This window comes from Nilaparvata lugens, chromosome 13 (genome assembly GCF_014356525.2).
Source record: "Nilaparvata lugens isolate BPH chromosome 13, ASM1435652v1, whole genome shotgun sequence".
Taxonomy (NCBI): Eukaryota; Metazoa; Arthropoda; class Insecta; order Hemiptera; family Delphacidae; genus Nilaparvata; species Nilaparvata lugens.
This window is the reverse complement of record NC_052516.1, coordinates 22,573,119-22,826,060: the sequence shown is the minus strand read 5'-3', so window position 1 is coordinate 22,826,060 and position 252,942 is coordinate 22,573,119. Positions and strand designations below refer to the sequence as shown.

The following is a 252,942-nucleotide window of genomic DNA, read 5'->3' as shown; positions in this document are numbered from 1 at the left end:
ACTCACTCCCCCTCACCTCGACTGGACAGGGGGAGGGGGAAATCTATTTTTAGAAAGAGAGAGAAAGATATATCACCCTCTCACTCTCTCCCCTCACCTCCACTGGACAGGGGGAAGGGGATTTAGAAAGAGAGAGAAAGATATATCACCCTCTCACTCTCTCCCCCTCACCTCCACTGGACAGGGGGAGGGGGAAATCTATTTTAGAACACCCCCCGCCCTACAGGGGGGGGAAGGGAGGAGGGATGGACGGGGGGGAGAGGGGGGAGGGGGATTTCGAGCAAAAAAGCTTCTCAGTTTTCCCAATTCTTCTCTACTTGTTTGAATGTTTATATGTTGCGCATTTACGGCGAAAAGCGTTAAAAGATTTTCATGAAATTTGACAGGTATGTTCTTTTTTTAATTGCGCGTCGACGTATATACAAAGTTTTTGAGAATTTTGAATTTCAAGGACAATATAAAAGGAGAAAGGAGCCTTCTTCATACGCCAATATTAGAGAAAAAATCTGGTGTGGCACACTCACACAACTTTCCTTGCCGTTATGAAAATTGATCACCTGACCCTAGTGTTCCCGCGCATCACAAGTCTACTATTCAAAGATTTGAGCCAGCTGGTGACAGGGCAATAACGCTGGAGACGCACATGAGGTCTGCTATCTCTCCATAGTGAATGATTTAATAGAATCAACAATAATTTGCAATTAAATAATCACATTTTCTCGAATTTAAAGCTTATTTTCAATTTTAGGTGAAAATGTTACTGAACATTAATTGTAGAGATTTTCATGCTCAATCTACTCCACTTGATTTTTTTTTGTTTCAATTTTATCTGAAGCCTGATAATTGGGAATCTATCTGAATTGCTAGGGCGGAGCTCCTGAAATTTTTACAGATATGGGACTTGTGGCAGTTGATAGAGCTTATCCATGACTATTTTAGGTATGAATTTGATCAAAATCGTTGGAGCCGTTTCCGAGAAAATCACGAAAAACCCTGATTTTGACAACATTCTCGCCATTTTAGCCGCCATCTTGAATTGCATTTGATCGAAATTGTTCGTGTCGGATCCTTATAGTGAAATGACCTTAAGTTCCAAATTTCAAGTCATTCCGTTTATTGGGAGATGAGATATCGTGTACACAGACGCACATACACTCATACACACACACACCACACACACACACACACACACACACACACACACACACACACACACACACACACACACACACACACACACACACACACACACCACACACACACACCACACACACACACACACACACACACACACACACACACACACACACACACATACAGACCAATACCCAAAAACCAGTTTTTTGGACTCAGGGGACCTTGAAACGTATAGAAATTTAGAAATTGGGGTACCTTAATTTTCTTCGGAAAGCAATACTTTCCTTACCTATGGTAATAGGGCAAGGAAAGTAAAAATCAGACTATAGAATTATTCATCATAAATAAGCTGACACTTTTAAATGGCAATATTAATGGCTTTTTAATGTTAATACTATTAAAAATGTTTTTATTCTTGAAAAATAAACATAGCACAAATAATGAAAAGTTATTGATCAGCTGTTTTCGAACATAATTGAAGAGACTGGAAATATTGTCAAAAATCCACTTTATTGACCGAGCGAAGTTTGGCATTTCTCTTAATGTTTAAATGTTTATATGTTGCGCATTTACGGCGAAACGCGGTAATAGATTTTTATGAAATTTGACAGGTATGTTCCTTTTTTAATTGCGCGTCGGCGTATATACTAGGTTTTGTGAAATTCTGCATTTCAAGGATAATATAAAAGGAAAAAGGAGCCTTCCTCATACGCCAATATTAGAGAAGAAATCAGACTATAGGAAAAAGGAAGAGGAAACAGAGGAGAAGGAGGAGGAAGAGGTGAGGAAGGAGAAGGATTCATCATAAATCAGCTGACAAGTGATTACACAGATGTGTGGAGAAGCCAGTCCATTGCTGTATTTCCATAAGGTCTATAGTTTCAATCAGGTTCAGGTACTTGTGGATGAGAATACGGCGTGAGGTCTACTGTTCACAGAACTACTAGTTATTCTACATGAAGTACTTCCACTTATTCTCTCCTCCTCCTCCTCATCCTTCTCCTTCCTCACCTCTTCCTTCTCCTTCTCCTCTGTTTCCTCTTCCTTTTTCTTAACACCTTTTATTATTTTCCTTTATCTTCTCCTCCTTCATCTTCTCCTCACACCTTCTTTTCCTTCTTCTTTCTTCTTCTTTCCTTCTTCGTTGAGGGTTGAGTGTAAGAGAGGGCCGGCTGCGCCCCAACTCCGCCCTCCTAGGTAAGAATAAAAGCAGCTATTCTATTCTATTCTTTCTACCCTCTTTTTCTTCTTTTCTCCTACATCATCATAATTTCCTTTTACTCTATTTCTTCTTCCCCCTCCTCGTTTTCTATCTCTTCGACCTCTCTCTTGTCAGCCCAATCATCTGTCATCTGATAACGCAGTTTCATATAGGCCTATCAGGACTATAGAACTATTTGACCAGTCTTGCATACTAATCAAATAACGTCTTCAATTCACGGTTATCATGTCAGAATCGTGTAACCGTTATTATCAAATCTGTAATTTCTATTGCCGGCTCATATTACACAACCATTGCAGGCACTTTTTCGAGACAGCATTTCAATTTCGTTGGCATGACTGATTCGTAAAAATTAGAATCGTGATTACGACTGTAATTCAATTAGTGTGTGCTCAGTTGGTAGTTCTGTTACCTGAAACTGAATTATAGTGCGGTTGGTAAACCTGGTTTTGTATGTGATAATAATTTGTCAATTGGAGTGCGATGAGGAATGAATCCTACATTACTAGGGTAACCATCCACTGAAACCGTATTCAACAGATCCGTTCGGCCGTTAATTCGGCCGAATATGGTCGTCCACTGGAACCGTATTCAACAGATCCGTTCGGCCGTTAATTCAGCCGAATATTGTCGTCCATTGGAACCGTTTACGTCAGTCTAGTTCAGTAGTTGGCTGGTTGCCAATTATTGAATCAACTATACTATCATAGCTACCAAAATTTTTCATAAACAATGATTATATTGAGATTTTGAAAATTGAATAAACAAATATCCACTGAATTAGTTATTCATTACAATAATCTTACCTTCAGATTCTATTCAAATCAAAAATCAAATCAGAATTTTTATTCACAATACAAACAATTGAGGGTCCTGCCAAACCCACAGGTTTTTCGGCGGGTGCCCAGTTAAAGAAAAAAACGATTTACACAAGATAAATAAACTTGGACAAAATAAATATTCAATTTCAAAGATTTCAAGTATATGATATGAAAGAAAACAAATACAAATTGCAAAAATAAAATAAGAAATATACATCAGATTTTGATAGAGAATTAATAAAAAATAGGGAAAATATTTGTTCAGTAATCTTTGTCTACACATTCCTTTGAACATCACGACGATGATATCTTTTGTCTCGCAATGGAACATGCTCTTGAACCAAACTTATCAACTTTTCATTGTCCAGAGTTACAACTTTATAAAACAGAATAACTTCAAAAACAAATACAAACAAGACTGTGAAACAATTTTAGGTTAGGAACACTTTGTTGTCTCAGCTCGACTAGTTAGTTCGGCCGGGAAATCCTATTCAATTCGGATCGAAAAATTAATCGGCCAGAGACGGCCGTGCACGGCCGTATGGACGAACCTGTTGCAATGGACGAGCATCTATTCTTTTCTTTGTTGGGGGATCGTTCGGTTGCGTTCGGTAGTTTTCGGCCGATGCTAGTTCGGACGAAAACGGTTCTAGTGGACCGTCCACCTTAAGGGAGTAATTTCTGTTTATATGTTCATCTCTTAAGTTTTGATACATAATATTAAATTAATTTTTACAGAAAAAAAACACAGATCGGGAGAGAAAAACTGAAGATATCTTGAACTATTTATGTTTATATGTCTGTGTGTCACCGGGTCTCGAAAACGGCTCCAACGTTTCTCACGAAATTTGAACAAAGTATGAAAGTTATGACTTGTGGTGAGATTCAGCATTAACTGTCAGCGTTCCTTATTGTATAACAGCAGTGCTTCCGATTAAAACAATGCTGACAGATTGTAGTGAATCCTATTACAGCAGAATGGGCACTCATCGTTTAATATCCAATTATGGAGGTTTACGATGTCTGAACTCAAGTTATGTGGTCACGATTTGTTGCTAATTCTGCCTGTTTTCAGCTCACTTATTGTTGTTTTCATACTGAACTCAGTTTTTATTTTGTGAACAGATTTGCTCCTTTTTTAATATGGAATGTGAAGTGAACAACTACAAGACTTAACTTATTTCGAACTATGTGTAATTTTATCTAAATTTGGGAGAGGAATAGCACAAGGTTACCTTATTTTATTCTCTCCCTATCATTTTGATGATGTACTTATTGTATGAATCAATAATAGTTATTTGTATATCTAGAGTGAAGAGTACTGTTTTTTCTCCCTGATGGAAAAGTTTGAAGCCCGAGGCGAAGCCGAGGGCAACAATTTTCCTGAGGGAGAAAAATCATTTTTCACTCTTGATATACACAACATTTTTCCTCCACCTACATTTTCATAAAAACTGCAAATAAAATAATTTTTAAAAACGTACTTTACCAAACAATGTGTTACAACATAATCTGAAAAGTGAACAGAAACAGCTGGCTTGTATTCACAGTTCTACGCCGACAGCGCTATGCGCTATTGTCGGCAAAAGTTGTAACAACAATGGCCGCCACAACTACAGCTATCATGAAGTTCCCGTTTCAAATTTGATTAGTTGATGAGGATTATTCGTTGGCTGGTATTTCGAATAACATGGAATAAAAAAAATATATACATTTTTTTAGTATAGTGATATGAAGTTTGTAATAATTTTAGCATACAAACATAAATTTCATATATTGATCAAATGTCTGGTTGAGGTATTGAATTTAGTTGGTTTAATGACTACTCTATATGCTTCCTCATCCATCTGAGCTTAGACCTTCTAACCTATTTCAAATGTACGTTTTTAAAATAGAGATGCTTCCCATGTTATTTAAATGGAGTTACTTTTCCTCCCTAGGCAGTTTTTCTGTTTTTTAGTACCGAGAGCGAGAAATTGACACTTTAGTATTATGTTCCAGGGAGTAAAGTAAGTACTTTAAACAGTAGGTGGAGGAAAATAATATTACGCCCGGCTGGTCACACACCGATTAGTCAAGACAAGACTAGTCACGTTTAGTCACAATACTTCACATTGCTGATTATGACGCAAAACACACTGATTAGTCATTGCAATTAGACATGAACTATTGAAGTATTGTGACTGAACGTGACTAGTCTTGTCTTGACTAATCGGTGTCTGACCAGCCTAACGATTCAAGAGCTCTGTTAAGTTTTAATAGTCAATATTTTCCTTTTAAATGCTCTCAAGCACCTTTCAACATTCTAATTAATTGAATTGGAAGAGATTATGTCCTTAGTCATAAGAACTGGAACTGGAACTTGGAAATAAAATCTCATTTTACTGTACTAAGGATTCTCTCATTTCGAGAAAAGTAGTTCAAGATATCTCTTGTTTTTCTCTCCCGATCTGTGTTTTTTTTTTTGTAAAAATGAAATGAAAATTATGTATCAAAACTTGAGAGAGGAACAGTATTGGGGTTATCCAGTTGATTCTCTGTCAATCATTGATTTGTTTTAATAAATTAACGAACAAAAAAATAATTACAACCACCTATTTATTAGAATCCAATTCCTATTGCTGAACCATCATCGATTGCTGATTGCTGGTAAATTGAGAGCTCAAACTTTAACCTGTAGTGTATAGAATATTATAGAGAGAACGGAACTATATGATTGGTCGTTGATTGACCTATCAAGGCTGAGCTCTGCCTTTGGCTGAGAGAAGTCATGCCCACAGTGGGAGGAGCATTCAAACTATAGGCATGATAATCTTTTAAACATTTTAAACTGTAGTATCTAACTTGTAAAACAGTGTATCATGCTATTTGGTAGTGGAATATATATCCTGAGTATTTTTATAAGCTATTTTGTTCAAGCCCTTCAATTCATATAGATAAATAACCATACTATTTCTTCCCGCAAGGGACTCCCCCACCAACAAAAGCCACGTGAATTTACTTCACCATAATATTATATTACTAGCCGTCAGGCTCGCTTTGCTCGCCATATCCGTCCAGCCTGGACCACCGGCTGGATCGTCCAAAAATGAGATAAGCGGGCTCGATTCGCTCGGCTGCATTTTTCATTTTAGCATGCTTCATTCCATCAGAAAGTCAAAGTACTTCCTCGCTCGATGAGAAAACGGTGAGAAATTGCAGAAAAGCTGAGAAAACGTTGGAAAAACGATGATTTTGGGCGTATATTTGATGAAATATAAAAGTCACCGCATAACAACATTTTTAGACCCTACCTAAGCCTCTGTACCAGATTTGAACATTTTCTGTCTATGACTTAATATATAATGAGAAATCCAGTCATTGAAGAAATGTACAGATACACAAACAAAATACAATAGTTTTTGGTATGACTGGAAAAGAAGCCTAGAGCTCCAGCCACGAAAATTCTTCTTTTTCTGGTTTTAAAAAATTGAAAGTTTAAGTTTCAATCTTCTTCAACCTCAGAATTATTGATTGCAATCAGTTTTCATAACTGAAAGTAACGCTGGTTCGCCTTCAAATGGTGCACATTGGTTAACGCTAAATGAACTATCAAATAATGGCGGCAGACAAACTTATGTTCTCCTGACCAAAAACTACACAACATCTTGAAGAAATTGGATACAAATACAGTGTATAAGTAGGCATTTCAGACTCATGAGCTTTATATGCGTTGTGTATCTATGACACTCTGAATAAGAATATATTTACAGTAGAACTTCAATTATCCGAATTAATGGGGACCGGGATCCATTAAAATCAAATATTCGGATACGTTTTTTTTTAAATTGCCATTGGAGAGAAATAAGCTACGTTTTGATATTGCACTATTTTTTATTGAATTAGATGAAAGAAACATGATATTTTCACATGTTTTAAATATAAATAAAATGAAATTATGTACAAGTTTAGAAATAAAAATCATTGTTTTTGAAACGGAACTGGAGTGGGGACTCATACCACATGTTTTGCCTACACTGACTTCGCGGAGGGAAGGATAATAGTGTTCGAACGCGCAAACACTGGCTTCGCGGGGGGAAGAATAATAGCGCACTTTGCATTTTTTGGACAAATTTTTTTCTGAGAGTGATTCGGATAATCGGCGATTCAGATGGTCGGAGTTCGGATAATTGGAGTTCTACTGTATTTGCTGTGATTGAAGTCTGAAGTTTATAGTCAAGTTTATAGTTAGTTTTTCTGAATATTACTATTTATTTATTAATTTATTTATTCACACACACACACACACACACACATAAGATACATCAATATGAAATAAAAATTAAATCATTTTAATGAATTGTGTTTTGTGTATCATCATTCAATATGGTAGAGTTCTCCATTTAGATGTTATTGTCTGAATAAAATAAAATTATTCGAGCTCAGTAGAGTTTTCTGAAATTAGGACTATTTATTTACCTCCACAGAAGAAATTGAAGAAATCTCTGAGGAATCACATTTTATTTTCATATAAGACTACATGCAAAGACCAACCTGTTACCCTGTCCAAGGTTAAAAATCTGGTGTGGCGCACTCACACAACTTTCCTTGCCGTTATGGAAATTGATCACCTGACGCCAGTGTTCTCGCGCATCTAAAGTCTACTACTTATAAACAAAGATCTTAGCCAGCTGGTGACAGGACAATAACGCTGGAGACATACGAGGTCTGCTATCTCTTCATAGTGAATCATTTGATAGAATCAACAGTTGCCAACAGTTTGCAATTGGATAATCACATTTTCTCGAACTTCGAGCTTATTTTCAATTTTAGGGGAAAATGTTACTGAACATTAATTGTAGAGATTTTCATGCTCAATCTTTCTCATTCGGAATTTTTTGTTTAAATTGTATATGAAGCCTGATAATTGTTTATCTGAAATCAAACTTTGCATAGATCCTTTGGCGGAGCTCCTGAAATTTTTACAGATATTGGACTTGGGGCAGTTGATAGAGCTCATTAATGACTATTTCAAGTATGAATTTAGTCAAAATCGTTGGAGCCAATTTCGTGAAAATCGCGAAAAACCCTGTTTTTTACAACATTTTCTCCATTTTAGCCGCCATCTTGAATTGCATTTGATCGAAATTGTTCGTGATCCTTATATTGTAAGGACCTTAAGTTCCAAATTTCGTCATTCCGTTAATTGGCAGATGATATATCCTGTACACAGACGCACATACACACACACGTACACAGACGCACATACATTCATACACACACACACACACACACACACACACACAACACACATAAGATACATCAATATGAATAAAAATTAAATCATTTAATGAATTGTGTTTTGTGTATCATCATTCAATATGGTAGAGTTCTCCATTTAGATGTTATTGTCTGAATAAAATAAAATTATTCGAGCTCAGTAGAGTTTTCTGAAATTAGGACTATTTATTTACCCTCCACAGAAGAAATTGAAGAAATCTCTGAGGAATCACATTTTATTTTCATATAAGACTACATGCAAAGACCAACCTGTTACCCTGTCCAAGGTTAAAAATCTGGTGTGGCGCACTCACACAACTTTCCTTGCCGTTATGGAAATTGATCACCTGACGCCAGTGTTCTCGCGCATCTAAAGTCTACTACTTATAAACAAAGATCTTAGCCAGCTGGTGACAGGACAATAACGCTGGAGACATACGAGGTCTGCTATCTCTTCATAGTGAATCATTTGATAGAATCAACAGTTGCCAACAGTTTGCAATTGGATAATCACATTTTCTCGAACTTCGAGCTTATTTTCAATTTTAGGGGAAAATGTTACTGAACATTAATTGTAGAGATTTTCATGCTCAATCTTTCTCATTCGGAATTTTTTGTTTAAATTGTATATGAAGCCTGAAATTGTTTATCTGAAATCAAACTTTGCATAGATCCTTTGGCGGAGCTCCTGAAATTTTTACAGATATTGGACTTGGGGCAGTTGATAGAGCTCATTAATGACTATTTCAAGTATGAATTTAGTCAAAATCGTTGGAGCCAATTTCGTGAAAATCGCGAAAAACCCTGTTTTTTACAACATTTTCTCCATTTTAGCCGCCATCTTGAATTGCATTTGATCGAAATTGTCGTGATCCTTATATTGTAAGGACCTTAAGTTCCAAATTTCGTCATTCCGTTAATTGGCAAATGATATATCCTGTACACAGAGACGCACATACACCCACGTACAAAACAGACGCCTACACCTCATATACACACACACACACACACACACACCACACAACACACACCCACACAACACACACACCCACCCAACACACACACACACACCACACACACACACACACACACACACACACACACACACACATACATACAGACCAATACCCAAGGGCAAGGAAAGTAAAAATAGACTTGGATCTATCACAGACCTTGAGGCCGACCAAAAAATGTGAAGTTAAGAATATTTACTATCTATTCTCTGTTGTAGTACTGATTGCTCCATTTGTTCGTAGTCCTGAAAGCGGTTTCAACTCATTATACAAAGTTTTCAGTGAGTCCAAATCGGGAGCCACTGTTTCTGAAGAGTTGAGAACCAATGAATAATTTGAGAGTTACAAATCATAAAACTATGAAGTTTCAAATACCATAAATATATCATTTAACTGTCAACATGAAGATAGCGGACCTGCCGAAAGATCTCGTTGTCACTGTAAGTGAATAAATTCATTTATTGAAGAAATTTGATTGCCAGTCGTTCTATTAGATATCAAAGAAGTGATTTATCAGTTTTTCAGATGAGAAGCTCACAACTAATCATCACCAATCTGTACGAAAATACTCAATGATTAACAGCTAATGAAACTCAAATCAAATTTCAATTCGAACTCATAAACTTCGTGACCCGACCCCTCAAAGAGAAATCCTGAAATTCTTCAAAGCGAACTCGTATGAAATAAGTTATACAATAATTTATTTTCCTGTATTCGGAATAACTTCAAAGCTGTCGAAAGAGAGTGAATCTGATAAGAGCAACAGACGACAGTGAAAGTAAGAAGAGCAAGAAGATAAAGAAGAAAAAGATTAAGACGGAGGAGGAGAAGAAGAAGGAGAAGAAGAAGAAGAAGAAGAATAAGAAGAAGAAGAAGAAGAAGAAGAAGAAGAAGAAGAAGAAGAAGAAGAATATATAGAAGGAAGCGTTAGTCATACACGTTCATAGTTGAGACAGTATAGTAGTGATAGCAAAGATAGCACAGTGAGCAAATGATGGCTGTGTGTTCGCAGGGGGTCACGGGTCCCCTAGCTGTGGTTGGGGGGGGGGTGACAGGGGGTCGTGAGCCCCCCTCTCATCACTAAAAGAAGACACCGTGTGAACTATGCGCTCTCTCGATCAGAAGGAGTGGGTGTACGCCTTCTAGAGTCGTGTGACCTCATCTTCACTTTGCACTGAATGAGAGAGATTTCAAGATTTGAAATATTCTTCCTCATCGGCTCCATTTGATTCTTCCACTCTTTTTTCATCTTCTTTTTTCAAATTAGTTATCTCACTGTATATTTGTCTAGTACTGTAACAGTACTATTGTATTATAAAAATACTAAATACTTTATTGATGTCCATGTTATAATGGAAGCGTTTGATTTGCAATTGCATTATTAATATTATATTTTTGTTTTTTGAAGCCAAAAATTCTGAGCGGTGCTCAAGTGGCATACAACATGTCATTTTTAGAATGGAGTCACATGAATGCTCTGAAACACTCCTCAATGGTATAAGGACAAGCCTCTACCAGTTCTGGAGTTTCTCTATGTGACCATCCCACTTCAAGTTTGCCTGCAATTCAATCCCCAGAAACTTTGTCTTATCAGTAGCAGGACACTCCCATCCTACAATAGCTGGATCATTCTCATTACCTCTCATAGAGAACTTAATAAAATCTGTTTTGCTTAGATTAAGCTTCAAGGAATTATCATAAAACCATCCATTGAGCTGCTGCATGGCAATCTTAGCCTTCTCCATGACATCTTGATAGTTGTTTCCTTCAAGTAAGATTGTTGTGTCGTCAGCATACAACACCAATTTACCATCAACATTGTAGGACAAGTCGTTGATAAATATATTAAACAATGTAGGCCCAAGTATGGAGCCCTGAGGAACCCCTCGCTTAACCATCTGCCATTCAGAAAGCACCTGAGAGCTATCACAATCATTTTTCACAGCCTGGTATCTATCCACGAGATAGGATCTCAAAAACACCTCTGCATGACCTCTAAATCCATAAAATTCAAGCTTTCTCAAAAGGAGTTCTTGATCGACCATCTCGAACGCTCTGGATAAGTCACAGCAGAAACCCACAGCCCTCCGCGACCCATCCAGAGCCCCCAACAAATAGGATATAACATCAAACGTCAAACGATTGCTATCCTTGTCTATCATTCGACAAAGCAGATGGTGCTATCTATTTCTTGCTTTGCTCTGTTGCCAGATCGTCTCTGAACAATATAGAATTAATAATTAGTTAACAAAATATTCCATCTTGATTATAAAAATTCATTATGAAATTTATTAAAAGCATAATTTTTTGCAAAATGTTGTCATAAACAGGATTTTTCGCGATTTTCTCAAAAACGGCTCCAACGATTTTGATCAAATTCATACCTAAAATAGTCATTGATGAGCTCTATCAACTGCCACAAGTCTCATATCTGTAAAAATTTCAGGAGCTCCGCCACATCTATGCAAAGTTTGATTTTAGATTCTCAATTATTCAATCATGTGTTTTCACTGAGTGTGATGTTCAATGAGCTCTAGGCTTGTGCGTGAGTTACGTATGGATAATTTATGCGAATTTAGAAAATAGGTGTTTTCCTAACCACCAGGAAGTATAGGCAAATGATTGTAATATTACAAATAAATTAATCAATCTAAATATTTATTTGACCGCATGTCGTGTGAAATACATAGAAAAAAGTATGTTAATACATTGCAGCTCGGAATGGATCAAGAAACCGTCACCTTTAAACTATCCGTTTTTCATAGAACTATGAGTGTCAAGGCATGTCGTTTGCAGAAGACATATTTATAGTATGCGAAGCATTCAACCCAAATCCAGTATGTCACATCAGATTTCTTCATTTATGCAGATGACAAATGACTATCTGTATATATAAAAGCGAAATGACCCACTGAATGACTGACTGACTCACTCACTCGCAGAACTAAAAATCTACTGGACCAAACACGTTCAAATTTGGTAGGTATGTTCAGTTGGCCCGTTAGTGGCGCACTAAGAACGGATTTGAAAAATTTCTAAAGATACGTAGCCCAATCAAATAGTACATCGGACCAAACAATAATTAAGGTAATTGATTTTATTGTTTTAATCGGTCCATTTGGGTATTAGTAAGAGTAATCTATGGTTACCCACCAAAATTTCTGAAGGCATAACTTTTGGCAGCCTGAAAACCAAGAGATTTTGGTACTTTTTTCAGTTTTTTCACGATATCTCCAAAACGAATTGTTCAATCAATACTTTTGCTCTATTCTTTTTTGAAGAAAATAAAATAAATGAAAATGAAAAGAAAAGCGAGTTATAGCTCGTTGAAAATTGTTAATTTTTTTCAACTTGGCGAAAAATCGCTAAATCAATGTTTTTTCCTTTTCACTTCTTATAAAGTGGTATGTGGTATTTTTTTATCGTAATTAGAGTATTACTAAGTTGTCAATACAATCACTAATGATAGAGTTGGAACAAAAAAGGTATATTTTAGGGTGGTGATTCAATTTATGAGACTCATGATTTGGCGCTAACTTCTTTTGGGTGAATTCAGACCAACTGCTAATTGCTAAAAACGGTCATTGTTGGAAATAAAAAGTGCATAGCCTCCCAAGACTTCAACCAACTGAGGATGCTGTATGTCATCACTTCTGCCACTGTTACCACCTAATCCAATCTTGACAGCAAGTTAAAACATGTTGGTGGTCTGTGAGTGGTGATGGCAGTGTTCTTCAGCCTACACTTGTGTTGAGGAGCACTCTGCTGTTTCATCCTCAATAGGACTATTTTTATGAAATCTACCCTAGAGAATACTTTATAATTTTCACACTATAACACTGTATAACGTGCACTTTTTATTTCCAACAATGACCGTTTTTAGCAATTAGCAGTTGGTCTGAATTCACCAAAAGAAGTTAGCGCCAAATCATGAGTCTCATAAATGAATCACCACCCTAAAATATACTTTTTTGTTCCAACTCTATCATTAGTGATTGTATTGACAACTTAGTAATACTCTAATTACGATAAAAAAATACCACATACCACTTTATAAGAAGTGAAAAGGAAAAAAACATTGATTTAGCGATTTTTCGCCAAGTTGAAAAAAATTAACAATTTTCAACGAGCTATAACTCGCTTCCTATTGGAGATGGGAAAACACTATGGCAATGAAAATTGTAGAGAATTTTATTTTCTTCGAAAAAGAATGGACCAAAAATATTGATTGAACAATTGGTTTTGGAGATATCGTGAAAAAACTGAAAAAAGTACCAAAATCTCTTGTTTTTCAGGCTGCCAAAAGTTATGCCTTCAGAAATTTTGGTGGTAAACCATAGATTACTCTTACTAATACTCAAATGGACCGATTAAAACAATAGAATCAATTATCTTAATTTTTGTTTGGTCGGGCCGCATTATAATGACTATTTGACTGGGCCAACGCCCAAAATCTGCGTTTTTCCAACGTTTTTTGCGCTTTCTCAGCTTTATTGAGAACAAATGAACAGAAAATGTTCAAATTTACTACAGAAGCTCAGCTGGGGTGTAATAAAGTTGTGTTAGAAGGAATTTGGAATAACGACAAAGGTACGCCCAAAATTAGCGTTTTCTCAGTTCTCTCATTAACCAGTCTACGCACAATACAATCACTATACAATCACAAAAAGTAAAACACAGTCCACAGGTGAACACGCATGAAACATTTCACAGAACTAAGTTTGGAACATAGAGATGTCTGCTAGATGCGTGAAACTTGACCTTAAGGTCTAGAAAGCAGTGCCGTGATGATATTACGGTGACCTTCGCGTGATATCAAATTGTTAGACGAAAAGGAAGAAGCATCCAGGAAGATCACGCATTAACAGTATGGAAGAAAATATATGTGGTATCATTGATGGATTCAGTTTAACTAAATAAAATAACATGAGTAGAGTGTACTCTAATACAAAATTCAATTTGGAAGTAGGAAGAGGAGTTCTAATTCCGAACTCCTCTGAATACCATTTATGAGTAAGAAAATCGCTTCCCGGTGGTTCAGAACCAGAAGATTGATTGATTGATTGATTGAGTACTTTTATTTAAGTAGATTACAATATATACTGGCTTATACACTTATTTATTTATTTATTCTTTGATATAATTACAAATCATATGAATATAATGGGGATAGAACAACAGGCATTGCCCAAAACTATTCTCTTCCCAAATTTTGATAAATAATAAAATGTCCAAAAAAATAGGTTATGTTCTTACTGAGGAAATTTAAAGTTCAAAGTTCTGTCCAAGAATATATAATAGCTAGAAATTTTGAATTTAGAATGATTAAAATACCAAATTATAGTCAAATTTTGCACTTAATATCACCGCACTTTGAATAAATTAAGTTATTTCAGAAAATTTTGAAGCCAAAAATATACACTCAACTTTCAACTAGGCACAGCTTATATACAATAGCTTACAATACAGAAAAATTATAGATGAATTTACATAACATAGACTAAGAAAATAATTATTGAACTGTATATGATATGAAATGCAATTTGTAATAATATAATAACTATAGATGATTATAGAAGAAGAAGTTATTCTCTGAATAACTATAGAGAAGAAGAAGAAGAAGAAGAAGAAGAAGAAGAAGAAGAAGAAGAAGAAGAAGAAAGAGAATATGATGATGAAGAAGAAGTTGAATAAAATAATGAGCAGATTGACTAATAGGTTTTAGCCTAATTGAAATGGAAAGGTAAACGTATAATTTTGTTTCTAGATTTCTAGTCTATTAGTGCCTATTGCAGTCTATTAGGGTTTGAAATGGAAAGTCTGTATGTTTCAGTATTATGATATTAAGAATAAAGAGTTTGATGGATGAGTGACTGAGAGGATAGGCTGGAGAAACGGGTGCAAAAAAAGATAAAAAAATACATCGGTACAAGAAAACGAGAAATCTGTAGGTAGGCCTACCTAATGGGATTTCATGGGACCATGAGCTGATTATATCTTTAAAATGGCTGTGATTATGATTTTCGAAACCAATCTTTGCATTGAGATGAGGATATAATTTTTATCATATCAAGTTTCCTCATTTTCTTTTATTGAGAATAAATACGCTGATATTAATCCAGGTATGACTGACTACAGTTTGAATCAAATTTCTTCTCTTTCACCATGCATTCGAGGATTAGACTCTCATCTATATCTTATTAGGCTATATCTTGCCTGTTCTGGCTTACACTACCATTTTTACTTTCCTTGTCCTATTACCATAGGTGAGGAAAGTATTGCTTTCCGAAAAACATAAAGGTACCCTAATTTCTAAATTTCTATACGTTTCAAGGTCCTCTGAGTCCAAAAAAATGGTTTTTGGGAATTGCTCTGTGTGTGTGTGTGTGTGTTGTGGTGTGTGTGTGTGTGTGGTGTGTTGTGTGTGTGTGTGTGTGTGTTGTGTGTGTGTGTGTGTGTGTGTGTATGAGTGTATGTACGTCTGTGCGTCTGTGTACACGATATCTCATCTCCCAATTAACGGAATGACTTGAAATTTCGAACGAAATTACAATATAAGGATCCGACACAAACTATTTCGATTAAATGCAATTCAAGATGGCGGCTAAAATGGCGAGAATGTTGTCAAAAACAGGGTCTTTTCGCGATTTTCTCGAAAACGGCTCCAACGATTTTGATCAAATTCATAGCTGAAATAGTCATTGTTAAGCTCTATCAACTGCCACTAGTTCCATATTTGTGAAAATTTCAGGAGCTGCGCCCCATCCATGCAAAGTTTGATTTTAGATAACCAATTATCAGGCTTCAGATACAATTTAAACAAAAAATTCCGAATGAGAAAGATTGAGCATGAAAATCTACAATAATTAATGTTGAGTAACATTTTCACCTAAAATTGGATATAAGCTCGAAATTCGAGAGAATGTGTTTATTCAATAATGCAAACTGTAGGCAACTGTTGATTCTTTCAAATCATTCACTATGAAGAGATAGCAGACCTCGTGTGTCTCCAGCGTTATAGTCCTGTCACCAGCTGGTTTAGATCTTTGAATAGTAGACTTGAGATGCGCGGGAACACTAGCGTCAGGTGATAAATTTTCATAACGGCAAGGAAAGTTGTTTGAGTGCGCCACACCAGATTTTTTTATATGTGAATATTTCCTATTTTAGTAATAATAATGAGAACTGCTATAAATGGGACATGTTATGAGAGGAGAAAAATATCAATTGCTTCAAGTTATTATGCAGGGGAAAGTCCAAGGAAAGAGATCCGTAGGAAGGAGACGAAACTCATGGCTGAAGAACCTTCGGGATTGGTTTGAATGCAGCAATAATGACCTATTTCGATCTGCGGTCTCAAAAGTAAAAATAGATTGCCAACCTTCGAAACGGAGACGGCACCGAAAGAAGTATGAGAAATATTCTTCCAATGGTTTGGTTTTGATGCATCTAAATTTAAAAATCGACTTCGTGAAGATGATTGAGGACTGAAAATTTTGTGATGTGAACAACTACAAAACTACATTTTTCAGACTATGTCTAACCTCATACAAATTTGGGAGAGGAATAGCACAAGCTGACCTTATTTTTTCTCTCCCTCTCATGTAATTATTGTATGAATGATCAAAGAATAAAGTACCTCAAAATTCTGGTTTATCTTACAATTCAAATCAATGAATTTGAGAAAGTGAAAGGTCAATCTGTATCATCCAAATATTGGAGTAATAGAACCAGGCAATTAAATTGAATCGCTGCCTTTATTATATCCCAGTTGGTGGAGTTGGAAGCAGGGAGATAGTAAGAAAGGAAAAAAATATTAGTTAAAGTATTGATTGATTGATTGATTGATTGAGTACTTTATTTATGTAGATTACAATATATACTGGCTTATACACTTATATACAATAGCTTACAATACAGCAAACTTATAGATGAATTACATAATAGGACTAAGAAAATAATTATTGAACTGTATATGATATGAAAAAGTAATTTGGTAATATAATAACTATAGATAATTATATTGTTATGCAACTACATAAATTGGCGGAGTATTAGAGAGTATACAATATTGTCATAGAGTGAGACTTTTGAGAAAAGGTTGACGGATCAATAATTTTATTGGCATTCACTACTAGTTATCGTAAAAAACAATTGATGGGATATTTTTATAATATCCGTTTACAACGAATCGTATAGCATTATGAGAATAATTGAGACATTTCAGATAAGGTAGACTAATCTAAAGTAATATTTGTTTGATAGCATCATTACTTCTGAACTTCAATTTTCTCTAATTGTATCAGAAAGCTGCAAGATTGACCATATAATCAAGAGGATAGGAAGTGATTTCAACAATTCCAATCCAATTTGATATTAATATGTTAAAATACTTTCAATTTTCTAATAGTTGTTCTGTGAATACATATTTGAAGATATTATGAGATGAATGAGAATTTTGTATTAGCTTGAAGGATATACTGTGATATTTATTAACATCCATGATGATTTTATTTCGATTTTGTTTCAACAATATCTAATGGAGCAATTCGAAAAATTACTCACAAATAATTAACTGAGTGTAGAGCTTATTCACTGCTAATAAATCCTCAGTACATTCACAATACAGTTTCAATACGATTCAATAGGATAACCAATTACAGTTCAATGTTTCAGTTTTAATGAATATAATCAAACTTCCATTAACTCACATTGATCATGATGGTAATATTATATGGCATAGACAATCTTGATCAAGAGCGAGGAACTGAAAAGAATAGACGAATAGATAGATATGTGTTTAGATATATTATCATTACTAGCCGTCAGGCTCGCTTCGCTCGCCATATCCGTCTGGCCAGGGGGCTCCACACCTGAACCCCCGACTGCATCGTCAAAAAACGAGATCAGTGGGCTCGCTTCGCTCGCCTGTATTTTCCATTTGAGCATGCTTCATTCAATCAGAAAGTCAAAGTACTGAGAAAACGCAGAAAAACGTTGGAAAAACGCTGATATTGGGCGTTTCTTTGACGTTATTTAAAATTCCTTCTAACACAATATTATTACACCCCAGCTGAGCTTCTGTAGTAAATTCGAACGTTTTCTGTTCATTTGTTCTCGATAAAGCTGAGAAAGCGCAAAAAAACGCTGAAAAACGTAGATTTTGGGCGTATCTTTGGCGTTATTTCAAATTCCTTCTAACACAACATTATTATACCCTAGCTGAGCTTCTGTACTAAATTTGAACAATTTCTGGTCATTTGTTCTCGATAAATCTGAGAAAAAGCAAAAAAACCTGGAAAAACGTAATTTTGGGCGTATCTTTGACGTTATTGTCGTTATACCTTATTGACTTTATCTCGATAAATCTGAGAAAAAGCAAAAAAAAACGCTGGAAAAACGCTAATTTTGGGCGTATCTTTGGAAATTTTTCCAAACCCGTTCTTAGTGTAAAAGGCTAACTGAACATACCTACCAAATTTGAACGTTTTTGGTCCGGTAGATTTTTAGTTCTGCGAGTGAGTGAGTCAGTGAGTGAGTGCCATTTCGCTTTTATATAGACGATAGATTATTACAATAAAATCAATATCATATTGATAAAACTATTTGACAACTAAATAATTGAGAGCGATGAACTGAATGGAATAGACGAATGGATAGAAAAGATGAATAGATAGATGTATGATAAAAAGACGACCCGCAAAGAAGAAAGTAGTGATAAACATTCCAGCCGATACAAGGCGTAATCATCCGAGGCATTATAGTTACATAACACACTTGCAGACAAATAATTCAAATTAACTCACACCCTAGCCAGTCAGTAGACAACAATCTTGGGAACACAACAATGAAGAACAAGAAAAATGAGATGAAAAGGAAGTAAAAGTAGAAGAAGAAGTTGAAGTAGAAGTAGAAGAAGTAGAAGAAGAAGAAGAAGAAGGAGAAGAAGAAGAAGAAGGAGATGAAGAAGAAAGTAGACAGTAGGATGATCTTAGAAGAATCTCACCATCAAAAGCCTTAACTACTGTGCTGTACTCATGATTGTGTGTTACGAGTGTACACTTCAAATTTAAACTGCTTCTCAGTAGTTAAGAAGACGCTGGAGAAGAGAGGGAAGGAGAAGAAGAAGAGGGCAAAGAAGACGGAGAAGAAGGAGACGCAGGAGATGACGAGGATGATAAAGAAGACGACCCAGAAGGAGAAGAGGGAAAAGAAGAAGAAGAAGAAGAAGAAGAAGAAGAAGAAGAAGAAGGAGAAGGAGAAGAAGAAGAAGGATACGAAAAGGGCGAAGAAAACATGGAAGGAGAAGAAGGAAAAGAAGACGGAGAAGATGTTCAAAATTTTATAAAATAACTTGATTAATTCAATATAAAGTGATAATTAAGTGTTATATTTAAATATAGTTCGGTGTTTTATTTTCTATAAATTCGAAATGTTTAGCCTGTACCTGTATATATTTTTGGACGAAAATTGACCTTGAACTTTTTACAGTGGAAACATAACCTATTTTTTGGACATTTTTTTAATTCATCAAAATTTGGGAACGGAATAGATTTGGGCCAAGCCTGTTGTTCCTCCCTAATCATATTTATATAATTTGTGATTCTGTCCACGAATAAATAAATGAATGAATAAATAAATAAGATGTCTAGGAAGAAGAAAGGCAAGTAGAGGAAGAATAATAATTATTAGAGAGAGGAGAAAGAATACTCATTGACTCTTCGTTCTGTGGTATTATACAAATTATATGCTTCCACTTTATTATAGCCATTTATATGAATTTGGTATGTAAGCTGTGAAGCTATGGGTTATATCACAGAAATATCACACTATGGCCGGGTGTTAATTCAGAAGTAGCTACAAAATGAATGAATGGTTACGTAGTGGTTGACGATTCACCTCATTAGTGAGACTACTCGTTCCTGAGAGATGAGTTGAGAAGGAGGAGGAGGAGGAGGAGAAGAAATGGAAGAATAAGAAGAAGAAGAAGAAGAAGAAGAAGAAGAAGAAGGAGAAGAACAAGATAAAAGAAGAAGATGATGATGCAGAAGTAGGTGGAGAAGAAGAAGAAGTAGGAGGATGAGGAGGAGAAGGAGAAGATGAAGAAGATTATGAAGAAGAAGAACAGGTGAAGGAGAAGATGAAGAAGATGAAGAAGAAGAAGAAGAAGAAGAAGAAGAAGAAGAAGAAGAAGAAGAAAGAAGAAGAAGAAGAAGAAGAAGAAGAAGAAGAAGAAGAAGGAGAATATGAAGAAGAAGAAGAAGAAGAGGAAGAACAGGAAGAAGAAGAACAAGAAGTGGAAGAAGAATAAGTAATAATTAGACAAACAAGGTAATCAATTATTTACACAAAGAAAGTGTGGGTGAAGCTAAACTAAACTAACTACTATCCTAACAGCTGTTTATTTATTCCGTGTTCCTGTGCCTTACCGTATACTTCCTTATTTTATTCAAATATTCAACTAGTTTAGCATCACTGTATAGGAAGCTCATATATAGTACAATACATAAAGGAAGCCCACATTATACAGAATGCATGGTGTAGTTTAAGTATGCATTTTGTAAGGAAATGACTCTAATGCTTTAAAGTGAGGTCCACTATACACTGTCAGCATCTCTTATAAATAGCGTCAATGCTCCTCATTGAATCAATGATGACTGTTTTGAGGGATTTCTACTATTGCCTTATACGATGTTCCGTTAAAATCGGAAGTATACATTACCTCAATGGAATATTTTCACAGAAATACTAATTAGATTCTAGTATTTCCTTATTAGTAGCTTCTTAACACCTTTAATACTGAAGTGTTATGAGTGGAACGGATCCGATTTTTGGTTTGTACTGGAAAAGAATGAGGGAAAATTTTCACTAGAATAATTGATGAAACGTACTTCTGTACATTTGTTAATTCACCGTTATGTAAGATAAATATTCTCTGTGGTTCAGACTCCCTTGAAACTGTTGATTCTCTAGCTCATTATCATCACTTCTATCACGCATGCACAAGCCTAGGTCTTTTATGGGCTGCATCCTTATTAGGAAAATACATTATATTAAGATAATACAGTTAAATCATTGCATATTTCATTAGCTATGTATTATTATTTATTAATAATATACAAAGGCGACTTTCTAGAAGTATTTTAAACATAAGTGATGTTAATGGGATGGATGATATTACAATGAAGGTAGAGTTATGAATGAATAAAAATTATAGGTTATGCTATCCACTTGAATTGATTTGAGTCCACTTTTCAGTCGAGAAATAAATAAACTAGAAATTTTGAATTTGATTTGATTATGCTACATATTATTGTAAAATTATTCAACCTGTAGGTAACTTTGACTCATTATGGTATTTAACTCTCACTTTTTAACTTTAGAACGTGAGTTAAATTCTGTTTTGTCAAACACAGTCCATATAAGGTTTCGAAAACGCATCCAAGCACTAAAATCTAAAAATAATACATAAAAGTCAGCTTTTGCTGAACACTTGATAGATTCAGGCCATAATTTCACAGATATGAATTCCAATATGAAAATACTAAATTAAACAGAGATAAAATAATAAACTTAATTCAATTAGACACCAATAACCCCATTTTTGATAGAATCATGCAAATTTAAATCCAAAATTTACAGTCCTAGTTCATAAAATCATATGGATACACTGACATATCAAAGAATATTCCAGCAGTATTTATTAATTTACTTCATACCACTTGAAAATGGCATCAATGTTGAAACATGTTGTGTTAAAATAATTCAAAAAAAGGGTACTGAGATTTTTATTTCTATTTATGAATAGAGGAATATGGATCTGAATTCTTCTATAAAAACCATACATTCAACATTATTAACATTAAAGTATCGCAAGGAGATAGAATCATAAATGTATTATCATTATCATAGGTAAAGTTATTGGAAGAATTATAATTTTACAATGAACAATCCTTTTCACTCACTCTAAAAGACAATACTATTACTCCACTGCAAGACTGAGAGTACCAATTTTCTATGTGTACATCTCAAGCTAAATTCACTCTCTACCCAACAATTTGCCAATGTTTTGCAAGGGAAAAATGTTCTATTTCGTAATTGAATCAAAAGAATATCATTCGTCTCAAATTGTATTAAACAATCGAGTATGATCGAAAGATATCGAAAATCGAGAGATGGAAAAATTCCGAGGATATATATAGATTGAAAATATGAAGATCAAATCTTCTAGATTTGCAATCATTGATAGCTATGATCTTGGAGTCGTAACAAATTATCAATCTGAAATTGATTTTTGATTGATTGAAGAAAGATGGAATATTCTTCTTCTTCTTCTGACTTCCACGGCATAGGCATGATTGCCTGTTCCGGTTTTTAAAATATCCTTGGAAATTAAAATCTATAAAAAACATAATTGAAATTTAACTTTAAAATCAAAGATGGAATAAATTTTCAAAATCAAACTCCCAGTTGAGTTGCACAAAAGTATATTAAATTCTACTGTGGTTAAATGCCGGGTCAATGCAACAAGAGCCATTGAGAGAAGTGAATGAGGTCTTTAATCAGTAGTTAATCACGGTTAAATAAATAGACGGACGTAAAACCAGGCATAAGTAATTCAAATTTATAGATGTATACGATCTTTATAAAAAACAAGCAGATAATCCATTCTACGCAAAGATTCAATTGAAACCTTGATAAACTGAAAACTTGACCTACCAAATTCTTGAAGAATTCAGAATAGACCTATAACCATCCTTGGTAAATTATATGCAAAATTTCTAATTAAAAAGTCCAGTAGCTCAGACGTGATGATGCGACATTCGTGAATTTCCTCCTATCCCGTACGTGTATAAGCCTATTCTTTCCTCTATTATATTATATATGAAAATTGCACAAATAAGAATATTCATAACAAATGAATATTGATGATGGTGATGATGATGATGATGATGATGATAATGATGATCAATGAGAACTGAGAAACAGAAACTGAGAGAATACAACAACCACATCGAAGCATGTAATAGTATTCATCTAATATTATTTTTATTAATTTTATTGAATTATCTATTTATTTCATTCTGATAAAGGCATCATGACCGTCACAATTTTCATTGTTAAATAATCAATTTAAAAAAGGGTACTTCGATTTTTATTGTTTTGTTTCTATACATGAGTAGCCCTAACAAAAAAAGATAACAACCACATCATATTCATCATAATTATTGTGAGAAAATAATAAAGAATCCAGCCATTATTCTAATAAATATAAAATCTCCCAATCCAACAATGTGTAACCCTGTCTAAATTTGGGAGAGGAATGGCACAAGGTTACCTTATTTTTTCTCTCCCTATCATTTTGATAATGTACTTATTGTATCAGTAGATGAATAAAGAATAAATGGAATAAAATCATTAGATCACGATATTCCTGTTCGTTTGGGGCAGAATCATATCTGAGAGATTAAATCATGTTCAGCGGAGAACAAATTTCTTAAGAACAGGATCTAGCTATGGTTTGATGAAAAAACTGGAATGGGATTCAATTCAAAATGATAACATCTGTAATGGATAATATCAATGATTCTCATTTAACCAATGCTGACAGTTTTAACCTAATCTATAGTGAGGTCCACGTTATAATGGAAGTGGAGAAAGATAGGAGAAAAACGTTGTCGATCCTCTGTCTTGTCATTGCCTTCTATAGACGGTAGCTTATAGAGGTTTATTGTTGTAAAATTAACTTTTTATTCTCCTATAAAATAATAAATTATATTTTATTTAGCAAGTAATTATATTCTTCAATAATTTTATAATGGATTTTCATGATTAAGATGAAATATTTTATCAATTCTAAATTGTTAAAAGACGATCTGGTATCAGAGCAAAGCGAGAAAGATATAGTGCTATCCGATTTGTTGAATGATAGACAAGGACAGCAATACCATTGCTAAACAAACACTGCCATTATAACGTGGACCTCACCATAGGATTTGCTTACATGAACTAAAGTTCACGACTAAATTAAGCTAAAAACCATTAAACTTAATTCAACTAGAATAAACGACTGAGTTGTCTTCATAACTGGTTCTCTCCCGGATTTTGATTGCTAATATAGCCCACATGAGGTAATGTTTCAAGTTCTTATGACTATGGATTCTTATGACGAATCCCTCTCAATACAACTCAGAATATTAGAATATGAGTAAGATCTCAATACCAATGCTAATCTAATACTGCCATTCTAAAGTGGACCTCACTATAGACATCATGCCCCCTTCAAGGAATCAGTTTTAAACTTTGGATATATTCCAAATATCAACCATTCATAAATCACTAGACGATCGTTCGTGCATAATTTGTTGACTAAATAACAAAGAGTTCAAAATGAAGATGAGTTTAAGTGTAGGATGAGTTGGAATTAAAGATGAACATTTCGACCTTGATCAAAATCAAAGGTAACAGTGATTAAGAGGAGTGCCTTACAACATGCAAATGTCAGGGAAGACTGTACAGTATTGTTTTCGAACTGTAGTACAGTTACGGTAAAGTATAAACTGTGAATTTACAGTAATTGTAAATGGAATTAAAGCTATAATTGAGGACATTTCATTGGATCATTTTGTACTGTTTCTGATCAAACCTTAAGAAATTTTCGATAAACCATAAATAATGTACTATACTGTAGATATTTTGTTGTATTCATTTGTAATGGTAATGAATGAATCATTAAACTCAGATTTACGTTAAACTTATGGCATTATTCCAGTGAGTAAGAAGAAGAAGAAGAAGAAGAAGAAGAAGAAGAAGAAGAAGAAGAAGAAGAAGAAGAAGAAGAAGAAGAAGAAGAAGAAGAAGAAGAAGAAAAGAAGAAGAAGAAGAACAGTGATGCTATTTATGAGGAATTCTAACAGTTTGAAGTAAATCTTGACATACTATAGGCCTATCTATCGATATCTTTCATTTTGCAGATTTCACACAGTGGATAACCTTTAGTATCATCAATATAATTATTGTTGATGATTTGAATGTCAGGTTCCCACTATTTAAAGAAGATTACTAATAGATCTTCATATACTACAAAGAATCTGCAGAACTTAAAACGTTTATGGAAATTGTTGAAGTGAGTCCTATACTATTAAACGAGCAACTTCTGTTTATATGTTTAGATGTTCAGATGTCTAGATGTTTGGAGGTTCAGATGTTAAGATGTTTATATGTTTGTATTTTACCGGATCTCGAAAACGGCTCAAACGATTCTCACGAAATTCAGAAAATAGTTGGATTATAATATAAAGATTCGATTGCACTAGGTCTCATCCCTAAGAAAACTCGCTGAATTACATTAAAAGGATAATTATTATTCATCCTTGGAAAAACAGCTGATAATAATTGACCGAGCGAAGTGAGATCTAAGATTCAAGTCGACAGTTTGTCATTTCTTTTAATGTTTGAATGTTTATATGTTGCGCATTTACAGCGAAACGCGGTGATGAATTTTCATGAAATTTGACTGGTATGTTCCTTTTTTAATTGAGCGTCGACGTATATACAAGATTTTTAAATTGTCTATGCTTTTTTACTCCAGAGCGAAGCTCGGTCCCCGATATTAACCATAATATAATAAAGGATACAACTGGCGTCTACACGTACGGGCTAGGAAATTCACGAATGACGCATCATCACGTCTGAACTAATGGAATTATTAACTTGAAATTTTGCAAATAAATTCTCAATTTACTGAGGATAATAAATTATTGGTCTATTCTGAATTCTCCAAGATTTCATGAGTCAAGTTTTTCTCTTGCGGAGCACGGGTTACCTGCCAGTAGTTTGTATACAAACCTTTGAATACAAGAGATAAGTATTTCTATATGATAATGTATAAACTATTAGACAAAGAACGAAGTAACGAGTACTACTTCAGAGAAACACAGATAGACGATAAGAAATGACCGATGAAAATGAGAGTGGAACGAAAGTGCAAGTAAAGCTCAGATGAAAGAAGAACGTAATATCATTTTCATTCTCGTAATAGTAGGGATGCACTTCTCTTACCACCTACTCCCTCCACTGTCCTTCTTCAACGTCTCCTGCTTCTCTCTCGCTCTCCCTCTTCATTACTGTATTTTCTTCTGCGTGTGAATTGTTAAACAAAAACCGAGAACGTAGCAGACAAGGAGACCTTTATCGCTATGATGGTGATGCACCTTTTCCTCTCCTTCACTCCTCCTCCTCCTCCTCACCATGCTCCTCCTACTCCTTCACCTTCTCCTTTATTTCTATTCTCCATCCTCTTCTTCGGCATGAGTAACAAACTAGGAGAGTCTTCAGGAGATGCGTTTCATCTTTTTCTTTCGACCGCCACCTCTATCGTCTTCTCCTCCTCCTGTTCCTCCTCCTCCTCCTCCTTCCCCTCCTCCTACTCCTCCTCCACATCCTCATCCTCTCTTTAATCCTCATCCTCTCCTTCTTTCCCTTTCCCGTCCTCTTCTACGTTATCCTCTTCTTCTCCAAAAGTAACAAACCTGGAGAGCCCTAAAGAGATGCGTTACCTCTACTCCTTCCACCCACCAACTCCTCCTCCTCCTCCTTCTCCTCCACTCCTCCACCATCCTCTTCTTCTTCGTCTTCTTCTTCCTTCCAGACGTCCTTCATGATCCTTCACCAGCACCCAGGATGCAAGGATCTCAGCTAGCTTCCAGTCAGTATCATCCCATCCTACCTATCGTGCGTTTCTCTAGGGAGCTACCCATTAGCTTACATTTATTAGCTAGCTAACTTTCAGCTGAATAGCTGCTGTAGCTAACCGTGACATCTGATTTGGTTTTGAGCCGTCTTCGTTTGTAACGGTTTTGGATTATTGTGACTGTAGCTGATATTAACGGTGAGTTCGCATGTTTTTTGAAAGATTTTTCTTATTTTTTTGTGAACAACGTTTGTAGAAAGTGAAAACTTTGTGATATGTGTAAGATCGGATAGTCATGACATATCACAGAATAAAATTTACCATGATATGTGAGAGTGTAAGAGAAGCTATACTATCTTTATTCATTCATTCATTCATTCATTCATTTATTCATTTATTCGTGGACAGAATCACAAATCATATAAATATGATTAGTAAGGAACAACAGGCTTGGCCCAAATCTATTCCACTCCCAAATTTTGATAAATTGATAAAATGTCCAAGAAATAGGTTATGTTTCTACTGTAAAACGTTCAAGTTCAATAATTTTCGTCCTAATCTTATGAGTTTAGTAAATAGAACCTGAAAGTGAGAATTATAATTCAGAAACTACATTTATAGTTTTTAATTTTTTTTAGTTTTATCAAGATCTCATCTAATGAGTTGAGGATTAATTTTCCCCAACTCTTAAGTTGTTGAATTTGATTGATTAGATCAGAAGGTTGAGAATATTCATAATGTAGGATCTAAATATATTTGTTTTGAAAATAGTTTTATCTAAACTCATTTCATAATTTAAGGTGTTTTTTCCTCCGACTTTCAAGTTGTTGAATTAGTTTGAAGAGTTCAGTGAAGTGAGAATTAGAATGTTAAATCTACATGTTTTTGTTTTGTGAATATTTTTGTTTTGAAAATAGTTCTATGAAGATTCATTTCATAATTTAAGGTGATTTTTTTCTCCGACTTTTAAGTTGTTAAATTAGTTTGATGAGTTCAGTGAAGTGAGAATTCAAATGTTATATCTACATGTTTTTGTTCAAAAGATAGTTCTATCGAGATTTCATTTCATAAGTAGAGGATGATTTCTTTTCTCAACTCGTAAGTTTTTGAATAATTTTACATGAAGAGTTCCAAGGTTTGTGATCAACAAAATTTTAGTTGAAAATCAACCACAAAATTAGATATGAAGGAAATTTCAGTTGATTTTTCATTTGAAAATCATCAATAAATTATAAATTTAGCTTTTTAGCAGTCAATTGAATCAAATTATCCAATTATTAGACTATTATTTCCTAATTCATCATCCGATATTTTCATTGAAAATTATTTTAATTTTTGAAATTTCCAGCAATTCTTCTTACTGCTGCAAATTATGTTTTAAGGATTCAAACAAATTCATTCAAACTTGTACATTTCTGGAATGTTTATCATTTGAATGAAATTTTGCGCAGGAAATTTTTCTGAAAGAGTCTAAGATTTCTAATTAGATGTTAGACTATTTTTTCACATTTATTTTGAACTTTGAGTTTTCAGTTTTTTCTCAGGTCCTGAAAATAGTCTGCAGTGGTTGTTCATTTAAAAATTGGTGGTGCTCAATCAAGATTACATTTAAAATTCCAAAAATCAATAATTACGATTCATAAATAGTATAATTTGTCTGAAATTGAAGGATTCATCTATACATTATCATACATCATGGACTATAGCTAATAAAAATTAATTTTTCAAATAATACAGATTCCGTTCACGTTTCAGAATTACTTATTTTTTACAATCATCTTGAACTTTGAGTTCTCAGTTTCTGAAGATAGTCTGGAGTGATTAATCATCCAAAAATTTGTGGTAATCAATTAAAATTACATTTCAATGTATCTAAAATCAATAGCGATTGATTAAATTATCCACTCCTCATTTCATAAATGATTCACCTTACTTCTATTTCCTATTCAATATTTCTTCCTCTTTATAAAGCCGTGTCCACACTGAACAAAGTTCGACATACATGTTCGGCAAACATGTCTGTTGAGGAGCTCAGGGACAAACATTTTAATAAGTTTGGACAATCATTGTTTGTCAAACAAAAATTACTGTTTTTCCAAACATTTTAAGTGTTGACAGTTGTAAAACATAAACCCTTTTCTTCCTACTTTTCTACCACTGGCAATGGGCAAACATTGTTTGTCACACATAATAAAATTTGCCCAAACTTTTTCTACAAACATGTTTGTCGAACATTTGTTCAGTGTGGACACGGCTTAAGAACTATTTTTATCTCATTTATTGTATGATATTGTTCTTCCTCTGTTTCCTTCTATATATTCTTCACCTACTACTTCCACTATTCTGTATGTATTCGTTCTCTTTTCTCCCTTGATTTTTCGTACTGATGCTCTTATTTTACTCCTCATCAAAATTATATCTCTACATTCTTCTCTTCTTTGTTCAAATTTGATTCACTTTTTTTCATACTCTTGTTCTTTTCGTACCCTTAATTCACTCCCCACCAAAATCAGATAGGATGTGAGAACTCCGCATTCTAATTATTTTTGGCTGATTTTAGAAGTTTTCAGTTCTATTTTATTTATTTATTTACAATGCAAATGACACTAATGTAATAACATTGAAAGATAAAATAATAAGTTAGTCCTCGTGCTATTTTTCTTCCAAATTTATAGGTGACTAAGTCCAAGATAAGGTTAAAATTTCACGTGTACAATTTTTATAAAATTTTAGTCCAAAATAAACATCAAAACTATAAATTATGAATTTAGATGGCTTAAATTGACAAATTAATTAGAAATATTCCAGTCAATCACCACTTTTAACGAATAATATTGAGTTATTTGAGAAAAGTTGGAACTATTCAAGAAACACAAACTCGTAAACACTAAAGCTCAGCTGAGCTTAGTGTTTAGTTGGTTAATTGCTCAATAATAAAAAAAACTCTCATTTCTCGTTTTTCCACTCATAATATCCTATTCTCTATCCTCTTCTCCTCATCCTCCATTCATTCTCTATCCTCTTCTCCGTGAATTCATTTTCTTCTTCTTCTTCTTCATCCCCTCTCTCACTTCATTTCACATTGATCCTTCTTCTCAATACACCATCATTCCTTTTTCTACATATTCTTCTCCCCCAATTCTTTTCTCTATTATTTATTCTTCATACCCATTGAAAAGCATATCATTGATGATTTAAACAGAATAGCAAAAATAAAGATACCTCATGCTATTCCTCTCCCGAATTCAGATAAGTTACAAGGTCCGAAATAAGGTTATGTCATTAGGTTCTCACTTTGGTACAAAAATTCCTCTCCATCCATTGTTAACAGCGCCCACGATGTGAAGTAAATGTGAAGTAGATGAGAAGTAAATGTGAAGTAAATCCTCAGACATGTGTAGTAACGATGATAATGATAACAATAATTGTCTGTAATTACTGTGAACGGTAACCGTGTGAACCCCGCTTAATGCCTACCTCTCTTAAATATAGAGTTGCATTATATGTGTTTCGTTATAACTACACTTAATTCTTTTTGTCTCCTTTTTTCGTCGGTCTCAGAGCAGTTTTGTAACTATAGTGAGGTCCACGTTATAATGGCAGTGTTTGATTAGCAATGGTATTGCTATCCTTGTCTATCATTCAACAAAGCGGATAACGCTATCTCTTTCTCCCTTTGCTCTGTTGCCAGATCGCCTTTTAACAATTTAGAAATATGATTAATTATCAAAATATTTAATCTTAATTATGAAAATTCATAATTATTTTAAACGAGAATGAACAGTTTGTTTATATTACATGAACTAGCCGTCAGGCTCGCTTCGCTCGCCATATCCGTCTAGCTAGGGGGCTCTGCCCCCTGGACCCACGACTGGATTGTCCAAGAATAAGATCAGCAGGCTCGCTTCGCTCGCCTGCATTTTTCATTTGAGCATTTTTATCATATGTTAGGACGATCCAGTCGGGGGTCCAGACTAAACGTCTGGCTAAACGGATATGGTGAGCGAAGCGAGCCTGACGGCTAGTAATATAATATTCCCAGGAATAGCTCTGTTTGAAGTAGCAGTGCCCAATCAATTTTTCCGCGATGCATTTCAATCTTCAACTTGGTGCCAACCTAACAAAGTCAACTCAACTTAATGCCAACCTGACAAAATTATATATTTAGTTACCAGTTAACAACTGTTTCGAAGAGGTACTGTCTCTAGATTATAGTTCTATATTAACATATGGTATGGCCTTTTTTCAATTATATTTAAGAGAATAAGAAGAATATACATGCTAAAAGACGAACTTTAAACACTTAAAAACCACCCTTAGAGTTAAAATATTGCCAAAAGATTTCATAGTGTGCCTCTAAAGGGCCAACTGAACATACCTACCAAATTTGAACGTTTTTGGTCCGGTAGATTTTTAGTTCTGCGAGTGAGTGAGTCAGTCAGTCAGTCAGTGAGTGAGTGCCATTTCGCATTTATATAATATAGATAAACCTATATCAGCTACCGTCTATAGAAGGCATTGACAAGACAGAGGATCGGCAACGTTGTTCCCTTATCTTTCCCCACTGCCATTATAACGTGGACCTCACTGTAATTCATTCACTTCAAACTGTCAGGATTCCTTATCTAAAACATCTTTTTCTTCTCATTCAAACAATACTGACATTCATTGAAAATCTTACTTCTGTTCATTCACTTGAATTTGTCAGCGTTCCTTGTATATTACATCAATGCTACACATTCAAACAATGCTGCCAGTTTATTTCGAATCCCACTTCAGTTCATTCATAACACTGTCCGTATCCCTTATTGGATATTATCAATGCTTTTAATTCGAACTATACTGACAGTTCAATGAAATTCTAACCTTATCTTGGACTTTGTCACCTATAAATTTGGAAGAAAAATAGCACAAGGACTACCTTATTATTTTATCTTTCAATGTTATTACATTAGTGTCATTTTCATTGTAAATAAATAAATAAAATAAATGAGAATCTTTCTCTAGTTAATTCACTGTTAACTCTGTCATCATTCCTAATTAGACAACATCAATGCTTCTAATTCAAACAATGCAGACATTTTAGATTGAATCTCACTGTTGTAAGTTCTCATTCACTGTTTTGTAACTATCTGACACTCTTGTAACAATAATGTGTTACTTACTAACCATTTTCACAACCATTGTGATTGTTATAATTAGTTGAATGGAACAGTGGAAGCTGGACTTATGTTGAAAAGCGTTGTTTTTCTGAGCAGTTCTGCTTAGTTTTGAAAGTCCTTAGCATGATTTCTGAAGTCTTGAAGATTCTAAGCTGGATTGAACCAGAGAGAAAAAAATACAATACATTACAACTAGTAGTTCTGTGAACAGTGGACCTTGCGCAGTTATCTAACCACAGCCTCATCTAATACTGTTCATCAATAGTTATTTGTATATCTAGAGTGAAAAGTACGACTTTTTCCCCCTGTGGGGAAAAAGTTTGAAGCCCGAGGCGAAGCCGAGGGCAGCAATTTTCCTGAGGGAGAAAAAGTATTTTTCGCTCGTGATGTACACAACATTTTTCCTCCATCTACATTTTTTTATAGAAACTGCAAATAAAATCATTCTAATAACTTACGTATTGGTGACAAATGATTCCTAACAACATAACCTAAATCTAAAACCTAAAAACCGGTCGTCTGATTGGCAGTTTGGCACTGCCGATTGCGCTATCTATCGGCAAAAGTTGTAACAATTATATCAGCAGAGCAGCTACCAAAAATGGCTGACTCCAGATCACACGGTTCATATTTGAATTGCAGATCAAAAATATTTGTTGGCTGGTATTTTGATTAGAATAAAATATTTTTAAAATTGTATAAATTTTTATCGTCTACTAATATTGAGAATATAATAATTATCATACAAATATATATTTCATGAGTTAATCAAATTTCTGGTTGTGATATTGAATTCAGTTGACTCAATGACAGACACCTCTATTACGCTTTCTCATATGAGCTTAGACCTTCTAACCTATTACAATGTAAGTTTCAAAATAGAGATGCTCCCCGTGTTATTTAAATGGACTCACTTTTACTCCCTAGGAAGTTTTTCTGTTTTTTACTACCGAGAGCGAAAAAGTGACACTTTAGTATTAGGTTTCAGGGAGTAAAGTAAGTACTTTAGACAGTAGGTGGAGGAAAAGTGAATTCCTATCCTGTCGTGTCGTGTCGGTGAGATATCGGTGTGCAAACGGCCAATGTCTGACTGACTTGGCTTATGGACAATGCTAATCATCACGTCTTAACTAATGAACTGGTTAACGTGGAATTTTGCATATAGATTCATTATTTACTGAGGATGGTTATATGCCTATTAAGAATTCTCCAAGATTTCAGTAGGTCAAGTTTTCAGTTTATCATGTCCTAAATTTGACCCTTGCGGATCACGGATTCCCATCTAGTTAAGAATTCAACCTAAAGCCGTGTTCACACTGAGCAAATGTTCGGCAAACATGTTTGTTGCGTGGCTCAGGGACAAACATTTTAAAAAGTTTTGACAAACAAAAAATGAATGTTTTTCCAAACATTTTCAATGTTTGCTGTAAAACAGTTCTCCCCACTTACAAATATTTTGTTTGGTAACGCGTCCACACTGGCCACGGGCAAACATTGTTTGTCAAACATAATAAAATTTGCCCAAACTGTTTCAACAAACATGTTTGTCGAACATTTGTTCTGTGTGGACACGGCTTAATATATACATGAATAATTTATAGTCCGATTTTTACAGTAATATTGAAGTATGGAGGAAATTCCTTTTCCTACAGTTACCTTGAAAAGTGGCCATTCCTGCACTGATTACAGAACGCAAAGAATCACTTTTCCGCTCTAGTGCAAGAAAACATTTTTCCGCACTCCAGATTTGCAACATGGCAACACAAAATAGTTAGTAGGTTATATGGAGCACCAGTGCAGGAAAATCAAAATTAAGTTGGTAACTGCACTGACTGCGGTGGTATAGTGTTGTGGTGCACGTTATAATAATATGAAGGCAGTGGACAACAGTGGATGACAGCGACAGCCACCACATGAGTGACAGCCGCCTTCATTCATTTACCACATTATTATTCAATTTTAAATAAATTAAGGTTTTTATTAATAATAAAATTACACAGAAAAACATTTGATGGATTTCAGGGAATTTTACCCATATTTACCCACTTTTCATATCCAATGGTAACTGTAGGAAAAAAAGTGAAATACGTGCGCAAAGTTCCTCTGCTGCACTCAAGAAACCATTCCGCCCTCGCCTACGGCACGGGCGTAAACGTTCCTTTCGGTGCAGCAAACTGTCAAAATCGATGATTTTTTTAGTCCTCATTTTTTTAAAGTCGTCAAAACAGCTGTTCTACAGAAGAAATAATATCTCGACTACGTGTTCTTTTTATGAACTGCGCTACCTACCTACCTCATGAACGAGAAGGAGGTTACTAAGTCCATTTATCAAGGATAGGGTGGACCCCCCATTAGTTTCCTAGAAAGGAGACTCATGCCAGTTGATAGAGCTGATAAATAACTATACAGAGTATGAATTTGAAAAAAATCGGTCATGTCATTTTTGACAAAATCGTGAAAAACATGGTTTTTTAGTAATAATCCGCCATTTTTCTCAAGAATATTACGGAGCTCCTGCAATTTTACCAGGAATGAGACTCATGTCAGTTGATAGGGCTTATAGCTATCCATGGTATAAATTTGAAGAAAATCGTTAGAGCCATTTTCGAGAAAACCGTGAAGAACATGGTTTTTTAGTAATTGTCCGCCATTTTGAATTCAATTTCATTGAATCTCTTATTGTCAGATCCTCATGGTATAAGGACCTTAAGTTTAAAATTTCAAGTCAATCGGTTGATTAGGAATGGAGTTATCGTGTTCACAGACATACACACATACACACATACACACATACACACACACATACACACACACACACACACACACACCACACACACACACACACACACACACACACACAGACCAACACCCAAAAATCATGTTTTTGGACTCAGGGGACATTAAAACGTATAGAAAACTTGAAATTAGGGTACCTTAATTTTTTTTGGAAAGCAATACTTTCCTTACCTATGGTAATAGGGCAAGGAAAGTAAAAAGGAACATTCCTGTCAAATTTCATGAGAATCTGTTACTGCGCATCGTAAATGCGGAACAAATATAGACAAATAAAAACTTGAATAGAAATAATGCAAAATCGAAGATTCGATTCTTAAATCTCATTTCGCTCGGTCAATAAATTGTACCTATTCTGAGTAATTCCGATAATATCTTAACAAATTATATCTTCATTGTATTATTGTGTTTATGATTGATATCGGTGGACCATTTTCAACAAATGAGTTATATAGTAGTATCTCATATCTTGCTCTGAATCTATCAATCGTTGGATAGAACCATAGAGAAACGATAGCGTAAGTAGATATCCCATGGTATAGGGAATTTATGTCGCAACTTTTAGTGTTATCTCAAGCCGATTACTGTCGATTATTGTCAATTTTCACTGTTCTGTTGGGGTGATAGTGTATGAACAGCAAAATTTGAGAGACTACCAGCGTCACACAGCTGCATAGTAAAGAACTATCGGCTTGGGATAACAGTAAAAGTTGCCCTATACCATGGGATATCTACTTATGCTATCGTTTCTCTATGATAGAACTCATTTTTGATCTCATCTCTTCCCAGTTATTGAGTTCTTCATTTCAATCGAGAGTGATACATACTATTCGATAGTGAGCTATTTATGTAACAGTTATACTGAATACAACTGTACAGACATGACCCCTCAAACTAACTATATACGATTTCACAAATCGTGATTGTATAAAATTTCAATTCGTGATTTCTTCCGCAACTTACCTCTTACCAACAGTCATTCTTCTCTTCCTTTTTTTATTTTTCATCTCCTTCCACATTTCCTACTACTTCTTCTTCATATCTTTCCCTCGCACTCCTTGTTTTCTTTCTTCTCATTATTAATATTATATTTTCCCTCAAGATTACACTCCGATATCATAATGAATCACTTGTCCTTATCATTCACCTCTTCCTCCTCTCCATCTTCCCCCTTCTTCTTCTTCTTTTTCTTCTTCTTCTTCGTCTTCGTCTTCTTCGTCTTCTTTTTCTTCTTCTCTGTCTTCCACATTTTCTCTCTCAATTTTTTCATTATACTTTCCTTCTCTTCCCTCAGCTCCACATCTCCTCTCACATTCTGGTCATCTCCCTTTACTCTTTCTCTCCTTCACCTTCCCTCCCTCATTCTCTTTATCACGCTCTCCTTCTCTTTCCTCATCTCCACATCTTCTCTCCCATTCACTCCATCTCCCTTTACTCTCTCTCTCCTCTACATTTTCTTTCTCAAATTTCTCCATTATGCTCTCCTTCTCTTCTCTCATCTCCACATTTTCTCCCTCATTTTCATCATCATGCTCTCCTTCTCTCTCCTCATCTCCACATCTCCTCTCCCATTCTCTTCATCACCCTTTACTCTCTCTCCTCCACATTTTTCTCCCATTCTCTTCATCATGCTCTCCTTCTCTATTCCTATCTCCACATTTCTCTCTCATTCTCTTCATCAAGCTCTCTTTATCTTCCCTCATCCATTTCATGCCAATTATCTTCCTATAACCCACACCACAATTCGTGAAAACTACCGACGCATCTCAAGATGATCAAATTCGTGCTTTTTCTGCAAACACAGAACATGATCGATTTGTTTACACTGCTATATATCTATTTACACAGATCTAGTACATTCATAAGCCATATAGCATCAGAATATATATGTTATATACTTGTTGAAATACGTGATCTCCCCGATTACATCTGCTTGCCGGAAATGAAAGCAAATATACGAGGTACAGACAAAAAATAATGAGCTAGATCGGCTCACTTTTATGGCACTGTCTAGACTAGACACTGTTATAAATTTCCAATTATTTTTGAGATCGTGGATAGTTATGTGGGGTGGGCATGTCTATCATATTATACTTTGACAGATGTTATATGAATGAAAAATCTATATATTCTCTCATTTATTGATTGAGAATTGTAATTGGGAAAAGAGAAAATAGAAGGGATCTCCGAATATCCTAAATCAAGTCTGATGAATTGTCTATTGTAAAGCCTCCCGCAAGTCACTGCGATTCGCATGACGGCGACGGGAACGGGAAAATTTTTAATTAAATGGTTGATACCGTCGCTATCTTGCATTTAACAGTATTTATTGATTTATTCATTTATTTATACATTGATTCATACAATATCATTGTCAACTATGAATGATTGAGAAAGGAACAACTGGCTCAAAGCACAAAACTGTTCCTTTCCCAAATTTGGATAGAAATAATTGTCCAAAAGAATTGTCCATTTAGTATTGTGCGCGAGGCTTGAGTTTATGTACAGCGATTCCAAATATAATTTGTCAAGTTTTTGAAAATCTCATTCACTGCTACAGTGGAGTCCACGTTATATTTGCGGTGGAAAAATATATGAGAACAGCGTTGCCGAATCTCTGCCCTGCTTTCTACAGAAAATAGCTGATAACGGTATATCTGATGTAATATGAACTGTGCATCCTTGTTTGAAATTATCGATCATATTAATTAGCTAAGAAAATGCATTTTTCCATGATTCAATAATGAATTTCACAATTGAGATTGAACATTTTGCTTATTATAATTCCATATTGCTAAAATCCGACCAACTCGGCAACTTTGTGGAGCTAGAAAAAGATAGTGTTATCTGCTTTGTCGAATGATAGACAACGATAGTAACACGATAGTAATGTTAAGGCTGAGCAAAGGCTAAAAATAAACTTTTTACTCGTGATATTTTCCAAAGTTTTTTGATTTGTACATCATCAAGATATCAAAATGAGAAAGTTTTCTCAGGAAAACATTTTTTTCCGATCATTACTTTTTGAGATATGAGCGCCTAAAGTTTAAATTTTTGGGACAGAACATTTCAAATTCGGTAAGAGATAAATCCATGAGATCCAGAGGATACATTCTTCATGGTATTGTTGATCTAGTAAAACAAATATTTTCTGAAAATATCAATTTTTAAGATAGTTATTCAATTCACTGAAAATAACCAAAAATAACTCTTAGTTGAGTTGTTTTTGATTTTTTTCGGTAAATTGAATAACTTTTCCAAAAATTGATATTTCCAGAACGTTTTTATTTTACTAGATCAACAATACCATGAAAAATCCATCCTCTAAATCTCATGGATTTATATCGTACCGAATTTGAAATGTTCTGTCCCAAAAATTCAAACTTCAGTCGCTCATATCTCAAAATGTAACGATCGAGAGATAATGATCGAAAAGAGAATACTTTTTCATTTTGATAGCTTGATGATATACAAATCGGAAAACTTGGAAAAATATCACGAGTAGAAAGTTTATTTCTAGCCTTTGCACAGCCTTAATCACTGCCTCTATAACGTGAAGCCCACTATACAACATTGTTGACTACAATGAGGTAAATCACCTCTGCTATGTCAGAAAATCACCTATCAATCAATTTTTATCCATCAATTTCGAAGCACATGGATCCTATTCATTACAAATAAGATTTGGCAACATCTTGATAAAAGATCACTTGAACTTTCTTCCAATTAGGAGACTTCTAGCCTCCAAATAGACACTAATTTATAAACAAATAAAGTGCATTATCCACTCTACATTTCTCCCAGTTAGAAGACCTCTAGCCTTCAAACAGACGTTTATAACCGAATAAAGTTCATCACTCCATAGCTAACTACTTACAGTTACTGTGGAAATAATTTTGGACAAACATCATTAGTTGAATGTAGGCATATGTATAGAATATAGGCATATAGTCATATATTGAATGTAGTACATATAGTTGAATATATAGGCATATATGCAATTTATAAAAAATACTGACAGTCTAAACTACATCTCACTACAGTAAGGTCAAGCAAAACAAAGCATGGTAGACTCTGAAATAAAACGTATAGGAAAGTAGACAGGAGAATTTCCATTGTTTAAAAGCACATAGAACGTTTATCAACGTTACGTCCAAACTTTTCATTCTTATAACGATTTTTCTGTCTTCCTCTAAAACGTTCCTTCTATCCTATATTATTTCTCATTCTAACTCTTCCACTACAGTATTATTTTTCTCCCTCTATAACTTTCCTACTATCGTATTCTTTCTCATTCTAAGTCTTTGACTTCAGTATTATTATTTTCTTCCTCTATAACGTTCCTACTATAGTATTCTATCTCATTCCAACTCTCCTACAACAGTATTATTTTTCTTTATCTATACCGTTCCTACTATCCTATTCTAACGCTTCTGCTATTTGTTCCTTCTCATTCCTTCGCATTTGTATCCTTCGGTGCATCCTTATCGTCCTTTGGAGGTGAAAATAATTGCAATAAATACTTCCTTCCAGGATGTAAGGATGTGTGAGGATGTGTGCAGTGTTCCGTTTTATGGTGTGCGTTTTGAACCAATGGGAACATCTTCACTCAGAATGAAAATATGCTGTTTGATTTTTGAAGATTGCTAGGAAGATATTCTTGAGTGACCAAGACATAGATTCCATTATAGTGGGGTCCACGTTATAATGACAGTGCTTGACTAATATTGGTGTTGCTATTCTTGTCTTTCATTTTTGTATCATCTTCGTATTATCTTCAGGTCATTTTCCTATAGTGAGGTCCACGTTATAATGGCAGTATTTGATTTACATTGCTGTTGCTATCCTTGTCTGTCATCTTTGTATCATTTTTTTACCATCTTCGTATAATCTTTGTATCATTCTTATAGTGAGGCTATTTATAAAGTGAGGTTTATTTAACTTATTTAATTCATTTATCTACTCAATTCATTTAATTTCTTTATCTATGGAAACATTGTAGATATAATGGAGATATTGATAAAAACCACTTGATATTGTCAAAACCACTAATTTATCAAAGCAATTTGATATACTAGTCTCGGCTGTCACACCATTTATCAATCTCTAGTGAACTGAAAGCTTCAATATTTAGTAGCAGAAATCAGAATATGTAGTGTGGGAGTAAGCCCACTTTAGAGCATTAGCTTGTTGACCAATGGAGGTTGAGCTTGACTGCAATTGGCCGAGCGACTACACACGCCCTAGTATTCCAAATAAGGTCATGGGAACAGTTTAACTACAACAAATGGAGAAGAGCTTAGTAACTGACTAGAATAACTCAGCTACTAGCATCTTAATACCATTAATGATTTATTTATTGAGAATACAGAGCTGGAATGTTAGAATATGCTCATTCCGATCCACGCGAATTCACAGTCTACAAGTTTTTGGGCTTAATGTTTGATCACAGGTTGACCTGGGAACCCCGCATAGATTTCGTTTCTGCTAGGTTATCTAGGGTTATCTATCTGTTAAGGCAGTTGAAGAATCTTGTACCGGAAAAATACCTCAGAAACTCATATTTTGCTTTTTTCCAAAGCATAATTTCATACGGAATTTTAGTATATGGAAACAGCTGCCACATCAATAAGGTCTTGCTTTTGCAGAAAAAGGATTTTAGAATATTGACAGGTGCAGGGTATCTAGATCACTGTCGTCCTCTTTTCAAAAAAACAAAAATATTGACTGTCATAAATCTCTATATATTTCATGTAATCATGCACACTAGAAAGAATCTCCATAGCTTGAATAAAAGATCCAATATTCATGCTTATAACACCAGGAAAAAAGACCTCATTGATATTCCATATCAACGTCTTGTCATGAGCATGAAACACTATGACAGCATAGGCTTGAGAATGTACAATAAGTTGCCATTGGATATCAAATGTTGTGAAAATATTGTTATTTAAAAAAAAAACTTTTTGAAAGGCTGGTTTTAAGACCTTTCTATTGTATGACAGAGTTTTTCGATTCTACTTGATGTAATTTATTTTACTTTGTGACTTTAAACTATTGCTTTGACTCTATTATTTTGTAATTGTATTACTATGACTTTGTCAGTTACCTATATTGGTTCACGACAATAAAATCTATTTATTTATTATTTATATACAGACTGGAACTTGTTACACCATCAAACAAAAAATCGAACAAATTCCATATATGAGTAAATTTCTCAAAATTAACGACAAAAAAATATAATAAATAATCATAATTGAAGCGATAAAAATCAACGCAAATCGATAGATTATCATTCTAAACGAAATATTATTCAATAGCATATCAATTTATTTAGATTTCCGTTGAATAGGAGTCATATCAGGCTGAGGTTAGACCAAGTAGTCTAAGCAAATGCTTGTTTTGTGCAAAGATTGATAAAATCTGGGTAAAGCCAGTTTAAAGCTCTAAGACCAAGAGAACCAACATTTCAGTCATACAGTTTTGGAGATATAATCATAGAGAAACAATAGCGTAAGTAGATATCCATTGGTATAGGGAATTTATGCGGCAACTTCTACTGTTATCTCAAGCCAATTACTGTCGATTATTGTCAATTTTTACTGTTTTGTTGGGGTGAGAGTGTATGAACGGCACAATTTGAGAGACTACCAGCGTCACACAGCTGCATAGGAAAGAACTATGTGAACTATCAGCTTGGGATGACAGTAAAAGTTGCGACATAAACGCCCTATACCATGGGATATCTATGCTATCGTTTCTCTATGATATAATCTAACATGTTTCTCATTTATGTCGGGTTGTTTCTATGTGTTTGCTTAAGACTCGTACTCTCGTTTGCTTTGTTTGTTGCTAATTATATCGTAAATCATAGATATTTGACCAACATTCATCAACAATTTGCAAAGATATTCTGACATATTCTGACTGTGTAATTATAGTGGAATCCAATATATATCGTAGTCTAAGAATCCTCAACCTTTTAATATCAAAGTAGGAAAAATGCACAATAGTCAAAATTAATAATATGTTGGTTTTTCCACATGTATTGATAACTCTCTTATAAGCCTCCTTGGCAAAGAGGCAAAGAATGCTGTCTATAAGCTTCTCACCATTTTTACGTAAACGTCGGATTATAAAATCTTCAAATAGAAACCCACTATTACATCATTCGGCGTGATGCTACTCTATCTTCTTCTACCCTCTTCTTCTCCTTCTCCATCTTCTTTTTAAAAATAATATCCATCCGAAAACCAGTTCTTCAACAACTATGTCGATAATATTATCAACTGATGAGGATGCATCTGCTACTAGTAAGATTCACTTACCAACTGTCAGCATTAGTAGAACGAGGAAGCATTGGTGTTATCCATAAGGAATGCTGACAGTGAGTTTCAGAAATGAGAGACAGTTGTAACTGTGAGTATACTCAATGGATAACATGAGTGTTTCCACATCCAACCAATGCTGACAAATTGAAGTGAATCTCACTCAAGTTTGATGCGAGGTTGAAGATCAAGCCCTCTGTGCTTGTACTTACCTACTTACTTAATCAAGTCCCCATACCTGACCAGTTTGTTAAACTTCCTCTTATATTCTTCTTCTTCTTCTTCTTCTTCTTCTTCTTCTTTCTCTTCTTCTTCTTCTTCTTCTTCTTCTTTCTTCTCTTCTTTTCTTTTTCTTTTTTTCTTTTTTTTTCTTCTTCTCTTCTTCTTCTCTTCTTCTTCTCTACTTCTTCTTCTCCTACTCTTCCTCATCTTTTACTGCTTTATTCACTTGTTCATTTTTTAGTTAATCGTGAACCCAATCATCTAAGCTGTATAGATCTATGGTAATGTCTCCTATGAAAGTGAAATTACCAATGTCTCACTTTTGCTCTCTGTAATGTTGCCTAGCTAAATAGTAAGCTTCACGTTATAAATTCAATGGAAATGATAGAAAGCCATTGCTGTCAATCTTCTGTTTCCACCAGAAAATAGTTGATAGCTGTTATCCTTATGAATCTGATCTGATATTGATTAATGATTCTCGATTACGATAACCTATAAGTAATATAATAAAAGAAAGAATTGTCTTATACCGTACGGGATAGAGAATTCACGAATGACACATCATCACGTCTGAGCCGGTCAGATAGCTGAGTTGACTCAGGCAAGGCACCAGTTAGTCAAGACAAGACACGTTTAGTCACAGTACTTCACATAGTTGCTTATGAAGACATGTCTAATTGCAATGACTAATCAGTGTGAGTTGTGTCACAAGCAACAATGTGAAATATTGTGACTAAACGTGTCTGATCATGTCTTGTCTTGTCTTGACTAACTGGAGCCTAGCCTTGGGCAACAAAGAATCATTCTATTCTATTTGTCAATTGAAACAGTAACTTTGTCAGGAATTACGTGAGATGCAATTAAATCATCATCGGGGGGTGAAAAGAATTTAATGAATTCACTAAGGGGACGATGAGTGAACCAGTAAATGAATTATTGGATGAATAAAGGGAAGTGAATAAATTCACTAAGGAGACGATAAGTGAACCAGTGAATGAATAAATCGATGAATACATGATCAGCGGACTAGAAATAAACTAGTAGTTCTGCGAACAGTAGACCTCGCTCATGAATACAACTTTCAATCTAATGAGAAGGGCCAGTACAGTCAGTACAGTATATTGTGAAGATTTAGCCATGTCATCTATTATTTTCTCCATTGAAAGTAGGAAAAAGTAGGTACATGAATTGCTGTATCTTCAAAGATACGAAAAAGTAGCTTTTGAGGTTAGTTTACGGTTTTTTAAATATTACTAAAAAACCAGAGGTCTTACCAAAAATCGTTACACATACGATTCTGCGCCTTGTTTCAAAGAACTTGCATACCACATTTCATCCAAATCGGACAATAACTGCGACTGTAACTGCGGTACAAAACCAAAAACCGATCGAGTCGAAACTAAGACCTCAGCTTCGCTTCAGTCAATGATTGATGAATAAATGAACCTGTGGTAACCCGGATGGAATGAATTGATGGATGCAATGAAAACTAGACTCAATGACTCAATGAACAGAAAGTAAAGAAAGTGACTGATGTAACAATACAAATGAGCTATGAATGAATGAATAAATTTATGTTGGAAAGTTGCGTTGCGTTGGATGCCAGCAACTAATCCATTAACTCGCTACATATCATGAAAATTATAGATGTATGCTATCTACACCTGTATTGTCTATTCTATTGTCCATGTAATGAATAAATTAAGAAAGTAACATCTTAAATAACTCATCATAGTTGTTGACATATAGTTAAATTCGTTTTTAAATCTATTCAAACGCAATTTAGGATTTATAGTGATGAGACTACCAAATTTACATGCAGATGTTTCATGCCTGTTTTTTCATTCTGCAATTGTTTATCCAATGAATAAAATTATGAATAAGTGACTGTATACATTGTCAGCATTGGTTCAATGGAAAGCATTGATTTTATTTAATGAGGAACTCTGACAGATTGTAGTGAATTTTACTATAGTGAGACTCACTGTGGCAGCTTCAATTTTGACTGTGGGAGTGTTGAAGCAAATAAATCTGATGGCACATTGTTTAGATCTCAGCTGTTATTAGGAATTACTAGGATGCATAATCTCTTTGAGATTACAAGGATCTTCTTGTATCTTCTTTCAATCATCATCTCATCATCATCATCACCATCATAAACCTCCTTCTTATTATTCTTATCATCCTCCTACATCATCTTCTTATTGCTCCATCTGCTTCTTCTTCTCCTGACTTTTTCTTTTTCTTCTTCTCCGTTCTTCTTCTTCTTTTTCCTTCTAATGAATTCTTTATCTTCTTTCCTTCGTTATTTTTTCACACTTTCCTTCCACCACTTTCCTTTCCATTATATCATCTTTTTCTTCCTCCTTCTCCTCCTTCTCCTCCATCTAATCCTTCTCCTCTTTATCCTCTATCTTCTCCTCCACCTACTCCTCCTCTTCTTTCTCCTATAGTCCACATGTCGTCATTCTAGTGTCAAAACTTTATGATCATAGAGAGACTGAAGTGACTATAGCAGAGACAAGAATAATATAGTTACTTACTTATCCTTCATCTATGACTATTAATAGTGAGGTCCACCTTATAATGACAGTATATGATCGACTTTGGTTTTGCTATCCTTGTCTATCATTCGACAAAGCCGGTGGTACTATCCTTTTCTAGGTCCACAACGATGCCAATTATGTTTTTGACAGTGTAGAAATATGATTAATTAATGCAGAGAATCGGCATCGCTATTCTTCTATCTTTATCCACTGTCATTATAACGTGGACCTCTCTATAGAAGTCGCCCTCGATTGCGTCTTGTGCTTGTGAAGAAGGCCGACAGAAAGAAGAAGTAGGAGTAGGATGAAGATGACAAAGAAGAAGAAGAAGAAGAAGAAGAAGAGAGAAGAAGAAGAAGAAGAAGAAGAAGAAGAAGCAGGAGAGGAACGAAGAAGAATAAGATGATTATGAAAAAGAAGAATGGATTATTATGAAAAGCAGAAGAGAAGACGAGAATAAGAAGAAGAAAAGAAGAAGAAGAAGAGAAGAAGAACGAAGAAGAAGACGATTATGAAAAAGAAGAAGTGAAGAAGAAGAAGAGAAGAAGAAAAGAAGAAAAGAAGAAAAGAAGAGAAGAAGAGGAAGAAGAAGAAGAAGAAGAAGAAGAAGAAGAAGAAAAATAAGTAGAGGAGTGGAAAAGAATTAGTGTCAGAGATGCTATCTCAGGTCATCGAAGGCTTTGTCCCACTGAGTCACTAATATCCGTTTTCTAATTTTTTGTCCTTATAAGAGGCGGCGCATGAGACAACAAACCTGTAATAGAATGCTTTAAAATAATATGATATATTAGTTTTATTTATGTTGAATAAATTTCAAAATACTCAGTTGAAAGAATAGTAGTTCTTGTTTCAAAAACAATGTTTGATGTGTATTTTGTTCAAATAATAAGAGGTCTCAATTTTTTCCACTGAACTGTTTTGACTTTCTACGTTAACGTTGAGTTATTCTACCAATTTTTAGTGAACTAGAGTCAAGCTTTTTAGTTGAGGATGATGTCATAATGATCCGTAGGCTTGTGCTCGGGTAATACTAGATATTTTTCACTAATTGTTCTGACTTTCTATATCGTTGAGTTATTCCACCAATAAGTAAACTAGTTGATCTGGAGTCATGCTTTCCCGCTGAGGATGATGTCCAAGTAATCCCTAGGCTTGTGCTCGGGTGATGATATTTTCGGGTGATACTCAATATTTTTCACTGAACTGTTTTGACTTTCTATATAGTTGAGTTATTTCTCCAATAATTAGACTAGGTGAACTGGATGGAGTCAAGCTATATAGCTGAGGATGATGTCCAAGTAATCTCCAGGCTTGTGCTCAGGTGATGATATTTTCGAGTGATACTAGATATTTTTCACTAACTGTTCTGACTTTCTATATCGTTGAGTGATTCTACCAATAAGTAGACTAGGTCAACTGGAGTCAAGCTATATAGCTGAGGATTATGTCCAAGTAATCTCTAGGCTTGTGCTCAGGTGATGATATTTTCGGGTGATACTAGATATTTTTCACTGAACTGTTCTGACTTTCTATATCGTTGAGTTATTCCACCAATAAGTAGACTAGGTAAACTGGAGTCAAGCTTCTTTTTGCTGAGGATTATGTCTAAGTAATCCCCAGGCTTGTGCTCGGGTGATGAGAAGATATTGTTGAGTGGTGATTGGATTGGATTTACAGTAGTTTTAGAAGTATTCCGAAAAAATCCTCCAAATAATGATTCCTAAACAAATTTCAAATCTCGAATAGGCTCATATCTTGGAACAGCCTCCCAATTTATAAAATTCTCATTTATTTATCATTTTCATTTTTGACTTGTGCAACTCACAAAGGCCTTGAGCTGTCATTCTGCACGTTAAAAACCTACTATTATTCTGTGTATGTAGATGTGTTCTAACTTGTCTATTTGTACAAATAAAGGTATTATTATTATTTTTATCACTTATTACTCCATGATTATTATTAAGTCAAAATAAATTAGAATTCACGAAATCCTGAATTGAACCTTGATTTGTTAAACAGCCAATCTTAAGAAAGAAGGAAGAGCTTGGAGATTATCCTCCTCATTCACAGAAATTCCACCCAGTACCTACTGAAATCTACCGGCAGAATCAGGAATGAAACTCTGCTCGGTTGAACAACGAATCAGAAGGCAGCTAGTAGGAGCTTACAAAATGGCTGCGATAGAATCTTGTCAGTGATTGGTCTGTCGTTATCATTCTTCGCTCACCCAGTACTTGCTGACATCTACCGGTGGAATCTGGAGTTAAAGCTTGCTTGATTCCATAGTGATATTTCCTAGCTTCAATCCGTCAACACATAATGTTGAATGGAAAGCATTCATGTCATTTATTCGAACAGTTTGATTGATTGATTTGCTGCCTTCATTTATAATCAATGAAGGTGAAGTTAGGGCGCAGCCGGCCCTCTCTTAGACTTGGAGTGAATGTCACTCTACTTGTTTATGAGCTACTTGCTTATAGACAGGTCCACATTATAATGTCAGTGGAGAAAGATAGGAAAACAGTGTTGCCGATTCTTTGCCTTGCCACTGCCTTCTATAGAGGATAGCTGATACCGGTATATCTGATGTGATATTAACTGTTCAGTCTTGTTTAAAATGATCAATCATATTTCATTCATCAAGAAAATATATTCTTCAATGATTAAATAATGAAATTTTCATAATTGAGATTAAATATTCTATTGATTAATAATTGTATATCTACATTGTTGAGGAACAATATAGCAATTTTGTAGAGCTAGAAAAGAATAGAGCTACCTGCTTTGTCAAATGATAGACAAAGATAGCAGCACCAATGTTAATCAAATATTGCCATTATAACGTGAACCTCGCTATAGTTGCTTTGACAGATTATTATTATCAAAATTGACCTTATGTATTTGACATGATGTTTGTGGGGTAGATTGAGGGCTCAAATTTAGGGGGGCTCTGAACTTCAAGATAAGTCAAGGTTGAAACAATCTAAAGTAAACTAAATTTCAACTAATCAATCAATAATCTACTAATCAACTAATAATCCTTTGTCATAAGACACAAGGTTTTGTAGTAACAAACGTCAAAGATATAATGGAAGTTTCAGAACTAAAACCAGAATAAATAATACACTCAATCTCATGCTGAAATTGACAGGTCATGTCAGAGGCCCTGAAGTTGATCAGTTGCGACCTGAAAACTCTGACACCAGACCTGAGCCAGCCAGGTCACTCGAATTATCATTATTTATGCTGAAATTAGGTCAAATCATCAACAATTTTCTCTTTTTCAAACTAAGTTACTCCAAGGAAAAAATCGCCTCATTGATAACGATCTACCTAATGCATTGTAAAAACTCACATTAATCAATCTCCCATCAAAATATGTGAGACCTTTCACTTCGTAATCTAAAAACCTGAAAAAATCAGAAATCTCATTCAATATCATCTTCTATATTGAAAGAGTGGAGAATTTAGGATCAACAAAAAGATATAATAAAGCAGGTTTCAATCTGTTATGTAATTGGTGGATGCGCCTGGTCACTTTATGTAATATGGACAAAGTTTGGTATATATAGAGGTTTTATCGGTAGTAAATATGTACCAGAAAGTAGTTGAAGTATACCTATGTGGATATATTATTAGAGGAGTAGGTAGTGGAATATTAGAGGAGAGTGGGTTAGTATGTGAACTAATGGGGGAAACTGGTATTGAAGACAGGTTCTTCGATAAAGATGAATCTTCTTTTAATAATGATTCAGAAATGAGGAAGACTGTAGTAGATAAAATATCAGAAGGAAATGGTGAATATTTAAATAGTGTGAGAAGTATTCAGAAATCAATGAGGAAGACAGTGGATAAATATTAGAAGGAAATGGTGAATATTGAATAGTAAAAATAGTTTGAAAAGATGAGGAAAACTGAATAGAGAAGACAGTAAATGAATGGAAGGAGATAGTGATATTAGAATTGTAGAAAAAGATAATGATGGCAGAGAGTTTAGATTGAAAAAAGGTTGAGAGAGAAAATGTCAGGAACTGAAGGAAGATTGGGAAGATAAAATGGTGGAGAAGAGAGAGGTGAAGGAAGCAGCAGAGAAGGAAACAAGAAATAAGTAAGAAAGAAAAATAAGGAGAAGATGATGAAGAAGAAGAAGAAGAAAAAGAAAAAGAAGAAGAAGAAGAAGAAGAAGAAAAAGAATAAGAAGAAGAAGAAGAAGAAGAAGAAGAAGAAGAATAAGAAGAAGAAAAAGAAGAATATTACAAAAGAGAATTTACGGAGGATTACGAGGAGAAAGAGAACATGATAGGATAGCAGAAGGAGAAGGAAGATGAGGAACAATGAGAAAAGGATAAAGTTATAAAACAGGATGAATAGGAAAAGGAAATGAGGAGTGGTGGGACGAGAGGAAGGAATAGGGAGAAAAAAGCTATTGCACAATCAACTCATGGCAAAGTGGATATACCGGTAATAGTCATTTTATTAGTTTAATTAGTCACTGTAGATTAAATAGTTACTGTATTTCCTATTTTTCCATGTTCATAGCTACAAAATAATAATAATTAATTCATTTATTCTTCCATTTTTTATAATCAGAAATTATGAATAGTACAGTAGATATATAACAACAACAATCTTGCAAATTATAAAAAATAAAGATAAAATAAAGATTATAAAAATAATACAATTACACGTTGTACAAAGAAATGACAATAATTCATTCACATCAAAAGAAGAATAAATCATTTCAAGTACCCCGAGGACTAAATGTCCTGTTTGGGGTACCTTCATATTTTTAATTAAGAAAGAGAAAAGCAATGAATTATTTTGCCGAGTAGGAACTTGCATAATATGGTGAGGAATTTTAGTTTAGAAAATACATGTATATTAAATTTTTATCTACTTCCCCTTCATTTGAAAAGAATAACCAACAATCAATGCACATTCCAGGCAATTAGCAGACTAATAAATTTCATTTTATAAATTTCTGTCCATAATTATCAACATTTTAGGAAAATTACTCATGTAGCTTGAATAATAATATTATCTTCACACAATTTCCAAGAGAGAGAGAAGACATTCATCCAATGAAACCCGTAAATTCATATCTATTCTACTCTTTAGAATAAAAGAACAAAATTAATAAAATAATATCTTCAAATCTACACAAGTAGTAACTCTACCTCGGAATTTAAATAAGCAGTAAGTTGAGTTCAAGATGAGTCCAATAACTCAAGTAGAAACCTGTAATGCAAAACTAGAATTAAAATACAGCCTTGCCTCATGCTATGTATTTCAATAAATCGAATTTACTGGTCCAGCCATCTACTTGGTATGCCAGCAAATAGACTTCCAATTCAAGCTTGGCACTACAAACCCGATGGGAGAAGAGGCGTCGGACGACCGATGAAGAAATGGATGCCGGAACAGGCCAACAGAGCCTAATCCTTGAATGACGATGATGATGATGATGATGATGATGAATTTACTACTTAAAGATGAGCAGCCGTTTGAAATTAACATAGCGAGATTTATTTCGGATTGTCAACATTTGTTCGAAGAAAAGCATTGATGTTATTTATGAGAAAGGCTATCAGTTTGCAATGATCCTCCTCCTAGGATAAGTTATATAGTTTTTTTTTATGTTAACTTCCAGGAAGCCAAAATAGTAGTTTTGTTCAACTCTTAATATTCTAGTAACTCATGAATATTTCAAAAAATACGGGTTTACCTTGCCAATAGCTAACTATAAACTAAGATACCATATCTGTTCTTGGGACTACAAATAATCTAGAAGTGCTATACTCATATTAGTAACTTATGCATTTTTCTGATAACCTTGCAAAAAGCAAGCTATAACTTTCAGTAGAATCTCATAGGAGAGTCTATTCTATATCCTCAAATGAATAGTTGATACTTTCATGGTAGCCTGCTGCTAGATAATAATTTAGAAGTGATATACTCATATTTGTAACTTATGTATTTTTCTGATTACCTTGCTAAAAGCAAGCTATAACTTTCAGTAGAATCTCCTAGAAGAGTTCATTCTACCTTCAAATGAATAGTTAATACTTTCATGGTAGCCCACATCTACGTTCTGAACATACTAAACATTCAATTTATAAGTTATGAGTTTCAATTTCTTGAAGGGTTGTGAAATGGAAAATATAATTACATCAAATAGCAACTCTAGTAGAGTTGCTATCTCCAGATGAATAGTGGATATTTTAACTTCATGCTGAACTCCTAGTTTATACTTGAACTCTTCACAAGAGAGAGCAGAGTAGGAAAGTGAGAGAGATAGTATTTGAGAGAGTGTATGAGAGAGAGAGAGAGATTTAGAGGAGTGTGAGAGATTGATTGATTGATTGATTCTCTCCACCACCCAACTTGGTCAACAAAGCTACAGAGCATCAATATAAGTAGTCTACTTCTGAACAAAAAACATTATAATTGAAAGAAAAATTTTAATAACAAAATAAATTTAAACGATTTTCTCCAAGCGTTCTTAGCGAAAGTTCATAATTTCATGAAAGTATTCATATTGACTTCACTTTGTTTGTAAAAATAATTTTGAGGTGTAAGAAAATTTAACTGTTCACTTGATAACTAAGGCAAGAAAAAACATTAAAATAGATTTCCGAGAGAGAGAGAGAGAGAGTGAGAGAGAGAGGGGGGGGAGAAGTAAAAGAGAAAGAGAGAAGATAATGAGAAGGAAGTGAAATTTATGCTAGGAGAGCAAAAGGTTAGTAACTGAACACAGATCGTTAAAAACGAATAATACCATTGACTCCGTAGAATGAGACCGAGCAATGATCTCAATTTATGCCTTGTATGTGATAAATTATTATCGGTTTATTACATTATTACCGGTATATTACATTACAGTCATACAGTAGTAGTGTGTAAAATTGAGTTATATTGAATGGTTGATGAGTATTGTGGCTTTCATATTATGTATGGTTTAACATGGGAGAGGTCGGGTAAATCTTGAACTGCATTACAAGAAGAAGAAGGAGATGGAAGATATAGTGAAGTATGAGTGTAGAGAAGATTGAGGAGGAAAAAGGAATAAAAAAGGAAACGGGCGGGAAGGAAAGAAAGAGCCAGAGGGAAGAAGTAATAACGAAAAGATAAGAAAAATCAACATTGTTGGTAAGTGAAGCGAGAGAAGAAAATGGAGAGGGATTCGAAGAGGAAAATGAGAATTGGGATGCTGAGAAGAAGAAGGAAAATATGAAAATTGTCAGAGGAAGGAAGGATGCAGAATGGAAGGAAACACAAGGATAAGATGAGGAGGTGTCGGATGACGAGAAGGAAGAAAAATAAGAAGAAGGAGAAGAAGGAGAAGAAGAAGAAGGGAGATGAGAAGGAAAGAATTTTGGAAGGAGGTGACATAAGAGAATAGGAGAAAAAGGCAAGGTAAATGATTCAAATGAAGAGGAGGATGTGTAATATGAAGAAAAAGAGTAGTAAGAGATAGACGAAGAAGAAGAAGAAGAAGAAGAAGAAGAAGAAGAAGAAGAAGAAGAAGAAGAAGAAGAAGAAGAATGTATTCGGAAGAAGACAACAAGCTGGACCCAAATTTGTCTCACTCCCAAATTTTGATACACAAAAAGCTCCCAAAAAATAAGGTTATAATCTCATTTTTCTAAAATGTTGTCCATTTTCTCCCAAAAACAACACAATCTAAGAATTTCAAATTTTGAATAGAAAACGGAATATCGAACCAATAAACTAAATAAAAACAAAAAATAACACTCGAATCACCATTAATTAGAAAATGCTTCAGTAACTTCACAAAATTTAGAGCCAGAAAAACACAACTATTAATTACTAGCCGTCAGGCTCGCTTCGCTCGCCATATCCGTCTGGACCCCCGACTGGATCGTCCAAGAATGAGATCAGCAGGCTCGCTTCGCTCGCCTGCATTTCTCATTTGAGCATTTTTATCATATGTTGGGACGATCCAGTCGGGGGTCCAGACTAAACGTCTGGCTAAACGGATATGGCGAGCGAAGCGAGCCTGACGGCTAGTAATATAATATTCCCAGGAATAGCTCTGATTGAAGTAGCAGTGCCCAATCAATTTTTCCGCGATAAATGCATTTCAATCTTCAACTTGGTGCCAACCTAACAAAGTCAACTCAACTTAATGCCAACCTGACAAAATTATTAATTTAGTTACCAGTGTTAACAACCGTTTCGAAGAGGTACTCTCTCTAGATTATAGTTCTATATTAACATATGGTATGGACATTTTTAATTATAATTAAGAGAATAAGAAGAATATACATGCTGAAAGACGAACTTTAAACCCTTAAAAACCACCCTTAGAGTTAAAATATTGCCAAAAGATTCCTTAGTGCGCCTCTAAAGGGCCAACTGAACATACCTACCAAATTTGAACATTTTTGGTCCGGTAGATTTTTAGTTCTGCGAGTGAGTGAGTCAGTCAGTCAGTGAGTGAGTGCCATTTCGTTTTTATATAATATAGACTATTATTAGGAGGTAGAGAATGAATTTGAAAAGTAGAATCAGATTTGAAGAATAAGAAAGAAGCAGGGAAAAGATGCTGAAGAAGGAGAAACATGAGTATGCAGTATATATTCAGGAAGATATTATTGTAAAATAAGATATTGGTCACATTATATCGCTAAAGTGTTACGTGAACCTCACCAGTTAACAATGATTTAGAATAGCATACGACCTTTAACAAAATTTAAGTACCGGCAAATTATGGCTTGAGCTGAGAGATGCTCCTTCATACCTTTCTTGACCTATCATCTTCATAATCGCCTTTTCTTCTTCTTCTTCTTCTTCTTCTTCTTCCTCTTTCTCTTCTTCTTCTTCTTTTTCTTCTTCTTCTTCTTCATCTTCTTCTTCTCCTTTTTCTCCTCCTTCTTCTTCTTCTTCTACTTCCTCTCTACTTATCTATTGTTCTTCTATTTTTTTCATCTTCACTGCTGCAAACCTCCCAGTGATAATCTCTTTTTGATTTGATGCATCACGTCCTCTTGTGTGTGACGGTTCAAAACTCGCATGAAAAAGTTTTACAGCGTGTAATATGTGAGCTTGCACTTTCTAGAAAGTTATTACCATTTTGGCATTTCCAGTCTGTTTATTGCCATTATAGCATCTCCGAAGTGCATAATCTCATCTCTGAGTGCATTTTGCATCTTCAAAGTGCAACGCTTAATATAAGTTATCTTGAAGATAACTGATTCTTAAATGATACTATTCATTACACAACAATATAGCAATATTATTATTATCATTTCATTTGAGTTTTCAGTGGAAGAAAAACTTCAAATCAAATCGCTTTGTTGACCTTGGAATTGAAAACATGATATTTTTCCCAGTAGGTCTGAAAATTTGTTTCAAATATTGCATTACCGTGTTTCGGATGGACACGTCAAGTCGTCGGTCCCGGCTACACAAAAAGCAGTCGTTAGGTCATGTCAGAGGCCCTGAAATTGATCAGTTGCGACCTGAGAACTCTGACACCAGACCTGAGCCAGCCAGGTTACATGATATTATTATTATTACCAACCTTAGAATGATATGAAATAAGACTTCAAATGGATCAATGATCTCTAGATAGGATCTAGAACAAATTGAAGAACACCAAATCTTTCTCAGTAGCTTTTAAGAGCAGGTTCGACTAGATTGTTTACTATATAGGTGCGTACGAATATACGAGCCGCAAACATGAGCAATTCACTTTTAATCAGCTGATTATATCTGTATTTTTACAGAAACGGTAACATACAGATATAAAAAGCTTGTCATCAGCTGATTAAAAGTGAATTGCTCATGTTCGCGGCGCGTAAATCTGTGTGCACCTTAAGATTCTCTTTAGTATACCCTTGATGAAATGAAACTTATCCTTGATTTTATTTTGTTCCAGCTAACAGACCAAGGATGAAATATCTGATATCTGCGCTCATAGGAGGTAAGACAAGCAATATAGAATCATCCATTTTCTTCTTACAGTATGGTAACATAATAAGCCATTAAGTTACTAATGATTTTTTTTTTATATGATTGAACTTCAATTCACCATACACACATAAATTCTATCAACTCAGCCATAATGATAAAGATAGGAGAAAACCATTAGGTCACACCTCTACGATTTATATTGCAAGCTAATATCTTGAAAAACAGTGACATCATTATCATTCTATGATATGGTTGAGACTCAATTTACCCTAAACATATCAGCTCTATCAACTCAATTGCATTGTTCAAGATGAAAGATAACCATGAGGTATCACCTTTACCATTGATATTACAAGCTAATACCATAGAGAAAAAATAGCGTAAGTAGATATCCCATGGTATAGGGCGTTTATGTCGCAACTTTTACTGTCAACTCAAGCCGATTACTGACGATTATTATCGATTTTTAATTTTTTGACCGGGTAAGAGGGTACGAATGGTACAATATGAGAGACTACCAGCGTCACATAGCTTCACAGTAAAGAAATACGTGGACTATCGGCTTGAGATAACAGTGAAAGTTGTGATATAAACGCCCTATATCATGGGGTATTCACTTACGTTATTTTTTCTTTATGTTAATACTAAAGAATAGAACAATATTAGAATCGAATAATAGTTTAGGAGTAAAAAACAATCGTTCAATAGTTTTCTCTGCTAATACCTTGAGAAACATAAAATCCCAATCATCCTATAATAGTCTCCGAACATATCTTACTCCCTCATTTCAATTGCATCCTAAATTATTTCACTTTCCAACTAATTTTATGGTGAAAAGATAGCTTATTACTCATAGGCATAGCTTATGCTATATTTTCTCTATTCTATTATCTTATCTAATCCACGTCAAACTCTCGATCTCAGAAGATGTTATTATTGCTTGACCATTGACTGCAACTATTTAAGGTTAGACAATTTGTTGCTTATAGAATTACATCAGAATTGGATAGTTGGCTTTTCAATTTTGTTGTTTCTAGTTTCAAATGCGTGTTTTGATACTTAATCAAATTTACCGTAATGTGAAACTCTTGATCTCAGAAGATTATATTATTGCTCGACCATTGACTGCTATTATTTAAAGGTTAGACAATTTGTTGCTTCTTGAATTACATCAGAATTGGATAGTTGGCTTTTCAATTCTGTTGTTTCTAGTTTGGAATGCTTGTTTTGGTATTTTAATTAAATTTACCATACTGTGATGCCCTCTTCCTACAATCTTAACAAGTACCAGAGATAACTTATACAATTGTATGAAACCTAATCGATTGTATTCGATTATAGAAAACCTAAAGCTGCGTTTACACCAAAGTTATTAATAGAATGCTAATAACTTAACCCTTATAGATTCTATTAGATTGAATATAACTCATCATACACATGATGAACATATGTGTTTGTCAAGTTCCGTTCAATCTAATAGAATCTATAAGGATTTTGTTAATAACTTTGGTGTAAACCTAGCTTGAGATTGTTTTACTCCATGCCAGTACCTACCGACATCTAGTGGCGGAATCCGGTATTAAAATTCTGTTCAGTAGAACAGCCAAACAGGGAAGTGGGCGGAGCTAAGCTGCATTTGGATCTCATTTGTGATTCGACCGTGATTCTCATGCTCTGCTTCTCCTTTTATTGAATCTGCGGTCCTTTAGTAATTAATTGAAGGTTATAACTGAAATTATCAAGATGAAATTAAAGTTTATTAGCCATGGTATTCCAACACAAATTAGACAAATAGCGATTGAGATACGAATACAGCATTGATCGGAAATTAGTCATAGCTCTCATTAGTATGAAAACTCTCTATCTGAGAGCCCTGTCCTGTCGTGCCCTGCCGACTCGGCTGAAATAAACGCGAAACGCCTCGTGTGTCTCGGCCCTTGAGCTGGAAATAACAGACAATTTATCATATTTCTAGATGAATCAAATATGAGCAGGAAACAATAATTCTTGTTTATAGTTCTATAGTGTGGTCCACGTTATAATGGCAGTTAAGAAAGATATGAGAAAAACGTTGCCAAGTTTCTCCATTTTGCCACTGATTGTACACAGCTGTTACTCAATTCATCCCATTAAATTTTAACTAATAATGATTATAATTTCCTCAATAAAATAATCAATTTAATGTCAAATCAATTAAGAAAATATATTTTTTCATAATTTCATTCAAAAATTTGCTTCCATAACTGAGATAAGATTTTTATTTTCATACAAACCTGAAATGGCGGCTAATTTAAAAAGCTGTTATACACCAATCTGAATTTCAAAACAACAGAAATTAAGTTTTTTGGTAGGTATTCTATTCCAATTTCTTTCAAAAATCATATAAAAATAGTAATTCTTTTTAAAATAAGTGATTTCATTGGAAATCATTCTGAAATATCCTTTCAATTATTATTTATACCAGTACGAGCAGGTCTAACCTAAACGTGTAGGCTAAGTCAAGCATGAATGAAGTCTAGGATGGTTAGTTATCAACTTTTAGAATGTCATTTCAGGTATTTTAATTCGTGTTTCTCATACGGTAATGTCTAAAAATTATTTCATTGTTTCAAAAATACATTTAAAATCAATTATACGACTTGTGTACCAAAGTATTTTGATAGAATGAAGAAAAAAATGGCGGCTGAGAATGGTTAGTCGACTTTTGTACAGTCACTGTCAAAAGTAAAAATAGAATTTTCTGGCAAACTGACAACATTGCAAAGCTAGAGAGAGATAGCGCTATCTGTTGTGTTGTATGATAGAAAAGGACAGCAACAGTATTGTCAATTGTACACTGCCATTATAACGTGGACCTCACTATAGATACTTTAAACATCATACATAAAGTAGATTTCATTAAATAGCTACATAATATTGTTACCAGCTAGAAACCAGCTTAATATAAACGCCTAAACATGTGATGGTGATCTTCGTGAATAAATAAATAATCTAATCCCATCTGAAAAGTCCATCTTCATACTGAAATTATACACACGAAGTTAAAAGTAGAAAACTTAACACAGTACTTCCATTTGCACCCACATCTTGTAATTTCAAGCCATACATGACATTTATCAGCAATAATTCAAATCAGTCTGCGAATTAGCTTCAGGTGATCATCCTCCCATCTCCGTGATTCCATTCACTCCTCCTCTTCATCCTCCTCCTCAACATCCTCCTCCTCATCCTCCTCCTCTTCCTCTTCCTCAACCTCCTTCTCCTTCTAATTTTTTTTGTATTCCTTCTTATATTTCTCTTTCTTCTTCTCTTCTTCTTCTTCTTCTTCTTCTCTTCTTCTTCTTCTTCTTCTTCTTCTTCTTCTTCTTCTTCTTCTTCTTCTTCTTCTTCTCTTCTTCTTCTTCTTCTTCTTCTTCTTCTTCTGCTTCTTCTGCTTCTTCTTCTTCTTCTGTTTCATCTTCTGCTTCTTTTTCTTCTTCTTTTCAATCTTCTTCTCACTCGAAGCAGACGTAACTCAGACTCTAAGAGGTCAACAGACAACTAACGTGAAATGTCACATGGGAGAAACTAAGATCTTTCAACCACAGCATTCACATTCAAATCCAGTATCATCCTCTTTTCGTGTCTCTTTTATTCTTCTTCTTCATCTGCTTCTAGATCTCCCAATCATACCCTGCAAATAACTACATTATTTCACATCTCCTCTTTCTCATGAACGTTATCTTCTTTATATTCGGTATTATACGGAATGTTATTATGATAAATTTTCCATCGAATCAAACACTTTAATTATAAAATTACATTGATACTCTGATACATTTTCCATTGAATCAAAAACTTTAATTTTCATTTACTTTGCATTTTCTTCACTCCTTTTTCACTATATACCTCTTCATGCTCATGCTATCTATAATTATCTAATCATCTATTATCTATTATCTTACACTATTAAACTAGCAAATTCTGTTTATATGTTTAGATGTTTGGATGTTTAGATTCTTAGATGTTTATATGTTTGTATTTCACTGGATATCGAAAACGGCTCTAACGATTCTCACGAAATTCAAAACATAGTAGGTTTATAATATGAAGATTCGATTGCACTAGGTCTCATCCCTGTGAAAACTCGCTGAAGGAAATTAAATGATAATTATTATTCATCCTTGAAAAAACAGCTGATAATAATTATTTCGTCGTCTGTTGGTGATGGAAGTGAGTGAGTCAGATCATGTGTGTGGGACTGTGTCAAAATTATGACTCAGCTGTTGAGCTTTTGTAATCATTCAATCAGGTACTTAGTGCCGGTTGCAAAGAAGCCGGGTTATTTCTCAATCCTGATTAATTCCAGTAGGTCCATCTTTTTGAAATGGTCTTCTCTGATTTGGTTCACGTGAAGTTAATCAGGATTAAAATTTGACCGGCTTTTGTGCAACGGGGCCTTTGTGAGGGAAATTTTTGCATTCCTCTGGGAATCAATCTCAATTTACTGTGATTAGATAGAACATTTCTGTATGAATGTTATTATAATTTTGTCTTTCGTAATACATTTGTTATGCTTTTGTACTCCAGAGCGAAGCTCGGTCCCCGATATTGTATTATTACTCATGCAATAATAACACTGGCATCCATCTTGTTGGAATGACTCTATTCTATGAAATGGCTTCTTTACAATGTCACCAGCCAATCAGCTTGCGTTAAAAGTGAGAGTGCCCTCCTACTCGCCTGTGATTGGTCGAAGCTGTTCTGTGACGTAGAAGATAACAGTTGACGTTAAATCTGATATCTATCAATAGAATTGTTCAGGATAGTAGGCTATCTTAATAGTGAGAAATCAAAACTTATTCCAGTACTATTCTAGTCTGAAATTGATTTGCGAACTATAAAATTCCACTCGATTGAGTTGAATAAGCCTGGACATGAATAAGAGCCTCAGAGCTTTATTCAAGAAAATTTAATTCATTTCTTCATTTATTGAACTTCCAGCAGTACATTACCAAATTTATAAGAAACTTTGATTGAAACTCACAAAGAAATAACTCAAGCATAGAAAATACTCTATATGAATTATCAACCAAAACCTTGATATGAATATGGAATGTCTCAACAAGGTATGGAATTACTCCACACAAATCATGAACACAAGCCTATAGTGAGGTCCACGTTATAATGACAGTGGAGAAAGATAGGAGAACAACATCGACGATCCTCTGTCTTTTCAATACGGTACCTTCTGTGGTAGCTGATGCAGGTCTATTAATGTAATATTAACGGTTCATTGTCATTTAAAATAATCAATTCCATATTTTATTAAGCAAGAAATTATATTTCTCAATACTTCCATAACGAATTGTCATAATTAAGATGAAATATTTTGTTAATTAATTATTAATTCTACATTGTTAAAAGACGATCTGGCAACAGAGCAAAGCGAGAAAAAGATAGCGCTATCTGCTTTGTTGAATGATAGACAAGGATAGCAACTCCAATGTTGATCAAATACTGCCATTATAACGTGCACCTCACTATAAATAATATAAAGCCTGAAATGTTGAAAATGAAAACTTCAACACAATCACAAAGTAACACTTTAAACCTTGAAATTTGAACCTTGAAAAGCATTAAAATGTTTCAACAATTCAACTCATTCTACTCCCTGGCTATCAGTTCATGACGTTTTTGAAGATTTTCTAACAATATATGATTTATTTGAAAAATAATATAAGATGCGTTACAGCGTGAAAAACCTCTAACACACTCAAAACACTCTTTAATCCTTGAAAGTTGAAACTTACATCATGAACAGCGTTAAAATTCTTCAACGATACTCCTCTTCCTGCCTATCAGTACAAGACGTTTCTAAATATTTTGTAACAATACATTATTTATTTAAATAAGAATAAAAAATGTGTTACAACATTACAGCGTGAAAAACCTCTAACACACTCAAAACACTCTTTGATATTTGAAAGTAAAACCTTACATCATGAAAAGTATTGAAACATCTTAACAATACCCTATACCCTGGCTATCAGTACATGACTTTTGAAACATTTTGTAACAATACATTATTTATTTGAAAAAGAAAAAAGATGCGTTACAACATTACAGCGGAAAATCCTCTAACACACTCAAAACACTCTTCAATCCTTGAAAGTAAGCCGTGAAAGTAGTTACATCATGAAAAGTATTGAAATATCTTAACAATACTCTATACCCTAGCTATCACTTCATAACGTTTTTAAAGATGTTGTAACAATAATTATTATAAAAATAATAAATAAGGTATATAATATACAGCGTGAATAACTTTTCACAATCTCAAAACAGAAGTCAAACCTTGAAAGTTGAACCTTACATCATGAAAAGCATCAAAATGTTTAACAATACCCTGTTCCCTGCCTATCAGTTCATGACGTTTTTGGAGATTCTATAACAATACATGATTTATTTGAAAAATAATAAAAATATGCACAACAGCGTTTCAGCGAGAAAAATTTCAAACACACTTTAAAGTTAAACCTTGAGAGTGAAACCTTACATCATGGAAAGTGTTAAAATGTTTTATCATACTCTTCCACCTGGCTACCAGTTCATGACGTTTTAAATATTTTGTAACAATACATAATTTATTTTTTTATTGATCAGTTGCGACCTGAAAACTCTGACACCAGACCTGAGCCAGCCAGGTCACTCGATATTATTATTATTTGGAAAAGAATAAAAGATGCATTACAGAGTTACAGCGTGAAAAGCATCAAAATACTTCAACAATACTCTTCTCCCGGGCTATCAGTTCATGACGTTCTTAAATATTTTGTAACAATACATGATTTATTTGAAAAAGAATACAAGATGCGTTACAGCATGCAACTCCTTAGCTTTCCAAATGGAAGGTCATAAAAACCGATGCAATAAAAATGTATTGAAAGTGTCTGATGCAACAATATTGCTGGATCACCATCAAATGGCAGCATAGGTTAAATGGGGTAGCATTGATGTTAATTCATAAGGAATTCTGACAGTTTAAGGTGAATCTCAGTGTAGTCAGTTAGATCTCGGTGTCAGCATTGGTAGAATGGGAGGCTTTGATGTTATTTAATGAGGAATGCTGACGGATTGAAGTGAATTTGAGTGTATAGAGCTTTGTTGCATATTATTACTACACATTCACGCGGGAATGATGTCTATTGGTGGACCAGTGGAGAGGAGCGCATCTTCATGACTATACTATTATCAGCTGTGTTGCAATATTCATTTCACTTTTTCTTCTTCTTCTTCTTCTTCTTCTTCTTCTTCTTCTTCTTCTTCTTCTTCTCCTCCTTTCTCCTCTTTATTCTTGCTCTTTTTTTCTTCTTCTTCCATCTTCTTCTTCGTCAATTCCATTAATATAACTCCTCCCGTATCTCTCTCTACATTAAGTCACAGCTAGCACGACCTTTGAAGCCAAAGTGTTTAAGAATGTACTTTATAGCTCAGTTGTGTGAAGTTTGTACTTTGGCTTCAGTTGCAGGACTTTCTCCCAAAGTCCTTCTTAAGTTCGAGATCGTGATTCTACTTAGCGGCAGGACTTAGTTGATATATTATGATGTGGAATATCAAAGATTATGCGAATTGTGCAAGGTACAAATCAATAATAGGTTACCGTAATTAATATATATCAAGTGGCTGAGAATATATCAAATTGATATGCAAAGCAAGATACAAACCTATAACAACATAATAAGATTATGCTACTCTACAATCAATTTGCTACATGTTTTTACTTTCCTTGCCCTATTACCATAGGTAAGGAAAGTATTGCTTTCCGAAAAGAATTAAGGTACCCCGATTTCTAAATTTCTATACGTTTCAAGGTCCCCTGAGTCCAATAAAGTGGTTTTTGGGTATTGGTCTGTATGTGTGTGTGTGTATGTGTGTGTGTGTGTGTGTGTGTGTATGAGTGTATGTGCGTCTGTGTACACGATATCTCATCTCCCAATTAACGGAATGACTTGGAATTTGGAGCTTAAGGTCCTTACACTATAAGGATCCGACACAAACAATTTCGATCAAATGCAATTCAAGATGGCGGTTAAAATGGTGGAAATGTTTTCAAAAACAGGGTTTTTCGCGATTTTCTCAAAAACTGCTCCAACGTTTTTGATTAAAGTTATACCGAGAATAGTCATCGATAAGCTCTATCAACTGCCACAAGTCCCATATCTGTAAAAATTTCAGGAGCTCCGCCCTATCTATGCATTGTTTGATTTTAGATTCTCAATTATCAGGCTTCAGATACAATTCAAACAAAAATTTTGAGTGGAAAAGATTAAGCATGAGAAACTCTACAATTAATGTTCAGTAACATTTTCACCTAAAATTAAAAATAAGCTCGAAATTCGAGAAAATGTGATTATCCAATTATTGCAAACTGTTGGCAACTGTTGATTCTATTAAATGATTCACTATGAGGAGATAGCAGACCTCGTGTGTCTCCAGCGTTATTGCCCTGTCACCAGCTGGCTCAAATCTTTGAATAGTAGACTTGAGATGCGCGGTAACACTAGCGTCAGTTGATCAATTTTCATAACGGCAAGGAAGTTGTGTGAGTGCGCCACACCAGACTTTTAAGCTCGATTTCCATTAGCCACGAAATTGAAGCGAGTGGAAAATTAAAATATAATAATTATTATTAGTCGAAAATCCAAATTGAATGCTGTAAATCACCCCGAAGACTTCAGTTACTGCAAATATTGACAACAGGGTAAACAGCTACATACTGTAAATATTTGCAGTAGCAGAAGTCTTCGGGGTGATTTACAGCATTTAATTTGGATTCTCGTTTAATAATAACTATTAATTCATTAGTATTCGAATAAATGAAATATCTCGGCAATTTCCATCTGCAAAATATAATATTTTAAAAGAAGTTTATTTACTTTTATTCTCAATTTTTATATTGTATTATTTACGTCGATTATTTCCCACATAAATTCCATCACACCTGCTCAGCTCATACATATCCAGTCAATGTACCTAGAATACAGTATTCTAGATACCTTGCATCCAGTCATCAAGAAATAAAAATAATTATCATTTGAACAAATGCTATTTCCATCTGTAGACTGGCTGGCTGCTGTGGCTTCGTATAACATGAGCGCTGCTATTCAGAGATTGTCAGTTTGGTGTAAGGAATTTCTATGTATAGTGAGGTCCACGTTATAATGGCAGTGTTTGATTAGCAATGGTATTGTTATCCTTGTCTATCATTCAACAAAGGTAGATAGCGCTATCTCTTCCTCGTTTTGCTCTATTGCCAGATCGTCTTTTAACAATGTAGAATTTATTATTAATTAACCTAATATTCCATCTCAATTATGAAAATTTATTATGAAATTATTGAAAAATAATATAATTTCTTGCTTAATAAAAAAAAATTGATTATTATAAACCAGAATGAACCGTTAATATTACATTAATAAACCTGTATCAGCTACCGTGTATGGGAGGCATTGACAAGACAAAGGATCAGCAACGTTTTTCTCCTATCTTTCTTCACTGCCATTATAACGTGGGCCACACTATAGCTGTTTACACGGTTGTCAATATTTGCAGTAACTGAAGTCTTCGGGGCGATTCACAGCATTTAATTGGGATTTTCGTTTAATAATAATTATTTAAAAATTAAAATAATGTTAACATTCAGTCATGTTTGATAGAACTTGAATGTCTCTCATCACCGTCTCAAGCCTATTCAAGTCTTAATTAGTCTATACTCTCACGTTCCCATCAGATAAATTGCGACAATTACAAAACAATTTAAAATTACAGAAACAATTAGCTGACATCAATTCAGCGGCGCACACAAATTGAATGGTAATTGTGTGATTTCAGTAGCACACATTCATGAGTTTAATTTCAGAGTAATTAGTGAACGCGAGTATGTGGTTATTGGTGTATGTGTGTGTATGTGAATTGTGTGAGTGTGTTAGTATGTCATTAACTACGTAGAGAGGTCCATGTTGAAGTGTCAGTATTTCTTATACTTATAACTTGTAGCAGAGAAAACTTATACTTATCATAAACTCAGACTTGAATTATTGGCCCATATGAATAAAACCAGAACAAATGCTCATGAGCAATTGGGCATTGATGCATTTAATGCATTGAGCATAAGGTTTTGCTCATGAGCAAAAGGTAGAAGCAAAAGCATTGCTCATTTTGATATGAATAAGCTTTACCTTATACTCTTACCTTATGCTCCTGAACTCTGGAGCAAATGCTCACGTATTTTAAAGATTTTTCATCACCTGATTCGCTTTTGTAGCCTTAATTTGTATTTATAGCTCACGGAAGCGCTAAATATGCAAACAGGGGGCACTGCTTGTGTTTGCGTAGTCTGCTCTGTTTTCTATTTTTTATGAATACAGTTTTAGGTTAGTTGAGTTTAGAATTTTGAAATAATAGCGTGAAAAAATTTCATCTCTATAATAATCTTCAGCATATTCTTATAATATCAATAGCCTTCTTATAATCGTCTACACTCTCATATTCTTAAATAATATACACTCTCATATTCTATTTTGTGATAGCTATCTTTATAACAGGTAGCTTTTATATTTATTCTTTTGTAGGAATAATGGTGATATATATCATGGTTGAATCTAAAAAGAGTTTTATAGTTCTACACTATTGGTTGTGATAGTATCTGGTATAGTTTCCTCTTCCTCATACGAATTAGTTGAGTCATTTTACTATGAGCAAAAGGTGATAAGCTGCTCTAGACTAGACTCACCTTTTTTGAAGCATTTGCTTCAAAAGTTGAGCAAATGCTCTAGTTTATTCATACAATTTTGAGCAAAAGCTTTTACTTTTGAGCAAATGCTCAAACTATTTTTTTGATGAGCATTAGCAAAAGGTTTTGCTCACGTTTATTCATAGAAAATGAAGCAAATGCTCCATATTTTATAAGTATGAGCAAATGCTCAACTTTATTCATATGGGCCATTGTTTTGTTCTATGCTTTTAGATAACATTTAAATACAGTAGCTCCCTAACCTACCAATGCCAACAGTTTTAAGTGAATCTCCCTGGTACCTTCTATGATATAAAGTGATAAAGTCTCTGACGTCTTTAGAAGTAATTTATTCGATGAAATTGTTTTCTGATTGGAAAGTCAACTGTCCAAATTGAGACAACACATAGGATTATTGGACGTCAAAAAATATCCTCTTCGTGTTCGTTTTCTTCATCACTCCATTCGTACAACTCCTCTTTTACTGTAGTAGCGTCCCGACTGTGGAACAATCTATCACCTGAGTTGATTTTCTCACCAACCTTCTATTTTTTCAAATCGAGGCTTCTGTCGTCATTAATAAATGATACATTAGCATAAGGTCATTATGATTGGCAGGGTTTGGTGCATTCACGCTCTCATTTCATTGCTCCTATTTCATGCACAGTTTCATTATTACTTCTCTTTTTTATTAAAAGTCTGATCACAATGTTTTGTAATGGGACCACCTTCATAGTTTATCTATCACCTATTTCATCTTCCCTCTATTGTATTTTATTATGAACTTAAATTTTTCATGGTATACTTTCATGATAAGTTTCACTCCACATGGATGCAAATAACAACTTGCTAATGTGATAATAATTTAGTTGATGTTGATGGCTCAATATGTACAATATTATTTTCTTCAATATTTGTAATTATTAATACTAATGCATAACTGAAAATAATTATTTATTTCTTAAGTTTAATTTAATTTTATTATGTCAATTTTTGTAAATGTTACCATAGGCAAGAGCCTAGTAACAATTGTCAATAAATATCTTATCTTATCATTCTTCTCCCATTCTATTTTTCTCTGTCATTCCTCTCGCCTTCGTTTGATTCAGATCATTCTGGATAAAGATTCCTACTGGCTACCTATTGAAGGATAACTATTTATTTTATCCCTCTCATATGTGTTCCCTATTCAGTTTTTATCGGATCTTAATGTACTATTTGTTTATCCCACATAAAAAGGTGAAATTTCATAAAAACATCTTCTTTATTTCATTATCATCTTCAACTAGCAGTATCTGTTTTCATTGGTCATTTTCTTTCTTCAGAGAGATTTATTTTCCCCATTCCTCAACTGTTATTCATTCCCCTCTGCCTCTACTTTTCTCTCTCATCCTTTCCAATTGTCATCTCACTAATCTTTTCCGTCTTCTCCTTTTCCTAGCTTTTACACCGCGTTATTTCTCTCTGCTTGAGTGTTCTTGAAACCATTCTCATCATTTTTACATTCCTTGTCCTATTACCATAGGTAAGGAAAGTATTGCTTTCCGAAAAAAATTAAGGTACCCCAATTTCTGAATTTCTATACGTTTCAAGGTCCCCTGAGTCCAAAAAAGTGGTTTTTGGGTATTGGTCTGTTTGTGTGTGTGTGTGTGTGTGTGTGTGTGTGTGTGTGTGTGTGTGTGTGTGTGTGTGTATGAGTGTATGTGCGTCTGTGTACACGATATCTCCTCTCCCAATTAACAGAATGACTTGAAATTCGTAACTTAAGGTCCTTCCCCTATAAGGATCCGACACGAACAATTTCGATCAAATGCAATCCAAGATGGCTGCTGAAATGGCGAAAATGTTGTCAAAAACAGGGTTTTTCGCGATTTTCTCAAAAATGGCTCCAACGATTTCGATTAAATTTATACCAAAAATAGTAATTGAAAAGCTCTATCAACTGCCACAAGTCTCATATCTGTAAAAATTTCAGGAGCTTCGCCCCATCTATGCAAAATTCGATTTTAGATTCCCAATTATCAGGCTTCAGATACAATTCAAACAAAAAATTTTGAGTGGAAAAGATTAAGCATGAAAATCTCTACAATTAATGTTCAGTAACATTTTCACCTAAAATTGAAAATAAGCACGAAATTCCAGAAAATGTTATTATTTCAATTGCAAACTTTTGACAACTGTTGATTCTATTAATTGATTCACTATGAAGAGATAGCAGACCTCGTATGTCTCCAGCGTTATTGTCCGTCACCAGCTGGCTCAGATCTTTGTTTATAAGTAGACTTTAGACGCGCGTGCACACTAGCGTCAGGTGATCAATTTTCATAACAGCAAGGAAATTTGTGTGAGTGCGCCACACCAGATTTTTCATGCTACTGTATCTCTTGTAATCATACCGTTTTGTTACCATTTCTTGAATTCATACCATTGTGTTATCATTTGTCCATTATTCATTCATCCTTATCCATTACTTATTTCTCTTCTCTCCCACACAAATTTGCTTCTCTTTCTCTCCCTCTATCTCTTTCTCTGAGGATGAGATTTTGGTAGAGAGTTAGTGGGGAGGATATTTTTAATATTCTTTCCGAAGAATGGACATTGATATGTTCAAAGCTCCGCCAATTTATGTAGATGCATAACAATATAATTATCTATAGTTATTATATTACAAATTAATTTTTCATATCATATACAGTTCAATAATTATTTTCTTAATCTATATTATGTAAATTCATCTATAATTTTGCTGTATTGTAAGCTATTGTATATAAGTGTATGAGCCAGTATATATTGTAATCTACATAAATAAAGTACTCAATCAATCTCTCTCTAAATTCTTGGCAAATTCAACAATGAAGACATCACTGTACAAACTAAATAGGTGAAGTCTGTAATTATCACAAACCGCTCTGCTCACACCAGTCACACTTCAACCTTACCTAAGTTTCCCCAAGCACCGTAAAACTGACTGAAACTGGAGTGAAACTGAACTGTCTCCTCTAGTTCTTAATAGCATTGGATTTGACATTTTTTCTTCTAATTCTAATTACAATCACTCACTCAAATCCAATTCTACAGTTTATCGATTACACAACTCATCTTACTTGAAAACACATTTTATTCCCATGAACTGAAAATAAACTAAATACATAAATGTGTGTTCCATTGAGGTTACGTTCAGTCTTCCAGCGTCCCGTAAAACGTAACACATTCTGAAAACTACATGTTACCTCTACTGAGCATGCGCAATGCCAGTTTAGTAGCAATTACAGAAGCAAGTAACGTACCACCGTCACGCTAACGTAAACGTAAAGAGCGTTGATCAACAGTAATTACCGACGTTTTTAACGTCAAGTAATTAACTGCTGGTAGAGAGAGAGAGAGAGGGAGTGAGAGAGAGAGAGATAGATAGAGGGTGAGAGAGAGAGTGTGTGAAAATGAGAGAGCGTAAGAAGAATAGAATGATGTCAGAGAGATGGAAAGAGTAAAGCGAAAAGATAAAGAGAGAAAACGATTCTATTAGATTGGAGAAAGAGAGAAAGAAATGGAGTGAGAGAGGAGGGTAAAATAATGTCAGAGAATTAAGAGGGTAAGAGAAAGATGGATGAAGAGAGAGAGAAATATATTGAAGCACCTAATGAAAATATTGAAAGAATGATGGAGATATTATGATAGATTCAGAGAAGAGTATCGATTAGGAGATATATTAAAGATGTGAGGATGAGTGAGAGAAACAGAGAGAGAGTGAAGGAGAGAGAGAGAATGAGTGAGAGATTGATTGATTGAGTACTTTGAAAGAGCTTTGTGATTGAGAGAGATTGATTGATTGATTGATTGATTGAGTACTTTATTTATGTAGATTACAATATATACTGGCTTATACACTTATATACAATAGCTAACAATACAGAAAAATTATAGATGAATTTACATGACATAGACTAAGAAAATAATTATTGAAAGTATGTGATATGAAAAGTAATTTGTAATATAATAACTATAGATAATTAATTATATTGTTATGCATCCACATAAATTGGCGGAGCTTTGGACATATCAATGTCCATTCTTCGGAAAGAATATTAAAAATATCCTCCCCACTAACTGAGAGTGTGAGAGGAACTGAGAACTGAGTGAGAGAGTGTGAGAGGAACAGAGAGAGAGAAGGAGAGAGAGAGAAAGAGTGAGTGATTGATTGATTGAGTACTTTGAAAGAGCTTTGCGATTGAGAGAGAAAGAGAGAATGAGAGAGAGTGGAATGAGAGACAAAGTTGTGTGAGAGTTCACACTAATTTGAAGTTGGGAAATCGCTGGAAGATCATTAAAAGCGCGGGAAGCGATTTCATTGGATGGGAAAATGTTTTGCACTTCTGAAAATAACGTGTGAGCTTTATGTGCTAATAGTAGTCTCTGATACTCCATATTTGTTGAACACTCTAGAAAGAATTATCGATGTTCGTGAAGTATGGAAGATTCGAAATAATTATTTATTTTATTTAAAATAATTATATTCTAGAACTATATTTAAAATTGAAAGATTCAAAAGTCAGAACGTACAGAAAACTCTAGTACTTGTATTGAATCTCTTGTTTTGTATTCATGATGTTTGTAACTATTTCCCCTTGGCAAATGAATTTCAATTTCTATTTATTTTTTATCATATCACCAAATTAGTGGGAAGCCATGGATCAGTAGTTCATGTCTCATGAGGGATTTTAGCCAAATAACCAACCATAGGCCTACATTTTATTCCCCGTTGTAAATGCAGCTGTTGAATTTGCAATCCCTTGCATCAATTTAACCGCTATTGAGTTCATTCTAATCCTATACTATTGAACTAGCAATTTCTGTTTTTATGTTTAGATGTTTGGATGTTTAGATGTTTATATGTTTGTACATCACCAGATCTCGAAAACGGCTCTAACGATTCTCACGAAATTCAGAACATAATAGGTTTATAATATAAAGATTCGATTGAACTAGGTCTCATCCCTTGGAAAACTCGCTGAATGACATTAAAAGGATAATTATTAATCATCCTTGGAAAAACAGCTGATAATAATTATTTCATCGCCTGTTGGTGATGGAAGTGAGTGAGCGAGTTCATGTGTGGTGAACTGTGTCAAAATTATGACTCAGCTGTAGAACTTTTGTAATCATTCAATCAGGTACTTGGTGCCGGTTGCGAAAAAGCCGGGCTATTTTCAATCCTGATTAATTCCAGTAGATTCATCTTTTTGAAATGGTCTTCTCTGATTTGGTTCACGAGAAGTAAATCAGGATTAAAATCTAACCGGCTTTTGTGCAACTGGGCCTTTGTGAGGGAAATTTTTGCCTTCCCTTTGGGAATTAATCTCAATTTACTGTGATTAGATAGAACATTTCTGTATGAATGTTATTATAATGTTTTCTTCCGTAATACATTTTTCATGCTTTTGTACTTCAGAGTGAAACTCGGTCCCAGATATTAAGTTATTAAAGTTCATTCATAGTCAACTTCATTTAACGTAATCAATGCAATGAGAACCAATGACTGGACTACTTTACAATAACGTCACTAAACCACGGTTAAATCTAAATCCAAGGTGCAACCAAACAAAAGATCAGTAGGTCTTGTTACTGGAAATGAGAAATATAAATTGGCTAGCTACAGTAGGAGTCAGTATCAATTGGAATTGAAATTGAAAAATTGATTTTAATTTTGAATCATTACTGATTCCTATTGTACCTATTAAGCATTTCCCATGTAATTTGTAGACCTATTAAAAATTGAAGGGCAAAGGGGAAAACGATCAAAATCACAAAATCGTTTTTCTTCTTCTTCTTCTTCTTCTTCTTCTCCTTCTTCTTCTTCTCCTTCTTCTTCTTCTTCTCCTTCTTCTTCTTCTTCTTCTTCTTCTCCTTCTTCTTCTTCTTCTTCTTCTTCTTCTTTTTCTTCTTCTTCTTCTTCTTCTTCTTCTTATTCTGTTTTTCCTTCTCATTCTCCTTCTAAGCTGAGAATATTGTTCGTTTTTCCCCTGCGCCCTTCAATTGTTTCAATCATAGGAAAAATTCACAACAAACAGTACAACATAAGCTGAGGATATTTCAACAATTTCAACCAATACTAATTCCTGTTGTAACCATTGAACATTTTCATGTAATTTTGATTTGAAATAATAATTTATTACCTAAAAACTTCACAACAAACAGTAAAAAGTTGACTGTTTAACAACATAAGATAACTGTATTCCAATAAGGGAATGGTTAACTACTTACCCAGTTATGAGATGAATTATTCCAATTGCAAAAGATGACTCAACAAGATGTTATTTTGGAGAGAAGCTTATAGTGGAGATTATGCAAGGCTGATGATAGGCTACTATTGTCCATAGAGTAGAGTTCATCCTAAAGTGAGTTTCATTTCAAATTGTCAGCATTACTTATGGAATATCATATCATTGCACACCACACAGTTTGCAGAGAATCTTGCAATAACTACTATATCTATATTTACCAACTCACCAACAATCTGTAGACTCAACTATATAATCTACCTCATTCATAGCTTTACTTGCAGTCTGCTATAGTGAGGTCCACGTTATAATGGCAGTAAAGGAAAGATAGGAGAAAAACGTTGCCAATTCTCTCCATTTTGCCACTGACTGTACACAGCTGTTACTCAATTCATCCCATTAAATTTAATCCAATAATAATTATCATTTCCTTGATAAAATAATCAATTTAATGTCAAATTAATCAAGAAAATATTTTTTTTCATAATTTGATTCAAAAATTTGCTTCATAACTGAGATCAGATTTTTATTTTATACAAACCTGAAATGGCGGCTAATTTAAAAAGCTGTGTGTGATACAACGATCTGAATTTCAAAACAACAGAAATTGAGTTATTTGGTAGGTATCCTATTCCAATTCCTTTTTAAAATAATAGAAAAATAGAAATTCTATTTAGAAATGAGTAATTCCAATGGATTAATTCTGAAATAACTTTTCAATATTATTTATACAGGTAGGCTACGAGTAGGTCTAACCTATACGGGTAGACTAACTGAAGCATGGATGAAGTATAGGATGGTTAGTTATCAACTTTAAAATGCCATTTCAGGTATTTCAATTTGTGTTTCTCATACGGTAATGTTTATTCACGATGAAAATTATTTCATCGTTTCAAAAATACATTTTAAATCAATTATACGACTTGTGTACTCGAGTATTTTGATAAAATGAAGAAAAAATAGCGGCTGAGAATTTTTTGTTCAGTTTTGTACAGTCACTGTCAAAAGTAAATATAAAATATTCTGGCAAATAGACAACATTGCAAAGCGAGAGAGAGATAGTGCTATCTGTTTTGTTATATGATAGAAAAGGACAGCAACAGTATTGTCAATCGTACACTGCCATTATAATGTGGACCTCACTATAGTTGAATAAGATAAAGCAGATGGTAATCCAAACAGAAATGATATTGGTGAATAAATAGGTGCTTGAATTTATTAGGTGTTGTACGCTGATGAAACCACTTTTCTTCTTTCTCACTCAGATGCACACACATTAAAGAATATGACAGCTAATACGTTAATAGAAGCTTCCAAATGGTTCAGAGCGAATGGCTTCAAAAATGAGGACAAAACTCACTTTCTGACATTTAGCCAGAGAGATCACACACCAAACAACAGCAATAGTATCAAGTTCCTTCGATTAATGTTTGATCCCAAGATGACTTGGGAACCCCACATAAATTTCATTACTGATAGGCTAGCTAGAGTTATTTATTTACTGAGACAATTGAAAACTTTAGTTCCAGAACAATATCTCAGGAACTCATACTTTGCCTTTTTTCAAAGCATAATTGCCTATGGTATTTTAATATATGGGAAGAGCAGCCACATGAGCAAAGTATTATTATTGCAAAGAAAGCAGTCAGGGTTTTGTCAGGTGCAGACTATCTGAGCCACTGTCGACCTCTTTCTAAGAAACTTATACTATTGACAGTCATAAATTTGTATATCTACAATGTAACTCTTTATACAATGGAAAACCTACCTAATTTGAAGAGAAGATGCAAAATTCATGCTCATGATACAAGGTATAAACATCAAATTGATCTACCATATCAACGTCTCTCTACAAGCATGAAGCATTGACAGCATAGGTCTAAGAATCTATAATAAGTTACCTACAGAGATCAAATGTTGTGCTAACATTGTTCATTCCAAGAAATTACTATTTAATTGGCTCGTTGAAAGACCGTTTTATTGTTTGAACGAATTCTTTGATAGTACCTGAATGAATGTATTTTGTGTTCTATATTTTGTTTACTGTGTGACTTTGTCAATCACCAATGTTGGTTTATGACAATAAAATTTATTTATTAATTTATTATATGAGTTCATTTAGCGTGTTTATTGGAAACAATTACATTTTCCAATAAATAGGCTACACGATATAGTAATACATATCCTTAATATTGACTTTCATTCTATGACCCCCATTAAACAGAAATATTTATAACTAGCCCATGTTTCTCAAGGGTCTCATTATAAACTTAATCAAACTGAAAATCTGGTCAACTAAAATCATGAAGATGTGATGATACGTCATTCGTGAATTTCCTATCCAGTACATGTATAAGCCATTTTTTTCAAATATTAAATAATAGAAGATTCATCTGGTCTAGTGATATATCTATGATATATCCAATCATTGGTATTTGATTGTTAATAACCAACAAATACTCAATCTTGGTCGAATTATTTACTAACATGTATATGTTTCTATATGACCTGTTTCTTTTTTTTCTAATATTCACGCTCTTTTTTCACGGTCTCATTCAATTTATTAATACAAGATCATGTACAATACAAGATCGCAACATTCGAATTTTATAATGTGGTATTAGATAAATAGGAGCAAAAGAATTGAGATTATGAGAGACCAAACAACACTACATGAGGAGTGAATGAGAGGGTGATAATTATGTGAGACAGAGAGAGAGAAAAGTGATAAATTACTGAGGAAAAGAACACATTACACAAACAAAAATCACAGTTAATGATGTCAGAAGACTACAGAAATGCCACCGTGTGAAATTTAATGATATTGTAGGCTATAGTTTGAAATCGTTGAAGTGGTGAAAGTGTGCTAAAGTTCAACTGTGGTTATTATTTTTCTAAACGATAATGATAGAAAAGAAATTAATTTAAGAGGAAGTGGAGTTGGAGAAGGAGGAGAAGAAGAAGAAGGAGGAGGAGTAGGATGATTAGGTGATGATTGAGTAGGATGTGGTGGAAGAAGAGGTGTGACAGGTGGAGTATGAGGAGGAGGAGTAGGAGGAGGAGGAGGAGTAGGATGATTAGGTGATGATTGAGTAGGATGTGGTGGAGGAAGAGGTGTGGCAGGTGGAGTATGAGGAGGAGGAGGAGGAGGAGGAGGAGGAGGAGGAGTGGGAGGAGGAATAGATATAAGAAGAGGAATGTGGTGAAGTGGAAGAATAATGAAGGAATGAGGATGAAGAATTCATTAGAAGGAAGAAGAAAAAGAATAATAATAATGATGATAATAATAATAATAATAATAATAATAATAATATAATAATAATAATAAGAAGAAGAAGAAGAAGAAGAAGAAGAAGAAGAAGAAGAGAAGAAGAAGAAGAAGAAGAAGAAGAGGAAGAAGAAGAAGAAGAAGAAGACGAAGAAGAAAATAGTAATCATCTGTCAACAAGAATAGTTGGAACAAATTATTTTCTAGGAACTTCCTGTCTGCTATTTCTACAAAAGAAATAAATTCACTATTAACTTTTCAAACAATTACTCATTCCCCATCCTTGTTGCAACAGTAACTGCTGTGCTATGTCATTAATATGGAGTTTTTCATTGTGCACTATATTATGTATGTAGGAGTAGGCTATAGTCCAATAGTAGTAGAGCGATCAAAGAATTTTGCTGACTCATCTCAATTAAAACCGTTGTCAAGAGCAGAAAGTATAGAATGTAACATCAAATTACATTGCAATACATAAATAATCAATCTTACATACAATATTATCTGGTCAAAGAGGCTGTCAAAAGTTCATTGAAAGTAATATTATTATTATATTATTTGTCTGGTAGTCTCATATTACTATAGTGAGGTCCTCGTTATAATAGCAGTGTTTGATTAGCAATGGTATTGCTATCCTTGTCTATCATTCAACAAAGTGGAAAGCGTCATCTCTTTCTCGCTTTTTGCTCTGTGGCCAGATCGTCTTTTAACAATATAGAATATTAATTGGCAAAATATTTCATCTTAATTATGTAAATTCATTATAAAATTATTTTTAAAAAATGTATTGCTTTATAAAATATAATTGATTATTTTAAAAGAAAATGAATAGTTATATTACATCAATAAACCTCTATCACCTACCATAGGCCTATGTAGAAGGCATTGACAAGACAGAGGTTCGGCAACGTTGTTCTCCTATCTTTCTCCACTGTCATTATAACATGGACCTCACCCACTATACCTATCAAGTTACAATATAAGTGGATATTGTTTTTTTTAAACCTTTATTTTAATAAGGAATTTAATTCTTAAGAAACAGCTATGTATTACAGTAATGTGGATGTCTGGACAAGTCTTTTTATAGGGTCTTTCTAGTTGACCGAGCGAAGTGAGGTCTAAGATTCAAGTCGACGGTTTAGCATTTCTCTTGATGTTTAAATGTTTGTATGTTTATATGTTGCGCATTTACGGCGAAACGCGGTAATAGATATTCATGAAATTTGACAGGTATGTTCCTTTTTTAATTGCGCGTCGACGTATGTACAAGGTTTTTGAAAATTTTGCATTTCAAGGATAATATGAAAGGAAAAAATCTGGTGTGGCGCACTCACACAACTTTCCTTGCCGTTATGGAAATTGATCACCTGACGCTAGTGTTCCCGCGCATCTCAAGTCTACTATTCAAAGATTTGAGCCAGCTGGTGACAGGGCAATAACGCTGAAGACACACGAGGTGTGCTATCTCTTCATAGTGAATCATTTAATAGAATCAACAGTTGCCAACAGTTCGCAATTGGATAATCACATTTTCTCGAATTTCGAGCTTATTTTTAATTTTAGGTAAAAATGTTACAAAACATTAATTGTAGAGATTTTCATGCTCAATCTTTTCCACTTGAATTTTTTGTTTGAATTGTATCTGAAGCCTGATAATTAGGAATCTAAAATCAAACTTTCAAGTCATTCCGTTGGGAAATGAGATATCGTGCACACAGACGCACATACACTCATACACACACACACACACACACACACACACACACACACACACACACACACACCACACACACACACACACACACAAACACAAACACACACATACAGACCAATACCCAAAAACCACTTTTTTGGACTCAGGGGACCTTGAAACGTATAGAAATTTAGAAATTGGGATACCTTAATTTTTTTCGGAAAGCAATACTTTCCTTACCTATGGTAATAGGGCAAGGAAAGTAAAAGGAGCCTCCTTCATAAGTCAATATTAGAGTAAAAATCAGACTATAGAATTATTCATCATAAATCAGCTGACAAGTGATTACACAGATGTGTGGAGAAGCCAGTCTATTACTGTATTTCCTTAAGGCCTATAGTTCCAATCAGGTACTTGTGGATGAGAATACTGCCTGAGGTCTACTGTTCACAGAACTACTAGTCTCTTATTCTTCAGAAACTGTATTCTGATACAGTGAATGATGCATAAATGATACAGTATCATAGTAGTTTGTATCATGTTTGCTGCCAGCGTTATCTAGCGTGACTTTGCACAACTACATTAAGCTTTTCTCTACTCAATTTTCCGTCAGTGCAACTTTTGTCATGGCTTTTAATCAAATTCTTGAAAAAGTTTGTTAATTTTTACCATCAAGAAACCTTTTTTAATGAGTAGAGAACTCACAAAATGGATTTCAATGCAATTGACATTGCAGTTGTTTTGATAACTGACTTTTAAGTTGCTACCTCTCGCCATAGATTAGTGGAAGCGTTTTCATAGGACAGATTACTTCAAACAAATCACTGAAATTTCTCAAAACTATAAAAGATAAATCTCTTTTTTTGGTGGATTATTATGATTAAGGACCTGTCATGGGTACTTTCATAATGATCCCATAAGACATTAAATAATTATTATTATTAATTTAAATATCCGGGACTGAGCTTTGATCTGGCTCTGGAGTACAAAGACAAAGGTATAAGAAATTTATTGCAAAAGAAGAAATTTTAATAACATTCATACAGAAGTGTATCACAGATCACAGTAAATCGAGTATCACAGTATATCACAGTATAATCACAGTAAATCGAGATTAATTCCCAGAGTAATGCAAAAATTTCCCTAACAAAGGCCCAGTTGCACAAAAGCCGATTGAATTTTAATACTGATTAACTTCATGTGAACCAAATCAGAGAAGACCATTACAAAAAGATGGATCTACTGGAATTAATCAGGATTGAAAATAACCCGGCTTTTTTGCAACCGGCACTTTGTACCTGATTGAATGATTACAAAAGTTCAACAGCTGAGTCATAATTTTGACACAGTCCCACACACATGAACTCTCTCACTCACTTCCATCATCAACAGATGATGAAATAATTATTATCATCTGTTTTTCCAAGGATGAATAATAATTATCCTCATTATGTCCTTCAGCGAGTTCTCCCAGGGATGTGATCGAGTGCAATCGAATCTTCATATTATAAACCTACTATATTCTGAATTTCGTGAGAATCGTTAGAACCGTTTTCGAGATCCAGTGAAATACAAACATATTATAAACATAAGTTGCTCATTTAATTCTTGCAATATCAAAGAATTTTGCTGACTCATCTCAATTAAAACCGTTGTCAAGAGCAGAAAGTATAGAATGTAACATCAAATTACATTGCAATACATGAATAATCAACCTTACATAGCCTACTATATTATCTGGTCAAAGAGGCTGTCAAAAGTTCATTGAAGTTAATATATTATTATATTATTTGTCTGGTAGTCTCATATTACTATAGTGAGGTCCTCGTTATAATAGCAGTGTTTGATTAGCAATGGTATTGCTATCCTTGTCTATCATTCAACAAAGTGGATAGCGTCATCTCTTTCTCGCTTTTTGCTCTGTGGCCAGATCGTCTTTTAACAATATAGAATATTAATTGGCAAAATATTTCATCTTAATTATGTAAATTCATTATAAAATTATTTTTAAAAAATGTATTGCTTTATAAGATATAATTGATTATTTTAAAGGAGAATGAATAGTTATATTACATCAATAAACCTCTATCACCTACCATAGGCCTATGTAGAAGGCATTGACAAGACAGAGGATCGGCAACGTTGTTTTCCTATCTTTCTCCACTGCCATTATAACGTGGACCTCACCCACTATAGCTATCAAGTTACAATATAAGTGGATATTGTTTTTTAACCTTTATTTTAAAAAGGAATTTAATTCTTAAGAAACAGGTATGTATTACAGTAATGTGGATGTCTGAACAAGTTTTTTTATAGGGTCTTTCTAGTCTCTTCTTCAGAAACTGAAATCTGATACAGTAAATGATGCATAAATGATACAGTATCATAGTGGTTTGTATCATGTTTGCTGCCAGCGTTATCTAGCGTGACTTTGCTCAACTACTTTAAGCTTTTCTCTACTCAATTTTCCGTCAGTGCAACTTTTGTCATGGCTTTTAATCAAATTCTTGAAAAAGTTTGTTGATTTTTACCATCGTGAAACCTCTTTTGATGGGTAGAGAACTCACAAAATGGATTCGAATGCAATTTACATTGCATCTGTTATTAATAACTGACTTTTAAGTTGCTACCTCTCGCCAGAGATTCGTGGAAGCGTTTTCATAGGAAAGATTACTACTTCAATCCAAGTATTGAAAAAACCTTTTTGTATTAAAGCGAGTTAAACATTTTTTGGAAAATCATTATGATTAAGTACCTGTCATGGGTACTTTCATAATGATCCCATATGACCAATAACTCATTAATTTTTTAATTTAAATATTAGAGATTGAGCTTCCCTCAGGAGTACAAAGGCATTGAAATTTGACAAACAGGTCCGTTTATGAGATTTGAGATCTCAACGGTTTTCAGAATTCAGAATATGGAAGTATTTTTTGTTTTTCGGTTACTACATCAACGATGCATCTGAGCGTAATTTCACATGACGACAATTAAAAGAAATAAAAATCTGGTGTGGTACACTCACACAACTTTCCTTGCTCATTGATCTATAAGCCTCATTAAGGAGGATAATTTAGGGGAATAACATTATGCCAATTGGCGGCCAAATAATTAAAACTACGATTATACTATTGTTATTGTGTTCAGAGTACATTTTCCTTTGTTTGAATTATGAAATTTGAGGATTTTTTAAAAGTTGTCAAAACAGCTGATCTACAAATAAAATATCGACATGATTGTGTTCTTTTGAATAAACTGCTCTACCTACCTACCACCAGAACTACTACGCACGAGAAGGAGGTTACAAAGTAAATTTCTCAAGAATGGGGTGGACCCCCAGTTAATTTCTCAGAGAGGAGACTCATGCCATTCAATAGAGCTGATATTATAACTATACAGGGTATGAATTTGAAAAAATCGGTCAAGTCATTTTTGAGAAAATCGTGATAGAAATTTAACAAAATTCATTCTTCTCAGGAATATTACGGAGCTCCTGCAATTTTCCCAGAAATGAGACTCATGTCGGTTGATAGGGCTATCTAGGGTATAAATTTGAAGAAAATCGTTAGAACCGTTTTCGAGAAAACCGTGGAAAACATGGCTTTTAGCCATTATCCGCCATTTTTTCCGCCATTTTGAATTTAATTTTATTGAATTTCTCATTGTCGGATCCTCATGGTATAAGGACCTTAAGTTTAAAATTTCAAGTCATTCGGTTAATTAGTAATGGTGTTATCGTGTTCACAGACACACACACACACACACACACACACACACACACACACACACACACACACACACACACACACACACACACACACACACACCACACACACACACCACACACACACACACACCACACACACACACACACACACACACACACACACACACACACACAGACAACACCCAAAAATCATGTTTTTGGACTCAGGGGGCCTTGAAACGTATAGAAAACATGAAATTAGGGTACCTTAAATTTTTTTGGAAAGCAATACTTTCCTTACCTATGGTAATAGGGTAAGGAAAGTAAAAACACACATAATATTGTCAAATTCTACAGTTCTATTTGGTACAGGACCATCATGGTTTCGTGACCAAACAGGTCCCATTTTCAAGCTGACAATACAATACAATACCGATATAATACAATAATACAATAATGATACAATTCAATACAAATACAATTTAAAACTTCTTCACTCTTCACATCTTTCTCTCACGATTTATCAAATTACCCCTTTCCATCTCTTTCTTCTCTATCACTTATCATATTTTCCTTCTCTTTTTCACAGCGCTTTTCGCTATCTGCATGGTGGAAGGCCAGAGAAGGCCTCCGAACTACAGTTTGGATGAGATGCCACGCACTTCGTTTTCATGCAGAGACAAGATCGTTGGAGGATATTACGCCGACCCTGAGACAGACTGTCAAATGTTTCACGTATGCGTCAGGGTTGCTGGTCTTGGGGTGAGTTACTCTAGTTACTTTAGTTACTTTAGTTAATAATTCAGTTGATAAAAGCTACTTAAGTTACATTGTATCATACGCTGAACATTAGAGACTGACAATAATTGTTACTATAATCATAGAGAAACAATAGCGTAAGTAGATATTACATGGTATAGGGCGTTTATGTCGCAACTTTAACTGTTATCTCAAGTCGATTACGATCGATTATTGTAGATTTTGTTGGGGTGAGAGTGTATGAACGGCACAATATGAGAGACTACCAGTGTCACACACCTTTTTGGGAAAGAAATACGTGGACTATCGGCTTGAGATAACAGTAAAAGTTGCGACATAAACGCCCTATACCATGGGATATCTACTTGAGCTTTAGATCAGGGCTCTCCAACCTACGGCCCGCGGGCCACATCCGGCCCGCGGATGGATTTTGTCCGGCCCGCCGAGAGTTATTGCTACATTTTTTTTTAATATTTATCTATACACATTTTTGACAACAACTGTGAGTTCAGTGCTCTTCTCTTACTAGCCACTCCATTTCTTAATGAGTGTAAAATTATCTGTAAACAAGCAGCGATCAATCATTGCGAGATATTAGCAAATTGTCTGCACGGACTGTACATGTCCCTGCGTACGTGCGCGCGAACTGTATAGGTCTAAATAGGCGGACATTTCAAGTGGAAAACAAATGCAAATTATCTTCTCACTAAAAATAAGTATTCTCTTTTAGCTTGGTAACTTTTTGCGAATTCGTGTATTGTCAAGTTGTCTTATTACTATTTATTCAAAAAACTTATTATTTTGTTCAACTTGCTAAATTCATGCATTGTCAAGTTCTCTTATGACCTTTTTACACTCAATAAATTGGACTTTGAATTAAAATGAAATGAATTGATTTGTTTCTTCCTGTGTTTTAATTAAACCGACTTGAAACTCCTCATATTATTTTAATGGAAATATAATAATTTTACACCCCCCAAATCCCCCGTAGTGTGTGTCCCCACAAGTCAAATACCACGTACCCTTGGATGAAAAAGGTTGGAGACTCCTGCATCAGATGATACACGCTGATCAAGGAGCTGATCCTCTTCTGTCTGAGGATTTGGTCTTGAAGTGAGTTACTGTAGTTATTTTAGTAGTTACTTTCCAGAATTAGGCGTACACACCTGTTCCGGTTTCAAAGGACATAACTACTAATCATCTCTATAAGGTCTGCCAATATCCCTTCTACCTTGAGTTCTATATTAATTTCATGACAGCTTTTGAAAAAGTTTTAGTTACTAATTCAGTTAATTTCAGTTCCAGCTTCTTGGGTTACATCACGGTATTTAGATAAAAACGGTAGGGGTCATGAAATGTGTGCCCAGTGGCCAGCCAGCTAGATTGCGTCATCGCCACCAACCGAGGTTTATAACACCTATTGGCAATTTATGAAAATTATTTGTTAAAAACAGATGATTGGATATAAAATGACATCAGCAACACCGGAAATTTAGCAGAAACATGCGCGTGACAACTACCGTCTTCTTCTATTTACCGTGGGTTACATCATATCAAAATACGCTGCTGATCTTACAAAAAAAAATTCTCTTTTATATTCCTCCACTGTATGAGGTTGTATTAGTCTTAAAATTAGTGTCTCAAGTAAATAACATCAGTTATTTCCGAAATTCAGGAGCCACTGAAAGAGCTATCGCCTTGAAATTACTCTTTGTTGGTACAACATTAAATTATGATTACTAAGACAATATCATAGCATATCATAGGCCTACCATATTCCCTGAACTTATGCTTTTTTTCCTTTTTATTTTTGCTAGTATTTAATTATTATCAAATCTAGTTTTAGGATGGACTCCCACCAGCGAGCTAGTTTTACTTTGCTGGTGGTAATTTTCATTTTCATTAATATTCATTTTCATCTATTTCTTCTTCTATTTACCGTGGGTTACATCATATCAAAATACGCTGCTGATCTTACAAAAAAAAATCTCTTTTATATTCCTCCACTGTATGAGGTTGTATTAGTCTTAAAATTAGTGTCTCAAGTAAATAACATCAGTTATTTCCGAAATTCAGGAGCCACTGAAAGAGCTATCGCCTTGAAATTACTCTTTGTTGGTACAACATTAAATTATGATTACTAAGACAATATCATAGCATATCATAGACCTACCATATTCCCTGAACTTATGCTTTTTTTCCTTTTTATTTTTGCTAGTATTTAATTATTATCAAATCTAGTTTTAGGATGGACTCCCACCAGCGAGCTAGTTTTACTTTGCTGGTGGTAATTTTCATTTTCATTAATATTCATTTTCATCTATTTCTTCTTCTATTTACCGTGGGTTACATCATATCAAAATACGCTGCTGATCTTACAAAAAAAAATCTCTTTTATATTCCTCCACTGTATGAGGTTGTATTAGTCTTAAAATTAGTGTCTCAAGTAAATAACATCAGTTATTTCCGAAATTCAGGAGCCACTGAAAGAGCTATCGCCTTGAAATTACTCTTTGTTGGTACAACATTAAATTATGATTACTAAGACAATATCATAGCATATCATAGACCTACCATATTCCCTGAACTTATGCTTTTTTTCCTTTTTATTTTTGCTAGTATTTAATTATTATCAAATCTAGTTTTAGGATGGACTCCCACCAGCGAGCTAGTTTTACTTTGCTGGTGGTAATTTTCATTTTCATTAATATTCATTTTCATCTATTTCTTCTTCTATTTACCGTGGGTTACATCATATCAAAATACGCTGCTGATCTGACAAAAAAAATTTCTCTTTTATAATATTCTCTTATATTTATTTCCCTTTTAATTTCTCCACTGTATGAGGTTGTATTAGTCTTAAAATTAGTTTCTCAAGTAAATAACATCAGTTATTCCCGAAATTCAGGAGCCACTGAAGGAGCTATTGCCTTGAAATTACACTTTGTTGGTACGACATTAAATTACGATTACAAAGACAATATCATACCATATTTCCTGAACTTATATTTTTTCCTTTTCCTTTCTATTTTTGCTAGTATTAAATAATTATCAAATTTAGTTTTAGGATGGACTCCCACCAGCGAGCAAGTTTTACTTTTTCTGGTGGTAATTTTCATTTTCATTAATATACTGTGTATTAGAATAGTTCATTCTTATTATACTGTCTGAAAATGGAAATAAATTTGATTTTTTTGAATATTTATAAGAGAAAATATTGCATAACATCTTTCCTCTATGAACATATCATAATTTTTTGTAATTACAATCAAGAAATAATATTGATGTATTCTAATCATTTTAGATTTGTTGATGCTGTGAATCAAGTTAATATCCATCAATAATTGAAGCTTATTATTCACTATGTTCAATTTTGCACTTTAAATGTTTGCTTACATGTTTATGAAATCAGGAAAATGAAAAATTCAGTAGCAAGGTGTCTATAATCTTCAAGCAGTAACTGAATACTGTATGATTGCACATAGAACTATATTAACTTTGTGGTTTGTGGTTTCAACTGAATGATTTTAAAGTTGAAAAAACGTTTCTCATAATTCCATACAAGTTGAAGAGTTGATGACACTCAGTAGATTAACGTCCCTTAATTGAAATGGATTGTGCAAATAGATAACGCAAGTGAAGATAATACAATTAGCTATCAGATTATAATTTAACATTCATGTTGCATTATTCTAATCTAAACTATCAAGCAAACAATAATTATTGGTGAATCTGTTGTTCAAGATATGAGATCTGGAATGATCTGTATTCTATTTTCAAATCAACAAGCCAGATCAGTTATAACAAATAGACCCATGAGCTAAATGATTCGTGAAACAACAGACATATCTTCTTTTCTCTTTGACACGATATTCAAATTGTGGTATTTTGATACTGCTACCACGTCATATGTGACGCCTATAAGCGTGAGATCGGACTCCTCATAAGATGATGGTGTGATTAAATCCATCCAAAGTTGGTAATCGATATTATATAAAATTTACTCTTTATTTTGTGTTTTTTCTAGGTACAAGACTACAGATTTTTGTGTCCCAACGATACGAGTTTTGATCAACACCCCATAATAATTATGAAGATGTGATTAAATCCATTCAAAATTGGTAATCGATATTATATAATATTCATTCTTTATTTTGTGTTCTTTTTTTTAGGTACAAGACTTCAGATTTTTATGTCCCAACGATACGAGTTTTGATCAACTCCCCATACTAATAACTATGAATATGTGATTAAATCCATTTAAAATTGGTAATCGATATTATATAAAATTCATTCTTTATTTTGTGTTTTTTTTTAGGTACAAGACTTCAGATTTTTGTGTCCCAACGATACGAGCTTCGATCAAGAGAACCAGATCTGTGACGATTGGTATAACATAGACTGTGAGGCTTCTACCTTGTTCTACAGTGACAACTTCGATCTCTACAGGATAAGTAAGAATATTCAGCCTATTCATTTTGGAACATTCTGAAATCTCTGCTATTAGCCCTAACACTTCGCCCTCCTAGGTCAAAATAAAGGCAGTCATTCTATGCTATTAGTACAGTAAAAGTACGAGATGATATACCATACGAGAAAGATAGTACGATACAAAATTATTCCAAAATATCTGTTGGTAACAAAAATACCATCCGTATTTGTGAATGGAAAATCATGTGAGTTCTTGGATGAGATGATACGACAGGTAAATAGGGCCTACTAGTATGATTTATTGCTGATATTGGTTGGCAGACAACAAACGTATTTCAGCCATGTTTGTTTTTGAGAATCGTATAGAAATGCGGGAAATGATAAGATAGATTTTTGATAACACACATTTAACAATAAAGATATGACCAATTAAAAACTTTTGGAAATTGAACTGTTGAAAACAAATAATAATAAACAGTGACTGAACAAAACTATATCCAACTTATTAGAGTTGATTTTTTCCACGAAATAGCGGCTCCACAATGTCATTAGCCAATGAGGACGCGTTAAAAGTGGGAGTGTCCTCCTACTTTTCTGTGACTGGTAGACGCTGTTCTGTGACGTAGTACATTGTAGTTACGCTAAATCCAAAAGTCTCCAATAGAATTGAAGAGGGGGATCTTCCAAATCGATAATTTATTCACCCCGAAGACTTCTGCTACTGCAAATATTGACAACAGGCTAAACAGCTAGATGGAAATTCGATGAGCGCTACTATTCAAAAATTATTTGTCAGCCCGGGACAATCCCGATTTGCTATCCAGAGATTGTCAGTTTGGTTTGAGGGTGAGAATTCCTGACCGGCAATTAGGAAGTAGTGTGTTCGGTTCCCGGGCTGACAAATAATGTTTAAATAGTAGCGCTCATCGAATTTCCATCTAACTGTTTACCCTGTTGTCAATATTTGCAGTAGCAGAAGTCTTCAGGGTGATTTACAGCATTTAATTTGGATTTTTGTTTAATAATAAATAATTCATTAGCATTTGAATAATTGCAATATCTCAGTAATTTCCATCTGTAGTCTTCGCGTTCAATTGTTTTACCGTCAATTCAGTTCTATTCTAGAGAGAATAAAATTTCTCATTGTAATTATTGGGTTCTACAACCAATAAAACCCTTATTATACTCAATAAAACTCATTATACACTTTTCCCATGTGATGAAAGTCAAAATTCAACTCTTCTTCTGCCTTCTATCCAACAAGTTCTATCTATTTCACCCCAAATCAAATGCTCCTTCAGATAATGAGATTTATAATTTGAATGCAACTCTTGTAATATTGTGTTCCAAATCCAATTCAAATTATACCTGTTTCACAGATGATAAATTGTATCATTCAACTCTTTTGATCGACTTTACTTTGCTTTCACCCCAAATTTCACCTTTTCACAGGTGCCAAAATTAATAACTCAGCTCTCGAAACATGGACCCACCTGGTTGATTAATCAACCCCAGAAGTTGCTGAATTGCAAAAATTGAAGATAATGGAAGTTGTATTTATTATATGAATAGTCTCTCAATGTTTTCAATAAAAATATTATTTGTTTATTCATTTTTACATTAATTTTATCGACTTTTATACCCTATTTTTACCCGAAATTTGCCGTTTTATTAGGCGACGGAGTGCCCGAGTTCGGACCAAGCCGTGCCACCCCCATCTCGCTGGGACCATCCAGTGCCCCGCCCATCTACTCCAAGCCGAAGCAGCGCCCCAGCCATTTGCCTGTGAACAATGCAGTCTCTGAGGACGATGACGACACATATCTGCAGAAGGCCGACACTGGTGATAGGAGACTGCACAAGGATCTATTGAGGTACGTCCCAATACCAGACTGATTCATTCACTTTGGAACTGCATCTTTCCTCTGTTTTGTTGTTATTCTACTTCTCTTTAGGTTTGTGTGGCAGAGAGGACCTAGTGTCCTAACTCCGCCCTTGATAGAGGCAATAAATTATTCAATTCTATTATAGTCCTTATTTTCCTTCTTCCATTCAGTTTCCTTGTTTTTCTATCTCCTTCTTCTCCTTGTAATCGTTCTTATTGTTATGGTTTTTTTATTCTTGTTCCTCTTCTTCTTCTTCCTCTTCTAAAAAAATAAATAAATCTTTATTCAATGACAAGTACATTCAACAAAAATGAGTAGTATACAGTCAATGAATACAAAACTGTTTGCTAAATAGTAAACTTTGTCTGCAAACAGGAGCATATCTCATAATTGAAAATAAAATCTTCTTCTTAAATGTTTGTTGTTGTCGGTATTTGTTTTATAGTTCTCCTCCTCTTTCTATTTCTTCTTCTCTTCATTTTCCTTTTTTCCTGCATATTCTACTTCTCCTTGTATTCGTTGTTATAGTTTCCTCTTCTTGTTTTTCCTCTTCTCTTTATATTTGTTGTTGTTTGTTCCACTATTCTACTCCTACTCTTCTTCCTCCTCCCCTTTCTATTCCTTATCCTCTTCTGTCCCTCCATTTTATTCTCCTTTCTTGTTCTTCTTCTTGTTCTTCTTCTTGTTCTTCTTCTTGTTCTTCTCCTTCGTCTTGCTCTTGTTCTTCTTCTTCTTCTTCTTCTTCTTCTTCTTCTTCTTCCTCTCCTTCTCCTTCTCCTCCTCCCTCCACCTCCTCCTCCTCCTCCTCCTCCTCCTCCCTTTCCTTCTTCTTTTTCTTAGCTCATTCTTGTCTCCTTCTCCTTTTTCCCCCTAATACTGATTTTCCTCTCCCTACTCCTCTACCTCTCCTTCTCATCATCCATCCACATCATATCTCTTTCCCTTCACCTCTTATCCGTACAACTCCTCCTCGTCCTTCTCTCTCTTCTCATACGCCTCCTCCTCATGATCATCCTCCTACTGCTCCTCTACTATCTACTCCATCCTTGTCCTTCTTTTCCTCTGGTCTTCTCCTAATCCTCCTCTTCTCCTATTTCTCATCCTGCTTCTTCCACTCATTCTCATCCTCTTCTTCTCTCTTCTCTGCTTCCTCCTTCTCTTTTCTCTTCTTCCTCATCAATAATCGATTCCCCATATTTCAAACACCCCATCCTCTTTGACTCTCAAATTGTTTCTTTTGAATGTAAGATTATAAAATTCTGACGTGTCACATGCTGTGCGGGCTCTGCTTGATTATACAGCTTTATGTGAAAAAATTAAATATAACTAAAGTAAACTGCTAGAATGTGGAAACTCTCCATGATTTCCTCAAAACTCGCAGTTTCTCATTTTCCAAAGTCTCAGGATGTGAAATTTCTTGCCTGAAATGCCTCAATAATGTCAACATCTCTGGCTTTCCTGTTGCTTTTTTCGATTCTCACTCCCTGAATGTGGAAAATTCCCGTCTCAGACTTCACAGTTCTCCATTTTTCAAGGTGTTCTATCATCCGAAACTCCCTAACAAACTCCTAACTACACCCTAAATTTATAAGTCTTATCGCCTAGCCTGAATGTATAACTCAACTCTTTCATCAGGTTTCATTGAAAGTTTCCAGCTACCCACCCATCCTCATGACCTCTTCTTGAAAATAATGGAGAATCCCAAAAATTCCCCAAAAACCGTCTAAAACCCCCAAATTTTCCATTTTCCAGAGGCTCCAGCTCAGGAAATTTCTTCGCCAACCGCAACAACGGAAAAGAGGACAATGATGATGACGATAACACTTCTTCCGCTGACTTTTCCAAGAACAAATTCGGAGATGCCCAGGCCAAAAAGAAAACCGCCAAGGTTGCAGTCAGGAAGCTCCTGACAGGAAAGCGTCCCGTCAACCAGGCAACGGAACAGAGCACCGTTGCTTCCACTACGCCCGTTGCAAGCACCACCGTTGCAAGTGTGCAACAGAACAATAACTTTGGTGGAAGACAGAGGTGCGTTGTCGATTTTAAGAAAACTCAGATTTCAAGTAGAGATTTGTGTATAATACCATAGAGAAACAATAGCGTCTTATGCTATCATTTGTCTATGATAATACTAAGCCTTCAGTGAATAGGGACACTATAGTGAACTTCAGTCACACAGGGACAAAAGAACTTCTACAATAGAGAAAAGATAGCATAGATAGTTATCAGTTTTCTCTGCTTCTAGTGGGGTCCACGATATAATGACAATGTTTGATTAGCAATGGTATTGCTATCCTTGTCTATTATTCAACAAAGTGGATAGCGCTATCTCTTTCTCGCTTTGCTGTGTTGCCAGATCGTCTTTCAACAATGTAGAATAATTAATTAATTAGCAAAATATTTTATTAAAATTCATTATGAAATTATTGAGAAATATAATTTCTTGCTTAATAAAATATGATTGATTATTTCAAATGAGAATGAACAGTTGATATTACATCAATAAACCTGTATCAACTACCGTCTATAGAAGGCATTGACAAGACAGAGGATCAGCAACGTTTTTCTCCTATCTTTCTCCACTGCCATTATAACTTGGACCTCACTAAAGTAGCTGCCATGAGAATGCCAAATTGTAAAAAACCTGTACTCAAAATATACTGCACATTAATATTTAGGACTTTAGTGGAAGCTATCATTATTGTCCCTGTGAGCAGTTTGCTTGAAACTCTGTTTCCCTTTGCATTTGTACTCTGCTAAACATAGAGATGAAACTAGTTAATTGATGAAAACCATGAAAAATTACTAGATTCAACTCTTATCAATGATAACAATAGAAATTTAAAACTATTCACTCCTATCCTTGATAAGACTGATCTGAATTAGAAGACATAACTCAATACTCTATGCTCAACACTCAATACTCAACACTCTATGTAGATTTCCAAGAAAATTGATTGGTTCAATATTGAGGACTGAGATTTTTAATTTTTTTATGAGAGAAATATTTCATGATAGCAAGAGGCTTTCAAATGGAAGAGTAAGTGTTTGAGAATAGATTTAGTAGATCAAAGAGAAAAAAGAAAGGAATGGAGAGAATAAGGTGATACAATAGAGAAATAGAGATATTATAGGAAGATATCCCATGGTACAGGGAATTTATGTTCCAATTTTCACTGTTAACTCAGTCCAATAGTTCATGCAGCTATTTTTCATGAAGATATGTGATGCTGGTAGTCTCTCATACTGTGCAATTCTTACACTCTCACCCCTACAATTCACATTAATAATAGACAGTGATCGACAGTTATCATCTTGAGTTAACAAAAAATCGACTTGAAATTTGGAACATGAACAACCTATACCATGGGATATCTACTTATGCTATATTTTCTCTATGATGATACCTAACTGGGAATGTAATCAAAGTTGTGGAAATAAAATGAGTACAGCATTCTAAAATATTGTAGACAATATTATATCAATAAACAAACTAAATATCTTGAAACTGTTATGATGTTACTCTTCTCCTCTTGAAAAAAATTGATGAAATCATAATTTATTTTTTACTGAAGATACATCTTATGTTTTGCAGGTACAACACCGTTCAAAGAGCCAGAGTGACAACCCCAGCACCCTATGTAGAAACCTCAACAGCCTACAACACAAACAACAACAACTTTAACAACAATAACTACAACAACAATTACAACAACAATAACTACAACTCGAGAAACAACAACAATAATTACAACAACTATCAGACCCCAACAACAGCAGCTCCCACCAGCTCTGTCGCTTACAACAACAATTTCAGATCACGTGGCAATGTAAACTTCAACACTTACCAGAGCAACAACAACCAAGAGAACAACAACAATTACCAGGAGACAAGCAGCACAACTCAGGCAACAACTGTCAACAACAACAACTTCAACCGAAACTACAACCAGAACTACAATAACAACAACAACAATTACAATAACTATCAATATCAGACTAGTACTGCTAATCCATTCAACTACAACTATCAGTCAACTAACAACAACTATCAGTCAACTAACAACAACAATGGCGCCCAACAACAAGGCTCAACAAAGTTTTACACGCAACAACAGAATGTACAACAAAGCTCGACAACATCTAACTACTATCAGACACAACAACAATCTACAAATAACAACAACAATAATAACTACTATCAACAACAGCAGTACAATAACAATAATTTCAACAACAATAACTATAATGCACAGAGTTCTAGTGTGGCTTCTTCAGCTGCCTATCAACAACCCACAACTTATAGGACTACTAGTTTCAATAATAACAACAATTACCAACAAAACTATAATGGAAACAATAACTACAATCAGCAATCAACCACTTTCAACTATGACAAGTATTACCAGACTTCAACTGTGGCCCCCAGAGCTTTTGACAAAAGTACCAGCTATTATACAACCACTGTAGCACCACATCCTTCTGGATTCCAGAACTACTATGACAAGAGCAGTACGAGCCAGGCTGTGAATATGTATGCCAGTAATCAAATCATTATTAGTGACATAATATTGTAAATTATTCTATTAGTAAATATTTCATTTGTATATAAGGTCGTGTAGACAATTATTGTGTGTGGAGAATTAGTTCGTGTATGACTGTATAATCAGAAATCATGGAAGTTATGAATAAGTAAGCCAATAATCATATTTGAAAACCTCTTATTCTAGATAACTTAATCCACTTTCCCATGAATAAGATGCCATTCCATAAAAATTCGGGAGGAGATAAGATTACTCTTCCAATATTATAGAATGTGTAATAAACAATCACAGCAAATAATGATATAGTTCGTTCAAATGGATTTGAAATAGAGTTAAATTATTAGAATTTATATTTGAAAACAATGAAATATCAATACAGAAGACCATTATTTTGTATATTTTATTAGCATAATAAGAAAGTAATGTATGTCTAATTTTTGTACTGATTTTTGATTAAATATGACTTTGTTAAATCTGTTCTACTTTATTTATTCCGTGGAATTCTTTTAAAACTGAAATGTGTACGGTAATGTTTGACTCAAAATATTAATGTAGCTATCATTTTATTGCTGTAATAACTGGAGAAGGCGTTAATTCTTTGTTATTCTGTGACAAAAGCCTCATTGATTAAAGTAAAGATAATATGTAGTGTGGTTTCTCAAATCTAAAAAAATGATAACTTGAGAGGTGTTTCATTACTGAAACTCAGTATGGATTTTTCAAAATAAATACCAAACTTGGTGCAGTAGTCATTAAATTACATTAATTTTTTCCAAATTCAAGTTTTCAAACCCAGGTAGATATTTCTCATTCATCAAACTTGAATTTAGGCAAATAATTGAGTTTAGTGATGTTTATCGCTTCAAAAAAATATCATTCGACCATTCATTCTCATTATCAATCAATAAACAGCCGTTTTGCTCTACTGTATCAAAGTATTGACAGGATAACCTAATGTGATCAATGGACTTTTCTTCGTCATTATCTTCTATATTATATTATTTGAAAATAAGATTAATAATATAAAATTATCTAAAAAAGTCATGCAATCTTCGTGATAATTTTTTATGCCTTTAATTTATTAATATTCATTTTATTCATTTATTATAAAAAGCATACATTCCGGTTTGGAAACAACAAGCTATGACAGTTTAAGACTGTTTCCGATTCAGAAATACAAATTATTTTTGTGATACGATCTTTGAAAATCTTGAATTACTCGCTATTTTAGAATACGGATTTTAGTCTGAAGTTAACACAGGTCAACTAGCAAAGCTGAAAAGTATGGATCATTTTATTGTAGACATAAGGTATTAATCACATCCTCTCATAACTATTTGTTATGAATGAAAAATATTAAACTCCTGAGATTGACCATCAAAGACAAGCTCTCTCCATTTGTGAATGAATAATTATAATTTAAATACTTTCATTTACCTCTGTAAAGGGTCATATGCTATAGAAATTTAATGATTATGTATTATGTAGCTTGAACTCCGATTGATAGTCAGTCTCTTATGGTATGGATATATTGGAGCTTAAATTCTGATCACGACACGCAATTGCATGAAGGGTAGATATATAGTGAGGTCCACTTTATAATGGCAGTGGATAAAGATAGAAGAACAGCGTTGCCGATTCTCATTAATTAATTATTTTTCTACATTGTCAAAAACAGAGTTGGCATCGTTGCGGAGCTAGAAAAGGATAGTACTACCTGCTTTGTCGAATGATAGACAAGGATAGCAACACCAAAGTTAATCAAATACTGTCATTATAACGTGGACCTCACTATAGTCTCATCCTACCTACCTCTGAAAAGTGGTATTGAAAATAAATGGAACCGTTTTCTTCAAAGACATAAATTCATCTTTTGATTGAATCTATAAAGTTCAATCTACGAAAATTATAACACTGGGACACCATTGTTGTTGAAACATGTTTTTAATTTTAAAATAAATAAGTGATATTTTTGACATCATCCCAGTGTTTTCATTGTGATAGAAATTACAAACATCTCACCAGCAACCGTATCTGAAACAATCTTCCAACTTGGATCCACTTTACAATTACAAGTACAATTATTATCAATTCAAATTAATGCAAATGTGAGATGAAACAACACAGGCTGTCAGTTGACAACTGCAATTTATAGTTATCAATACCGTATGCGAAAGTATTTGTCTATTATTCTTTCTCAAAGAAATACTATCGATTGATACATTTTTATAATTATTACGCTGTTAATTAGGGCTAAGAAGCCAAAATGTAGCTTATAATATTCTGAATACTTTAGGAATTCTCACACCAACGAGTACCTAATATAGACGGTACCGTAGCTACCATTTTTTACTAGTTTTTCACTCTAGTGAATCATGGTCCAATTGAACCCATTCAATTCAAGTATTCTGCCAATTCTCAAACTTCTCATTTCAATAATTGAAATTATTGATGTTGAAGGGATACTCTTCACTATTTTTCTCTCACATATTTGAGGTCTTTTTCTCCATTCCCATTTATAGAGCAGTTATTTAAGACGAGTTGTATGAAAGAGAGTTAAAAAGACTCTTAATTAGAGTTGTATGCTTCTCACAAAAACTCCAACAAAATAAATAATATTAAATTCTAGCAATTCATTTCATTGTTTCTCATTGTCTCTGCTTATTGAAACAGAATTGGGAAAATTCTCTTCTTGATATTCTCTGAATCTATCAGGTTATATCAATGATTTGAACAATATAGTACATTTCAATCAATTTTAATCTTAGTTGATAGTAGCTGTGCCTTTATAAATCCTTTTACAACCAAATTTAAATGAGAAATTATCCATTTTTCAACAGCAATTTATACAAAATAAAATAAATAGATCACAATATAACTACCCATAATTTCCCATTCCATTCTTTAATTGATTTATCCTTGCTTTTAAAAGGTTTACTTTCAAAATTCCAGCTACGAAAACTGGACGCAAATTCAAACTACGCGCTGTACTTTGAAACGACCCGTAAAGTGCTGCTACCTGGTGACAGAAAACAGCACCAATTTCGTTCCGTTCAGTTGGCAACCGTTGTTTGAATTCAGCATTTCAACTCAGCTGTCTTCAGAAGTGACAGACAGACAGACTCTCTGTTTACAGTGCAGAACAGGTTATTTATTATGGGAAGTGTGTTGATTCTGTATTAATCCTATCAAATTTAATGTAAATATTATAATTTTTTAATTGTTGAATTGTGCTTGCAACCATGGCTCCATCGCTCAGTAAATATGTAACGAAAAAAACTGTTTTTGGTGCCGCTAGTGTATCGGTTATCCTATGGCTGTTAACACGGAGGAAAAATCAAAGTAAATCCAAAGCCAGGTGAGTTTGCAGAAGTTATCTTCACTTACTTACTTTCTCTTATTCTTGAGTTCCACTGACCTGACTTACAACCTGATCTTGCGGTTGTTATGCAATTTAGCGTCATATCCTTAGCTAGAAGTTACTCAATGATCTCTTGAGATGAATCCATGACATGCATTTCTCTTTACCACGACGAGAATAATGCTTTCAGGTATTTCACAATTCGTCAATGTTTGCAGAAGCTGTCAATGCTTCTCTTCAGCAGAAGTCACGATGAAAAGTATTCTTTACTATCAAAGAGAAGACACTTGAAAATTCAAGAAATGCTATGCCTGTATTATACATTGGTTTATTCCATAGAATAATAAAACATGTTTCATGTTAGTATATGCAAATCACACTCCACAAGCTTGTCTTTTTTGCTGTAGATTTCAATCTAATATTGTTTTTCTTGTGGGAATCTTAGTGGCCCACAATCTTGGTAAAACACCAAAAAGGATTCAACGTTTTATGACCCATTCTCTATTTGTGTTTTGGGTAATTCTATGTATGAATATTTCATGAGCAGTAATCTTGTTTTAGTAGAAAGGTACAATCTGATCTAATCAAATCTAATAAATGTAGCTACTAAGCAAGCTTAAATACCGTAACCTAGTTGATTCACAACTTTTATTAATTTACCAAAACTAGCTAGACCCTGTGTTCTGTAAGATTAATTTGTTGTAGAAAGGCTTAGCATACTGATAACACTCGTACGGTAGCGTAGCCAGGATTTTGGAATGGGGGTTGACCAAAAAATTTGGTCCACTTCACCTAGTGGACTTTTGTTGAGGGGGAGGGGTGTTATCTTAGAATTTCGGTTCTCTTTTTTGGGCTCCTGGGAAGATTGAGGGGAGTCGTAACCTAGAACCCCTTCGCTACACCACTGATACCACTTTATAAAAATTTCAGGCCTGAAATTTATAAAATTTTAAACGTGATTAATTTCACGAGCACTAATTAGTGAAGGCGTTTTTGAAAAGACGGGTTCTCGTGGAATTAATCAGGATTAAAATTTAACCGGCTTTTGTGCAACCGGTACTTAGTATGATCAATCCACAGTCCTCCCTTTCTCAACCTTAAGGCTTATGTCGTCTCATGAATGACTTTCACACACATATATTTGGTGGGTTCGGGAATATTAGCTACCTGCGATTAATAAATTGAAAAAAACTAATTTCTTTGAAGAGATCAATAAAATCTTTGAAATTGGAACAAAATGTAGAATATATTGAATAAAGTCGATAAATCACCTCTGTATAAAATTATGGAAATGACAGGAGAAAAAGTGTAACTTGAATACTAAAATGTGTAATTTTTCTGATTACACACTGTCCTACAACCCACCTTATAAATTCACATGTGATGTGGACACTTTGAATTTACACTTTATATTTGTGAGAACCAACAATTGAATAATCGATAAATCACCTCTGTATAAAATTATGTTGAAAATAACAGGAGAAAAAGTGTTATTCGAATAGAAATTTGTTTAGATTTTTCTGATTATACACTGTCCTACAACCCACCATAAATTTACATGTAATGTGGACACTTTAAATTCACTCTTTATATTTGTGAGAACCAACAATTCACGTGTGATTGATTGATGATCTGTTAGATCTCGATTTTTTATTTTTGTGACTTTGCCAACATTTTTCCTATTGCTTTCCAATAAGGAATTCCTTTCCTCTTTGTCATTAAAGTAGTGCCAGAAGTAGTGATTGAGATAGATGAATTTTTTCAATAAGTTGCCAGGGATCAACTTAGTTGTCAATTTGAATGAATTGAATTTCTTCCAAATTTAGATCAGTTCATAGTCCGAAATAGTTTGTCTTGTTGTTGTTCACTTCACAAAATTTTCAGTCCTTATTCTTTTCACAAAGTAGATTTTCATATTTAGATGCTTCAAAAAGATTCTTCAGGAGTATACAATTCAGGAGTAAGGATATTTTATTATTACATTCATAAATACAATATCATTCTTAACTTAGCCTATTAAGTTATTAAACTGTTCCTTCCCTGAATTTTGAATTATATACTATAATCCAAAAAGTAGTTTATTGACAAATTTGAGAACATTTCTCGATCATTTAGCATAAAACACTTTGATAATTCTCTAAAAAGCTATTTATTACAAAAGTTATAATGTCTAAATTTCTCATTCGATTGAGAACTATCAATGACTAGAACATTGTGTGTCAACTAAAATAGGGATATACCTTTATTTGGGAGACCTTAATTGTTGATTCAATACAATTATTTCTTATTCAGTCGAATCAAATCCAATTTTGTGTTTTATTTCAAATTGCCTTGAATTTTTCAACACAATCCTAATTCACCACGAATTTTTCCGTCCATTTGGTAGTTTCCATTAACGCGAATACTGCACTTCTCCCAAACACAGTAAATTTAAAAAAAAAATTTGAACAATTTAATGGCTTCAGTACGATTAACACAATGAAATCCAGCAATTATGTGGATAATTTGTTGTTTTCCAGTAAGTACAGTATTCATAATATATTATTATTTATTAATTACATTCCACAATCATAATATCAAATTGATGATTGGGAGAGAATCAACAGGATAGACCCAAAACTGTTCCTCTCCCTAATTTTGATGAAAATATACCACAAAATACCAGAGTTACGAGTGTCTTCTAGTATCTATTTAAATTCAGTGGTTCCATTATTTTCAATGCAGACGAATCAAACAATTCTCCAAAGTGACATTCATTTCAAACTGTCAGCATGCACTATAATATAACATGAATGCTTCCCATTCAATCATAGCTGACAGTTTGAAAGTGAATATTGTTGTAGTAACACAATAATTATTGCTCTGAATCAAACCGGCTGGAAAAAGCGGTCTTTAGGCATGACCTTGAAAAAGATCTCTTGGTTTTTCTACTATTTTTACGAAAATGAAAACAATGAACAAGTCTCTTGTTTCGTATCTTCAATTGTCTAGTTCTGTATCCTAAACTGTTTCTTCTGTATCTTGAATTGTTTCTTTTGTATCTTCAACTGTTTCTTCTTTATATTGGTTTTTGTACCATTTTAACGAAAATGGAAACATTGATCAAGTCTCATGTTTCGTAGCTTCTATTGTTTAGTTCAGTATCTTGAACTTTTTCTTCTGTATCTTTATTGTTTCTTCTGTATTTTGAACTGTTTCTTCTGTATCTTGAACTGTTTCTTCTGTATCTTTATTGTTTCTTCTGTATTTTGAACTGTTTCTTCTGTATCTTGAGCTGCTTCTTATGTATCTTGAACTGCTTCTTATGTATCTTCATCATTCGTTCCGTATCCTCAACTCTCTTCCCATCTTTACAGTTGGATACTATGTCTTGAACTTTTTCTTCTGTATCTTGAACTGTTCCTTCTGTATCTTGAACTGTTACTTCTGTATCTTGAACTGTTTCTTCTGTATCTTGAACTGTTACTTCTGTATCTTGAACTGTTTCTTCTGTATCTTAAACTGTTTGTTCAGATCTCTTGGTTTCCGTACTATTTTTACAAAAATGGAAACATTGATACAAGTCACTCGTTACGTATCTTCAATTGTCTAGTTCTGTATCTTGAATTGTTTCTTCTGTATCTTGAACTGTTTCTTCTGTATCTTGAACCGTTTATTCTGTATATTAAACTGTCTCTTCTGTATCTTGAACTGTTTCTTCTGTATCATGAACTGCTACTTATGTATCTTTAACTGCTTCTTATGTATCTTCATCACTCGTTCCGTATCCTCCGTAACTGTCATCCCATCTTTACAGTGGAATACGATATCTTAAACGGTTTCTTCTGTATCTTGAACTGTTTCTTCTGTATCTTGAACTGTTTCTTCTGTATTTTGATCTGTTTCTTCCGTATCGTAATTATAGTGTTCCGTATCACCAATCTTTTCATTGCCTATCTCCATAACTCGTTCCGTATCCTCAACTCTCTTCCCATCTTTATAGTGGGATTCTGTATCTTGAACTGTTTCTTCCGTATCGTAATTATAGTGTTCCGTATCACCAATCCTATCATTGCGTATCTTCATCACTCGTTCCGTATCCTCAACTCTCTTCCCATCTTTATAGTGGGCTTCTGTATCTTGAACTGTTTCTTCCGTATCGTAATTATAGTGTTCCGTATCACCAATCCTATCATTGCGTATCTTCATCACTCGTTCCGTATCCTCAACTCTCTTCCCATCTTTACAGTGAGATTCTCTATCTTAAACAGTTTCTTCTGTATCTTAAACTGTTTCTTCCGTATCTTAATTTGTGTTCCGTATCACCAATCTCGTCATTGTGTATCTTCATAACTCTTTCCGTATCATAAATTCTCTTCCCATTCTTATATTGAAATTCATTTCAATGTGACAGTATTCCTTATAAATAACATTAATACTTCCCATGAAAACAATGATGCCAGTCTAGAGAGAGGAGTCGCACTATATCTCTTTCTATAACTCTTCTTTGTCACTCACATCCTTTAGCTATTTTTCTCAGATAGTTAGTTAACTTACTGTTTTTCTAAGCTCAATCTTCTCCTGTGCTAGTTAACTAACTCTTTTCCTCTGCTAGTTAATTTACTCCATCAAGGTCGCACGAATCTTGAATTTTCATGTAAAGTTGAAGTAACATCTTGGTGTATTCAAAAATTCTATGACTAAAGAAAAACAGTTTCACGAATTGGGATCCTATTGATGCTAACTTTCAAGACGTTTCTCCAGTGATTGGTTAAAGTATTTCAAAATTTCAAGGAGAAAAATTGAAATAAATCTCACTTGAAAGCAAGCACTGAAATTCACATAAATTTTCATTCTCTAAAGTTGAGTAACAACTTGGTGTAGACCTATTCTAGAATTCGATGGCAGGAGAAAACAGTTGTATGAATTGGGATTCCTAGTGATGCTAACTTTCAAGAAGTTTTACCAGTGAATAGATGATATTGATTATTCAACAAATACAAGAAAAAAATCGAAATGAATCACACTTGATTATTGTCTCAACGCACTGATAAGATAAGCGCCGGTCTCTCGGTTATCCTGTTGGAAGGGTGTCCGCTTGAGAACAGCTCCCTAACAGACAGTTGTGGCCTTCAAAATCACTTCCCTGTGGTTCGGAACCTACCTAAAACTGTAGGCTAACTCATCTATCTCTTCTAATACTGCTCATCATCTCTTCGATTACCCACGCACAACCTAAAGCTTATGTGGCATTAACCTCAGCAAAAAACAACACAATTGAAGAAATTGAGTCTTGTTTTCCACCAAGGCTGATTAGTTTCCCACGAAAGCAATCATTGATAGGATCATTATATGACTTTGAACATGGTTATTATACATGATTGCAAAATGTATGGAAATAGCGATTTCCATCATACACAGTGCCGTGCCGGTTGTACAAAAGCCGGTTAAATTTTAACCGTGATCAGTTTCACGAGAAACAATCAGAGAAACCGTCTTATCAAAAAGGCCTTCTCTGATTGGCTCTTGTGAAATTAATCACGGTTAAAATCTAACCGGCTTTTGTGCAACCGGGCCATAGATTCTTTTAAAGAGGGACTTCTGATTTTAGAACATTTTCAAGGATTTTCAACTCAACCAATAGAATTTTGCTGTTGTATAAACTTGCAACTGAATGAAATTTGTACTTGCGATATAAGTTTCTTAACAGACCTTCATGAATATCTTACAAACTGCAGTGAGATTTCCATTTCAGATTCCTTTACTATTGAGAGATTCATAGCATTCAGTATGATCCATTTGCTTCCATTTTATTATGCATTAGGGCCTTGATAGAATATTTGAACCATAGAATGCAGGCATCTGATACAATTATCTATTATTAATGTTAGGCATTAGATTAGAGTTATTTATTTACCGTAAGTTACAATACACACATAAGGCATCAGATATAATAGAGGAGACATAAACTTGTGATACAATTCTCTTATAAAGGAAACAGACTTTACTGAAAATCTTCCAGCAATACAAACTGCATTGAGATTTCAGATTCGTTTTCTATTGAGAGATTTAAAGCATTCAGTTTCACTATCAGTGAGTTTGGTGTATCTCCAATCTCCAGAAAAATTCGTTTTCACTGCTTTGGCAAACCGGTTCTAGACCAGACTATACGTCTGATGGCTCAGCCTGTGACGTTGTTCAAGCTGAGTTTCCACTGTAATTAGCCGGATGAAAATAAGACGCAGAGGAAAAACAAGAATGTGAAGAGGAAGCAGAAGAATAGGGTGTGGAAGAAGGTGAAGAAGAAGAAGAAGAAGAATAAGAAGAAGAGATGTAGGTGAGGAAGAAGAGGAATGGAGATGTGAGGAAGAGAAAGGAGGTGAAGAAGAAAGAGGATGTGATGAAGAAGAAGGAGGTGATGATGAAGAAGGAGAGGAGGAAGAAGACTGGAGATGTGAGGAAGAAGAAGAATGGAGATGTGGGAAAGAAGAAGGATGAGGTGAAGAAGAAAGAGGATGTGATGAAGAAGGAGGAGGTGATGATAAAGAAGGAGAAGGAGAGGAGGAAGAAGACTGGAAATGTGAGGAAGAAGAAGAATGGAGATGTGGGAAAGAAGAAGGAGTTGAGAGGAGCGGAAGAGGAAGAAGAAGAAGATGAAGGAGGTGAGAGGAGAGGAAGAAGGAGAAGAAAGAGGTAAGGAAGAAGAAGAAGGAGGAGATGAGGAAGAAGAAGAAGAAGAAGGAGGTGAGAGGAGAGGAAGAAGGAGAAGAAAGAGGTGAGGAAGAAGAAGAAGGAGGTGAGAGGAGAGGAAGAAGGAGAAGAGAAGAAGAAAGAGGTGAGGAAGAAGAAGAAAGAGATGAGGATGAAGAAGGAGTTGTAAGGGGAGGGAAGAAGAGGAAGAAAAGAAGAAGAAGGTGTGAGGAGAGGAAGAAGAAGAAGGAGGTGAGAGGAGAGGAAGAGTAGGAAGAAACAGAAGTTGGTGACAGGAGAAGAAGTAAGTGAGGAAAATTAAGAAGGAGGAGAAAGACGGACAGAAGCCAAGAATGAGAAGAATGATGCGATGAGAAGAAGTAGCAGGAGAAGAAGAGGACTAAGTTGGAGATGGAAAAAGAAGAAGAAGTAGAAGAGGAAGGGGAAAATGAAAGTACTAATTAGCGGAGTAAAATAATTGTCTGAAAGTGACAATTTTACGGTATCTCTACTCTATGGTAGAAGATACCGTCTAGGCATTGGTTGATGAGTATACATGAGATTATTAGAAGTTGGAGAAAAGCAATAGAAGAACCGAAGAAGAAAGAGAAGTAGGAGGAGGAGAAGAAGAAGGAGAGGGAATTGATGAAGAAAGTGAAGTAGAAGGAGGAAGAGGAGAAGGAGACGAAACTAATAAAGAAAGAGAAGTAGAAGGAGGAGAAGGAGAGGGAACTGATAAAGAAAGAGAAGTACAAAAAGAGGAAGGGGAAAATGGAAAATACGAAAAAAGAGAAGAATAAGGAGGAGGAGAAGAGGGAAGTTAAGGTAGAGCAAAAGAGAGAAGTAGAAAGGATGAAGTCTAAAAAAGTAGAAGTAGCATAGTAATGCTAGAAACTAAGATACAAAGAAGGGGAAGATGAAGTTGGAATAGAAGTAGAGGAAGAGATAGACGAATTGGACGTAAAAGGAGAAGTAGAAGGAAGTACATATGAAGAGGAAGCTGGTAAGAATAAAAAGTGGAAAACATAGGGAAATAGGAAATAGGATAAGGGTTTCCGTGTTCGTGTAAAACAATGTAACCTAGTATCATTATTTCCTATTATTTATCATTCTAAAAATGTTATCCTTACTGTCTATCTTTCCTTGTCCTTACATACTCATGTTTTATTTGCAGAAACAAGCTCTGTATTTTGCTCATATGTTTCGTAAAAGATATGCTCCTCTCCCATAACTCATTTTGATTCCTGATTATTCAAACATTCAAGAAAATATGAAATATCATGAATTATGTTTTTTCAGGAGGCCTCCCCATATGGATATTCAGTATATGATTGGAGACGTAAGTTCCTACTTTTTTCACATACAGTATTATTATAATTTTTAATCATATTTGAATCCCTATAATAATTTTGTCCATTTCCCAATCCACTAATATCTTTTAAATTTGATCTTGTTGAAATGCTGCAGTTGTAACTCGTAGGCCTAGTACCTTTTGTGGTTGGTATTCATGTTAATTAAATGACTAAATAACCTGAAACAATTATCACAATCACTAATAATTGATCAATCAGTGAAAAATCAAGATACTAGTTCCGCTTATTACGACATTCTAGTAGACTCTTCAATTTAGATTGCTCATTAGAGGCTACTAGAGATCAAATCACAATTATATTATATTCGAAGAAAAATTTTTCCATAATTTATTAATGCATTTTTTCTTAAATGAGGTTGAAAATTCTGGTAGTTGGTTGTATTTCTTCATAGCCTATAAACGATTCGGCAACAAAAGTTGAAAAAGGATAGAGCTATAGACTTTGTCAAATGACTGACAAGGATAGCAAACCAATGTTAATCAGGTACTGACTTTATAACATAAATCTCAGTTTAGTTCTATTCATTACAGGAAATTTAAATGTTTCAAAACGGGCCTCAGTCTCTGAAATTTAACAAAGAAACTAGTAGGGAATTCAATTCTTTACTTTCATTCTATTCACTAGTAGTGAATAGAAACTATAGTCGGTTAGGATTAGAGGATCATCAACATTTGCAGCCTAGAAAAATAGAAACTAAAGTAGTTTTTAATTAGTTTGTTTTCTCAGATTGATTTCTACAGTTTTGCAGGTTTGATGCCTATTGTGAGGTCCACGTTATAATTGCAGTGTTTCATTAGCATTTGCATTGCTATCCTTGTTCATCATACAACAAAGCGGATAGCGCTATCTCATCCTCGCTTCGCTCTGTTGCCAGATCGTCTTTTAACAATGTAGAATTAATAATTCATTAACAAAATATTCAATCTTAATAATTAAAATTCATTATGAAATCATTGAAAAATATAATTTCTTGATTTACAAAATATAATTGTTTATTTTAAACAAGAATGAACCGTTAATATTACATCAATAAACCTGGATCAGCTACCGTGTATACAAAACAGAGGATCTGCAACGTTTTTCTCCTATCTTTCTCCACTGCCATTATAACGTGAACCTCACTATAGAGATCAAGTTACAAATATATTATATTCCAAGAAAATTTATTTCCATTATTCAATAATACATTTTTTATGAATGTACTGACTTCATAATAATATGAATCTCAATACAGTTCTATTTATTACAGGCCATTCATTTTTTTAATATGGACCAACGTTTACGAATTCCGACTTTTGATCATAACAGTTAATCTATCTATAAAAGTATTGGGTTAGGATTAGAGAATATTAAATACTCTTATAGTAATACAAACCCATTAACAGTTAATTTATCGAAAAAAACTATTGGGTTAGGAGTCTTCAATAGTCTTAAATACTAGTCTTCAATACTCTTAACAAACCTAAAATAGATACATAATCCCCTACAAAATAGACTCGTCGTAACCAGTAGTAAAAATATTGATTGAAAAACGCACCTACCACGTTGCAATCCTAATTAAAAATTCTAATTACACATGGAACGTTGTCAACGCTATTGAACAATGTAACTGTTCAATTATGCATTTATTTCGACGGAATTATTCTTTCAATATATGAAGGCATGTGACTTCCATTCACCATTCAGGGTCAATGCTGACTGGCTGGGGTTAATCTCACTTCCAAAATAGTTACAATCGATTTTACTCACCACTAAAATGTTCTGAGTAAGTTGGAATGTGTTGGGTGAAATACCGTTTCAACGTAGGCCTATCAATACTCAATCAATATCCTATTATATTAAGCAAGCAATTTCTGTATATCTGTTTATATTTTTATATCTGGTTATCTGATTATTTATGTTCAACGGATCTCGAAAACGGCTCTAACGATTCCCACGAAATATGGAACATAGTAGGTTTATGATAATATGAAAATTCGATTGCACTAGGTCTCATCCTTGAGAAAACTCGCTGAACGACATTAAAAGGATAACTCATCCTTTATATTTATAATTCATATCTGTTTATATTTTTATATTTGGTTATCTGGTTATTTATGTTCAACGGATCTCGAAAACGGCTCTAACAATTTTCACGAAATTTGGAACATAGTAGGTTTATGATATAAAAATTCGATTGCACTAGGTCTCATCCTTGGGAAAACTCGCTGAACGACATTAAAAGGATAATAAATTCATCCTAGGCTGAAACAGCTGAGACTTTCGTCGTCTGTGGATAGTAAAAAGTGAGCGAGTGATTCTGTGGAAAATTAAAATATCGCATCCCCGAAATTCATAAGCTGACGTATAGCCAGCTGTAAAATATAAACACGATCATTTTAGAGAATTGTGTTCTGTTTATCAATAAATAAAAATAACGAGCGAAGCTCGTAGCCCCGATATTTATTATTAAACGAAAATCCCAATTAAATGTTGTAAATCACCCCGAAGACTTCTGCTACTGCAAATATTGACAACAGGTTAAACTGCTAGATGGAAAATCTTTTAAAATTTTTATACAAAAATCATTTTTGTATAGTAGCGCTCATCGAATTCCCGTCTTGCTGTTTACCCTGTTGTCAATATTTGCAGTAGCAGAAGTCTTCGGGGTGAATTGAAACATTTATTTGGGATTTTCGTTTAATAATAATTATTCATTAATTAGCATTTGAACAAATTGAACTTACAATTTATTCCCATCAATACTCAATCATATATGTATGTTAATAAAATCTGGTCAAGTTTCAGAATCGGCTACTTCAGAAGAGATTTATTAAAAAACATTTCAAATTGAAAAAATTGAATCCCGCCCAATGTAATTGTTGTAATAAACTATAAATTCCAAAGATATTTTACTTAAATAGATATTAGCAATATCTTTTATGGTGTAAATAATATAGTGTAAATAATGTTGATGATTTAGCAAAATAGATATTTAATTATTTGATTTAATGACAAAAATACTTAGTGGATATAAATAGGCATTACTATTGTTAACATAATTTTGAAAATTATAGTCCAATCTTTCAAGTTTTGTCAAAACTTCTGTTTATGCCAAAGTTTTTTTTTCACTCCAAAAATATTCAGAAAGGAATTATTGATCCTTTTTGAATTTTGAAGGCTTAGGCTCGGTTGCACAAAAGCCGGTTAAATGTTAACCGTGATTAATTTCACGAGAACCAATCAGAGAAGGCTTTTTTGAAAAGACGGCTTCTCTAATTGGTTCTCGTGGAATTAATCACGGCTAAAATTTAATCAGCTTTCGTGTAACCGGCAATTATTATACTAATGAATTATTTGATTAGAGGTATCCTATCAAACATTCACTTTTCCTTATAGGGCTACCACTACAATAATTATTATTGAAATTAAATAGATATATTCAAGTATCTAACCCTTTTTTACTTTCCTTGCCCTATTATCATAGGTAAGGAAAGTATTTGCTTTCCGAAAAAAATTAAGGTACCCTAATTTCTAAATTTCCATACGTGTGTGTGTTGTGTGTGTGTGTGTGTGTGTGTGTATGTGCGTCTGTGTACACGATATCTCATCTCCCAATAAACGGAATGACTTGAAATTTGGAACTTGAGGTCCTTTCATTATAAGGATCCGACACGAACAATTTCGATCAAATGCAATTCAAGATGGCGGCTAAAATGGCGAAAATGTTGTCAAAAACAGGGTTTTTTGTGATTTCTCGGAAACGGCTCCAACGATTTCGATCAAATTCATACCTAAAATAGTCATCGATAAGCTCTATCAACTGCCACAAGTCCCATATCTGTAAAAATTTCAGGAGCTCCGCCCCATCAATGCAGATAGATTCCCAATTATCAGGCTTCAGATACAATTGAAACAAAAAAATCAAGTGGAGTAGATTGAGCATGAAAATCTCTACAATTAATGTTCAGTAACATTTCACCTAAAATTGAAAATAAGCTTTAAATTCGAGAAAATGTGATTATTCAATTGCAAATTATTGTTGATTCTATTAAATCATTCACTATGAAGAGATAGCAGACCTCATGATTATGTGTCTCCAGCGTTATTGCCCTGTCACCAGCTGGCTCAAATCTTTAAATAGTAGACTTGAGATGCGCGGGAACACTAGCGTCAGGTGATCAATTTTCATAACGGCAAGGAAAGTTGTGTGAGTGCGCCACACCAGATTTTATGTTTTAAAAGTCTTGTACTTATTTATTCGTAGTTTACTGTTCACTAAATGAATGATTGTATTATTGACTTGGAATACAATTTTTGTTTAGGCTAACTTACATTATTTTCATTCATAATCAAATATACTGACAAGCAAATTCTCATTTACGACAACTAGGTAACATAAAATTTTGTAGTTGACCTCTAACTAATAAATTGAATTATCCTATTAATGTTATTGTAACTTATTTAAATTACAGTCTCCAAAGAAACTGAAATTATAGGACTATATAAATATAACAAACTTGACCTATAAAATTAATTGATTTATACAGTAGAGAGGCTTTTGATAATGGACTGTTTCGCCGGTGTAATAAGAGTGCAGACAAGTTTACTTCTAGTACAGTAATGTCAAAGCTGCATTCAACAACTGGATAACCGTGAATATTGACAAAAAAGTACAGTAGTTTAGTTTAGAAGAAGAAGACGAGATCAACCTAGAAGATCGTCATGAATATTATGATGGAGAAGAAGAAGAATTAGAAGTAGGAGAAGAAGAAGTAGAAGTGAAGGAAGAAGAAATTAAAGTAGGAGAAGAATACGAAACTGTTTGAAAAGGAGGAGGAGAAGAAGAAGAAGAAGAAGAAGAAGAAGAAGAAGTATAAGAAGAAGAAGTATAAGAAGAAGTAGAAGGAAAAAAGACAAAAATTAAAAGGAGGAGAAGAAGTAGAAGAAGAGGAGACAAAAATTGAAAGGAGAAGAATAAGAGACAAAAATCAAAAGAAGAAGAAGAAGTAGAAGAAGAAGAAGAAGAGGCAAACATTTAAAAGAAGAAGAAACAAAAATTAAAAGGAGGAAGAAGAAGTAGAAGTGGAAGAAGAAGAAAAAGTGAAAGTAGAAGTAGGAGAAGAAGTAGAAGAAGAAGACGACGACGACGATGGAGGAGGAGAAAAAGAAAAAGGAGAAGGAGGTGAGGAAGAAGAATGACGAGGTGGGGAAGATGAAGAAAGAGGTGAGAAAGGAGAAGAAGGTGGTGACAAAAGAGGAAGAAGAAGAAGAAGAAGAGAGAGGTGAGGAAGAAGATGAAGAAGTAGAAGGAAGAGGAGGTGTTTGAAGAGGAAGAAGAAGAAGAGCAAGAAAGAGGTGAGGTAGAAAAAGGAGGAGGAGGAGAAGAAGAATTAGAAGTAGGAGAAGAAGTAAAATTAGAAGAGGAAAAAGATGAAGCAGAATAAGAAGAAGGAAAAGAAGAATACCACGACAACGCAGCAGAAGGAGAAGAAGAAGAAGAAGAAGAAGAAGAAGAAGAAAGAGGAGAGGAAGAAGGAGAAGTAGAAGGATGAGAGGAGGTATTTGAAGAGGGAGAAGAAGAGCAAGAAAGAGGTGGGGAAGAAGAAGTAGGAGGAGAAGAAGAATAAGATAGAGAAGAGTTTGAAGTTTGGAGAAGAAGTAAAATTAGGAGAGGAAAAAGATGAAGGAGAATAAGAAGAAGGAGAAGAAGAAGAAGAAGAAGATAAAGAAGAAAAAGAAGAAGAAGAAGAAAATGAAAGTAGAAGTAGGAGAAGAATATGAAGAAAAAGAAAAAGAAGAAGTAGTAGTAGAAGAAGAAGAAGAGATAGTAGTAGTAGAAGAAGAAGAAAGAAGAAGAAGAAATAGTAGTAGTAGAAGAAGATGAAGAAATTGTTTTAAAATGAGGAGAAGAAGAATAAGAAGAACGAACAGTATAGTGGAAAAGTGGATACGATACCTGTTAACTGCAGTATTGTGTGAACATCTAGGACATGGGATTCCAGTTTAGAAGCGCTTTATATAATAGAAATAGAGAATGACACTCCTATAGAAAGAGATAAAGAATGCCGGTTACTCGTACGCCAATCAAGGTTTGATCTCCGTCAGTAGGTTGATTGTTGATTAAAAATATTGTCGTTTTTTTATATATTGATAGAGTTCCAGTTTGTGACAAACTGATTGATTGAAGAAATTCATAAACAGACTATAGTGAGGTCCACGTTATAATGGCAGTATATGAAGATAGGAGAATAGCGATGCCAATTTTCTGCATCAATTAATTATATTTCTACACTGTCAAAAACATAATTGGCATCGTTGTGGACCTAGAAAAGGATAGTACCACCGGCTTTGTCGAATGATAGAAAATGATAGCAAAACCAAAGTTGATCAAATACTGTCATTATAACGTGGACCTCACTATAGTTTCAACACACCTTGGATTTGGTACAAACCGTGTGTAATTTAAACCTTTTTAGGGCCGGTTTTCCGAGCACGGGATTCAGCTCCTAGACTTTAATACCGTTAATATTACATCAATAAACCTGTATCAGCTACCGTCTATAGAAGGCATTGACAAGACAGAGGATCGGCAACGTTTTTCTCCTATCTTTCTCCACTGCCATTATAACGTGGACCTCACCATAGTATTAATTAGACTAACTACCTATTGACATGGAAAAAACTTGAAAAAAACTTATGACACAAGATTGTAAAGTTTTAGGTAAGTAGAGTCAGTCAAGTTAAACATAATTAACAAAATATTTCATCTTAATAATTATGAAAATTCATTAAGTGATTTGCTTAGTAAAATATATAATTATTGATTATTTTAAACGAAAATTACATCAATAAACCTGTACCAGCTACCGTCTATAGAAGGCAATGACAAGACAGAGGATCGGCAACGTTTTTCTCCTATCTTTCTTCACTGCCATTATAACGTGGACCTCACTATAGTAACAATTTAAGTGAACATTGGGGCCGGATTCCGAGCTCGGGATTTAGCTAAGTCCTAGACTTTAAACAGCTGGAGTCAGAAAATTGGCTTTCCAAAACGGGGCGTAGTCGCAGCTTTTATAACAGTAGTCATACTTTCTATTTTCTCATTTCTATAATTGGAAACGTTTTTCCTCGACGAAATTAGACATTCCTAAATAATTCAAAATAGCTGAAATTTTACACTATTTTCTCTTTATTTTATTTTGTGTTCAATTTTCTAGTTTTTCGAAATTTTGATTCAAACGTGACTATGACAATGACTGCGACGACGCCCCGTTTTGGAAAACCAATTTTCTGACTCCAGCTGTTTAAAGTCTAGGACTTGGCCTAATCCCGAGCTCGGAAACCGGCCCCCAATGTTCACTTGAATTGTTACCATAGTGAGGTCCACGTTATAATGGCAGTGGAGAAAGATAGGAGAAAAACGTTGCCGATCCTCTGTCTTGCCAATGCCTTCTGTAGACGGTAGCTGATACAGGTTTATTGATGTAATATTAACGGTTCGTTCTCCTTTAAAATAATAAATTATATTTTATTAAGCAAGACATTATATTTTTCAATAATTTCATAATGAATTTTCATAATTAAGATGAAATATTTTGTTAATTATGAATTCTACATTGTTAAAAGACGATCCGACAACAGAACAAAGCGAGAAAGAGATAACGCTATCCGCTTTGTTGAATGATAGACAAGGATAGCAATACTAATCAAACACTGCCATTATAACGTGGACCTCACTATAGTAACTGTAATACTACAGTCAGTCAGTCATCAATGCATACAGTCTACTTTAACGTTTACTTTAATACTATAATCATCCCAAAAAATCCAACTTCTACCTCCTACCCCTTACACAGATTTCGTCAGTAGTCATTTTAAACACTGTTGACCTTTGGCACTTGTTGGGGAACCCCTTGTGGACACCTCTGCTATAATCATTTTTTCAAAAACCAATCAATCAATGTGTTGTAAAAATGTTTTACTAATAAAATTGATTGATTGATTCACGACTAATAATTTAGTAATAATTAAAATTGTATAAAATATTTCCTCCTTCTTTCCTTCCTTAACCCCTTTTAGTTCTTTAATTAACTCCTTATTTCTTTTTATTCCAATTATTATGCTTCTTATATTTTCTCATTATGATTGTAATCCTTGTATTTCATTTCTTGTATATTACTCTTGATTTACGACAAATAAGCTATTTTATTTTATTTATACTTAATTTTTAATTTAACGTGAATAATTTTGTTTTGATCTGGCACCTGCTGAAAAACCCACGGGTTTAGCAGTACCCAACTATGTAAAAATGTTTTTCCAATAAAATTGATTGATTGAACCACTAACCACTTGATTTATGAGGATAGACGAGAATATTTACCTTGATTTATTATTATTTATTTGGTTGAGAATGTTGTTTTCTGGGGTTATTCACAAAATACTGTCAAAATCGCTTAAATGGGAAGCACTTGTGTTGTTTATAAGGAAACCTACTGGCAGTTTGTAGTGAATCTAGGAGAAGTAGTTCATTGTTGTAGGTATTTACTTTAATTGCTTGATAAGAAAGCACTTCAATTCTAACCTGAATACGTATAAATAGAGCAGTCTACTGTAATTGATAAATAATCAATATAGACAAAAATCTGAACTTTCCATTAAACCAGTGCACATTTTGAATCGGCGAATTATCTAAGAAATAACTATAGAGATCAACCTTCCCATTTCAATAAATGATAGCAGAAAGGAATGACAGTAAATATTCTTGTCTATATTGATTAATAATTTTCTTTAATCTGTGAGCATTGGTTAAATAGTATGCTTCAATTTGGAAGCTTTCTCTATAGCCTAACCTCTATTGCTATAAAGTGTATTTAAGATCTCACCACGTCTATTTGGATTTTATATTCATTCACTTATTTATAATCCTTCACCTATACTCCACCACTAGGAGTGGCCATAGTAGAGTGGATCAGATGCTGGCCTTATGATTCAGAGGCCCGGGTTCAAATCCCGGCCAGGGCAAGATATTTATCTCGGGCCACTCCCGTGTTTCGGATGGACACGTTAAGCCGTCGGTCCCGGCTGCCTAAAAAGCAGTCGTAATGTCATGACAGAGGCTCTGAAATTGATCAGTTGCGATCTGAAAACTCTGACAACCAGACCCTTAGCCAGCCAGGTCACTCGATATTATTATTTTTACCTATACTCCGTACAAATTAACTTCCGACTTGGGATGGACATGCACAGCAGAGAAGGCAGAGATACAACGGCGGCTATGTTGCCGTTGTGTACCGGCAAGTGTTCTCTTGTATTCTCCAGTGAGTATTCAAGCGCTCATGGTTAACTTAGGAAGTTAACTTAACTTAACTTAGGAAATTAACTTAACAATCACAGACTCGACTGACTCTAATCGACAAATTGACAACTGCGCTTCCATCTATCCATCATTGCAATTGGCTGATCTTCCTCCACTTCTCTGCGCCGCAAATTCCTCCAAGTCTGAAGTAAATTTGAACGGAGTATAGTTGAAATAATTTTAAAAAATATGTAAAATCTACAAATTTGAGATTCCGAGATACCAAATCATGTTTCAAGCAGATAACAAATTAAATATTGAGACAAAGTTCTCTTTATGTAGATGATTACATAAATCTTCTCTCTACTAATGAGGCCAAAAATGGTGCACATGATTGACCTATAATATTCCATGTAGTTTTCGAATCAAATGAAATTGAAAATGTATAACTACCTTAGTAAATCATGTAAAAAAGATTGATGCAAAAGTTCCTTTATCATTAATTACATATCTTATCAACGTCGAAAACAATCAATTAATATATCTTGGGATTTCTACTGTACTATTCTATTCTCTACTGTTCTATTCTGGGATTTATACTGCATTGATTCTCCTTACAACTCAAATACAATGCTAACTAGCCATGGGAAACTTGAACCTTCAATTTAGTCCTGTAGCTAAGATTATGACAATAATCAAGACGCTAATTGCAGTTAACTTATGTTTATTTGAGCTCAATTAAGGTCTTATGTAATGATAGTTAGGGATAACCAATTATTTAGCTACTGAAACGTAGACATTGTAAGATGGGACTAGGCTACTAAAATTATATGGGTCATTATGAGCTCATTACCTAGTAACATTAGGAGTTATTAGTGTTAAAGTTCAGAATCTATCTAACATAAAATTGAACATTTAAAATTCAGAGATGTTGTTGAATCTCTCTTGATGAAATACTATAATATTGTTTTTCCATTTGAAAAGATAATATATTATTGTGTTTCTGACATAAAATATTGTAACTTGTAAGCACTTCTTATTGTGATTCAAATAGAATCATAGAATTTCTCAAGTACTTCCAATTTTAAAATAAGTATCAACAGTTATCAAAAAGGGACTATAAAATCTACCCCATATCTATCTTTAGTAAGCTACTTCTTAGTATCCAGATTCGATTATAAATATTATGGGGCGGTTCCCGAGCTCGGGATTTAGCTAAGTCCTAGACTTTTTAAACAGCTGGAGTCAGAAAATTGGCTTTCCAAAACGGGGCGTAGTCGCAGCTTTTATAACAGTTGTTGTAGTTTTTATTTTCTCATTTCTATAATTGGAAACGTTTTTCCTTGACGAAATTAGACATTCCTAAATAATTCAGAATAGCTGAAACTTTACACTATTTTCTCTTTATTTTATTTTGTGTTCAATTTTCTAGTTTTTCGTAATTTAATTCAAACGTGACTATGACAATGACTGCGACTACGCCCCGTTTTGGAAAGCCAATTTTCTGACTCCAGCTGTTTAAAGTCTAGGACTTGACTAAATCCCGAGCTCGGAAACCGGCCCTATGAGTATCATCATAGCCACCTCTAATACATTATTAGAGGTGGCTATGGTATCATACATAACTAGAATTCGGCTCTGAATTGTCTTAGTGAATAATAGATAATCACTAGTACCCTCATTATATTTTATATCAAACACGACTAGTTTCGACTATAATTACATTATCAAGTGTCCTTTCCGTGGTAAAATTTAATTTATCTAAATTTGGGAGAGAAATGCTACAAGGTATCCTTTGTTTTCTTCTCCTGATCTGTGCCTTTTTTGTACTAAGATAAATGAAGAATTTGATTATTATTATTAAACAAAATCCAAAATTAAATGCTGTAATTCTTCAAGTATTTCGTCCATGTGAAGAATTTGAAGTATTTCATCTCTACAAATCACTTTAGGTTTTAAATTTATTTATTTATTCAACAGAAACAAAACACATAATCAATCAATTTTTTATTGTCATAAAACACAAAGTGTTGTAACAAACAACATCTACTTCATGAAAATAATAAAGAACTGGAAATTTTGTCAAGTGAAGAACTATATTGAGGTCCACGTTATAATGGCAGTGGATAAAGATAGAAGAATAGCGATGCCGATTTTCTGCATTAACTAATTGTATTTCTACACTGTCAAAAACATAATTGTCATCGTTGTGGACCTAGAAAAGGATAGTACCACCGGCTTTGTCGAATGATAGACTAGGATAGCAAAACCAAAGTTGATCAAATACTGTCATTATAACGTGGACCTCACTATACAAGACAACCTCTTTCAGATTATGTGTAACCTTATCTAAATTTGGGAGAGGAATAGCACAAGGATACTTATTTCTTCTCTCCCTATCATTTTTGATGATGTACGTATTGTATGAATCAATAAAGAATAAATAAATAATTGTCAAAGATAAAACAGTCGGAGGAATTAGTACAACAAAATATTATTCGTTTATTCACTGTGAAATTCAGTACAGTAGTTAGTATAACTTGAACCTATGCACAATCTGCACGATAGAGGCATTATTTGCTCAATGAATTGACTCAGTAAACGTATTATTTTTGTAGGCTTTTTTCAAGATAGAGTCTCAGCTATTGTTTTTGATGCAACAGTCATTTTATTGTTTGATCAAGATTTTTGTAAGTCTAGTACACTACTGCTGAACGTATCTTTGCAATATAGGCTACCGTACTTTATACAAACAATGTGAAATGTATTGCTATCCGCGCTGATATGAAACTTACTTTCCTCCAGAATTATTTTAAATGCAATCAAAGACAAATTAAGACAGATTCATTTCAAATTGTAAACATTCCAAAGGATACGAACTGAACCGTCAAAATGGATGAAGGAGTAGGTCAGTTTCATTGGTCTACTAACTTGTCTGTACAAAGTATGAAGATGTGTTCTGAATTTGAACTTGTTTGATGAAAGCGTTCGTTGGTTCTCGTCGAACAAGCAAAGGAGGAAATCATCTAGTTTCAACTGAAAACTCGCAACGTCCAAATGATTGAAAGGAGAAGAAGAAAGACATTATCGAGAAAAGAATTGATTGATTGAGTACTTTATGTAGATTACAATATATTGTGGCTTTTACACTTATATACAATAGCTTACAATACAGCAAAATTATAGATGAATTTACATAATATAGACTAAGAAAATAATTATTGAACTGTATATGATATGAAAAAAGCAATTTGGAGTAACTATAAATACTTTTGTTATGCATCTACATAAATTGGCGGAGCTTTGGACATGATTATCAATGTTCATTCTTCGGAAATAATATTCAAAATATCCTTCCCACTAACTCTCTACCAAAAAATGTAGAGTAATCTTTTTAATTATACCCTTCCAGGGTATTCCCTTATTCAGTCATCTTCCTCTAGAACCTTAATCTCCACTATTCTCCTATTTAAAAAACGCCTGTTTTGTTCATAAAACCGAGGAACAATGAGAAAAGGAATTACAGTAAGAAGAAAAATAGAAAAATTAGAAAGAAGAAGAAGAAGAAAAAAAGACCAAGAACAGTATGAAGAAGAAGAAGAAGAAGAAGAAGAAGAAGAAGAAGAAGAAGAAGAAGAAGAAGAAGAAGAAGAGAAGAAGAAGAGAAGAAGAAGAAGAAGAAGAAGAAGAAGAAGAAGAAGAAGAAGAAGAAGAAGAAGAAGAAGAAGAAGAAGAAGAAGAAGAAGATAAAGAAGAAGAATACGATAAAGAATAAGAAGGAGAAGAAAAAATTAGAAAAGAAGAAGATGGAGATGTATATTTTGAAGATTGCGAAGAACCAGAAGAAGAAGAAAATGAAAAGTACAATAGGGAGAATACGAACAGTAGAAGAAAGATTTTTCCCTCTTTCTTTTCATCTACCTCTATATTATCGTTCTCTCTCTTCCTTTCTGTAATTGTAAGAAGATATTCCATATTGTTTTTTATCAATTTTATAATTGATTCAGATACCTGAATTTTATCTATTGTCTATTAATAAATAAATAAATAATTATTATTTAACGAAAATCCCAAATGAATGATGCAAATCACCCCAAGACTTCTGCTACTGCAGACATTGACAACAGGGTTAACAGCTAGATGGAAATTCGATGATAACTACTATCCAAAAATTAGTTGCCAGCCCGGGAATCGAACCCGGTACCTCCCAATTGCTAGTCAGGAATGCTTACCCTTACACCAAACTGACAATCTCTGGATAGCAGCGCTCATTTGGGATTTTCGTTCAATAATAATTATTTATTAATTAGCATTTGAATAAATGCATTCTCTATTTAATTCCATCTGTAACTGGTTGGCCGCTATGGCTTCGTATAAAATGAGCGCTGCTATCCAGAGATTATCAGTTTGGTGTAAGGGTAAGCATTCCTGACTAGCAATTGGGAGGTACCGGGTTCGATTCCCTAGCTGGCAACTAATTTTTGGATAGTAGTTCTCATCGAATTTCCATCTAGCTGTTAACCCTGTTGTCAATGTCTGCAGTAGCAGAAGTCTTCGGGGTGATTTGCAGCATTTATTTGGGATTTTCGTTTAATAATAATTATATATTAATTAGCATTTGAATAAATGCATTCTCTATTTAATTCCATCTGTAAATAAATAAATCATATATTTTTATGTTTTTTGTTGATTACAATCGACTTGAAAATGTTCTTAACTGCTTTTTTTCTTATTACAGAAATCACAATCGAAGACAAAAGCTCAAGTGGACGCCGTATTTTTCAAGCAGATCCGTCACATTCTGAGCATCGCGATAAAGGGCGTGCTCACACCTGAAGCCGGCTTTCTGCTTCTAGTGGCGGGCTCCCTGGTGGCCCGATCGCTATGCGACATATGGATGATACAGAATCACACATCTACCGAAAAGTTAGTACACTCAACTATTTCATCGCTAAGTACCGGTTGCACAAAAGCCGGTTAAATTTTAATCGTGATTAATTACACGAGAACTTTTAATCGTGATTAATTACACGAGAACCAATCAGAGAAACCTTTTTTTTCGAAAAAGCCTTCTCTGATTGGTTCTCATGAAATCAATCACGATTTAAATTTAACAGGCTTTTGTGCAACCTCGGCCTTATAAGTCAAGTTCTTTGAAGGAATACGCCGGCTATGTCTTCCAAAGACGTATTCTTTGCTACGCATAGCTAGTTGTGAAAAAGCCTTTAGATTACGGTTGTAATGTGTTCCATTCCGGGTTTAAACGAACAGTTGATCACCTGAACAGTTCAACTTCCGGTAGTCGCGCCCTACTCAATCACACGAGCAGTCGCGTGTTGTAATTTTTACAACATCCAATTTTCCAAGTGTTATGTACTCTGTTTATTGTCAAAACATATTAATTAATTGTATAATTTACTCTTTCCATCTTATTGGAATAATCCAATAAGCCTATGAACATCTGGATGATTACCATTCCATAGCCCAATAAGGTACACCAAGCAAAGCCATCAATTCTGTGTTATTGGTTCGTCTACAGTACCCGTATACAGTCTTTCCCTATCTTATGCACAGTGCGACTTATGCACTGTCGCGACTAAATGGCACCTAAAGACTGAACCATTGCTCGGTTGATACTGCAACCATAGAGAAACAATAGCTTAAGTAGATATCCCATGGTATAGGGCGTTTATGTCGCAACTTTTACTGTTATCTCAAGCAGATTACTGTCGATTATTGTCGATTTTTACTGTTTTGACCGGGTAAGAGTGTATGAACGGCACAATATGAGAGACTACCAGCGTCTTAAAGCTTCACGGGAAAGAAATACATGGACTATAGGCTTGAGATAACAGTAAAAGTTGCGACATAAACGCCCTATACTATGGGATATCTACTTATGCTATTGTTTCTCTATGCTGCAACTCAGTGGAGTGATCAGGGGAAAGTTTTGGAATGCATAGGTGACTCATCCACTGACACCACCCTATCCAATAGTTTTGTGTAGCAAAAAAACTGTCATTGTTGTACTTTTTACAACAGCGCGACTGCCGGAATGTTAAACCGGCGTGATGCATATGAACCTAAATCAGATTGTGTATAGTGGGGTCCACGTTATAATGGCAGTATTTGATTAGCATTGGTGTTGCTATTCTTGTATTTTATTCGACAATGCAAATAGCGCTATCCTTTTCTAGCTCTGCAACTTTGCCAGATAATTTTTTTTAAATGTAGTAATTTAATCAATTAGCAAAATATTTCATCTCAATAATGTATATTTATTAATTTATCATTCTTCTTATCGGCTTCTGTGCGAACGGCACTAAAATTATCAATTGTGAAAAGACAGACATGTTCAAGTATTGCTTTGAAAAAAATTAGACGTAATACTTTTCACATTTATATAAAATCGAATGCACATGTAGCAAGTTATAATAAACAAGTTTTCCAAAGCCTGAATTCTTCAGTACAAAGTTGAACCAGTTCAACTGGTTAGTTCTAAAAAAGTAACTCTTCAAGATACACTTTATTTTGAGCTTCTACCAATGATAAAATTAAATTCGACTGGAAACCTCTCATTATTCTGAGTATTTACTAGTTTGAAACGCCATTGTTTTACAAAAATGCATTAGAGTACTTTCATAACAAACCAAAAAATGTTGAAATAGAAAAAAGAGTTATTTTAGTGATAAGAATGATTGAAATGTTTAATGATTGAAAAATAGTATAATAATGATAAGGCATGAGGTATAAGGCATTATAATTCTATAATGCATTAGTGTACTTTATAAACAAACCAAAAAATGTTGAACTATAGTGTGGTATACGTTATTATAGCAGTGGAGAAAGATAGGAGAACAACGTTGCCGATCCTCCGTCTTGTCAATGCCTTCTATATAGACGGTAGCTGATACAGGTTTATTGATGTAATATTAACTGGTCATTCTCGTTTAAAATAATCAATTCTATTTTATTAAGCTAAAAATTATATTTTTCAATAATTTCATGATGAATTTTCATAATATTAAGATGAAATATTTTGTTAATTATTTATTCTACATTGTTAAAAGACGATCTGGCAACAGAGCAAAGCGAAAAAGTGCTATCCGCTTTTTTGAATGATAGACAAGGATAGCAATACCATTGCTAATCAAACACTGCCATTATAACGTGGACCTCACTAGAGTTCAAAACGTCATTGTTTTACAAAAATGCATTAGAGTACTTTCATAAAGAAACCAAAAAATGTTCAACTATAGTGAGGTCCACGTTATAATGACAGTATTTGATCAACTTTGGTTTTGCTATCCTTGTCTATCATTCGACAAAGCCTGTGGTACTATTCTTTTCTAGGTCCACAACGATGACAATTATGTTTTTGACAGTGTAGAAATATAATTAATTGATGCAGAGAATCGGCATCGTTTTTCTTCTATCTTTATCCACTGCCATTATAACGTGGATTACACTAAAGAAGATTTTTTTGTTGATAAGTATGATTGAAATGTGAAACGATTAAAAAATGTTATCATATAAATTCTATAATGCATTAGAGTACTTTATGAAAACAAAAATTTATAAAATAGAATTGAAGCAAAACTATTTTTTTTAACAGAATTAAATAAATATAAGTAGCCCTCAATTCATACATTTTACACTCTATCATTGCAAAAACTAAAAAATGTTGAACTAAAAAGAATAGTTTGTTATTTTTGTGATAATATTATCATGATTGAAATGTTCAATGATTGTAAAAAGGTATGATAATTCTGATAACTTTGAGTAGCATAATGATGAGCACATAAATTAGAGTACGTGAAATTACGATTTAAAAACAAATACAATATTGAGGAAATCGACAGTTTTTTTTATAATGGAATTCCCTACAAACTGTCAGTATTCCTCATAAATAGCATCATCGCTCCCTATTCAACCAATTCTGACAGTTATAAGTGGATTTCACTATAAGTGCATTCAAAGACAAACATTGAAGTGCATTCTTATCAGAAATCTTTTAGTAGTGAATAATTGTGCACTGAGAAGATCTTTTAATTACTTTTGTTTGTATGCAGTTCATTATTATACTTACAACTCATTCTCTGCATACTCATTATGTTAAGTATATAGTGGGATTCGAGTTGTTAAGTCAGCACCTGACTAGCATTAGCATCGGTTTTTTACTTTCCTTGCCCTATTACCATAGTAAGGAAAGTATTGCTTTCGGAAAAAAATTAAGGTACCCCAATTTCTAAATTTCTATACGTTTCAAGGTCCCCTGAGTCCAAAAAAGTGGTTTTTGGTTATTGGTGTGTGTGTGTGTGTGTGTGTGTGTGTGGTGTGTGTGTGTGTGTGTGTATGAGTGTATGTGTGTCTGTGTACACGATATCTCTTCTCCCAATTAACGGAATGATTTGAAATTTGGAACTTAAGGTCCTTACAATATAAGGATCCGACACGAACAATTTCGATCAAATGCGATTCAAGATGGCGGCTAAAATGGCGAAAATGTTTTTCAAAAACAGGTTTTCTCGAAAAAGGCTTCAACGATTTTAATCAAATTTATACCAAAAATAGTCATTGATAGGCTCTATCAACTGCCACAAGTCCCGTATCTGTAAAAATTTCAGGAGCTCCGCCCCATCTATGCAAAGTTGGATTCTAGATTCCCAATTATCAGGCTTCAGATAAAATTTAAACAAAAAATTTCAAGTGGCAAAGATTGATCATGAAAATCTCTACAATTAATGTTCAGTAACATTTTTACCTAAAATTGAAAATAAGCTCGAAATTCAAGGAAATGTGTTTATTCAATTGCAAACTGTTAGCAACTGTTCATTCTATTAAATCATTTACTATGAAGAGATAGCAGACCTCGTGTGTCTCCAGCGTTATTGTCCTGTCACCAGCTGGCTAAGATCTTGGAATAGTAGACTTGAGATGCGCGTGAACACTAGCGTCAGGTGATCTATCTTCTTAACGGCAAGGAAAGTTGTGTGAGTGCGCCACACCAGATTTTTATTCTTGCCTGTCATTACTGAATGGAATTGGTTTAATGGGAAGCATTTATGATATTATTTGTATGGAATGCTGACCAAAAGTAACTATTAAACTGTAGCTGATAAATCTGAAAATAGAAGTAATGGTAAGCTGACTCATGAGTTTATGTAACCTGAGCTTTATGGTGAGTAGAAACTTGTGGGATAGTAACTCTTTGTACAATAATTTTCATTGGATTTATAACATTAAATTAATAATTTTTGTTTCTTATTTTTAGTGCAATCGTAACAATGGATAAGAGTCGATTCAGAAAACATCTACTGGAGTTTTTAATAGCTATGCCTGTGGTAAGTGAAACATATTTATAAAGGTACTCACTTTTCTCTATATAATTACAAAAATTATTGAAAAACAATGAAAGTTCAATCAGCATATCAATATTAAACACAATATCAGGTTAAGTTAAGAAAGGGTACTTAATAGCTGTTATTGTGTTTTAACTAATTTATAATTTGATATTAATTTATTGTAAAAGATCAATATTCATATTTTTTCCGTTGAAGTAATGAGTGTTTGATATACCTTTAAAAAATGGATGAATTATTTTGATGTTTGTTCAAGTAGGTAACTGATCATTGATATTGAATATTTATTTATTTAATTGACAATCAAAAATTATAATTATGATATATAATATGATTGGGAGAAGACAAAAATATTGTTCATCAATTGATTTTATTGTTAACTGTATTAATTTTTAATCTACTTTTTATCAAAATTTGGAATTTATCAAAATTACAGATCCTTTAAGATGAAGACTACATGAATCTAAGGCCCGGTTGCACAAACGCCTTTTAAATCATTCCACAAGAACCAATCAGAGAAGACTCTTTTTGTAAAGAAATACTCTCTAATTGGTTCTCGTGGCATTTAATCATGATTGAAACTTAACAGGCTTTTCTGCAACTGGGACTTAAAGTTTTACTTCAAGGCAAACGTTGGGCATCTTCATACTATCTAGAATGCACTAGTACATTGCATTCTACTTGAAAAAACTCTACTATTGTTAGCATAGTGATACAAGTTTCTATTATCTTTTACAAATAGAAAATGACACGTGTTTAATTTTTTGTGTGTTTTCCTCAACTATTTTGAAACAATTTCAATGATGTTCGTTTCCTTTGTTACAGATATCTTTGGTTAATAATGTATTGAAGGTGAGTTGTCATTATTATTTTTATCGCAATAAGAATTTAAAATCATACCAATCTTTTAATTTTAATATAATGAAATAAAAACACACATATATCGTCAAATCTTTTAATATCTATTTTAACAAAACATGGTTCGAACTCTCCAGAGTCATGAAAATACATACCGTACATACAAGTAGACTCAATAAATAAAGTGAATATTATTTTTATTACTTTGAACTTTTGAAGTGTTCAAAATTAGCTATTTTATTTACATGATAGCGAAAGGGTATAATAATTTTGCCTTCACATACAATTTTTTAATATCATCAGGGTTTTCAACTATGGAATATCCTATAGTCCACGTTATAATGGCAGTGAAGAAAGAGATGAGAAAAACGTTGCCAAGTCTCTCCATTTTGCCACTGACTGTACACAGCTGTTACTCAATTCATCCCATTAAATTTAATCTAATAATAATTATCATCTCCTTGATAAAATAATCAATTTAATGTCAAATTGATCAAGAAAATATGTTTTTTTTCATTATTTGATTCAAAAATTTGCTTTCATGACTGAGATCAGATTTTTATTTTTATACAAACCTGGAATGGCGGCTAATTTAAAAAGCTGTGATACAACAATCTGACTTTCAAAACAACAGAAATTGAGTTATTTGGTAGGTATTCTATTTCAATTTCCTTTAAAAATAATAGAAAAATAGAAATCCTGGATTAATTCTGAAATAACTTTTCAATATTATTTATACCGGTACGAGTAGGTCCAACCTATACGGGTAGGCTAACTTAAGCATGGGTGAAGTCTAGGATGGTTAGTTATCAACTTTTAAAATGTCATTTCAGGTATTTTAATTTGTGCTTCTCATAAGGTACGGTCATGTTTAAAAATTATTTCATTGTTTCAAAAATACATTTTTTAATCAATTATATCAATCAATTATACCACTTGTGTACTCAAGTATTTTGATAGAATGAAGAAAAAATGGCGGCTGAGAATATGGTTTGTTCAGTTTTGTACAGTCACTGTCAAAAGTAAATATAAAATATTCTGGCAAATAGACAACATTGCAAAGCGAGAGAGAAATAGTGCTATCTGTTTTGTTGTATGATAGAAAAGGACAGCAACAGTATTGCCGATCTTACACTGCCATTATAATGTGGACCTCACTATAGTAGAATATTGATAATTTAAATCTAAATATCTATTCATGTACTTTTGAATTCTTCATTAATTTTTTTCATAATTCATTATTCCATTCAAGTCAATTTATTCTTATTTTGTTTCATATTTCCTCGTGATGAATTTTTCGAAGATAATAATTATATAGATATTCAATTATATTGTTATATTATATTGATAATCACATCAATTCTTCAAATACAATTCATTATGTTTGGATTTTCATATGTTGTATGTTTCTTTTTCCAGTGGGGAATTGGAGAAATTAAACTTAGATTAAGGACTAGGATAACGCATTATCTGTACGATGAGTACTTAAAGTAAGTATAATACATTTATTTATACATCACATACAGAATCTATCTCTATTGTTAAATGCAATAGTGTGCTATATTATTCATCCATTGAATTGGATATTCAATCAATTCTAGCTTCAGCTATTCACAGTCGTATGGATAGATCATGTAAACCCTCAATTTTATTTTACTTTTCTTTTCAACTGAAAACCCCCCAATTTTCTCCGATCTTTCTGGGGTTTCACCTACTGCAAAATGTTCCCCACCACATTTTTCAATTAGTAGGTTTGAATTATCTGAATGTTCTGTGTTTCTTATCGTAAGCACTCAATGTTATTTCAGTCTTCCCCTATTTTTCAACTAGTGTTTTATCAGCTACAAAATGTTACACACTACAATTTCCCATTTTGTAGTCTGTAATTATCCATGATTCTCATTGTTCAATGTTCTCTTAGTCTTGTCTCTTAGTTCAATGCTTTTTCATTCAATCAACTCTTCTTTCATACGGTGTTATATTTTGGGGCAATTCAACTCATGCAATACATATATTTAGGATTCAAAAGTGGGCAGTTAGAGTGATGGTGGGTGAATCTATTAGAGCAAGTTGTAGAGATTATTTCAAAGAGTTGAAGATTCTCCCACTACCAGGTGTATATATTTTAGAGGCTCTTTGTTTTATTGACAGGAATAAAGATAGGTTCAATACAGGAGAGTTGCTCCACTCATACAATACCAGATATAGACAAAACCTCAGAGACGACATTCATCGAACTGGTATGTATGAGAGGGGGGTAAAGAGTGCAGGAATTCGGCTTTATAATTCATTGCCAACACGCATAAAAGCTCTTACAGGTGAAAAGTTCAGAATTAAGGTGAGGGAGGAGTTGTTGCAGGTTTGTCCTTAATCCAGTGAGGAATTCTTTTTGCATTATAGAATGCAAAGATTGACGACTTAGATTATAATTGACAAATCCTTATACCCCTTTCATAGGTGGTCAGTGGGATGAAAAAATGAAATTAAATGTTCTCTTACTTTTCCCCTATTTTCCGGCTAAAAATCTTAATTTTCCCCAATTGTACAGAAGTTCTACCTACCTAGGTACTACGAAATTTTCCCTATTACATTCTTTAAATTTTTGGAATAAATTATCTATGTAATTCTCATTGTAAACCCTCAATTTCCTCTTACTTTATTTATCCCGCTAAAACCCCCAATTTTCTCTGATTTTGCAGGGGCTTCACCCAATACAAAAGGCTCACAATTATTAGGTTTGAATCCTTCGAATCTTCTGTGTTTCTCTGTGTAATTCTCATTGTAAACCCTCAATTTCATCTTACGTTATCCCGCTAAAACCCCCAATTTTCTCCGATTTTGCTGGGGCTTCACCCTTTACAAAAAATGTTTCCAATTATTAGGTTTTCATCCTTTGAATCTTCTATGTTTCTCTATGTAATTCTCATTGTAAACCCTCAATTTCCTCTTAGTTTATCCCGCTAAAACCCCCAATTTTTTCTGATTTTGCAGGGGCTTTACCTAATTCAACATGTTTTCAATTATCAGATGTGAATTACTTGTGTTTCTTATTGTGAACCCTCAATTCCCTTCTACTTTCTCCCGCTAAATCCTCATTTTATCTTATTTTTATCAATTTTTTCAACTAATTACCTCAATTTCCTCCGTTTCCGCAGGAGCTTCACCTAATTCAACATGTTTTCAATCATCAGATGTGAATTAATTGTGTTTCTTATTGTAAACCCTCAATTCCCTTCTACTTTCTCCCTCTAAATCCTCAGTTTATCTTATTTTTATCAATTTTTTTTTCAACTAAAAACCATAATTTCCTCGATTTCGCAGGGGTTTCACCTACTACAAAATGTCTAACCTGGACACACGGATAGCGAACGCCGATCAGCTGTTGACGACGGATGTCGATCGATTCTGCGACTCTTTCGCCGACCTCTACTCCAACATCTGCAAACCTCTGCTCGACATATTCATCTATGTCTATCAGCTGACTACCAATGTGGGCGGGGCCACCCCAGGGCTTATGATGGTCTACCTTGTCTTCGCCGGCATGTTCCTCACTTATTTGCGGTAATTCTTCTTATTCAATTCACTAAGGGCCGGTTTCCGAGCTCAGGATTGAAGGATTCAGGTTTGAAGTTCTAGACTCCAAACAGCTGGAGTCAGAAAATTGGCTTTCCGAAACGGGGTGTAGTCTTAGTCAGTAGCGGCTCGTGATCTTTTAGCTTGGGGGTTCAACCTCATGATCTATCGGGGAGAAAGGTAAAGAGGATATAGAGAGTATTGAGCATAATCAAGTGTAAAGGTAATCAATAATGATTTTAAGGAATTACCTCCCAAAGATTAAGCATATTTTCTACAAATATAGATTTTTTGTCCTGTTCATATTTTTCTTATTTAATTTTTACTTTGGGATTTATCTACCATCATGTTTTATTTTACACCTATCCTCAATATTAATAATGTTTGTCTTTAACGAATACTGAACCTTATTCATATTTCTTCATCAAAATGCTGTTACGGTACCTAACACAATAAATTATATTCACACTCTCACTAAAACAAAATGGACATACTAGAAATACTCACGAATACACGAACCACACTGAAATTACTAGTCTATATTCTTCAACACGCAAAAAAATTCATATAACAAAAAATGCAGTGAAATCTATCACAACTGTATACAGTGTATACCTGAAACCCTACCGTATAACCTCAAAACTGTCACGCTTTCTATTTCTTGTTTATCGCTTTTTTACTGTTTACTGCCACCAAATTTGAATTTATTGGTTATGTTCAAGATGGCACTGCTACTGAATCCGTATCACGAATACTCACGATTCATTCCGAGGTTTACCGAATGCTTCACTTGCCTCGGCTAGACTCGGCTACTCTCGGATGAACTCGTGGAAACGTGGTTCAGACAGGATTGTGAACCAAATCCGTGCTAGTAAACCGATTCCCCTCCTCTGTTCCACTACCTCACCCAGCCCTGTTTTTGGGTTCACATCGGGGAATGAACACTGCTTTCCACCACCACCCGTCTCGTAGTACCATTCGGTGCTGTTTCAAGCAAGCCACTCCGGCACCGGCCGCAAATCATCGACGTTAAGTTTACATAGATGAAAAATTTTGTGATGTAATTTCATGAGTATAAAATAAAAATATAATTATATGAGTAGAATTCATCATTCTATAGGAGTTGATTCAATTCTGGGGGTTCAATGAACCATTGAACACATAGGACGAGCCGCCACTGGTCTTAGTCCATCAGGACCTCCTATATACTACCTGACCTGAGCCTACAAAAAAAATGGCCGCCGTATGTGGTGGTCAAAGACCTTAAAGACGCATAGACTCACATGCAGCGCTAGTGTCGTACTTGGAATTGAAATCCGCCATTGAGGGGGCAACCCATAAGATTATTACATACCAATGCCACCAATGCCTTTGTGATCCATTTGTATTACAAATATTATATATATAATATATCGTGCTAAAATACCCCAATCGCGGCCTTCAATTTCAAGTAAGAGCTATCATTGGGAAGGCATAGGCATTGTGGGTCTATAATCTCTTTAAGGTCTTTGGTGGTGGTCTTATAGAAGTTCCTACTGAGAAAAAATCACTTATCAGCTGTTAGAGAGCGTCTCAGTTTGTCGAAGTCTCAGTTCGTCTAGTTCCCGTTTAAAATATCAATGCGGGCCACCAGATACGGCGGCCATATTTTTTGAAGGCGCAGGTCCGGTATATAGGAAGTCCTGAGTCTAAGTTTGAATTAAATTCCGAAAAACTAGAAAATTGAACACAAAATAAAATAACGAGAAAATAGTGTCAAGTTTCAACTATTTTGGATTATTTAGGAATGTTTCATTTCGTCATTTCGTTTCAATTTATTATAGAAATGAGAAAATAAAGATTATCATAAAAATTTTGACTACGACCCGTTTCGGAAAGCCAATTTTCTGACTCCAGGTGTTTAAAGTTTAGAACTTAACTGAATTCCGAGCTTGGAATCCGGCCCTAAATTTACTAATCCAACACTATGTTTTATGCTCTTCACTTTGAATACACCAGTAATTACTTTAATCGATAGTACTGATGCATTCAGAAGGTCCCCCTATTTTCAGTAAACTTTTTCCGTCATGTTGATGAAATTTGTCGTTATAACTTCGTGAATTTACTTACAGTCCGGGTCCAGTAGCTGTGCCTATCGGTGGAGGGCTACTAGATAACAATACTACCCGTTCAAGAACATCGAACATTTTTGTAAACGTATCTCTCCACAAGCAACAGATTCTCTTTTGTATCTTCCAAAAGTAACGTGTTGCATCCGAGAATATACAGATGGAATTTCAATGTATCTTTCCATAACAACAGATGCTCTTTTGTATCTACAGAAAAGCAACGTGTTTTATCCGCAAAGATACACACGGAGCTTCAATGTCTCTTTCCATAAGCAACAAATGCTCTTTTGTATCTTCTCAAATTAGCGTGTTGCATCCGCAAAGATACACAGGAAGCTTCAATGTATCTTTTCATAAGCAACAGATGCTCTTTTGTATCTTCTCAAAAGCAACGTGTTTTATCCGCAAAGATACACACGGAGCTTCAAGGTATCTTCCAAAAGCAACGTGTTGCATCCGAGAATATACACATGGAGCTACAATGTATCTTTCCATAAGCAACTGATGCTCTTTTGTATCTTCTTAAAAGTGCAACGTGTTGCATCCGCAAAGATACATATGGAGCTTCAATGTATCTTTCCATAAGCAACAGAGCTCTTTTGTATCTTCCAAAAGCAACGTGTTGCATCCGAGAATATACACATGGAGCTTCAATGTATCTTTCCATAAGCAACAGATGCGCTTTTGTATCTTCTGAAAAGCAACGTGTTGCATCCGAAAAGATACTCATGGAGCTTCAATGTCTCTTTCCATAAGCAACAAATGCTCTTTTGTACCTTCTCAAATTAGCGTGTTGCATCCGCAAAGATACACATGAAGCTTCAATGTATCTTTTCATAAGCAACAGATGCTCTTTTGTATCTTCTCAAAAACAACGTGTTGTATCCGCAAAAATACACCTGGAGCTTCAAGGTATCTTCCAAAAGCAACGTGTTGCATCCGAGAATATACACATGGAGCTACAATGTATCTTTCCATAAGCAACAAATGCTCTTTTGTATTTTCTGAAAAGCAACGTGTTGCATCCGCAAAGATACACATGAAGCTCCAATGTATCTTTCCATAAGCAACTGATGCTCTTTTGTATCTTCTCAAAAGTGCAACACGTTGCATCCGAAAAGATACATATGGAGCTTCAATGTATCTTTCCATAAGCAACAGATGCTCTCTTGTATCTTCTCAAAAGCAACGTGTTGCATCCCCAAAGATACACAAGGAGCTTTTTGGAGTTACGTCCTTTTAGCACAACACAGCCTTTCAGCTGACACTCGTTCAACATGCTTTTTCCATAGTTGGTGATACGTTGTAACTCTTTCATTCATGGAGAATCTCAGTGTGTAGGGAGGTTCCTCCATCTTGAGATCTAGGGCCACATTTGTGACTGTATAAGCCTCCTATATACTGATGTCCACGTTAATATAGGAGAACAGAGGATTCTCTGATTTGCCAGTGCCTTCCATAGAGAGGATAGCTGCTATCTTATAATAGTATGCAGTGGCAAGGCAGAGAATTAGCAAACGCTACTCTCCTATCTTCCTATTACCTCACTATAGTGAAGCCTACGTTATAATAATGGCAGTGGAGAAAGATAGGGGAACAGCATTACCGTTTCTCTCCCTTAATTAATTATACTTCTACATCGTTGAAGACAAATTTAGTAACGTTGCAGAGCTATAGTGAGGTCCACGTTATAATGGCAGTGGAGAAAGATAGGGGGAAAACGTTGCCGATCCTCTGTATTGTCAATGCCTCCTATAGACGGTAGCTGATACAGGTTTATTGATTTAATATTAACTGTTCATTCTCGTTTGAAACAATCAATTATATTCTATTCTTTATTCATTTATACAATAAGTACATTATCAAAATGATAGGGAGAGGAAAAATAAGGTAACCTTGTGCTATTCTTATTAAAATTATTATCAAACGAAAATCCAAATTAAGTGCTGTAATTCACCCCGAAGACTTCTGCTACTGCAAATATTGACAACAGGGTGAACAGCTAGATGGAAATTCGATGAGCGCTACTATTCAAAAATTATTTGTCAGCCCGGGAACAAACAAATAATCAGGAGTTGTCAATATTTGCAGTAGCAGAAGTTTTCGGGGTGAATTACAGTATTTAATTTGGATTTTCGTTTAATAATTATTATTCATTAATTAGCATTTGAACAATTGCAACTTCCAATTTATTTCTATCTGTAGCTTGTGCTATTCCTCTCCCAAATTTAGATAACACATAGTCCGAAATAGGTTACGTCTTGTAGTTATTCAATTCACAAAATGTTCAGTCCTCAAGTATTTTCACAAAGTAGATTTTCAGATTTAGATGTTTCAAAACTAAACATAGAGGAAATAATAAGCAAGGAATTATATTTTTCACTAATTTCATAATGAATTTTCATAATTAAGATGAAATATTTTGTTAAGTATTAATTCTACATTGTTAAAAGACGATCTGGCATCAGAGCAAAACGAGAAAGAGATATCGCTATCTGCTTTATCGAATGATAGACAAGGATAGCAATACCATTGCAAATCAAAAACTGTCATTATAAAGTTGACCTCACTATACATTATTTACACATTAGATAGAGGAGACCGGAGCTAGATTGGACAATTTTCATAGAAACACTCCCAGCACATTAATTTGAAAGGTGATCACTGTAAAGCACATACCAATCGAAAGTTTAGAATTTTTTATTGCTTTTACACAAAGATTGATTTTACCAAAATTTAGAGTTGGAAACCCATCTCAGTTATAATTGTCCAAACTATACTCACTATACAGAGTGTTTCAGAAGTAGTGTCGAAAATTTTTGGATATTGTTCCTGGATGATCACAAATATCATATTTTAAGTGTCCAAAACTCAGCGGTTATCCTTATAGCTCCCATTAAGTTTTTTCACTTAGGAATGTATATCTCAAGAACGAAATGATGTATTGATCTGAAATTTGGCATGAATGTTTATGCTATAAAGACTCAACTTTAAAAAATAAAATAAACAAATTTCGATGTACGTATTCAAAATGGCGGCCATTTTTTATATTTGATTGAAAATTTCACGAAAACCGTTCACTTAACAGAAAATTTACACGAGACAAATAAGTTAGCAAATTTTATCAAGACTTCAAGGATACCTCATCTATTAAGATTGGTCAGAGAATAACAAAGAAATTAATTATTTTTGTACAGCATGCATGATCTTGAACAAAAAAGATCATCTGAAAAACATTGTAAAATTAGCTGGATGGCCATATGGAGCCATACCGAGTTTCAAACCTTCATTTAAATACAAAATTGGAATAAAAAAATTAATATTGATGTTAAAATTGTGAAAAGTGGTCATGCATGCTGTACAAAAATAATTAATTTGTTATTCTCTGACCAATCTTAATAAATGAGGTATCCTTGAAATCTTGATAAAATTTGCTAACTTTTTTGTCTCGTGTAAATTTTCTGTAAAGTGAACGGTTTTCGTGAAATTTCCAATCAAAAATTTAAAATGGCTGCCATTTCGAAAATTTACATCAAATTTTTTTTTGAGTCTTCATAGCATAAATATTCATGCCAAATTTAAGATCAATACATCATTTCGTTCTTGAGATATACATTCCCAAGTGAAAAAAACAAAATTGCAGCTATAAGGATAACCGCTGAGTTTTGGACACTCAAAATACGACATTTGTAGTCTCCTATCATCCAGAAACAATACCCTAAAATGTTCGACACTACTTCTGAAATACCCTGTATACTGGTTAACATTGGACGAATTAGGAAGGCAATGCTTTGGACAGATGAAAAAACTTTCAAATGATTTATTTTGAATACGATTTTATTATTAAAACTGTCACCATATTTGTTGAGCTTGTTGAATAAACAATATTTTCTATAGGAAAATATAAAAATTCACGCCACTTCTGTTTACATTGATCCATATGTTTATAAGAAAGTTATAAAAGTCAGCGACATGCCACCGCCACGTCCGTGCCACGTCAGTTCTTCGCCACTTCAGTGTGAATTGGGCAACATTAGCTTTACTGTGTCCTACAGTCAATAATGAGGTGCTGAGGTGCGCATTATAATGGCAGCATTTGATAATTTGTGTTGCTATCCTTGACTATCAAGGATAAATCAGATAGTGTTATCTCTTTCTCGCTTTGCTCTGATGCCAGATCGCTTTTAAAAATGTAGAATTAATACTTAATTAACAAAATATTTCATCTCAATTATGAAAATCGAATATGAAATTATTTAAAAATATAAGTTCTTGCTTATTAAAATATAATCGATTATTTATCTTTCTCTACCTCTGCAACGTTGCTAGATCGTTTTTCCACAATGTAGAAATAAAATTAACAAAATATTTAATCTTAATTTTGGAAATGTATTATCAAAAAAATATAAGATATGACAAGTAGAATATAATTATTGATAATTTTAAACAAGAACTAACAGTTAATATTACATTGCATGTACCGTTTTCAGCTATCTTCTAATGTCAGTGGAAAAGATAGGGCAACATCGTGCCGACTCTCTGCCTTCTGTAGAAGATAGGTAGCTGATATCGTTATGACCTAACTGATGTAATATCCGTCAAGAGAATATAATTTTCAATTTTTTGATAATGCATTTCCATGATAATAGATATTTTGTTTTTCTACATTGTTGAAAAACTATCTGGCAACGTTGAGGAGCTAGGATATCGATTGATGGACTGAACCAATGTCAATTAAATGCTGCCATTTTTGCATGAACCTCACTATAGAAGAAGATATTTTTTTCATATTAAGGGTATTATATAACAAACGTTACCATTGCAACAACGGAGCCAGTCTTCAGTTATCCATTTTTACAATTAAGCAACTTATTTGTATGTAATACCTAGTTGTTTTTATTTATGACAGACCAATGAGAAATTTGTAATTCAGATGTACCAGTATGTCCCTTCAGTTTGAATTTGAGGTAAAAAACATCAAAGTAATCACTATTTTCAATGCTTAAAACAGTATCAAAAAATTTTTTTTCAAACCATGCTTTTCAGACCCTTTTAATTTTTCTATAGAATATAACTTGAATTCAGTGTTTTTCATTAGACTGCTTATGTACTCATGTGGTATGTCCATTGGTATGATATACACTGTGTTTTCTGTTCTGAAACATACGTTTTCAAACCCTTCACAGTTGAAAAAAAATTCATCGTCACGTTTTGTCCTTGTGAACATTAATTCGTTATGTTCTTCTTCTCCTTCTCCTCCTCCTCCTCCTCCTTCTTCTTCTCCTCCTTCTTCTTCTTCTTTTTCTTTTTCCTCTTCTTGTTTATCGTCTAATTCTCCTACAGTGAAAATTCGAGGAACAATTACATCAGAAAACGTATGTGATAACTTCTCTTCAAAGCCCAATAGATTGTGTAAGATCGAAATTTTTTCCTCAGCAGTTAGCAAATGAGACTTTGACAAACCTTTTTCATATTGTTCCTTATCAATTGTCAAAAATCGCAGATGTCTTTTGATGCAATTGAAATATCCTCCCTGTTGCTGCAAATCAATGTTTCTGCGACATGACTCTTCCAGAGCCCATTTTTCTACATGTTTGAAAACCTCCAGTTCAGACTCCAATTTTAACGAGTCCAACTTCAAAATTGCTTCCAGTGTATGAATATCAGTGGTTAAAAACTTTTCGCTCTGCATTACCTCTCTGGTTTTCTCTTGAAAGACTGCCAAACAGATTTTTTCAACGTCTGGAATGTTATTAAGGCGTGAAAACTCAAACACTTCGATTACTTCAGTAACAGACAAATTGTCTTTGATGTATTGAACACATTTCGGCATAAGATCAGGAATGACATACTTCCAAGAGGCTAAATATACTGAGCACGCATGTAGACCTGATGTGAAAACCACATTATCTGTATAGATAAATTGTTTCATACCTTGAAATTCATCTGGTTCAACGTCGATGACCTCGTAAGTTACACAATTTTTGCTGTCAAGTCCATCGTACAACATATCTCGAAAAACAGGACTCGAGATTCCAAACAACAGTTTATGTCCTTTGATTTTGCACTTTTTCTCGCCAACCAGAAATTCACAATCACTTAAATCGTCGTTGTTGAGGCACAGTTCTAAATTGCTTTTCAAAGTCGAACTCATAACTGCTCAATTATAATGAATGTTTATAGTTTGTAGGCCTATAAAATTAATCCACCAGTATAGCGTAGCCTTCACTTGATGTTATATTATTCAATTCGAATACAACACGAAGAAAATTCAACCTATATTACAATAAAGATTTATTTGAACATTATCGCACCACCCAGAAAGATCAATGAGAATTGTTGAGGCTATGCACTCTGTATAGTAATTTGAGAATATTGATCTGAAACTCTCTCAAGTAGATAATTATTATCAAATACTTTGAAGTAGGTACGATATCACAAGCCACAGATAAGATTACTTATTCTTCTTCTGCTTTTCAAGTTCACAATTCACATTGACACTGTAATTAATATATTGATTGTATACCAACCTCTTTGTATGTTTCATGGAAACAAACACATATAAAATATTCTATTCTAATTCTACAATAATAATTTCCACTTGAAACGTTCCGTGCTTTCTTCTTTTTATCAAGAATGAAAATATAATTATATAGTGATGACCAATTTAAAATGTTTTAAAAGCTATATATTATATCCTATCACGTTTATCGAAGTTGCTGTTACTCTCTTGAAGTTCAAATTGTACACTTCTAAGTTGAAATCTTCACATTATGTAACAATTTCTTATTATCTTTAATCGGCAACAATGCTGATTATAAATTATTTTAGAATAGTAGTACGGTAGAAAAAGGAAAGAATAAGATAGTCTATCCGTTCTGTTTTGGATTTTCTAATTCAAGTAGGCCTAATGGATGTAAATATTATTTCAAACGACTTTGAATAATAGTCTACAAAATAAATAAAAACAGAAGTAGAATTGTCAACCAAATAGAAAGTGGTTGACAATTTCTTTTAGCGTTATGGAAATACCACATAGTATTATGGAAAAATACCATATTTTATTATGTAAAAACACATCACTCATAACACAACTATAATGTCTACAAAATAGTAAATTGTTTATATTTAACTTTCTTCAATAATTTTATCCCTGTTGTGAATATCTTCTTTCGCCGAAGCCTTATGTTAGGTATTAGCTAGTAGATGACATATTAATTTAAATTCTAAATCAAGTAATTATTATACAATTTTAGTACATTCATTCATTTTTTTCAAATAATTTTTTTATAATTTTCAGACGACCAGCCGGTAGGATGACAGTACAAGAGCAGAAACTAGAAGGAGAGTTTAGGTACATAAACTCTCGACTCATTGCCAACTCAGAGGAGGTGGCCTTCTATATGGGAAACAATCGAGAGAAACTCACACTGTTGGCTGCTTTCCAGAAACTGGTGAGTTCTTTTATTCATTTAATCATTCATCCACCCATTTCATGCAATCATGCAAACATTCGTTCAATCATACAAACAATCATTCATTCATTCATTCATTTTAAATATTTGAAACAATGATCAATTCATGCTTGTTTATTTGTATTCCAGACAGACCACATGAGACATTTCTTGGAGTTCAGGGTGCTAATGGGTACAGTTGATAATTTGGTTGCCAAGTGTGAGTATTTACTTCCAGTTCATAACTCTATCCCAATTAATACTTTATAAACATAATTGAATTGTGATTCTCAATAAGATTTTCAGTTTATTCCACTGGATATTCACTACTCAATACTCAATTTAAGAATTGATCTTACAATGGAAAGTTTTAACTAACAAATTCTTAATAATGTTAAGAAGCTGTCAAGATTTCAAATTTCAAAATGGGTCTGTAAACTATTCAAGATTACTCTCCAAAGTATTTTGTTGAGTTATTCAAGATTGTCAGTTTGGTGTAAGGGTGAGCATTCCTGACTGGCTATTGGGAGGTACCGGGTTCGATTCCCGGGCTGGCAACTAATTTTTGGATAGTAGTTCTCATCGAATTTCCATCTAGCTGTTAACTCTGTTGTTAATGTCTGCAGTAGCAGAAGTCTTCGGGGTGATTTACAGCATTTATTTAGGATTTTCGTTAAAATAATAATTATATATTAATTAGCATTTGAATAAATGCATTCTCTATTTAATTCCATCTGTTATTCAAGATTATACAGATTTTTCAATTTTGAACCTAGAACTACTCAAGAGTAATTGAACTAATCGATGTTTTATTGTACAGTATTTTTTTCTGAATCAACAGTTGGCGAGTTCTGAAGTTTTTGTATTTATAGTGAGGTCAATGTTATAACAATGACAGTATTTGATTAACTTTGATGCTGCTATCCTTGTCTATTATTCGACAAAGCAGGTAGTACTATCCTTTTCTAGCTCCGCAACAATGCCAAATCTGTTTTTGACAATGTAGAAATATAATTTAATTAGGCAGAGAATCAGCAACGCTGTTTTTCTATCTTTATTCACTGCCATTATAACGTGGACCTCACTATAGAATTGACTCAAGTCTTTTTATCAAATCAAGTAATTCAATGTAGAATTAATTTTTTTTTTGCTTTTAATTGCAGATTTGGCAACAATTGTTGGTTTCTATGCGGTTAGTATGCCTTTCATGGATGCCTCTCACCTGGTGCTAGCTCATGCTTCGAAGGATGACAGGTTCAAGGTATTTATTAACCTCAAATAATTAAATATATTTAATCTTTCATATTTATATCATAATATTGTTTCAACTGTCCGATTTGTTATTAATTTGTAGTAACTAATGAATGTTTGACTAACGTATGATGGTCAGTGAGTTTAATAGATTACCTTCTACTCAACCTTTGCCACTCCAATATGTTCCGACATACCGGTATTCGAATACAAGTATTATTGACCTTCTCTGATACAACACTCTACCTTCGCCGTTCCAATATGTTTGGTCACATTTCAACACATGCATTATTTTCAACACTCTCATTTTTCATGGTATACTTTCATGATAAATTTCACTCCACATGGATGCAAATAACAACTTTAGTTTGCTAATGTGATAATACTTTAGTTGATGTTGATGGCTCAATATGTACAATATTATTTTCTTCAATATTTGTAATTGATTAATACTGATGCGGAACTGAAAATAATTATTTATTTCTCAAGTTTTATTTAATTTTATAATGTCAATTTTTGTAAATGTTACCATAGGCAACAGCCTAGTAACAATTGTCAATAAATATCTTATCTTAGCTACCTTCTCTTTTACAATCTACCGCCGCTCCACTATATTTTTGACCCTATTCCACTTTAACCCTAATCGAAATTGTTTCATATAAGGGTGACATTCATTCAGTTGATCAAGAATCAAGCTCTTCTTCTCCTCCTTTTACTTCTTTATCCCTCTTTTTCTTCTCATGTCTTCTTCTACTTCTTCCCCTCCTTCTCCTCTTCTCCTTCTTCCCCTCCTCCTCCTCCTCTTCTTCTTCATCCCCTTGTTTTTCAAATAGTTTGTTGTTTTTCAAAAAAATGTCTTGCATGCAATTTACAATAACCCTTGTTTCTGTTTCACAGCAATACTACGCGTCAGGTCGTATGCTTGTGAAACTGGCGGAAGCAATCGGTCGACTGGTGTTGGCCGGCAGGGAGATGACCCGACTGGCTGGGTTCACGGCAAGAGTCACCGAAATCATCACCGTCCTTAAGGACATCAACCAAGGACACTACAAGCGCACCATGGTTGACAGCAAAGGATCCACCAATCCTGCCATCGAGAACGGCAAGGAGAATGGAGTTGCTGGTTAGTATTTGTTTATTCATTCAATTTATTTATCTTTAATACCATCAAGGAAAGAATTGGCTTATACACGTACGGGATAGAAAATTCACGTCGTTCGTATTTTTAAATGGATATGATTATTTGAAATTGGGACATTCATTTTGATTTTACCCTGTTCTTTATAAATTATCACCTAATCACTTTAATCCTATAATCTATAATATAATAAAGGAAAGAACTGGCTTATACACTTACGGGATAAGAAATTCACGAATCATGCATCATCACGTCTCAACTAGTCAACTGATCAACTTGAAATTTTCCATATACATTCTCAATTTACCGAGGATGGTTATAGGCCTATTTTCAATTCTTCAAGATGTCAGTTTGTCAAGTTTTCAATAAGACCATTGAGTAGCACGGGTTACCTGCTAGTTTATAATAATCATACACTGAGTGTCCCATGAAAGATGTAACAGTCGAACACCTTAAATAGTACAGTTTCTTATATCGACCTTAGTTTTCGAGATCTATCAATTTTTCAATATTTTTGAAATAGGAGCCTACCCACCCTTATTAAAACGTCAATAACTAGACAACTATCAGTCAAAATCTAATTATAAGGATATGGTTGGAAACAGGAAGAAATTTATATCAAGATTCATATAATTTGTTCCTTTGTTTGATGTTTTTGAACTTTTTATAAGCTCTTTAGTTGAAAAAGTACATTTGTCGAGTTTAGAGCCAAATTTCAAACAGTTTTTCTTAATTTTTTCCAGGACTAAAGATCGCTCTGTAGTTATGAAAGGTTTGTCAAATAATTATTATTAAACGAAAATCCAAATTAAAAGCGGTAATTCACCCCGAAGACTTCTGCTACTGCAAATATTGACAACAGGGTAAACAGCTAGATAGAAATTCGATGAGCGCTACTATTCAAAAATTATTTGTCAGTCCGGGAATCGAACCCAGTACCTCACAATTGCCGGTCATGGAAGCTTACCCTTACTTAATTCTTGAATCATCGAATTTCCATCTAGCTGTTTACCATGTTGTCAATATTTGCAATAGCAGAAGTCTTCGGGGTGAATTACAGAATTTAATTTGGATTTTCGTTTAATAATAATTATTAATCCATTAGCATGTGAATAATTGTAATATCTCAGTAATTTCCATCAGTAGACCGATTTGTCAAATGTTCACTTTCTTTATGTATATTTTACTTATCTTTGTTTCTTTCATTTATTGGTTACTGTCACTTGCCACTTGGTTTTTCTATCGTTTTCAATCTATCATTCGTTTTTATTGTGTTGCAGTTTCGAACGGCATAACAACACCTCTCATTCCGAACTCTGGCAAGATCATATTCCAGGACAACATCATCAGATTCAACAAGGTGCCTCTGGTCACACCAAATGGAGACTTACTCGTCAAGGAGCTCTCATTTGAGGTCTGTTCACTTTTTATTCCGTTTTAGAGACTATTTTCTAACGTAGCTTGATATATACAGGGTGGTGAAAATTATGGTGCCAGCGTTATATTTCTTAGACAAGGCTGATTTGACAATAGGTTACATTGGGGAACTACCTGACCTGACCATTCATCAGACTTGAGCCAGCCAGGTTTATTTATTTACAATGCAAATGACACTATTGTAATAACATTGGAAGATAAAATAATAAGATAGTCCTTAGCTATTTTTTCCAAATTTATAGGTGACAAAGTCCAAGATAAGGTTAGAATTTCATGTGTACAATCTTCATAAAATTTTAGTCCAAAAATAAACATGAAAACTAAATTTTGAATTTAGATGGTTTGAATTAATAAATTGATAAGAAATATTTCACTCAATTACCAGTTGTAACGAATAATATTGAGTTATTTGAGAAAATTTGGGACCATTCAAGAAATACAAACTTGTAGACTAAACTCTGCACATTTATGACCATTGATATATTTACTACTTACTTACTCCTTGGCGCTAAAGCTCAAGCCTTGACCTCCTTCAAAAAGCCTCTCCATTCGTCTCTATCGGCAGCCTTACGTCTCCATCCCCTGACACCCAGCTTCCTAATGTCGTCCTCCACATCCTCCAGCCAACGCTTTCTCGGACGTCCTCTCAGCCTTCTCCCTCCTGGGTTGCTCCTGAATTCTGAATTGATATATTAAGGTCACTCGATATTTTTATAATTATTGGGGATCTTATTCGAATTAAAAAAACTACTGTTCCCTCGCATCAAAATTTTGTTCCGCCATATGGGATCCGTCATTTTGAATCTAACTTCATATCTTTAAATAGGATATGATACATGATTTCGATACAGAATTTCAAGAGTAAAGGAAAAGCGAAACCCGCACATCGATATCTCGAACAGTTTCAAAGTTATTCACATGCAAAGATACTAATAAATCATAAAATATTTCTTCAAATATAGTTTTTACTTTCTTTGCCCTATTACCATAGGTAAGGAAAGAATTGCTTTCCAAAAAAATTAAGGTACCCCAATTTCAAGTTTTTTATACGTTTCAAGGTCCCCTGAGTCCAAAAACATGATTTTTGGGTGTTGGTCTGTGTGTGTGTGTATGTGTGTATGTCTGTGAACACGATAACTCCATTCCTAATTAACCGATTGACTTGAAATTTTAAACGTAAGGTCCTTATACCATGAGCACCCGACAATAAGAAATTCAATAAAATTCAATTCAAGATGGCGGAAAAAATGGCGGATAATTACTAAAAAAACATGTTTTTCACGATTTTCTCAAAAACGGCTTTAACTATTTTCTTCAAATTTATACCATGGATAGCAATTTATAAGCCCTATCAACTGACATGAGTCTCATTTATGCAAAAATTGCAGGAGCTCCGTAATATCATTGAGAAAAATTGCGGATAATTTCTAAAAAACCATGTTTTTCACGGTTTTTTCGAAAACGGCCTTAACGATTTTCTTCAAATTTATATCATGGATAGCTATTTAAAAGCCCTATCAACTGACATGAGTCTCATCTCTGGGAAAATTGCAGGAGCTCCGTAATATTCTTGAGAAAAATGGCGGATAATTACTAAAAAAAACATGTTTTTCACGATTTTCTCAAAAATAACTTGACTGGTTTTTTCAAATTCATACCCTGTATAGTTATTTATCAGCTCTATCAACTGGCATGAGTCTCCCTTCTGGGAAACTAATGGGGGGGTTCACCCCATCCTTGAGAAATGGACTTAGTAACCTCCTTCTCGTTCATGTGGTAGATAGGTAGCGCAGTTCATAAAAAGAACACATAGTCGTGATATTCCATCTGTAGAAAAGCTGTTTTGACGACTTTAGAAAAATTACGACAAAAAATGATCCAATTTCACAACAATTCGATGATATAGTTTTTTCAATTGTTCTTTCCATCACGAACTGCTTGTAAATGATCACTTCCAGATACTTAAATCACGAAAGACTGCTATTCAATGATTTATTTCAGCCAAAAAAATACATTAAGTACATTAGGCTAGGTCAATTTACAGATAAGTCATATTATTACAATAAAAAATATATTATCAACTTGAATTATTATCATAGAATGCACTAAACTTAGTCTTTGGGAATATAATACATGCAAAATACGTTTTAATCCTCAGAGATGAAATTAGTATAGCCTAAAAATGCTATGTCGTAATTCAAGTATTTGAAAGTGTTGATGAAGGATTATAATTGGGCTACATAGGTTGTTTAATTATTATAGAAATTTCTATCATCATCTTTTTATTTATAAAAAAATTAAATGAGGGTAGCCTACTAGTGATTTTTTTATAATAATAAAACAATTTGAATAGATGTAGTTGATAAACTTATGAGTCTATGTAATGTGTCAAAGTTGAGGCGTTCCATGCAAATGGAATAGCGCTTTTCAAGATTCAACTTATATTTTCGATTTATTTATAATTCATTTGTTATATTACACTTTTCTATTTTGAATGATGTCATCAATTGAGATATCACAGCTCCATAGATCTGTCGTCAATACTCGTCATTACATAACTATAATAATAATAAAAAATAATAATTTTTTTTGTCAAAGAACAATTACAAAATTGCATTAGACAATGCCAGAGTATTTAAAAGAAACATTACATTAATAATTTGGGTGGAAATCCCACTCAATACAAATTTATAGCATCTAGGTAGAGCTCATGAGTAACAAATTTAATCTTATACGCATATCAGTATAATATATACAGTATTTTATAAGACAAAACATTAATTGAAGGAGTTTTCATAAAATTCAGTCAAACTATAAAATGGGTTGTCACTTAGGAAATTGTTTATTGCCTTTCTAAAACTAGGATAAGGTAGATCTCTGACATATGATGGCAAATGATTGAAAAGTCTTATTCTCACATTAAAATGGCTTTTCAAAGTCCTTGATAACTAATGAATAACGTCTCAGAGACTCAAAACTATTCAAAATATTAATGTCTTTAGAATTCCATTATAATTTAGCGTCTCAAAATACTAATCTTCTTGTTGAAATTCTATTACAATTTCTCATATTCATTCCGTTTTCTGCAGGTTACATACCCGCACACGAGGGAAGAGATGCTACGACGAGGCAAGACAGATGCTGACCTCACCCAACACTTGGAGCGGGTGCAGTTGTCATACCTGTTGCAACGTGATAATGGCTGGGACACCATCGCTGACTGGATAGACGTGCTCAGTGGTGGAGAGAAACAACGTATTGCGGTCAGTATGCAGTTCGGAGTACACCTAAACATTTATGTAGATCTTGTCTCTTTTCTATTTAGGGCTACTTGTAATATAGAAATACAAATCTCAGTACTCTTTTTTTTAAATTATTTTATCACATGTTTCAACATTGATGCCATTTTCAAGTGATTTGAAATGATAAGAGCAATAAATCCTATTAAATAATGGAAATAGAATCCTATTAAATTAATACTGCTGGAAGATTCATAATTTTGATATACTGCTGGAAGATTCTTATTTTTGATTTATTTATTTACTTCAAATCACTTGAAAATGGCATGAATGTCCGAAACATGTTGTGATAAAATAATTCGAAAAAAGGATACTGAGATTTGTATTTCTATGTATGTGTAGATCTCTAAACTAACGTAGGGCCTCATCTGTTATTGAAGACATGCTCACCTGGGTCCGATCAATTCGTTGCCCACGTTTTGTACAGGGTTGGTGAAAATTATGGGAACAGCTTCCTTTCTCTTACAATGGGAATTTGTAGGTTCCATTGGGGATCCTATTGAATTGAGAAAACTAATTCTCTTTCGCTTTAAAATTTTGGTCCGCCATTTTTTATCCAACTTCATTTTCTTAGATGGGAAAGTGGTCATGTGATACATGATTTCTTTTCAAGAGAAAAAGAATGGCGAGAAGCGCAAATCGATATATGGAATCGTTTCAAAGTTATTCACATTAAAATATACTAATAAAATTATATATAATAATTCAAAAATGATTTTTGTGTGTTTTGAATTGTAAATTGAGTGTGTAACTGAAGAATGTTAAGTGACACATAACCTAGCTACATTTGGACTGTTGCATAAATTAGAATTGGAACAGTTTTGGGCGTAAGTTAGCCTGTGGTACTTTTCTGTAATTTGTGTAATTCTGAATGATTAAATAAATAAAATAAATTATACAAAAATGGAATAGATGAATACATTGGAAATCTAAAAAAGTCGAAATTATCAGATTTCAGTTTTTTAAGACTCTGTAAACACCTATAAGCTTGGTTTACACTAGTAGAGCTAGTGGTCGAGTAACTGGCATACTAACTCTACCGAGCTAACTCTACTCTATTAACTTGGTCGAGTAACTCACTACAATATAGTAGGTAAAGTATGTTGTCCAGTGAACAGAACTAACCATAAAATGTCAATACTTTCCAATAAAAATTAAAACTTAAACACTTTAATAAATTAACACTTTTTAATAAATAACAATACTTTTTAAACTTGATAGCCTTCGGCACGACTCTGCTCTACTAGCTCGAGACTGTTTTCATTAGCATAGTAGTGGTAGCGTAGAGTGAGAAGCGGTGGTGGGGGAAGGCAAGTGGTAGAGTACTATCCCACGGTGCTATCCCACTCTACTCTACTAAAAACTAGTACTCTACCACGCACCTCAGTTCGCCATTTTGGACGAATGTACAAGTGCGGTTAGTGTAGACGTGGAGGGATCCATGTATGACTACTGTCGCGAGGCACAAATCACACTCTTCACTGTCAGTCATCGGCGCAGTCTGTGGAAACATCATGAGGTGAGATCTTCAAAAATAAATCATAAATCAGCTTCATGGAGAGGGAGTTGAATGAACAAGTTTTAAGATGATTGTATAATTAGAAGATCGATAAATTGTCTACAAGGCTGCTAGATTAATAGCGTTAATCTGTGAAGATATCAGATTCTAATTCGTTGTCTCAAAGTATTCAATTCAATTTTTCTTCGGTCTGTGACAAGTTTATATACTGGATAGACATTGTCGATTTATAAAACACAAAAGTTCAAATATAAAGCTGCCGATAAAATTCTTTGGGGTCTCTTTTTTGAAACCTTTCTACCATTTGAGTGGACTATAAAAGAACAATTAATGATAATATTCGTTTGATTCTCTTACAATATCGACGTTATATTTTACTTTATTCTTTCATTATTCAAACTCATTTTGTTATCTCATTGTTGAATAAACAATCTGTCTAGATAGTGACAAAGATTGAGAGAGAGCCCTATCATATTTTCAGCTCATGAAATATTTGAATGACAATGATGAATAATTTATTGCTTTCTAATGCTTCTCTATTGTACTTGATTTCTCTAATACCTTTGAACTGTTTTTTTTTCAGTACTACTTGCAAATGGACGGCCGGGGATCGTTTGAATTCAAGAAAATTGAACCAGATACTGAAGAATTCGGGTCATGAGATTAAAACGCAATTAAAGTGAATAATTAACACTATTTATGTTTAATAATGGATAGAGAACTGGATTTTAAAAACGATATTGCTATTTCTACTGTTTTATTATCTTATTATCATTGTGAATACATATTATTATTACCATCAGTTTCAAAAATTGGTGTCTATTTGTTTTAATCTACCTATTTTTTATTTATAATTGCTGAAAGCTTGGTCAATTGAGTCAGTCTTATTTTTCTAATTTATGGTGTGAAATGTTTATCTAGGATGGATCGAATTGTGTTACGGATCGTTGTGATATTGCTAAATGAATTAGATATGATTGATTATGTTTACCAGTTTTTTCTTCAAATAACCCCATTCAAGATTCCTTTCATAAATCTTAAATAAAACTATTGTATTCTCTTTGTTTTCAAATCCTTATTATCTTAGGTAAAATGTTTCTTTACAAGATTACTCGAGTTTGATAATGGTGTAACAAAGGAAACTAGTATTTTCAATAATTGTTTTGACAGTTCTTACTATTTTTCTTTGAATATCCTGTGGAACGCTATTTTATATTAAGGCATACCGGTAACTGGAGTTTATCTTGAGCACCTGAAGGACCGTCATATATTATTTTCAAGTCACAAATTTAACTGGAGATATTAACACTATTTTATACTAAGGCATACCGATAACTGGAGTTTATCTTGAGCACCTGAAGGACCGTCAAATATTTTCTTCAAGTTACAAATTTATAGTAGCCAAAGTTAGACAGACGATAAATTATTATAATTACTTTCCTTGCTCTATTACCATAGGTAAGGAAAGTATTGCTTTCCAAAAAAAATTAAGGTACCCTAATTTCATGTTTTCTCTACGTTTCAAGGTCCCCTGAGTCCAAAAAAAAATATTTTTGGGTGTTGGTCTGTGTGTGTGTATGTGTGTGTGTGTGTGTATGTGTGTATGTCTGTGAACACGATAACTCCATTCCTAATTAACCGGTTGACTTGAAATTTTAAACTTAAGGTCCTTATACCATGAGGATCAGACAATAAGAAATTCAATAAAATCAAATTCAAGATGGCGGAAAAAATGGCGGATAATTACTAAAAAACCATTTTTTCACGTTTTTCTCGAAAACGGCTCTAACGATTTTCTTCAAATTTATACCATGGATAGCTATTTATAAGCCCTATCAACTGACATGAGTCTCATTTCTGGGAAAATTCCATGAGCTCCGTAATATTCTTGAGAAAAATGGCGGATAATGACTAAAAAACCATGTTTTTCACGGTTTTCTCGAAAACGGCTTATACGATTTTCTTCAAATTTAAACCATGGATAGCTATTCATAAGCCCTATCAAATGAAATGAGTTTTTTCCTGGGAAAATTGCAGGAGCTCCGTAATATTCTCGAGAAAAATGACGGATAATTACTAAAAAACCATGTTTTTCACGATTTTCTCAAAAATAACTTGACCGATTTTTTTTCAAATTCATACTCTGTATAGTTATTTATCAGCTCTATCAATTGGAATGAGTCTCCTTTCTGGGTTAACAATGGGGGGTCCACCCCATCCTTGGGAAATGGACTTAGTAACCTCCTTCTCGTGCATGAGGTAGGTAGGTAGCGCAGTTCATAAAAAGAACAGATAGTCGAGATATTTCATCTGTAGAACAGCTGTTTTGACGACTTTAAAGAAATTACGACTAAAAAATCATCGAATTTCACAATTATTCACACAAAGAAAAAGTACTTTGAAAACAATTATAGGCTATATACACATAAACAGAACACTTATTGAAATGGGCTGCTTTTAAATTAATAAAACAAAATAAAACTTGTAGCACCCTTTATTTATTAAAAAAACTTAAAATAGTTGAACAACTAGTTTCGGTTCTAAAACCATCTTCAGGTTCTAAAATAAATAAATAAAATTTAATCTGTTTACTAATTGATATAAAACTGACATAATTATGTTTAAATTCATATGACTAATTATTTATGGTAAAAGTTATTAAATTTAAATTTAAATTTATATTTTAAAATTTTAATTTTATTTATTCATTTTAATTTTATCAAAAATAGGATTATTTAAGTCAAATTGGATTATATTTATTAAATTATTCCTATTCAATTTTGCAGTTTTATAGTTATAAAATTCTTCTTTTACATTCAATTTATTACTTTCACTACCAATGCTTAATATTTTCATATTAGAATTTATATTGATATAATTATGATTATTCTCAATTAAATGTTCAGCAAACGCTGAATTTTGAGTAGTATTTTTTGAATTTAAAGCCTGAATATGTTCATTGAACCTTTTTTGAAAACATCTACGTGTTTGACCAATGTAAAATTTTTCACAATTACTACATTCCAGTTTATAAACGCCTGATTTTTTAAATTGTTCTTGTTGTATTTTTTATTAGAAATCTTCTTTATTAAATTAAAAACATTATTTGTTGTTTTGTATCCTAAATAAAATTGTTTTGCAAATGTCTTCCTAATTGCCTTATTGAGAATAGTGTTGTATGGAACACAAATATATTCCTTATTTTCTGAATTTCTATCATTTTGTGGATTAATTTGTTTATATTTTTGCTTATATATCATCTTATCAATAAATTTGGTATCATATCCATTTGTTACTGCAAAATGTTTTATAATTTTCACTTCTTTTTCATAATTTTCTTTTGACATAGGAGTATTTATCAATTTATAAATCATTGATCTGAATGCTGCTGTTTTTTGCTGCCATGGATGGTTAGAGTCTTTTGGAATAAGAGTATTTGTATGCTTGGGTTTCCTGAAGATATTAAAATTATGTTTCTCATTTCTCTTACTTATTTCCAAGTCTAAAAAATTTATTTTCTCTTTTTGAACTTCCATAGTAAATTTTATAGAAGGTGAAATTGAGTTTAAATATTTTTCTAAATCTTCATGTGTTTCATCATTATTATTATTGTATAAGCATAATTATTATATCATCAACATATCTATACCAATAAATGATATTTTCTCTTGAAGGATTATTATTATCATTCATAATTTTAGACTTTTCCAAATTGTTCATATATATGTTAGCAAGGTATCCTGATAATGGTGATCCCATAGCTAAACCTTCCTTTTGCTTATAAATTTTGTCATTGAAAGTGAAATAATTTTGATCTATGTATGTTTTTGCTAATGCTATTAAATCATCTATTTCATTACTGTTCACATCATTTTCAATCAAGTTTTGCTTTAAAATGTTAATAGTTTCATTAGTTGGGATAGAAGTATACATGTTGACTACATCAAATGATAGAAAAATTGCGTGACTTGGAATAGTTATTCCCTTGATTTTTTGAACTAGTTGGTAAGAATTTGTTACATTATAATTTTCATTTATTATTATTTTTCGAGGAAGTACTTTATTCAGATATTTACAAGCTTTATAAGTTGGAGCATTTCTATAGTTTACCACAGGTCTTATAGGTATACCTACTTTGTGAATTTTAGGTTGACCTCTAAAAATTGTTGAGGCAGGATTAATCATTTTCATTTTAAACTGATCTATTTTAGAAATAGTTCCACATTTTGATATAATGTTATTTATATTTTTGCAGTATTCTTTAGTTGGGTCTTTTCCTAAAGTTTGAAATTTATTTTCTCTAATAAATTGTTCTACTTTATCATTATAATCTATTTCTTTAATGATAACTGTAGTGTTTCCTTTATCTGCTTTTGTTATCATAGCTTTTCCATTAATTAATTTTTTTGAAATTGAATTAATAATTTTCATATCTTCTTTTGCTTTTACTAAAATTTCTTTTTTCTTAAGATTGTTATCTTTTCCGAGTTCCTGCGCAAAATTGTTCCTCAAAGTACCTTGGATCTCTCTCTTCTTAAATCTAATTGAGGTTTCAATATCAAAAAGTTGTTCTTCAATTACATTTGTTTTATTATCCAAATTGACGTTATATTTTGAAGCTGTTGAAAGTAATTCATTCTCTTTCTTATTAAACTCAATATCTGTTAAATTCTTCATTTTTTCAAATGATTCATACTCATCAATTTTATAACTTTGATTTGAGTCAATATTTTTCTTTTGTTCAAAGGTTAGCATTCCTATTTTTTTCAAATGTATGAATTTCTTCTTTTCAATGTATGGAGTAATCCAAGATTTAATTTGTAATTCAAATTCTTCGATCGATTCCTCATGGAATAGTTCATTTATTTGTGTATGTATTATCTTTTCTTCTACTTTAAGCTTTCTAAGTTTTGAGTATAAATAATTTATCTCTTCCTTAAGCCAAATACGTTTTGCTGTATTTATTGTTTTCAAAGCAGCTATGGATTTAGATTTAGTTGTTATTTGAATATATTTAGGAATAATTCTCTTCTTTAAACATACCTTATTGAATGATATGTCTTCTTTTACCTTAGCCATCTTCAATAAAAGATATTTCCACTTTTTTATGTAATAGGGTTGATTAGCCATTTTATAAAACACTTATTGAAATGGGCTGCTTTTAAATTAATAAAACAAAATAAAACTTGTAGCACCCTTTATTTATTAAAAAAACTTAAAATAGTTGAACAACTAGTTTCGGTTCTAAAACCATCTTTAGGTTCTAAAATAAATAAAATTAAAATTTTAAAATATAAATTTAATTTAATAACTTTTACCATAAATAATTAGTCATATGAATTTAAACATATGTCAGTTTTATATCAATTAGTAAACAGTTATTAAATTTTATTTATTTATTTTAAAACCTGAAGATGGTTTTAGAACCGAAACTAGTTGTTATATTTTCTATTTTTGATAAATTTTAAATGAATAAATAAAATTAAAATTTTAAAATATAAATTTAAATTAATAACTTTTATCATAAATAATTAGTCATATGAATTTAAACATATGTCAGTTTTATATCAATTAGTAAACAGTTATTAAATTTTATTTATTTATTTTAGAACCTGAAGATGGTTTTAGAACCGAAACTAGTTGTTCAACTATTTTAAGTTTTTTTAATAAATAAAGAGTGCTACAAGTTTTATTTTGTTTTACATATGTGATGCAGCCTGAGAAACCATGCCTTAAGTCGGATTTTCAGTTTTTTGTTTTTTATTTTATCTTGATAGAGCACAAAATTCTGAATAATTCAACACCAGATTCATCCTTCTAACGTTAAAAATGAATGTTATATGAATTTTTGAAAATTCATTACTCAAATTTGCAATATGCGGGAAATTGGCCGTAAACTTTCTAGTATTGAAAAATTCATAACTTTCACATACTCGAAGATAAGTCTATAAAATAGGTAATCAAAATGTTCAGTAAGTCATGTAGAATAAGATTATAGTAACTGAAAATTTTTTTGATAAAAATTCTGCATGCTTTGTGTGTAAAAGTGAACTTGAAAATAAAAAGTGCGCTTAATTTGATGGAAGAGTTTACTTTTTGTACTCATAAATAGAAATCAGTGTTTCGATTAATAAGAATGTTTTTAATATACATTAACTGAAGGTATTATTACAACACAATGAAAATGGAGCTTACCTAAACTAACTCAATCAAGTATAATAATAATAAGAATAATTTCAGTCATAAAAGAGCAATAGTCATCTAACTTAGGTACTTGGATACTTTTCTAACCTATACACTTGAAAAGCAAGCACAAACAAAAACATGCCTTAAGTCGCTATGGGGATTTAACATTACCGACTTAAGGCATGATTTCACCAGAGTGTCATATGATTTTAAACATGGTTTTTAGTATTAAAAGAGAATGTTGGTAACACTGTGACTGCCACTAGCATGTAGTTGATAAACTAATTCAACAGATGGCATGACAATCTCAGAATCATGATTTCCAACCTATAAAGCTATTTTGATGTCTACTGACATTTTTCCTCTGCCGACTTAAGGCATGATTTCTCAGGCCGCATCACATATACAGAAGTCTGATCGTAGTTTCAAATATGAGCAAGGAAAGTTGTGTGAGTGTTACCACACCAGATTTTTTTTTAATTTTTTTCATTCACTCAATTCTTGATTCCTAAGCAGTACTCTCATCTACGGTATTATTTCCAATTTCCATGTAAATATTGCGGGGGCACTTTAGTATAATTATGCTCTTGATATTCTACACTCTTTATAAATACAAATTGCATTAATTCTTAATTTTCAATTTGTTTATTACATCATCATGCACTCTATCAAAATGATAATACACATTATCTAGTTATCAATATTCCTTGTCACCGATAAGGAAAGTCGCAATGTTGCAAAATTTAATTTTTCCGCTAATAGATCACAGCAACATGAAGAACGAAAAAGTTGACCAATCAGCTAACAGGATAAACTGAAACACAGGCTGAAATGAATGTCACTCCGAAGATTACAAAATTTGAGGTTAAGTTTTTCCAGCTGAAACAATAATAATATTATGGAAGCTACGGAAAGAGGCGAAGTAGAAGTTGTAATTACAATTTGCTTACAATACATCATGATTACATTCTCATTTTGCTTGTATGCCGTGATATTTGTTGACCAACTTATTCTATTCAAATGTCCATGTGTGATTTGGAACTCGTTTATGAAGATGATAGCAGAAATATCGAGAGGGTACGAGGCTTAACGTTTCATAAGTAAGTTTCTCCAATAATATATTGATGTTAAGCTTTGATTTTTCATTTATTTTAAATTCAAATCAATACAAATATAGCCTACTAGTGTGATATAATGGTCGTAGAAGTTTTTGAAGTAATATAACCTACGACGAACAAGGTTATGTTCCTTGTGAGAAGAAGACCAAAATTTATATACTGTACAAGCTTTTTTGATTACCGGTAATGTATTTTTTGTAGATTTTATTTTTCAAATCCATGTGTTAAGTTGATATTGTTACATCTATGATAAATTGTTACATAGTTGTGGATTATATGGTTTGTATAACGTTAGAACACCAGGCTGGGTTGCCAATGTCTAAACTTACTAAGCAAGTTGCCGGGGATTAGCTCTTATTGCGTTTATGACTGGGTACACTATAGGGACACCAGAAGGGATATCAGATTTTGGCTACCACTGTCCATAGCTGTAATACCAGTATTTATTGGTGTCCCAGCTTTATTTACACTCGTACACCACTAGTAGTCAAGCCTGGTGCCCTAATATAATACGGGCCTATGGCATAGGTTAGAACACCAAGTTATTACCAGTATTTATTGGTGTCCCAACTTTCTTTACAATCGGTCACCTCTGTTGGTCGGGTCTGGTGTCCTAATATGATATGGGCCTATGGCATAGGTTGGGACACGAAGTTATCAACAGTATTTATTAATGTCCCAGCTTGCTTTACATTCGGACACCACTGTTAGTCAAGTATGATGTCCTCATATGATACTATAGTGAGGTCCACTTTATAATGACAGTATTTGATCAACTTTGATTTTGCTATCCTTGTCTATCATTCGACAAATCGGGTGGTACTATCCATTTCTAGGTCCAAAACGATGCCAATTATGTTTTCAACAGTGTAGAAATATAATTAATTAATTCAGAGAATCGGCATCGCTATTTTTCCATCTTCATCCACTGTCATTATAACGTGGACCTCACTATAGCTCATTGCAAATATAATATTAGGACACCATGTTATCCGAGCAATTCGAGTGACATTTATACTGACCTTGTTCCTTGTGCCGCATCCACACTCTCGCCAAGTGCGTACAAATGACGACAAGTGCAAGAGTGTGGATAACTGCTTCACCAGCGCTTGCCTTCGCTCCGATTCTTGTCGAGCAAAGACGAGTGGCCAGTCAAGCATCTACAAGGTATGAAGTGCAAGACCAACTTGGTCAAGCTTGGTGAGAGTGTGGACAAGACTAATAAGTAGCCTATTCACTATAGTGAGGTCCACGTAATAATGGCAGTGGATAAAGATAAGGGAACAGCGTTGCCGATTCTCTGCCGTGCCACTGCCTTCTATAGAGGATAGCTGATACCGGTATATCTGATGTAATATTAACTGTTCATTCTTGTTTAAAATAATAAATTGTAATCTATTCGTCAAGAAAATATATTTTTTGTTGTTAAGCCTTCTTTTCGTACTATAACTTCAATGCAACATCAGTATTAGCATAGAGAAACATTAGCGTAAGTTTCTATCCCATACCATCCCATGGTATGGGGAATTTATGTCGCAACTTTTACTGTTATCTCAAGCCGATTACTGTCAATTATTGTAAATTTTTACTGTTTTGTTGGGGTGAGAGTGTATGAACGGCACAATTTGAGAGACTACCAGCGTCACACAGCTTCATGGGAAAGAACTAAGTGAACTATCGGCTTGGGATAACAGTAAAAGTTGCGACATAAACGCCCTATACCATGGGATATCTACTTATGCTATAGTTTCTCTATGGTATTAGTCTAAACATTTCAATATAAATAAATGGTTTCATGAATTTTTCAATCGCTCTTGCATTAAAAATCTCTTGTAGTCTCCATTACTGTTTATAAATTGTCTCTATGACTGTTTGAGGATTAGATACGTTGCCATAAATCATTTAAAATTAAGGCTGTGCAAAGGCTAAAAAATAAACTTTCTACTCGTGATATTTTTCCAAGTTTTTCGATTTGTATATCATCAAGCTATCAAAATAAAAAAGTTTTCTCAGGAAAACATTTTTTTCCGATCATTACTTTTTGAGATATGAGCGACTGAAGTTTGAATTTTTGGGACAGAACATTTCAAATTCGGTAAGAAATAAATCCATGAGATTCAGAGGATAGATTCTTCATGGTATTGTTGATCTAGTAAAACAAAAATTTTCTGAAAATATCAATTTTTAAGATAGTTATTCAATTTACCAGAAATAACTCAACTAAAAGTTATTTTTAGTAAATTGAATAACTATCTTAAAAATTGATATTTTCAGAAAAATATTTGTTTTACTAAATCAACAATACCATGAAGAATCTATCCTCTGAATCTCATGAATTTATCTCTTACCGAATTTGAATTGTTCTGTCCCAAAAATTTAAACTTTAGGCGCTCATATCTCAAAAAGTAATGATCAGAAAGATGTTTTCCTGAGAAAACTTTTTCATTTTGATAGCTTGATGATATACAAATCAAAAAACTTTGAAAATATCACGAGTTGAAAGTTTATTTTTAGCCTTTGTACAGCCTTAACTTTTAATCGTTCTGTATCAATAGTTTTAATGCCTAAAGTTGAATTTTTGTAAAATTGTCTGTAATGAATTTTAATTTTATATCGTGTTTCAGCTACCTGAGTAAACTATGAACTGCTGCTCTACTATCTCAAAATGGTGAACCACTTTTGCGTAATTATTCTGGACCTGCACCTCTGATACGGTAAACTATCACTGCTGCTCCGGTTTTGGGTTCGATTCCTACCCTACTCGGCATTTAACATCAGTATTCATAGTAGTGGTCTGGAATGTCTATCATTATCGACTGTATTAAGTTGATTGAATATATTGATGTATCAAGTTGATTGAAGAGTCTATGTATTTACTAATTTATACAGAAAAGTAATGTAGATCTGCAATGTTCTTATTCACTTCAAATACTTGGGGCCGGTTTCCGAGTTCGGGATTTAGGTAAGCTCTAGACTTTAAACAGCTGGAGTCGGAAAATTGGCTTTCCAAAACGGGGCGTCGTAGTAAATAGTTGCAGCAAACTAAATCTTTATCTTCTCATTTCTATAATTGGAAACTTTTTTCCTTGACAAAATGAAACATAATTCAAATTAGCTGAAACTTTACACTATTTTCTCTTTATTTTATTTTTCGCCCCACTTGGATGTAATGAGCTGGTTTTCGTGCGTCATATGGAGGCCGAAAATGATTGTTTTCTGACCAGGCCGGTAAAATTTTTACGGCCCTAGGGCTGTAAAATAACCTTGAAGTCAGCTGATTCTGATTTGATGTGAACGTGTTTACAAAATGGTTTATGAAACGGAATCAGTTTATGCTTCTAGAATTGAATAAGTATTCTGCAATAAGATACTATCATTTTATTTGGATGAATAAAATACAGATAAGATATATATTATAAACTATTCAATTTTCAGAGTAGGATAGAACTTCTAACCTAAACTTCCGAAGTCAACGACAACAAGCATTGTTGACGTTGACATTCAGATTGGCCAAATTTCAAGTGTGCTAAAACAGCTGATCAAAAAACTTTTCATTATTTATGTTCATTATTCAAGAATCAAAACATTTATAATAATTGGTAATCCCATCCTGTCCCCAAACCTATGGATTGGGGTACAGTTAAGATTTAATTCACGAAAACGTCGACAGCCCCAAAAGTAAGTCTATTAATTTGCACTAACCTTGGAACTGGCGAGGAAGTGGACTGTATCTCGTGTGTAGAAGTTACTGCTGACGATATCCTGTCTTTATGCGTAGGCCTATATGATATTGTACATATATCACAAAACGAGGTAATTGCGTTCAGCTCGAACGCCACGGAACAGGAGAAACAGAACGAAACGTTGTTGACTTCTCGAGCACACTTCTTGAAGTGCTGGGTTGAAAGATAAACGGGGAGGATGAAGGAGGGGTGAGGGAGAGAGGTTATCTTGCCTCTTTGGGAGAGGGGGAAGGGGAGGAAAGCACAAACTAATCAACCCGCAATTAAGGCTGCCGATCCTCTGTGAATCCACAAATAATATCATCTTATTGTCATTTGGAAGAATAAAAAGTATAAACTCAACCTCTTACATAATTGAACATAATCTTTTAGGTTATTTACACAAATCAGAATAAAAAATAAAAATACTTGGGACAATTTCCTGATATTCAGATTACCTCAGATTTGCTAGAGCTATGACCTTCCTGTTTTGCTTTCGGAAGTGCCTAATAAACAATTATTCTCATATTTATATTATTTATTTTTCTGTGTGGCGAAAAATAACGTTCTCACCATGGGCAAAAATGTTTTTCCGGCTCTCAATCTTTTCTAGTCCTCGGCCTACGGCCTCGGACTTGAAAACCGATTTCGAGCCGGAAAAATCTCATTTTCGGCCCTAGGTGCGAAATATACTATTGTGTTCAATTTTCTAGTTTTTCGAAATCTAATTTAAACGTAACTGACTATGACTACGACTACACCCCGTTTCGGAAAGCCAATTTTCTGACTCCAGCTGTTTAAAGTCTAGAACTTAGCTAAATCCCGAGCTCGGAAACCGGCTCTTAGTGATTTGGTTAGAAGCAGTTTCAAGGCTACAGATTAGCTTGGTAAAACTCTTCTGCCACTCATGGCTGAATTTCAAATCATCCCATTTCTCCCAGCTATTTCACTACCTCTGCAATCTGTATAGTAGCCAATCCTTTCCATTCCTATCATTCAATACTATTTATCAAATTATCCTATTTCTCCCAGCTATTTCACTACATCTGCAATCTGTGTAGTAGCCAATCCTTTCCATTCCCATCATTCAATATTATTTATCAAATTATCCAATTTCTCTAAGCTATTTCACTACCTCTGCAATCTGTGTATTAGCCAGTCCTTTCCATTCCCATCATTCAATATTATTCATCAAATTATTCAATTTCTCCCAGCTATTTCACTACCTTTGCAATCTGTATAGTAGCCAATCCTTTCCATTCCCATCATTCAATATTATTTATCAAATTCTCCTATTTTTCCCAGCTATTTCACTACCTCTGCAATCTGTGTAGTAGCCATTCTTTTCATTTCCATCATTCAATTATTCATCAAATTATCCAATCTCTCCCAGCTATTTCACGCCTTCTTTAATCTATGTAGTAGTTAATGTTTTTCATGTTCATCATACTGTTTATAAGTATGGTTTATTTCACGCCTTCTGTAATCTATGTAATAGTCAATGTTTTTCATGTTCATCATACTACGGTTGATAAGACGTATTTTTAACATTCTATCGATAAAATATGTGTAATAATGATAATAATCAACTGTGTTAAGAGCTTGGAAACTCTAATCTTGGGATCTCAGATGTATTTTCTTGTATAACTGATTAAAAGACCTCTGTAGGCTATTTTAACATGGAGAGAATCAAGAATAAGACTTTGCTTTATGAATATGCTATAGATGTGATCCTAGCTAATTAATCATGACTGTGATTTTATGATTTTGACTATATTCTCAGTGCCGGTTGCACAACAGCCGGTTAAATTTCAACCGTGATTAATTCCACGAGAACCAATCAGAGAAGCCTTTAAAAACGCCTTCTCTGATTGGTTCTCGTTGAATTAATCACGGTTAAAATTTAACCGGCTGTTGTGCAACTTGAAATTATTGATTTTAGTGGTGTAAATCATATTTCAATATACAGTATTACATTTTCTAATCTACTAATCTAGTCAAAATCCAGTAATTAGTAGTAATCTATGTGAAACAAACTATACTCAACATTCGGAACCCACCTAGAATAATAGGCTCAGCATGTTCCCCCAAAAACTATCTACTGATGAGGTGGAAAGCCACCTTTAAGGCTCAACTCACACTTACGCGACTCAGGTCGAGAAGAGACTCGACTCTAGTCGAGAGCATGTGTTTTCAAATGGTGACGTCGCGGAGACTAGAATCGACTGGTCTGAGTGTCACCATTTGGAAATACATGCTCTCGACTAGAGTCGAGTCTCTTCTCGACCTGAGTCGCGTGTGTGAGTTGAGCCTAAGGTTATTTCCACCAGTAACAGCCATATTCTACTACTACTACTAATAGTAGTATCAATTTTTTCTCTATTATTTATGAAGTACGCTGTCTATTATTATCCATAAATTGAAATTTTCTGTCAGTATAAAAGTATGTTACCTACCATCTTCAAAAAATGCTTTCCTGTGATCTTTTAATGTGGATATTTACCTTTTATCATATTATTCAAATGACCACTCGTACAAAAATTTGTATGCCTATATATTCTGACTTTGCCTTGTTTACAATTTGTTGTATTGTTGGCTGTAAATAAATTGAATTTGAATAACTCTAGAGGTATTTCCACCAATAAAAGCCCAACCCTACTACAATATTAATATTATGTATTTATCTATGTTTTATCAATTATCTATTTATCTATTGCATTATATTCTCTGTTAATTTTTGACAGTACAAAACTCTGTTACCTACTACCATAGAGAAACAATAGCGTAAGTAGATATCCCATGGTATAGGGCGTTTATGTCGCAACTTTTACTGTTATCTCAAGCCGATTACTGTCGGTTATTGTCGATTTTTACTGTTTTGACCGGGTAAGATATGTGAGACTACCAGCTTCATAAAGCTTCACAGGGAAGAATTACGTGGAATAGAAGCTTGAGATAACAGTAAAAGTTGCGTCATAAACGCCCTATACCATGGGATATCTACTTATGCTATTGTTTCTCTATGCTACTACCTTCAAATAATGCTTTTATGTGATCTTCTAATGTGAATGTATGATAATAATTAATATTTTAAATGTTGATGTTTTAAATAAATTGGTATCGTTGTAAATTTGTAGAAGCTTTTTTTCTTGACTCTCGTTAAAAGAATTTCTTAATTCTTTAATTTTTTATCTATACTCTGTACTGAATGTTAACTTCTACTTTTGATTGTCTCACCAGGTAATCTAATCTAAAAAAAACAACATAAGTATCGATTAGTTTCATAGTAGGAAGGAATCCTTGGTAAAAGTCAAGGTCTTCATATTTAGCTACGTTACGCTGAAATACGTCCTATCTCTCAATGTTGTAATATTACATTTTTTCTCACATTGGAATCGAATCTTCAATTCGAGATCTGTGAAACTTTATAGTAAATATCAGAGTCATCGATAGACGGACAAACTTTTCGACTGAGAATTTTTTATTGTAAATGATTGTTGCATTGTTCCATGGTGTCACCGAGGCTGGGTTGACAGAACAGAATTAATAGATAAATAGTTTATTTAAATCGAGATGATATATAAAAATTTAAAATAACAGTTTCAAAATAAAGTTTTATTGAGAACAAATATAAAATGTGAGTTCTGGACTTGTAATTTGTAATTTTGTTGTTGACGTGTCATGGAGTCATCACTGATTTTGAGGTGCGTCTACAAAGCTTCCTTGTAGCTTTGGCTTTTCCTGTTCTTTTCTCTCAAAAACATGGCTGGCTGGTGTGTGTTGCAATTTGGTGCTCTCTAAATAATTGTCTGTTTAAGTGAATTTATTAATTTTTTAAATTGAGTTTTTAAACAGTTTATAGTGTTCTATTTTGTCCATATAATTTGTTTTGTGTGTATACAAGCCAATAGCCACTGTTTTTTCAACTGTAAACTAGATAAGTATTTTAGTTTGTAGTAACTCTAGAACTTAGGCTTATAAGATATAATTCTTTGTCTATTTGTATAATATTTTGCAAAAATTCATCTGAAGATTATAAGTTCATTTGCTCTGAAAACTGGATTTCTCATTCATAGGCGATAGATCCATTCATAGTTTATCAAGAATCTATTACATTGGAGCCGACAACTATCCTTAGGTTAATAGGTGTTAAATGCTATCCAGCCGATTAAGGAAAAATTGGTATCACGGCAATGTTAAATCGAAGCTACGAATCTGTCCCGTTCACATCAGCGTAGCGTAGCTTTCAATATTGGGATGTAGTACGACTAAGTCTTCCCAAGACGTATTTCAGCAGTAAGACGTATTAGTTAAGTGTGAAGTGGCACTTACTGATGTGTTTTTTTTTTTTTTTTTTTTAAGATTACGTCCTAAAGACTCTAGTCATGGAGTATAAGACAAGTCATGTTATTTCATAATAATTCTAACACTAAGTAGTTCAACCTAGTTTAGGTTTGAAAGGAATTCTTGTACACTATAGAAAGCTCTATCAACTAAATATTTTTTAATTTGTTTTTTGAAAATCTTCAAATCATCATTAATTTCAAGATTTGAGGTAGCTTGTTATAAAATTTCCTACCAATATAATCTGGTTTTTGTTCAAATAACCTACTATTGTGACCCATTATATGATAATCTGCTCTGTTTCGCGTATTATACTCATGAACATCTGAATTCTGGATCACACCACTCGTTTTCACATGCATTACAACTTCATATACATACAAAGATGGCACAGTTAATAGACCAAGATTTTTAAATAAAGGCCTACAAGAGTCTAACCTATTCACTTTCTCTATACATCTGAGTGCCTTCTTTTGAATCTTAAACACCCTGTCCATATTTTGTTGAGATGAATTACCCCATACTAAAATAGCATACCTAATATGAGATAGTATAAGTCCATGGTAAGCAGTTAACAGTAGTTTTTTATCATTCAGCCTAGCAAGCTGCCGCAGGACAAATACCCCAGATGATATCTTATTACATATCCTCTCAATGTAAGGTTGCCATGTTAATTTCCTGTCCAATAAAATTCCCCAGAATGCTACTTTTTCTTCTTGGTCTAATTCATTTTCCTCTACAAACACATTTATTTCTCTATCCTCTACTGAATTATATTTACTTTTGAATTGTAGGAATTGACATTTCTTACTATTTATTGTTAATTGCCTTTGCTTCAAGAATTGGACAATTGACTGTACTCCAGTAAAAGCATTTATTTCTAGACTATCTAATAAATAATTGTTAAAGATAAGCTATGTGTCATCAGCAAACAACAGAACTCTGTGATCTTTTAACTCTTTTGGTAATTGGTTCACATACAACAGAAACAGTAAGGGACCCAGAATTGAGCCTTGAGGTACTCCAGCCTGGACCTCCAGTTTTTGAGATTTAATTTTTACTATTTCATTCCCATCCACCTTGGTAAGCTCAACACACTGGTTTCTACCTATGAGATATGATTCAAACCATTTTAGTTCTATACCATTCACACCTACAGTTTTTAGTATTTCCAATAATATTCTATGGTTCACACAATCAAAAGCTTTGGATAAATCAAGAAATATTGCGGCTGCCTTCTCACCTGAATCTATTATATCTATTAGTCTTTCAACAAGGGATACTATTGCAGTCTTAGTAGATTTCCCTTTCTGGAACCCATGCTGTTCATCACATATGAAATTAATTTCTTCCAGGTGCATCAATAGCCTATTTAAAACTACTCTTTCAAAAATTTTACTTATTACATTTAGAATACTAATGGGTCTATAATTTTCAACTCTTTCAGAATCACCGCTCTTGAAAATTGGCAAAATTTTTCCTTGTTTCAGATCATCAGGGAAAATACCCTGCTCTAGTGAAGTATTAAGGAGATGCAATAAAGGGTCCAGTAATTCATTTTCACATTCTTTTAAAATTTTGCTTGAAACCCCATCCAATCCTACTGTTTTTTTTGTTATTCAAATTTTTTATTATTCTTGACAACTCATCTCTTAATAATGCATGAAATTTAAATACCTTTTCAATTGGCTCAGCATTTAATGTAGTTGTATTATAAGTATTAGTGTTCAGTGACTTTTGGAGATTATATGCAACCTGTTGATAATACTTATTGAAAAAGTTACAAATGTCTATACTATCATCCATATAATTTCCATGTTCATCGATTATCCTAGGGACATTAGTAACTGTATCTTTTTGAGCTGCTCTCCTATTTCTATTAATTACCTCCCAAACAGCAGAGTTAAAATTGGTACTAGTTGTTAATATTTCAGCTGTTTTCTTACACTTAGCTTTCCTCACTTCTTTTTCATAGTTTTTCTTTAGACATTTGTATTTGACTTCACTCGGAACATCCCTCACTAATTTAAATTCCTCATAAGCTTCCCTAACAATATTTCTTTGAGTAAGAATATCTTCAGTTATCCATTCATCTACTTTGTTTAATTTACTTTTACTTTGACTTTTTTTATTGGACAGCATACACTAATGTGAAATCTTAGAGTATCAATGAATTGCTTATATTTGTAATTTAGGTTACAACTGTTATAAACACTACTCCAATTTTCTTGAAGCAGTTCCTGCTTCAAACAATTTATATTTCCTAGCTCATATTGCTGAATTTCTTTCACAAAAGTTTTTTTTCTGCTTGGATTCTGGCCCTGCAACTAACATCTAAAATTTGATAGTTATGATCTGATAGATCTGAGCTACCTAACCTGACATTACAACCTTCTATATTTGTGAGGATATTATCAATAATTGTCTGTGAAGTTCGAGTTACTCTTGTATATTCGTGGACCTTAATTTCTAAATTATTCATATTAATAATATCTCTAATATCCTCTGTCATTTATCCTGCCTGGCAAAATCGGTATTGAAATCTCCTACTACTATAACATTTGTGAAACGAGCGGTTGTAATTTCCAAAAGTGTATGGAGCAGCTCACAAAATTTTTGCCAGTCTCCATTTGGTGACCTATAGATACCTAACACTGCTACCTCAAATCGATCATCAATTTTTAACCTTAGTCCCGTCACCTCTAAATCCATCTCAACAGAAAATCTCTTAACAAAATCCAGTTCATAAGTTTGGGTATGTTTAGCATTGCTAGTGAATATACATACACCACCACTTCTATGAGCTATTCTACAAAATTCTGATCTCAGTGAATAGCCTGGAATCCTAACTTGATTTATTTCCTTTATTTTTAAGCCATGCTCTGTGAAAATAACAGTCTGGAGTATAGTCTATTATTTATCAATGAAAATACTTTGGGAAGAAGAAATTTTAACCTCAATTTCAAGATTGAAATCAGAATATCAGACTGTTCAAGGGTCTTGATATTAACTCTATCTGTAATATGCTCTGCTCTAAGCAATATATTTATTCAATTCGTTTTTTGAATGAGAAAAATATATTTTTCCTACAGTTACGTTGAAAAGTGGCCATTGCTTCACTGATTACAGAACGCAAAGAATCACTTTTCCGCTCTAGTGCGGGAAAAATTTTTCCTGCACTCCAGATTTGTAACATGGCAACGCAAAATAGTTAGTAGGTTATATGCAGCACCAGTGCAGCAAAATCAAAATTAAGTTGGTAACAGTGACTGTGGTGCACGTTATAAGAATCTTGAGGTGGTGGACAACAGTAGATGACAGCAGTTGACAGCACAGTGCCACCCACATACCACACAGTACCACCCCCCCCCCGCCATTCAAACACACATACATTATTCTTTTTATTTATTAATAATAAAATTACACAGATTTACATTTGATGGATTTCAGGGAATTTTACCCATAATTACCCACTTTTCATATTCAATGGTAACTTTAGGAAAAAACTTAATGTGAAATACGTGCGCAAAGTTCCTCTGCTGCACTCAAGAAACCATTCCGCCCTCGCCTACGGCTCGGGCGTAAACGTTTCTTTCGGTGCAGCAAACTGTCACTTTGCGCACTAGTTGCACAAATAACTATTTTTGTCATACTTACTCAATTGCAGCTGTTTTCCATGCATTGAATGAAGCCGGTAAACAGCTGTTTGCAGAACAAGAAAACATGTGATTTTCATTACAGCACACTATACTGTAAGAGTATGTTTCCTAGTTCTATAGCTGTTAATATAGTCCTATGTTAATATAATAACTCAAATAATTCAAGAACTCATCTAAGAAGTTTCAAGTTATAAGAACTCATCTGAAATCTTATAATATAGGCCTTTATTATTTTATTTGAGCTCGATGGGTCTGTCTGTTATGAACTAGGCGCTACGGGCTAGGTCATGTTTATAAAATGCAGTAACTCGAGCATAAGCAGGTAATGGTTTCTGTTTCTCAGCAATATTATTCTTTCTCAGATAAATATGACAAAAAATATTGTACGTAACTTGTACGGTAACGTATTTACCGCATTCGTATGATAATTCTGCCCTCAACTACGTTTCGGGCAGAAACAATCATACTTATGCGGTAAATTATCGTTACCGGACTTGTGACGTAAAGTACTATTGTAGATTTTTCATTTTTTTACCGAAATGCAGACATTATTTTCAAAGGAAAAAATAACAAGTTTACTCCCTTACTGAAGCACTTCCCAGTTCCATTGATCTAGCATTTGAAAATAATGCCTGTATTTCAGTGGAGAAAAGGAAAAATCGGAAGTGAACACATATCAGTTCATAATGTGGATCAATAATTAGTCATTATGAAAGTCTTCTAAGTATTCTATCAGCATAAGATTTATGATAAAACAAAGAAGATGATGACGTTATTAAAAACTCATTGAAACTATGATAACCAATCAATTCCTTGTTACCTCTAAGAAAGACTTTGCCAGAAATTGATAATAGTGGAGGTGTAACAGTAAAAACCAAAACTAGTTCCTCAAAAATCAAGAATTTGTCATTATGAAAGTATTCTATCAGCATAAGATTTATGATAAAACAAAGAGGATGATGACGTCATTAAAAACTCATTGAAACTATGATAACCAATCAATTTCTTGTTATCTCTAGGGAAGAGTTTACCAGAAATTGATAATAGTGGAGGTGTATCAGTAAAAACCAAAACTAGTTCCTCGAAAATATTGTGATAAATGAGTGGTCACTACATCAGAAACTATTCAAAAATAGGTCACTCAAATAGGTCAAAAATGAGATAGGAATAATATATATTATACTGCGATTTCAATTAAGGTAAACTTACGTACTAATGAAAGAATCAAGTCTCGCTAATATTTTAAGTTTGTATTTACATTACCAATAAAAAAATTGATAAAAAAATGTTGAATACTTCTATAGAACAGAAATAGGATTGTCTTATTCTCCATGAAAAAATATAAAAAGAATCAGTAAGATAAATTAATTAAATATATAGAACAAACAAGAATAATTATTTCATCTTTGAGCTTTTAGCTGTAGTTGATTTCACTACGGTACGGTACTTTGGAAAATAAATTAATATTACTACATTTGATGTAATATGTGGAAAGTCTTTTAAAAAACTAAAATTATCATCACTTTTGAAATTACGAAATATTTTTCTCAGCTATTTGATTTGTTAAAAGAACTTGATTTATTTATATTGAATTAGTTATCAATCTCAATTTATAGTCAGTTTTCTTGACTATCTTCACTTCCATTTATAAGTGAGCTCTAGGTGTTTTACACACATTGATATTTAGTAGTATATTTATATCACCATACATAATATATTACCATGATAATATCAACGACATCAATGATATTAGTAGTATATCACCATTGGTAATACATTACAACGATATTCAGTAGTAGGCCTTTATCACCATTGGTGATATATTTCAATGATGTGCAGTAGTTTATCACCATTGGTAGTATATATTGCAATGATATTCAGTAGTTCATCACCATTGGTAGTACATTGCAAGGATATTCATCACCATTAGTAATATATTACAATGACTTGCAGTAGCTATCACCATTGGTAGTATATATTGCAATGATATTCAGTAGTTTATCACCATTTTGGTATTATATATTACAATGATAACGATGGTTTTACTGATTTAAACCACGATTTAGTAAACCTTGATTGTCCAAAAAGTCTGCGACACAAATTTCCACTCAACAGTCTTTATTTTCAGATGTTCTAGGTCTAGGGTTTTCCGCCTCAGATGTTGAAGGGTTTTCCCATTATTTTTCAGATGTTGTATGTTTTTTCTCAGATGTTTTTGAGGATAGTTCTACTCCTAACTTTGAAGGAACGTTTCGATATGTTTTCACTCCTTCTTGGCCGATCCGTTGATAATGGTGGCGCTTTTCCTGTCTTCAGGGTGGACATCCTTGTCGTCCCAACCCCAAACCTCGGGCTCCTTGTAGGTACCGTCACCAGCCCTCAGGGCACGGGCCTTGATCACGTGATGGGGCACGGTCTTGAGGTCGTAGGCCCATCCGATCTTGGCGAAGAAGTCGATGAAGGCGGTTGTCATGTTGAAGGTGTAGAAGCCGAGCTCGGACGCCTTGTAGTCCCAGGGGAAGGCGTGGTGGTAGTTATGCCAGCCCTCGCCCAAGGTGATCAGGGAGACGGGGGCGTTTTCTCTGGCGAAAATTGCGCTGGAAAAATAGAAAACAAGGGTTTAATCACTTCATAAACTCAAGGAATTTTATGTTAATACTAGCCTATAGCTATCTAGTCGAAAGACTAATGAGCTGGTTTTTTATTTATCCTAACATATTACTTGAAAAATGAAACAGCAAATTTCTCATTAGAAACTCTTAGGGCCGTTTGCACAATGAAAGCTTAAACTGAATTCAATCAGCTGTTGGCTTAAACTCAAAATGAATCAAATAACAAATTAATGATACTTGATATAGATTTGATCCAAATTAAGACTAAATTTAGTTGGCACTGGCACTGTGCAAACGGCACTTACTGGCATATATTGTTAAATTGATATGTAGGCCTATAGGCCTACTGTTCACTTGAAACTCAAGGAAATAATAATGCAAAATACATGTAGCAAACAATAAAAGTATACACAAACTTTTTAAACACAATATAAGTTATCAATTACCCTTTTTACTCTTAAAATTTATTCACAGTTGAAAAAGGCTCTATTGAGTTGAAACTGGTTGTAATTTGATAAAATGAAAATTGTATTTGATAACTTTTATATTGTTTCAGTAATTTCAGTAGCCTTATATAGAAAAGTGAGTATACAAACTCTATAGTTGAATAACAGGTAGTAGGATAGAAAAAAATGAAATGTCAACCGCTATGCTAATCATTCAATCTTTAGATTAAATTCGAATAAGCCTATATCTAAAGTATTTAATAGGTACCGTATATCAAACATGAGTGTTTGTGAAAAGCTATAATTTTTTGATTAATTCTATTCTAAAATCATATCAGTATAAAACTTTCTATTATTTTAATTCATTTTTGCCTCTGCCGCTATAACGTATGCTGACAGTTTAAGTGGATCTCACCATAGTTTGAAAATCGCTTCCCAATGTTTTGGAACCCACCTAAATCTGTTGGTCATATGGGCATTATCCCCAGCAAAAACAATTATAAGTGTCACATATAGCATTAGTCAACTCACGCTTTATAAAGCCGGCTGAAACTCGACTGATTTTGAAAGTTTTAAGTAAATTTTACTCAGGAAGGTACGGTATCTAAAAGCAGAGCACTATAGTGAGGTCCACGTTATAATGACAGTGTTTGATTAGCAATGGTGTTGCTATCCTTGTCTGTCATTCAACAAAGCAGATAGCGCTATCTCTTCCTCGCTTTGCTCTGTTCCAGATCGTCTTTTAACAATGTAGAATTAATAATTAATTAACATAATATTTCATCTTAGTTCTTAGTTATGAAATTATTGAAAAATATAATTTCTTGCTCAATAAAATATAATTGATTATTATAAACGAGAATGAACCGTTAATATTACATCAATAAACCTGTAACAGATTAGTTGAGAAAATTTATTATGAAATTATTGAAAAATATAATTTCTTGCTCAATAAAATATAATTGATTATTTTAAACGAGAATGAACCGTTAATATTACATCAATAAACCTGTATCAGCTACCGTATATAGAATGACAATACAGAGGATCGGCAACGTTTTTCTGCTATCTTTCTCCACTGCCATTATAACGTGGACTCACTATAGATGGACTTTGCTATCTATGCACTACTCCCAGAAGAAACACAAAGTACACCTTCCTGATATCTGAGTTCAGACGCGTTTCAAGGTAGAGTGGTAAAGAGGACTAAAAAGTCATAGCTGTACCAGATAATGAATGTTTTCAAATTTTTTAAAAATATTATTTGTATGGTGGGTGGGCCTAGTATGCATTACGATTACGGTATATGTGTGTTTGGTAGCATTTGTTAACTCACGTTTCATAGGGCCGGCTGCTCTGAATGTCACCATAGTGGTGTAATTATGTGTGTTAGGTAGCATTAGTTAACTCACGTTTCATAAGGCCGGTTGCCGTACATGTGTGCTACACTGTTGACCAGCCATGTGCCGTGGTAGATGACGTAACACTAGTGTAATTATGTGTGTTAGGTAGCATTAGTTAACTCACGTTTCATAAGGCCGGTTGCCGTACATGTGTGCTACACTGTTGACCAGCCATGTGCCGTGGTAGCAGATGACGTAACACTAGTGTAATTATGTATGTTAGGTAGCATTAGTTAACTCACGTTTCATAAGGCCGGTTGCCGTACATGTGTGCTAGGAGATGACGTAACACTAGTGTAATTATGTGTGTTAGGTAGCATTAGTTAACTCACGTTTCATAAGGCCGGTTGCCGTACATATGTGCTACACTGTTGACCAGCCAGGTGCCGTGGTAGGAGATGACGTAACGCAGACAGACGGCCACATGCCAGGCGGTGATGAGGTCTTCACCCCAGAAGTACCAGGGCACGAAGGTGGGCATGAACAGGCAGATAACGTAAACCAGGGGCCAGTAGTATCTGAAAAACCACACAAAAATAATAATTATTGAACGAAAATCCTAAATAAATGCCGCAAATCACCCCATGCATTCTCTATTAACACAAAAATGTTTAATTATAGAACAGGTACCTACCTACTTGCGAAGAGGATATTATATAATGTATTTTTATAAAATTACTTCACTTATATGGGCTACTTTTATTCAAATTAATAAAAACAATATAAAAAATTGTAGTACCCTTTATTGAAAACTTTAAAAAATTTTAATAATTAGTTTCGACCATAGGTCATTTTCAAGTTAAAATGACCATTTAAACTTAAATGGGGTACCACTAGTAGTTCTTTAAACAGTAGACCTCACGCAGTTTTCTCATCCACAAATATCTGATGTCACCTGTTCTAATTGATTCAGTTGAATCACAATATTCACAGGTGAATCATAATTTACTCTTAAAAACTGTTATCTGTTTTTTCCAAGATCAAAAACTCACTTATGTTAATATACTCAGTTCACGATTGACTTTTTATCCCATATGATAATATATCCAGTTCCAAGATAATCTTTCCATATAATAAAAATATTTCTCATCTATTTTAAAATTTTTTTTTTAATGAATAATATTATATGAATAATTTCTTCAGCATTATTTAGTTAATTTTATAATTTTTTATTTTATTTTCAATCATCTATTAAATTTGTTTTTCAAATGTGAGAATATTGATACTAAAAAATCATAAAAAATATTGAAACCCTACCTTATAGAAATAGACACGGCCAGACATCTATGTAATGCATGCAATGAATAATCCACTTGTCAGCTGATTGATTATGAATAATTCCATACTCTGATTGATCCTATCTTCAAAGTAGATGATAATATATAGTGATATCAGAGTATGGAGGAATTCATTTTCTTTTCATATTATCCTCAGGATGCAAAATTTCAAAAAACCTTGTGTATACATCGACGCGCAGTTGAAAAGGGAATATTCCTGTCAAATCTCATAGAATTCTATCAACGCGTTTGGCCGTAATCGCGTTACATACAGACAGACAAAAGAAAGTCCGAGTATAAACATAGACCTCACTACGTTCGATCAAAAAGTTTTTATATTGTTATTATTAATCAGTCTATTTCAGTATATACTAGTATATTATATTTGTAGAATAATAATAAGATTTGCCCTATTTTGACCACCTATTTTTCTATCCTACTACAGGTACACTGAAGAATCTGAAGGAGTCTGAAGATCACCAACAACTCGTCAATAAAAGATGGTCACTGCTAAAGAGTAAGTCTTTTACATTCCAAGATTAAATTTATAGTGGAAAATTATGGATTCACAACATAGTAAAATATAGGTACCGAACATGATATTGAATCAATTGAAAAACAATATACAGAGTGGGTGAAAAGTCCGAGAACGGCTTAATATCTCATACACAAAGGCAATTTGACGGTGGGTGTGATTGGGGATCCTATTCAAATTGAAAATTCTACTTTACTATGTGCCGGTTGCTCAACAGCCGGTTAAATTTTAACCACGATTAATGTCACGAGAACCAATCAGAGAAGCCGTCTTTTCTAAAGGCCGTCTTTGCTAAAACACCTTCTCTGATTGGTTCTCGTGAAATTAATCACGGTTAAAATTTAAACGACTGTTCTGCAACCGGGCCTATGAGTTTAAAAATCTGGTCCGCCATATTGAATGCAACTTTTTTTTATGGGAAGGTGGTCATGCGATACATGATTTCAAAACGGAACTTCAATAAGAAATGAATGACGAAATCAGCATATCGATATCTTAAACCGTTTAGAAGATATTCACATTATTAATCAATACTACTTATGTATTTCATTTCTGATTTGCATTGTATTGATTAATAATGTGAATATCTTCTAAACGGTTTGAGATATCGATGTGCGGTTATCGCCATTCATTTTGTCTTGAAATTCCGTATTGAAATCATGTATTGTATGACCACCTTCCCATTTGAAAAAATAAAGTTGCATTCAATATGGCGGATCCAAGATCGGACCAGATTTTTAAAATCATAGTAAAGTAGAATTTTCAATTTGAGTAGGATCCCCAATCACACCCACCGTCAAATTGCCTTTGTGTATGAGATATTAAGCCGTTCTCGGACTTTTCACCCACTCTGTATATACTATTTAGGAAAGAGAATAAATAGGAAAATTGAATATTTGAAAAACATTATTCTGTACTAACTTCTTCTGGAACATGACAAGCCAGTCAGCCTCGAGGTCGGAGATGTCGATACCCTTTCCCTTGCGGATGACCTCGGGGTGTTTGTTCTGGAGGAGCCAGGTCATGTGCGCGAACCAGAAGCCGCGAGCCGCGTTGTAAGGGTCGGCATCGGTCTCCTGGTATTTGTGGTGAACTCTGTGGTCCCTGGCCCATACCCACACTTTGCCCTAACACAAAAACAATCAAATTTATAGACACGCAAGTTTAATAGAACAGAATTATATTGTAATTGAGTAAAAAGAATTGGATTCATTTGAATCCGATTTGAAGTGATGAAGCTGAATTTTATTGTCAATAACTTAACAGACATACCGGTAGGCCCGGTTGCAGAAAAGTCTGTTGAATTTCAACTGTGATAAAGTGCTAATTCTAAAGACGTCTGTTAAGGTGCGTACAGATTTACGCGCCGCGAACATGAGCAATCCACTTTTAATCAGCTGATGCCAAGCTTTTTATATCTGTATCTTACCGTTTCTGTAAAAATACAGATATAATCATCTGATTAAAAGTGAATTGCTCATGTTCGCGGCGCGTATATCTGTACACACCTTTAGAGGTGTAAATACATCAAATAATATTTACGATTGAAAAATATGGCCAAACTCATACTTTGATTGCCCTACGCCATAAACAATCGAGTCGAGGTGTAAATCACAGATAAATCCAGACAGAACAATCAAGTTCATAGCCACATGATTTTATTTTTCATTTAATGGATTAGAATTAAATTCATTTGAATTGATCAAGAAATTTTCAAATATTTGAAGTAGGCCTACGGTATAACCGTAATAATTAAACTGAATTCTATTCTTAACCATAGACAGGTCTATATAATAGTAGCCTAACTGTATATGCCCGGTTGCACAAAAGACTGTGAATTTTAAGTGTGATTATAAGTGCTAATTAATACGTCTTTCGCTCCTCCTAAATGAATGGTTGAATAATTTTTCCAGCGTATGGCAGCATATAAACACAACACATTGTATTCGATTGTTTATGGCATAGAGCAAACAAAGTATGAGTTTGGCAATATTTTTTCAATTCTAAATATTGATTGATAAATTTGACGTTTTTACACCGTTAAAGCTGGGTTTACACCAAAGTTATGAACAAAATGTTAATAATCCTTGTAGATTCTATTAGATTGAACGGAACTTGACAAACACATATGTTCATCATGTGTATGATAAGATATGTTCAATCTAATAGAATCTATAAGGATTAAGTTATTAACATTTTGTACATTATAATAATCACAAAATTCGCAAAAAAAGAAAACAATAAAAAATGTATAGATTAAACGAATAAAAATACCTTAGTCACTTTTGACTTGGAAATTAGAGGCATGCTTCCAGGGTATTTAAGTAGGCTATTGATGCTGGTTTAGCCACCAGGAAATCTTTCTGTGCACCCGTGTATGCTGATCTGGGGCACTCCTCCACTATGCGTCTCACACATTTGAATAATTAATTGAATCGTAAGTCTATTTGTATTCTTTGATTGGTTCTCGTGGCATCCAACCGTGATTAATTCACCGTTAAAATGTCACAGACTTTTGTGCAATTTGGTCATAAACTTAATATAATAAAATGAACATTTTCGATTCTAGGTAATGTAAGCACGATGAGGAACGGTGGGAGAAGCCTCTACCAAATATGTAAGGAGAATGAAAAAACTATGATAACAAAAGAGAACAGAAATACTAGAGCTTATTTAATTGGTATCTTTCGGTTTACATAGTTGAAAATGATAAATATTAATTTTTCTCTATTCCAAAAAGGTAAAATATAAATATATATACAAACACAATACTAAAATTGAATTTAATGGGGAAAACAACTCGCTGCTGCTTAAGATGATTCAATCTTTGTGGTTATGAAAATAAAGAACAAAATGATCTTATCCAGTAGTCACCTACCTTTTGAATATGGCTTCCCCTTTTGGCATCTACTGGTTTAATCGCGACTTTACAGTTAGTATTTTAAAAGAACAAAAATTAACTCAACCAATGAATAGGCTCAGAACCCGTCTCCCTTAATAATACAATTATTTTTAAACTGCCCGATCTGTGACAGAATAACTGTAAGCTTATTATAAAACGAACCGAAGTCTAGCCTTTTTCACTTGATCAGCCGGACTTTACTCACAGTCCTAACTAACGAGAGCTCTGCCCCAAAAGCTAAATATTTTGGGTATTAATATAAACTCAGTCAATGCCAAACATGAAAACCATTTCAAGTACATATTTTTATCTGTTGCACAAGCGGCACGTTTGTTATTAGAAACAAAAGAGAAGCTACGTTAATATTGACAACCAATGAAATAAACAATCTTTCCGTCGATGACAAAGATTGTTCAAAAACAAAAACACTGTTCATTGAACTTTTTTAATTTTAAAACTCTAAAATCCTGATCAATATGAGATAAATATATGATTCATATATATGTCCCATATGATCAGGTGACAGTAATAATAAAAAGAGTCTTTATTTTCACACTTATAACACGCAAAAGCCCAGTTTATAGGACATTCATTGAATCTATTGTAATCTATAGCAGAGATAATGAAGGTTAAACTATTCTTGGCCTAAGTGTTAAGAGAACATATTATTATAAGAGCCCTTTTTATCCCACTTAATTCTTAAGATAGAGTGGCATGATGGAGTATGTGCTAATTTCTAAGTTTCTAGTTTCTAGGAATTCTATTTTGGCAGACTAACCTCGAATGAAAGTGTGAAGAAGAACATGAGAAGTGCCCTAAGAGGGAAGTTGGCCTTGTAGGCACGGTGAGTCCATAGTCTGTGAACTCCCGCTGTGATTCCAATCTTTGTGATTACGTACAGGAAAGCCACTGAAACAAGCAAATAAAACAATAAAACATACAAGAAAATTGTGGTTTTACAAATAAAATGTTTGTCAAACACTTACATTATAAGCAATAGTATACACACTATTTCAATTCAATTCAATTTTTCAATTTCAAATCAATTTATTTCCATATAGAACTACTGGCAACAATATTGGAACGTGGAATCCAACAAGAAGACTATTCGTCTATGAATGGAGAACTTAAAAAAATAAATAAATAAACTTCAGATATGTGTAGCAGGACTACTTCATATCTCATATTTGATTTTAAGTAACGTACCATAGTGAGGTCCACGATATAATGGAAGTGTTGGGATTAGCAATGGTATTTGTTATTCTTGTCTGTCATTCAACAAAGCGGATAGCGCTATCTCTTTCTCGCTTTGCTCTGTTGCCAGATCGTATTTTAACAATGTAGAATTAATAATTAATTAAAATATTTCATCGTAATTATGAAATTATTGAAAAATATAATGTCTTGCTTAATAAAATGATTGATTATTTTAAACGAAAATGAACAGTTAATGTTACATCAATAAACCTATATCAGCTACCGTCTATACAAGGCATTGACAAGACAGAGGAGACAACGTTTTTCTCCTATCTTTTTTCACTGCCATTATAACGTAGACCTCACTATAGTTATATGTACCTAAAATTCACAAATTTTACGACACCATTCGTATGTATTTGTATATGTTTGACAAATAACTTAGAGAAAAGAAAATATGTTAATAATTCGATTGTATGGGAAGACATTTTGTGGTATTTCTCCATTATTGAGAGAATAAGGAGATGTTGATGTTGTCAATATGTCAATACCATTATATTTGTTCAAAATCAATTTATTATTCCCAAATTGAGTTTGGACAAATATATTTGTATTAACACATTAACGTCTTGTTCTCTCAATGAAATATCCACTTGGAAACACACAGTGTCTAAACTATAGAACAGAGTTTAATTATGAAATGCTCTTAAGATGCGCATTACACCAAAGTTATTAACAAGATGTTAATAACTTAATCCTTATAGATTCTATTAGATTTAACGGAACTTAATATGATATGTTCATCATGTGTATGATAAGTTTTGTACAATCTAATAGAATCCATAAGGATTAAGTTATTATCATTTTTACTTTCCTTGCCCTATTACCATAGGTAAGGAAAGTATTGCTTTCCGAAAAAAATTAAGGTACCCCAATTTCTAAATTTCTATACGTTTCAAGGTCCCCTGAGTCCAAAACAGTGGTTTTTGGGTATTGGTCTGTATGTGTGTGTGTATGAGTGTATGTGCGTCTGTGTACACGATATCTCATCTCCCAATTAACGGAATGACTTGAAATTCGGAACTTAAGGTCCTTCCACTATAAGGATCCGACACCAACAATTTCGATCAAATGCAATTCAAGATGGCGGCTAAAATGGCGAAAATGTTGTTAAAAACAGGGTTTTTTGCAATTTTCTCGAAAACGGCTCCAACGATTTTGATCAAATTCATACCTAAAATAGTAATCGATAAGCTCTATCAACTGCCACAAGTCCCATATCTGTAAAAATTTCAGGAGCTTCGCCCCATCAATGCAGATAGATTCCCAATTATCAGGCTTCAGATACAATTGAAACAAAAAAATCAAGTGGAGTAGATTGAGCATGAAAATCTCTACAATTAATGTTCAGTAACATTTTCACCTAAAATTGAAAATAAGCTTTAAATTCGAGAAAATGTGATTATTCAATTGCAAATTATTGTTGATTCTATTAAATCATTTATTATGAAGAGATAGCAGACCTCATGTGTGTCTCCAGCGTTATTGCCCTGTCACCAGCTGGCTCAAATCTTTGAATAGTAGACTTGAGATGCGCGGGAACACTAGCGTCAGGTGATCAATTTCCATAACGGCAAGGAAAGTTGTGTGAGTGCGCCACACCAGATTTTTTTGAAATGCTCTTAAGTTGCGTTTACACCAAAGTTATTAACAAAATGTTAATAACTTAATCCTTATAGATTTTATTAGATTGCACGGAACTTAACAAACACATATGTTCATCATGTGTATGATAAGTTTTGTACAATCTAATAGAATCAATAAGGATTAAGTTATTTTGTTAATAACTTTGGTGTAAATGCATCTTTAACGAAAGCAAATATTTGCCATACGGTGTTGGTGATAGATTGTTTTTAAATATTCACTTGGAAACACAATGTCCAAACCATGATAGAACAGAGTTTAATTTGGGAATGGCCTTACCGAAAGCGAACGTTTGTCATCTGGTATTGGTGAGAGCTTTTTTCAAATATTTACCTGGAATATGTTTGGTTTTGAAGCATCTAAAAAACTACTTTGTGAAAATAATTAAGAACTGAACATTTTTGAAGTGAACAACTATAAAGCTGGGTTTACACCAAAGTTATTAACAAAATGTTTATTTTTCCACCCTTTATGGATTCTATTAGATTGATTGAACATGACTACTTATCATACATAATAGTCTGCTGTTTACACATAGTCTGAAATAGGTTGTCTTAAAGCTGCGTTTACACGAAAGTTATTAACAAAATGTTTATTTTTCCATCTTGATAGATTCTATTAGATTGAACATGACTTATCATACACATGATGAGCATGAATGTGTTTGTAAAGCTCCGTTCAATCTAATCTCTATCTTCTTCTTCTTCTTCTCTATTCTCTTCTATCTTCTATCTATCTTCTCTTCTCTATCTCTATATATCTTTAAAAGGCTAAGCCCCTACAGACTGAAATCACACCACAGACCAAACTACTGAGCCTAAAATCTTGAAATTTTGCACAATTGTTTATGGTAGCCTCAAAACATCCACTAAGAAAGGATTTTCAGAAATTTGCACCCCTGAGGGAGCTGGCCGGGACCCCCCCCCCAAAAATTTTGTACTTTTTAACCGTTCATTTTACAGTAAAGTCATAAGGAACTTTTTTGTTCAGCTACGAAAAAAAAATAGATCTATGCAGAAAAATTCTGATCAGGAGCACAGGGGGTTCAGGAGAGGGCATTTTTCGAAAATTTTGATGTAAAATCACACTACAGCTCAAACTAATTGGCCTACAGACTTAAACCTTTGCACAAATATTCTTCAAACATGCTAGACGCACACTAAGAACGGATTTTGAGATATTTTGCCTCTAAGGGTTTCAAAGGATGAAAAAGGATCCTATTAAGTAAGGTTATAAACATGGTAAAGTGAACGCCATATGGAACTGAGATAATTGACACATGATATTCTAACATAATGTTGTAATCATTGGAAAGCTTAAAATAATTTTGTCAATCAGCTGATCAAATTAATTTTGCGTTGAGAGCGCGAGCGTATTGTATGTGTTTATTCGCCATGTGTGTATGTCGTTAACTATCTCTATAATAAGTTAAGCTGGTTTATACACGTACGGGATAGGAAAATTATGTATGGCGCATCATCACGTCTGAACTACTGGACTAATTAACTTGAAATTTTTCATATAGATTCTTAATCAACCAAAGATGGTTATAGGCCTATTTTCAATTTTTAATAATTTCATTACCGGTAACTTACGTCAAATTTCAGGTTGTCAAGTTTTAAAATAGATCCTTGCGAAGCACGGGTTACTGCTAGTAGAATCTTCAAGGATTAAGTTATTAACTTTGGTGTAAACGCAGCTTATAAAGACAACCTATTTCAGACGATGTGTAACCTTATCTAAATTTGGGAGAGGAATATCAGAAGGCTACCTTATTTTTTCTCTCCCTATCATTTTTTAAGACGTACTTATTATATGAATTAATTGATATGAACAGTGTTTAAACCATAATAAGCTGGGTTTTCGTTTGTGCGTAAATAAATGCCGTTGTCGACCACGACAGGGAGAGAATGTCAGATTTCAATTTGTCTACATAACCTAAAAAATTATGTTCAATTATGTTTTAATGGGGCAGGTTGAGCTTATACTTTTAAATGGCAATATGTTGATATTATTAGTAATGTTTTATTTTTTAATAATAAAGACAAATAATGAAAAGTTATTTGATCAGCTGTTTTAGCACAATTGAAATTTGGACAATATGAATGTCAACAATGTTTGTCGTTGTCGACTGCGGAAATTTACCCACAAACGAAAATGCACCTATGGAGCAGAGTTTAATTTTGAAATGGCCTCACCGAATGCGAACGTTTGCCATCTGGTGTTGGTGAGAGCGAGGTATACTCCGTAGACGGATGCGATGTGGAAGTAGGTGAGGGTGAACACATTACGCCAGAAGATCTTGACCTTGTGCTTTACTTCGGGCGCCTTGTGCACAATCGGCTCGGGGGCGTCGTCCTCCTCGAACAGCTGTCCGGTTGCTACTGTCATTTTGCTAAAAAAGATCAAAGAAAATTAGTTAGTTAATGGCTTAGGTCTACGCACAGGTTTTACCCTTGTAGGCTACTCCTTAAACATAGATAGACATAAAAAATATACTGCAGTTTTGGGATCATTTTATATATTTAATAGTATTTTTCTTGTATTATTTTTAGATGTTATAATATTATATTATTATAATTGTGTATGTTTTTTGAGAAATAAATTTGAAAAAGAAAAAGAAGAAAAATTAATTGAAAATAATTAAAATTGTATATAGATTATGTTTGGGAGGTAATCTTTGCAATAGCTGTCTGGTTTCTACTGTAATGTTTCTGCAAAATAGAGAAACCTTGATGAAATATGTGGAAAACTTGTTTGGAGTTGCAAAAATAATGTAAAAAAGAGGAAATGTCAGTGAAAATTATAGGAATTTTATGAAACTTCTTTGATGAAACTTGGATTTGGGAGGTATATTAAGCTTTTCATAAAGCTGGTCGTTTGCTACAGCTATTTTGCTGCATAATTATTAAAAAAATAGGTAAGGTAGGTGAAAAAGTTGTAAGGCACCTTATGAGAGCCTTGATATGCCTTAGTGATAGCTAGGTGATGAAAGCTAGTCTATAGCTTATGATATATTGCCAAAATATGTACCTTACACTTTTGGTGGTTTCTCACTATACATATGTGTCCCAGACTCCCAGTCTGGTGGCCTAAATTTTGTAGGAATAACTAGATTACGGTATATCAAATATTAGAAACATTTATTTGATATTAATCTTGTTAAATAATATTGGACTTCAATAGGCTACTTACAATTCAATTTCAACCTCTATAAGAGAAAAACTTCTTAATTACAGTAGCTTTGCAGGAATCATAGCAATACTAAAATTTTAATATCAATTTACCATAATAGCCTAAATATAAGGATATAGCTTCTGACAAATCTACATAACCTATTTATTCATTTGCTTATTTATCAGTAATTTAACTCTATTTGAAAAATTCCATTGATTTCATATCATTCAGTCATTCGCAAACTACGCATAACTAAAGTGTCAGTCGTATAAAAAATAGATCTGTTATAGAAAAAATTAAATCCGTCTTAAAATAATAATCAGTTATTGATAAACGTCAGTAATGACAAGTTATCACCGGACACAGTAATTACTCGCAGTAATCAATAATTCAAATATCGTTTCTCAAAGAAAATATTCACAAACACAATCTGTCGAAAGATAATATAATGAATTAATATTATATTGTCAGATCAGACGTTTCTCAGCAGTGGTTCAAGATGAAGGTTATCAATATCAAACTATTATGTCGAACATTTTTAAATATTCGTCAATATATTAATTATTATGTCTCTTTGTTGTCATTATAATCTTCACGTGCTCTGAAATGGATGATCAGCTTTTGTGATTTTGCCAGAATGTGTGAATCATGTGCGAAATTCTTATCTTATTATTTGTGAGGGAATTTCTAGAGAATTCTGAAAAATCCATTGTTTCTTATCAGCTGAAGAAAGTCTTGCGGAAAGTCTACTTATTGAGTAATTCGTAGAGTTGTTGGAATATTGTGTTTTATCTTCAGAAAACTCTTAGAATTATTGTGCTTGTTCTATCTTATGAGAATTCTGAGAGGTATTGTCATATCGTCTAATCTCAAACATTGTATGTTAGTTAGGTACGGTGACTATTGTTTTTTAAAGTAGAAGTACCGTGAGGTCCACGTTATAATGGCAGTGTTTGATCAGCATTGGTATTGCTATAGTGAGGTCCACGTTATAATGGCAGTGGATAAAGATAGAAGAATAGCGATGCCGATTCTCTGCATTATTTAATTATATTTTTACACTGTCAAAAACATAATTGGCATTGTTGTGGACCTATAAAAGGATAGTACCATCGGCTTTGTCGAATGATAGCAAAACCAAAGTTGATCAAATACTGTCATTATAACGTGGATCTCACTATATCCTTGTCTATCATTCAACAAAGCGGATAGCACTATCTCTTTCTCGCTTTGCTCGCGTTAACAATGTAGAATTAATAATTAATTAACATCTTATTTCATCTTAATTATGAAAATTCATTATGAAATTATTGAAGAATATAATTTTTGCTTAATAAAATATAATTGATTATTTTTTAAACGAGAATGAACAGTTAATATTACATCAATAAACCTTTATCAGCTACTGTCAGTAGAAGGCTGTTCAAGACAGAGGATCGGCAACGTTTTCTCCTATATTTCACCACTGCCATTATAACGTGGACCTTACTATACCTAATGAACCATGTCAAAATTGATTACTGGGTAGCAATTATCTCATCTTCGAATAATTGACTATACAGGATATCCCATTTACAAATTAATAACGTACGGTAGCTTATATATTTCAGTAGCCTGCTTATATAGCTTGAAAGCTATAAAACACAACATAGATTGGCATACCGTATCCTATACTTAAGAGCTTCAACGTCAGTTTTTTACTAATGTCTAAATTTACTCTCATCTTCCTTCAAAAATATATAATCACAAGTAGGTCTACCTGCAACCTTTCATTTAGGCCTATAGGAAATCATTCATTATTAATAAACAATTCTATAACATTATTCTATAACAAGTTGTTATTATTATTATAATTATTATTATTATTTATTCTATAACAAGCCAAGTCACTTTCTAAAAGATTATAGAAATATCTATATACCAATAAAAGTTACTGGTATAATATTAAATATGAACTTATTAAGAGATCAAGTGGAAAAATACTTGATAAGTATGGTAGTTATTATTGATTCTTATAATATTAGAAAACCTCTCATACAGTACAATATTATCATTATTTTATACAAGCACCTCAGAAAAAATCCATCACCAATAATTGATATTACCATCCATCACCAATGATCATGATATTATAATTATTTATTGTATATGAATTCAATTTATGTCATTTAGTTAATATCGAATATTGTTGACTTATCTTGTCTCATACTAAATAATTTTGAAGTTTGAAAACACAAATTTAAATTGTCAACCACTTTTTATAGAACATCTTTTCAAAAAGTGGTTGACAATTTAAATTTGTGTTTTCATTATGGAAAAGTACCACAACATCACTCACAACACAACTGTAATTTTGAAGTTTGTCTATTTCGTACAGGAATAATTCAAAAAGTACGGTACCTAACTTTTTAAGGCGTAATCTCTTTAATGCATATGCATTGATGTTTAGTGGATAGGTTTTGCAAATAAATTTAATATTCAAGAGTTTATTATCACTAAGAATAATACTTCTAGTTCTAGAATAAGAGCATAACTATACAACTGGTCTGAAAAATCAATGAAAGTCTCTTGAAATTTCACAAAATGTAACTTTCCTGATAGGAACTGATAGAAAAGTATGAGGTGAAAATCAAATCAAGGGCTTTTCAAGCCTGGTTATTTAAGGGTTTAATTCCAATAATCTGGGTTTATTGAAGTTAAAATCATAATATATAAGTACTTACTTATAAAACCAAGTAGTGCCTGTATAGTTAGAAGAGTAAGTGACACGTTATTTCTGATAAGTAAGTTAACTAAGGATGCCTACACTGAACTCTATTTTGGCACGCTTGATTGCCGAGTAAATTTATAAATAGAGGATAGAGGTAGGAGAAATTTTGCTCTAGAGACATTGACATTGTAGAAATCTAAAGCATGAAACTAATGAGAATCATCATAGAAAACTTCCTATAAGTTATGTTAGTCGCTGTAATATTTATTTTCCAATTTATAATTACAAAAAATATTATTGATCGAATTCAATTATCAAGCAAAGAAATAGGCTACTTGACTGTGTATGAAAATAGTGAAAAGATATGAAAAGAATTACTATATGAAAGTCATATATAAATCATGACTTTGCCTATATAAAAAGACTGACTAATATGTATTGAAAATAAGTGACAAATCACTCAATCTATGTATTGAATAAGTATTGTAAATGAGTGACAAACGCTGAAACTCGTGCTGAAGTAGTACCACTTTGGGATGTATAATTTGTTATTAGTTTCTCATTTATCAACTGAAAAATATTAGAAAATAGATGATTTTTACAGCCGAAGCTTTCCCTCTTCAAAAGAATTCTTCTAGGATTTTCTCGAAGATTAAATAAAATGTGTTGTCTTCAAAATGCAATTTGGGTACTAGTTTATATAAAGTGGTAATCATTTAAAATATATTGAGTCAATCAGTACAAGTTTTTAGCGACTGTATTGCAACTTGAAAAGTTAAAATACCGTACGATATAATATTGTTAATCTCCACAAAGGATATTTTTAATATTCTTCCCAAAGAAAGGACTTTGATATGTCCAAAGCTCCGCCAATTTATGTAGATGCATTACAATATTATCTTGTATAGTTATTCCAAATTGATTTTTTTCATATCATTGTACAGAGTTCAATAATTATTTTCTTAGTTTATGTTATGTAAATTCATCTAAAACTTTGCTATATTGTAAGCTACCTATTGTATAAGTTTATAAGCCAGTATATATTGTAATCTACATAAATAAAGTACTCAATCAATCAATATTATTAATTATTAATATTAGAAAATACACGTGACCTGACATTCCACTCTCGATCTTTCAGACGACTCTACTTTTCAAAATGTTTTACACTATCTGTAGATGATTTTCCCATGTTTGAGTTATAGATATCAATTTAAGAAATAACTTCCATAATAGCATACAACTTGTTCGATAAATTCCTACATAAGTTGTTTGATAAATGAAATTGTCTCAAGTAAGCATGTATCCACTTCTGAATTTCATAACGTTTTAATTAATCTTCCTACACACAGAAATATTTCTTACTGATGGAACTTCAATTCAATTTCAATTTTTATTGAAAACACACAAAACAAGACAAAACAAAATTACAAAGAATTACATAATTATTTTAATTATTGACGCTGAATTTGATAATTGAGGTTCAATTATTTTAGGAATCTGTTTAATAATTCAATTAATTTCTGGTATTTTATATTAATTTATACACTACATCCCAAACATTAAGTATTCTTCAGATATTGTTGCTTGTGAGATGTTGTAATATAACATAATGAAAACATTGGTCTGTTGTCGAAAATATCACTTATTTATTGTAAAATATTAAACATGATTCGACACCAATGGTGTCGTCTTCTGTGTGAAGCTTTATAATTAGCCATGATCTGTTGACATTTTTTCTCATAATATGTCTATAAACCTACTTCTATATTTCTTAGCCAATGTATTAATGTTAGAACCATATTTACTAGATTTTATTGAAGTATTTTACTTACGATTAGTGAAAATCCCCAAGTTGAGGATCCAAAAATCTTGGGAGGTCCTGTACCTAAGGCGGGCACTTCAAAACAGACCGAACCAAAATTTTCTCATCTCCAACATCGCTTTCAAATCTTGATAACAAAACTGACCATCCGTCACGTGATACGACTTCGACCAATCACAGACAAGCTGATAAAAGTTCGCATTGTTCTATTCAGAACTTGTGCCAAGATTTTCATGTTATCATCAAACGCTTTACAAAAAACGTCTTTAACAAATTATCCCGTGAAATGGTCAGCTCCATTCAGAACTAAATGATTAAAAGTTATTACTAATAAAACACGTTCACATTCTTCAGATAGGGTTGGATTTATTTATTGTGAAAAAATATGAATATCACAAAGAAATGATCACAATTAACAAGTTTTCAATTGGACATGACGATCATGAATTTTTTGTTGAGAAAAATTGTGATTGCTGCATTTTTTCTATTGACATCAGAGAGAGAAAGATTTTGCAATCATAATTTGATGTGCGTCTTGAAGATGGTGGTTTCGCAGTATATGACCTCGTTTGAGTGAGGTGGTGAAAAAATGAAAACAAAAATATTTCCAGTTATAACAAAATATCTTAAAGTATTATAGTGGTTAAGGAGGATTATTCCATACAACTTTGTGGACCTGAAAACATATTTATGGCTCGATTGCACAAAAGCCTGTTGAATTAAAAAAATAATGATCATTTGAGAGTAATATTTTTGGTTTTATTCTGTTTTTAACCGTAAAAATTCAAAATTCTTAGTTTTCGTTGTTTTTGAGTGAAACTCTAATAAAATTTTAGAAAAGTGAGATCATAACCCTATTTCGGGCTTTTAAAATGTTATCTAAATTTGGGAGAGAGAAAGTACAAGGAGTATCCTTTGTTTTTCTCCCCCAATCAGTGCTTCTTTGAAAAAATAAATAAAATAAAATAATTTAAATCATGATTAAATCTATGAGAACCAAACAGAGATGTCTTTTTTTTCGCAAAAGCCTTCTCTTATTAGTTCTCGTGAAGTTAATCAGGGTTAAAATTGAACAGTCTTTTTTGCAACCGGGAATATAAGAAGAAAATATTTTTTCCACTGAACATAATTATCTCTCACTTCTTGTGACATTCCATCTGTAGTAATCTATACTATAATATAGGAAAGAACTGGCTTATACACGTAAGGGATAGGAAAATCATGTTTGACGCATCATGACGTCTGAACTACTCAACTGATTAACTTGAAATTTTGCATATAGATTCTTGATTAACCAAGGATGGTTATAGGTCTATTTTCTATTCTTCAAGATTTCACTACGTCAAGTTTTTGAGTAATAGACCCTTGAGGAGCTACCTAGCTGCTAGTTTATAACAACCATTTTACATGTGGAAATAGAGAAATTTGAAAGTTGAACCTATAATGATTAAAACCTTAAGTTTATTGACACTATAATTCTTCTATACCGGTACTGGTTCTAACTACGTACCGGTAGGTACTTTATAATAATTATTATTCTCTTTCTTGTTTTTAGGGCTACCTATAACTTATGTTTTAAAAACTGAATGTGAAAATAACCTTTTATATTTTTCAGAACGTGTTTCATAAATATTCATTTTCAAATAAAGAACAATTTTAAATAGAGTCCCCGTCTTTCGGAGGAGACGATAAGCCGTCGGTCCCGATTACCTAAAAAGTAGTCGTCATCTCTCATTATCATCCCTCTCACTCATTACCCACGCACAAGCCTAAGAGCTTAGTGGGCATCACATTCAGTATTATTATAATTTCATTTTTAATTCTTATGTTGTAGTTTTCTGTATCTCTATACTCAATGAAACGTAGTTGTCATCCTTTCAAGTCTCTTAATTCAATAATATTTATACATCAATGAAGTTTCTAATCTAAACCCTATACAAATAAAATGAATCAATATTTGAACTTTGTTCATGACATCATTATTTATCAATTATGGTTCTACAACTAAAGTAGTTTATTTTAATGAATAGGTTGTGATTGTTTTCAAGTTTTTCCATTAATTACTAATAGGTTTTGGTTACTTCCATTTCCATTATTTATTTAATCATTCAGAATTACTCAACTTGCAGAAAAGTACCACAGTCTTACGCCCAAAACCGTTCCAATTCTAATTTTTACAGTCCAAATGTAGCTAGGTTATTTATTTTCTTATCAGATATATCGTACCATCTAGTCCAGTCAAATGGTCGTTTTTCAGGAAACAGCCCCGAAAGAATTTTTCTCGACGGTTCTATATGTATTTTGGGGCGCTGAATTCGAATCCGAAATTTGCTGACACGCCAGAGGGCGGCTTCACCCCTAAAATTCCAAAATACATGATTTTGAACCGCCTTGACGAGCTAAGAAGAATGAGCTGTTGAACAAGGAGATCTGACCATTCTGTCAAAAGTTATGTGTTTAAAGTTTTGATCCTTGACGTATCCTTATGGGTGCCCCCCCCACCCGGAAATAATGGAATTAAGTGTATCTAACGGGTGATTCTCATAGAAAATAACCCTCGTGAGATGATTTCAGCTGAAATATGTATTTTTTGTTAGGAAGGTCTTAAAATGTTATTATAATGAAAAATTTGTATTTTGGCTGTAGGACATGATTTTCTATTTTTGGGTTTATTCCCCCTCCCCCTCCACTTAATTTGAAAATTCCTAAGTAATCCTGTTCAGAATTAATTGCTCTTTCACGTGATGTGTGGTTTTTTATCATTACTAGTGAAATATCCAAGTTGTACGGTATATGGTGAAAGTGGTGAGTTTGCATAATTTTGAAAAACCCTTAAAAAATACCCTTTTTTTGAAAATTCGTAGTTCCGGAACCAAAAACGGTAGAGTTCTGCGCGACCACTCAATATATTGGAAATTCTATTTTCTTTAATTTTGTCGAGAATGATTTTTCTTGAGAAACTCAAGGTTTTCGAGATTGAATGAGAAATTCGAAGAAAGGTCCGAAATTTTGGGGTTTTGGGGGTGAAGCCACCCTCTGGCGTGTCAGCAAATTTCGGATTCGAATTCAGCGACTAATCTATTTATCAAATCCTCAATACTCAGGATTTCACAATGATATGAGCCAATGCGAATCAATTTGTATTCTATTGATTATTATACGATAATAATTGAATAATTTAACAGTGAATTGATAAACCCACAACCAGCCTAAGGTAAGCCTAAAGCTAGGCTCAACCAATAGAAGAGCAAGTAGGCCTACATGTAGAGCTGAACTTATTCCCACGCACCACACAGTGACAGGCACAGTGAAATAGCTATTTGTATATCTAGAGTGAAAAGTACTGTTTTTTCTCCCTGAGGGAAAAGTTTGAAGCCCGAGGGCAACAATTTTCCTGAGGGAGAAAAAGCATTTTTCACTCGTGATATACACAACATTTTTCCTCCACCTACATTTTTATAAAAACTGCAAATAAATAATTTTTAAAAACGTACTTGACCAAACAATGTGTTACAACATAATCTAAAAAGTAAACAGAAACAGCTGGCTTGTAATCACAGTTCATTCTCCGCGCTGACAGCGCTATGCGCTATTGTCGGCAAAAGTTGTAACAACAATGGCCGCCACAACTACATGAAGTTCCCGTTTCAAATTTGATTAGTTAATGAGGAATATTCGTTGACTGGTATTTTGAATAACATGGAATAAACAAAAATGTTATACAAGTTTTAGTATAGTGATATATGAAGTTTGTAATGATTTTAGCATACAAACATTATAAATTTCATACATTGATCAAATGTCTGGTTGAGGTACGGTATTGAATTTAGTTGGTTTGATGACTACTCTATGTGCTTCCTCACCTGAGCTTAGACCTTCTAACCTATTACAAAAATGTAAGTTTTTAAAATAGAGATGCTTCCCATGTTATTTAAATTGAGTTACTTTTCCTCCCTAGGGAGTTTTTCTGTTTTTTAGTACCGAGAGCGAAAAAGTGACACTTTAGTATTATGTTCCAGGGAGTAAAGTAAGTACTTTAGACAGTAGGTGGAGGAAAATATGATTTCCATGGGTTCTTATTTGACTGTTCCCACTCAGCACGGTTTAGCGAGTATGAATAGTCCCATTTGAACTTATAGGAATAATATTCTCCGGTCACTTTGGTGTGTGGGCGGTACACGTGTGCGTCACGTTATTCAATTTGCAAAAATATTTTTCGAAAAATAAGTCAGAAGCCAAAAAGATCACCGTGATAAACAATCCATAAACTCAGCACCGTTCATGCCCTACCAATGACCTTGAAATTGCTCGACCTCTCAACTAACCAATCACGTGAATTCTCACGAATTGTCATAAAAAGACCATCGATCATTGACCTATCAGTTTATGACGGAATATTTTCATTCATGTAGTAATAAAGTATGTTATCTAATTTGATCAAATAATAATAAAAGTAAATATAGACTTCGTTATTTACCATAAACTCTATGTTCTCTCTTATATTCCGAACTATTTATTGGATTGTTTTGTTATCAGTAGAAACTGTGAATAGCTTCAATTTTATGTCTCCCTAAATATGAACAGTAAAGTTAGGCGACTTGTCTAAGCGATTTTTGATAGTTGTAAGGGTCTGCAATTAATGAATGTTTTAAAAATTAAGGGATATTACAAGAATTTGTTGAAAAATTGCAGTAGATGAACAGCGACATGTGCTGAATGGTATAATTATCCACTACCTAGTATTATTTTTGTAATATTTATATTCTAATGTAATTCATGTAATGCTTCGATCCCTTCATTCATTCTATTTGGAATTCACGGAAAATTTGTGTTATAAACTAAGCTGCTTCAGTCTTAAAATATCGACATTTTATTTAGAAATTTGTAGATATAATAATGATGATCTCAATATATGACTGTTCATGATCTCACTAATATTAATATCGGGGACCGAGCTTCGCTCTGGAGTACCAAAGCATAAAAAATGTATTACGAAAGAAGAAATTATAATAACATTCATACAGAAATGTTCTATCTAATCACAGTACATTGAGATTATAATTCCCAGAGAAATATGTAAAAATTTCCCTCACAAAGGTCCAGTTGCACAAAAGCCGGTTGAATTTTAATCCTGATTAACATCACTTTAATCAAATCAGAGAACACCATTTCAAGAGGATGGATCTACTGGAATTAATCAGGATTGAAAATAACCCGGCTTTTTTGCAACCGGCATTGAGTACCTGATTGAATGATTACAAAAGTTCAACAGCTGAGTCATAATTTTGACACAGTCCCACACACATGAACTCGCTCACTCACTTTCATCAACAACATACGACAAAATAATTATCATCAGCTGTTTCACCAAGGATGAATAATAATTATCCTTTTAATGTCCTTCAGTGAGTTTTCCCAGGGATGAAACCTAGTGCAATCGAATCTTAATATTATAAACCTACTATGTTCTGAATTTCGTGAGAATCGTTAGAGCCGTTTTCGAGATCCGGTGAAATACAAACATACAAACATACAAACATCTAAAAATGTAGAAGAAGCTGCTAGTTTCCTAGTATAGGATATCTAGTGACTGTTTATGTTTCAATGTAACAAAGGCCCGGTTGCACAAAAGCTGGTTTAATTTCACCCGGATTAATTTCACAATAACCAATCAGAGAAGCAGGCCTTTTCTGAATGGTTCGCTAAAATTTAACCGGCTTTTGTGCAACCGGCACTTACTCTAAGGCCCGGTTACACAAAAGCCTATCAAGGTTTAATCATTATTAAATGCCTCAATAGCTTCTTCTTCATCCTTTAACCACACTTGTATAGGATCAATGGCGTCATTATGCAAAAAACACTACATAACACATGGTTGTTATCTAGATGTCTTGTGAACCAACCACAGAAGGCCTTTTTCTCTTCGAAAAGAGAAGTCTTTTCTGATTGGTTCTCGTGGTAATCTAAGCTTAAATTCAACAGGCTCTTGGGTAACCGTGCTTAAGGCTAGGCACACACCAGTTAGTCAAGACAAGACTAGTCACGATTAGTCACAATACTTCACATAGTTGCTTATGGAGTCATGTCTAATTGCGGTGACTAATCGGTGTGTGTTGCTTCATAAGCAACTATGTGAAGTATTGTGACTAATCGTGACTAGTCTTGTCTTGACTAACTGGTGTGTGCCTAGCCTTAAGCACGGTTGCCCAAGAGCCTGTTGAATTCAAGCCTTGATTACCACGAGAACCAATCAGAAAAGACTTCTCTTTTCGAAGAGAAAAATGCCTTCTGTGGTTGATAATCTATTGTAAATTGAACTCTATTTTATTTGAAACAGGATTTTTTTATCATAAAATTTTAAGCATACATTAGTCAATAGTTTTTCCATTTACATATTTGTTTTATTATCTTTCACACTTGTTTTCTTGGTTCTTATTTTGTACTGAAAGTACATTTTGTTATCATGGCGATTCTGTTGCTTTAGTCGCCATTTTGTCACACCGTTACATTGACAATTTCTTAGTCTTTTTCATTCAATAAACAGGAATTTGAACGGAAATTGAATAGATACAAACAAATTGGTTGAATTTCAAGATTTATTCACAAATATATATTTAATACATCTACAACAGTAATTATCGATTGGTTCCTAAAAATATAAACAATATTTCTCATACTATACAAGAGAACAGGAGGTTTGAATTTAGTTCACACCTACTTGTTACCATCTAACATATCTTTAGCTTCGTTAATTTTTGCTGCAAGGTAGGGTGATCCACCTCTGTCAGGATGATTTAGCAGCATTATTTTCCTATGCGCATCCTGGAAAAACAAGAAAAATACTTGAAAATGAAAGACAATATATAATCTGAATATAATAATTTAAGGTACATCCCAATAATTGATGTATACTATTGATGAGAGATAGGTTACCCTAAAGTATAAGCAATACCATAGAGAAACAATAGCGTGTAAGTAGATATCCCATGGTGTAGGGAGTTTATGTCGTACCTTTTACTGTTATCTCAAGCCGATTATTGTCGATTTTTGATGTTTTGGCAGTGTAAGAGTGTATGAACGGCACCATATGAGAGACTACCAGTGTCATACAGCTTCAAGGGAAAGAACTACGTGGACTATCGGCTTCAGATAACAGTAAAAGTTACGACATAAACTCCCTATACCATGGGATAACTACTTACACGCTATTTTTTAGCATGTAAGTACATGCATTTGTACTTATAGTAGAGTAATAGTAGGTATTGGTATAAGGCTATTGACAGTTTCTGAGATATCTTGAAGGAGTTGATACGATATATTAAGAAATTTTGATAAAGAAGCCAAGGTTAAGCCAATGATGCAACTCATGAGAGGTGCAGTATGTACATGGTTATTTATTTATTTATCACATTGTGTACAAATACTTAACATAAGGAAAGGCAAAATTTTGAATGAAACTAGAAATTTTTGAGCTAAAAACTTCACATTTTACAGAAAACAGTTGAGACATTTAGTTGAAAACAGGTTATTGGCAGTTTCTATGATTATGTTTAAAGAGTTGATACGATATTCACTTCCTTGGTAAGGGCTATTCCTATTCACATAAATATAAAAATCTGGTGTGGCGCACTCACACAACTTTCCTTGCCGTTATGAAAATTGATCATGTGACGCTAGTGTTCACGCGCATCTCAAGTTTACTATTCTAATATCTGAGCCAGCTGGTGACAGGACTATAATGCTGGAGACACACGGGGTCTGCTTTCTCTTCATAGTGAATGATTTAATAGAATCAACAGTTGCCAACAGTTTGCAATTGAATAATCACATTTTCTCGAATTTCGAGCTTATTTCCATTTTTAGGTTAAAATGTTACTGAAGATTAATTGTAGAAATTTTCATGCTCAATCCTCTCCACTTGAAATTTTTTGTTTAAATTGTATCTAAAGACTGATAATTTGATTGGAACTCTAAAATCAAAATTTGCATAGATGGGGCGGAGCTCCTGAAATTTTTACAGATATGGGACTTGTGGCAGTTGACAGAGCTTATCAATGACTATTCTAGGTAGGTATCCTATAACTTTAATCAAAATATTTTGGGTATAAATTTGATCAAAATGGTTGAAGCCGTTTTCAAGAAAATCGCGAAAAACCCTGTTTTTGACAAAATTTTCGCCATTTTAGCCGCCATCTTGGATAGCATTTGATTGAAATTGTTCGTATCGGATACTTATAGTGTATAGACCTTAAGTTCAAATTTCAAGTCATTCCGTTGATTGGGAGACGAGATATCGTGTATACAGACGCACATACATACAGACCAATACCCAAAAACCACTTTTTTGGACTCAGGGGACCTTGAAACGTATAGAAATTTAGTAATTGGGGTACCTTAATTTTTTTCGGAAAGCAATACTTTCCTTACCTATGGTAATAGGGCAAGGAAAGTAATAAAAAATTAAAGTACCCTTTTTCAATGTTATTTCATTATTTTTTTTTTTTTTTCAAATTCTTTATTTGCCATAATACAATACAATTTTTTCAAAACAAAAACACAATTAAAAACTTAATTTAAACATTAACATGAAATAAATAATAATTCTTCTCAAAATTAGCTTATAGGCGTTGCCAGCAAAACCAGAGGTTTGTGTGCTGCAACGAGTATCAATCTTAGAAATCTTAACTTACAAAATTAATAAACCATTTAATCGATATATCAATATTGAAAAAAAAATGAAAATAAATAATAAACAAAAGGAGTGCTTTATTACAGAGATGGCTATAGGAAAAAACACCTGAATTAAAACTAAAAATCTATATTTCTTATGGATGACTTAGTTATATGTTTTACTAGAAAGTGTTGAGGTACCAAGTTAATAAGTTTATTGCTGATGTAAGTGAATTGTCTTCGGCAAACAGTTAAGTCAGTTCTATTTATAATATAGTTCGGTTTCGCTCGGAAGTTGTATGACATCATGTATGGTTTAAATATATTTTTACATTTATTCAGGTACAGTATTAAATTTTTTATATAGAGCTGCTTTACCGTTAGCACGGGGAACTCAACAAACAGAAGATTTGTTGGGTAGCGTCTGGGACGGCCAAGAGCGGCTTTTATTACATGTCTTTGCAATACGAGAATCTTGTTCATGTGCGTATCCAAGGCACCACCCCACACCCTGATTCCATACTGAAAAATGGACTGAGCATATGCCGAGTACACCAATTTCACTATATTCGCATCCCCGAGACCGCTCAATTTATGAAACTTGTATATGACATGTCTCAATCTTCTACACAGACTATTAATGTGAGCATTCCACTTCAGATGACAGTCGAACATAACGCCTAAATATTTAATTACATTCACTTTTTCTAACGAGCTGCAACCACAGTCCTCGTGCCTCACCCGTTGATATGCGTAATAGGCGTAGTCAGGGGAGTGAATTTTAATACCCGTATGTGACCCTTCCCGGGGGGCTGATCTCACTGAGGGTGAGAAGGCCATGTAAACGCTTTTCTTTGCATTTAGAGTTAATGAATGTTGATCCAGCCATGACTTCACAATAGCCAGACCCGATTCTGTCAATCGCTCCACCTGCCTCCAATCTGGTCCGGTGAAAACCAAGGCAGTATCATCGGCAAAAGATATAGTAGTACAGTTATTAATATTTATTTTTAAGAGATCATTAATGTATATCAAAAATAATATCGGTGAGAGGACTGTACCCTGGGGAAGGCCAAACCCAGTCAATATCATGAAACTTGTTTTTTCATTTAGAGTGAGTACCTGAGATCTATTTTGCAAGTAGCTTTCAAATAATTTTAGAACTGTCCCTCTAAAACCTATACTTTCCAACTTATTCAGAAGGGACCTGTGAGGGATGGTATCATAGGCTTTTGCTAAATCCAGGAATACTGTTAAAGTTTTTTTGTTGCTCTGAAAGTTATCTGTAATTATCCTAACTAAATTTGTCATAGCATCCTCAGTTGATTTGCCCTCTTGGAAACCGAATTGATTCTCAGCTAAAAATTTATATTTATTAAGGTATTCTATCAATCGTCGTTTTATAAGTTTTTCAAATATTTTAGATAGATTGCTTATCAAACTGATTGGGCGATAGTTTTCGGGAGCCTTTCTGTCACCTGATTTGAATAGAGGAACTATTTTTGCTATCTTGAAATGAGAAGGAAAATGACCCAATTCAAAACATTTGTTGAATAACACTGACAATGGCTTCGCTATAATATCAGCAATATTCTTCAAACATACATTACCCAGTCCATCCACCCCCGGGGACGAGCCAGATTTCAAGTTTCTGATGATAACTAATACCTCATCGGAGCTCGATGGACGCATGAAGAATGAATGTGGACTGTCCGCCGCTAAACAACGTAAACGTTGTGCCTCCACTGAGTGTTGTACAATATCGATTCTTTCAGCATAAGTTCTCCCCACTCCAGCAAAATAACTATTTAAAATATCTGGATCAATATTGGGCGGTTTATTTACACGTTGGATGTCTAGAATTTCTTCTATGCAATTCCAAGTTTTTTTACTATTTCCTTTAGAATTAGAGATTATGGTTTTGTAATGCTCAAATTTAGTTTTTCTTATAAGTTTATTTAATAAATTTCTATATGTTTTGTACCTAGATTGTAATTCAATATTGAATGGCTGACTGTTTAGTTTTTTATGCAATTTATCACGCTCTCTAATGGATCTTATCAGCCCCGGAGTTATCCATTTTTTCAGTGGTCTATTTTTATTTTTTATTTTTATCTGTTCACTAGCTGATTTAATATTGCTTATTAACTTACTACAAAATTTATCAATCTTATCATCTAAGTCTATATTTTGATCATTGATGGAAATTTCATTTCCCCAACTTTCTTTTTGTAGCCCTTCTATCAATTTCTTATAATTAATTTTTTCTGTGAAGACCTCTCTTACTTCTTTAAAAAATGTGTTTGGATTTCTCACGTGAAAAGTAGTACAGAAATGATCAGTAATATAGGTTTTCTGTATAGAGCTTATTACATTATCTTCTTTAAAATTTACATTTCTCCAAAATATGTGATCAATACATGTTTTTGTTTTACATGAAATTCTAGTTGGCTTATTCACAAGAGATCTTAGACCATACATCTGCATAAGGCTACTATATTCATTTGCTAGATTACTATTACGCAAAATATCTATGTTTAAATCTCCAATCAAAAGAATATTTTCTGTCTCATGAATGTCAGACAGACTTGCATCTAGCTCATTCAGAAAAAGATCGATATTAGAGGATGGAGACCTGTAAATTGCAAATAATGTTATGAAGTGGTTGAAAGCTTTTAATCTAATCGGAATTATATCTGCCTCTGAATTTTCGTAGTTGAGATAATCTACGTCAATGCTATTTTTCACAAAAATACATAATCCGTTACTCCTGTTTAGTTGCCCCGGCTTATCTATAACTCTATAGCCATCTAAACTGTAATCAAAAACTTTATCATCAGTCATCCACGTTTCCGTAAGAATTATTACATCGTAATTTATTTTACAGTTTTCTAAGACGTATACAAACTCATCAAAATTTTTCCCCAAACTCCGTATATTCATATGTATTACATTAAAAGCTTCAATAGAATCTGTTGTTGCATCTATATGAAAATAGGGCTCAAAACTAAAAATATCATCACTCTCAATTGCATCAAAACACTCCAAATCGATCACCTCATCAAAGCTATACTCATTATTCATCGATAACCCAAAAGAAAAGAAAATAGAAGAACAAAAAAGTGAAACAAGACAAGATTTTAAATTTTAAATAAGGTTCAAAATTTTAAATAAGGGAAATAATATGAAACCTAATAGGAAAATACAGTCAATAAAACCAATGCACTGCGCAGTAATAAATTTCAAATAAGGGAAATAATATGAAACCTGATAGGAAAACACACTGTGCAATAATAAATTAAGAAAACATTCACATTGACGATCTAATTATTATATTCGTTCAAGTCCTCTTCGTTCATGATTCTTTTTGTTCGAGAATGTTCACTTTTTTTGACAAAAATTTTACAATCACGAACCCAGACGAAAGTAAGCTTTTTATTTATTTTTAGACTTTTAGCTTTACCTAGTAATCGTTTGTAGTAGGGTGAGAGGTGTTCATTCACGTAGACGTCTGATCTGGGTAGCTTGTTGCATATATCGGTGGACTTGATGCCTTTCATTTTCCTTGCCGCGGCGATCCATTCAATTTTCTTACTCCTGGAACTGAATTTCGCCACGATAGAAGAAGATCCTTTGGCGGTTGGCATTCTGTGGACAATCGATAGGTCTTCCTTCTTGAAATCCACGTTTATAGATTTTGCGACAGCCTCCATGACGACCAGTAGATTTTCCTGCTTGGTTTCGGGAATACCAACGATTTCTAGATTATCCTTTCTGGTATACTGCTGAAGATCGTGAATTTCATTTTCCAATTTCTGAACATGCATTTTGGTTTCCGAGTTCTCCTTCTCAAGTTCATTGTACTTTTGTTTCAAAGCATGATGTTCGACGGTGAGAGTGTTGATGTGTTCTTTAATTTCATCAGTTTTTGTGTTCAGATTTTCCAGTGTTTTGTTGACTTCGTCCAATTTCGAGTTGAAGGAGGTTTTAAGATCAGTTATTTCTCTTCGAAGACTTTCTATTATTTCTGAGAAATGTTTATAGTGATTATCCGACTGACCTGAAGTATTTTTATCCTGCTTGCAGTTGTCACATTTCCATGCAGCTTTGGCTTGTGAGTTCATTTTTTTAAACTTCTCGATGGATTCTAGTCTGGTACACACTGGGTGAAACCCATTTTTACACTCACTACACTCTACCACGATTTCTTTATCTGAGAAACTCAATTTACACTTGAAACACTCTGCCATAATAGATTAATTTAGTAAAAGTTCGTTCTGAAAATTTTATCGCGCAGCGGCCGGTTACTGATTAAAACGACACTATCGACACGACCGCTCTCATCGAAGGCTAGACTGATACTGCGAAGGCTAGACTGATACTCACAACTTATTTCAACTTTTAATATCATTAAGTTGATATGATATTTCATGCATTCTGATTCAGGAGTCAAGGTTTCAGTTTAGTTAGTGTTAAGGCAGATTTCCTCATATCTTCATCATTATTGGAACTACAGCCCATGTAGGGTCTTAGCCTTCATCACACAATGAATGCTATGTCTTGCATTTTTGTTAGTGTTCTGACGATAAATAAATGAATCTTGAATCACATCTATCCACATCCTTCCATCCCTCTCGACATTCTGCTGTTGTTCTCCATCTTCTTACACCCAGTTTTCGCAAATCCTCCTCCACATCTTCAACCCACCGCTTTCTTGGTCTTCCTTGTAGTCTTCTTCCTAATATCTTACTTACTTATTTACTTACTTCCGATGTCTTTACCACGGTCCTAGGATCGAGAAATTTAAGTATCAGTAGAAAGAAAAATAAAAATCTCAATACTCTTTTTGAATTATTGTATTTTAGTGATAAAATATAAATAGAAAGAAAAATTAAAATCTCAGCATTCTTTTTGAATTATTTCATTTTATTGTTAGAATAATTCAAAAAGGGTACTGAGACTTTTATTTTTCTTTCTATTTATATTACAAGTAGCCCTATACAGAAAAGAGTTGAGTATCAGTTTACGTATCAGGTTCGGTAAAAATATTATTTCCCTTTGTTCAAATGGGACTATTCATACTTGCTCGACCAAACTAAGTGGGAATAGTCCCATCAGAACTCATGGGAATAAGGGAATAATATTTTCCCTTTACAGGACACATACTGATCTGTGGGAATCCAGCATTAGTGACCACATGTATCTGAAAGATATACTCAATGGCAAAGTTGCAACTAATCCATATTTAGAGGCTGGAATCTCTTTGAAATTTTAGGTGGACTTTACCTTTATTTTGAGTTTGCTAGAGGTGGGTGATATGCCCAATATTAAGCTGGCTTCTCGTCTTGTCATCTTCGGTTCGAATCCTCCCACATAGTATTTCCTATTGGCGAATGCCTGAAAATAAGAATATCATTTTTGAATATTATTGAATTGAAAGACAAATATAATAAGATGACTAGAATGAAGAATAGAATAAAGATATTTTAGGTCTCTTCACATCTATCTAAGGTATGCTGAAAAACGTCCTACCTCTTAATGTTAAATCCAAGCTACGTATCTTTCCAGTTCACGTCAACGTAGCTTTCAATGTTGGGGAAATAGAACGGCTACATCTTCCGAAGACGTATTTCAGCGTAGTGTAATGTGAAGAGATCTTATCATGTGACCAAACCATATAAGGTGTATTTTCAGATAAGTCGGTAGGGCAGGAAGCTCATTATTGGCTGATTATCAGCTGAATCTCGAACACCAAACCAATCAGCCAATCGGAAAGCTTCTTGCCCTGCCGGCTCGTCTGCAAAACCCGATTGTGGGTTTTCCCTTACTATGACAGTGTGATAGGATGACGAAATTGAGAATAGAATGAAGAAGTTTAGGTCCAAGCCACATGAAGTATTTTTCAGATATGTGCAGGAAGCTCTCCAATTGGCTGATTCTTGAACACCAACTTAATCAGCCAATAGGAGAGCTTTCTGCCCTGCTGACTTGACTCAAAAAACGTTTGGTTTCGTCACTATGACAGTATTGAGAAAAATTGAAAGAGCCATAAAATTCCCCAAGTGAGACACCAGCCGGCCGTCAAAATCTGGTGTATCAGTTAAGTTAGAATATCATTTCTTTATTAATTTCATTTGGCGTTCTTAGTTGAAAGAACGCAATAAGAGCTAATGCCCCCAACTTGCTCAGACACTTGGCGACCCACTGGTGGTCGAGACTAGTTGCTTATTGTAATAAGAGCCTAACATCTTTTACACTCACATTTCCATCAACTTTGGGAAGAGTTTTGAGAGTTTCTGCCATTCTCTGAGATATTTCTGGAGCCATCCTTAGCAGATATTTGCCAGTATATCCGACGACCACCAATCCTATCCCTGCAACGATAGCAGTACTTGCCTGCAACAAAAAGTCATTTAAATATAAATATAAAAAAATAAAATACAACTTAAATTTTAATGATGAATGAGAACTTGAAGTAAGGTGCTTAGTAAGAATAATACGTCGATGAATGAAAAACTATGAGGTTTTTGAAGTAATAATTATAATAATCTAGAGTAAAGAGCTCCTGCACACAATTTAAGAATTCAAAGTTGAGCAAGACTTGTTTTAAAAGTAAGATAGAGTTACATTGGAGTAAGCAGTAAAAAACTATTAACATTATTCTCTACTGATTTAATTGCGTATTTCAAACTATTTATAACCTGAATGAAAATAATTTCTCTACTTTATGTGCATTTCAATCAACCTTTCTCTATAGATAATTTTTAAATAATTCAAAATTAATGATAATTTGCTAACATTGTGTAAACACTCACCATTTTTTGAATCGATTTACAACACCGTTAATTTGCAGGATTGTGCAACTCTGTCATTTGTTCACGATAATACAATTTAACATTCCTGTGTAGGAAATTTGCCAAAATTTTAGTTGAACAGCAAATAAACAAACTTATTTCGTTTGAAGGAAACAAAATGAGAAAGTAAGGTTAAGACATAACCTAACTTTTGTATGACGTCAGTCTAGAGATATCGAGAAAAATGAAAATAAATATTTATGAAATCAATTTATCGCATTTCATTGAAAAATCCCAATAAATCAATAAATTATCCATTGAATATATTTCTATCACAAGTTAAATCAGCTAAAGATTTTTACATTTTTTATATATTTGATTTGCTATGCTTCCTTGATCGTTTATCAGTTTGTTGACGATCCAAGATGAAGATGCCACGCTAGACGGTACTTCGGTCAGTGACTTCTATCCGGAATTTTGTTATTTTTCAGAATGTGTTTAGTCTATTAATAATCCTGCAGGTTAGTTTATTGATATAATTATATTCCTAACCATAATTGTTTTAAAAACTCTCTCTTGTGTTTTTATAAACAATAATTCCGTACCGCATAGCCTTCACATTCCAGTAGTTTGTTTGTTGTGAATTTTCAACGTCAGTATACAATCTGTCATCATTTTTGACATTTTGTTGAATCGAGTATTTATCTTTCTTTGCTTCAAGTACAATCATCTCTTATTTTATTAAATCTTATGTGCTAAGTTTTGGAAAAACAAAACATAACCTATAATCACAGTAGCGTCTTTTTGACGTACGTGGACAACACCCTAATTGAACCGGCTAATTTTATTTGTATACGATATTTTTATGATTTTACTGAATAATTAAATCTAAAATCTATTGTGGTAATTAATTTGAAAAACTATTCTTTTTCAGATAGTTGTAATAGATATTATTCGACTGTATACAAACAAAATGGCTCTAATCAAATCGAAAGGATTCAGAATGTCTCCTGAAAAGCAGGAAACTCTTCTGAAGTTGAGTATCCTGTCTCTTGCAGCAATCCTCTGTAAGTATATTATTTGTTCATTGATTTACAATTTATTGAAATAGGTAAAAGATGAAGAATTTATTATTTTATTTTGAAGAACTAATTTAAGGTCTTTTGATATTCCTATACCTACTAATATTTTTTATTTTCACATTCAGATACTTATATATCTCTGTAAAAGTGATCAGTTGAATTACAATTAAAAATAATACATATGTTAAATTTGATATTGTAATTATTTTTTGTTATTTACCAATCAAATATAACTTATTTTAATTTTTTCAGCTTTTGCCACACGTCTCTTCTCAGTTCTACGTTTCGAAAGTGTAATCCATGAGTTTGATCCCTATTTCAACTACAGAACTACAAAATTTCTGGCTGAAGAAGGATTCTACAGCTTTCACAATTGGTTTGATGATAGAGCATGGTATCCCCTTGGAAGGATCATTGGAGGTTAGTTTTAAACTCAAACTTAATTAATTCTACTTCTGTTTAATCTTTAATCAAGGTTCAACTACTGATTACTCTAAATTATAATTAATGTCAGATTATAGTTTATACTCATCATAAAATAAATCCCACGAAGCTAGATACGTACGTATCGATATCAGTATATGTGTCAAAATATAATTCTCTTGACTTGATACTTGTGGTCGTTGCCCAGGACTGTGGTTTCCAGATCGGCAGTGTCATTTCAGAAAAAATAATAACCACAAAAATTGTTATTCGTGTAGTGGAGGAGCAGCCACCTTAAAAAGAGGTACCTCAGCCCACTCCTGTAGGGAATACATATGCCTATCTAGCAGCCCATTTCTTACTGCAGCACAGAACTTAATATGTCGCATGTCTTGCACCTCCCTCGTCAGTGCGTTGAAAAGTCTAATGGCCTGAGCAGGAAAACTGCTCTAGGTCCCCGCTAGTCTGCATCGATGTAATTCCAGTTTGGCAGACTACTAATTAAACTAGCCAAGCTGGTCCCCGGTATGTCTATTCCCTTTAGAACTTACAGGAATAATATTTTCACTGTACCGGACACGCTATCTGATACTGAAATGTATGAGAATCCAACTAATAGTTATTCATCTAAGGGTATGATCACATTTTGATGAATGCATGTATGTGCAAATGCACACGTCAGATCATGCATGAGCCAAAAAAAAATCTGGAAAGAGTCATTGAATAACGTTGCGATTTGTCTGAAAAATCTTTTAATTATTATATCAGAACCGTCGTCAATCCTCTTAGATGTTTTAGTAGATTTTCCTTTTCCATCAAAAGAAATGTTTTGAAGGTCGTTCTTTTTTGAATCAGCAAGTGCACGCGTTCAGTGTGAGCATTCTTATTGTTCTTCCCATATTTTCTTTCTCATCTGCGCTCTTGGTCACGCATGACGAAGTGTGCACTTGTACATATACGCATCATATCCTTAGATCACTCATAAGATTTCTAGCAGTTTCCTTTATTTTTCATGGCTGTTACTGGATTACTGATAATATTTTAGGCTAATGTTCAAACTATTTCTTCACAGTGTTTAATGGCTGTTACTGTGTTATTAATATTTATTAAATGGTTGATCGTTTAAAATCCATGATGTAATGTTTAAAATATTTCTTTTACTCAATTTCAAAAATACATCTATTCAATTTGCATTTCAGGAACCATATACCCAGGCCTCATGGTCACTTCAGCCGTTCTCTATCACCTGATGTGGATGTTGAATATCACAATAGATATCAGGAACGTTTGTGTCTTTTTGGCGCCATTCTTTTCAAGTCTGACAACAATCATCACCTATTTGCTGACTAAGGAACTAAAGGTTAGTAAACTTTTATCATTTTAAAAAATGTTCTGTATTTTTCTAAGACTGTCTCGAAGCACACTGCTCACACGACAATACTTGATACTTGAAGTCCCAAGTAGAGACTTCATAAGAAAGATATATCCATAAGATATGAAAGCACTTCATAAGTTTCTTGAATTATTTTGTTTGATCGATGGATAGTTTCATCTTTTTATTCACTTGTCATTCTATTGTGCAAGTTGGCAAACATAATAATTCAAGAAAATTACGTTAAAATAAAATGAAAAGTTGTATGGTCTCTAAAACTTCATAAGATATAATTAAGAAAGATATCTTTGAAGATGATAATAGATAAACCTATCAAATATAGGTTTCATAGGGCTGGATTGATTGCGTAATTAAATACACAACTAAATAGTAGTTTGTAAACACTAAGCGCCCAATAACTGTTGTGGGGCATGGAATTGGAAATGCCATGTACATTTAAGTTCCGACTATTCCCGGTTCCGCGTGACATCAAAAGCTAGTGGAATATTATAGAGCCTCAGGGTTCTATATTTAGACTAAATACGCAACTAAATAGTAGTTTACACCAAGCGCTCAATAAATGTCGTGGGATCGATGGCGTCAAAAATCAAAACACGTACAAACACATGAAAAAAAAAACTGTAACAGTTCAGATGGCAGTGATCCAGTGCTCATGCTCTCAATAAAAATTCAAATTATCACTCATAAATTCGTTCACACTGTAGTATGCCTTTGCACACAGTAGCTTCCGGACGGTTCTCCTGAAGGCGGCCTCATCCCATTGCTTCACACTATTAGGCAGCTTGTTGTAGAATTTCAGGGCTGAAATCCTGTAACTGGCCTGTGATCGGTGGAGGCGTCTCCTGGGGATATCCAACAGCTCACTGCGCCTGGTGTTGTGGCGGTGGATGTCACTACGGGCAGCTAGAGTATGCTGTATCTTCTTGACATACACCAAGCACAGGAGGATGTAATGGCTGAAGACAGTCAGTACACCAAGGCGAGCAAAGATGGCTTGCAGTGGGCAAGGTGATCGCTGCCTGTTATAATTCTTATAGCCCTCTTTTGCAGTCTCAGCACATCAGCAGCCCCGCTGAATGACCCCACAGAAGCAAGCCATAGGTAATGTGGCAATGGAAGAGCGCATGATACATCATTATCAGGTACTTCTCAGTCACCAGGCCCTCATCTTGAGCAGCAGAAAGCAAATGCGGGAGAGTCGACTGGTTACTTGCTATATGATTGTTCCAGCTGAGTTTGCTGTCCAAGACAAAACCCAGCAGCTTCACTGGATTCTGAGGGTCACGCGGCTCACGTGACAAGCTGCAGATGATCCTTTGGGTCTTGTCCTCATTCAGCTGGAATCGATTAGCCAGGAACCATGAAGTGGCAGACGAAGATGCTCCGCAGATGCCTCCAAAACCCGCTCAAGCTCAGCACCCGATGACAGTAGAGATGCATCATCCGCGAACATCAGAGAGGAACCGTGGTCGTCGAGGTCATTTATCATGACAAGAAACAGTGTAGGCCCCAGCACCGATCCCTGAGGAACACCAAAAGTTACCGGAAGTGTCCGGGAGTCAGCACCACTGAGGGAGACAAGCTGAGTCCTTCCAGAAAGGTAAGAGCCCAGATGGAAGGGCAGAGTCTCTAAGACCATAAAAGCTCAGCTTTCTAAGAAGAATGCCATGGTCCACGCAGTCAAAGGCTCGGCTCAGATCACAAAGAGCAAAGCAAGAGACTCACCATCCTCGAAGGCAGCATCAATCCGCTCAGCCACATGGTCGACTGCACCCACTGTTGATCTCCCAACTCGGAAACCAAACTGCATGTTGGAGAACAGGCCATCTCCTCGAAAAAGGCCTCCAGCTGAGGCTTTATCACTGCCTCAATCACCTTGCCAAAGACAGGAGTTATGGAGATTGGCCTGAAGCTACGAAGGTTCTCACGATCACCCTTCTTGAAGACTGGGACAGTTCTTGATGTTTTCAAGAAATCAGGAAAATTTCCAGACCTCAAGCACTCATTGACAGATGCAGAGAGAGGAACTGCAATGGCATCAACAACCTCTCGAAGCATGCTCACAGACATGCCAAACACATCTGGACTTTTTGAGGTTTGAAAGAGCGTATGATCCTCCTCAAGGCAGCTGGTGTGTGGGGCGAAAGAAGGAGAGATGCTCCTGTCCCGGCTGGATTCTTCCTTCCAACAGATCAATTGGATCAATGGCAGTATCAGGCAGGGAATCACACTATATCCTGAACCGAACCCACAAAGAAGCCATTAAAATCATCCGGGCTTGCAAAGTCGATCTTTTTCCGTGGCATGGATCTGTTTGTATTTATCACATCCAGGCAGCTTTGCATTGGTAGGTGCATCCTCGATCTGTCGCTCAGTTGCCAACCTCTTAGCCAGCTCGATCCTCTCTTGTAGAATTGTTTAAAGTTTCTATATCTAGCAGAGCTGTCAGCATCACCATCCTCAATCGGTTCTTGAGGCGAGCATGAGTCCCTTAGTTTGGCAGACTACTAATTAAACTAGCCAAGCTGGTCCCCGGTATGTCTATTCCCTTTAGAACTTACAGGAATAATATTTTCACTGTACCGGACACGCTATTGATACTGAAATGTATGAGAATCCAACTAATAGTTATTCATCTAAGGGTATGATCACATTTTGATGAATGCATGTATGTGCAAATGCACACGTCAGATCATGCATGAGCCAAAAAAAAAATCTGGAAAGAGTCATTGAATAACGTTGCGATTTGTCTGAAAAATCTTTTAATTATTATATCAGAACCGTCATCAATCCTCTTAGATGTTTTAGTAGATTTTCCTTTTCCATCAAAAGAAATGTTTTGAAGGTCGTTCTTTTTTGAATCAGCAAGTGCACGCGTTCAGTGTGAGCATTCTTATTGTTCTTCCCATATTTTCTTTCTCATCTGCGCTCTTGGTCACGCATGACGACGTGTGCACTTGTACACATATACGCATCATATCCTTAGATCACTCATAAGATTTCTAGCAGTTTCCTTTATTTTTCATGGCTGTTACTGGATTACTGATAATATTTTAGGCTAATGTTCAAACTATTTCTTCACAGTGTTTAATGGCTGTTACTGTGTTATTAATATTTATTAATGGTTGATCGTTTAAAATCCATGATGTAATGTTTAAAATATTTCTTTTACTCAATTTCAAGAATACATCTATTCAATTTGCATTTCAGGAACCATATACCCAGGCCTCATGGTCACTTCAGCCGTTCTCTATCACCTGATGTGGATGTTGAATATCACAATAGATATCAGGAACGTTTGTGTCTTTTTGGCGCCATTCTTTTCAAGTTTGACAACAATCATCACCTATTTGCTGACTAAGGAACTAAAGGTTAGTAAACTTTATCATTTTAAAAAATGTCCTGTATTTTTCTAAGACTGTCTCGAAGCACACTGCTCACATGACAATACTTGATACTTGAAGTCCCAAGTAGAGACTTCATAAGAAAGATATATCCATAAGATATGAAAACACTTCATAAGTTTCTTGAATTATTCTGTTTGATCGATGGATAGTTTCATCTTTTTATTCACTTGTCATTCTATTGTGCAAGTTGGCAAACATAATAATTCAAGAAAATTACGTTAAAATAAAATGAAAAGTTGTATGGTCTCTAAAACTTCATAAGATATAATTAAGAAAGATATCTTTGAAGATGATAATAGATAAACCTATCAAATATAGGTTTCATAGGGCTGGATTGATTGCGTAATTAAATACACAACTAAATAGTAGTTTGTAAACACTAAGCGCCCAATAACTGTTGTGGGGCATGGAATTGGAAATGCCATGTACATTTAAGTTCCGACTATTCCCGGTTCCGCGTGACATCAAAAGCTAGTGGAATATTATAGAGCCTCAGGGTTCTATATTTAGACTAAATACGCAACTAAATAGTAGTTTACACCAAGCGCTCAATAAATGTCGTGGGAACACGGAATTGGAAATGCCATGTACATTTGCGTTCCGACTGTTCTCAATTCCGCGTGTCATCGGGAACTAGTGGAGTATTGTAGAGCCTCTGAGTTCTATCCTGGGATTTATATTAAAACTAAATAGGAGTTTACAGTATGGTTAGGCGCACACCAGTTAGTAGACTAGACAAGACATGATCAGACACGTTTAGTCTGATTTGGCTCAAAACAGGGAAAGGGAAATAGCTACAAATGCTAGAGATAGAGTAGCACAAGATGGTAAGGTTTTTAGTATTTATCATCAAAATATTCAGTATCTTCGCAACAAAATTGACAGATTAGAAGTATTTCTTAAACAGGAGGATCCTGACATTGTTATTTTCACAGAGCATGGCTTAAAAATAAAGGAAATAAATCAAGTTAGGATTCCAGGCTATTCACTGAGATCAGAATTTTGTAGAATAGCTCATAGAAGTGGTGGTGTATGTATATTCACTAGCAATGCTAAACATACCCAAACTTATGAACTGCATTTTGTTAAGAGATTTTCTGTTGAGATGGATTTAGAGGTGACGGGACTAAGGTTAAAAATTTATGATCGATTTGAGGTAGCAGTGTTAGGTATCTATAGGTCACCAAATGGAGACTGGCAAAAATTTTGTGAGCTGCTCCATACACTTTTGGAAATTACAACCGCTCGTTTCACAAATGTTATAGTAGTAGGAGATTTCAATACCGATTTTGCCAGGCAGGATAAAATGACAGAGGACATTAGAGATATTATTAATATGAATAATTTAGAAATTAAGGTCCACGAATATACAAGAGTAACTCGAACTTCACAGACAATTATTGATAATATCCTCACAAATATAGAAGGTTGTAATGTCAGGTTAGGTAGCTCAGATCTATCAGATCATAACTATCAAATTTTAGATGTTAAGTTGCAGGGCCAGAATCCAAGCAGAAAAAAAACTTTTGTGAAAGAAATTCAGCAATATGAGCTAGGAAATATAAATTGTTTGAAGCAGGAACTGCTTCAAGAAAATTGGAGTAGTGTTTATAACAGTTGTAACCTAAATTACAAATATAAGCAATTCATTGATACTCTAAGATTTCACATTAGTGTATGCTGTCCAATAAAAAAAGTCAAAGTGAAAAGTAAATTAACAAAGTAGATGAATGGATAACTGAAGATATTCTTACTCAAAGAAATATTGTTAGGGAAGCTATGAGGAATTTAAATTAGTGAGGGATGTTCCGAGTGAAGTCAAATACAAATGTCTAAAGAAAAACTATGCAAAAGAAGTGAGGAAAGCTAAGTGTAAGAAAACAGCTGAAATATTAACAACTAGTACCAATTTTAACTCTGCTGTTTGGGAGGTAATTAATAGAAATAGGAGAGCAGCTCAAAAAGATACAGTTACTAATGTCCCTAGGATAATCGATGAACATGGAAATTATATGGATGATAGTATAGACATTTGTAACTTTTTCAATAAGTATTATCAACAGGTTGCTCTCCAAAAATCTCCAAAAGTCACTGAACACTAATACTTATAATACAACTACATTAAATGCTGAGCCAATTGAAAAGGTTTTTAAATTTCATCCATTATCAAGAGATGAGTTGTCAAGAATAATAAAAAATTTGAATAACAAAAAAACAGTAGGACTGGATGGGGTCTCAAGCAAAATTTTAAAAGAATGTAAAAATGAATTACTGGACCCTTTATTGCATCTCCTTAATACTTCACTAGAGCAGGGTATTTTCCCTGATGATCTGAAACAAGGAAAAATTTTGCCAATTTTCAAGAGCGGTGATTCTGAAAGAGTTGAAAATTATAGACCCATTAGTATTCTAAATGTAATAAGTAAAATTTTTGAAAGAGTAGTTTTAAATAGGCTATTGATGCACCTGGAAGAAATTAATTTCATATGTGATGAACAGCATGGGTTCCAGAAAGGGAAATCTACTAAGACTGCAATAGTATCCCTTGTTGAAAGACTAATAGATTTAATAGATTCAGGTGAGAAGGCAGCCGCAATATTTCTTGATTTATCCAAAGCTTTTGATTGTGTGAACCATAGAATATTATTGGAAATACTAAAAACTGTAGGTGTGAATGGTATAGAACTAAAATGGTTTGAATCATATCTCATAGGTAGAAACCAGTGTGTTGAGCTTACCAAGGTGGATGGGAATGAAATAGTAAAAATTAAATCTCAAAAACTGGAGGTCCAGGCTGGAGTACCTCAAGGCTCAATTCTGGGTCCCTTACTGTTTCTGTTGTATGTGAACCAATTACCAAAAGAGTTAAAAGATCACAGAGCTCTGTTGTTTGCTGATGACACATCGCTTATCTTTAACAATTATTTATTAGATAGTCTAGAAATAAATGCTTTTACTGGAGTACAGTCAATTGTCAAATTCTTGAAGCAAAGGCAATTAACAATAAATAGTAAGAAATGTCAATTCCTACAATTCAAAAGTAAAATATAATTCAGTAGAGGATAGAGAAATAAATGTGTTTGTAGGGGAAAATGAATTAGACCAAGAAGAGAAAGTAGCATTCTTGGGAATTTTATTGGACAGGAAATTAACATGGCATCCTTACATTGACAGGATATGTAATAAGATATCATCTGGGGTATTTGTCCTGCGGCAGCTTGCTAGGCTGAATGATAAAAAACTACTGTTAACTGCTTACCATGGACTTATACTATCTCATATTAGGTATGCTATTTTAGTATGGGGTAATTCATCTCAACAAAATATGGACAGAGTGTTTAAGATTCAAAAGAAGGCACTCAGATGTATAGAGAAAGTGAATAGGTTAGACTCTTGTAGGCCTTTATTTAAAAAGCTTGGTCTATTAACTGTGCCATCTTTGTATGTATATGAAGTTGTAATGCATGTGAAAACGAGTGGTGTGATCCAGAATTCAGATGTTCATGAGTATAATACGCGAAACAGAGCAGATTATCATATAATGGGTCACAATAGTAGGTTATTTGAACAAAAACCAGATTATATTGGTAGGAAATTTTATAACAAGCTACCTCAAATCTTGAAAAGTAATGATGATTTGAAGATTTTCAAAAAACAAATTAAAAAAATATTTAGTTGATAGAGCTTTTTATAGTGTACAAGAATTCCTTTCAAACCTAAACTAGGTTGAACTACTTAGTGTTAGAATTATTATGTAATAACATGACTTGTCTTATACTCCATGACTGGAGTCTTTAGGACGTAATCTTAAAAAAAAAAGTCACAATACTTCACGTAGCTGCTTGTGAGCTTGTGACACAACTCAAACTGATTAGTCATTGCAATATTAGACATGTCTTCATAAGCAACTATGTGAAGTATTGTTACTGAATGTGTCTGATCATGTCTTGTCTTGGATTGACTAACTGGTGTGCGCCTAGCCTAAAGCGGTCGTCACACCAACGTCTGCTAGCGGTAGCGAGCTCGCTCCCGCGGAGGTAGTTTTTCTGGAAGCAGTTCACACCAAAAAACGTCCGCCAGCGGTAGTTTGGTTTTGTTCTTGTTTTGATGAGGCTGGTTCTCTAGAAGTGGGGGAAGGCCGGCAACCAGAGCGCTACCGATGGCGAAGTTTTGGAGTTCGCTTTCCATGTTATTAGATTGGCCACGTCAGACCGAGCACACTACCGCTAGCGGTACTCCCACTAGGAGACGTTTCAAAAGTTCGCCTGGCTCGCGAAGTGAAACTACCGCCGAGGTACTACCTCCGCGGTAGCGAGCTCGGTGTGACCTGCACAACTTAATAACATGGAAGGCGAGTTTTTTGACTTCGCTACCGCCGCGGATGCGAGCTCGGTGTGACCTGCCCTTAAGCGTCCACTAGCTGTCGTGGGAACACGGAATTGTAAATGCCATGTACATTTCAGTTCTGGATATTTCTAATCCGCGTGTCATCGAAAGCTAGTGGAGTATTGTAGAGCCTTAGGGTTCTATTCTTGGACCTCTCCTCTTCCTCTTCTTCATCAACGGCCTCAGGATGGATGAAAGTGCCCTCTTGTTTGCAGCTGACATAACCCTAATTGCCAGGCCATATTGAAGTTTCATTTGTGTATCAAATGTTTAGATAGTAATTGTTTTTTACTGTGTTGCATATCCATACTTTTCACTATTGATATAAATTTTAAAATTTAAAACATTTCTTCTTCTTCTGGCTTTACAGCTCGATGTGAGCTTTAGCCTCTCGCACAAGAGCCCTCCACACATCACGGTCACATGCCTTTTGTCTCCATGCTCTTAACCCCATCTTTCGGAGATCATCCTTCACTTCATCACTCCATCGGTTGCGTGGTCTGCCCTGTCGTCTTCTGCCTTCCATCCTGGCCTTATAAATTGCTCTTGGCATTCGATGTTCTGCCATTCTCTCAACATGACCAGCCCAGCGCAATCTTTGTGATTTAATGAAACGGACCACATCCTCACCCCCAACAATTTCATTTATTTCATTGTTCGATCTTCTTCTCCACACTCCATTGTCGTTGACACCCCCATATATTCGCCTGATAATTTTTCTTTCAAAAATTCTTAGTTTAGAGGCATCAACAGCGGTGACGTTCCATGTCTCTGAGCCATAAGTGATTATTGGTCGGATCAGCGTTTTGTAAATTTTTAGTTTGGTTGCCCTAGATAGAGACCGAGAGGTGATCAATTTAATATTAGCATAATAGGAACGATTGCCAGCTATTACTCTCTGCTTTATTTCATCACTCTTTTTCATCAAATTTAAAACACTTATGAAAACAAAAATGCACTTACTATTTGTAGTGACGATCGTTTCGACCTGGTTTAGTCTGAGATCTGGTGTAGACTTCAGTCTGATGATGACATACACCAGGTAGAAACAATTGTCACTTAATTGTAAGTGCATTTTCCACTTCATAAGTGTTTTAAAATTCAATTTTTTGATGGTTATTTTGTTTCTATATAGTAGTCAAGGTGACATTTTATTCTAAAACTTTAAAATAAGTATCTCAAACTTTTTTCTCAATTACAGAGTAGTGGTGCAGGGTTAGTGGCAGCTGCTATGATATCTATAGTACCCGGCTACATATCTAGATCAGTTGCTGGATCCTATGATAATGAAGGTATGTCAAGGAATATTTTAAACCTGATTAAAAATTATTTGGATTGAATGTTTTTGTTTCATCAAGAGCTTATACTTTGTAAAATATCTGACAATAACGAATTTAAAACATCATATTATCTAGTTTTTTGCCAATACTATAGCTATCTAGTTCAAAAACTAATGACAAAATTATGAAAAATACCGGGTGTTTCAAAAAGAATGACCCAATTTCAAACAGTTATTTTTTTAATGGTGCACACAAACCAATTTAACATTAAATTACTCACAGAAGTATCTAGTTAATGATGATGTATTATAAGTGTTCTGTGTGCCCTCCTTTTGATGGAACAAGGATGTATGTACGCCGTTTCCTGGCCTCCACGGTCCTCTGACATAACACCGTATGATTTTTCCCTGTGGGATAAGTTGAAGATCGTGTTTATGTTCTTCCTCCCTTAGCACTTGATATTGAGGAGCTAAGAATCAGGGTAACTGATGCAGTAGCTACAGTCCGAGAAGACATCTTGCAAACAGTCTGGGATGAATTTGGCTACCGTCTAGATGTCGTCCGAGCCTCAAAAGGAGGGCACATAGAACACTTTAATACATCATAATAAACTTGATACTTCTGTGAGTAATTTCATGTAAAATTAGTTTGTGTGCACCATTTTAAAAATAAATATAACTGTTTAAAATTGGGTCATTCGTTTTGAAACACCCGATATGTAACTTAAGGCAAATTTGTTCTATCCTAACAAACTACTTATTTAAAACTATTGATTGAAGAAATATTTTATGATCAATCTCCTACTATAATATTTACCTTCATCTCTCATTTTTTCTTAATTCTACACACACTTATCATTAAAATTGTATCATTCGGATTGATGTATAAATTAGAATACGCAAGAATGTTCCAATTAATTAATGGTGATTTGAGTGTGATATTTTTGTTTTTTATTGTTTTCAATCGTCAAAATTTAAAATTCTTAGTTTTCGTTGTTTTTTTAGTAAAAATTGAATAAATTTTAGAAAAGTGAAACCATAACCCTATTTCGGACTTGTTATCTAAATTTGGGAGAGAAATAGTACAAGGAGTATCCTTAGTTTTTCTCTCCCAATCAGTGCTACTTTGTAGAAATTATAAATAAATAAAAAACAAAGATATAAATAAATAAAAAACAAAGAATTGGAACCGTTTTTGGCTTATAAGCCTGTGGCACTTTTCTGTAAGTTGTGTAATTCTGAATGATTAAATAAATAAAATAGAATGATTGGAAGATAATAGGGTAACCTTGATCTAGTTCTCAACAGAATTTGTAATTGAATTCAAACGTCGTCCATAACAAGATTAGATTCAACCATCGTAAAATTTTGTTATCATTGATGAACTCATAGTAAACAGTTTATTGGTTTGTACTTAATTTTGGATTTTTATTGTTTCAGCTATTGCAATTTTCTGTATGCTGTTAACTTACTATATGTGGATAAAAGCTGTAAAAACTGGCAGTATCCTATGGGCTACATTCACTGCTCTTGCCTACTTCTACATGGTGAGTAGATTTGGAATTTTAATTCTTCAAATTAACATTAAAATGATCTTTTATAGTTCACTTTTTATCCTTTATAAATAGAATTTCAAGTGAATCATGTTTTCAATATTTGTCGATTTTTTATTGCTCTGATTAACAATGAAAGGTTAACTGGACTGATTCTAGTCAGACACATCATTTCTATTATTATTATTATTAGTATTATTATTATCATTATTATTATTATTATTATTATATTATTATTATTATTATTATTATTATTATTATTATTATTATTATTAGGAAAGCATTATAATAGCTTGTATGTTTTTGATAGCCAAAAATGACTAAAACAGAATACCGGAGCACCGAGCTTTGCTCGTTATTTTTATTTATCGATAAACAGAACACAATTATTCTCTAAAATGATCGTGTTTGTATTTTACAGCTGTCTATAGGTCAGCTTATGAATTTCGGGGATGCGATATTTTGATTTTCCACAGAATCACTCGCTCACTTTTTACTATCCACAGACGACGAAAGGCTGTTTCAGCCAAGGATGAATTATACTTTTAATGTCGTTCAGCGAGTTTTCACAAGGATGAGAAAATTCCCTAGTGCAATCGAATTTTTATATCATAAACCTACTATGATCCAAATTTCGTGAAAATCGTTAGAGACGTTTTCGAGATCCGTTGAACATAAATAACCAGATATAAAAATAACCAGATAACCAAATATAAACAGATATACAGAAACTGCTCGCTTAATATAATAGATATATCATTGTCAAATCAATAAATTCAATTCAACAATTGGATCCTTCTACGATTTTTCTATAACAATTTGATCTACTACTCTTGTCTTTCTTTCTTCTACTGAACACCTTGTACCAGTTCTCCAGTTCAAAATATGAAATTCAAATACTGGGTGTCACAGCCGAAGATTATAGATTCGACATAAAATTTGCAACAAAAAAATGACCAGTAACATTTTCTTATATCGACCTTAGTTTTTGAGATCTATAGATTATTCAATACTTTTGGGCCTACTTACCGTTCGTCATTGAAACGTAGTTTTCCACTATCTCCGTCAACAAAGCCATAGTGCATTCGTGTGACGTCAGCACAGGTAGGGCTTCTACACCAATAAGAACACTAGCTGATATAGATCAGCTGAAATCAACGAATTTTCATCTGTAGAAGCCCTACCTGTGCTGACGTCACACGAATGCACTACGGCTTTGTTTACGGAGGTAGTGAGTTTTCCCTAACAAGTTTATATTAATTCAAAAGCTTATATTTCAAAAGCTAATGTTTTTCCATTACTGAAAATATATTGTTTTATTTAAACAAGAAAGAAGAAAAGAAAGAAAGAAAGAAATATTTATTGCCAAAATCATTAAACAAACTTTACAAATGTGAAAAATATAAAAATTTTCATATACAATACATTACAAAAACTTAAATTTGAAATATTTTCCATTTAAACATGTATTATAATATTATCATTGGCGTTAATAAAAGCAGCAAATAGGAAATATATATTGTTTGAAAAAATGTTTGAAATTTGGCTTTGAACTCGACGAATGTACTTTGTTCAACTTTGAGCGCTCATAAAAAGTTCAAAATCGTCAAAGGAACAACATGAATTTTAAGATGCGTACAGATTTACGCGCCGCGAACATGAGCAATTTACTTTTAATCAGCTGATGCCAAGCTTGTTATATCTGTATCTTACCGTTTCTGTAAAAATACAGATATAATCAGCTGATTAAAAGTGAATTGCTCATGTTCGCGGCGCGTATATCTGTACGCACCTTTAGGCTCAACTCACACTTACGCGACTGAACTCGAGAAGAGACTCCGTCTCTAGTCTCTTCTCGACGCAGCATGTGTTTTCAAATGGTGACACTCAGACCAGTCGATTCTAGTCTCCGCGACCTCACGACTGTGAGACTGAGTCGAGCCTCGACTTGAGTTGCGTAGTACCGTGCATTTTTAATGAAAGTGAGGTTATGTTTCATGAAAGTGATGTTTTATTATTTTAGATAAGACAATATATTCATAATAATTATTATAAAATTTGTTACATGCAAATTAGTGACGAATTAGATCTTATATTTTTAATAGAGTAAGGTTAGAAAATGGAGTAGCATGGAACTGAAGTAGTAACAATGAGCGAAAAAGTCGTAAGGTCGAGAGACTGGAGCATCCTCGACTGGAGTCGTACGATTCTAGTCGAGGTAGTGTGCGTTGAACCTTATTGGAAATTTCGTCCTCTTTCAAACCATATCCTCAGAATTAGATTTTGACTTATAGTTTTTTCAGTTTTTGACGTTTAAATAACTGTAAGTTCTGTTAGAATTTTGGCTTTTCCACGGTCTCCCTCAAATTAATTCGTCGATTCTGTTGCAGGTCTCATCATGGGGAGGCTACGTATTCCTCATCAACCTGATCCCTCTGCACGTTCTCACTCTAATGGCTACCGGTCGCTTCTCTCACCGCATCTACGTGGCCTATTCGGCCGTCTACTGTGTGGGCACAGTGCTCTCAATGCAGATCTCGTTTGTGGGCTTCCAGCCTGTGCAGTCCTCGGAACACATGTTGGCGCTGGCTGTGTTCGGCCTATGTCAGCTGCACAGTGCAGTCGACTACATCCGCAGTAAGATCAGTGGAGAGGACTTTGATGTGCTCTTCAAGGCGGTTGTTGTCGGCAGTATAGGCGTGTCGGCTGTTGTCGGAGGTGTATTAACGCTCACAGGTTGGTCAAACTTATAGTCAAACTCTCATTTTCCCTCAAATGCTTGTTTTCTCCCTTTATTCCTCTCTATTCCCTTTCTTTTATGATAGTTTTATTCCCTTTTATGAAGGTTAATATCCACACGTTGGTCAAACTAGTAGTAAAACTAATATGGCTGAGAGAATTTTCCCTCGAATTTCTGTTTTCCCCCGTTTTTCTCATCAATTTTCTTTATTTTATTCCCTTTCATGAGGATCAACACCCACACGTTCTTGTCGGAGGTGTAATAACACTCACAAGTTGGTCAAACTTATAGTGAAACTCCCATTTTCCCAAGATATTTGTTTTTTCCCCGTTTGTCTTCTCAATTTTATCACTTTTATGATAGTTTCATTCCCTTTCATGAGGATGAACACCCACACGTTCTTGTCGGAGGTGTACTAACACTCACAGGTTGGTCAAACTTATAGTCAAACTCTCATTTTCCCCTCAAATGCTTGTTTTCTCCCTTTATTCCTCTTCATTTCCTTTCTTTTGTGATAGTTTTATTCCCTTTTATGACGATTAACACCTACACGGTCGGAGGTGTACTAACACTCACAGGCTGGTTAAACTTATAGTGAAACTCCCATTTTCCCAAGATTTTTGTTTTTTCCCCGTTTGTCTTCTCAATTTTATCACTTTTATGATATTTTTATTTCCTTCTTTGAGAATTGATACCCACACTTTCTTGTCGGAGGTGTACTAACACTCACAGGTTGGTAAACGTATAGTGAAAATCCCATTTTTCCCAAATTATTGTTTTTCCCCCGTTTATATTCTCATTTCCTTTCTTTTATGATAGTTTTATTCTCTTTTATGAGGATTAACACCTACACTTTCTTGTCCGAGGTGTACTAACACTCGCAGGTTGGTAAATAGTCGTAAAGTCATAGTTTTGTTAAATCTCCCTCAACTTTTTGTTTTTCTGCCATTTTTCATCTAAGTTTTTATATCTCTAGGATATTTTATCACCCTCACTTTCTTCACTCTGCTATATTTTATCTTATTACTCCCACTTTCCTTGTCAATTTCAATCATCTTCTCTCTTTTCATCCGTCCAGTTCTCCTAATCCTCTTCCTCCTCCTCCTCGTCCTATTTCTTCTCCTTCTTCTCTTCACACAACTTCTCCTACTTCTTCCCCTCATTCTTCTGCCGACGTCATCTTCTTCTGTTATTTCCCCCCTCTGTTTCTTTGTTTTCCTTTATCTTCTCATTCTTCCAATTTTCTCCTTATTTTTGTTCTCCCTCGCATTTTTCCACTTATTCTCTATTTCATATTCTTTCTTCTTTCGTCTTGTTTCCTGTCCCCTCTCCTACTCCTCCTCCTCCTCCTCCTCCTCCTCCTCCTCTTATTCACCTTCTTCTCCTTCTTTTCCTCTTCCTCCTCATTCTTCGACTGACGTCCTCTTCTTCTGTTACAATCCCCCTCTATGTTTTTTTCCTTTCTTTCTACTGCGCCGGAAGTGACTGCCACTAAAGTTCCGGTTTTCGACTGTACAGTCGTATCGTACATGTAAATCGTTACGTTTCACGGACATCATCGACTGTACAGTGGAAAACCGGAAATTGAGTGGTAGTCTCTTCCGACTTCGTAGTGCAGTAGTTCGTGTGTTTTTTTAAGTCAACTGTTACAGGAGACATTTTGCCTATCATTCGAAAATGTCTGGTGAAACGTTACGTTAGTGGCCACCCTCATTGCCAAGAAACAAAAATGATTATTGTTGATAATTTCAATAATAATTGTCTTTTTTCAGGGCTACTTTTGAATATAAATCTTTGAGTACTCTGAGTGACGAAATAATTTAAAAAGTGTACTTTATTATTTTTATTTATTTATTTTTATTTTTTATTTATATGTCAATAATAATTATTAATTCTTGATAACTCTTCGTTTTCTAGTTGTTGTATCTTATTTCCTTCGTATTCCCCTCCTTCCTCGTCCTCTGCCAACTTTCTTCTCCTCCTCGCTCCTCCTACTCCTCCTCGCTCCTCCTACTCCTCCTCCTCTGCTCATCATAATCTTCTTTCTTATCTTCCCTTTTACGTTTATTATTCTGTTGTTGGGTAAAGATGTTTCCGGAGAAAGATCAGATTCGATTTCAGTTTCCTCCTAGTTCCTAGGCAAAATTGCGCCGCAGACAAGACGTTTCTACACGCTGCCACCTTTAGGGCCAAGCCTCATGAAGCGTCTTTCAAGGCGTTTTACACTGGCGGTCGGCAGGGTAGGAAGCTCTCCTATTTGCTGATTCAGCTATCAGCAGGGAGACCTTCCTACCCTGCCAGTGCGAAAAACACTCTTATTGTTGATAGTGCAATAATATTGAATTTCTTCTGATTTTGTAGGCAAGATAGCGCCGTGGACAGGCCGTTTCTACACACTGCTAGACCCCTCCTACGCCAAGAACCACATCCCTATCATCGCCTCCGTGTCGGAGCATCAACCCACCTCATGGGCCTCCTTCTACTTCGACCTGCAGATTCTGGTCTTCCTTTTCCCTGCCGGTCTCTACTTCTGCTTCTCCAAGCTGTCTGATGCCAACATTTTCCTCATACTCTACGGAGTCACTAGTATCTATTTTGCGGTAAGTTGGCAATAAATTGGTTCACCCTATCTTCAATTAATTGCCTCAGTATTCGTTAGACAATACTGCAAATTAACAGACTGGCATTTCGAATTTAATAGGCTGTTAAGAATCAGTATTGAGTTGCAAACGCTCACATAATGGCCGGTTACTGCACTTAAATTGAATTAAATTATCTATTAAATTCAACCGAGATCAAACTTTTCTAAAATCAAACTTTCTCTAAGCTCTTTTCAAACGTTTTCGTAAATCGGTTGTCATGGAATTGATCCAGATACGTGACAGATACAACTTATAATTGATGGAAGATCTATTAGAAACTAGTATGTGAGACGTGCTCCGCAAGAGCCTCATTAAAAAACTTGACGTAATGAAATCTTGAGGAATTGAAAATAGGTCTATAACCATCCTCGGTAAATAAAGAATCTATATGCAACATTTCAAGTTAATCGGTTGAGTAGTTGAGACGTGATGATGCGTCATTATGAATTTCCTATCTCGTACGTGTACAAGCCAGTTCTTCTTTCCTTTATTATAGTATAGATTACTTAGTTTGATTACCTGTCTGGACACAGTTTTTTGGGCAGGTTCACTCAACGAAAGTATTTCCTTCTGCTATTCAGTTCCTCGGTCAATATTCGTAGTAGTGGAAGTCCTGAATTCAAATTCAAATTCATTTATTTGCCATAAAATAATACAGATTGATAAAATAAATATTTTAACTTACAAAATGGCACTACCGGCAAAGAAAACTTGTGCGCCGGAGTTCGAGCAACTAGGTACAGCAAACATGTCAATAGAAAGAAAAAGAGCTTATTCAAACCACTCGAATAAATAAAATTATGGAAACCAGGTCACATCTCAATACTTACAAACGATAAGACAAAGTAACAAAATCACAAGCAAATGTCAAACTCAAAAAGACCAATTCAAGGAAGCCATGACAAATATTTTTTTAAATTTATAACACAAGAATGAAACACTACATAATGGATATAGATAATTTAAAATAAACATTTTTCCTAATCCAATCCAGTATAAGATTCATTATTGATTTTGTAATTCTATTAATAATGAATTCAGTTGGGACTTTATTTATAAACAGGTAACACTGATATTCAAACTGACGTCTACATACACTTAAGCTGGTAAAGTAAATATCAAATTGTAATGGATTGGATGGGTTTAATAATATAGCTTTCATTGGTTATACGAACTAATTATAATTGGGCTAGTAATTTTTAATTGTATTTTTTAAATTTTAGTATTTTAAATTATTGCTGTTGATTGCAGGGAGTGATGGTGCGTCTCATGTTGGTGTTGGCACCAGTGATGTGCATTCTGTCGGGCATAGCTGTATCCGCCATGTTGGATACCTACATGAAACAGGTCGACTCCAACAAGAATGTCGACAAGAAGAAGAACAAAATGGAGAACAACTTTGTCATGAAGAGTGAGGTTAGTAAGGCATTAACACCAGCAGATATAGAAGGCGGTGAAAAAAGAGAATTCAATCAATAATTTTATTCAATTCAACACAATATGCATGAAAGAAATCAAAATACAAAACATCACAATCAAGAAATAAACATGAATTGGCAAAAATGTCGTCCTTTTACACTGACTTCACAACGTCAATCTATGTTAATGTGATTTTTATATTTCGATTGATGTTCACATTAGGTAATATAATAGAGAAAAGATAGCATAAGAAGATATCATGGTATCCCATGGTATAGGGTGTTTATGTTCCAGTTGTCAATGCTATCTCAAGCTGATAGTTCTAGTAGTCCAGTTTTTTCGTGGTCAGTAAGCCGTTCGGAGTACACCTAAACATATGAACTAATGAATAATTGTATTACCTGCCTACTAGATGTAACCATAGAAAAAATATAGCATATTAAGAAGTTATCTCATAGTATAGGTAGTTTATGTTCTTAATTTTACTGTTAACTCAAGCCGATAGTCTTCTAGTGAGGTCCACGTTATAATGGCAGTAGATAAAGATAGAAGAATAGCGATGCCGATTCTCTGCATTAATTAATTATATTTCTACACTGCAAAATACACTGTAAAATACATAATTGGCATCGTTGTGGACCTAGAAAAGGATAGTACGTACCACCGGCTTTGTCGAATAATAGACAAGGATAGCAAAATCAAAGTTGATCAAATACTGTCATAACGTGGACCTCACTATTGTAGTTATTTTTTGTGAAGCTATGTGACGCTGGTAGTCTCTCATACTGTACCATTCTTACACTCTCACCTGACCAAAACAGTAATAATAGGCTTGAGTTAATAAAAATCGGCTTGAAATTTGGAACATGAACGACCTATAGCATGGGATATCTTCATGCTATTTATGGTAACACCATAAGTGATACAGCATCACAACAGAATGATACTGTATCATCACACATGATACAGTATCAACCCAATATGATACAGTATCATCTCAACTTGATACACAATACCATAATTTGATACAAAACTTCCAAACTTTAAATGAGTTCTAAAAACCATGGGATATCTTCTTATGCTATCTAATTTGTCTTATAAAAAAATGAGTTTATGTTTAAGAAGGGTTTTATGATACATTCCTATGAGAAAAGATACAGACATGTACTCAGGGATGAAACACATCGTACAGCTTTATATGCGAAAGGGGTAACCAGCGTAGGAATTCATCTATTCAATGCATTACCAACACATTTAACGTGTCTAACGCTTGAAAAACTGAGAGTTCAGTTGAAGACAGAACTGGAAGGACAGTGCTTTTATTCGATTCGGGAGTTTTCCAGTTGCTTCAGTTCACGGTGATTTTTCGTAGACCTATGAGAGTATTATATGTTACCATCTGTTTTATAAATGCACAATTTAAGTTGAATAATTTAAATGATTGACAAGTCCTTATACCCCTTTCAGAGGAGGTCAGTGGCTGCTAAATTATCTATCTATCTATCTTTCTCTATGCTTATAGGAAGTATTTTTGATTGAAGTTTCACTTAATTAATTTCCCTAAATTATATTTTAACCTTAGTTTACGTACCTTAGCGGTTATTTGAAGAAACAATTATTCGTACATGAAGAAGAAACACAATTAAACCTTTCAGGACATGGCACTACTAGTAAATTTAAACTTAATAAAAAAAACTAGTTCCTACATTAACTAATTGTATAAACTTATAAACTTGCCCAAAAGGGGAAACATAGTGACTACATCTTTACTCTCGTAGTGCTACTAGCAAAGTGTCCTCCGAAACGTAATCTGGTCTCGCGGTTGGGGAATCCCCCCACTACTGTATTTAGAAACAGGTCTCCTATTGGGCGAAGGAATCAATTTGACCAATCGTCGCGTGGCTTCTAGAGCCTTTGGACCAAATAGTAACTGCAAAATCGGTAGTTTGTTATAATTTCAATGCTTGCTGTTTTCCAACTTATCGCACTTTATGTCGCGACAAGAAGGCTAAGTTTTAGAGATAATTCCATAATCTACATTCCTCGACGACTCGGAGCCACAATTTTTAAATATCTATCATGGGAAACTCGAAGTCATGGCCGTTCATAATAGAGAGAAAATAATTTATTTCGCTAACTCACTTACAATAATGACTCTAGTCTATTGCGTATTAAATTTACTATTATAACTTGGGAAAAGGCCTGAATTAAAAGGAGTGCTCGGCACAGATGGGTTTAATAATATAGCTTTCATTGGATATACGAACTAATTATAATTGGGCTAGTAATTTTTAATTGTATTTTTTAAATTTTAGTATTTTAAATTATTGCTGTTGATTGCAGGGAGTGATGGTGCGTCTCATGTTGGTGTTGGCACCAGTGATGTGCATTCTGTCGGGCATAGCTGTATCCGCCATGTTGGATACCTACATGAAACAGGTCGACTCCAACAAGAATGTCGACAAGAAGAAGAACAAAATGGAGAACACTTTGTCATGAAGAGTGAGGTTAGTAAGGCATTAACACCAGCAGATATAGAAGGCGGTGAAAAAAGAGATTCAATCAATAATTTTATTCAATTCAACACAATATGCATGAAAGAAATCAAAATACAAAACATCACAATCAAGAAATAAACATGAATTGGCAAAAATGTCGTCCTTTTACACTGACTTCACAACGTCAATCTATGTTAATGTGATTTTTATATTTCGATTGATGTTCACATTAGGTAATATAATAGAGAAAAGATAGCATAAGAAGATATCATGGTATCCCATGGTATAGGGTGTTTATGTTCCAGTTGTCAATGCTATCTCAAGCTGATAGTTCTAGTAGTCCAGTTTTTTCGTGGTCAGTAAGCCGTTCGGAGTACACCTAAACATATGAACTAATGAATAATTGTATTACCTGCCTACTAGATGTAACCATAGAAAAAATATAGCATATTAAGAAGTTATCTCATAGTATAGGTAGTTTATGTTCTTAATTTTACTGTTAACTCAAGCCGATAGTCTTCTAGTGAGGTCCACGTTATAATGGCAGTAGATAAAGATAGAAGAATAGCGATGCCGATTCTCTGCATTAATTAATTATATTTCTACACTGCAAAATACACTGTAAAATACATAATTGGCATCGTTGTGGACCTAGAAAAGGATAGTACGTACCACCGGCTTTGTCGAATAATAGACAAGGATAGCAAAATCAAAGTTGATCAAATACTGTCATAACGTGGACCTCACTATTGTAGTTATTTTTTGTGAAGCTATGTGACGCTGGTAGTCTCTCATACTGTACCATTCTTACACTCTCACCTGACCAAAACAGTAATAATAGGCTTGAGTTAATAAAAATCGGCTTGAAATTTGGAACATGAACGACCTATAGCATGGGATATCTTCATGCTATTTATGGTAACACCATAAGTGATACAGCATCACAACAGAATGATACTGTATCATCACACATGATACAGTATCAACCCAATATGATACAGTATCATCTCAACTTGATACACAATACCATAATTTGATACAAAACTTCCAAACTTTAAATGAGTTCTAAAAACCATGGGATATCTTCTTATGCTATCTAATTTGTCTTATAAAAAAATGAGTTTATGTTTAAGAAGGGTTTTATGATACATTCCTATGAGAAAAGATACAGACATGTACTCAGGGATGAAACACATCGTACAGCTTTATATGCGAAAGGGGTAACCAGCGTAGGAATTCATCTATTCAATGCATTACCAACACATTTAACGTGTCTAACGCTTGAAAAACTGAGAGTTCAGTTGAAGACAGAACTGGAAGGACAGTGCTTTTATTCGATTCGGGAGTTTTCCAGTTGCTTCAGTTCACGGTGATTTTTCGTAGACCTATGAGAGTATTATATGTTACCATCTGTTTTATAAATGCACAATTTAAGTTGAATAATTTAAATGATTGACAAGTCCTTATACCCCTTTCAGAGGAGGTCAGTGGCTGCTAAATTATCTATCTATCTATCTTTCTCTATGCTTATAGGAAGTATTTTTGTTTGAAGTTGCAGCTTTCTTCTGCAACGTTGTCTCATTGTGATCAGTTTCTTTCGCTTGTGTTTGTAATTTTAGTACTCGGTTTGTGTTGCAGATCGCCACCTGCTTCGTAGGCCTGATGACGTTTATGCTGATCTCGTACACGTTCCACTGCACGTGGGTGACGTCAGAGGCGTACAGCTCGCCCAGTATTGTGTTGTCAGCAAAAACGCATGACGGATCCACCATCATATTCGACGATTTTCGAGAGGCTTACTACTGGTTGAGGATGAATACACCTGAGGTAAGTTTATGCTAAACTCTCAGTAATTCTTTTTATTGAAATTAGAATAAATAATAATTTATTGATTCATACAATAAGTAAATCATCAAAATGATAGGGAGAGAAAAAATAAGGTAACCTTGTGCTATTCCTCTCCCAAATTTAGATAAGGTTACACATAGTCCGAAATAGGTTGAGTCTTGTAGTTGTTCACTTCAAAAAAAATGTCAGTTTTTATTTATTTTCACAAAGTAGATTTTTGAATGTAGATGCTTCAATAATAATTTCTATTCACTTGTTATATTCTTTTCCTACAGTTACGTTGAAAAGTGGCCATTGCTGCACTGATAACAGAACGCAAAGAATCACTTTTCCGCTCTAGTGCGGGAAAAAATTTTCTGCACTCCAGATTTGCAACATGGCAACGCAAAATACTATATATTATATAGGTATATATTATATATATATATATTATTAGGTTATATGGAGCAACAGTGCAGCAAAATCAAAATGAAGTTGGTAACAGTGACTGCTGTGGCTGCTATAGTGAGCAGAGGTGCAACGAAGCACAACGAGCAAATTATTAAGTATATATTATAACCAAGGACAACGAGGACTTTAGGATTTTAGGATTAAGGTTTTTATCAATAATAAAATTACACAGAAAAACATTTGATGCATTTCAGGCAATTTTTCCCATAATTACCCACTTTTCATATTCAATGGTAACTGTAGGAAAAACTTAATGTGAAATACGTGCGCAAAGTTCCTCTGCTGCACTCAAGAAACCATTCCGCCCTCGCCTACGGCTCGGGCGTAAACGTTTCTTTCGGTGCAGCAAACTGTCACTTTGCGCACTAGTTGCACAAATAACTATATCATAAGTGTTTGATAGTTTTGTAGCATAAGAAGATATACCGTGGTGTGGGGAGTTTATGTTGCAAAAAAGTAAATTCGTATGGCTTTTGTTGGTGGGGAGTCCCTTGCGGGAAGGTCCCACCGCCTGAATATATCATTTAAGCCGTCAATGGGCGCCTTACGGCTGTCATCCTTCAGCCGGGACCGACAGTTTAACGTGCCCATCCGATAACACGGGAGTGATCTGGTTAAAAAACTTTTGGTTGTGAGTGGGTTTGAACCCGGGATCTCTATGCTGCTACGCAAGCACTCTATCCACTAGACCACGGATCACTCCATGATATTAAGTTGCAAATTTCACTATTAACTCAAGCCGATAATCCTAACAGTTATTTTTCACAGTGAACCTATGTAACGCTGGTATTTTCTCATATTGTGCCGCTGTTACACTCTGACATGGCCAGAACGGTAATAATAGACAGTAGTCGACATTTATCGGCTAGAGTTAACAAAAACTCTGCTTGAAATTTGGTACATAAACGACCTATAGCAAGGGATATCTTCTCAGGCTATCTCTTCTCTATGTTTAACTTGACTGACACTAAGTACCTAAAACTTTTCAATCTTGTGACAAAAGTTTTTCAAGTTTTTTCTCCATGTCAATACTTAGTTCAATTAATCAATAGTATTACTATAGTGTGGTCCACGTTATAATGGTAGTGAAGAAATATAGGAGAACAATGTTGCCGATCCTCTGTCTTGTCAATGCCTTCTATAGACGATAGCTGATACTGGTTTATTGATGTGATATTAACTGTTCATTCTCGTTTAAAAAAATCCGTTATATTTTATTAAGCAAGAAATTATATTTTTCAATAATTTCATAATGAATTTTTATAATTAAGATGATATATATATATATATATATATATATATATAATATATATATATATATATATATATATATATATATATATCAGATCGTCTTTTAACAATGTAAAATTAATAATTAATTATTAATTTTACATTGTTAAAAGACGATCTGGCAACAGAACAAAGCGAGAAAGAGATAGCGCTATCAGCTTTGTTGAATGATAGACAAGGATAGTATTGCTAATCAAACAATGCCATTATAACGTGGACCTCGATATAGATCGTGTTTATCATGATTACGACGTGATCTAATAATGTCTGGCCAATGATCTATAATTCGAAAAATTGAAATTATGAATTATTATAATTATATTCTATATGGTACTATACTTATGAACTATGGTTATATATTCTGTACTCTTGTGTTTCAATATTTTTATGGTTGTTTTTGTCGTTTGCAGGACGCGAGAGTGATGTCATGGTGGGACTACGGCTATCAGATAACGGCGATGGCGAATCGAACGATACTAGTGGACAATAACACGTGGAACAATACGCACATATCACGGGTGGGTCAGGCCATGGCGTCTAGTGAAGAGAAGGCCTATGAAATCATGCAGGAGCTCGATGTCGACTATGTGCTCGTCATATTTGGTGGGGTGGTGGGGTACTCCAGTGATGGTGAGTTGATTTATTCATTTAATTCTATTATTTTCATTTTATTTCATTATTTTTGGTCATTTTGTTCTTCTTCCCTCTGTTTTCTGCTTCTTTTCCTCTCTCTTCCGTTTCTCATATTGTATTCTTCTTTCTCTTTAACAGTCAGCATTCCTTTTAAATAGCATCATTGTTCCCATTCCATCAATTCTGGAGTCAATCTCACTTTATGCTGTTTCGCCTGAATTTTGTCTGATTTTTGTTGTCTTTTTTATTCAGGTTTACTCTTATCACCCTTTATTTTTATACAGATGGAAATAAATTAGAAGTTGCATTATTGTTCAAATGCTAATTAATGAATCATAATTACATAGCCACCTCTAATACAAGGCCGCGGCCTACGATATTGCAACGTCGCAGTGTAGGCCTAGAATCTAATACATGATTGGTGAAAAAGATTTTAAAAATACCAGCTGATCTTTTTCACCAATCATGTATTAGATTCTAGGCCTACACTGCGTCGTTGTAATATCGTAGGCCGCGGCCTTATATTAGAGGTGGCTATGATAATTATTATTAAACTAGAATCCCAATTAAATGCTGTAAATCACCCCAAAGATTTCTGCTATTGTATAGTAGTGCTCATCGAATTTCCATTTATAGTGAGGTCCACGTTATAATGACAGTATTTGATCAACTTTGGTTTTGCTATCCTTGTCTATCATTCGACAAAGCCGGTGGTACTATACTTTTCTAGGTCCACAACGATGCCAATTATGTTTTTGACAGTGTAGAAATATAATTAATGCAGAGAATCTGCATCGCTATTTTTCTATCTTTATCTACTGCCATTATAACGTGGACCTCACTATAGCTGTTAACCCTGTTGTCAATATTTGCAGTAGCAGAGGTCTTCGGGGTGATTTACAGCATTTAATTGGGATTTTAGTTTAGTAATGATTATTCTTTATTTTTATCTTCTTCCTCTTTCTCCTCCTCATCTTCATCCTCCTACTCTTCCTCTCCTTTTTCGATGATTTATTGTGAATTAGTGTATAAGTCAGCATCCAATGTAACTTACATGGATGAAGAAATTCAATCTAATCCTATTCTCCTCATCTTCTTTCTTACTCCACCTTCTTCTTTCTTCATTTCTTCTTCTTCTTCCTTCTTCAATTCCTCCTCTCGCAATTCGTGCTCCGCAAGGGTCAATTAGAAACTTGACAAACTGAAAACTTGATGTACGGTACTGAAATCTTGAAGAATTCAAAATAGGCCTATAACCATCCTCTGTTAATTAAGAATCTATATAAAAACATTTCAAGATAATCAGTTGAGTAGTTGAGACGTGATGATGCGTCATTCGTGAATTCCTTATCCTGTACGTGTATTAGCCAATTATTTCATTTATTATAAATGATAGTAGCAGGTAACCCGTGCTCCGCAAGAGACTATTGAAAACTTAATGAAATGAAATTTCGATTAATTTAAAATAGGCCTATAACTATCCGCGGTTAATTAAGAATCTATATGCAAAATTTCAAGTTTATCAGTCCAGTAGTTCAGATGCGATGATGCGTCAAACATAATTTTTCTAACCCGAACGTGTATAAGTAAGCCAATTATCTCCTCTATTACATTATATATGATGTTGTAATAATATTATCAAATATTTATTTATTTAACAACAATGATAAAACAACTTAATCATAAAATGATTGGAAAAGAAAAACAGACTTAATATGAATATTATCATCACTCAATTTATAAATCTTTGATTTTGTTTTTGTGTTTGCAGACATAAACAAGTTCCTGTGGATGGTGCGGATCGGGGGGTCGACGGAGCACGGGGCGCACATCAAGGAGTCGGACTACTACTCGCCGACGGGGGAGTTCAGGGTGGACAAGGGGGGGTCCCCCGTCCTCCTCAACTGTCTCATGTACAAGATGTGCTACTACCGATTTGGACAGGTCTACTCCGAGGGAGGTCAGTCACTAATTCATTCATTCATTCATCCATCCATTCATAAATAATCCATCTGTTTATTCAACTATTCAGTATCACCATAGAGAAAAGATAGCGTAAGAAGATATCCCATAGGTAGTTCATGTTACAAGTTTCAAGCTGATTTTTTTCAACTCGAGCCGATTACTGTAGACTACTGTCTATTATAACAGTTTTGTTGGAATAAGAGTATGACAACGAGAGTAACAATAAGAGTATGGATAACGGCACAGTATGAGAGACTACCAGCGTCACATAGCTTCACGAAAAAACTACTAGGACTATCAGCTACAGTTAGCATTGAAAATTGCAACATAAACACCTTATACCATGGGATATCCTCTATCTTTTCTCTTGATGTATAACACAAATTTCAGAAAAGTACCGAAGGCTTAAGCCCAAATCGGTTCCAATTCATCCATCCTCTATACATTGGTTGGTTCATCCATTCATTTTTTCATTCAGTCATTTATGCAATGAAAATTTTACCCCCTACATTGAAGCTGCTATAACAATGAAAGGAACACTTGGAATAGTGAGATAATTCATCATTTCAAAGAGAATTCAATGCTCTACAAACCTACGATAGGCATTAATTTTTACGATGCATTGTTGAATAGTTATGAGCCCTGAAACAGTAAAAAATCGGATGAAAACCAGTTAATTTAACAATTGCACATCTTAAAGAGTAAATATATCGTGAACTGTCGGGAATATCACAGAATTCCACTGATCAAAAAGTGTAGAGAATTTATCGAGCTTCATTTTGAATAGTTATGTCGGTTGAACGCATTGTTCTCAAGATATGAGCGTGGAAGCAAAACGTTGAAAAATGCAAATTTTAAATCACCCTCATCCCCTTAGCACATGAGTTAGGAATAGGGACTTTTTATATGTTATCCTAACTAGTCTCAACAAAGCTACAAAGTCAAATATTTTGTTTAAAACATTCCCTCCAAATTTCTTTGTCCAATGGTCTATTGTTGCAAAAATGGAGATTTCACACTCAACACTAAAGCTGCTGCAAAAGGTCTAGGGAAATTTGCAACAAGTGTTAAATTATACATCAAATTGAAGAGAATTTAATGCTCTATCAGCTCATAATCAGCATGGATTTTTCCCATCGATTTTTAAAAAATTATAAAAGCAAAAATAGAAAACAATTGGTGGCAAACATTTTTTTTTTTTCAAAAATGTCACACCTTCAAGAGCGGATATCTGTAAAACTAGAGGAGATATAAAAAACGTAGAATGAATATTGTAGGAAATTATGTAAGCTTTAATTTGTTATATGACAGTCAAGTCCCTAGGATACATAGTTTTTGAGTTTTATGCGAGAATTAAAAAAATGTACTTTTAAACCACCCCCACCCCCTTAGCACAGGGGGTAGGGATGGGTACTTTTGATATGATTACCTCCTTACTACCTTAAACAGAACTGCGGGGTCAAAAATTGTCTTCCCAACTTTTCCCTCTATAACCTTTCCTTGACTGGACTATATAGATTTAACAGGTAAATCAGGTTCCACTTTCATTTTACATCAGCTACTCATTCTCAGGTTTCATTTAAGCTATTCATATCTCTATTGATCCATTCATGAAAATGTTTGTATTTATTATAATTCATGCCCTCATCATCACCTAGGCTCAAAATACTTATGGATAGTTGCCTTTGAAAAATAAACAAATATATAAACTTATTATGGTCGGGACACACATATCCGCATCGAGCCCGCACCTCGGCACGGCCGTGTGACGGTCGTACTACGGCGAGTGAGAAAACAAATGCTTTCAAACGTGTAGTGACACATACTACCGCACTGCGTCAGCACAGTCACCGTGTTTGTTGCCCGAGCCGTCACCGACTAGTTCAGTTTACTTTTTGACGGAGACGGTGGGGCCTCGTTGAACATAGAGAGTGAAAAACTGATTGAAGAATTACGGAATTTTCCAGTTTTGTACGATCAAAGTGATGAGAAATATGGTTGAACGAAAAAATGAGTTAAACCGAAGGTAAAAGTGGAACCAAACAACTTAGCCAAATGTATAATAGCATAGCCACCTCTAATACAAGGCCCCGCCCTACGATATTGCAACGTCGCAGTGTAGGCCTAGATTCTGATACATGATTGGTGGAAAAGATTTTAAAAAATACCAGCTGATCTTTTTCACCAATCATGTATTAGATTCTAGGCCTACGCTGCGACGTTGCAATATCGTAGGCCGGGGCCTTGTATTAGAGGTGGCTATGATAATAGACATAATACAATAAATAATAAAATAAACAACAAAAAGTATAAAAGAAGGAACCCATGACTGTGTCTTAATTTTAAATTTAAAACTAATTACGTTTAGACATACATGAGACAGAAGATAACAATTTTTTTGCTGATATATATTTAAGATACATGACTGATTGTGGTATTGTTATGCACCGAAATATATACCAGCACTTTGATTCTCATCTTCTGTATCTGCAGTTAATTAGTCTAAATTTGAAAAAATATAAATTTAAATCGGATGTAACAAGCTTTAATAGTATTATATTATTAACAATAGTTTAACACATTCAGAAATCAGACGACAGTAGCACTACAGAACTGAGACACTGCTGCCGCTCGGCTGTCGCACGGATATGTGTGTTCTCCTACCACCATCACCGTGTCGCGGACGTAGCTCGGCCGTACTTCGGCACGGGCTTGGTGCGGTAAAATGTGTCCCGAGCTCTAACCTGTACTTGTGTGTAATTCATTCATTCAATTTGTGATTGATGATCACTTTTGTGGCAGGTAAACCGCCCGGCTACGACCGAGTCCGTAGCGCCGAAATCGGCAACAAAGACTTTGAGCTGGATGTCCTGGAGGAAGCCTACACCACGGAGCACTGGCTAGTGCGCATCTATAAAGTGAAGCCACTGCGCAACCGCGGCATTTGACCGCCTTACTAAGCTCAATCTGTGACCTTGACGGATTCACCAAGGTCAAACCTGTGACCTTGAGAGGTATTCTCTGTTGTCAACAAGTGTTTAAATGTCGTAAAAATATCTTGTATTTCTCTATGGACTTGTTACAAAGTTGTCAGGAAGGTCACAAATTATTCAACTGGTTCTTGAAATAACATGTTACAAGGAAAACTAAGGTCAACCTGTGACCTTGTGAGGTCTTCTCTGTTGTCAACAAGTTTTTAAATTTCTTAAAAATATCTTGAGGTTCTTGTATTTTTCTATGGACTTGTTACAATGTTGTCAGAAAGGTCCCTAATCATTCAACTGGTTCTTGAAATAACATGTTACAAGGAAAACTAAGGTCTACTAAGGTCAATCTGTGACATTGTGACCTTGAAAAGTCTTCTCTGTTGTCAACAAGTGTTTAAATGTCGTAAAATTGTCTTGTATTTCTCTATGGACCTGTTAAAATGTTGTCAGGAAAGTCCCAAATTATTCAACAGGTTATTGAGGGTGTTAAACTATATAAATTAAAAAAAAAAAACATATAACAAGGAAAACCTTGATGACCTCTATAGTGCAATTAACTTTGTAACTGGCAATATAATCAGTGAGAAACATTGTTGTTATTTATAATGAATGCTATCAGACTATAGTAAATCTCACTACAGAGATGGTGTTCAAAATGATTATCGGGTGATCTCGTGGGTGTAATTCTATGAAATTTAAATTTATGATGGGTGACCACCGTTTATTTCTTGTGATGTTGTGCTCAAAATGACATACTAAATCGATCCGAACCAAAAATTTAATGACAGGTATTTCGGCACTGGGCCTAGATTTTAGCCGATCTCGTGACGTTAGGGCTGTTGATTTGATTAAAATTTAGAAGACTTGTAATTAAGAACACAATATTCGATGAAAGTAACTTGAACTATAATGAATTACTCAATCTAAATTATTTGATTTACCTTAAAAACTTTCAAACTAGAACATAATATTCGATGAAAATTACCTGAGCTACTATGAATTACTCAATCCAAATTATTTGATTTACCTTAGAAGACGTGTAAACGAGAACATAATATTCCATGAATATTACCTGAACTACTATGAATTACTCAATCCAAATTATTTGATTTACCTTGGAAGACGTAGAACAAAACATAGTATTCGATGAAAATTACTTGAACTACAATGAATTACTCAATCTAAATTCTGTACCTCAGAGCTAGATGAGCGTAAGTCCATTTTTTGACAAAATGTTGTTTTTAGTGGGTCTTGAACTCTATAGATTTTAAGATAACGTAAGTCTTCTGCAGTTGATTGTATTGAAGATAGCCAGAGCTGAAAGTTCGTAATTCCAGTAAGCATTAGAACTGAAACAACGTGAGTCCAATAATTGACAAGTAAAGTCTAATGCTGATTCGACTTACGCTCTTTTAGCCCCGGCTGGGAGTTAACACCATAGAGAAACATAGCATAAGTAGATATCCCATGTCGTAACTTTTTCTGTTATCTCAAGCCGATAGTCCACGTAGTTCTTTCCCATAAAGCTATGTGACGCTGGCAGTCTCTCATATTGTGCCGTTCATACACTCTCACCCGGCCAAAACAGGAAAAATCTACAATAATCAACAGTATTCGGCTTGAGATAACAGTGAAAGTTGCGACATAAATGCCCTATACCATGGGATATCTACTTACGCTATTATTTCTCTATGGTAATAAGTTTTGGGCTCTCCTGTAAAATCAGCCGTTTGAGACTTATTGCCCTTTCAACTCTTAGGCCCGGTTGCAGAAAAGCCGGTTAAATTTTAACCGTGATTAATTACATGAGAACCAATCACAGAAGGCATTTTTGATAAGACGGCTTCTCTGATTGGTTCTCATGGAATTAATCACGGTTAAAATTCAACCGACTTTTGTGCAACCTAGATTTAGGTACAGAATTATTTGAATTACCGAAAAGTAGTGTGCACGTCAGCTGTTTCCTTTTTACAATACTTTATAAATTATTTTATGTTCACTTCTAAATATTATGAAACAAGCCCCTGGTGAATTGAGTGATCTTCCAAGCTGTTTTATATGAGAAGGAGAAAGACTTGAGGCTCCATAAGACTTTGAGACCTAGAACGATATGAGAACAATGAGACAAACTTGATGTTTTTTGAGCAGAAATAGTTATAAGTTTTTGTATGTGTGTGGGTGATAGAGTATATTGGAGAGGTTGGGCAAACCTTGTTCAATGCTATAGTGAGGTCCACGTTATAATGGCAGTGTTTGATTAGCAATGGTAAATCTATCCTTGTCTTTCATTCAACAACGCGGATAGCGCTATCTCTCTCTCTCGCTTTGCTCTGTTGCCAGATCGGCTTTTAACAATGTAGAATTGATCATTCATTCACAAAATATTACATCTTAATTATGAAAATTCATCATGAAATTATAATTTCTTGCTTAATAATATATAATTGATTATTTTAAAACTAGAATGAACAATTTATATTACATCAATAAACCTGTCAGCTACCGTCTATAGAAGGCATTGACAAGACAGTGAGGATCGACAACGTTGTTCTCCTATCTTTCTTCACTGCCATTATAACTTGGACATCACTGTAGCATTAATGTGGTTTGTACAATTTCTCTTATAAAATTGAGTGTTGAAAAATGAATAAAAAAATGATACCAGTCCTAAATTAAGTATTACCATGTACTTTGTTACTTCAATATTATTTTTCATTGCGTTTATTTTTAAAGGTATTATTCATAGACGATGTATAATGCTAATTTCAACTAGTTATTCAACTTTGTTAACATCTCAACTTTGTTATTCAACTAGTTAATCCAAATTCAACTAGCTCTGATTTATTCAACATGTTAATTTTTTAAAGGTATTATTCATAGACGATAATGCTAATTTCAACTAGTTATTCAACTATATTATTCAACTATGTTAACATCTCAACTATGTTATTCAACTAGTTAATTCAAATTCCACTATATTATTCAACTAGCTCTGATTTATTCAACATGTTAATTTTTTAAAGGTATTATTCATAGACGATGTATAATGCTAATTTCAACTAGTTATTCAACTATATTATTCAACTATGTTAACATCTCAACTATGTTATTCAACTAGTTAATTCAAATTCAACTATATTATTCAACTAGCTCTGATTTATTCAATTAGAAGTCATTTTGATGTATTGAATATACTGTAGAATTTTTGTCAATTCTCAACTGCTTTGGCATTCATACTGCCGTGTCTCTAAGGCCTATAAATCATAATAACTTGTAAAATTGTTGTTCTATCTATCCCTATCTAAGCTATACTATCAAGGTGCAATAATAGTATAACAAAACTGAAAAGACACAATTTATACAAGATATTCCAATATTGAGATTCTTTTCAGACTGTCATAATTTGTTGAATGGAAAGTATTGGTGTCATATATATATATATATATATATATATATATATATATATATATATATATATATATATATATATATATATATATGGAATTCTGACAGTTTGAATACATTGATAGTGTTCCTTGAATTCAAATTGAATGAAAGAGACTAAGAAATTGACAAAAAACCACAGATTTATTGATACTTAGAAAGACCGGTTTCGGTTATTACACCATTGTCAATATCTGATTCTCTTCCTTGAATTTGTCATTTTTGACAGTACTGCTGTATACTTTTATTCCATGACATAGTCACAAAGTTGAAAAAATCCTCATTTATTTATAAATCAATCAGTTATATTCTAATATCTCTACACATTTTGTATACCGGTACTGTAAGTTAATTCGAATTAATCTTATTTCTGTAGCCTTTCAAACTCGCTATACATTACTTTTTTCATTTATTTATAATTAATGAGGCTGCAAAATAATTTGCCTAATATTTTTCATATACTTCAATAGTACAAACAGATTTATACTACATGTTCCTCACACATAATATACTATATCTTTATTGGTTTATTGTGTAACTCGTCATTTTATTGAGATTTTATGTATCTAAGGTCCGGTTGCACAAAAGCCTGTGGAATTTTAATCATGATTAAATGCGACGAGAACCAATCATAGAAGACGTTCTAGAAATAAGGCTTCTCTGATTGGGTCTCGTGGCTTTTAAACATGATTAAAATTTAACAGACTTGCGCAACTAGGACTAAATTATTTAAATATTTTATCATTGTTCAGTAGCTCCTATTTATCTCTTGAATTATTTTCTGAAATGGATTAGTCAATTTTTTACTAGTTTTTGCTAATATATATATATATTATATATATATATATATATATATATATATATATATTTATTTATTTATTTATTCAAACTGCTTCAACAGTCGAGGAATGAAAACATTAACTATCGATTAAGTCAATTTATTTACTGATAATATTTATTGTTAAATATGGCTTCATGTAATTCATAGGTTCTATACTTCCATGAATTGTCTTCATAAATGTTTTAATGTATTTTGTAAGCATGAACTATATTTTTGTCAGACTTGTGTTTTATAAATTGATTATTTATATGTAAGATGAATAAATCTTAGTATTTCAAGTTTCATTTAAATATTGGAGGTTAGTCCCTCTTATGGTTTATTGTATGGGTGAGACTCCAAGGTCTTTTTCATCCACTAAATCCTTGAAGGGCTCCTTGAATTGGAGAATTTCAAGGGTTCCTTGAGAGTTTTATCAACTTATTTTTCTAGAGCTCTCCGATTCAGGAAATCTCTCACAATACCATCTTAAATTGAAGGACTTGAAGTGTTTTTTAAATTGAGATAATCTCTCTCAAGGGTACCTTGAATTCTCTAATTCCTCCAGCTGAATTTTCAAGAAACTATGCCTGTTATTAACGCAACTGAATCAATTATCTACTATTGTTTCATAATAAATTTATGTAAGTTGTCCAGAAACGTGTATTTATATTCAGTCAGAGAGATTTGAAGATTCATTAAATTATTTGAAATTTAGTACTGTGTGTGTGTGATATGATTTTAGCCCAGGTTACAGTATTTGAATTTTGAAAATAATTCTCAAACATTCAATAGGTGGCCGACTAGTTTTTGGTGTGAATGACCTCTTATTTTGTACTCTTGTATTTGAACTTTGATCCCAGACATGCAACAGGTCGCCGATTCTACTTGGAGTTGAACTTATAACTCTAGAATAGGAGTAAATTTCGCCAATGTGATGACATTTGAAGATGAGTGATTTCTTTGAACATCATGGATTTTTGCAGATATTGTCAAACATTAAAATCGCTCAAACTCTCAGGAATGATAGTAGGCCTACTTGACGAGAGGAACAATAATATGTCATCACATTGGCCAAATTCACTCCCATTCTTGAGTTATAAGCATTTGAAGATGAGTGATTTCTCTGATCTGTGAGTGGAGCAAAGATTTTATGTTTCAGTGAATAACTCACCCTGTATTGTAGCGAATGGTCTCATATTATAGCACGACACTCTCAAGATCAACTTCTATCTATAACCCGAATGTCAACCAAATCTGGGAGATTTGCATTTTTCATGAAATCACCAAACATGATGGATTTTTGCAAAAATGGTCAAAAATTAAAATCGCTCAAACTCCCACGAATGATAGTACAGTACTTGAGAGGAACAATAATAGGCTATATTGATGTTTCATGAATGTGAATTTATTAAATAACTGTGTAATTTTTAACTTACCAGTTTTTTTGAAATACCGTCTGAACGGTAGCTCAAATTGAAATTTTGTGAGAGATATAAATTATCAAATTATTATCTAAGAATAATGTTCAGTGACATTTTGTCATAGAATTGAGCGTGAAGCGGTAATTTCAAGTAAAAGAAGTGTTCGCGTCATTAGAAGCCAAATCCTGTGGGCGATTGAAAGCCAAAGCAACATGTTAATAAGGTACCGTATTTGTAATGTGTTTATAATATTTCAGGTAATAGTCAATAGAAAGTTGAAATACTAGCACGTTTGAGATCTCACTTTTGAGGCACCTATAGTGAGGTCCACGTTATAATGGTAGTGGAGAAAGATAGGATAACAACGTTGCCGAACTTCGGTCTTGTCAATGCCTTCTATAGATGGTAGCTGGTACAGGTGAATTTTTTCAATTTCAGCGTAATTTTTCAAGTTCACATTTTTGTTCGTAATTTGCCTTCTATAGATGGTAGCTGGTACAGGTGAATTTTTTCAATTTCAGCGCAATTTTTTCAATTTTCAAGTTCAGACGGTATTTCAACGGTTTATTGGAGTATTATTAACTGTTCATTCTCGTTTAAAATAATCAATTATATTTTATTCAGCAAGGAATTATATTTTTCAATAATTTCATAATGAATATTCATAATTGAAATAGAATATTTTGTTAATTAATTATTAAATCTACATTGTTTAAAGCCGATCTCGCAACGGAACAAAGCGAGAGAGAGATAGCGCTATCCGGTTTGTTGAATGACAGACAAATATAGCAATACCATAGCCAATCAAACTCTCCCATTATAACGTGAACCTCACTATAATTTTTGTGGGGCCGCGGAATTGGAAATATCTGGAACTCAAAATATTAATGTTAAATGTCCTATGCTTGAAAACTGTTGCTGGGTGGAACTCCGAATATTTGTCAGACAGCGGAATTGGAAATATCCGGAACTCAAAATATGTTGCTAGGTGGAATTGGGAGTATCTGGAACTCAAATTATTTGTTTGTCAGATGGCGGAATTGGAAATATCTGGAACTCAAAATATCGGTGCCAAAGTGGGAGTACTAATAATGTGTTTGTGATTGAGAAATGGTTAAAGTCTGACTTATTTTCTGGAATGATATGGTCTAATTAGCTGACTTAGCGTAATATTCATAGCTCATTATATATTAATTTTGGACGGAAATATTGGACTTGAACTTTAAACAGTAAAAACAACTTGGTTGTATATTGTTTGAATATTGGTTCATCAAATAATAGTCATGTACATATTATGCAAGTTCTCAAAACTCTGCTATCTGTTTCAAACAAGACTGACGACTGTTGATGAATTTATTTTAGGTCAACTATATAGAATACTTCATATTTGTTTTGCAATAAATTTGTTTCATCACATATTTACACAGTCTCGCTAATAACGATCGATATTGTGAGTTCGATATATTTTCAATTCCACATACTTCCAATTCCACCAGCTGAGGCGTGCAGCAAACTGGTCTAAGATATTTTGAGTTCCGTCGGCCTGCACGATATTCGGAGTTCCGCCTGTCAACATATTCGGAGTTCCATATATTTCCAATTCCGGCTAGCTGCAAGATATTTTGAGTTTCAGATATTCCTAATTCATGCGACCCATTTTTGTTCATCGCAACAGTACATGTGCAATCCATTTTTATTTTCTCGAGAGAGACGGTCTTGACTAGTGCTGCTACCAAGTGGTCAGTATAGAAAACACACCCTAAGCTGACTGTATCTTCCATTGATATATATAGTTAGATGACTTAAGAAGAGCGAAGTACGCTATGATGCACTAGTGTACTAGTGTAGCTACCAGAAAAATCGGGCAAGAAGTCGGGTATTCGTATTCGTTGTGTAGAAAAAGAGCCTTTTTCAAATGTTAATATTTTTTTATTGAAGCAATAAAAAATATTCAAAGAATGGTATTTATAAGGAATATTGTGCTTAGGTTGATTCATTATCATTATTTGCCAAGTAATAAAATATAAGTTTCGGTAATATTATAATGAATATTTTATTTCCATAGATCCAATGTAGGTATCCATATTCCATTCCATTCCATTAATTTGTCTTATATTGTAATATTTTGTGAACTATGAAAATATTGTATGCTAAATTTGTATTATAAAAAACATTATTTGCGCTAAAATTGTCTATAAATTCTTCATCATTGCTATTGTTTTATTTTTCCTGTTCTTATAATATGTAGTTATTTATTATCTTATATTAAATATAAGAGTATAGAGTATAGTTAGGTACCTATACTTAAGTTGTAAGAAATAATCGTAAGTAATCTAAGAAATATTGTGATAACAGTTAATTTATTATTATTTGCAATCTAATAAAATATATGGTAATATTAGCGATCTATAATTTTTGTTTTATTTTTCCCGTTCTTATAATATGTAGTTATTTATTATCTGACCCGTGTTTCGGATGGACACGTTAAACCGTCGGTCCCGGCTGCCTAAAAAGCAGTCGTTAGGTCATGTCAGAGGCCCTGAAATTGATCAGTTGCGACCTGAAAACTCTGACACCAGACCTGAGCCAGCCAGGTCACTCGATATTATTATTATTAGTCTATAATGTATATAATGTTGCTCAACTGTGCTATTTTTCTGTAATCTATAACCATTCTCAGTTAATCTTGGACCTAGAATTTTTCTAATTATTTTCCTTTCTTCTTTCTTCAAATTTTCTAGATCAGCTTTCCTGTTGAGATTTAGGGTCTCACTGGCATATAGCATTGATGGCTTTATTACTGTATCATAACGGTTTATTATTATTATCTTATATGCAATATAGGAGTATAGAGTATAGTTAGGTACCTATAGTTAGTTGCAAAACGAATGAGAAACAGTTTCATGAAATATTGTGATAACGGTTAGTTTATTATTATTTGCCATCTAATTAAATATACGGTAATATTAGCAATCTATAATTTTTGTTTTATTTTTCCCGTTCTTATAATATGTAGTTATTTATTATCTTATATTAAATATAGGAGTATAGAGTATAGTTAGGTACCTATAGTTAGTTGCAAAACGAATGGAAACAGTTTCACGAAATATTGTGATAATGATTAATTTATTATTATTTGCCATCTAATAAAATATACAGTAATATCAGCGATCTATAATAAATGTTTTATTTTCCATATCCTAATTACAATAGAAAAATATTGTAAAAATGAGATTCATTTTCTAATAGAATGGATCAAAATCTGTAGTGAGGTAGGTTCACTAAATTAGATGTTTGGTCGAGTTAAAAATAATGTTCAATGATCAAATCATTGTATCATATAGTAATGGAAATGACGAAAAGTTGAAAAAAAAATTATATTGAAATCCATCAAGTATGTCAAAAGATATAACGCAATGAAAGTCGATGTTTTCCCATATAAGTCTGCCTGGGCGCCTGACTTCTTGCCCGATTTTCAATGGCGACGAGAAATGAAAGAGGCATCACTCTTCCAAACGCTTGAAGGTATAGCTTAGTCATCTAACTATATATATCAATGATAATAACTAATAACCACAAAGCGTGACTTAGTTTCCATAGAAGCACTTTGAACTGGAATTTATCATTCAAATAGTGAGCATGGATATTGGGCAATCACTTTTATACGCACACAAGTGCAAGCTCTGTGTTTATTGTCTCTCCTTTCGATGAATCGACTATAATCGATAAGCTATACTGTGACTATAGAGAAATAGAAATAACGACAACCATAGTAGGAATTATTTATATTATAAATTTAATTCGAAAATCTATTAGTAAATTACATTAAAATAAGGCGACAATGTACAACGATCACTTCTCTATATTAAGCTCAATAAATAACATTGAATGAATAATTTATAAATAATAAATTGAAATACATTGAACCAATAGTATTCATAAATAGTTGAAAAACAATAAATTATAAAGGACAGAATGAATATCTATTAATAAATACAATGAGTTGGAAAATAATATCGTTTTGTGATGCAAAATAAACCTAAAATTATAATATTTTTCAGTTATGAACTAATACCTTTTGAATACAATAATAATTTATTATATTGTCATGAACAATTATTTCTGAGAGTATAACTATTCAATTATGAACAAATGCTACAATAATTACCTAAATGAATATTTATCAAAAATGATGATTATAAAAGTGGGACTTTTTTCATAAAAATTTAGAAGTCTTGTGTTACAGGAACAATCTGCTAATATAGCCTACAATAGACATGCATCTAGGGATTTTTAAACTATCAGTATTCCTTATGAATAGCAAAAATGCTGGTTTGATTCAAATCTTACTATTGTATGACAAACTAATATTTATACGTAAATACGTACGTACATAAAATCTGTATAGGCAACTCAGCTATTCGAATCAATTTTCACTTACGAAACATTCATAATAGCATAAATAAATATAAGTATTCATAATGTAGAATGAAAAATTATATAGTGCAATTTTGTACCTGTGTTATCCAGTATTGAATATTACGTTTGCATTTAAAAAAACGAGTCTTTATACATAAAGTATGATAGCTTTGACGCTTTTAAAAAAAGAAAATTAATGAAATGTTGAGTATTATCCTAATTTAGTCCCATAAAAGTATTCAAATAGAATGAATAATTAATTTCATAGTTTTAATAATTAAAACTCAATAATTAATTTATAACTGAAAATTGTATTTTTCATTTCCCGATTTAGAACTTTCGAGGTACAGTACTCATTCCTGTAAATTAATACTATCATAAAGATTATTATCTACATTGCTAATTAATCTAATTGTAAAGGAACGCATCTTAAAGTTTTCGTTTCGAAGCACTGTTCTTAATTTCTCGTTTGTGAATTTTATGAGGTACTTGGTCCTGAATAAATAAATATAAGGATAATATCATTATAATTGTATTTACACTGATAATTGCTTTTTTGTGAAGGAACTTGTTCCAAGTTGCGTCCAGTCAGCCTGAAAAAAGACATAAATTCATATAATGAAAAATAAATACAGAAACATGGATAGTTATATAAATGCATGAACGAATGAATCAATAATTTTCATAGAAATCTTGTGCTACTTGAATTATAATTTGATTTGATTGATTTATTCTATTGTTGATTGAGAATAATAAACGTTTAAATTGAAAATCAGATGAAGAAGGCTCACACCTATAAGCACGTCTCAGTTATAACGGAGATAGATTTTAAGATCAAGTAATAATTGTTTTAATGAGGGTTTACCGAGATACATAGCTTTGAATATAGACATTGTGTATTGGGATATGGGCTTAAGTAGACTCAACAATAAATTTTCCATTTTTCGACCGAATTTGACTTATGATGCATGATTTTGAACCGCCTTGACAAGCCGAGAAGAATGTAGTACGATGAAATCTGAGCATTGAGTCAAAAGTTATAAGTGTTTGAAATTTTGATCCTTGAGGTGTCCTTAAGCGCGCCTCTCCACTAGGAAATACTGAAATGGAGTGCATCTAACGGGTGATTCTCATAGAACATAATCTCATGTCATTGTGCGAAATATCAATGTGGGGACAATGAAGTTGGTGATGATGGTTGAAGCTGAAAATTAGATGTTTTTCATAATACAAGGAGCATTGTTGTCAGGTGTACCTGAAAATCTATATGGAATAGAGCGCTCTACCTGATCTCAGATTGTAGAGCACAAAAATATGCCCCGAGGGATTTTGAATTATACATCTAAATGGTAACAATCGGAAGATATTGTTGATCAAAAACTAAAATTCATCAAAATTGATTTTTTCTTCAAATGTCACTCATTTTTGAAAAATCATAACTCAGTACTCATTGGAGATAGTGAGTTCCGAGTGATCTCATTCTATTCATAATTTTATAATCTAAAAAAAGGCGGGAGCAAATTTTGGCAGAAATAGCTGAAAACTGGAAAATGAGCCGAAAATACGAGGTTTTTGGACCATCCTGTATCTAGCACAAGGAAATTTTGCATGAAGAAATTGGTTCTAGACTTCTCTTATGTATGCAAATATTATATTAAAAAATCAGAACTACAATATAAATTACAAGCACACCCCCTTTTTTATGTCTATATTGACTGGATTAATCAGCTGTTGTTTTAAACCAGGACTGAAACACATGTAGCCTAGAAACTGGACCTTCATGTAATAGTAGTTTATCGTTAGAAGTGGATCGTGGATGGTCCTGACCCGTGCAGGACAAGGTAGGCAAAATATCGCATCCCCGAAAATCATATGGAGACGTATAGCCAAACTATACAGAGTGGGTGAAAAATCCGAGAACGGATTAATATCTCATACACGAAGGTTATTTGATGGTGGGTATGATTGGGGATCCTACTCAAATTGGAAATTAATACTACTTTACTATGACTTTAAAAATATGGTCCACCATCTTGGATCCGCCATATTGAATGCAACTTTATTTTTTTAAATAGGAAGGTGGTCATGCGATGAATGATTTTGATACGAAATTTCAAGAAAAAATTAATGGCGAAAACCGCATATCGATATCTCAAACCGTTCAGAAGATATTCACATTATTAATCAATATCATGCATATCAGAAATGAAATACATAAGTGGTATTGATTAATAATGTGAATATCTTCTGAACGGTTTGAGATATCGGTGTGCGGTTTTCACCATTCATTTTTTTTCTTGGAATTTCGTATCGAAATCATGTATCGCATGACAACGTTCCCATTTAAAAAAATAAAGTTGCATTCAATATGGCGGATCCAAGATGGTAGACCAGATTTTTGGAGTCATAGTAAAGTAGGTAGTATTTTCAATTTGAGTAGGATCCCCAATCACACTCATATTGGAATCACAATCTTTTATGAGATACTAAGTTAAGCCGTTCTCATACTTTTTTCTTTCCTTTCTGCTTTGAACAGTACTTATTAATCATGTGATTATCTTCTGAACGGTTTGAGATATCGATGTGCGGTTTTCACCATTCATTTTTTCTTGAAATTTCGTATCGAAATCATGTATCGCATGACCACCTTCCTATTTAAAAAAATAAAGTTGCATTCAATATAGCGGATACAAGATGGCGGACCAGATTTTTGAAGTCATAGTAAAGTAGTATTTTCGATTTGAGTAGGATCCTCAATCACACCCACCATCAAATTACCTTTGTATGAGATATTGAGCCGTTCTCGGACTTTTCACCCACTCTGTATAACACAAACATGTTCTGACATGCAAGCTTTCTGTTTATGCTTTACAATAATTATCAAAACATTTGAATAATAAAAGCATTTTGCCATTTAAAAGCAAAAACCTTACCTCCTAATAACCTACCCTTTCACCTTTCAAACCCTTGAGGTTTCTTTATCTTTTAGGTCGTGTTTATGTTTTACCGTTGTATGTTTTATGTCAGCTTGTAAATTTCGGGAATGAGATATTTGGATTTTTGCAAGGCAAAGTGTCACTAAATTATGACTGTTTTGTTTGAAATCCACAAAGTCTCACGGACAAAGATGGCTAATGGCTGCTTGTTCAAGCAGACTGAAAAAACCTCTAGACCCTGTCAGCGATATTTAAGTTGATTTTTCATTTTGACTTCAAATATCCCAAAATGCGGATGAAAACTGTAAATGTATACCTGTGCTCACTCTTGCAGGTATTTCTTTGCACAGTAAATTGTGAATTATGTCACAATATAGTATGCCATGCATGTGTAATTTATCACATTTCAAATCTATGTGACTAGATAATTAAATACGTTTTGAGCAATTACCTATTTCTTTAGTTTCTTTTTTGTGAAAAACACTACGAAATCTAGCAATTCTTGATAATGACATGACAGAATGCAGTCAAAGATGCAAACTCTTAAAATACTCTACAACAATTGAACTGTGAGTACAATACTCAAATAAAAAAAAGTCAAAACAGATTTAGCATTTTTTTTCCAACCAATAAATAAATGAAACGATACATGAATAAATCAAAACATAAATAAGTAATTTAATTAATTATTTTAAAAAAGCTACTTGAATTATTGACTGATTATTATAATATAGAAATTAAAAGTACCCTTTCTTTAATTATACAAATTAATCAATTCTTTATTGATTCATACAATCAGTAGGCCTACATCATCAAAATGATAGTGATAGAAAATAAGGTAATCTTGTGCTTTTCCTCCCCCAAATTTAGATAAGGTTACACATAGTCCGAAACTAGTTGTGTTCATATAATTTTTTTTTAAAGGCTACCAGTGATTCCCATAATAATACAATTAATAAAGAAATACATGGAAAATAACGTATCGGGACAACAAAAAATTGCCAAGTTGTAAAATGAGAACCTTTGTTTTAATAAGCGGGAGGCTGATGACCGCCGTACGGATGCCCCCCCGGGCCAGGCTGTTGTTGCTGTTGTTGTGGGTTGCCCCCCGTTTGCTGTTGTTGTTGTTGATGTTGCATTTGCCGGTGCAGTTGCGCAACAAGTTGCGGCGACTGCTGTTGCTGCTGCTGTTGTTGCTGTTGCTGCATTTGCATCAGCTGATGTCTCACAGAGGCGTTCAGTCGTTGCTGGTTCATTTGCTGCAACAAATTATTGACAGAAAATGTCACAAAATACAACATAATTAGCAGAAAACGTCACAAAATACAACAATCCATTTTTGAGAAATACGATAGCTGAAATGTCAAATCTAATTGATAATATCTAAATCTGAAATTATAAAAGAAACGCTCAATTCAAAATAAAGCACATTTATTGAGAATTAGTGTGATTTGGTGACTGTGTATGGGAGGAGATGTTGCGGTACTTCTGCGTAATATAATATGACAAATAATATTTCTCCATAATGGTATTGACAAAATCAACGCATCATTCTTCCAATTAGAATTGCAGTAGCTAAAAAGTCACATCGACCAAATGTTTCAATCTGAAGTTATGAAAAAAGTGCTCAATTTAGATCATAGTAATCAATGCGACCGCCTCTGAACAGAACTAGATAGCTACATGAATATTACTCTAATTACAAAAGGACATTAATCTATTTCACCACAAACTCGTAAAATATGCTATATGTTGAATGAAAAAAAATATTATTAATTAGCATACCCTTTTAAAATGCTTTATTAACTCACCAAAATATGCTTCAAACTAATGCAATTTCCAACAGGGAATGAAATGAAATAAATAACATTGAATTTCATTTCAAATTGAAAATGGCAATTCAAGTTGAAACATGTTGTGGTGAATTTATAAAACATAATTTCAAAAGGGAACCTGAGAATTTTTATTTCATTCTTAAAAATTGCAGAACCCCTATAAGGAAAAGTGAATACATATTACATTTTGACTGTATTTCCTGGTAAAATGTACATAGTTATCATCCAGGTAGTGATAGATCATCAGTAGATGATCACCTATAGTGAATTTTTTATAAAATTGAAAATGGCTATAAAAGTTGAAACATGTGGTGAATTTTTAAAAACATAAATTAAGAATAGGTATTCATTTCAATCTTACAACTGTAGAGAACCTACAAGGAAAAGTAAATAAGAGTAAATTTTGACTGTATTTTCATGGTGAAATGTCCATAGTGATCATCCAGGTAGTGATAGAGCAAGTAGACTATCAAAGTGAATATAATACATTTTTGCTTACCTGTTGAAACTGTTGTTGCGAAGTCTGCTGTTGCTGTTGTTGCGGCTGTTGTTGGGGCGGCACTCCGCCCCCTCCCCCACCACGGCTGTACGGGGGCGCCGGCCCCTGAGGGGGGCCCTGGGGGGGTCCTCCCTGCTGGCCAGCCCCCCCTACCATACCACCTCCCATTCCACCCATTGTAACGTTCGGCGCTTGCTATTGAAAACAATTAAAATTGAACATTTAAAATTGTCCTTATTCAAATTCAAGTCTATTCCACACACAAACATTCATACAACTTGAGATTTCAAAGCACGAAAAAATGCAATATCACAATACATAGCAAACTAGAAATTATATCAGTCGGGTGGCCACCCATTTTAAAATAGAAAAATAATGAGTAATTCCTGGTTTTCCAGAGTAAAATTTCAAATTTTCAAGGTAGAGTATTCGCGGTATTTGAGAAACAACATACATTCCGTGAAGAATTATTATTATTATCATTATTATTATTATTATTATTATTATTGTTATTCATGGCGCTTAGTTGTGTATATGTGAGCTTCATTAAAACTCACACTACATGCCAACTGTCAATTACATATTTATACAATATGTTACATACAAGATTGATTTTATTCAATATATTAATCTTCTTAAAAACCTATACGTCTAAACTAGCAGACAAGGACCTCATTCCCTCCCTCAACAACACTAAAGAGACAACTCTTTAATAGTATATCACTTATTTTATTTTTGAATACTTTCAAATTAGTCTCCGTTTTCAACTTGTTTTTCAAAGTGTTAAATATTTTTGAATATAAGGCTCCCTTCTCATAGACGGTAATTCTGTGCTTGGGCAAATAAAGATTGTTGTTACGCTGAGGAAACCTGTGAATGGGATTGTTGTCAGCAATTATCTCACTATTTCTTTTCATGTACATTAAAATGTCAACCATATATAAAGCCGGAAGAGTTAAAAGGTTGAGTCTGCGAAATATGGGCCTGCAAGAGTCTCTCCTCCCAGAGTGAGTTAAATTCCTAATCACTCTTTTTTGGATTTTAAAAATTATATTATGGAAATCTTCAGTTTGATCATCCATGACGAATTGCGAATAGCGTATTTGAATTTCCAAATATATTGATAATTTTTGACACTACAGTCTATCCTTGTGAGGAATTAGTACGTTCTTTCAACTACTCATGATTGTGTGTGGAGTGCTTTCGGACAGGGTCCATTTTCAACACTCAGTGAGTAGTTAAAAAACGAAAAATTCCTCACAAAAATAGATTACAGTGTCAAGGTTATCAATACATTTGAACATTTATTATGTAATAAATGAGTAATACGTTTACTAATGAAGCCATTTATATGTACAGAACCATAGCCGATTCCGGCTGTTGGTGACTCTTCAAACCTTCAAGAAAGTCTCATTCCGAAGAGAATGAAGCCATCAAAATACTTAATTTTAAAATGTAATTGTTTTATATCATGACTAAGAATATTACCAATTGTTGCTAGCCATCACGTGTTTTTTTTATTTCAGTTTATTGTTACTGTACACTTCTTTACAAGATTAATTGAAATTCTTATTTCCTAAATTAATTTCAATTTATGTAAAATTCATGAGTAATTGTAAAAAATTCATGAGGAATTCAAGGCATTTTTCCCGGTTAGTAAAATCATGAGGAATTCAAGGTTATCCCGGTTTTCCCGGTAGGTGGCCACCCTGTCAGCGGATACCACTTGCATAAGATGACTCTTGTGTGCCAGTGAATGTGGGAGAAAATAAAGAGGAATTCATCAGGAAAGGAAAAAAATAAAGATTAGCCTATTTTTTCAAAATTACGGTACCATAAAACGCTTATAATTTTGAAATAAGTCGAAGTTAAGGACAATTTATTGATACATATTTTGTTTTGCTGAAGCCTATTGCAAGAGAATATTGCCACAGAGAAAAGAAAGCATAAGAAGATATCCCATGGCATAGGGGTAATAATATGATATTATAGATGATAATAATTATAATAATTGTTGGTTATAACAATGTTCAATTTTCAATGTTAACTGAAGCCGATAGTTCCAGTAGCTGTTTTTCGTGAAGCTATGTGACGCTGGTAGTCTCTCATACTGTGCCGTTCTTACACTCTCTAACCCTATTTAGTAATAATAGACAGTAGTCGACAGTAATGGACTTGAGTTGACAAAAATCGACTCGAAATTTGGAACATGAACGACCTATACCATGAGATATCTTCTTATGCTATAGTTTCTCTATTTATTTTTTTTATTTACAATGCAAATTCACTAATGTAATAAGATTGGTAGATAGAATAATAAGGTAGTCCTTGTGCTATATTTTTCTTCCAAAATTATAGGTGACAAAAACCAAGATAAGGTTAGAATTTCACGATTACAATTTTTATAAAATTTTAGTCAAAACTACACATGAAAACTATAAATTTCGAATTTAGATGACTTGAATTAATAAATTGATTACAAGTATTCCACTCAATTACCACTTGTAACGAATAATATTGAGTTATTTATTGATATTGTATATTATTATTAATATAAAAACACTTCACTTATAAGAGCTACTTTTTTACAAATTAATGAAAACAATATGATAACTTGTAGCCTAGTGCCCTTTATTATTAAAAACTTGAAAATATTACAACGGCTAGTTTCAACCATAACTTAGGTCATTTTCAAGTTGAAATGGCAATGTCTTTTCAACTTGAAAATAACCCATGTTATGTTCGAAACCAATCGATGTAATATTTTAAAGTTTTCAATTGACCGAGCGAAGTGAGGTCTAAGATTCAAGTCGACGGTTTGGCATTTCTCTTAATGTTTAAATATTTAATTAATGTTGAAATGTTTATATTTTTATATGTTGCGCATTTACGGCGAAACGCGGGAATAGATTTTCATGAAATTTGATAGGTATGTTCCTTTTTTGATTGCGCGTCGACGTATATACAAGGTTTTTGGAAATTTTGCATTTCAATGATAATATAAAAGGAAAAAGGAGCCTCCTTCATACGCCAATATTAGAGTGAAAATCAAACTATAGAATTATTCATCATAAATCATCTGACAAGTGATTACACAGATGTGTGGAGAAGCCAGTCTATTGCTGTATTTCCATAAGGTCTATAGTTTCAATCAGGTACTTGTGGATGAGAATACTACGTGAGGTCTACTGTTCACAGAACTACTAGTAATAAAGGGTACTACAAGTTATCATTTTGTTTTCATTAATTTATTATTAATATTTATGTTATATATTATTACTATGATATTGCATAATTGCAATGTTGAATGCATCAAATTGATATTTAATTTATTAAGGGCAGGTTTCCCAGCTATTTAAAGTCTAGAACTTAGTCAAATTCCGAACTCGGAAACCAGCCCTTAGTGAGAACACTTTACAAGTAGCCAAGCCAACAAGTATTCATACATACAATTTTTATGTCAGTAAATTTTTTTAGTAGATCAAATAATATGAAACTGTGTACTCACCTGCATATAAGGTTGTTGCCTGACCCTCTGTTGTTGCTGTTGTTGTTGTTGTTGCAAGTAGTCAGCCTGCTGCTGTTGCTGGCGCATGTTGAACTGTTGCTGCCCCCCTGGACCCCCTGCTGCCGCCCCCGGGAACCCTCCTCCCCCGCCCCCCGCGTACGGGTTGCCGCCACCACCACCCCCCACTCCTGCGCCTCCACCAGCTCCGCCTCCATATTTGCTCATCATTTCTGCAACAAAATATCAAAACAATCGCATAAAAACCTGCAACACAACAAGGTTTATTAAGAACACAAGGCTGGACACTAACGGTAAAACATGTATGATAAACATGTGCACGATCGAATGTTTATCTTGCACATGCACATATCCATCATGCATGTTTATCATCAGTAATATAATATTGTTACGGGTTTCTACACTAAATAAACACTTGAGGCGATTTATACTGATTAGATTTATTACTTACAACACTATAACACACGGAGGTACACTAGAAACAACTATAAACTTATAACTACTTAATAAATTACAAGGAATTAAACACAAGCTTACGTTTACTAGTATAAGAACTGTTCGAGAATAACTGTCACTAAGAAATAATAGCTGTTTAAACAACTACAAACGTCTATTATCACTCTAATATCCGTCACGATTATCATAACTTTATCACTAGTCTGACACAATGGGGAGAAACGAATAATAGCACTGTAGTTTGTCAACTAACTCCCGTCTGAAACACGCGCCATTTTATAGATTCCGCAGAACCATCTAGAAGGTGGAGAATACAGTGCTCCAGAACTCTCCAGAAGGGACTGGAGGTGTGGTGATCCGACCAATCACAGTGATCGAAGGTTCTGGAACACGCTTGTCATTGGTCGACGTCCCCCCGCACCAAAATGAACTCACGGGAATAATCTAGAATGATCTAGAAGCCCCTCTGCCTCCTCTGTATTGTTTACTGGAAACTTCTCGCCTCCTGCCATCCTTCTAAAGGCCTCATCCATAACAATATGAACATTCAATAACAATGAATAAACAACTGGAAAATAAAAATTATAATGATAGAAAAACAATTTAACCTCAAATAGAGCATCGAAGAAAAAAATAAGCAACAAAAAGTAGGAGATAAAACCCAAACTCAAAAATGTTGCCTTTCCCTGTCATGACGCAACAAAGTATGACAACATTTGTATCACGCATGCTTTACCGTTAGTGGCCAGCCTAATGAATCATTACCACCATGACTACAGACACAATAGTGAGGAACTTACATTACAATGTAAGTATTTGATAGCAACATTGGTGTTGCTATCCTTGTCTATCATTCAACAAAGCATACAGCGCTATCCTTTTCTAGCTCCCCAAAGTTTCCAGATTGTTTTTTAACAATGTAAAAATATAATAAATTAACAAACTATTTAATCTCAATTCTGGAAATTTAGGTATTTATAGCAACTATTGTTGCAAATAGTTGCTATTTAGACTAATTTCAGTCATGCCGCCTACTCTAAACGGAGACCTACCATGTAACAGAGGTTGAAACTCCATGAGAAGTTGCCCTTATAAAGGCATAAATAGATAATTAATTTTATTAGAAAATTAGCAGGTAACCCGAGCTCCGCAAGTGTCTAATCAAAAACTTGACAAACTGAAAACTTGAAATACTGAAATCTTGAAGAATTCGAAATAGGCCTATAAACATCCTCTGTAAATTAAGAATCTATATGAAAAATTTCAAGTTAATCAGTTGAGTAGTGATGCGTCATTCGTGAATTTCCTATCCCGAGCGTGTATAAGCCAATTTTTCCTTTATTATATTGGAGATAATATTCTACTCTATAGGGTACATGAGAATGAGAATGAGATATGATAGTACCTATAGGTTTAGGTGGGTTCCTAACCAACTAAAGTTTACCTTGCTGCTGTTGCATAGTGGTGTACATCTGGCCCCCAGGAGGTTGCTGGAACATTTGCGACTGCTGTGATGTGGGACCCCCCATACCACCTCCCATGCCCTGCTGGGCCCGCAGCTGTTGTCTGCAGTAAAGAAAATTCATTCACTTATTCATTTAATTAATCGATTGAATGAAAACTAGATTCTAGTGACTAGCAACTAGTCTTTGGTTCCATCCAATGAAACTAGAATACATTCTAGATAATATTGATAATAGATATACATTGGATTCCTAATAGAAAATATATTGTATATGATTGTAGTCAATATGCGGCATAACAATGTCGTGCCAAGACATTGATGGAACTACTATTCAATACAGACACAGAGCGCATGCGCTAACGTGGGTGTTTGTGTTTTTCCAGTTTAAAGTGTCAAAGTAGTCGGACAAGAATGTCCGATAAAATGAATGACCTGCTTTAGAACTAGCATTCGCTAATTTAATTCAATTGACCTATTGTATTGTGTAAAAATATTTGTACTTGACTTGAGGTAAGTCACAATATGCTCATGCCCAAAACTGTCACATTTCAAATCTATACTTTACAGTCCAAATCAAATTAAGATAAAATAATTATTGAAATAGCCAGAGCACCACAAATAATGTAATACATTGAATATAGTCCGGTCATCACGAGCTGAGCTCTAGCTCAGGTCTGCCATCGATTATTA

General features: G+C 33.8%; 6 protein-coding genes across 7 annotated transcripts; 3 read left to right on the top strand and 3 right to left on the bottom strand.

Annotated features, from left to right (window-relative positions):
- Positions 1-27,148: 27,148 nt before the first annotated feature.
- Positions 27,149-95,548, top strand: LOC111054743 (GATA zinc finger domain-containing protein 14-like). Its single transcript, XM_039440396.1, has 8 exons — positions 27,149-27,342; positions 55,103-55,147; positions 81,443-81,615; positions 85,931-86,066; positions 87,719-87,917; positions 89,682-89,957; positions 91,525-92,471; positions 95,406-95,548. The coding sequence occupies exons 2-8, from the start codon at positions 55,117-55,119 to the stop codon at positions 95,546-95,548; spliced, it is 1,905 nt and encodes a 634-aa protein (XP_039296330.1). The 5' UTR covers positions 27,149-27,342; positions 55,103-55,116.
- Positions 95,549-95,560: 12 nt separating this feature from the next.
- LOC111054739 (ATP-binding cassette sub-family D member 3) lies at positions 95,561-146,145 on the top strand. The gene is made up of 15 exons (XM_039440395.1): positions 95,561-95,831; positions 103,803-103,842; positions 117,895-118,082; positions 122,431-122,500; positions 123,344-123,370; positions 124,796-124,866; positions 126,698-126,937; positions 136,358-136,511; positions 136,662-136,731; positions 137,675-137,772; positions 138,660-138,885; positions 140,181-140,338; positions 143,358-143,604; positions 145,004-145,155; positions 145,739-146,145. Exons 1-15 carry the CDS (start codon positions 95,716-95,718, stop codon positions 145,814-145,816), a joined length of 1,935 nt encoding a protein of 644 aa, XP_039296329.1. The 5' UTR covers positions 95,561-95,715; the 3' UTR covers positions 145,817-146,145.
- Positions 146,146-165,419: 19,274 nt separating this feature from the next.
- LOC111054946 (acyl-CoA Delta(11) desaturase-like) lies at positions 165,420-184,312 on the bottom strand. Its single transcript, XM_022342079.2, has 6 exons — positions 183,983-184,312; positions 178,459-178,655; positions 174,138-174,268; positions 171,379-171,584; positions 168,978-169,163; positions 165,420-166,781 (listed from the first exon to the last, which is right to left on the bottom strand). The coding sequence occupies exons 2-6, from the start codon at positions 178,649-178,651 to the stop codon at positions 166,448-166,450; spliced, it is 1,050 nt and encodes a 349-aa protein (XP_022197771.1). The 5' UTR covers positions 178,652-178,655; positions 183,983-184,312; the 3' UTR covers positions 165,420-166,447.
- Positions 184,313-190,550: 6,238 nt separating this feature from the next.
- Positions 190,551-199,653, bottom strand: LOC111054954 (mitochondrial import inner membrane translocase subunit TIM14). Its single transcript, XM_022342087.2, has 4 exons — positions 199,458-199,653; positions 198,904-199,038; positions 197,929-198,039; positions 190,551-190,794 (listed from the first exon to the last, which is right to left on the bottom strand). Exons 1-4 carry the CDS (start codon positions 199,458-199,460, stop codon positions 190,687-190,689), a joined length of 357 nt encoding a protein of 118 aa, XP_022197779.1. The 5' UTR covers positions 199,461-199,653; the 3' UTR covers positions 190,551-190,686.
- A 168-nt stretch (positions 199,654-199,821) lies between these two features.
- On the top strand, positions 199,822-231,490 carry LOC111045296 (dolichyl-diphosphooligosaccharide--protein glycosyltransferase subunit STT3A). Of its 2 annotated transcripts, XM_039440101.1 has the most exons (13): positions 199,822-199,957; positions 200,371-200,503; positions 200,771-200,938; positions 202,141-202,301; positions 211,329-211,419; positions 212,847-212,953; positions 215,350-215,695; positions 218,061-218,299; positions 219,593-219,757; positions 223,897-224,085; positions 226,257-226,476; positions 228,251-228,439; positions 231,247-231,490. In XM_039440101.1, exons 2-13 carry the CDS (start codon positions 200,410-200,412, stop codon positions 231,390-231,392), a joined length of 2,115 nt encoding a protein of 704 aa, XP_039296035.1. In that variant the 5' UTR covers positions 199,822-199,957; positions 200,371-200,409; the 3' UTR covers positions 231,393-231,490. The 2 variants fall into 2 exon arrangements, with proteins under 2 accessions (XP_039296035.1, XP_039296036.1); XM_039440102.1 differs by lacking the exons at positions 199,822-199,957; positions 200,371-200,503; positions 200,771-200,938; positions 202,141-202,301 and adding an exon at positions 205,527-205,705.
- Positions 231,491-241,334: 9,844 nt separating this feature from the next.
- On the bottom strand, positions 241,335-252,376 carry LOC111052707 (putative uncharacterized protein DDB_G0271606). The gene is made up of 5 exons (XM_039440100.1): positions 252,232-252,376; positions 250,314-250,543; positions 246,806-247,000; positions 245,493-245,730; positions 241,335-242,128 (listed from the first exon to the last, which is right to left on the bottom strand). The coding sequence occupies exons 1-4, from the start codon at positions 252,371-252,373 to the stop codon at positions 245,500-245,502; spliced, it is 798 nt and encodes a 265-aa protein (XP_039296034.1). The 5' UTR covers positions 252,374-252,376; the 3' UTR covers positions 241,335-242,128; positions 245,493-245,499.
- Positions 252,377-252,942: the final 566 nt, after the last annotated feature.

Bases quoted from the DNA above. Each gene is read 5' to 3' on its own strand.
- LOC111045296 (XM_039440101.1), top strand. From the start codon at position 200,410: ATGGCTCTAATCAAATCGAAAGGATTCAGAATGTCTCCTGAAAAGCAG. The intron at 218,300-219,592 runs GTAAGTTGGCAA...TGTTGATTGCAG, and splicing joins TCACTAGTATCTATTTTGCG to GGAGTGATGGTGCGTCTCAT. The intron at 228,440-231,246 runs GTCAGTCACTAA...CTTTTGTGGCAG, and splicing joins ACAGGTCTACTCCGAGGGAG to GTAAACCGCCCGGCTACGAC.
- LOC111054946 (XM_022342079.2), bottom strand. From the start codon at position 178,651: ATGACAGTAGCAACCGGACAGCTGTTCGAGGAGGACGACGCCCCCGAG. The intron at 174,269-178,458 runs GTGAGGCCATTT...TGCTTGTTTCAG, and splicing joins ATGGCAAACGTTCGCATTCG to TGGCTTTCCTGTACGTAATC. The intron at 171,585-174,137 runs GTTAGTCTGCCA...TTTTTGTGTTAG, and splicing joins TCTTCACACTTTCATTCGAG to GGCAAAGTGTGGGTATGGGC.
- LOC111054739 (XM_039440395.1), top strand. From the start codon at position 95,716: ATGGCTCCATCGCTCAGTAAATATGTAACGAAAAAAACTGTTTTTGGT. The intron at 124,867-126,697 runs GTAAGTATAATA...TCGATTTCGCAG, and splicing joins CTGTACGATGAGTACTTAAA to GGGTTTCACCTACTACAAAA. The intron at 140,339-143,357 runs TAGAGACTATTT...ATTATAATTTAG, and splicing joins GTTCACTTTTTATTCCGTTT to CGTCTCAAAATACTAATCTT.
- LOC111052707 (XM_039440100.1), bottom strand. From the start codon at position 252,373: ATGAATTTTCTTTACTGCAGACAACAGCTGCGGGCCCAGCAGGGCATG. The intron at 250,544-252,231 runs GTAAACTTTAGT...ATTTTGTTGCAG, and splicing joins CACTATGCAACAGCAGCAAG to AAATGATGAGCAAATATGGA. The intron at 247,001-250,313 runs GTGAGTACACAG...TGTTTTCAATAG, and splicing joins GGCAACAACCTTATATGCAG to CAAGCGCCGAACGTTACAAT.
- LOC111054954 (XM_022342087.2), bottom strand. The intron at 198,040-198,903 runs GTGAGTGTAAAA...TCTTATTTTCAG, and splicing joins TTCCCAAAGTTGATGGAAAT to GCATTCGCCAATAGGAAATA. The intron at 190,795-197,928 runs GTAAAGTCCACC...TTGTTTTTCCAG, and splicing joins CTAGCAAACTCAAAATAAAG to GATGCGCATAGGAAAATAAT.
- LOC111054743 (XM_039440396.1), top strand. From the start codon at position 55,117: ATGAAATATCTGATATCTGCGCTCATAGGAG. The intron at 55,148-81,442 runs GTAAGACAAGCA...TCTTTTTCACAG, and splicing joins GATATCTGCGCTCATAGGAG to CGCTTTTCGCTATCTGCATG. The intron at 86,067-87,718 runs GTAAGAATATTC...CCGTTTTATTAG, and splicing joins CTTCGATCTCTACAGGATAA to GCGACGGAGTGCCCGAGTTC.